Source organism: Phalacrocorax aristotelis, chromosome 24 (assembly GCF_949628215.1).
Source record: "Phalacrocorax aristotelis chromosome 24, bGulAri2.1, whole genome shotgun sequence".
Taxonomy (NCBI): Eukaryota; Metazoa; Chordata; class Aves; order Suliformes; family Phalacrocoracidae; genus Phalacrocorax; species Phalacrocorax aristotelis.
This window is the reverse complement of record NC_134299.1, coordinates 4241687-4509812: the sequence shown is the minus strand read 5'-3', so window position 1 is coordinate 4509812 and position 268126 is coordinate 4241687. Positions and strand designations below refer to the sequence as shown.

At 43.4% G+C, this 268126-nt stretch overlaps 6 protein-coding genes and 1 long non-coding RNA gene across 14 annotated transcripts; 4 read left to right on the top strand and 3 right to left on the bottom strand.

Moving 5' to 3' along the window:
• Positions 1-24742: 24742 nt before the first annotated feature.
• CDCA2 (cell division cycle associated 2) lies at positions 24743-43944 on the bottom strand. Of its 6 annotated transcripts, XM_075117511.1 has the most exons (16): positions 43681-43749; positions 42318-42898; positions 41650-41780; positions 40934-41072; positions 39923-40125; positions 38446-38521; positions 37336-37571; positions 36866-36953; positions 36135-36352; positions 35609-35687; positions 34929-34975; positions 33758-33898; positions 31598-31772; positions 30807-31021; positions 29586-30459; positions 24743-27836 (listed from the first exon to the last, which is right to left on the bottom strand). In XM_075117511.1, exons 2-15 carry the CDS (start codon positions 42841-42843, stop codon positions 29629-29631), a joined length of 3105 nt encoding a protein of 1034 aa, XP_074973612.1. In that variant the 5' UTR covers positions 42844-42898; positions 43681-43749; the 3' UTR covers positions 24743-27836; positions 29586-29628. The 6 variants fall into 6 exon arrangements, with proteins under 6 accessions (XP_074973612.1, XP_074973611.1, XP_074973610.1 ...); XM_075117510.1 differs by lacking the exons at positions 24743-27836; positions 43681-43749 and adding an exon at positions 43758-43944 and having other exon boundaries at positions 28077-30459; XM_075117509.1 differs by lacking the exons at positions 24743-27836; positions 43681-43749 and adding an exon at positions 43811-43944 and having other exon boundaries at positions 28077-30459.
• Positions 43945-44172: 228 nt separating this feature from the next.
• On the top strand, positions 44173-53428 carry KCTD9 (potassium channel tetramerization domain containing 9). 2 transcript variants are annotated; one of them, XM_075074499.1, is made up of 13 exons: positions 44195-44321; positions 45099-45202; positions 45342-45463; positions 46124-46167; positions 46347-46443; positions 46959-47017; positions 47623-47751; positions 48399-48466; positions 48569-48664; positions 49126-49275; positions 49652-49757; positions 50200-50333; positions 51155-53428. In XM_075074499.1, the coding sequence occupies exons 2-13, from the start codon at positions 45152-45154 to the stop codon at positions 51269-51271; spliced, it is 1173 nt and encodes a 390-aa protein (XP_074930600.1). In that variant the 5' UTR covers positions 44195-44321; positions 45099-45151; the 3' UTR covers positions 51272-53428. The 2 variants fall into 2 exon arrangements, with proteins under 2 accessions (XP_074930599.1, XP_074930600.1); XM_075074498.1 differs by lacking the exon at positions 45099-45202 and having other exon boundaries at positions 44173-44321.
• Positions 53429-56277: 2849 nt separating this feature from the next.
• Positions 56278-60180, top strand: GNRH1 (gonadotropin releasing hormone 1). Its single transcript, XM_075117507.1, has 4 exons — positions 56278-56378; positions 56842-56983; positions 57663-57758; positions 59759-60180. Exons 2-4 carry the CDS (start codon positions 56843-56845, stop codon positions 59798-59800), a joined length of 279 nt encoding a protein of 92 aa, XP_074973608.1. The 5' UTR covers positions 56278-56378; position 56842; the 3' UTR covers positions 59801-60180.
• Positions 60181-63272: 3092 nt separating this feature from the next.
• Positions 63273-147713, bottom strand: DOCK5 (dedicator of cytokinesis 5). 2 transcript variants are annotated; one of them, XM_075117504.1, is made up of 52 exons: positions 147483-147713; positions 129990-130073; positions 122751-122791; positions 121681-121736; positions 120720-120816; positions 116780-116928; positions 115809-115944; positions 115457-115614; positions 114670-114751; positions 113759-113888; positions 112982-113054; positions 111415-111557; positions 110638-110763; positions 109963-110087; positions 109470-109568; positions 109250-109322; positions 108299-108402; positions 107481-107673; positions 105973-106070; positions 104938-105027; positions 103717-103817; positions 101152-101286; positions 100309-100420; positions 99100-99170; positions 98023-98129; positions 97432-97568; positions 96647-96742; positions 95626-95724; positions 92826-92920; positions 91167-91245; positions 90520-90620; positions 89398-89456; positions 88743-88897; positions 87018-87103; positions 86317-86473; positions 85737-85777; positions 85534-85624; positions 84595-84714; positions 83713-83802; positions 82807-82911; positions 81343-81484; positions 78897-78978; positions 78621-78705; positions 77740-77826; positions 77093-77269; positions 74846-74929; positions 73942-74079; positions 73663-73829; positions 72689-72866; positions 70220-70358; positions 68641-68756; positions 63273-66659 (listed from the first exon to the last, which is right to left on the bottom strand). In XM_075117504.1, the coding sequence occupies exons 1-52, from the start codon at positions 147523-147525 to the stop codon at positions 66558-66560; spliced, it is 5634 nt and encodes a 1877-aa protein (XP_074973605.1). In that variant the 5' UTR covers positions 147526-147713; the 3' UTR covers positions 63273-66557. The 2 variants fall into 2 exon arrangements, with proteins under 2 accessions (XP_074973605.1, XP_074973606.1); XM_075117505.1 differs by having other exon boundaries at positions 72734-72866.
• Positions 147714-189024: 41311 nt separating this feature from the next.
• Positions 189025-193744, top strand: NEFL (neurofilament light chain). Its single transcript, XM_075074581.1, has 4 exons — positions 189025-190160; positions 190724-190848; positions 191785-192104; positions 193158-193744. Exons 1-4 carry the CDS (start codon positions 189102-189104, stop codon positions 193334-193336), a joined length of 1683 nt encoding a protein of 560 aa, XP_074930682.1. The 5' UTR covers positions 189025-189101; the 3' UTR covers positions 193337-193744.
• Positions 193745-199364: 5620 nt separating this feature from the next.
• NEFM (neurofilament medium chain) lies at positions 199365-204130 on the bottom strand. Its single transcript, XM_075074554.1, has 3 exons — positions 203013-204130; positions 202610-202734; positions 199365-201354 (listed from the first exon to the last, which is right to left on the bottom strand). The coding sequence occupies exons 1-3, from the start codon at positions 204072-204074 to the stop codon at positions 199947-199949; spliced, it is 2595 nt and encodes an 864-aa protein (XP_074930655.1). The 5' UTR covers positions 204075-204130; the 3' UTR covers positions 199365-199946.
• A 309-nt stretch (positions 204131-204439) lies between these two features.
• Positions 204440-211747, top strand: LOC142048064 (uncharacterized). Its single transcript, XR_012657385.1, has 3 exons — positions 204440-204895; positions 205477-205544; positions 208330-211747. It is a non-coding gene; the product is annotated as an uncharacterized LOC142048064 (long non-coding RNA).
• Positions 211748-268126: the final 56379 nt, after the last annotated feature.

Below are 268126 nucleotides of genomic sequence, written 5' to 3'. Positions count from 1 at the left end.
GAAAGGAAAATAGTCCCTGTTTTTCAAGACAAGAACCTGAGGAAAAACGTGATGTCCAACATAAGAAAGGACCATAGAATTCAACTGTATGTTTCTTGGTTTTTATTAGATTATTCTTTTTCTTTTCCTAGAAATAGGCATTACCACTAGGCAAGCTTGCTAATGCCTAGCAGTAAAACAAAGCCTAGTGGTGAATATAAATATAAAGAACAACTACTAGACAAGTAACGATGCTGTTTGGATAGGAGATGACAATCCATGTCCCAAAGAATGCGGTAATTCCATGGCCAGGATACAGCAAACGAAAGCTTTAAGCAAGTGACCTCTGCATTCACCATATTAAACAGAGGTAGTTTTTATGCACAACCTCTCCAAGGAAAGCAAATCATCTACGTGTTCCACCACTAATTATCCAGGAAAAGCAAAGATGCTGCTTTACTCATATTTTCAACAAAATATTTTCTCAGTGTGCAGCATGTCACATTATTATGTGTGAGACCATATGTGTGGCAGTGCAGGGGCCAAGCTAGGGTTCTCACGTTCACACCAAGTGCTACGGGAAGCTCACCACACTGAACGGGTTTGCTTTTGATACCTTTGCTCACTTGCTTTGTACTTTTTATTTATTTAAAAGGGATCTGAACATGCGCCCCCTCTGCCAAGCCGTCTTCAGTTTTGAGGCCTCTCTAAAATTTGCTTAAAACACCAACACCACCTGGAACCACGCGGAAGCAGCGTGCGTAGTTGGGCTTATTTATGCTGACTGACTCTCGAGCCAGCGCAGTTGCAACAGAGGCAACAGACCAGAATACAACCAAAAAGTAAAAATCAAAGCATGTTAGGCTCAAAAGCCAAAAACTGCAAAAATACCAAGAATTTCTTCTCATATTAATAGGACAGAAACATCAGGCCCTACTGTGGAAATGTTGCTCTTTTTTTCTTTTTCTTTTGGTCCATGGAATCGTATGCATTTGGAGTGAAAGGAACAAAATGTAACTAAAGCTTAACACAATTTTTGTGTATTTTTACGATATTCACGTTTTTCTTGCAGAAATTCTTGTGCCTGATGGTCAGCTTGTTAGATATTAGATACGGAATATTCTTTAAAGGAAAAAAAAGTAACAAACTTTTGCATATAACCCACTGGCTTAAATGGAATTTAATTAGTGCGTAGCTCTCAGGGTGGTTCTTTGCACTGGGGGTAGTTTCTTCACAACAGGGAAATAGAACACTTCAATTATGAAGTCAATATTGCACCATTGGTACTGCACTGGCACTATCGCTGTATTTATCAACCACAAAAGGAGTTCTTCCTCTCTTGGAGCATAATGCCTGTGGTACTTGTGGAGGGCACAGATTACAAACACGCGCCGAATGCAGCAAGAACCTGAGAACCAAAGTTTGTTCCTAAAAAAAAAAAAGAAACAGAACCGCCCAAAACAACAAAAAACCACCAAACAAATAGCAACTCTCAAACTTTGACAAGTAAACACATTGCAGAATTTAGAGACTACTAGAATGAAATAATTCATCCTGGCAAATTATTTGCCTAGCTCTGCTATTTGCCCAGGAGCACACTCAATGCTTACATAGTAAAGGAATCTAACGGGCTTCAAACAAGATAAAAATCTTATTTTATTAATGTCACAGAACACATTGGGGTGTTGTGGTTAATAGTGAACAGCGTCACAATGAAAATCTGTGCAATTACAGGGCAGCTAGGTTTTTTACTCAAAAATCATCACTAGTTCATATAATTGGAAGGTAAACTATCTTAGAAAACAGGATACTATTATACCCTTGATCTCATGCCTAATACATGTTACTAGAACCCCAGCAAAAGGACACGTATATTTATATTAAGATCATGCTCACTCATAAAGTTAATGTAACTATACCGTTTCAGAGCGTATACCCTGAACCTCCTCCACGCATTTCAGCAGATGTACAAACACGGCATGGACAGTGTAATTGTAATGGTGGAAACCATCTGTTAAGAGCCCTGGAGGCACCGTATTTTTCTTTAGGCATAGAGGAGGTAGCTTCCCTTACTCAGCCTGTGAACAGAACTCTATTTTTTATCGAAGGCATTGTATCTAAGGCAGAAAAGCCAAGGAAACCATGTCCATTCATTCCCAGACATCCAGCAAGAGCTCTTTAGAGATTAACACGGGAGCAGATGTGCCATCCACATGGGTCTGGGCTGAGCCCTACCAAAGCATCTCCTGCGCAAGCCCAGCAACCTCTGCATGCTATATTTGAGACTGAAAACCCAGCTAAAGGTTCTAGTTCCTCATGCACCAGTTATCTGACATAAACAGACCTGCCTGATTTTAAGGCCAGCTTCTTTCCTTGTTTGGGAGATTAGGCCTTTTTAAAGGGGTCTGATTCAGTACCTCTAATCAAGGGTTGCTGTTGAAAATCTTGGCCTACGGTGCCTGGCTCGAGTGTAACTATTGCTACTGAGAGACTTGCGAGTCCTTCACAAAATCTGACTGCTGCAGTCCCCCAAACTGGACAGATTTAATCGTGTAACTGACATTCTGATCTCAAGATGATTCATATGTAAGCAGATAAGTGGTTAAGAGCACAATGTGGGCCAAACCCTCTACAGCTGCTCACCTGCCAGTCAGTAGGACTTTTCTGAATAAGGTGAGCAGGTTTTGGCCTCATGGTGAAGAACAAGATCACCAGCTGTGTTCATTCAGTTTAAATATTCAGCCAATCTTTCAGTGAAGATTCATTTGTCATGTCCCTTGGCACTTTCTAGTCTAATTATTGAAAGCTATACATCCCCCCCTCCCCACCCAAGAGTCTATTGTTTTTAAAGTGATAGCATACAGCTCAATCTAAATAAAGAAAAATCACAAGATTATCTCAGTTGCAAATAATTGCGGAAATGGGCAGAATTTTCCATTTCTAGCCTGCACTTCTGCAGATCAGGGGATAAGAGATAATGGCCTCAGGCCTACACAGAAGATGTATCGCACAGACAGCTTTTGCTCTCTAGAGGACAGTGCTGAAGTCCACCTGAAGACAAAATTGGGAATACCCAGTTGGCTCTCGTGACAGAACAGCTCGGAAGACATACGCGCCTCAGCAGAGATATTCCTTCCAGGGTAGTTGCAGGAAAGGTATTTCTCACATTGTTCATGCTTTTGATTCTCAAAAAGGCACTGTGGTATTTTGCCACTTCACAGCATCTTCGGCAAGCTATGCTTTTAAACTCTCTTCACATACGACCTTTGAAAAACCCAAGCAAACAAACCAACCAAAACCCCAGCATACACCCACTCATCTTACTTGTGTAGCAACATTATGGTCCAGGTTTTCTACAGATTTTTCACAAACACAAGTTGTGAGCACCCCCGTTTCACAGGTGGGAAACTGAGGCTAGGCAAAGAAACAGGTGAGCAAAGAGACAGCTCCCACGGTCATCTCTCAAATTGTTGATGAGTTGGGCATGCATCCTCTCCCTCAACACATGAAATGACAGTCCTTTCCAAACAATTCATACATGTGCAAAGGGGATAAAATACCTATAAGAAAATTTGTTCTACTGGTGAGCTTCCCAGGGGGGTTTGAATGACAGAGGGTACAACACCTTGACAGTGTCTATTTAAACAAAGGAAGCACATTGTACATGTCTCAGACATTTCTCCATAGAGTTCAAGGCAGCAAAGGTCACTGTATAGTATACCTTTAAATAAAGTAACCACGATAAAGGGGAGAAAGCGAAGCCAGAGCCTGCCAGTTGCCGCAGGCGAGGGCTCTGTAGGTAGCTGTTGCCATCTAGTGGACAAAAAAATATATGCCAAAACCAGAACATTAAGGGTCCAGAGTCCCCTTCTCAAGAAAATTCAGTATCTTCGCTTTTGGATTATCCCTGAACTCCTATTCCACTATGTTATTTTTAGACAAAGAGAATTTTTTCTTGTTGACTGAAAAATCCAGTGAAAGAAGCGCTTGGATCAAATCTAGAGCTCCTTTAATTAGTTCAGGAGAAGGCTGAGAGGAAGGAGGGGGAAGGAGGAAAAAGCAGGGGAAAGCAGATGAAACTCGTGCCAAACGGCAAACAAAGGGTTTATTTTGCAATTTCATGGATCAGGCAGTGGTCAAGGGGTGAAAACCCTAACTGGAAAATTTTAAATGGCACTGAATTAACATACACTGGAAAGCCAGTTAAAAGTTTTCTTTTGTCATTAACAGTTGTGACTCTAGTTACCTCCTGGCTCTTCCTCTCCTGTCAGTTTACCCAGGGATGAAAGCATTTAGCGTAATTTATGCAATGCCAAGCCATGGGACTATGTTGACTAATTCTGTAAAATAGGAGCTTTTTATGCCTGGCAGCCCTTTTCACGTCACCAGTTCACATGAGCGAACAGCAAGAGAGGGAAGCGGGAACTCTGCTTGTAGGAGTTGTTATTCCTAATCCCATCCTTTGAGATTTATGCATATTGGCTTAGATTGCCAGATCAGGCCTGCTCAGCAGTCTGCCAATAAAAACAGCTAATTAAACATTTACATCACTTGCTATATAATGCAGAGAAAGTCTCCCTGCCTCAGTTTCCCCACAGAAGAAATTGCAACTGATACCTTGACCTTGATATATTAAACCCTTTGAATGTTGTAAGTGCAGAGTCCTACTAAAAGTTAACTATTATTAACATGCAATATTTTGTAAATGTCCTCTAAACTTTGGTGCCAACATGAGGTCAAGAAGTTGATAATATCAATTATATTATCCATATTAGAAAAATAAGGAATGAGGAAGATTCAAAGGAGATGCCACAAGTCAGGCACCAACAAAATTCAACTCATTCAACTCAGCTTAAGAAGGATGCGGAACTGCTGGAGCAAGGCCAGCGCAGAGCTGCCAAGGGGATCAGGGGCTGGAGCATCTCCCTTGTGAGGAAAGGCTGCGAGACCTGCGCTTGTTCAGCCTGGAGAAGAGAAGGCTGAGGCGGGATCTCATCAGTGCTTATCAATATCTGAAGGGTGGGTGTCAGGAGGATGGGGTTGGGCTCTTTTCAGCGGTGCCCAACGCCAGGCCAAGGGGCAACGGGCACAAGCTGGAACACGGGAAGCTCCACCTGAACACGAGGACAAACCCCTTCCCTGTGCGGGTGCCAGAGCAGGGGCACAGGCTGCCCAGAGAGGCTGTGGGGTCCCTTCCCTGGAGACATTCACACCCCGCCTGGACGCGGCCCTGTGCCCCTGCTCTGGGGGTGCCTGCTCCAGCAGGGGTGGGACGGGGTGAGCTCCAGAGGTCCCTTCTGACACCCACCACTCTGTGATTTTGTGATTCATATTTAGGCAGTCACAAAAGCCATAGACCATTTTTGACCACTTGGGTCAATGACATAGAAACCCAGCTGCAACGGGTATGCTTTGAAGTGCATGCAAGGGAGAATGAGGAGATTATCCAAGTTAATGTCAAATCAGGCTGGTATCCACACATGGCATGTCTCTAAGCAGAAATGTTAACTCTCTCTCAAAAACAGGGGGCTAACACGGTTCCATGCCCAAGTCTGGAACATTACCACAGAGATGTAATAAGATACTAAAGTTGGTGCGATCTTCACTGGCTGGGAATATCTGTCCCACATACCCACGCTCAGAATACAAATGCACATAACTCCTACATATTACCTGGCAGTACAAACTAGGGCTTGCTCATGTGGTTTATTTGGTACTTCTAAAGCACTTCTGGCATACAAGCAAGGGAAGTCCTTCCTAAGGGCATCGCTACGCTCAATTGACATGCTGGGAACACGAAATACTATATCATTTAAAGAAAAATCTTCATTTGAAATGACCAGATCAGCACCGCTACCTATTAACCAAATATCGAACACCCACATGTCTCAGAGAATAAGCACATTGATGTTTGACATAATCTATCCCTTAAACAGAATGTCAGTTAAGTAAATTATTGTCCAATGGACAGTGTTTAAAGAGCGGGGAAAATGTTTCCCCATTATACTATGTCCCCAGGCAACGGAGATGATCATTTTCTCCCCTACTAGGAGGGGCATCACACCGTTAAATTGTGACAAATTAGGTTTTGGGTTATGTGCTTTACTAGTCCCACAAGGTAACTAAAACTTCTACGTTATTTGACTGCAAAACAAATCAGAAATGGTTCTGAGTATACAGTGGGACAGACTCAGAGAACAGTGACTACTCCTTGCTCATTGCTGGACTGGAATCAAGCCTCAAAATGGCTTACACAAGGACATCCTTACTTACCTTAGTGCCTTACTCTGCAGATATGCCATCAGATTCAAAGGGAGTACTTGCCAAAGAACATGCTACTCAGCAGAATCTGGTTTTTATTCACCTTCCTTTGCTACCTGGCTTCTGAACTAGCTGAAAGCATCTGAAAAAGCCTGGCCCAACAGATAAAACACCAGAGCAGAAGTCTATGGAACTATGGTCTTTCCTTGGCTTTGCTGTATGATCTTAGGAAATAAAGAAATACAATATTCTTTGTGTTTCCTGTGTCCTTCCTAACATTTCTTGAGGTGTTAAGTTGTTTGGGGAAGAAATGCTTCTTACTATACCTAAAAACAACACTTTCCTTCTTCAAAAGCAGACTCATTAAGAGGCAGTGAACTACCCTGAAGAAGCCAACTGTGGAACTGGAAAGGGAAAAATGGCCTTGCTGGACTACAGTTGAATGCGTTCCATGGAGCGACGTGGGCTAAAGCTCAGATGAACTTGCTGCGGTAAGCAGGATAAAAACTAAAATCTTTACTCAAACTCATTTGTCTTTAAGCTGGTACCATTTGTGTGGCAACCTAGGCTCTAACTTCTGAAAAGGGCTCCTGCCCTCAGGTCCAGTTCCTGGTTTTACTGTAGAGATCTCCAAATAGTCACAAAGCAGCTGTTGAACCAATACAGTTTTCAGCTCACTGTATTAAGATAAACTGGCACAGATTTTGGATTACCCTAATAGCTAAGATTAGGCAGTTTGACCAGGGAATTTTCACAGCTTAATTAACTTAAATTCATCAGTCAGAATCCTTACTTTGCCAGAATGGACTGGGTTCCTGGTGCGCTTCTTTCCATGTGATTTAAGTGCCCAGGAACATTTTCAGTTGGTAAATCAGCAAGCTTTTCACTATTCCCCCAGAGCTCAGGGAGTTCCGTTACCCTCAGTCTAAGCTGACACAGGAGCCGGAGTCCAGCTGCACAGCATCTCAAGGGAATGGACCAGTAAAGTAAAATGTCCTAAGGGGAATGTTTTTTGGTGACCCTAGCGAGTTCTTCGTCAATGATGCATTCAATATCTGTACATACAGGGGTCAAACGCACAACTGGATCCATCAGCATCAAATGAAATAGCCTTCTCTAATCAGGTAGCTCCATTTATACTGCTGCAGGATGTAACCTTCAAACCTTTTACCCGGGATTTGCGCACACCAAACAGCGCTTCAGCAGTGGATGGTGGCAGTTAAGTTCCACCAGTTGACTTCCTACATGCTGGGAAGTACAAGAAATCTAATAAGTAAACTACTGCGGCAAGATCTCCAATGCAACTTCTGCAGGTGTCCTGATAACTATCCAAACATTTAGGCAGTTTTCCAAACTTCTGCTGAATTACAAACCTTCTCAAGACCTGCTCTGTTGTTATTCTTCAAAACTCCATCCAATTTGGACAGTTAGGCACTTAAAACTTTTTTTTTTTAAAAGTGCAAAGTGAGTGAAAGGAAAGGGGAACAAAAAGTTAGCAACCCGCCCTGCCATATTTATTCTGTTTTGTATCATTTAAAAAATGAGCACTAAAAGGCTCACCCGACGTTTTTTAATGTACTGTAATTTCTCAGGAAAACGCTTTGTGAAAAGTAAGCAATATATCCTAGCGTGTAAGTATGTAACCATAGTTTCCCCCACCATGCAAAACATCTGTGACCTTGCACAGAGGTCATCACTGCAGTAGTGTTTCTCTTTACTTTTAAAGAAATGTCAGGCCATTTTTTATACAAGACTTATGACAGGGTGCTGTTTATTGTATCACAAAGCCACTATAACTCCAGCACAAGGAAACTGCTATTATTTAGAGAGTATATATCTTTCTGACTAGCAGTAAAGATGAAAATAAGAAGGGTCCTTTTCAGAGAGTAAAAGTCAAGACTCTCCCTTAATGACACCAGCATCTTCTCCATGAGTGAAAACTGAACCATTACCGGACTGCCCAGTCTGATTAAGGATTGATTTTTATGCTGGGATTTTCTATCAGGAAACCCAAGGTTTGTGCTAATCTGCCACTGAAAACGGTGCTGGAGTCCAATTTTTTGAGGTCTCACATGACCATACAATCACTTTAGCCACTAGACTTAAAATTTCAGCTCCCTTCAGCAGAGCTGTGCTTCCCTCCCCATACCATTCTACATTGAATCAAATTTTTTTGTTTCATGTGGGAAGTGTTGGAGACAATGCCAAGGACAATTTGGGGCAGAATAAAAAAAATCATTCCCAGTCACCTCTATTTCCTTTTTACCTTTATCGTGAAAAATTGCTTGTGGCTTTTTTCTGGTAGCTCTGTTTGGTCCTGAACGAGTACACTGTGGGGGCACCAGGCTGTGAGGGCTGCATCTTTTAAATCAGAAGTCTAACTGAGATCCTAACTACTTGTGTTCATTGAAGGTCCCTCGGTACTTTTCGCAAGACTAACCTCTGTATCCTGGCCAAATTCCAGCTCAAGTAATTACAATCTACTTTCCCAAACACCCCTCTTCTTTCCCTGCAGCACTTTCAAATGCATATGAAATTATTCTATTATCTAATTATAATAGTGCCCACAGACTCCTGGCAAGCTTGGGGATTCTGCGAGGTGCTATGGAGAGAACAGACACACACACAGTCCCCCGGCTTCCCAGCAGCGTCCTGTGCAAGCGCTGAGACCAGTGACTACCTAGCCAGGACTCTGAAAGGCCAGGCTGAGGAACAGCGTTCAGTTTGAAATACAATAGAGTAAATTAGTGTAAGAAAGAGAAGCAAATGAAAGAAATACATAAGCTTAAGAAAGAAAGCAAAAGGCCAGGGCCCTGCTGGTGGTGTTTTAGGCTGACTGTGTGCTATTTCATCAGTACCGCCCCCCACAGTAGTTGAAAACAAAGCTGCTTAGCGTACATCTATACGGTTTAACACAGCACTGCGCAGCTATGTCCCAGCTAGTGCCACTCGCGCTGCCAGAGCCACCCGAAGTTTCATCATGTAACAGGTCCCTCCTCTAAGTGAAGCCTCCATGCTGGCTAGAAATCAGAGATACATTGCTTCTGACTCAGCCGTAATTGCATGGTGTAATCTGTCCTCCACACACATCACATAGCTGAGATTATGGCTTTTACAAGCAGATACGAGCTTGCTTTGCCCACACTTCCAACACGCCGAGCACCGCTAATGCAGTTTGGAGTTCAAGCTGGGAAGCGCTGCCAAGAGGCAGGATACGTCGGATTGGTTGTAACACCATGTGAATGTAACTACGCGCCGAGGTGCTTCACTGAATTATGAAGTGTTTGATTTCTGGAGGGAACGGGGAGGTGGACTGGAAGGAACGACCTTTCCTCATTACATAGTTGCACAAACAAACAGTTGTGAAGCCATTAAAGGGGAAAGACCAGATTGTTTAGGATTTCCATTCCCATGTAAGCAGCCAAACTTTGAAAACCAAGCAAACACAAATGGAAAAGTGCATAAGAAGTTGGAAATACCTTTTCCAGCATATGCAATGAAGTCAACTGCTCACAAATATTACACAGCCTAAATTCAGAGAGATGAAATTTAGGAGAATGGGATTAGAAGGGACAGCAAGTCTTTTTCCTGACCATTTTGGGAAATTATCTTTGAGATATTTAACACAGAACTGACCACAGCACATACGTTTGCTACAAATTGCATCCCAGCACCCAGTTATATGAATGGCAGAGTAAAATAAAGTGATCAGAAAAATGTCATCAGCTCTTTTGAAATGTTTGTTTGTGGTTCATTGTCATTAATAGGAAAAAAAATATTTGTGGCTCTTTGGGGAGAAGAATCATCCGACCACTTTTTTCTGCTATCCATCATAAGTCTTATATTTACGTAATAGCTACAAAGACATTTCAGTTCACATTGTTGTTGCCTTTGTACCTTTAAGCATAGGTTTTGAGGTGTGTTTCCTTATAATGCTATAACTTAACTTGGATGTTTTTAAATGAAAATGGCAGCAGGATGCAGCCAGCATATGCTGTGTAGTCCACAGAGGGCAATTATTAATTTCCCAGTGGATATCTTTTCTTATGGTGACTGGCAGTGGGGTTTTTTATTTGCTTTTTTATATTATTATTATTACTATTAGTCATGCCTTTTATTTAAAACATTGCTAGATGTTTGTATCTCAATACACCTGCTGTGCCAGTGATTACACTGTGTTTAATGGCATGTCTATCCTGGGAGAGCGTAGCTGAGTATAGGAGGGGACTGGAAAGGACAATAAAACAGCTGTTGAATTTGTACCTCCCTACACTCCATTTGAGGAGCTGTCACCAACCTGCTAGGGCCTGGCAAGGGCCTTGGAACATCTGAGCTTTAGCCCTGGTTGTGACACAAACTGTTAGCTGTACTGGTCTTGCTCAAGCCTGTAACTATCAAGCAGGCTTGCAGCTAAACACTGAAAAGTACAGGAGAGAAACAAATATTAAGTTTTCCAGAAGTGTCTTGTACTGGCCTAACTTTTCTTCTGATGAAGACAATAATGGACACGAGGACGATGAAACTCCAGTAATAACAGCACCATCAGTGCTAATGGAAACATTTCAATAATGAATTTTCAAAACACACCTTGAAGATCTTCCCTGAAAATCATCAGTACAGGCTAAACTCGACGGACAAATTTCACACCTGATCACAGACTGACAATCTGTCAGCTTGGACCAGGAAAAGACATGCACAATGGTAAAGCAAATACATAGCTGCAGGTCTACAAGAACAGAATCCAACTACGCTTTAGTCCAAGCTTGCCATTCTGATTTTGTTCCTTACCTCGGAAAAGTCAAGTGTGGAGATGGATTTTTTGCTTGTTCCAAACATAAACTGTCCAGTCCTCTGTAGCTAGATATTCAGCAGATCCCAGTGGACTAAAATCATCACGCAGTATCAACATCCATGCTTAACAAAAAAAAAAAAAAAAGAAAGAAATATCAACCAAACTCATTTTAAATCAAGTGCGAACAGGTCAATGACTCTACAATAGCAACTCGCTGTTACCCAAAGCGCTACCCCACTTTGTGCTCTGCCAATGGCTTCTCATCTGCAGGCAACAGAGAAATGCCAACAGAAATTCTGCTTTTTTCTAGGATGAAGCCTCAACTCTGCAGCGAGATCCGGATGGGTGGATCCTTGTATCTATTTAGAGCCCCATTAATTTTAACAAACAGTAACTGAGACAAAAGAAAACACTTCTGCAGATTCACCCAGAACTTTTTTCTTATATAAAGCTGCGTTTGAAAAGAGTAACTCCAAAAAGAGGTCCAAGTTCAAAAACAGCATGCCAACATGGTGACAAATAAAAAAATCAGGGAAGTTTCACAGCCTACTGAACATGTGTCATCAGGGCTGGAAAATAAATTACATGTTACAGATACCAGCCAAGGAATTGGTGGGAATAAAGATTTGATTCTCATAATACTTGGACAATGCTTTATTAAAGAAAAAAAAAAGTATTCTATTAACTGCATCATTTCTAAGAGGCCACTTGCCATACTTGAGGCTGAAGTAGTTACTGAAGAAAGATCAAGGGTTAAGCTGCACGCTGCACAATAGCACAAGACTTTAAAAGAAATAATAAAAAAAGCTTCATCCAATTTTTTTTCCAAATTAAATCAAGAACATTCATAATTAGTTTTTACACCGGAGACATCTAGTGGGAAATGAAAGAACTGAAAGAGCCATAAGCTGCCTTCGCCCTTTCATTAATATTTGCTCCCAAATGCAGGTCAAATAAATCTAACTCACAGTTTGAAATGAGTAGCTTTAAAACTGATGTATTACTTTCTGCTCGGATTTATGCCACCCATTTTGGATAATTACTCCCAATGCTTTTTCCCTATTGTATTCAAAGCTTCTTCATAAGAATGAAACGAAGTTGGGTTCCTTGAGATCTCTTCTGCTTTTAATAACTTTTCATTCCCCTCCACCCCTCCCCATCCTCAAAGATTACTTCCACCTTTGCAATTTAAGGCAACTGGATTTGTGCTGGCAGACACCTTGCACTCATTTATGTATGTGTTTTGTTCCCTGCTATGATAAATTGCACTGTCCAGGCACACAGTAAAAGACCATCCTACCCTGCATCCGAGGCCCTGATCCTGTGAAAACATACCCATGTGCTTGAGTTTATACACTGGATAAATTTACTGAAGCACATGTGTAAGCCCTGCTCTCACAAGATTTATGCACATCAACAGGGTTGCGCACAGTGCATAAAGTTAAGCACGTGTTTAAGTCATTATGAGACTAGGAACAAGACACGCAAAGGGCGAAAGGGAAAATAGATGGGCAGAAAGGTGAATTAACTTGTCACGGTAGTCACGTCCACAGGCACAACGCAACAACTGCCCAGAGATACCTGAACTAGCTCTAAAAACCTTGCTGCTCCAGGAAGCAGTGTAGTCCCACTAGCAAGCCATCCTGCTCAGGCTAATACACCTGCCGGGCAGAAGGGCGAATTAGTCCGAGCAAAGCATCATGCCAACACAGCTCTACAGCTTTTAGAAGCTCCGCTAATACACTTATCGCTGAACAGCACCACATCACACTTTTTAAGTGTTCCCAAAGAAAGCCGGTAAGGGCAGAACTACATCTTCAGCTTATGTTTTATTTTTTGGCTATTTTGCTACACCAGTACAACTGGGGGAAAGGCATTCTGCTGAAATCCACTGCAGTGTGTGTCTGTACCTCAGTGCAATGCAAGAAAACGAACCAAAGGGAAGTACCTACCAACTTTATTCAAAACGTTTTGATGCAGAGAGAAACAAAGGTAAGAGGTGGACAACTGTAAGCAACTGCCACGCAACTGCTCGCCTTACTCAGGGTGTGGTGCTGAAACAAGACAAGAAAATGTGTCCTCGTGAGTTCTCTAGGCCCATGCAGAAGAGCCAAAATACCCACAGAAGCCCCTCCCTACAGATCTGGGAGCAACACCAAGGCCTTGGAAGTTGATCCATTAGAGACTTCTACATTTCCATTTCATTACAAATCAACATGGGAAATAAAGCTTTCTCTGCGCTCTCTCCTTTGATATCTGTAGGCTTTTAGATGTTTCATCAATGCTGTACAGTGACATAGTTAAATCATCCTTTTTCCACAAGAGGCAGCTCCTGTTTATTAGCACGCCGCTCCTGCGTACGCAGAGGATTAAGGGCAGGTACATGCTACCAACTGTTTACAGGCTATGTTTGGAGTTAACGAATGCATAACATTGGATCAGCTTAGTGCTGAACCTTCTGTTTCATTATTTTCACTTCCCAGATACATGTCATTGCTTAGTTATGGCATTTTTTTTTTCTAAAATGTTGTTCTTCAGAAAACATGTATCTGCTTGCCTCCCTCCCCCTCAAAATACCAAGTACCCAGGTGTCTTAAATCTGAAGTAACAGACCCCTTTTGCGGCACAAAAGGTGGAGGAGGGGAATGGAAAGACAAGACAGCCCCTGAATTCAGGTTACCTCAAACCCAGCAGTGTGCAAAGTAACGTTACCTAATTTTCCTACACCTTAGCTAAAACCAAAAACAAAACCAGGCCTCTCCTTTTGCTCTTTTTCAGACACTAGGCACCACAGAAGCAAAAATATGCCCTGTAAGGCCTTCAAAGCTCAAATTCATGTATGAAATTCATTCAAAGCCTGATGTCAGGTTTGGCTTATATCTCTGCCAACCAACCACCCCCGTACCCTGCTGCCTTAATTGCAAGCAGACTGAAATGAGGCCGCAGACTGAAATCCAGGGGGAATCTGAAAGTGCATTTGGTGGCTTGCTCTGGAAGGAGCAGCTTCCAGCAGAAGAGACTGTGATCCCAAGGGGAGTTAAACCAGGACTGCGACTGGAGCAAAATCACCAGAGCCAAGTCAAGGTACTACTGTGAGACACCCCGTAGCTTACCACGGCTGTGGGTAGTATCTAAGAGCATTTTGCACTGGAGTTTTTCCATTGCATGGCCAGGACAACTTCATATTTCCTCTACAATCTTCCAAGAGGGCAATAAGCCTAGGCAGCCTGCTGAAACCAAATGCAACTCAAAGCAGGATAAGGGTAACCCTGCTATCAGAGCTGAGGTCCTCTTTTGTTTCAGGCATTAATTAATTGGGAAAATAACTTCAAGGAACAGATTTCATGAAAAAACAAAGAGGCACACTGTTCAGACAGCTGAGCAGAACTGTTGTGAGGAAGAAGACAAGCACTATCGCTGTTATCTAAAACTATGACTTTCTTTCCACAAAAAGCAACACGCCATTTGCCAAGTGCAAAGCAGGATTTGCTCTGAGCCAGCTCCGGGGTGACAACTGGTCCCCCATACAGCACTCCCAACAACAGGAAGCTTATACCTTCTCCCTCTCTGCTTTCAGGTATCAAAACTACGTTCATTAGGTCACAGAAATGGAGAAAAGGTAAACATGAAAAGTATTTTGAGGGGAAAATCCTCTCAGAGAACTTACCGTCTGCAAAGCCCAGTGTCACCAGCCCCAGTGCTGAGGAGGAGGCTGCAATTAGGGGTAATCGAAGGCACCTGAGCCCAGGCCGCTCCACAGGTGCCTCATCAGGCCACAGCTGCCGCGTCTTGGGGCTGCTTCTGGCCTAGCTGTTCCCCTCCTTCGTGAAAAGGGTGGGTTTTGGCCCTGAAAAGCATCTGCAAGGCCATGTAGTCACAAAAGGCAAGCAGAAAAAAAGGAGAAAATGACAATATAGTAGTTTGAGTTCTGACTTTTAGCATATCTGGAGTTACAGCCACCTCTGTTGTGAAAGGGGGAGTTAAAACTTCTGAATTTTTTGAATCGGTTTTGAATCGGGTTCATCACAGTCATTTAACTGTTACATTATTGATTTCTATGCATGTGTACACGTTTCTCTGCATGCGTTAGTCTTTGACTTTGTTAAATCTGTCTGAAAGGGACAAAGTTAAAGATGTCCCCGTGTTCTTTTTTTCTATGCACAGTAACTGCTACATCTTTAAGAAGCTTTTGTCTGCAGGTATGAACCGTTTTGAGGTGCGGCTTTTGTGCTGCACATCGCAGAGGAAGAGCATGCCCTTGGCAACCATGAGAGTTTGATTTCTGTACTTGTTTATTTCTTTGCCTCCCTTCAGCATATTCAGTAAGTAATTGTGAAGGGAAAACTTGTGTTCTCTCAGAATTAGAAGCTCTAGGATATTTGAAACACTATAAAGACAAAAAAGAAAAAAAATCGCATTTGCTTACATCTCTGGAGAGATTAACTGAAGTCCTGCCAGCTAAAAGAAAGAAACTTAAAGAGTAAGAAAAGGCTACATGGAGGTGAAGGGTAGGAACATACACTTTATTCATGCAGGCAGACTTGTTCCACCTGCTGAAAAAAGGAAATTAAATTAACTCCTCTCTGTTTTGTTTCTTCCTCCTCTGTAGTAGAGCAAATGTCTCGTATTCCCTGTCCCCACCTGCTGGCAGCAGAGAATTTCCTATTTTCATAGAAGAAAATGCTTAAAATGAAAAACCAAGTTGTATGGTGATGGGAAGAAGGGGGAAATTTGATAAAGACAGAGAGAGGTATTAAGCACTTTGCTGAAGTACAGCTTTGGCTGCAGCAGGTAAGATGCATGTGGCACTTGGGCTTAATCGTGAGTCAAACTGGCCATTTTCCACAGGCCAGCGTGACTTGCAGCTGCCCCGAATGAAAGCAGGAAATTGCATTTTTGCTATTTATAAACTGTGAGAGTGAAATAACGTGAATACTGTATGCCTCTCCTGACCCCCATCTGTGGGGTTTTAAGTGTCTTATAAGCCCCAATAGATTGTGCTTCTCCGATCTTATAAGGGCATTCTCATCATACCAACCCATAACATGGGCCAGTGTAATTGCACCACTGTCTTCCATTATATTAAGTTGGAGATATTACCTTTTGGGTCACAGCTCCTGTACAGCTCAAGCTAAAGTGGTTCTCTTCATTTCAAGTAGTAGGAGCTTTCGGAACAAGATGGCTGTTTTATCTGCATTGACTTTGTTGCCACACAGCTCATTGAATGACAGCCATAAAATCCTAACAGGGCTACAAGCTTGTTTACAGGGCTTATTCTCTCCTGGCCTTATTCACGCTTTGTACCTTCATGTATATGAAAACCACAACATAAGAACAAAGAATACAGTCTCAGGCAAAGTCAGCCTAACAAGGCAAGGATTCTCTCAGAATCAATCCAGTTTGCACGTAGCCTAGTGCAAAAGTGTCTCAGAAAAAATCTATGTGACACTGCAATAGAGATGTTGTGGCAGTAAAACCGAACGGGTCTGCTCCCGCTGTAGATGTGGGGTTACTCCACCAGCTAAAGATTAGTAACACCTACTGCATGTACATACTGCATGCTGCAAACAAACATTAAACTGAGGCTGGCGTGACAGTAAAATGTATACGCAGAGATCCTACCCCTTGTAAAGGGGGTAGCTCAAGCTGCAAGCGACACTGTTCTGCAGCATTTCTGTTCCTAGCGATTTCCCAGATGAGTCACCTATGAGAGTTTACAACGAAGCACTAACTTACCCAAGTGAGTTGTTCAAACAGATTACGGCTTGTAAAATTTCCCCAAGTAGAGCACTGTTAACTAGAGACTCTGGTGCTGCACTACTTACCAGCTGGGAAAAAAATTTAGTTTCTACTAGATATTGTGAAGTTCAGCTTTTCAGGGCAGGGAAATTCCCACAGGGACAGGAAAAGCTACAGCTGATGAGCACATCCATAAAAATAATAAAAAAGCACTCATGATTATACCAAGATAATGACAGGAAATAAAAAGATTTCATGCACTGAACACTCCAGTATATTTAATCAAAATGCTTCTCCAAAGTGGCCTCCTCACTAAAAACTCACTCTGGCATTTTGGAGCTTCCGAGATCCCTCCCGTCACTGTCATATTTGGTAATCAACCCTGTAACCGATGCCAGTCTCAATTACTTCCATGTCAGATACTTTTTCCCTGTCTACAGGAGGCTTATTAAGACTCATGTCTACAAAGCAATTAAAAAAGGGAGAATGCCGTTTCAGAGAAGTGCTGGCTGTCGCTTCTTTGCACAAGACTTTGTCCTTAGGTCCCACAGAACTTGCAAACGGGCTTTGCAAGGGAAGCGAAGAGACCACTACCACCTAAGCAGATTGTAGGCTAAACTCACGCTTTCCATAGATGGAGCAAAATGGGAGAAAGGGACGAAGGAAAGGAGTTACAAGAAGATAATGTTTCACGGCATAAAAAGCGCGGGCAAGACTCCCTATCAGCTGTGTAGCTGAAAATACAGTCCCAAGGGCGTCAGCTTTTGGACCACCATGGAGTCCTTTCCCAGAACTTGCTCTCGAGCAAGAACCCGTCACCCGACTTCTGTCCTTTTCATTCTGAAGAAATTCTCATGAGAGAAGCCTAAAAGGTGCCTGCAGTCTCCTTAGCTTAGAAAGGGTGTAAATTCCTCGGGCAGCGCCCAGTTTCAAACTGTATGGCCATTTGGAAGAAAAGCCCCAGGAAACCATCGTGCCAGGACTCCCAAACACTGCCTATCAGAACCATGCGGAGGGCCGTCAGGCTGTGGCTGAGCATGCCTGATGCACCCTTAAACGGGGTACATCAAATTAGATTCCAAAAAGAAACGATTACCTCCCTTCACTTAAACATCTTTTCTTTCTTAATAAAGTATCCCAGGCATTGAATTTCAGGCCCAGTGTTTTCAGGGATATACGGGTTATTTCCAAGCCGAGCTATTACCAGTGAATGCGGTGACATTAATATGAGTAAATGCAGGAAAAAGGATGAAATAAAACATATCCTATTGAAGGAAATGAGAGCTCCTTAAGAAAGAAAAACACACATAGGAAAGACGTGGGCATATCAGGATACAAATGGGACACTGGGGAGTGCCGGATTCCACAGGCATGATGTTATTGAAGTGTTTGATACCAGAGTAAGCACCTGCAGATATGAATTACATCCTTGTTCAGACCACTAACATCGGAGTACTGACATCTCAGGAAGTGCTTATGTTATATTTCAAATCCCACTGCCAACTGCATAAATATCAAATAAATCAATCATAGATATAAAAGACATTATCTTAAGGATTTTAAAAAGCTGAACAAGCCACCTCTCTTCTAAAAGTAGTACCACCCTTAAATCATTCGGGCTTTTTCTGTCGGTTGCACCTGAGCTGCAATAACGTTAATGCTGTTGATCATCGGACATCAAACGCTCCACCTCCGTACGCAGATAGAACTGGTATAGAAACAGTTAAAACCAGTACTAGCTCAGTGACTGTGACAAAGGTTTTGCACACTGTGAGTATAGCTCCCACGGCCTTCAGGAGGTGGGCACCTCCTTTTTCCTATGTAGAAACTGAGGCACCACACCATGGAAGGCCTTGTGCAATATCGAGAGCGATCCCGAACATCATGAGCAAAACGAGCTCAGGACTAGGAGTCCTTGCCGCGCTTATTAGACCATGCAGTCTTTGTTTTCAGTGTCTTTTGAGAAGGCATTCCTGACCAAGACAGATGATGCAATGTAAAAATTAAATGTTCTTGTGGTAGAAAGATAATTTGTCATCTGCATGTATCAGGTAAAAAGACTATTAAAAATAGACCGTGAACGTAGTTCATTTTCATAGATCATCTCATTTTAAAGAAATCTTGTAACTGGAAGTGTCTATTCTGTGCTGAAAAAATCAGGTCTTAAGCTTCTGTTACATTTTTAATAATTTTTAAAACTGAAAGTGTACAAATACAAAAATATTGTCAAAAATACAATGAAAATAATCTAGATTTTAGTAATTCTGTGAGTTTTAATAAACTAAGATTTCACTAGCACTACAGAATTTTGGATTTTAAAAGCACTTTCCAATTTAAGAGTTTCCCCATAAGCTTTTTTAGATTAATTTGTTATTTTTCCTTCCTTGCCATGGGAGTCTTAATTACTATTGCTCCAAATACAGCCACCATCCATCTTAATCAAGCCGGGACTATTTGGCCATACCGCTAAATCATCTGGTGTAATCAGTTTTAAAAAGTTTGTTCTGCAGTGAAAAAATGGCTGAGAAAGGAAGCAAAAGTAAATATATCTTTTTACATTTTGTTAGCAGCAGCAGGAAGATTAAGTGGCCATTCTACTAAATATTCATAAGAGTTCAGAATTTTTAAGTAGAAGCGTATTATGAGCCACATATTCTGGGAGACATGAAACAAAAAGGTCTGCTGCAAAAGACAATTCTTGAACTGGAATGAGTTTGTGAATTAAAAGTAAAGTGTTGGTAGAATCTAACCTTAACTGCTGGTGATAATTTCTCTCAAACTGCTAAGAACACAAATTCTCCAAACGCAGGTAACTTCCAGGTGGAAACCTCTGCAGGAGTAGTGTTTCCCATGGAGCATACAGGGACCTCCAGTGGAAGTTCTGGTCCAGCCCCAGCTGATTATGCCCTGCAGGTGACTGAGCTTTATTTTCAGAGAAGCACCAACAATAAAAGACACTAACATAACTCGTCACTTGCTCTGGAGATGCCGTAAGTACTGCGGACCGAAGAGCCCATCTGCCACATTAGAGGCTTCCGAGGCACTGGGAATTGCCCGTGTCAGAAGCCTGCACTGCTGCTGACTTTGCTGCATTGGTTCTATGGCAGAAAAGAAACATCTAAATAGCTGGTTGTATCAGGGTCCGGAACAACAGGTCCGACTGTGGATCTTACAACCGTGCCTTCTCCCCCCTACTAGAACAATACAGTGCCACCTACATGCTCTCATCTAGAACCCACCACAGCCAACACAAGTATTTCCACTGATTTCAATATGCCTCACAACAGTCTCTCTCTTACAATCTTGCATTATCTACGACACACTTCGTTATTGAATGATTTCATAACCCGAATGCAGCAGTAATGTGCACAGTGTAATTAGTGTGTATTTAATATGATTACATAATTCAAATATGTTTTGGCAGAAGTCTTTTACAATCCTCTGCCAATTTCCAGTCACCAATTTTAGTGCCAGTCCCTCGGCAGCTGGACCAGCTTAATGGTCCTTCTTGTTATGAACAGTTTAAGTGGGCCTGTGATTTTTTTTTTCTTAAAAAAACCAAAACCCCAAACTAAACCACCTTTTAGAAAGACTAGATATCAAATAGGAATAGAGAAAGCAGCTGTAGGGCTTGACCTTCTCTTCAGCCTCTTACAATTGTAGACTATCGTTCCCTTTGAGTGAGAAAAACACATTCAATTAAGCTTTTGCTTGTTTTTATTTTTCTAAGGAGTGATTGAAGGTGCCAAATAAAAGATAAGGGATACAAAAATCCTCTCTTTGCCCATCAAACACATCTGGGGCAGTAGAACATGGTTTGCCCAGAAGACCAAAGGGAACATGACTCCCAAGGATCACAGGAGGCTCCTTTCTAATTCAGCTCCATCGTCCAATTCAAGCCACTCATGAAATACTAAGTGTCCTGCCCCGGGGCATGTTTGTCCAGGAAGTTTTTCTTCTGTTTTATTATGTTGGTATGTATTTTCATTTTATATCCTGTAAGGTAATTGTGTGAACTAAGGATGAACAATTCAAAACTTTCCAAATCCAGCTTGCACCTGGAATATGTCTGCAGAGCAAAATGCGGACCTTTGTGAAATTGCAGCTTATCAGCTTTCAAAGACTAATTCTACAGAGTAGAACTGCCATATTAAAAAAAAAAAAATCTGTTGATCTGCACTACTAAATTTAAGGAGTATATTTCTCCTTGTTCTGAGATTTTCATTCGATATAGGAAACCGTATCAAGTGCTTCCATCGTTGATGGGGAACCAATCCATACACGAGAGGAAACATAATACCGTTGCAGCTCAGACATTGTTCATATGGCTGCTATCCCATTAATCCACCCAAATCCCTCCATCTTCTAGTCTTCTCAGAGGTTCCTCTCATTTTAATCCTCAGAAAACCATAAATTCAGAGTTTCCAAGGAAGCTTTCATAATTAAGGTTTCATTAACAGTTTGCGTACAACACAAAGGCAGCGTTACTGTCAAAAATGAGACATTCCGTTAGCAGAGTTCAGCTCACAAGATACAATAAGAGCGGGGAAAAATGTAATGACAAAAACAAAGAAGGTTCAAGTTTCCTTAAAAAAGTCTAACCACCCCCCCTTCCCTCTGTTCAGCTGCAGTAAGGTGAAAGGCTAAATGTGGACAGAATGGTAATATGTAAGCGGTTTCTAAGCTTTCTGGTGGGAATACTTAACAGCATAAGTATGTTTCCCCTGGAGACCTTCTCCACCATTTGGTCCAATTTCTTACTCCAAGAACTGAACCAATTCATGATGTAATGCTCCAGGGAAAACATTCCTCTAGAAAAAGAGTATCTTCCTAGGGAGAAGTTTGAAGAAAACATCTTAATATTGTTTAAACAGCTTTTGGCACAGTCATACTAGTTGCGCTGCATTCAATACTGAAAGCAGAAGAAAGGCAGGCTAAAAACATGGAAACGGAAAGTTTTAGGATTTAGTTTAAGACTTCTCCTCAACTACCACCCCAAGTCCCTAGCCCTTGCTGATCCTTAGTGGAATGAGTAAAAAGAAGTTTTCAGAAGCAGAGATTTTCTTTCCTAATAAAAGGGGAACAATTTAAGGCTTTGGCTATTCTGCGTGTCAGTATGAAACCACAGATTTCATTCTGCCTATAGCCTTATCGTTTTCTTTAACTCTTATACAAAGGTGCAATTCCAAGGCACTTAACACCACAGATCTGGCTGTGACTAAGGCTTTTTGTGGCTCTATTAAGAGGCACTATGCCAAGCATTAGAAAAAGTTCCTGGCAGCGATGCCTTAATTTGCTTAACTCACAATATCTTGCATATGCATACATTCTCTGTGCTACCAACTGCTTTGCTTCCCTTTTTGGATCATCGCTCTGTGAACCTACTTGTCATTTTTGTGACTGGCAAGAGCCAGACCTCGGTGTATTAAGCAGGAAGAGGAAGTCCTGGCAAGACAGAAGCAAGATAAGCGAGGCAGACCAGAAGGCAGCACGCTCCAAACGCCAGGCAGCGGAACACAGCAGCGCAGGAAAACTCGGCAAGGTACAACAGAGCTCTACCTACTGCGAGAAGGAAGGAGCGGGAGAGGTGCAAGAGACAAATGTCAAGGGAACATTTGAGGCTTATATTCCATAGCTGGTATTATGTAATGCTTAGCATTAAGATAAGCTACACATGCATTACCTGCTCCTCATATAAGCCTTACAAGGCTTTCCTTGCAAAACATACCATGGGTACTTACAATTTTTTCTTGATGGGAGAGTAAAATGACCTTTTTATTCATCATTAATATTTGTACCCACACAATTACTTTTTCCTCAATAGCACACACGAGGATACTCAACAGATCCAAGTCACGGTTCAAACGTGAATTCCCTTACAGCCTTAATAGATTTGCATTAGTGAATATTATTTACTACCAAAACTCAGCATTACTGACCTTCTAACCATGGAACTAAGTGCATTTGTTTGTGCAAACATTTGTAGGACACAGGCAGGTTATTTATGACAGAGTGAAGCGTGGCTTTGAAAGTTATCTTCAGTATAACTCAGTTGATTTAATGGATGGTGATATTCGATCCATATTTTTCACCCTGATGTTACAAGTTCTGGCAAATAAATGAAAAAGAGCAAGGAAACTGAGTAACAACTTAATTCAAGAACAGTACAAAACCAAACCCAGACCACAGAGGGAACAAAAAGCCCAGTTTTCCGATCCCTCGCTTGTTTAGTTTACTACAGCATTAGGGCTTTCGAGGAACGATCAACTTGCAACTTCTCTTCAGACTTTGAGATACCGTGTCTGTAATCTTTAATGATTTAATCATAATAATTAAAAAAATGAGGCTTATTTTTCTACTTAAAAACATTACGAGTTTTGCGTGTTATTTGTTCAAAGGGATTTTCGCTTGTAGGGTGGGATTGCGAGGAATAAAAGATTTGTTTGCAGGGCGGGGGTTGTCCGGGCATGATGTCCATTTCGATAATTCAGCTTTAGTCCTTCATTGTTACAATATTCGGAGGCCTCTGGGCATAGGTGACTGAATTAAAAGTTGTTATTATTATAAATACAGTTGTGCAGACTATAAAACATGTTGCACAACATGAATTATCTTGGTTACACAGTGCAAGATCTTCACTGTGCTGATTGGCAATGCTAAAAACCAGCAGTAAGCCTGCACCATAAAGAGGGTATTTAAGCTGAACTTTAGTGGAGTTGGAAGCCAGTCCATAGCAGGCTCCTGTCAAGAGGTTTTACTGCTAGTTTGCTGGGTCTTGTGTTTGTAGAATTTTCAGTTTCTTGGTAGACCCTAAACTTTCAGAGTCTTGAATCACAACTATTTATCACCCATCAGGGAGCTACATAAAATGTATTTTCCTTCAGAATGACTATTCTCATAAAAAAACCTCATCTTAAAAAAAAAAAGACAATTAAGAATATTCTTTTTAAATCTACGACACAGCCCAACTAACAGGGATTCTTAAAACTAAATGCTATGAACCACAAAAATTAATGCCACCTGCAAGCTGTAAATATGTGTATTATTTAATTTTTTTCCAAGTATTTTCTTTGGCTGTTACATTCAGCTGAACAAGGCCTAAAAATTGTCAAACTAAATTCTTGTTCAAGAGTAGAGCTCTAACTACTGCCAGTTTGAGTGAAACACACATCCAGGTTTAGGGAATATGTTTTGTTTATTTTGGCTGCAGCGCAGGGTAGAACATTTTCCATCCCATCCGAATGCAGTCAAAAAGGTTTTGAAATATTGCACAATAAAAGCCATTCATTATATCTGTCTCCTCTCCCTTCCAAAAACAAATATGGCTGACCAGTTCCAAATCTGTGCAGGGGGCAGGAAGATGGGAGTCAAGGGGTCACTGGAAATAACCCAAGACTAACACCAGGTTTTTCAGGTTTGAGTTAGGGAATATGTTCCATGCCCTCATTCCCAGTGCACACAGGTTTTTCTTCTTCCCCCTCCAAAGCTTGGTTAAAGTAGTTAATTGCTCTGTTATGCACAATTTACAGGACTTAATTACAAAACTAATACATTAGCCTTCTTGTCTATAAGTCACAGGCACAACTTCATCTTTTCCACTGGGACGCAGTGAAATTAGACCTTACCTTATTTCAAGTTAAAACATTTTGATTTGAACTGTTTACCTCCTAATTTTAAAAATGTGCAGTTTGAAGGAGTACCCAGCCACATCTCGCATTTTGTTTTTAGATTTATTTCCATTGCTTACCTACCTGTTAGCAGCTTGAAAATGAAATCTCTTTCACTGCCCACTCCTGTTCCTGTGTGCTTAAGCTACACTTGGCATACTTCAATGGCTTTTTCTTTCTCCTCTCTCCATTTCCTTTTACACAGATCTAACAATGCTTTTCTGTTTGCTTCCTTGCGCATAGATCAGCTCATCACTAAAGTCTTTCCAGGTCTAAGTGAACTGTAGGAGTGCTAGAGGATTCAGAGTGAGAAGAAGGAAGAGTACAAGGATTTTAGCGCATTTCTGAACAGCAACTAGATTAGATGAACACACAGTAGTGAAATTTATATGCAGCCCTTGGGTGTTTCGGTATCCCCTTCTATTGCCCAATTAGTCAGAAGCAAGTAGAGAAAAATAAGCTGAGGACTAGAGGAAGCTTTACTTACAACTGATTATTTTAAAGTTTTTTTTTTTAAAAAGCCATATACTATTCGTGCTATTTTCTTTCTCCTGCTTACCATGAGTGTCAGGTTGAGAAAACTATTTTACTTCTGTTAACTCACATGTGAGGAAACTCAGTCATATCGTCTCCGCTGTTGTAACTTACATGCATCTTAATTATGGCAAAATATTGGCATAAAGGCATGAAATAATTCCTGGCAAACACCAACACTTTCCCTTTAAAATTGTCTGGAGAATTCAAGTGTAGGTTTTGTTCTTTGTATCTGCAGCTCACTAACATAAAGCAAATTTAAGCGAAGACCATTTCAACTGTGAAATACTCCTTACTGCTAGTTGTCAGATATCCGGCTATCTGAAAACATATCAAGACTGCACTTCACAGGACAGCGCAAGCAAAACTGATATGTAATTACTCTTACTTATTAATGACATCATAATTACAGAGTGGCAAAACAGTCTTTCTAGGACCCACCGCTTATCCTCTGTCAGTCAGAGGGTGATAATTACATGGCAATCTGCTAAATACAATTATTCAGCAATACAGGCTTAGTGCTATTACCATACTTGAAGCCATTTAAAGTCTATACAATACAGCACTTAACGTTAGTGAAGTGCTTTTAAACACAAAGTAACCTTTATAACAACCCTCTAAAGAGAGGAAAAGCCTCCCTTTAGAGAAGTAGGGAGAGTAAAGGAGAGGTGGAAGAGACCGGCCAGCACCACAGATTTATGTAGATGCCACTGTAATACACAGACTGACAAGGGGCTCAGCGCCGCACAAAACATCAAAGCAGTGACAAGCTGGAGGCTCAGAGGCTAGCCTTCACAGTGGGAGGCGGCACCAGCCCACTCCCCGGTCTAACACACTGCGAAGCGACGCTTCCCTGGTCAAACAAAAACCGACTCGCTCAGTTTTACACTGCTGACTTTGTTGCAAATAAAACTGCAGGTTGTAATGGAGTGACTCAGCTAACCTAATGTGACCGAACACTGCTAAAATCTATTCCAGATAGCGCTACAATTAACAGCTGAAAACTAGAACGGCAAACTCAAAATACCTTGACTTTTGAGACCTGCCTGCACTCGCCCACAATAGACGCGATTTCAATTCCTACACCCCACATGGCAACGAAGACAAGAGACCACTTCAGAAAGTTATTCTGTTGATTGCAGAGGGATAGCAAAGTTGCTGGTCATTCAAAGGTTAATGTTATCTCCGTTTTACAAAAGCAAATCTGAAATGGAACAGCATTGCTCGCTCTGCTGTTCACGCCTCCTGCGTAACAGCGGCCACCAAGTTGCAGGTTCCACTGCTTCAGGAGCCTGTAGAGATACTCTTCTGAGCAAGAGCAGCGAGTCACTTGAGATCTGAGTGTTTAAAGTACTAAGACCATTTTGTTAGCCTTGCATGAAGAGCTCTCCTAAACTCCCCAGGTCCTCCCCATGCTAAACAGCCCCCCGTGCTAGCAATTCTCCAGCTCCCTATTTCATGACAGATTCTATCTCGGGTCTTAACTATTAGGCAAGTCCCAAACCACCTCTTGCAACCCTAACCTCTAGCAATCAGAAAATATAGCCAGAAGAGACCTCAGGAGGCCATCCAGGCCCTATCCTTACCCCTAGGAAGGATCATATGTCATTCCTGACAGATATTTGTTTAATCTGTTCTTAAAAGCCTCCAGTGATGGAGATTCCACAACTTCCCAAGGCAATGTATTCCCGTGCTCAACTATCTCTGCTGCTGGAACTTTTTCTTAATGTTTAACAGAGAGTTTTTTCTCTAATTTAAACGTTATTTCTTGTCGCATTCAGTACAGATATGGGGAACAGATATTACCCCCCACTTAGAACACCCTTCTGCGTTGAAGGCTTGTCTCCTCTCAGGTCCTCTCCAGATTAAGCCCCATTAACTGCAACCTCTTTATTTCCCTGCAGGTTCCAACCTCAACCTCACGAAAGCCACGCAAACTGCTGGCAAGCACCTACTACAGTTCCTAACAACCCTTTTCAGCCAAGCTGTGCCAGTAAGAAAATCCAAGCCTTGTTTTCTTCTCCCTACCCTTGCTCTTCTATTTCTGACTGTACTTACACCTCACTTCTGAAGCACACGAAGCCTCTCTACTCAAGAAACCTCAAGGGAGGATTCTCTTCTAGCACTGCTGTGACTGATGCAGAGGACAGCAACAGCACAAAAGGCACGTTCTAGGCAGCATTTTAGATTAAGCCCTCTAGTATCACACATACTTATTTACTGCCTCTTCCTCCAGGAGAACTCTTTACTTGACCAACTGTTGAAGTCTGGTATTCAGTATCTGACACCCACAGGTGTCGCTCGCTGCTGGATTTGAAATGTAAAACCTGTTTGGGTGAACCCTAACATCTCAGGGGCAGCTGCGTAAGAATGCAAGGTGATTTCCATAGACAGCCCTATCTGGATACAGTGCATACGCATGTACTTCTCCAGATTAATTTCAGTGTGTAGTTCAGTTCCTGGTTTGACTTTTTTTTGAATGTTAGAAGGAGCAGCTATTATTAGTTTTAGTCTCAAGGAGCTTTAGATTTTAACCTTCGCTGGTATCTCTTCACGGATTTTGTACATTACGATACTATTTTCGAATTCAGTTACAAGCATAAAAACTCATGTCAGACTGCCCTCTCCTGGTACGCCAACATACTGCTGTCACAACACGATCCAACCCAAGGAACTAGTACCGTTCGGTTTCCAAATGTAACTTTTTCATTGTGACACAAAAGCAAACCCCAGAATAAAACATCAGAGAGACTGTTTCAATAACCTCAGTAATGTTTCTAAAGCACCATAAGATGAACAGCATTTAAGTAGTGATGTTTCTTTCAAGATGCCTCAGGAGTTCTTGTCTTGGGGAAAACTGATGCCTTCAGAGAAAAGTAAAACATGCATAAAAATGAAACTGTTCTGTCTAACTTTAAGCTTTATAAAAGCAGCCGAGCACATAAAGTATTTTATTCCACATCAGTAATGTTAAAAACAAGGTCACAGAAGAGAGCGCTTCCAACCGAAAGCTATTTCCTTTAAGCTGGCACAGGTATTTCACCAGGGCTGAAACAGAACCGTATGAAAAATGAAAGCAACAGCAAATGTTTAAGCAGACCACCTACAGTCATCACTTTTTATTACATTGTTCAAACTAGAAAAAATGAACACAGTAAGATGACAGGTCAACTACTGAATAATATGCATGGTATTTATTACACTCACATACACATACCGAAGATTGGAAGTGTCCAGAAATGAAGTACAGCTTTAGTGTATGATGAATGTTTCACTTTCCTTAGCCAATTTTTTAAAATTAATGTTATATACAATAAATATTTAAAAGCTTTGTTTTTTTAAGTGACCGACCTTCTCACCAGAGAAGCAGAATTCTTTAACTCTTTCTAACACAAAATTCAGTCTCACTTACAGGAACTCTACCCCTGCTCCTGCCCAGAAGGCAAAGTCTTTTCAGAAGACAGTAACGCTTCCCCGCCTTCTACTCCTCCCCTTCAAGCCAGAAGTGATTTCTTTCTTATTTGCAGAGAATCTCCAGGGTATTTTAGGATATTTTTGAAATCCGGAAGAAAATTCATGCAGATTTCAAAAGCAATTTATAAGGAATGATCAAGCACATGGGAAACATCAACCCTTCAAGCAATTCTCGCTGCAAGGGCATACTTTACAATGTCATGGTTTAGCTACTAAAGACAAATTCACTTTTTAGCTACTTCAATTAAACTTCAAAAATATAACAAATGCTTGAATCCCATTCTTTCAAAAAAAGCAGAGGCCTATCAGCAAAATATGGATTAGTATGAACTCCCAGTCGTCAAGTAACTTGTCTGCACAGGCCATGTTTTTGAACTATGAAATTTGTTCCTCTTAAAGCAGCTGAGAGTCACACGCGTTTGCTGGCTTGTCTCCCTTTAGGAGCTTCAGATATTGATTGCTCTGTGCTCAAATACACAAACGTAGCAAGATGGTCTAACCAAACAGATCCAGCCTAACAATCACGGCTTAGTTTCAAGGACAAAAATCCCACGCTACTGTGCAGGTACCACAACTGTAAGATATTCATCTAAACACAAGAAAATCACAGACTGTGATAACATGCATGCAAATGCATGCAGGAGCTTTATTTAAATTTTGTATATTGCCTTACTGCTGTATCTTGCAACAAAATTCACCAGCCCCAGTGCAATCCTTCCAGTCTTTGCCCTGCTGAAGCGTCTGAACTTGGTGTTGCAGAGAAAGTTGCTCATTTGTTGAGTTTTTTTTATACTAGTGGTGTTTAATTACCACTAGTTGCTCTATAGACAGCTCTAAAGTATGAAAACACACAAGCAAGGACGTAGACTACTATAAAGAGGTGATGTCATATTCAGTTCATCATGGGAGAAAAGTTTGTTGTCTTGATTACCTGCCATGACTGTCCACCAGAACAATGTTCTGAGCCAACTGCTTCCATGCAGTTCTGATCTTCAAGCATTTTAGGCATCAAGACAAGGACAAGGAAAATCAGTTCTAAGTTATCCAGAAAATGAATAAGGAAATAGTAAGTAAGGAAAAACAAGTGGGAGAGAGAAGAAAAAAGCACTTAAGAGAGAACATAAGAATCTAATACTGACCTTCACTTCAGAAAATCAGAGGTAGCTGAAACCTCGCTAAGTGTTAGTTATTTTCAAGAGGTATTTTTACTACTTCAGAGTGGGATTGGTTACTTCTGTCCTGCCTGTGTACAGAATTTGTTATGCTCCTTTTCCGGGTCTGAGACCAAGTTCTTGTTTCTTGAGGCGTGGATGCGCACAGGCTTTTCCTCCTCCATCTTTTGCAAGGACCACCAGCAAGATGAACAGAGTCATCGTTCTCCTTTCCTGGTGCTGAAAACTGGATGGGATTTTCTCCTCTGTGGTGAATATTCTCAGATTCTGTGAGGACGGATGTGCTTATTGTTCTCCTGATTTTGCAAGAGGAAGCTAGCAGGGGAGGATTCTTTTGAATCTCATCGGGTACTTGAATCCACGCAAGTCCTTCAGTTTCTGCATCTTTATGTAACCTCATGCTGCGCCTCACTCTTCTTTCGCCACCATTACTGCTCTTTCTTCTAAAAGGCTCGAAGGAGTCATTTTTCGGCTGAGGAACAGACAAGACTTCTTCCACATCAAAAGAAGAAACTGGAGCATTGTTTCCAGTTATTTCCAATTTTTCAACAGGAGGAAAATAGATGGCACTACTTCTTTTTCTTCTTGGTGGACAACCTCTTACAGATTCTTTTTGTGGACTCTGAGGTCTTTGGGTACCCTCACGTACACAAGCATCCTGCTGTTCCAGAAATTCTCGCCCAGTTAGCTGCTCTGCCTCATTTAGGACATTTCCTTGTAACTTCTCATTTTCTATCAAGGAAAAACTTTCTTTTGCCTCTTTTACACATGCAGTCTCTTCACCTTGCTGGAAATCATCAGGCGTATCAAAAACGCACTTTGCATCTGGCACATTTGAAAACTGGAAAATAAAAAGAAATTTTTTTTTAAATATAGGCAAAAAGTAATCCACAAAAAACTGGTTTCAAACAGCTGACAACAAAATGCCAACCAACCAACACAGAATCCTCTAAGCTGGAACCTGCTCTAATGTGGGGCCAAACAAGGCTTGAGGCCTTGTGCAGTTGAGTTCTGAATGCCTCCTTCCAAGGATGGAGGTTCCACAGCCTCTCCAGGCAGCCTGCTCTGATGTTTAATCACTCAGAGTTAGGTTTTTTCCTTCCCCCGAAACATTACTTTTTTGATCCAATAACATCAAGCACAATTCCGACTTATTTCCTACCACTATCCTTAAAGGATATCAGTTACCTCATGATCAGTGCCAGAAACAGCCTTCAGGTCACCACCTGCCGCCTGCGACGCTGTGTTGCTGGAGCTGCTGGCTTCTACAGCGGCCAGATCCTTCGAGCTTGGGTACTCAGGGACCGCACAGATGTTCTTCACTCTCGTTCTTTCAACCACTGGCTTCTGTTGAACAGCCTTGCGAGCATTCATGGATTTGGCATTATCTAAAATTACATCCTCTGAATCAGAATTAGAGTAATTAAATTAATTAGAAATTAGAATTAGCCACGTGGTTACTTGACTGTACTTGTGAACGTACAAAATATTTTTAAATATTACAATAAAAGCCTTATAGTATTTTACTTAAAAGTAGAATTTTGCATAAAAGTAACCTTCTAAACCATTCCAGATAACTAGTGTAAAAAACAAAAACCCACCCAAAAAACAAACTGCAACCCAACAGAAAGCTACTGCACATCACTTAACTAATCATGCCCAACTTACCAGCTTTAAAGACTCAGAACATATCAGATCCAGTCAAATACAAAGCGGCTTTTTTTTGTTTTTGTCAGTGTTGTCCAACAAGAGTTAAATTTATCCAGTTGGAGATATTAGATCTGTCAGATCCTCTGGACTTTATTATCACATATGCAATTAAAAGTATGTTCTTTTAAGTATGTACTTCAAAGTATGTGCTCTTTACCTCTGCACAGAGCTCAAGAAAACTATCAGCAGGTTTTTTATGTAACTGTTGAAATAAAAAAATTAGAAACAACAGCAAGAGCAAGGCAAAATAGAACTGAAAACCACATTACCTGAAAAAAGTGCATTTGCCATTGGGGAGGTTGGAGATGAGGACGAAGAGAAAACCTCTGGAATTTCAGGGATAGGGCTGAGAAGAGGTTTTTTAGAAGCCATCTCTCTCGCCCCATATAAAGATTTTTTTACTTTTTTCTTCCTTCTTTTCCCATAGCCTGTATGTTTTGTTTTCTGGAAAGATTGAGTAGATTGAGTAGAGCACAATGTAATTATAATGGCCCTGTACAATATTTTCCAACAAGTGACACCATTACTGGATTTTGATGGATAACAGTTGTTCCCCCTAAAATGAAGGTTCCACTCATTCTGCCATCTGCAAAGCAATCTAAAAACCCAAAGCAAAAGAGAATCACTTCTCAAACTGATTTTTGGTTCATTTAACCAAACCTAGAAGTCAAAGAACTCAGCCTTTCAGCTCAAAACTACAAATCCTTCATTCATGTTTAGTTTGAGAAGGAGTAGGTGCTTTCCCTTCCAATATGTGAATGTAAAAATCTTTTAGAAGCCTCACATCTTCACAATACTTACCCAGCATATAACTGAGCAAGTTCACAGAACCACACACTGGCGGGGGTTGGAAGGGCCCTCTGGAGCTCACCCCGTCCCACCCCTGCTGGAGCAGGCACCCCCAGAGCAGGGGCACAGGACCGCGTCCAGGCGGGGGGTGAATGTCTCCAGGGAAGGGACCCCACAGCCTCTCTGGGCAGCCTGTGCCCCTGCTCTGGCACCCGCACAGGGAAGGGGTTTGTCCTCATGTTCAGGGGGAACCTCCCGTGTTCCAGCTTGTGCCCGTGGCCCCTTGGCCTGGCCTTGGGCACCACTGAAAAGAGTCCGGCCCATCCCCCTGACACCCGCCCTTCAGATATTTATAGGCACTGATGAGATCCCCCCTCAGCCTTCTCTTCTCCAGGCTGAACAAGCCCAGGTCTCTCAGCCTTTCCTCCCAAGGGAGATGCTCCAGCCCCTGATCCCCTTGGCAGCTCTGCGCTGGCCTTGCTCCAGCGGTTCCCTGCCCTTCCTGGACTGGGGGGCCCAGAACTGGACGCAGCACTCCAAATGTGGTCTCACTAGGGCAGAGTAGAGGGGGAGGAGAACCTCCCTACCCTGCTGGCCACACTCCTTTTAATGCATCCCTTGCTGCCCGCCAGCACTCCCAGATCCTTCTCAGCAGAGCCGCTCTCCAGCAGGTCCACCCCAGCCTGTGCTGGTGCGGGGGGTTCTTCCTCCCCAGGGGCAGGACCTTGCACTTGCTCTTGTAGAATTTCATGAGGTTCCCCTTGGCCCCGCTTTCCAGCCTGTCCAGGTCTCGCTGGATGCCAGCACAGCCATCTGGTGTATCAGCCCCTCTTCCCAGCTTGGGATTGTCAGCAAACTTGCTGAGGGTACACTATCCCATCATCCAGGTGACTGATGAAATATTGAACCCGACTGGACCCAGCCCAGACCCCTGGGGAACACCACTAGTGACAGGCCTCCAGCCAGACTCTGCCCCATTGATCACGACCCTCTGAGCTCTGTCGTTGAGCCAGTTCTCTGTCCACTCACCCACCCCACACTTCCTTCGCTTGCCTGTGAGGAGGCTGTGGGAGGCAGTGTGAAATGCCTTACTGAAGTCAAGACAGACAACACCCACTGGTCTCCCTTCATCAACCCAGCCAGTCACGCCATCACAGAAAGCTTTCAGGTTGGTCAAGCATGATCTCCCTTGGTGAATCCATGTTGACTGTTTCTCATAACCTTCTTGTCCTCTACATGCCTGGAGATGACATCCAGGATGAACTGCTCAGGATGAACTACGACCACGTACACTCGGTAAGAGAAGAACCATAAACTCATTTTCTATCCGTGAAGTATGAAAAGTGACACACACACCCCCACTTCACCTCCATAAGGTATCCTTCTGCCCTACAGGTACTACAGGTATTTAAACCATGCTCATCAGCCTTGACAAGCAGTAGGAAAGAGGGGTGTAGCAGTAAGTGTCGGAAAACAAGACAGGCACGAGGACGAGAACATTGGCAGCAAGAAACATGATCCCCTTTAGGAAATCTTCACTACAAAGATCAAAATAATCATGTAAAACACACAAGAAAGAGGAGACACTTGCAAAGCGAAATAAAGGCAGCATTCACAAGCTGCAGAGGGCTGTCACTTACTTGGGTCTTTTTGGCAGCAGATGTGGTTATATTCTTTTGTCTTTGAAACTTGTTCTTTCTTGGATTTTTAGTATCTTCAGCGTTCTTAGTATTTGTGGCTCTTGAGGTGTTAGAATCAGTCCCCTCTGAAATGGTGCTACACTGTTGAGGAACATGAATTGTAAGTTGTGGGGGTGCACGAGTATGTGCACATGCATACGCTTGCTTTTAAAAACACACCACAGCCCAACAGTCATAAGACTCATATCGTAATTAGCCTCCGTTATTTCATTATGAAGCTATAAGAGCTAGACACTCAGCTGGAAATTAAGATTTACAGAGCTAGTCTCTTCACACAGTACAATATAGTTCTATTTGTAAAAAAAGGAAATTCTAATGAGAATATAGTAAATTTTCATCTGTTTCTTTCAGAGGAGATGGGTTACTTTTTTCATATTACTTTTTTTGCCTTCCCCTCCAACAAAGCACGCTAGAACTGTACATGTACAACACTAAAGCCTGAAAGCACTTCTTACAGAAACTGTTGTACCATAAATTCTATGCACCTTAAAATTCCAGCAACCAGAAGCGACACGCGTACGATACGCTGTCTGCCTTACGGCAAGCAGGCAAAACTGTTAACGAGACTGAAGACCTTTAGCACCGGACTTGGGAACACACCCGCGTTTTCAGTGATGCCAAAAGTCATCACAAGTTGCAGAATAAACTTCACTTTATTAGCCTCTATCTCATGCTCCTATATCTCAAAGAAATTAAACGAAATACAAAAATTAGACACAAAACTTTGTTTCCATACTCCTCAACTTTCTGTGATTATAACTTTTTAGATTCCCGTGAGCGAAGCATGAAGCCCCTGACCCCATGAATGATCTATGAATAAACCTCTTCTAAATTTTGTTCCTGGAAAATCCAATAGAAATGTAAATTTAAGTATCAGGCTACAACCAAAAATGTTTCTAATAACTGGAAAAACCACCTTCACTAAAAAATGAAATTTCCTTAAGACAATTACCTGCACTAACATGAGATAATTCCATATACCTGGATATATACAACGCTCACACCTGAGGCTGTAAAAACTCTTATAAGCATCAGGAGGTATAAAGTATAACAATTCTGCCTAAAGAAATTAAAAAAAAATAAATCAAACATCATCACTACAGAAACTTACCTTCCTTTTAGTAGAACGAGTTGTTATCACAGATTTGTCCGTTTCTGCTATTATATATGAAGAAAATAAGAATATTTATTCAGTTTCAACACAAAAAGCAAAAAAGTAATCATCTTTTGAGGAAATTATCCCCATAATTTCTAACATTATGCACAGCACGCTTAGTCATCTTAGCCTTGAGTAATGTCTTCTGCATAAAGGACTATCAAACATGGCAACAGAATAACAAACTGAACAGCTTGCTTTACAATACAGAGGCAAACAAGACTTGTGAGGATTTGGTAACAAAATAATCAGCACTTGCACAGCTTTCACAGAGAGAGACACACACAACCCCCTTTCCATTTTTTTTTTGTTGTTGTCTTGCTTTTTTAAAAGCATCAACATTGTAATAACAGAACCAAGATCGTAAGCGCCGTTACCTAAAGCAGTAAGTCTGATTAGATCAGTCACTCTCTCAGAAAAATACCAGAAGGTCAAGTACCATCCAGTTCACCTGAACAACAGGTAAACTCTGCAGCTACTGCAAAGACCTTCAGAAGAAAGCAAGAGCATTTAAATTTAGCAGAACTGAAATGTATCCCCTGTATGAAAGCAAACAAAAAACCTCTGTGTTATCTCTCAATTTTCAGATACAGAAAGATGCATTATCTAACGACCAAACCACAAGTTGAAGTTACCTTCTGCATTTTCAGCATGTGAGAGGTCTTCTGCAGCAACAGAACCCTCCTCTAACTCTTGAAGAGGCTCAACACATTCCTTTAAGGGAAAAAAAGTTAAGACTTTAGCAATATACTATACCAGATATATACTGAAAAACCGTGCCCACTAGTGTTTGGAACAGTCAGGTGATTTTTTTTTTTTTCCCCCCTTAAAGAATGCGGCAGTTCATTTGCTGTGTGTGGCAAAATGCAATACGGTATCAAAAGTACATGAATAAGCCAAGACAGAACCATTTCATGTGCCACCAGTGCTCAACTTTAAACATAGCTCTACAGGCCAAAAGGCTATTTAGAATTCATGAAGCAACAGAAAATGTTCTCAATGTCATTCTAATGCTTCAGGCAGGCTGTATTTTAATATTTTGGCAATTTCATTTCAAAACCAAGCAGACTGGGGAAAAAATTAAATAAAAATTGAATATTCTCAGAGACTAAGAGGCTGGTTTTATGGCTTAAAAATACCCACAACTTACAAAGAACTTACATCATCACAATCAAAGTTCAGCCGGGATAATGGTTCCTCAGTGAGGCTTAACCTTGCAAAAGGGCTATTACTTTGTACTCCTGGACGACGGACTGGTGTTGCTCCTTTGCGCAACGGGGTATTTGCCGGCAAACTTTCATCAAATATTTCTGGGCTTAGAACTTCTCCAAAAGTAACTCTCTTCTTTGGCCTTTCAGAGCTGTGTCTTTCAGTTTCGTCTGTTGTAATAAAATACATAGACTGCTTAATGCACTTGGAACTTTCATAGAGCAGAGACTTTCCAAGCTGTCTTCGTGGGTCTAATATTCTCTTAAAAATCACCCCCCGTAACCAAACAGCAAACCACCACCGTTACATGTCCTGTGGATTCAACCATAATTTCCAGTGTAGGTTTATTCCAGTATCAAGAGCTAAGGAAGAAAAATCAAAGACTAGAAATTACTAGCTGTTCCACAGGTTCCAGTTGACAAATGTGAAATGTCTTGAAAAACAGGTGTTCCTATTCTGGTATTAGAGGCTTTCTGAAGTTTTGGGGTAGTATTTTGGGTTTTTTTTTCACTAGACACTATTTCCCTTGGCAACTTTATTTACCATGTCACGCAGTAGCATGCCACACATGAGCTACTTCTGAGGTGGTTAATGCGCATCATTCTTCAGATTTAGCAAAGAGGCAAAACCTTAGAACACCCCATAATGCTCTGCCTATTTAAAAAACAAAAGGGGAATCTGACCTGTTTGCAACGCTCCAAAGATTCTTGCACAATCGGAGTCTGCGAGAGGTTCACCTCCTCCTCTGTCAACAGCATCGTTCGAGTATTCCTATCAAATTTAAGTGATACAGTCATCTATTCAACACCATTCGATTCAGATGTTGTCCTTGTTCAAGTCAAAAGTGAAAGTAACTTTTTCTGTAAGCAACATTTAATAATCAGCCCTAATGTTTAAAAACCCCTCTACTTTTCTAAATGAATAAAACCCAACAACATACATGTGGATCTTCTCATAACGTGAAAGCTTCAAACAAAGCTTCCAAGGTGACTGAACAGCGAGTAGATAGCCATTGACAGCATTAAATTTATTTCTGATGCATGTCAATCATTCAAAAAGCATCTTTAACCATGATTCAACTCCTGGTGCTTCAACACTGACCGCAAAAGCTCATCCTTAGTACCAGTACCTCCATATAAGTCTGCTGACCAACCTTTGGGCTATCCATTAGTTGCTTCATTGGCGTTTTCTTCAATGCAGATCGCAGAAGGGAGCTGCTGTGCGTATGTTCATTTAAGGAGATATTTCCCCTTTGCACCGGTGTGATAGGTGGCTTGCTTTCATCAAATATTTCCAGGCTCGGTTCTTCCACAAAACTAGCTTGCTTTCTGCTTAGATCTGATGTAACATTACTTCTAATGTCTTTAGCGATGTGGTCAGAACCAAGGTCTTTAGAGGAAGTAAACAGATAATGACAATTAAAGACTAAAGTAAAATTGAGAAGACTTTAGTGTTAGCAACATGAACTATAAATGTACACATCTCGATACTGATGTCAATGCACAGAACCTAGCATCTAAAAAAAAAATCCATTTGTTTCTAAATTTCTGCGATTTTTGTGCCACATTTACATTTCATAGTTTGAGAAATTTACAAAACATACAAAAGTAAAAAGGGAGCGCTGTACAAAGGAAAAGACACTTTGCATAAGGTTTCTCTCTCATCCATGTAAATTGGGGGGGAAAAGAACAGAATGTATTCTCTAATGTACAGAGAAGGGCCCTGTACATGAATGTCCCTCCCTCCTTCACAGGCACAAAGTTCTCAGCTATACTTTTCCCTAAAAATGGCCCAACTAACAAAATGCAGGGAAACTCTAAATCATTATCCCCAGCCCGGGTCTCAGTTTGGGCTTACTTTTCCCATCAAAACCAAGCTGTGAACGTACCACCCAAGAGGCCCTACTCCACCTTCCAAATATTTCAGCTCCTCTCATAAAAGCTACCTCCTTCCTATGAATTGTGCTTAAGTAAAAACATGCTTAATGCTAGGCTGTACTGAATGAGCGCTGGATTCAGTTTTTAAACTGGGACATGAGCCTTCTCTGCAGCAGCACTTGAATAGATCGTTATTCGCAGTACTTGTATTTTTGTTTCCCCATCAGCCTTTACGTCAAAGTTATATCAGTTTTCCAGTGCGTTATAAGTTGTAGACAAGGTAACAGATGCAGGATGACTGCTTGTGGAACATTTCAAATATTCTGAGTATTTTTACTTTCTAATAGGAAAATAACAAAGTTTATAATAATGATGAATCCTCTTACCATGGCCTGTTTCTAAGATATCTCTAATTAGAGCAGCCTCTGACTCAGGAGGATTGTCTTGCTCATAAGCCCATGCCTAGTGAAAAAATTACAGGATTATAATTTTTAATTATTTATAATCTTGTGTGGATTATATATATATAATCTATTTATATATACACCTCTGCTGAGTTTTTAGTGAAGCACTTGACACAAATCTGTTTTGCCTCTGTCCCCGTTACTCATTTGTAACACCCAGGAAGGATACTTTTCAGAGTGTTGCTTCAAAAGATCATTTATTAGCATCACGAGTATCAGCTGCAATCAATACAAGAATAATGCTGGGGTTTCTCAGTCCTCAACTGAATAAACAGTTGTTGAATGGAGTAGAAGATATTTTTCACCTGGTTACTGAACCTTTTAATCCAAAAAGAACAGGTGACACACAGAATCTGAAGTTTTTCAAATCAATCTCAATATTCAAAGAAGGGGGGGGGGGCGGACATAACTACTTGCAAGTCCTGCCTTTTAAGATAACATGAACTATGGAGTTTTTTAATCCCATAGACAAGGATTTCAGCGTTCTCTCAGTCACCTACTCCTTTAGGTGAGTTTATTTTCCTAAAACACCAAGGCTAAATGCTTAAAAGGATTAAACATCAGAAATGGAAAAATATGGAATGAAAAACCTGTATATTTGTATCACTAATTTAGGAAGTTTCTTCCTAACCTCCACGCAACCGTTACGCTGTCACTGCTGTTGTACAGCTCCAAGGCTGCTCGGTCCAGCAGCATCAGACAACATACCTGGCAAATGGACCCCGTCTTCACCGGTTTTATATGTGATGCTAATAAAAGGACCACTAGCAATATTTATAGAGAAGATACATTAACTTCTCCATCTGTGTACAAGTACATTTTTTTTTTTTGCATGGGATATCACATGATACAGATACAAATACGATACAATGTGAAGATTTAAAACTGCATTCAAAGTTACCCTGATGACCAATATGATACAATGACCAAACAGATACAATGTGAAGATTTAAAACTGCATTCAAAGTTACCCTGATGACCAATATAGTCAGTTTTGACATCTGGAAAAAGCTGGATTTGCCATATCTGTGAGAATTTGACATCTCACACAGTTACAGCTGCAGATTCAAAAGAATTAAGCCCTATTTAAATGTTATTAATAGAATAAAATAAGCTCTTCCATGTGATTCTCAGAAAAGAGTATAATCTTTCTAGACTAGAACAGCTTATAGCATCCACGCTGAAAATTTGCATGTAAAAGAAAACTGAGGGCAGCCTCAGAAGAGCCAGCAGCGGGTAACTGCGGTCAGGCGATATTCACCGTCAGCCCAAACGGATCAGTGTCCATGCCAAACTTTGCTACCCTTGACTTGTCATAAGACAACCTAAAATTCTTAGGAGGGAGATTTGCTGCGCTATGTGTTTTCTCCATAGTCCCTGCCCGCGCTTGTATAAGTACCTTTGAAACAGCAGCAGCAGGTTCAAGGACAGTCACATCTTGGAGTGAAGACAAGGCGCTGCAGATCTTGGTATCAGACTTACGGCTGTTGGTCAAATCTTGTCTTAACTTTTCTTTCAAATCAGCTCCACTGTTGTCTGGCATGAACTTTTCACTCCACTGATCCAGGTTCCTCTCGTTTGTAAAAGGTACTTTGTTCTGAGCTGCATCCATTAAAAGCAAAAACAAAAACAAACAAACAACAAACCACAAAGTCAAACTTCAGATTTTTCAATGAGGGATAGTGAGATTCAAAAAGCTGGGTAATTTTCTAGTCTGGAAAAATAAATGCATATGCATTTTTTTTAGTTCTACTTGGAAAATAACATTACCAAGTCTTCAAAGCTAAGCAAGGTATTCTTTTCATATAAATTTACAACCACCAATAGCCAAGAAGTAAAGCACTGTAGTTGGTTTTACACTATCATCTTCTCTCAGTTAACACAGTACTGCCCTGCCTTGCTTCTGCAATACTTACTGTTTTGATTAATAAGCATGGTAACACCACAGTAATGTGGCGTGATTTCTAAAATTACTGCACTTAAAAGTTATTAAACGAAAGTTTGCACATCACGGTCAAGAGATGTAACAGTTACAACAGCTAAAACCAGTTGTCATAAAAACCATCTCAGTTTCACGGAAGAAGTATGAAAAAAACCTAATGCTTAGTGAAAAGTAAATTAAAGGGTATAAATCTAGAAAGCAAAACTAAGAAAAGAGTCACAAAAAATATTAGTCTTCATTTTCCATTGGGGGTTATTCTGAGAAACTACTACTCAGGATGCACTGAGAAATGAGACAGGTTTAAACAAACAAAAAACCTCAAACCAAATCCAAGAAAGCCTGTGCCAACCCTTATAAAGGAATTTTTTTGTTTGGTTTACATTAAATGTTTGTAGTTTTCTACTTTTTGGCCTAAAGGATGGCCTAATATTTAAGATAAATCATTGATCAGAAATATAATCCACTTACAAGCCCCTGCGTCATCCACTTGTGACACTCCAGAGAAGCCAGCCTCCCCTTCAGCTTCTCGTACTGATTTGAAAGATGTTTGAAAAGCATCTATTTTGTCCTTCAAGCACCTGACATATTCACGTTTAAAAGGAGTAACCTGTTAAAATAAAATTAACCTCATGAGACTTTCCCCCCCCCTCAAGATGACATGGGCTTTGCTACTTTGTACTTTGGCATAAAACAAACCCAGAGATCCAGCAAATCTCATATTTAATCTGGCTGCAATTTTAGTTGTATGGTAAAAACACGCAAAAAAGCAACCGTAACAAGAAATCTGTGAAGTTTTACTGCCTTTCATAATCTGTCCCTCTAGACCATATCCAGAATTTGTTTTCTGACAGCCTATGCCAGTTTGAGTAAAAAAACAAGTCACTTATTTACTTCACTTTGAACTATCGACACTTTAATGAGCCAAAAAAGTCAAGAATGGCAAATTCGGGGAAGTTAATGGTAAACAGAAGTTATAACGTATGAGCGAGCTAGACACGGGGAAAAGGCTCCAGACTCGACATGAACCTGTACCATCCCCTTATTCTAAAGTAAGGCGTCCAAGGGAAGTCAACAAAATTAAGGCCGTGGTTATTCCTTCTTCTGGCTTCTTCCGGAGACTCGCCTTTTCTTTCTGCCAGGACACATTGATTCCTGGGGGGAACTAAACTGAGAGAGATTCTTACCTGCGTAAAAACTTCTTTTTGCCTGTTGCTTCTCTGTTGGGCAAGGTATTGAATAAGGGTGTTATTTTCAGGTGACCCCCGTACTCCAATTGATGATCTTCGTCTAAGTTTTAATGCATTTGGAGACTTCCCTGAAATGGGGATTGGGTGGGTGGGTGTGGGAGAGGTGAGGGGGGAAGAAAATATTGTTGGTAAGAATACCTACAGCTTTAATACGGTAAACTTTTTTCTTTTTGCTTTAAGAGTGATTTATGCTATTTATGAAAACATCCAAAGCTAGCTGCTCAGCTCAAAAAACCTTCCTGAGCAAAGCAAAAGCAAATTAACTTCCAAAAAGCAAGCTAGTATTTAACTAACCTATATACCAAGCGAGGAGCTTGCTTTCTTTTACTTTTGCAATTGCTAATGAAAGAACTGTCTACCAATACTTGCAGAATTTGTCTCGCTACTCCCTTGTGAAACTCGGTGCCACCTCATCAACTGGACAGAAAAAACTTAAACAGGGAATTAAAGCAACATCCTATCACAGTCCTCTGCTTGGATGTATTAAAGCTGCGTCAGACAACCAGAACCTGACCTAAACTGAAGCTTTTGATAAGAGGTTGGACTAGATGACCTCCAGCTGTCCCTCTGAGAAGGGCAAGAGTCATTAGTCACTCCAGCCTTACCTATAGATGGTTTAGTAAAACTTTCTTGAGTAATCCCAAATTCAGCAATTGTTACAGTTGCAAAATCAACAGGTTTATTCCTCTGTTTCTCTGATATTCCACAATCAGATCTTTCTTCTGCTTTGTCCCTACTAGGTGTCCAGTAGCATTCACCCCTCAGAGAAAGAGGCAGACCTCTTGACAAATTTTCCTTACTGTTCAAAGGCAAGGTAGGTTCACCAACCACGTCCCCTTTTAGGGTATCAAAAAAGCGTTCAGTAAACTGACAGCTAACGCCCTCCTTGTCATGGCGCGATTCCTCAAGGCCTCTCTTGTATTTCGGGGTGCATTTTTGCAACAGCCCCTGGCTCCCATTGCTTAAAATCTTCTTCCTGGATGCCTTTGCGACTTTCGATTTAGTCACTTTGCAAATTTTCTGGTCTTTTGATGGATCAGGGAAAGAGGCCTCTTCCTTCTCTTCACTGTATCTACTCTCATTTTCTTTAACTTCCAGGGGAGCATTTATATTCTTAGATTTTCTGTGCATTGTGATTTATTTTAAGAAACATTCGGTCAGCCTTTACGCTCCTGTAATTAGTCACCTATCAAAAGAAAAAGAGGTTTTAATAGGTATTTGGTAAAAGCAAGAGTTCGCTACCATTCTCAAACTTCTACCAAATCTAGATTTTTCCTTGTCCAAGGTGTTTAACAGCATGGTGGAAAGGGCAAGCCTTGTCCCCAGGGGGTCTGATGGGAAGGACACAAAAGGCTGGCACTATAAAGAAAAAGGGACAGCAACAGGAGCGTTTCACCAGCAAGGAAATGGAAGGCTACGCTTTCACTCTTACCAAAGTCAAAATTTTGGTTGCTATAGAATACGTTAGGCACAATCACGCTGTGCTCATTTTGCCGTGTTGCAACCAACATTAGCAGTTTGACTGGAAAATTTAAGAGGCTAACATTTCTCTCATTCAGTTTCATGGATTTTTTAAGTTAAGCGATCCAGTAGCGTCAGTTCCACGAGCACAGGCGCGATTTTGTCGCATTTTGCCCAACACGAATTCAGCTGGTCAATACCCCGCGCGCAACTTCTTTTTTTTTTTTTTTTTTCTCCTCCTTTTTTTAAGTCCACGCCAAAAGCCGGTCCCTGCACCCTCCCGGCCACGCAAACGGGGGACGCGATCGTGCGAGGGCTCAGGGTCCGCCAGTGGCCGTTCGCGGGGCGCCCCCTCAAACGGCTCCCCACACGTACCCCTCCTCGGGCACCCCAATTCCCTCAGCGCCCCCCGCTGCCCTCGCGCCCCCTCAGACACCCTTCACCATCCCCCCTTCGCTTATATCCCCTCAGCAAAGCCCCCGCCCGCCCCAGCTCACCCCACCTTACCGCCCTCGCGCCCGCCCCAGCGCTTCCCCACAGCCACCAGTCCCGCGCCCGCTTCCCGCATTCAAACCGGGACGTACTACTCCATATTCCTCCGCGCCCTCGCCCCTCTACGCCCACCCCTTGGGCCCACCGGGCACGGCGGCCAAAGGGGCATGGGAGGAGAGGGGCCCTCCAGGGACGGTGCGGTGCCGCCCCTCCCTCTGCGGGCGCCGGCGGAGCTTCACGGGGCGGGGGGGACTCTTTGCCTCCCTGAGCGCGGAGGGATCGCGAGCCGTTGCTGAATATAGCATTTCAAAAAAAATCCGGTCCATTCAACGAACGTGACAAACCGCACCAATCAAAGGCGGCTTATGTTAATATGGGGATTTATCCGTCTCTTGATTGGCTACTGGCAGCGCTACTGCCGGCCCGCCCCCTTCCTAGCCCTCCCACCCCTCCGCGCCCCGCCGCTCCGCCGGAGCGCGTTTCTCATTGGACAGCCGGCGTGGCGCGGCGGCCATTGGCCGCGGTTGATGTCGGTCAGCGATCGCTGCCTTCCGGGTTTCGGCAGGAGGAGCGGGAGCAGCCGCCGCCGCCGCCGCCGCCGCCGCAGCATGAGGCGGGTCACGCTGTTCGTTAACGGCAGCCCCCGGAACGGGAAGGTGAGGGGAGGGGGGGGTGTCCCGCTTCCCGCGCACCTCCTCTCGCCCTCCCTTCGCCTCAGCCGCCGCGCAGGGGCGGAGCGGCCGTGCCCGTTTCGGGCTCCCGCCGCCGCGGGCCGGTGTGAGGGAGAAGCCCTCGGCCGCCCGCCGGGGCCGGGGCTGAGGCAGGGGAGCCTCGCTGCTCCCGCCGCCCCCTCCCCGCGCCCGGCGGCGCCGGCTGGGCCCGATCCCAGCGCTCCCGGAGCGCGGCAGGGCCTGCGGGGCCGCCGGCCGTGGCTGCCCGGGGAGGAGAGAGGGGTTCCCGGGGCGGCGATGCGGGGCGGGGGGGGGTCGTGACAAGCCAAGACGTGGCGGTCGGAGTCGCCTCCGCATCGCGGCGGCCGATGCCGGCCCTGGCGAGGCGCCGCGGAGCCCGTCGGTGCGGGGCTGCGGGCTGTCGGGGCTCCGCCGCGGGCAGCCAGTGCCGCGGGCGCGCTGCTGGGCAGCCGGGAGGGATCCTGCTTCGCCCCGCTGGCCTGTGTAAAACCCACGGAGTAACGTCCCGAGAGCGAAAATCGCGGTTTCTAGCCCCAACCAGCAAAGGAGAAGGCCCTGCCGTGCAGTTCTGAATGCTGTCTGCAATCCCTGGGTTTCCCCATCCACATCTCTGGAGTTTGATCTTTGCGTGTAGTTTGATCTTTGGGGTTTAGAGAGGGAAATAAATTCGGGAGAAGCTTGGAACAGGACAAATAGCAACATTTCAACAGAGAAATAAATACTCTCGTAATACTGTTACAGCACCGACACTCATTCTTTCCCTGCTGCTACCTACGTTGAGTCTTGGGCGAGAGATGTGCGAGTCACCCCATTTTAAGGCAGTTCTACTTCTGACATCAAAGTTGGTCTGTTTGTTTCTTTTTTTAGTAAAGATTCGTACATATCTTCTTCCGCCCCAGAAGATATTAATAGCCCTGGTAATAAGTCTGAAATGGCAGAAGCCCTGTGAGCGCAGTGCTGTAGCTGCCTCTCTCTCTCCCCTAGGTTGTGGCTGTTTATGGGACTTTATCAGATTTGCTGTCTGTGGCCAGTAATAAGCTTGGAATAAAAGCGACCAGTGTTTACAATGGAAAAGGTGGACTCATTGATGATATCGCTTTGATTAGGTAAGGCTTACCCAATAAAAGTCAAATCGTGGATGTGGATTAAGAGACTTACTAGCCTATTAATCCTCTGACCTTGATCAATAACCAGTGCTTTCCTTCAGAAGAGATGATCTTGTTTCCAGCCAATATGCCCAAAGGTGCTTTCATGCCTCAAGCCAAAATAATACTGGCTTTTGAACCTCAAAGTGTTTCTCTCTTGATGAATCAGAACTTGATACAAGCTGCATTTTATGCCTTTTAAGATCCTCCTGCCTTGAATCACAGTGCAGCGTATGCACCAGGAAAATCCTACTGTTCTAGCCAGCACATGGATGAGGTGTTTTTGAAAAGGAGACAAACTCTAGCGTTGCTTTGGCGTCACAAAATACTCCCAGAGTGGGGAGAAGAGCAACTAATTTGTAAAACTAAACTGGTTGAGTAACAGAAGCAGTCCCTACCTGGTTGGTACAGATGACATCTCAGGCGAAGTGGATCGTATTACAAACCACTGGAACCTGCAAAATTCAGACAAAAATCAGATCCTGAAGGTGTAGCTAAGGGCAACTGATTATCATTTACCTGAAACTAATCAGGAGGGGTTCCCACTGTCAATTAGAGTAACAAAAATTTATTTTTATTTTTTTTTCTCTCTTCCTCTTCTCCCGCCCCCTCCTCCCTCAGGGATGACGATGTTTTGTTTGTCTGTGAAGGGGAACCATTCATTGGTAAGTCTCTGTAGTTCTTATGTTTAACCTTTTGTTTAATGGAAAGAGGTTTTGCTTTGCTTAAACATAAATCCAGAATTGTATTTTCTGATGTTTTCAGAAGATAACCTCCTGCCCTATGGAGGATTCAGAAATATTAATGATTTTTCTAACCATTACTGTGTCTTTCATCTGTGTAGATCCTCAGACTGATGGGAGACATCATGAAGAATTGACAGGGTCACACACAGATTGGTTAACCCTCAATGTTGGAGGCCGATACTTCACCACTACACGGTAACTGGTTGGTTTTGTTCTTAAAGGACTTGATTTCAGTAAAGTAGTTATAGCAGCTGGTAGCGTACGTTCAGTTGGAGAGGCTCGAGATGCTCTTGCAAAAGAGCTAGGAAAATAGCTTACTATGGAGTAGGAGGTCTTTGACTTCTGCAGCTTTCTCTGTGTTTCGAATTTGCTCCCACAGTTTTGCAACACATTAATTCTTAAAACGTTTTCTGTATGAAGTGAAACTGGCGAAAAGCCTGAACAGGCCTGGATTTATCCTTGGAATATTTCAGTTAACCAAGTACTTTGTATTTAAAGTACCTTTACGATAGCTCAGGTCAGAAATGCATTTTGCCATCACGCTCTACGAAATTAAATCAGTGCAGCGTTGTAGCTGTTGGGACACGTCTCACATGCTGTTGTTACCTTCCAGCTGTCACGGGCAGGAAATACACCCCAACCAGCAAGTTTTGTCTCCTGAGCAAAACGTTCCGTTGTAAAAATAAAATGGTGCTGTCTTTGTTTTCTAGGAGCACTTTAGTTAACAAAGAGCCTGACAGCATGCTGGCCCACATGTTTAAAGATAAAGGTTAGTACATTGAAATAAACTTTATTTTGTAAGCAGCAAATTAGCAAAGTAGGCAAGAGGCACCACGCAGGGGAGGCTCTTGTTGATAAGTTACAGTATCAAAAGTACGTTAAAGTATCAAAGAAGCAGAAGAATCTTTTTTTTTAATATATAATTGTTAATTTCTCCGTTGCCCATGTAATGCGTAGCATCTCACAAACTGGAAACCTACCTGCCACGCGTAGTTAACGTTTTGGGGTCTTTGTTTGAGTTTAGCTTTTTAACTTACTGTTGCATCTTGCTCAGTTTTGTCAACAGACTCAAACTCTGTACGAGGCAGCCTTTAGGCAGCAGGGGCAGGCTGAAAGCTTAATGCCGCTGCTTTTACTCTAGCGGTGATTCTTACATATGTGATAAAATGTGTTAGTTATAGCTGGAGCGAGTTCGTTTAAGGTGATTTTTCTTTTTCCCCCCGCTCCTCTTTTCCTTTCTGTCCTCTGAGAAACGCCCTTTCAAGTGGAATGTTTCATAATCCGGTACCCTTTGGTAATAAAAATCTGAAACTGAAGCAAATGGTCTTCTATTAATATATGAAATTTAATTACATATATATGTTGTGGAAACAGATGCTTGGGGAAATAAGCAAGATCATAGAGGAGCATTCCTAATTGACCGCAGTCCTGAGTATTTTGAGCCAATTTTGAACTATTTGCGTCACGGACAGCTCATTGTAAATGATGGCATTAATTTGCTCGGTAGGTATAACCTGTATGACATCTCCTAAATTATTACTCTTTAGAAGTTAAACTTTGCCCTCAGGTAAACATGGTGAAGTCAGTGGGACTTTTGTACGCTCATCTAAATGTCTGGGATTTTTCTTTGGTGAATTTATTCTCACGCGTTGCAGTTCCACATGCTTGGTTTAATGAAGATATGCTGTTTCAACTTATTTATCTTGAGAGCATTAAAAATTCTCCATACTGGATTAACATCTGGCTGTAATTCTGGATTTGATATCTTTAACCTACTACTACTCTTGGAAACGTCCTTTCTGAGTTATTTTCTGCCTTTTAGATGCAAGCAAGCTCGCTTTTCCTCTATCCAGTTACAGCTGATATAATGTATGTGGTGGTCCGTTTTATTAGTGAATGCATTTCTTTGAGACTCCTTAAACTTCAACAAGCGATCTGCTCATCTTTGTTAGTGTAGCTAAAATGTATAAAAGGTATAACAAGTTGGGAAAGTCACTTGAACTGATGCTCCTCCAATAGTAAGGATGGATTAACCCAAACTTTTTGGCATCTTCTCGGTGCGGCTATACCCGGCCTTCTCCCGGACGGGAAGAGGAAGGCTCCCTCGTTAACAACTCCCTGTAAATAACAAATGCTCTTTGTTTTGTTAGGTGTTTTGGAAGAAGCCAGGTTTTTTGGTATCGATTCCCTAATTGAACACCTAGAAATAGCTATTAAGGTAACTTGTTTTCTTTAATACGTGAACGCCCGTGTCCTAGTCTTCCAGGCAATATGTAGCGTAGTCCTATCTGTATTAGCTTTTAAACTACTCTCTCAACAGAACTCGCAGCCAGCTGAGGATCATTCTCCTATATCTCGAAAGGAGTTTGTCCGATTCCTGCTGGCAACCCCAACCAAGTCTGAGCTGCGATGTCAGGTGCGGAAACGCAGGCTTTGTCTTCATCTGTGGTGTTGGTGTCTGGTGGCCAAACATCCTGCAGCATCATGTGACCACATGAAATTCAAACCACGTGTGCTTCCCCCGCTGGTTTTGATTGAGTTTTGATTCCAGGCTGTGGCAGGGCGACCTTAACATGAAATTCAAGCGTGCTGTTTGGGCTGCTTTCCTTCTTCAGGTTGAAGGTTTCCTCTAGGAGCCATTTGTTACCCTGTTCTAATTAAATGTAAAATGCACTAGCACGACCAAGGACAATGCCTGATAGCTTTGCCTTTACATTTCATTAGTCTTATGTAGTAGAATTGATGGTCTTGTGTGTGTGTGTACCTATATCTGTGTGGGTTTATACGCACGTACACATACGTGATTCTCTTAACTGTTTTGCATTCAGAGCTACACCTTACCCTCTAACTTTTGGGGGTTTATCCTTTTGTTTTTAGGGTCTCAATTTCAGTGGAGCAGACCTTTCGCGTCTAGATCTTCGGTACATAAACTTCAAGATGGCTAACCTAAGCCGTTGCAACCTAGCACATGCCAACCTGTGCTGTGCAAACCTCGAGAGAGCTGACCTCTCTGGATCAGTGCTTGACGTAAGAATTGCTGCGTCTTGCAAAGTCTGGGCTGTCCTTTAGTTAAGGGCAGAGGAATTGGAACAAGCAGATAAGTGTAAAACATGTAGTTCTTCAATATTTTCTGCAACTGTTGTAGTTAGATCACTGCAAAAGCTTTTTGAAGCTATCTTAACTTAAAAAAATGAAAAAAAGGGTAGTGGATGAGAATTATCTGCCTTCCTGATGATAGAGAAGTAATAGTATAGCAAGTTCTTAGACTTCCTCACAGTAACAAGGCTGTTGTGCTTTAATAGCATTCACTTCTGCAAGAGAAATGAAAACGATACCTGATCATTTTTGGTATTGTTCATCTTTGCATTTTTATGGATCTCGCTGACACGTCTCTCTCTGTCAGTGTGCAAACCTTCAAGGGGTAAAGATGCTGTGTTCCAACGCAGAAGGAGCATCTCTAAAAGGGTGCAATTTTGAAGATCCATCAGGCCTGAAAGCTAATTTGGAAGGTAAGAAGTTTTCGCCTGGTAGGTGCTCCGTCAAAACTGAACCGTGTGCTTGTAAATCTCTATGGCGTGTGAAAGGTTTAGCCGTGGTTTGTACAATCCTTGTTTTCGTGAGAAGGGGCCACAAATACCGGACCGAGTGTGTGACCGTATAATCATTAAGGTTGGAAAAGACTCTCGGATCATCAAGTCCAACCCCCAGCCCAACCCCCCCAGGCCTCATAAACCATGCCCTGAAGTGCCGTGCCTGCATGTTTTCTGAACCCCCCCAGGGATGGTGACTCCCCCACCTCTCTGGGCAGCCTGTAATCATTCACTGTTAATCGTCAAATTCCAAGTTCTACCTTGACCTCTATCAATTTACACGGCTTTGAGGAAGCATTGTGCTGGAGCTGCTGTGTTTCTGACTGTTTTTCCTTAAAAAACTATTCTTTGTGCGTTTTAGGGGCTAACCTGAAAGGTGTCGACATGGAAGGCAGTCAAATGACAGGAATTAATCTAAGAGTTGCAACGCTGAAAAATGCAAAACTAAAAAACTGTAATCTTAGAGGAGCAACTTTGGCAGGAACTGATTTGGAAGTGAGTTATGATTAATTTTATTTCCTAACTAGTCACCTGATAAAACTCTGGGGATGGCTGGCTTTTGGCTGAGTTCTCCAGCTTCAAACTAGACAGAGTGCCCTCGTTGTTTTCTCAGTCTTAGCGAGCTGTGGATGATCTAAGGAATCACATTTCATTCTAGCCTCGGTTTGGAAGATGAATCTGAAGTCTTGGATTTGTCAGCACCCCAAAGCCACAGGAATGGCTTGTTCATCTCAAAAGTGATGCATGGAAATACTGCTAGACTTAACTCCCAGTGTGAGATCATGCCATCGCTGAAGAGAAATGCAGTTGCCTGGGTTTGTGGGTTTGGGGTTTTTTGTTTGTTTGCTTTGATCCCGGGTCAGCATTTGTGGAGTAACGGTGGAATCTTACCTGACAGGTGGCACGTGGTACGCGACTGTCTCTTCTTACTTAGAAAGACAAACTAGCTCATTTCCAAGCTGTGCACGTGGCTGTTCTTCAAGTACTGGAGAAGTTTTCAGAGTGATGTCTGGTGAGATCACTCTGAGGCAGCTTCTTTCTAGCTTTGTTCAGCAAGCATTAGTAACTCCTGGAAGATAATTTGGTATAGAGAGTGTTAAGTCTGACAACTTAAAAATAAATCCAGCTGTTACTGTGCTAAGGAGCTACTCTCTCACAAGAACTAAACCAGCCTCTAAAGTGGGGTGATAAACTAGAAGTTTACGCTGACATTTATGGAAGTAGATGCGGTTTCTGTATAACTGGAGTTAAGGCAGAGTTTTGAACTAAGTTCTGGGTATATTCCATTAACATTTAATTTTTCTTTTACCCTTTAGAATTGTGATCTATCAGGGTGTGATCTACAAGAAGCTAATTTGAGGGGATCCAATGTAAAAGGAGCTATCTTTGAAGAGATGCTGACACCTTTGCACATGTCTCAGAGCGTCAGATAGGGAAGAGAATGTGCCGAAGAGGAAGGAATCAGAACGTTTATTGTGGCTTTCTTCACCTCCTCCCCATATTACGTTAGAAGTAATGGTTATTAGACAACTTACATTTGCAGTAGTGCCTAAGTAAACTCTTCTTTAATGACTTTTGGGGGAGGGAGCTTTTGTTCAAGAGGTAGAAATGGCATCTGTTTCTACCTTTGTGAACAGAGTGAGGAAGTGGGCTGGTTCTAGAACCAGAATGTGGGGCCGGTTTGGGGGGGGAGGGTTAAATAGATCCATTGTTTAGCATTGCCTCACTTTGGAATGCATTTTAATTTATAAAGCACAATATATGCAATTCTATTTATTAAATCTGTAGCTGCAATATGAATAGAAAATGTAATTCATGTATAGTAGCAACGAAGTTCAGGTTTACAGTTAGACTAGTGTAGTTACGGTTAGTTTCTTCATTCATGCACATGTATTAAATGACAGATGTGGTTTAGACAATGTCCACAGGATCTTTTCAGGTACTCTCTTCTTCTGGGGTGAAAACCAGTTAACTGTCATCATAGCTAATATCTTGCCTTGTAGTAGTTTGAATGCAGGTAGAGAACAGTGTTGTCATCTTCTAAAACAGGCAGTGGAAGCTGCTTCCACCGAAGGGATCTGCATACAGAGCAGATACAGTCATAACAGAAATGGGATGGCTTACTTAATCCTTCCCAAATCGGTGTGAAATTGCGCTATCAATCACAGCTGGTATGAAAAATGCTCCTGCTTTCAGATGTCCTGACCCCTCCAAACTGGAGTACCTGTAGGTTTTTCATTCTTTGTGAGGAATTAAGTGTACATAGGAAAATACAACACTGTCACCAAAGTCAAGATAAGCACTGGGGCCACAGTACATGCTCCGTCCTCCCGCCATTACTCCAGTACATGAATAGACGGCACCCGTTTCCCCTCAATGTACTATGCAAATACTCTTGTCCACCGAATCCTTGAAAGCGCGGACGTAATCCTTTTCCCAGCCAGATCTTAGTATTCCACTTTGGGCCTGCTTGAAGTGGCTGTAAAAGCGTCTTGCACAGGGCAGCGTGCCCTTCCACAACTGCTTTACCTGTGAGCAAATAGGGAACCGTGTGACTTCTGCAGAGCAGAAAGCCTCGCGCATCTCTTTAGGTGGCGGTGCGCGTCATCTAATAAGCTGTTTCCACTGTAGCATCAGTCTAGTTCTCATCTAAGAAAACATCGATGTTGTACACAATCAAATAGCACATGAAGGAACTATACCAAAAAAAAAATTAAAAGGTGCATCAAGAACTCTTACCTCAGATGATGCTTAAAACACCCCAAAGTTAAAACTAACCTTGAATCTAAGGAAATACAGCTGTTACTGGAAGTGAAGACCCAACGTATCCTCCAAGTTACAGAACGAGACGCTGTTAGCGGTGGCTTCAGTTCCACAGTTACTTCAGTGGCTGCCTTTTACCTGCAGTGCAGATTTCCAGCCCTCTGAACGGAGCCTGGTTGTCGCAGTAGTTGTTACACAAATGCTGCTTTGCCATCGATCTGGAGAGATTAGTTCAGGAACGGTATATGATTGTTTGGGGGGAATTGCAGGATTCTCCCTTATTTTCAAGGTGGGTTGACTCAGGCATACGACATGAGCTTCTGGGACTCCAAATCCCACAGCCATGTGGTTCAGAATTGGGATTTTATTTCCTCCTGATTCCCAGGCCTCTTGATCTGGCTCTAGGACAACATCGTGTCCTCGGTGAAATACACCTAAAGAGTCAAGGGAGTATTTCAGTGTGATTTTGGAGTCCTTTCTCCCACCTCATCGCTTTCATTGAGAGTGATGTATATGTTGCAGTAGAAGATGATTCCTAGGGCTAGAGAAATAAATGAATTATTTTTCTTTATCGTATTTTGTAGCTGGCAGAAGTAAAATATTGTATGGAAGAAAATCTATTTTCATAATCACTGTGTATAAGATATATTTGAACTTTCACTGAAGCACTATGTTTTGAATAATCACAGCATGTGGCATCATTCATTCACAGACGAATTTAAGGTACCTCTTTTGCTATGACAAAGCTATGAGTAGCCCAAAGTGGCCTGTTCAGAAATTGCGGGTTCCAGCCTAGTTTAAATTGCGTAAATAAAAGTGTGAAATCCAAAAGCGTCTTGGTTGTCTTAATTTAAAATAACCGCTCTCAGTCTTATCTGACTTCTGTGGAAGGGCAGCAAGTTAAGAGATAATGTGATTTTTAACTTTGATAGCTCCTTGTATACAAACTTAAAAATATTGAAGCTCTAGTTGGTTTTGCCCTTCACGAGACCGCGAAGGTCACCTTAGCCTGGGTGTGTAGGTAACCAGGGCTTTCTCAAATGGGCTACTTACGGTAAACTAGGACTTATCCACGCTTGAGTACTTACTTTATGAGAAGAGTGTTGGGTGTCTTTACTGCTGCGCTGGCACTTTGCATTATGGCAGAAAGCATGAGTTGTTTTGCTTTCAAGCACGAAGGTTACCTGCTAGAAGAACAAGAAAGCGTACCTTCCGTGGTGGGGATTGCTGCAGCGTTTCCCGTACGCTCGGTTTGAGAACTTCCACGGGGCTTTTTTTGACTTGTCATTCATCTGCAACACTTTTCAGTCATATTTGCATAATAAAATAGTTGGAGTGAGGTCATTAACCACAATTTACACAGGTAGATGCACTATTTAAAAACTCCACATTAGAGTACCATCACGCAGCACAAGCAGACAAACCGTGCCGCACTTACTAAGGAAGTGCTAAAGCACTGCCGGAAGAAAAAACCCTTGGTTTTTTAATAGACTTTGGTCTATAAAGTGCTCGTGATTTCAGTCTAATGAACTGTGGCACAACAGCGATAACACAAATAGAGCACATCCGCATCAGTGCTGTCGAGCACCCTGCAACCAAAATTGGAAAAAAATGTAGTTATTTCTTCAGTTTCTCCCCTCTGGGACACTTCCTTGGGGTAGGAATGCTGCCGGAAAAGCCTGAGACACTCAGTAGGTTACCATATGCCCTTCCAGCACTTCAGTCAAGAGAGGTCTTGATTCTTGGAGTGGGAATCCACAGACCCAGGTTTCCCTGACGAGTCCTTGAATTCCACACAGGTACTTAACAGCGTTGCAGGCATTAAAATTTCTCTCCCCAGAACAGACAAACCAGTGCTCTTGAAGGTCTGGGAGCTCTTCTGAAAAGCCTACATCAACCATGCTCCAGTGTTGGAAAACTAAGGAGGGGTCGTGTGATGAAAACCCAGCTTCGTACATTGATTTTTTTCTTTTGAGAGCACAAAGCTGGCACCTGCCTGACAAGCCCGGACTAAAGCGCTCCCACACCTTGGATCAGCCTGAAGCGCTCCCAGACCTCACATCAGAGCTCCATTCGGACTCTGCCTCTGCCAAAATCAGAGTACTTTATCGGTTTCCATTACACAGGGCTGTAAGAGTATTTGTGGGCAAACAAAAACCAGCTGTAATCTTTTAGCCTCCCGACTCCCCTGTGTAACTTACGGCTGTGGCCTCGGGTTGGAGAGAGGACATGGGACAGCTCGCTAACCAGCGCGGTTAGGCGCTCTTTCTGGCCTGCTTTGGTAGGCCAGCAGTGTAGCTATACCAGAAACCTGTGGAGAACCAGACTTGTTGCCAGATGTTGAGGGTATGCTGTCTTAGACCTAGCTTAAAATGATGGGTCAATAAAAGGTACAATTATTGGGCTACGCAGGCCCCCTTCCCTCTTTAAATGTCATCCCTCAGGATGAACAAACTCTTCTGTTTATCTTTAGATAACCTTAATTTTTGCCAGGCTCGTCAGGGAGGGAAGGAGTCTTACAACACTGGTACAGGAAAAGCTCACTTCCAAAGTGATGTGCCTACGCTGAAGTAACATTTCTCCCACTGAAACAAACTATTTTCACAGCTTGATCAGTTTATCAGCTGGAGTTAAGTGTTGGCACTTCTTGCCATGAGTAGGAGGAGCATTAGAGCAGGAAGAATTACTCTTTGCTAGAGTCACTAAATCCTCCTTAAATTATTTACTTATTAAATTACTTTTAATCCATTCATTTCAAAGGTGTCCCGGGAGTAGGAACAGAGGATGTTTGAAGAACACTAAACATGATACATTCAATTGCACATAAAACAGTGCACAGCACGTCAAAATAGCCGGAGGTGGATAAAAAAAAATCAGATTTCTGCAGTCAAAATTACTGAATTTAACTCTTGCATGCAAACAGCCGTCAACCCCGTTATAAAACTGCAGTGCATAAACTCTCAAGAGCGAAGAACTCTCAAAGTATTTCAATGCATATGTTTACACACACACACATATATATATATTTGTGTGTGTATATATATAAACCCACAAAACAATGCGTCTGGGAATCCTATTAACCAAAGAAACCCCATCGTGACAACAAAGAGGGTCCCTTCTCCAGCATATTTACAACCCAATATGCTTGTCCATCTGATCCGTTTAATGCTACTTTGCATTTTATAGGGCAACGACTATCAAGGCACTTTAATTTAAACGTTAAGGAGGACCTTCGAAGGAGCACGCAGACAGCTCTGTGCACTTGGGCCGTCACAGGCTCTTGTTTCTGCACCAAAGGACCGTTTCCTTCATGCCCGATATACAAAGACTAAAGTGAATCCCTCATTCGTTGCAGCTCCCGTAAGCCCCTCTTGACAAATTCAAGAACTTTCACCCAAGAACTTTCGCTTAAAAATTCGAAGCCGCTGAAAGAAAAGACTGTGTGTTTTCCATGGGGCAACAGCAGTCAGCTAGATTTGAACGCCAGATTTATAGCCTCTTAAAAGAAAGGCTGCTACTTTTATGGCTCTTAGAGAAAACAGCTGAATTTATTAGCTACACCAGGGGTGTTCCAATTATGTGCTTTACTTCTGCTGCATTACAGCAATCTTAAGAACAAAATTGCAGCCTGGGAGATAGACTCGGATAAAGTTACCTGCTGTGAAACGTTCGGTGTTGGGGTGGTTGTATATAAAAAGGGAGATGACAAGCATACTTGCAGGACGTTTTCAAACGGAGACAAGTTGGAGCTGTTCTGCAACCTCTCTCAGCAAGCAGGTAATGTGCTTGAACAACGTACCAGATTCCCTTTTTCCTTATTCAGTGCTTACAGACGCTTATATTAGAAGAAACTTGCATTAAAAGAGACTGCAAAGAGCACTTTTTAAGGAGCAGGGACATGAGAACTGAAACCGGCTAAACTGAACGCATCTGTCAAGTATCAACAGGGACTTTCATGGGACCTTTGAGGTCCAGATATTCTGAAAAACTCTGAAAGGGTGTTCAAAAATCCTAATTCAGATCTTCATCCAAATTTTTCAGATGTCAAATCTCTTTATAACGAGCTAATCCACACTTTGAGAGGCTCACAATCCAGCTCTGGCTCACACGTAGGCACCGTGCCACTGGGGCGCAGATCACAACTGGAGATCCAGAAATGTAACATTTTCATAATTCTCTAAGAGGCAAATGGAGCTGTAATGTCATTATGAACAGAAAGGTGGGTTTTTTTCTCTCACAGGATGGAGAAGTCTAGGAAGATCTTTGTCAGTGTGCTCCTGTTTGTCATGTCTGTGGAAATCTGCTTGGCTCAACACTGGTCTTACGGCCTGCAGCCAGGAGGCAAAAGGAGCGCCGAAAACCTGGTGGAATCCTTTCAAGAGGTAGGTTCTAGCCTGTAAAACCACCCTGTTGCTTTAGCTCCGATCCCTTATCCGTAAAAGATGCAAGCAAAAAAGAGGTGACATAGGCTTTGCTGTATATGCGTATCTGCTTCTTTCCCCCCAAACATACGTACACATATATATATACGCACACCCTCATTTTTTTAAATTAGTAATTGGCATTAGGGTAAGATGGCACCTGACAGCCTTGCATGAAGAACAGTGCTGCCTACCGCAGCCAGAGCTTGGGCAGCCTGCTCCGGAGGAGAGATGGAAGTTCGAGTTGCGCGTTGAACCCGGTTTCATCTTCCCCGCCACGTTTCCGGCGCTCTGCTCGCGGGCTGTTGTACGACAACGTTCCTCCGGTTCACGGAGAGCGTCGCGACAGGCAGCCGTCACGTGGTAACTGATGAGCTGGGAAGCACTTACATGGCAAAGCAAATGTGAAAGGTTCTGTCCACCCGCGGTTTTCCCATCCTTTCCCATCCTCCATGCGCAGCCCCTCGTAGCAGCAGTTCGAACATCCTGGTTCTAAGCTGGCTGTAGCCCAAGCACAGCGCCCGGGAAGGAGCCGCACTCAAATTGTGCGGTGGCAGTTTCAGCTTCCTCTCTAACTAGGGGAGAGTTGCTTCAGCAGAAAAATCTCCCTTCATAAAGGCTGTATCCCTTCCCAATTCAGATTGCAAACGAAATGGAAAAACTAGGGGAAGTGCAGAGGACCGAATGCCCAGGCTTGTATCAGCGTTCCAGGTTCAGCGATCTGAAGGAAGCCATGGTAAGTAACGGGGTTTTTTTTTTTTCTTTTATCATCTATGGGAAAATTAGGGGACTGGCCCAGGCTGGGAGGGTACGTGGAGTGGAAAAGGAAGAGGCAGCACGGAAGTTAGTTCACGTGTGGCAATGCCGGCTCTGCCCTCGTCGTCTGCGTCATTCTCAATGCCTCAGACTTACAGTCCTAGGACAGGACTACATTATTCTTATGCTCCCATTGCAGGAATGTCCTTACTCACGAAACTAAAAGCAAAATAAAGTCAAACACATTCTACCTTAATACAAATCTATGCAGCATTCACAGATGCTTAACTTCAAAGGCGCACTTTGCCAGCTGAAGGATCAAGCCATATGGAAGCTGCTGCTCCCAGGGTCCCTAGACTGGGAAATGTGTTTTCCATTAGATGCTCTAATGCAATGACAGCAGAGACTTCACATACAAACTAACTGCCATGGAAAGAATACTCTCAGGCTAAAATGTGCTCTTTAATTAATATAGCAACACCTTGATCAGGCCAGATGGTCGCCGCTTTCTGGGAAGTGTCTCTGAGCTGTCCCAAAGCTGAAACACTAAATCTCTACTTCCTCGTTGAAGCCAAGACTGAAAGTTTCAAGTACACACTCCAGCCTTTCACTGAGGAACCTGGCCTGAACAAAGGCTCATAAACTCAGTAACAGGAACGCAGACAGGCCAGAGTCTGACTTCCATTGGATTTTCATGCAGAAACTACCTAAAATCCAGTGGATTTTTTTTAGGTCATCTTTAATTCTATTTGTACTGAACATAAAATGGAATCTTTTTCCACGACTCTGGCTTCCAATAGCACTACTTACAGAATGAAGAGCCAGCAAGAGTTACTTAATGCGTTTAGCCTTCTTTTTTACTGCTAGAGACTATGTTAGGCAGGAAAAGATACTGGAATAATTATCAGGGTAGTTGAAATAAGTCCTTGATACTTCTTGCTCATGAGGGAAATTTGGCCTTTCTTTGCAGAGCTGAAGCCCCCCCCCCCCAGTCAGATTCTTAGGTTTGCTCAGAAACTGCCGCTAATCTTGCACATAAACGTGAAAACTGCTAAGCCTCCGCATCAAACACTTAGTTTGCATGTCTTACACCTCTATCATAGCCTGAATTATATCGCCTTCTTATTTCTAGCTGCTTAATGACATTGCAAACAAACGAAACTTTTTCCAGATGCAGCTCTTCCGATGTGACACATTCCTGGAGTTGCTACAGGAATGTTACACAATGAACCGGGAGGGGTCTGGAAATGGTCCACCCCACGGAAAAATGTCCAATTATCTTCATCATTTCCTGGAGAAGCTGGTAGTGAGCAAACAAAAATCCACCTAGCTAAGGTACAATAGGGAAAAAATAACGTATTCAGAGAGCACATCTTTCCAAAACACCTCAAACTTTCAACTCGGAGGTAACAATGTCAATAAATATCCAAGTAGGAGACCAGATCCAGCAGGATGCGACACAGGAACGCGGTTTCCATTCCAGCAGAACTAAGGTACGCAGAGACCCGTAACAGGGCAACCGTGCCGCTCCGTAACGGCCCTGTAACGCTTCTGCAAGCACAGCTTTCTTGTCTCTGCTATCTTGGCCAACTGCTTAAGCTCACAGAGCCGTTCTACATACTGACGCTTTGTGCAAGTTCACGCGTCTTGTCCTAAACCGCTGTCAGAGTGTCGCGTTCAACAGCTGCTGGGTTGTACTCCAAGAACTGCTGCAGCGGTGGAGCCCCTAACAGATGTAAAGCTGGTCACGCACTTTGGGATGAAAAGGGCCATTATACGTGTCAGTTACATTATACGGTATGACCAGATCCACGGGCAGGTGGCAGAGAGATCGTGTCCGGTCAGATTTATGTCGTTCTAATCCTCCTCCCCATGGAGAGCGCAACGTGAATATTTTAGCATCTGACCAGGCTTTAAAATGCCAGCATCAAAGTTATTTCTTCTCTTTAAAAAAAAACAGTATATGATGTGTGTTTACAGGAAAGTCTGATCGAAGGAGAAGCTGGACGAAAGAAGATTTAAACCCGCAAAGCCAAATGGAACAACGGACCCAGAATAGAATTTCAGCGCTATGTTAAAAACAAGTCCTCTTCAAATGGCCTCTGCTTAGATTGCATTGTGTGAATAAACAGTCTGAAGCTGCACTTAAATAGTAGAAGATAATTGTTGTGTAGATTACTAGCTTGTGTGTAAAAGCGAACACGTTCTAGTCCAGTGGCGGCCGCAGCAGCACAGGGTCTGCTTTGCATCCTGCAATGGAAACTTGGACGTGACGGCTTTTGTTTCACACATACAGACAATGCCTGGACAAAGGCACTGTCTGATCTCACTAATCTCTGGATAAAACGGTCATAAAACGATGTCAAAAATCAAGAATAAACTTACTGTTGGACTGTAATTCCACTCATTCTTCAGCAGTCTATGTATGAAAGACTTTTATACGCTCTTTTTTTACTGGTTCACTCATAAAAACTACATTTATTTTTAAAACATATTTACAAATTTACAACAGTTAATGCATTAAAAAAAAAAACCACACCATAAAATGTATACACCTTGCTTTACAGACTAAATCTTATGTCATTTACCCAGAGAGTTGCAGACCCCCTTTCCAAAGCTTAGCTCTTACTCTTTCTTCAGAGCCAGTTTAAAAGCTGTATTTTTCACTGATTCAGTTGCAGAGGACTAAAAGAAAGGAAAAAAGAAGGTATTTGCAGCCTGCAGAGGTGGGTTTCATAGCTAAACCATCAAATCCAGGATCTCAAAACACTCACAAAAACACGTTACACAACATCCATATTCTCCTGAATTCAAGACAAGCCTGTGCCAAGGTTTCCCATGTCATTGAACCCTTGTCACACCAACAACGAGAAGCTACATCAATTAACACCGGCACAGTGGGGCTGAACCTCAGAGCCGCTGGGGACCTGCACCTCTGTTTAAAACATACAGAAGCTGCAGACCGTGCACGTGAAAAGCAAGTTCAACGTGCGCAGTCACGCAGGTTTCAGTGACGGCCTTACATCGGAACAGGCAGACCAAGACAGCGTAAACGGATGCTTTTCACCTCTTCCCTCTTGTTAAGCTCCTCCGGACTGCTGGGGGTACACGCTGTCCTGGAGGTGCTTTAAGGTAAGAGGAGCAGAATTAGGTGAACCTTGTGCCTTTGAAAAGCCCCTCTCCTCCCATGCAATCAACAAAATCACATTGTTTATTTTTTCTTTCTGATGTAGCCCTAGGAAACGCTCACCCTGGTCCGCTAGATAATTTGGTCTGCGACAGCAAGTATAAGATAGGGGAGATTTTTAATTAAATGAATCGAGAGAAAGGAGCAGTAATGGGTCAGGAATGTTTTCACTATAAAAAAAAAAAGATTACAGTTAATTTACAGACATCTTAAACTTATTATTTCCATTTACAATTATAAAAATAAATAAGGAGAGAAAATCTGAGCCGTTATTACTACAAGCCTAACTCACTGTTAGTCTGTGGAACATACCCTGGGCTGCAGAGCGTGAAGGTTATTAGATAGATGCAGGTTCTCAAAACCCACCGCATATACACGACAGTATTTTCTGCCACTGCAGATCGCAGAGCTGTTCTCACTGGAATCGGTGTCCTTTCCTAATCCAATAATCCACTGAAATGGAAAGCTGTCTGTTTCTCTCTTCCCCTGATGTGGATTAGAGCCTGTAACATTTTTAAAGGAATTTTTCACAGCATGACAAATTTTAATTAAAAGCTCCAGAAAACAAGTGTTGAGCATATTTCTCCAAAGAAAAAAAAAATCCTCTAAGACTTGAAATTTAACACTAGCTTTGAACAGCATAGCTATGAAATGGGATTAGATTTTGTCTTCTCTGCAGACTGGTTATTTAACTTTGAGATTTGTTTTATTCAAAACGATGAATTGGGTAGAAAAGCTGCTGTTTGCTCTCATTTCTGGTCTGCAGAGATGACTGTTCTCCTACTCCCATTTTTCGCCCTCCAGTTTAAAAGACATTAGATGACATTTCCAAAAGCATCTAATTAACATGGAAAGATGATTCTCATTTTGAAAACTAAGTAGGGAGACCTTAAACTGTCTCTGAAAATTAAATCTCAGAACTTAAGCCAGGTAGGTACTGTAGCAAAAGACCAGAACACTTAAAATCAGGGGTCTGGTGGGATTTCTCATGAGTGTGGCCACTTAATTCCACTTAATTAAAATCAGTCAGGTCCCATGCTTCTTCACACACTTAAATGCCCAACTGCCTTTAAAAATCTGACACTTAGAAGACAATACTTTTTCTAAAACTGGCACAAAGCCCTGCATAATTTAGGCACAGCACAGAAATTCCATCTTGCACCTCCAAGCAAACGATGCTGACTTATATCAGCTAACATACCTCTTCACATACCGCAGTCAGTAATATATTTAAGAAGGCTGAACTCCAGTTTGTGAGTTAGTTTGCTGAAAGGCAAGAAGAGGAAGCGGGAAGAGTTTACAGCACTTCAGACCCAGAACCAAAATGCCCAAAATATCTTGGGAAGGGAAATCTCACTCCGTACCCTTCAGGCACCAGCTGATCCTCTGCTTCCAGTTAGGGTGATGTCTCAGCTACAACAGCCTCCACCTGGCCAGACAAGCAAGGCAGCAAGAAGAAAAGCCTGAGCTGTGCAGACAGCAATACCAAGATACGGGTTAAGGAACCTGCCAGGTGAGACAGCGCAACTGCAAGGCAGAGCATACAGGACGATACCATCTTCACGGCTTTTTAAGGAGCTGGCTCTACAGTAGAAGCCAAAGATCAGAATACGAATGAAAGGCCTGTTTCAGCCAGTGCTCACTTTACACAAAGCACTGAAGCTTCCCAGACTTCTGCCAGCACTGGGATGGGTTACAGCCACCACCCTGCTTGCTCTCCTGACTCTCTAGGTGACTTGGGCACCTTGCTAGCTCAGGTATTAGCACCAAGGATCAGCACTCAGAGACAGCAACTTCTTATCCCTAATGGCTGGCAGCTGCATAATCCAAGGAAGGAAAGGAGGGGAGAAGGTAACAAACCACTTACATGCTAAGTACTCTGTTCATAAACCTAGTCTATAAAACTGCAAAAAAAAGCAGCCAGAACCAAGTCTCCCCAAGCTAGACAGCATGATGTAAAGAGTCATTACAGATCAGCTGAAAAATTCTTCCCAAGGTCAGACTTTCTCCCGCGAGGTTTTTTTTGCAGGGACTAGCTCCCTCCTCCAGGAAAAAAACCAAACCTGCTGAATGTACATCTATGAGTTAAAGTTATTAAAGCAGATCAAACAGGTAGGGAAAAAAAGACTCAAAAAAAGTCACTGGGAACTAAAATACCCAAAGCTGATAGCTAGTTTACCCAGACAGACCAGCCATTAGCTGGGATTCCAATGATGTCTCCCTTGTTTCTGTTGACTTACCAATGGAGTTAAAAGCAAACCCGCTCTGAAAAGGAAATGCACCTAAGAATGAGGTAACAGGCAGATGTAGAACAGGGAAAGGCACTGAATTAACAATAGGTGGTGTTAATATGTACTTTTCTACAATTCAGACCACATCCTGCTGTTCCGCCTAAAGCAAAATTCTCACCGAAGACAGAAAGTTCTTGTTCAAGTGAAGAGTTTCAGAGGGTCCTTCAGTTCATGTGCGCAGCAGAAGACAGACGGTTGTTACAAGAGGAAGAAGAAATGGACAAAAAATGAAAGACAAGAAACCCCTGTGGTTTTCAAGTCAAGCACAGTCTACATCCAAGAACATAACGTGGAGCTGACAAATCCTACAATGCACCAGAGAGAGGGGGTGAACCATGGTCAAGATGTCCAGAAAGGTTTCAAAGATTTCCCTTAAGGAGGCAACAGCCCAGAAGACAGCTGTATGTGCACGATAGCAAACATGACTGCGGATGAATGTGATGTGACTGCAGTGCAACTTCCAGAAGGCCTCCAAACCTGTTTTGTGATCTGAATCCAATATGACCCTTGGATGGAAGCAATCTGTTTTACAGAGCCACGCAGGCAGCAAAGTAAACACAGCTTCTGCAGGTTTAACTGAAGTCACACTGAAGCCAAAGAAATGTATACGTACAGAAGAAAGGACTACTTCAGTCTGAACAAAAAAAACCCCCAGGATTTCGTTGGTTTTGTTTTTTCCCTGAAAAAGGCTTTGCTGAGAAACGCTTTCATTAGGTTTAGCAAACTTCAATTTTTCAGTAAGGCAATGGGCCCCATTTACGTCAGGTGAGCACAGTAACGGTGCAGTGGCCTGCAAAAACCCCAACCCCACCGTATTTGTAACTACCACTGCGAGCAACACCCTCAGCAGGGTCTTTAGTGCATCTCCCCAGCTTCTACCAGATAACCAGAGCCTAAATGACAGTTACAGTTACCAAGCAAAATCATTTCCTGGAGGAGAGAGCCCATGACAGAATCTTCATCAATTCCGATGATAAATAAACAGACCACAAGAGGTAACCAAAGCGCCAAGGTTGTGTATAGGTTCAGAAATAATCTTGGATCCAAATTCTCAGCTGGTCCCTCTTTATGATGAGTTTTTTGAAAGTTCAGGGTTTTTTAGTCTGAATCTGAACTTTGCAGGCAAACTCCCATGTTCCCTTTCACTATGGAATGCAGGAAACAACAGCGACGAGTGATTTTTTTTTTTTTTTTCCCTTCCCTGGAAAATATCAGTGAAAAATAACAGCCATGACAAAACCTGTTTATAAATAGACCAGGCAGACACAGCAGAATAGCACAGCAAAATATTCTGCCTGAATGTGACAAGAGAATAGTGCTTCCAAAGCAAGAAAACCCCAAACTTCACTGGCTTTTCAGCTGCTGGGAGATATATAAAGAAGAAAACAGTGAAGTTCTTCACAATACATTAGTTCTGAAACAGGCAGTTTAGGAAAGTCCTGCTCTGCACAGCAGAAAAAGAGCTGCTCTATCTATCTTTGGAGTCATCTAGATCTTCTAGGAGTAGAGCAGAGTAGAAATACACTTTGCAAAAGGATTTTAAACTGCATTTTCTTCTGGCTTAAGTGCCGCACAAACTCCCTGTAAGCCTGCTGCGGAAGGGCAAGTCCCCAGGCGCCGCGGCCCTTCTGACAGAGCTCAGAGACAAGCAGCCCTCACCTGTGCAAAACGGATCTGCCCACCTTAGGAGTATTAATCACGAATCACGTCCTGGTTTTTACCAGCAAGCTTCCAGTGGCAGGTCAGGCAGCCAGCAATGCTGTGTCTAAGGCCCATCTGCTCCATGAATAACTGTGATATTTGTGTTCAATTTTCAGTCGTCATGCCGCTGTGAGGACAGGCTATTCTAACAGCGTGCAACAGCCTTTTCCTGCATGGATCACCTGAATTTAAAAACATTTAAACCTAAGATCATGTCATTTTTTTCTCTAAAGAAATAGAAAGACTGGTGCTGAATCCAGACAGAGCACGGAATAAATAGCTAAAAGAAAAATTAAACGGATTATCCCATCCTCCAAGGAAAGAAGAGCTGCAGAGAGCTGGAGTAATCCAAGCAACAGGGAAGTCGGTGGTTAATTGTCAAGCCTTTCACATGTGTCCTAGATCTAAATGGCTCCTTAAAGTCTAGGGGCTGTTAAAAACCCAGATCAAGGGAGGCTATAAAACAAAGTGCAAGTACTGCCATGAATGGGTGCAGGAAAAAAAAAAAGAGGATGAGAATTATTTATATTTGAGTGAATTTGCCCAGCCAAAGTAAAGGTTACAGTAACTCTCAGACTTTGTTTCTGAGGTCAGGATATATAACTAGTTTTGTACCCTCCATCCTCTCAAAGTTGCTGGTACCAGTACGGTGCTGGTATCAGTGCAGCAGCTTCTATTCTCACATATTCACTGGGGAGAAGCAACTTTTTACACCCTATAAAAAAGCACAAAGAAGAAATATTGTACCAAGTCCCAGGTGCAAGCACAAACCAAGTAGGCGACATAATTCAGAGAGGAATATCAACTGCTCTGTAGTGTTAAAACCAGAATCAACAGTGAAATTACGACCAAGTACTGGTGAACCTAAACTCTCCATTGGGAGTGAGTGACTGCCACTGCTCGAGCAGAGATGGTGTAAGGCAGAATGTCTGCACTTCATCTGAAATACATATGATGACTAGCAGGAGAAAAATAGACTTCTTATTCTGCTAACAACGCTCAGGTCTCTGCCTGCAATCAAGAACCTTAGGAGACTGCACATCACACACCGGCACCTGACATCTCAGGAGCCGACACTTCTCAGCTGAGGAATGGCTGCGATCCGTTTCACTTCATGCCGATCAGCGCTTGGCTACACACACTACGGGGGCAGGAGGAGGGATCAGTGCGTAAGTACAGCTGTAAAGCTGTAACGAACCTATGTGAAAATACTGTAGGACACATCTCATACTGGTGCGGCTTACCTTGTTTCGAACACTGGTGCAAATCACTACTGTGACAGATTTACGCTAGGAATGAGCTGCTGAAATTGCATCAGTGAAAAAACTCGGGACAGACAAGACTAAGACAAGAATTCCAGTAGGGCGACTTCTCCTGTTATGTGATTAGTGTTTCAGTACTGGAAAGGTAAATGAGAGGTTGGGAATACAGTCACAGTCACAGGTCCTTTCCGTATTTCCCAAAGAAAACTTGAAGGCGAGTGAATGCGATGGCAGCTGAGATCACTAGTCTTTAGTGTCAGAGAGCCCCAGCATGTCAGTAAAAAGGAAGCAGTAATTTCACTCCAGGCGCCTGCTGTTACACCAGCAAGTGATGATCCTCACTGCAACCCTTGCTCTGAAGAGACAACGCTGGATTTTCTGGTTTTTGGGGGTGGAGGAGGAGGTTTGGTTTCCCGTCTGCTGGGTAGTGGTGGAGCAACCTGAGAAGACAGAACAAAAACACACAGTAAAAAACATTACTGGCGAGTTAAGTAACTTTGCTTTCCCAAACAAGAAATCCAAAAGGTCCTGTATCACTTGATGTTTCTTTCAGGACCAAATCTTTGAACTTGGCCTCTCAGGACTACACGCAGTCGATGACAGGGGCAAGCAAGGACACGTCCCCAGGAGATAACAGAAGCAGAAATGTTTTAGTTGCTAGAATATGCTTCAGTTGCGGATATACTTTGGTTGCTTCTGACCTGCAGCCTGACCTCAAGTCCGAGCCATTTGTCCCTCTGTCCCACCTTTTTGTTAATCAGTAAAATGGCAATAAAACCATTTCCCTCGAGCTTTCAAAATTCAACTCTCTTTATCACGCTGGCTTGATGATTTGCACCAAGTATTGGTCAAAAGGATGTAAAATGCTTTCAAATCAGAAAGGTGCAGCTAACTTCATAAAACGGTAGCAAGTAAAAGTTCTGCGAAAGCAAGCCACGGCCCTCCTGCCCAGCACAGGAGCTTGCAGGGCACTTGTCCTTGCAGGGAACGGCATTGGTGGGTTCTTTCAAGCTGGCTCTCTGCTTGTTTTAAGGGGCTTCCTGTAACAAAGCAGATGTGACAGGCCAGGTGAACCAGAAGCTTGCGTGGCTCACCACTTGCTTAGCCAAAACTGCCAAGATTTCAGGACTATTTTAACTGAAGGAGGACAGAGGCAACTTTACAACAACAACAAAGTAACAAAACCCTTCAGAAAATATTTTTACAACCTCTCTTTACAGCCCTTCAAATCCTTTTCATTTGGTTGCAAGCCAAGGTCAATGTTGCAAGCCAGAACATGTTAGTAATTAGTTTTCTTACAAGGCTCAGGGGAAGTAGGCTCTTTTATTAATCCTCTTGATCCAGTGAGTCCCATAGCACCCCTAGAGCTGGCAGATTTCTGCCATTCACGCCACCTACAGCGGCCATACTGCCCCTTTTCGGAAGCACAGTCAGTTCCGACCGAATGAAGGGCGAAGTATAAAACCTCCTGTTTATCCCACGCTACAAGGCTTTATGCCAGTGTCAGCTCTCTCTAACAGAACTAAGCGATGGGCTGTTTTGTTGTCTCCCTGTGTTGTCAGAGGTAACATATTCTGTTAAGTGTGATCATTCTTTAAATTCTTTTTGATCAAATTTCAGTTCATCTCGCTAAGGTACTCAGTAAGCCCTCTCTGCAAACTGGGCTGGGGAAGACAACCACCCCTCCCTCCCTTTCACAGTTACAAAAGGATGCTTTCCGCTGCCCGTCACTGGTAAGCAATTACACTCTCGTGCATTTCAGGGGCAGATGAAATGATTCTGACACAATGGCCAGAGTATTTGCATGCTAAGTATCTGCAAGCCGTTCGGGATCCCACAGGGCAAGAGAAACGTCAGCGATACAGCGTTAAAAAAGTGGCAATTTGATGTTCCTGGAAGGAAACCAGCTTCATGAAAATGAGCAAAGGCTGTGGCTAAAATGGGGATATAATACAGGCTGTTTTAAGTGACTAATGACGCATACCTTGAAAAATTAGATTCTTCTGAGCTGAGGACTCAAAAGGAGACATTCATAATTTCTGAAAACATGTCCGTTTTTTCCCCTTCTTTTTCAGGACCAGATTACTGTGCTGTTACGGTGATCATGTTTTTGAAAATTTTTAATCATTCTGCTTGTTTGTTTTCAATTTATCTTCCCACCCCCATACCCAGTTTGCCTAACCAAGGACAACACAACTCCTACTTGAAAGAAGAGGGACTGCACTTGATCGCCCTTCTCTCGAAGCAAAGAACTTTTTTATTCTTTTGCGGTTTCAGGGAGTGAACCAGTAAAATGATTAGAGGAGTTTCAAGTAGCACCACCCTAGAAGCAGCTTGGAAAATTCCACTGGTGTCTCTTTCTCAAAAGCTGTTTTGCAAAAAAAAAGAAAAAAAAAGAGATGTCAGCTCTCATTTCCTTACCTCCACAGAATTCCTCGGGTTGCTGTTCTCATAGGGTTTGCTCTTGGGCGGAGGTGGGGGTGGGGTGCTCTGTAAGCTAGCAGTTGCCAACCCATCAGCTTGCAACGAGGGAAAACCTAGAAGCAACAACAATAAGAAGAAACGACATTAAAGTAGGTGGAAAAGGAAGGGGAAATGGGATTGACCTTGTAGAATTTTAAGGGAGAATCATTTAATATCTCGTGCTTTCGATCTGCTAACAGTTCTCTGCTTTAGCAGCTAAATACGAATGGATATGTCAAAGTAGTCACAGTCGTGTCTCCCTTAAGTTCAGAATGCCCAGGAGAGTGCTACCCTCACCAAATGAATCTAAGTCTATGTGAAAAATGCATGCCTGAGAGAACAGAAGATTGAATCCATTATCACATTTGCAATGTTCAGTGGGGTTTCCTTTCAGCCTGGGCCTCAGCCTGAGAATTCACTTTGATTTTAACTCCAGTTGATGGAGTAGGTAAGTACCCAAACTTCAGAAGAATTCCTGCTTCAGAAGCTGTCCTGCTACTAATGCAATTAAAACCACTTGCTAGGCAGAAGAGTGAGGTTTCACGCTCTTTTCACGGACCTCTCCTCACACAGTACTCCTGCATTTGTTTGTGTTTCTGATTGTCTCCCCACCCCGTCCCCCACCCTAATGTGTATTTTTTTGTTTTAATCCTCTCACAACAATTTTATGCTAGTTTACTTCATTTATCTACAGTGGATTCTGAATTTATATCCATGTTACAGGAAGGACAGTCAGGTCCTACATATGAGCTTCTGTTCCTTTACGAAAAGAGCAGTAGAGTGAGAAATTCAATGGCAAGCAAGGAAGTTGTCAGTGGTGACGCTACAGTTGTTTTTATACCTTAGCCGTATTTATGTGTTGCTTCATAATTAACTACAGAGCAAGGAAGGTAACTGCAAATTATGCATTTTGCTAATTCTTCAAGATAAATTCCTTCTCTTTCAGGTATACCGTTTATCAGCTGAGTTTCCAAGCTGCAGAGCAACTTCTCCTAAAACTTTTTGCCACGCGTTTGGAGTTTTGTTCATTAATTAACAAAGCCTTCAGGGCTTGCCCAGAAAATTCAGCCATAGACGTGATCGGAAATACCATGCTGGATGGATGCGGCTCCATCCACTGAACTGACAGGAGGCATTCCTCTAGTACGCGCTAGTAACCACCAGACTTGATGCATTTACAAGCATCTCCATTGACTGCATGTGATGCTCACCTTGAGGTGAATATACTCTCCCACACGTCAATACGGGAGAAAAAAAGAGAGAAACTGATAAAGATAAGAATTGTTCTCTGGAATCCATCTAATATAATAATTTTAACAAGTGATATGTAAGTTAACAAGTAACAGAATCTGGCGGCATTATCTGACAAAGATGTCTATAAACCTTAACTGCCCAGAGTCACTTTCTGTGAGCTACTTCAGAGCAGTTCCTCCCTCCCTCTCCCCCTCCCCAGTGAAACTACCTCAGCAAATCACAGTTCCTACTACTGCAGATACTGCCCTGAAGCGTGCGGCAATTGCTCTGTAAAAGGACTTACTTTGGGTTCTTGGGGTTTTGGGGGTGATGGGTGGTGGGCTCTGAGGAGTTGATTGCTGGAGCGAAGAACCCTGCAGCAAAGTCAGTCTGTTGTCTCCTAATTGAAGACTCTTTGGCCTTTGTGCTTTTCCTGACATGCCCTGGTTGAGACAAAGCGTAAACAGAACCTTTAGAAGTCAGCAGGATTGCTGCACACATATCAGATAACCGGACCTGTCACAAAGGCATCAGCGTGCTCCAAGAAGAGCCACGCGTAAGAGAGAAAGGTGCATTCAGGTGAAACGTAAGAGCGAAACCACTGCCCTGGCTAAGCCGTGTCAAAAGGCATACACGGTGCTCCTATGACACGTCCAGTTTTCTGTGGGACCTTACTAACTGGGTAGCAGTAGTAAACTGTTTTTAACGACCTTGCTGCATTAACTAAGATGTCAAGCTGAAAAATTGCTGCATTTGACTAGCAGTTCTGTGAGCAAATTGTGGGGAAAAAAGTCTTACCGAGAAAAAAAACCCAAAACAAAGAAATTCTGAGTGCAAGTCAGGACTGCTAGTATCGTCCAGCTCCTTCGGGCTGCGAAACAAGTCTATTTCAGGCTTTGCAGAGCAAACCCCTTGCATTTGGGGCTCGGGAGATGTTGTTCCAGTTCCTTCCAGTGTCACGTGTGTCCTCTGTGCTCTTCACTCAAATCGTGAGGCCACCTGAATATGGTCCCAGCAGTCCAGTGCACGAATATTACGGTCCTTTTATATTATACATTAGTGTATTGCTTTACAGAGAAGGCTGCAGACATGTAATTAAACTCACTGGGCTCTTTTAGAGATCAATTCTCCATCATTGAACAGTTCAGGATTTCTCACTGCGCAGAAGGGACCACACATTGGTGTACAGTGAATATAAAACTTACAAAGACCAAAGCTGCTGGACATACAGCAAGCCTCTGGTTCCCTCTGGCTTTCTAGCTCCCCAGCAGCTTAATCAAGGGCTGCAAAGAATCAGTCTGGCCAATTCTTGTGCTGTACTATGCAGCTTTGGAACAGACCAGCTATAAAAAACAGTTTTCTCTGTACTTTGCAATGTTTTTAAGCATGAATATAACCCTTAACTGCACATTCACTTCATAAGCTGATCACACATGTAGTCTGTAACATGGGTATTCTGGTTTGCGTGCCTCAGCTCTCTGCAATGCAAAGTCTTGGACAGACATGCCGTACTGCCCGAGCGAACTGGTCGATACAAAGGGGCTTGTATCTTGTATCCCAGATCTCTTCCCTCCAGTTTTACTTGGTGAAGTGATCAGCAGCTGACACCAGAGTTTGTGGGTTAAACCCATTTAATTCTTCCAGGGGCAGGGGGCCAGGCCTCCTGAACCACTAATATTTACAACCCCAGATTTTCCTCTTGAGTGGAAAGCCTATCAATTCCGAGTGACATGATTCTAGAACCACAGTTCCCCTTTTTATAAATATTATGCAGACTCCAAGTGCTGGCAGCATCGCTCAGATTTGATGAGAATTCCTGAATATATAGCAGCATAACCTGTTCCTGCCAGATTCGGTCGAGATCTTGGGAGGGAAAGGGAAATAGAAGAACTCATGTTTTCTTATTATTTACGCAGCCTCTGTTAAGTCAAATTAGTATTGCTGACCACCAGCTTAAATACTCGGGTGCCTAATTCTCGCATACTCTCTGACAGCGTAACATAGTCTTAGCATAAATCAGGATAATACTCCAAGGTCATATAACTCTACTTTTGGGCCGAAACTTATCCGTTTGTATCAGGTGATCATTCTGAATCCCACTGTCAGCCCGAATGCCTAACAGTCTCCAATATATTCCCCATTACAACACTCCTGTGGGGGCAGAGATTCTCTTTCATTCCTCTTTCGCAAATAATTTACTCAAGGACTAAACTCCTGCCCTCACGCAGGAGGTCTGGGGCAGAACACAGGCTGAAAGAACGAGTTTTTCAAAGTCCCAAGCTGGTGACCTAACTACCAGACCATCTTTTTTCAACTCCCCAATCTATCAAACTAATCTTCACCTTGCAGTACATTTGATTTGTGCAGTGATGTTGACTGATAGCAGCTGAACATCTGGCTTGCCAGCTGGATTTTTGAGTGGGCTAGCAGTATCCGCTTGTTCCAACAAAAACAGAACAATTCTGCATCGTGCTGAGTGCATCACGCAGTCCTCTGCCCCTACAAGAAACGAGGGCACTGCGCACCCATATGAAACATCAGTGCCTCGTGCTTCCAGTTTGTACCTCAAGCCAAACCGCGGTTCGGTCTGTGACACAAGTTTTCCAAGTAAAAAAGTAAGAATTGCTCAGATGACCAAGGCTTTTGGTATTTGAACCCCTCCCGCTATTTAATGAAGTTCCCAATGACAAGCATGGCTGAAAGCAACGGAAACACTAAAAATCTCCTGCTGTGGATTTTATTATTGCTATTATTATTCTTTTTTTTTTTTTACCATTTTGGAAGTCAGTTCCATTTCTGGCTCCTTCTCTACGATCACCTGAGACTTGCTAATACTCCAGTCCTTCCGCTTGAGTTTGCTAATCCGGTTATCACCATCATCTTTCATGGGCAGTTCCTCAGCTCTGGAAGCTGTTGATACTCTTCTCTCCAAGAGAGGCTCCAGAATAGATCTGTGGCCCAAACCGAGAGAGTGAAAAAACATGAAACATTAGTCCATCGGACATTTAAAGCGCTGCCTGTTGGAAAGCTCTGACCAATTAGCTTCACATGAGATTAATATGAAAAACTGCGTTATGACCATGGAATTTTCAGTGAGCTTTGTGCTCCTAAGTTACCCCAGTAATTTTGAGTATAGTGCCTTATGTTCAAGATAAAGCGTGATCTACTTGCAGAAGGAGCCAGACCGGCATCTTATGCTGAACCCTCCCACTGAGTCTGCTGCATGACCCTGAGCAAGTCACTTAGACTCCCTGGCTATCACAGATGCAAACTAGACGTACAGAGAACCACCATCAGGAAATGTTTCCATGTGTGGCAACTCCTTTTAATGCCATGTATGCAGCTGCAAACAGGTAGGTGGAACAAGTATATCATATGACTATGCACCTCTTTGCAGACCTCATCAAACTAAATTACCTTGTAGTATCTTACACCTGTTTTCCAGCATTCCTGGGAAACAGAAATAGTGTGCATCTGAAATGCACTGCCTTCATCCTTCTTCAGGATCATGCAGATAGTTGGGACGCCAGGGAGAGCTAGTCGTGGGTTCCGTTCCCAGAACTGTCTTCACCTGTGCTTCAAACTCCCTATCCGTAAAATGGAATAACCACATTGGCCTCCATTTAAAGTTTTAAATGCGTAGGTATTACTATTGTGCCTGGAATAAATCTCCATTTTAAGAGTAACTAATTCCGACAAAGGCATATCCCCACTCTTGGAAATCACATGTAAAGGCTGATCACTAACCCGTCTGAACCTGGCCGGGAGGAAGTGCTGTCAGACGACGTGGAAGATGTAGAGACCACAGAAGACGCCACGGATGTGACAGAGAGCCGTCTCAGCGTGGAAGACATGATATAGGGCAACACGACGGAGCCTGACCTGCTCTGTTTCCTTTCGGTGAGGGAGGGAGGCTGCAGACGAATACGCTTGTGATAAATCATGTAACACTCACTCACTCACAAGTGGGAAAGGGGAAAACTTTGTTCCGTTAAGGCAAAATACTAAATAACCACGTATGCTTACCAAAGTTATTACACCATACTGTTTCTCCACCTTCTTCTTCAGCTCTTTGAAACAGGCTGTCAGTCTGTCATGTAGAGGCTTCAGCTGTTCTGTCAGCTTCTCACCATGGATTCTAATCCCTTCTGCCAACAACGGCATCTGAAAGGAGGAACAAAATTAAGCTACGAAAGGACAAATCTGCTCTCCTGTTCCAGGAAGGAACTTTCTACCATGTTACATATCTCAGATAGAATCAAAGGACTCAATTCAATGTGTTTTGAGTTTGCAGAGGCAGAGAAGGCCTCATAGAAAGACTCATAACTCGTGACACTGTAGCAACTTGACTGTTTGTTTGAGCTCCGTGGGTTCAAGAAACCATGGGTTCCCCATCTGCACCTACAGTTCCCTCTTCCCTACTTAGATTCCATTTTTCTGCTTTGGAAAACACAGCATGTTAAATGCTGGAGTATCGCTTCTTAGCCCCCAGAGCTGTATGACTGTGAGGTAGCTTTACCTGGGCTCTCTTGTATGGAAATAGGTAAAACTGGTCTGGGATGCAATCTGCATTACAAAAAAAACCTAGGCTGATTTTTTATTGCTACGCAGGTCAAAATAGACAACTTGTCATGGTCAGACTGACAAAACATCAGGTTTGATGATTTCATGAAAAAGTAACAGATATTTTGTTACACTCACGAGGGGATAATCTATGCCACTTTGGCAAATATTCCAGAATAACATTTCAGAGCAACACAAAGTACATGGAACAGTCTAGGCTGCAATTTCCTCAGAATAAGAACCAACTGTGCACACATCCAGATTGTTCTTATAATATTTATCTGCATTATCTCTCCAATACAATGATGCTGGAAAAACATCTGCACTCGTACACCACAGTGCTTCCACTTCTTTCCCCATACGATACCTGTAGAGCAATTAGCTGCTTAAGCAGCTCAATTTTATCTTGATCTTCAGGATGTTCTTGAAGATACTTCTCTGTGAAAAAGGCCTGAAAGCAAAGAGAGAAGATGATACAGACACTACGTTGCTTTCACGGCTAACTCTGAGTGAAAGATCCTTGTACTTTAAAAGCAATTAATTGGTGTTATACCTCATAGCAAAGTTTGTTTTCAATATCTCCCTGACACAAAGCTGAGGGACAAAGAACCATTTATTGGGAAACAGGAAGAAAAGAGAGGGTTTTTTGTTAGGAAAAAGCCAAAACAGTAACCAAACCACCCCCAAAAAAACCCCACAAATAAAACCCCCAACCCCCCAAACAAACCCCAATTTTACTATTTTTTCAGTGAAACACTGACATGTAGAAAAAGTTACTTCATCACAAGGGTTTTCTTCAACTTCAATTCCCTTCTCATAAAAAAGTATTGATTTGAATAATCAAGGCTACATTACTTGTCACTCAAATGCGAGTAGCAGCACCGGCCTCTTGAGTTCTCACTTCCAGAACTCTCAATTTTATCACCCAATGACACGCAAACAGCCTCAGCTGCAGAGGGTGAACTGGCCATCTCCCGCCTGCAATTTCCTTAAGCTTTATGATTTAAGCCCTTAAGTACAACATTTTCACATGGGGCTTGTTATGACGATTCCGTAAAAATAAAGACCGCGTTGAGAGTTTGACTCACAGTTTGATTCAACAAAGCACCTTTAGTCTACACTTCTTATGTGTTTACCTTTAATCAACAGAATCTGGTATCAGCTGAAAGTTGAAGAAACACAAGCACACTTCCCTGGACTGAAGCCTTAAAATTGTGCCAATTCACATTACGTGCTGCAGGGCATTGCATTGAAATGTATCACAATTCCTGGTCAGAAGAATTTAATTTTTCTTTTTCCTAGATAAAATCCATAATAATTTTTCATTTGGTTTTAAAACACGTCTCATCTATTTCAGCCCCTGCATATATTTCTTAGTTCTGGGTTCCATTAGCTGGACCGTATGTACAAGTGTTTATAGCCCGGTGGTATGACTCTGACAAAGGCTGATGTCAAGAGGAGGTTAGCCTGTGAAGGGACTGCCGGGTAGGTCCCAGTGGATTTTTCTTGAAAGTGTTTAATTATTGCAAGAAGAAAGCGCATGTTAAAAATGCAGACTTTGGCTTTTGGCTACAATGAAACAATTAAAACTCAAGATTTTAGCCGCCCACAAAAGCCAAATGTTCTGTACTGATCTTCAGTTGAAATAGGAAAATATGAACCAGAAATGAGTATTTCCAGATGTGGTTACAGATACTTTGTGTTTCCTAGTTTTAACTGCTTTCCCACTTCTGTAATTCTAAACTTTATGTCAACCTTAATTCATAAAATGGGAGGATTTAGGGCCAAATTCAGCCCTGGCAAAGTATGCAACTCCTCTGGAATCAGCAGGGTTAGACCCCAGATAAATCAGACCCTCTTCCATTTAACTTTTGCACTTCATTTCATGTGACTGGAACACATCTGAGAAGAATTAAATGTGTTCTAACACCATCTCTTCAGTTTGTGCAAATAAGCAATGTATTTTGTGCTGGGAATACTATCATTAGATACTGGGAATAAACAGCTTAAGTTAAACATCACAATAAAGGAAGAACATACGCAGTTCAACTGAAGTCAGCTGAATAAACCTGGATAGGAAACATTGGGTTTTTTTCCTGAAATATATGCTCTTTGCTGCAAGGCTCCACAGACAGATTATCTGCTGGAAAGAAATCCTCATTTGCCTCACCATTCTATATTAACAGAATGGAGAATTATAGATTACCATTCTGTATGAATAGAATGGAGAAACGTTGGCTCTTTCGCTTTTCTTTGTTACTTGCACCCATCGTGGGGCTGACCAAGCACCCCAGTGTCCCCATGAGGTAGGACCATGTTGTTATCACCACTGTAAACGAGGCCCAAATTGCTGGATCGCGCACGTCTGTGGCAACGGACAGCGCTAAAACTAAACACTAAACAACTAAAGATGTGAGGGATTTGCACCTTCCAATCTAGGGAAAATCTCTGATCTTTGTTCTCCTCCTCTTTGAGCTCTGAACAGAGAGAGTGCGCTACAGAATGTGCTGCGTCTGAGTAACAGCTGAAAACTGAACTTGAATCTCCCGTGTCTCAGTTCAGGTCTTGGACATTGCAGAAGTCAGACCGAGCTACAGATAAACGTGAAAAAGACCTTTTCATAGTTGGTGTATCCCCCCATGACTGCTGGGTCCACAATCCCATTCAGGAGCATGGAGAGAGGATGTACAGGAAGACTCCGGTCCCAGACATGCTGTTGGACAATGTTGCTGATTTTCTCATTGGTTAGCTCCATTGTTTCTATGGCGTTCTCCAAGGGGCTGATCTCTTCCTGATGGAAAGAAGAAACAGAATAAACCTTCGTTCACCTCCACCAAATAGGAAGTTAAATAACTTAACCGGATAGGAATGGCAGCCCAATAGTTTCCAGCAGAGGATTTTGGACCCCCTGTGCTAACTATCTTGCCATCAGAGATGAATGCAAGAACAATCTTATACCTAAACCTGAAGGAACAACAGTTCAGGAGTTGGCTGCTGACTGAGGAGTATGTTACAGAAGCAGCCGCTCTCCCAAGCATTACACAGTCAGTGCAGAGCTCTGCTGCCTCAGGTAGAGCTGTCTGCAGAATGGCATAAAAAGACAAGCACATCAAGGGAGGTAGACATGTGCTTTTATGTGAAGCAGAAGTTATTGGTGTGCCACATCTAACAGCAGAAGGACTAGCAGTCCTAACTGTTACAAGACTCTCTACTCCACGAAAGATCGGAGGGGCTGAGATCCAGCCCATATGCAGAACTCACCGTTGTAACCTGTTTGACTTCAAACCACTTGAGAATGCCTGGAAATGAATACGCTGTCGTATAGGTTGTCCTTTCTATCCACATATTCTAGTTAGAGAAGGAAAAAAATCTAAGACAAGGAAAATATTGGCCTTGCAACTCAGTTCTCTTCTGCAATAGAGCACGGAACCAGGCTTTCAGCGCTAGCTGGCAGGACTTACACAACGACTTTCACCTTCACTAACCGGGATGGAACCCAGTGTTTTTGGCAACAAATACTACCTCTACTGTGTAAATGGTATCAGCATTAGCAGCAGTAGGCCGTTATCCTCCATGAGGACCACTATTAGCAGGACTGGATTATGGCATATTTAGCCGGAGTTCTAGGCAACATGCGCAGGCACTACACACAAGGAACAGAATGCCTCACAGGCAGCAAGGAAACGTGGGATTACACGGTATCCACGCTCACTCTCCACCGCACATCTTAGAAGTTGGCCTGCGGCTGAACTGATCCTTCACGGTTAGAGGGTGGCCTCCTTAAGGACGGCTACATCATCCACAATCCACCAGACACACAGCTGTGCTCTGCAGGAGGCTGCACTTAGACAGCACCATATTTACAGATTCTAGATCAAGGATTTTGAGCATTACAAACTTCAGCTACAGAGCCCCTTGACATTATCACAGTGGCTTTACATAAAGATCGCGATGTGAATTGCAGCCCTTTGCTTCTCCTACATTTTAATAGCAAAACTCCATTGCCACAGGTGGAGGAAAAAAATAGTGACAGTGCTGCTCAAAATACCACCAAATAAATGAACAACTAAATGCATAGAAGTGTTTTTTCATAGCACAGACCACAGACCCAAGCCAGCTGGCATCAAAAGCAAAGGACTCACAGCAAACTCGTTGTCTGGATCTTTTTCTCCTTTCCTGACTGGTCGGGAGTGCGTGAACTGCTGTACCTCGTTTGCTCTGTAGTAGCTAGAAAGAAGCAGAGTAAATGGTGAGTCTTCCCACCTCCCATCCTCCTCCCAGGAACGTTCTTCTGGTTCCTCTCAAAACCAGCCACGTCTAAACTGGACTGTGCAATAAATTTACATGAGACACAAAGGCAGTCCACCTTGTGCCTAGGCTAGCTGAGCAAATGTTGAGGGAAAAGGAAAAGAAATTACTTTAAGATCTGTTCAGGAACAGGCTTGTCTTTATAATTAGGTGGCAGGTTCATCACAGGCTTCACAATAAAGCACTGCACATCTGAGCAGCTGTAGTTAAGGATGAAAAACTATTAATCCTTTTGGGAAAACAGGAGAGGGAGAGGAATACCCTTCCTGTTTACATCAAATGTCAGACTTCTCAACAATTCCCTGTGCTCTTGTCATGTTTGATGAAAAATACTTAGTAGTTCATCAGCAATCACAGGCATTATATTGCTGCTTGTAGTTTGTACGCTCCTCGTGAACTAAAAGCCCAAAAAGATAAGGGCTGTACGAATACTTCCAACTCTAGCAATTCCCTGGTGAACTGCTTGGGAAGCCTGGGTGCTACTGAGTTCTACTTTGGGGACAGGAAAACAAGATTCCGCACTAGGTTCTGTAACGGATGCATCTGCCTCCTCTCTCTCCCCCACTGCCCCGCAGTTATTTGTCAGATTCTTCCAGTACAGCGAAGCTGCCTCTCCCTCCCAATTTTTAAAGCAATAAAGCTAACTGAAGTAGGCTGTTTTTAATCAGCGAATATCTACTTCACCTTCAGCTTTTGCACCTGTGAACCATGACAGAAATTTAAAAATAATAATTAAAAAAATATTATCCCCAAGCACAACAGCTTACAATGTCGTTCCTCTGGAGTTCTAAGGACTGTATTGAAGGCTTTACAGAAGTAAAAACCTGTATGGAAAAGCAAAGCATAAACAATTTGACCCGCTTAACAGATGATTTCTGTGAATCACCTGCCAGTTGCACTGTGAAGTGGCAATGTTTTACTGGTGGGCAGGGCAGCCCCATACATCCTTTATTTCACTGAGGGTAGTTCTAAACAGCATTTTGGAAGCAAAGCCAAGGTCATTCTGCCCGCACTGAAGAGCCAGATGGATACTAGCCAAACCTGAACCCAAAACCGCATAGCCACATTAGATCAAGCACTGAGCCCAAGCTAATATATTCCTTCTCTCAGGAGAGCTTATTAGCTTGGGCTTCATGCCATGCTAAGCATGCTACACAGCTTCTAGTTCAAAACTGGTGGAAGACTAGCCTGTTTGATGGTGTAGGCATTCCCTGAGACAGTACAGCTCCCTTGGTATCTCCAGTACGCTGTTATGAAACAACCAAAGGAAGAACAAGACATTTTATCATAAGAGAGCGAGGAAACGGATTCTAAGCAAAAGTAAAAAAGAGCCTGAAACAACAGAGGTTGAAAAAGCATGAAATTAAAACCAACTACAGAACCATCAATGCCGGCCTAACACAACAGTGATTTGGGCACTCAAACTCCTCAACTTTTCAGAAGGTGTTTGTAAGAGTCCGAGAAGAAGCTGTACCAAATCCAAGCTATGCAGCTGCTCCCCTTTACAGTGGGGCTATGCCAAAGACCCGGAACCAAACACCCCCAAACTTTTGGAAGAGTTCAGATCTGGATCCAAATTTTGCAGTTCAGGTTCATCTTGAGCCAAAAACATTAGAACAAACACAAACAGATGCAAAGGAAGTAGCTGAAACAAAGCAGCAATAGAAGAGGCATTTTTTGATACCAAGTTTGGTCTTGAATGAATTTTAATTTCCTATGTGGATTCAGTGCTTGGCAGGCTGATTGCAAGGGAAGCATCTGGTATCACTGCTTGAGTTGTGCCTTTGTACACAGACTTTTAAGACCAAAATGGACCATCAGATTCTCTAGTCTGGCCTATATATCACGGGCTAGAAGCCCAGTAACTTGGTTTTTACTGATGTACATCTTCCAGGAGCACATCTGCTATTGACTGGAAGTCACAAACAAGAATCTGAAGCACCTTCACTAGGTTGCGATCGGTCATGCTCACAGTTAAGAGGATCTTTAAGCCTAGTGGTGTGCTACGTCACACCGTTTGGAGTTCCACTAGCATAAAGAAAAAAAAAAAATGAAAGAAGGAACTTTCATCATCATGATCACTTAACACATCTTACAAAGTGACTTCTAGGGAAAAAAACAGAAGCCAGCCACTTCATAAATGCTAGTTAACTGCAAGCAAGAAAAGAGCATACTTCCACTTTCTTTATGTCCCACTTTCACTGCCTGTATTTCACCTCTTTCACCTAGAAGTACCAAACTGGATCACATATATACTACAGCAGTCAGCACCACATGCTTGAGAAAGCAGCACAAGAAATCCTGACCTGCCATCTGTTCAGGTTTCATCCCAACAGCAACTCGTTTAACTCCGACAATATCACGCTGCCTCTTTTTCAATATGTTTAAGTTCACTATTGCAATCCCAGACAGTCTTAGTTTCATGCCCAGGTGCCTGCCTCCAAAGTCCCCCTAGAGCAGTAGGATCCCTGCTTATTATTGTTGTTTACAAATCCTCTTATTCTATGAAAGAGGAACATCTTGGATGTGCCAGAACGTATTAGAACCAAAAGATACGCTGTTTAGGAGAAGACTTGATCTCTTCTCCTGGAGGGGCAGTGCTGGTCATCTTCTCAGCGCTAGGAAACTGGGTCAACAGCTTCAGGTTGAAGTCCTCCCTTCGTTCATACTCTTTGCCACGGTAGATAAAAATCTTATTCTGTGGGCAGCAAAAGAAGAGGATTAACACTAAACAAAGCAATGAGAAAAAGCTTCCCAAGCATACAGAGTAGTCTCAGAGATCTAGTCTATATGAAGGGTTGTCTCCTAGTGTAACAGACAGTCAGAATACATCACTGCAGCTGGTGTTTCTTCTCTCACAACACAGCAACTCTCAGCAGCAAGGCCCTGCAACAGCATCCTCATATTTGTCTAGAACATTAGTGTTCCACACACAAGTGTTATCGAGCACGTTCATGCTTCCTAGCACTCTAAGGACTCACACATCCAACACATGAGATCTCAGTTCGGGGACTGATTTTAAGCATGAGAACATGTGACCCAGAAAGTTCTTTAATGCAGGGAACTGCCTGGCCCTTGCCAGACCGCTTATGGTACGAGTTAACTGAGGGATCTCTCTGTGCACCAGGACACGGGTTTTACCTCCGTTCCATTCCTGACTCTCTTCAGCTACCATTAACAAAAAGGCCAGCTCTGGCAGTTTCGCACTACAGGCTTAACAGTAGACCACGGCCAATTGTTTTTCCGAACTGGCCACCAAGCAGTGGTGGTTGCTGGAAGAGATGGATTCCAGAACACAACCTGGAGGGGGAAGCCTTCTATGCCATACAGTTGCACAGTCCTAAGCTAACATTTTTCTTTTTTATTAAGCTTGGCTTCCATTTAAGGCCAGCAACTTCAAACAACTCCAGTCTGAAAATGTAAATGTTCCTGAATTTTAAATAATAGTTGGGAATATTTTCTAGCACGCTGCACCCTGCCCATCTGACTCACTTTGGCCAGAATCTTGTATTACAGCTAGCATAGATCCAGCAATGCTTAACAGCAACCTCAAACAGGAAGCATCTTTGCATTTTAGTTCTTCTGCGTGGGACAGGCTCACTAATGTGCTTGAGCATTGAAATGATCCATGTCCTGACAACTAGGTTGCTTCAGGCTGAAAAGCAATAGGATAAACTCTTTACAAACTGAACATTATCTAAGGGCAATGAGTGTATTTCTGAGGAAGTGTGTAGGGCACAAATAGAAAACGTAGATTCTGTTTAAGTCCATATAAGAACATACCAATAATCTAACAAACCCTACTGCAACACACTAACTTTATTAAAGCTGTTAATGCAAAAAATCTGGTCTCTTGTCTTTTTTATACATTGACATGTTTCGAAATACTTAAGGGATTTAGATCTCAGTGTCATTCAAAGGAAAAGGAGTTTGGCACCTGAGTTTTCTTGGAAGCTCTGCACAAGTTGTGACTTTTAGGGTACCCACCACTCCAGAACTTGAGTGCTGAAGAATTCTTACCCGGAGGAAAGAGGGGAAACCCTGACCATAGTATCCAACAGCAAAGTACTCTGGTTGAGGTCTCATTGCCTTCATAATATTCTCATAAAAAGTAGCTCTTTTTTTCTGAAAAAGAAAAAAAAAAAGTCATCAGCATTTTCACTTTGGAGTATCCAAGGGCACGCCAGACTGTATCTCCATTCCCAGTGACAGTTCCTCAGCTCTTAGTTCTCCCCTACAGAAGACAGTTTACAATTGGTTTTTTGATACGGTATCTCCTATTTATCCATTTACTTGGTTAAATATTTGGTTTGTCTGGGCCAGAATAAACTGCACTTCCTGGTTTGCAGACATGAGAACACCACCATGGTTTTTAGGATTCCAGAAGGGTACCTGAAATCCTTAACGACTGCAACACAAATTAAAAATAAACATGTTCTGAAACTGAGCAGACACAAATGGTGACAAATGTCAGAGAACTGGCAGAAATAAAACTGGGCAGATGATTCTCATATGAAAGAACATAAAGACCATCTGGTTACATCTTTAAACACTAAAAAATATAATTCAGAATCAAGATGATTCTATAGTTCTGCACTCATACACAGTAGTTTTATCACAGAAATAACAAAGTGATGAGATTTATGAAGCCTGGAAATAGCCCAGGCAAATGTTACCTTATTTGATTAACACTAAGAATGCTAAACATCTGCATACGATATTGTCATGCTAATTACAAGGTCAAAACAACACACCTCAAAAAAATTAGGAAAACATGCTTCTAATATTAAGCTTTACAAAACCATGGGGGCTATGTTGGTTTGTTTGTCTTTAACATAAACGTGTTTGGGCTTAGCCTGCTCAACAATATTAATTTAAGCATCCAGCAGCCTGCTGAAAATGGGGGGGGAGGGGGGAGAATCTTACCAGGAGATTACCAAGTCCCTCATAATCAAAGACCTTGTTTTCGTACATGTCAGCCAACTCTTTGCTTAGTTGAATGGCTTTTTCCCACATCTCCATGGAGGGCAAAGGGTGGCAGGTGGGGAAGAAGAGCACAAGCAAAATAAAAGACTCAGTTAAAAGCACTCATTACCACAGATAGGTAAACAAAAAATTCAGGTGATTTTAATTCAGGCAGTACTTTTATGCACTGCCAACTCTCCCTTAGACTCCATGCTGTACATTTTTTGCAATAATTATTATAGTCACACAGTTCTTTTGATTTGTAGATCTGAAAGTGGTTTACAAAGCAAGGTTTCTACTGTTACTCCTGGTAGGGAAAACTGAGGCACAAAGAGGTGGAAGGACATGTCTAAACAGCAAATGAGAGAAGCCCAGGTGGTCTCCTCCTACACTAGTACTTCATCCCCTGCATCCGCCTTCCTCGGGTTTGGCTCATTTCACCCTAATAGAACCGTCTATCCAAAGTGCAACCAACACAAGCTGGGCATCAGCCAGATAAGCCATGCTTACTGCAATGCAAAAGCCTGACAAAAGCCATTACCCAGAAGGAGAAAGGAAAACACCCATAGTTTTCTCACCTACCCAGCATCTTGAACAAGGTTAGTTTTTCAGATGCTCTTCAACTAACAAGGAAGTAGAAGGATTCAAATACCCCCAGGACAAATAGATACCCTGCTCATGCCAGTACTGTGGTCTCTATTAAAAATACAGGCCTAAGCATCAAAGGCCTGTTATGGAATCATGTCTGCCTTTAACGGAAGTTGTTTTAACAACTTGTGGCAGCTACCTTCACCAAGCCAAGTATTTACCAGCGATGTGTAGGAACACTGCAGAGACACTCACTTTGCCCCTATCAAAGAAGGAGATAATTTCTTGGTAGAGTTTTTCCTTGAGTTCCTGTTGTGAGTAGACATAGTAGCTGTCCCTCTGCAGGAGATGGGGGACACATGGCTTCTCAGACCACTAGTACAAAGGAAAGAAAGGCAAAGTTGAAAGAACTGGAACATTTTCAGAATAACAGAGCCTTACAGTGGATAGACTTACCTTCTGCAGGGAAGCATTCAAGACAAATCCATCATCAATGCAAAGGGAGAGTGATATAAGCTGAGTTGGCTGACTAACGTAACAGTGTTTGTGCACACAGAAACACTGCATCTCAGCAGCAAGGTTAGAATAACAAGCAGCCAGCGCCCAGTAACTTCTTAAACCACTCCAGCCAGCTGCTCAGGAAAACACCTGATTATGCTCTCACTACACATGTAAGCAGCCAGAAAGCTTCAGTTACATGCAAGTTTTTCTCTGCATGAAAAGTTCATTTCAAATCGGTTTAAGAATTCATCTGAGCTTGTACAATTTTTTTAGTCATACTTAAAAATCACTTTAAAATGTTAATACAAGTGTAGTTATATCTGCAAAACTGGTGTGACTTTTGGCTTAAGGTCTTATGCTGAGGCACTAAGTGAACGTGCATGCTTTATTAATCTGTGGGAGAAATAAAAAGGTTGACTTAAATCCGAATTCATTTGGATTAGGCTAATGCATTTCACACTGTCCACACTTGAAGTGGAAAAAAAACCTGTACTATGACCTGGAAGACGGACATTTTCTCCCAGCTCACTACAACACTTTGTTTCACTGAGGGTATGTAACAAATGGATGCTCGTAACATTTTTGCTTTAATCCATTTAGCTGCTGTGTAATTTGCAAAATTGTGAAGCTCCTTAATGACCACTAGAACCTAGGTAATGCAAAGTCACATTGAAAGAAAGATTAAAAAAATACCTGGAGCAGCTCTGCATGGAGGAGGAGAGTGTATGCTGCCTCTGTGAAGTTCTCACAGTCTATGTGCAGGTCCCGGAGCTTGTACAGATACCTAAATACATGAGAAGCAATAGTTACTTAATGTGAAGGACCCCTGTGTCAGCGTATAGAACACCAAGAGAAATAAAGGTTTCTACACAGGCTTACGGAGGGAAACAGCCTACCTGATATAAATGTCTTCTCGTTTCTTCTCCTTATAAAAATTCTGCCAGGAACAGAGAAGAAGTCAAACTTTCACAACGTAAAGCGCCATGGATTTGCATAAATCACCTCTAGACAAGTAACTTAAGCATCAGTTTCAGATATTTCAAAGATCTTCACTGTCATTTTGCCTACCTAGGTGCATATAGCCCTGCAGTCATCCCTTTAACATAACCCCTATCACCTCTAGAAAAGGGGTAAGTCAAAGAGAGAAAATGACTTTCCAAAGTTATACAGGCTCTTTGCAGTGAAACAGGGACTTAAACCCACATTTCCCAAATGATCAGCTAGCCATCTTTCCTGCCTGTATTTCAGGGCTTCAGATCACCATGTAGACAAGGACCAACCATGTGGCTTGATTTTAGACTGTCTACCTTCGTATGTTTTATAGCTGCTGAAGGCTGGTAGCCTGGTTTAGGCCCGCCATTAACCAGAAATGACAAAAAGAATTACTTAAAATCCTACAAAAAAATAATCCTTCAGAATCCACAAAAGCCAGGTTAGTACAGAAGCACCCGTATCCAAATCTAGCCTTGCCCATACCAGCACATTGACAGTGCAGCTCATGCGGTTCTCCTTGCTTTCATCATGCATGATTGTCCTGTAGTCCAGAAGGTTCTCCAGCAGGCTGCTGACCAGCAAAGCAAACACTTCTCCAGAAGCAGACAGATATTTATGCTTCCGACAGTGCTCCAGGAGGCTGCAGATATACCAGAGAGACAGAAGGGAACACACTCAGTTATGGGTCTAAGTGGTGCTAAGAGGAACTTCAGTGTAAATTACCCAAACAGCCTCTCAGCTAACCGAGTCAGATGTGTTTGCTGAACAGAGACTCACAGTGCAGAACGGCACACCACACCCACAGGCCTGAGACACCCAAGCCAGGCAGGTCAAAGCCTGCCTTGTTGATGAAAAAACCTGGGTTCTACTCTTGGAGCTAGAACAAGGCTCTGATTTTGCTTTAACTCTGAGCCTGCTGTTCTCAAGCTTTTCCACTTACAACCCCCTTGCCAGTTTGGCCCCTGCCTCTAGGCCTTCACCTCCGAGTGTGGGGTAGTTGGGCAAGTTGCTGCTCCAGAATAAAAGCATCATTTTAAGGCAATCAGTCTCAGAATACCTGTATAGCATTAAGATCACAGTCAACTGCACTGTCTTCCTATTCACTGGAGTAATGCATCAGGGTTTCTTTGTATTAGAAAAATAGCCTTGTAGAAAAGAGCCTCCATGATCTTTATAGAACTTACAGTTTCTCCAGCAAGATCTTGTACTGTTCGTCCCCTCGGCCACCCTCCACTTCCTGGTCCAGCTTGGTTATCAACTCATTTTCAAACTGAAAAGGCAAAAAACCCACAATCAAACGGACATCAACTCTCAAGAGCATGGTCTGAACATTAGTAGTGCTTGTGGCTGGTGTTTCTGAATCGCCCCGCCATCAGACACTGGTTTTATAAGCCAAGCTACAGATGTTTTCACTGTTGTTGGAGCGGAATAAAAAACGTTAAGAAGCCAAGATGACAAGATTGGAGCAAGGGAATAGAAGCACTCCCTGTCTCATCCTACAGTCACTGGAAAGTCATGCTCTGGGGTAGTGCTTCCCCTTCTCCTCCATCCATTAGCAGTTCAGTTTTGCTAGGATGGAGAAGCATCTTAGCAGCCAGCTTACAGATGATAACGGTCATTCACTCACCCTGAAGAAACTGAACTACTACCATCAGTTAAGGACAAGCCACAACTGTCTTACCATCATAAACACTTGTGTCTAGTAATTAAAGCATCTTCTCATGCTGGAAGAACCAAGTCCTGTGTGATTATCTGTCTAGCCATGAAAATACGCTCTGTTATGTGCAAGCAGGTCAAGTACACAGTCTCAGTTATAACTGAGATAGCACATAAATACCACCAGAATGGAAAATCCGTGCCACACACATCCTGTTTCCTTCTACCGATTCCAAAACTCCCCGAGACCCTGGGGCCAACCACACCAAAGACTGATGACCCCAAGGGAAGAAAGATCCCGTATGCACACTGAAGCTGGGGTCTAAGCTGGTGTGAGGATGGTGCTTAGGGAGATGCACGTCACATTTGACAACAGTCTGAAATGCCAAGGTGGCTGCCTTTTGGATGGATGGCTGCTACCTATCTCCAGGGAGAAGACTGTCTACAGCATAACTACAGTGTCCCCTGCCTGCCAGTTGAAATGTTAATGTCTGATATCCCCAGAGGAAAGCTGGAAGAGCAAGTCCTCAGAAACTGCAGTGAAAACTTAACCTCAGGGCAAAAGCAAAGAACCTCTTTTTCCTTCCTTACTTTCTGGTGCTTCCTCAGTAGCAATTAAAAGGTAATTTCTGGAGAAATTAGCACAGGGTTGGAACTTGGGGATCTGGGTCCTGTTCCCTGCTCTGTCCGTTTACTTGTGTAGCCTCAAGCAAATCCCGTCTGTCCTTTGTATCACTGCTCTCCTTTCCATAATGGTGGCATCAGTATTCACAAATGTGTTGTCAAATTTGAAGTTAATGAGGGATGAGTCAGTATGCAAGTAACTACATAGTCCTACCACTTGACTGTGCAGCAATTTGCTTTATAGCAACTTACATTCGCACCTGATCATCTGTCTTAGGGGAATTTATATTGTTATCATAAATGTACACAGACATGACTTTTTAGAGTACTCTCCTAGGGTCTCCAAACTGCTTCACAACTTATATGTGGGTATTCACACATCTGCAAATGTAGAAAGGTATGAAAACAGAGGAATTCATTAATTATCAAAGCCATGCAGAGGTACAGGCAGGGTCAGAACTGAAGAGTCCTGACTCCTACAAGCCACTTAATAACTTCCCAAAGTATTTGGCACAGTGCTCGTTTTGTGTGGAGTTTTTTTGTTTGTTCTGGTTTTGTTTCAATATTCTCTTCTTCTTGCCCAGTGCATACTGTGGAACATCTGTAATGAAGATACCAGGCTCCCTTACCATATGGAAATTTCTGTTCCCACTGAAGTTAAACTCGCACTGCATCATATCGAAGAAGATGGGAATGGTAGCCTTCCGTAGCTCAGGCTCTGGGACCAAGGTTACCTCCAGGATTGGGCCTACCATTGCAGGAATGAATTTGATTTTGTGCCGACCTGCAAGAAAGTCAAAGTCAGATACATCCTAATGGCAGGACTTGGATATCCAAACGTTCAAGCACATTGTTCATATAAAATAAAGACCATAAAACACAGACAATCTGCTTAGAATGCCTATTTTCATGCATAATAGCTACTTAAGGTTGAAATCACATGTCAGAGATCCAAAATTCAGGAACAGTCCAAGAAAATAACTGAACTGAGTTGCATGCAATGTTGCAAATCACAAAGGCTCTCTGAAAAATTCTACTCTTGTCCTTCATATGGTAGAACATCCTTTAAAAGGAAGGTAAGGAATTATCTCAGCAGCTGACATGAGAAAAGATCAGTTTTTGCAAGCTATTCACAGAACAAGGAGAAGAGATTTTGTGCTCTGAAACAGCTGAACCTTAAGTGTATTTCCCCACATTAAACATGGGCAGCTTTTATAAAGAAATAAAGGATTTGAAATCCAGCTTGAGAGCTTGAATAGAGATAATTCTTTAGCTGGAACTCACCCAGGTTATACCACATATCCCTTATTTTGAAGCCAATTTCTTTCCTCATGTCCCCATACCTAGAAAAAAAAGTATTAGAAAGAAAAAGATTAAGAAGTCCTAGTACTGAAATTACCTTTGCAAAGTTGCTGAATAAATTTAATGGAAAACCACAGAAATCTATCACTCTCTCCTTAAAAAACCCTACCACACACAGACCTGAATATGCTGGGCATTCATACCAAGGGCTCTCACAGACTATCTTCCATCCTAAGAGTCTACCAAGAAGTTCCTCAATATTACATACCTTTTCTTAGATGTTCACCTCATCTTTCTTCTCCCTTACCCTGCCCGGCACTAACGCTCAACGCACAGAGGAAGAGAATGCCGTGACGGCAGAAGACTGCAGACTTCCTGAGAGCAGAATAAAGCTGCAGTCCTGCTGCTTCACACAATTCTACCCAGCATTTTGTTGTATTTCATGTTTTAATCTAAAGCTATAACTGCTGACACAGAGACAATGGAGGAGTATTTAATTGCCAGGCTTATTAAAACCCTCATTATTGCAGAAAAAAGATGTCAAGCAAAAACTATGTATGCCCTGACAAAATTCTATGTCAAGGTCTACAAATATATTTAGGCACTTGATTCCAGCTAAAGGCAGAAGTAAAAGCTGTTCAGTGTCTTTGTGAGTTTGGCCAAGTTACTAAAAATTACTGCTTTGGGGTTGATAAATGCCTCTGAACTGCTCTCACTTTCAAAACAGAAAAAGAAAAGAGAGAGGCCTAAAAAGTTGCAGGGCTTTGAGGATTCTTGCTTACCTACCTTACATAACGGCTGAGGAATTGCATAAGGTAGTGCTTTGGGAACTATGGCAAGCCTTCTGTTACAGACCTTATAGTGGAAAGAATCTTCTGGCAAGGTGCGTAAATTGAGCTCAGACAGCTCAGGATCTGACAGCCACAGTGTAAAGACCCAACATCTGCCCTAGTCACCCCTCCTCCCTTCCCCACCAGTCATTAATCAAGCGCTTCCATGGCATGCTTCATCTCACTCTAAGATTGTACAGGGTATGCCTGGAACAGTCCAGAGGAAGCTTCTTAACGGCAAAAAGGCCTGGCAACTTTTGAAATGTAAACTCACTTCTTGATAATTTTGTTGCGTTTGGCTTGTGAGAAGGTCTCCAGCTGGAGGGATTCATGAGTGAGAAAGGCCACTGCCAAATGGAAATAGTTATTCCAGAGCTGTGGAAGAGAAACAAGTCTAAAATAGTAGAAGACAAAGGAAAAGCAACAACCAGCAAACGGAGCTACGTAGCCCCAAATGCTGTAGTCTCGCAGGTAAGTGTGAACGAGAACGTGGAGCAACAGAGAGCTGGTAGATGAGTCTGGCCTCAGCCACAGCAGGCAAGCCAGAAGCATACAGCAACTTAAAACTTCTCACTCTTCTTAGCTTGTACTTTCCAACCAAAGGAAGTAACAGTGGGTACACCCATATGGTATTTTTTGTTCTTAACCAGCCAAGCACAAGCCAGCTAAGGTCAGCACGCTGCTCAGCTTGACCTTGTGAAGCCTGCAGCAGTTGTATCTGCTTGCAACTTCTTGCTGCACTAACCACAGTTCTGTAATCCAGAACTGCTTTGCGTTCTGCTGCTTTTCTGTAACATACTATGGACATTTTCCGCAGGCATATTCCTTACCAACAAATCTGTTAACAGTGAGATGTATTTGTTCTTCCTGCCTTTCAGGACTGAGGCCCATAAGAAAATACAGAAACAACGGAAATGTTACCTGGAGTTCGAAATTTGCTTCATCCAGAAACAAACGGTTGAGTACAGAGGTAAATTGGTCCACCGCCCGGAGGAAAACTCTGGAAGAGATAAAAACGTCAAATAAAAGGTGGCTCGTGAAAAAAATAACATTGCAGTTCTGGGTTTATGACTCCTACATGTAAGCTCAGCGAACAGATGCTCCCAGAGAGGTATTCCTCTATAATGCTATTTCACCGCTTTCCCAGTAGAGGGACATTCAGGGTTATTCCTGTTTCTGAGCAAAAGAAACCTTGATGGAGGCAGATGAAAACCAAAACACTTTTTGGGTCATCCAAACTCTTTGACAGTGCAGTGTCATTCCAGATGATACCTTCTCTTAAGTATAGCCTATCCTCACCACCGAAGCGTTCAAATACCCTGCCGCTTTCACGTCCTCCTCCATACTGCACCCCTACGACACAGTGGAGCTACGCTGCCTCCATTGTGAAGATGGCTTGCACGACTGTGCCACGAAAACAGGAGTTAGATGCTTGTTGTTTCTTCATTCTGTTGAGACCACCTGTGGGAATATCAAACTCACAGGCGTGTAGGCCCTGCTGTGGCATGGATAGCAGGTTTTGGCCATGCTTTGCTACCTAGCGCAGGAGACAGATAGCGAGCCTAAGCCATTCAAACCGTACAGACTTAGCAGGAGAGACTGACTCACACAAGGCCGAACAAAGTCCACAGCAGAGGACAGAAGTGAACCTGGGTAGTTCTTGTTTACAGGCCAGCATGCTAAACCCTAGGCCACACTTATGTCCAACTCTGGCTTTATGCTTGCCATGGGATTTCCCCAGAATTGAAACCAAAAAGGCTTCTCTGATTTCACAGAACCACAGACTGATGCGGGTGGGAAGGGACCCCTGGAGATCACCCTGTCCCACCTCCTGCTTGAGCAGGCACCCCCAGAGCAGGGGCACAGGGCCGCGTCCAGGCGGGGTGTGAATGTCTCCAGGGAAGGGACCCCACAGCCTCTCTGGGCAGCCTGTGCCCCTGCTCTGGCACCCGCACAGGGAAGGGGTTTGTCCTCATGTCCAGGTGGAACCTCCCGTGTTCCAGCTTGTGCCCGTTGCCCCTTGGCCTGGCGTTGGGCACCGCTGAAAAGAGTCCAGCCCCATCGTCCTGACACCCACCCTTCAGATATTTATAAGCACCGATGAGATCCCCCCTCAGCCTTCTCTTCTCCAGGCTGAACAAGCCCAGGTCTCTCAGCCTTTCCTCCCAAGGGAGATGCTCCAGCCCCTGATCACCTTGGCAGCTCTGCGCTGGCCTTGCTCCAGCGGTTCCCTGCCCTTCTTGGACTGGGGGGCCCAGAACTGGACACAGCACTCCAGATGTGGCCTCACTAGGGCAGATTCATGTTGTACTCTCCAGCAGGTAAGTGACTGGATGAAAGACTGCATGGTTTTGACTGCATGCCTTTGGGCAGGAGAGGAAAGATTTCCAGTTTCATCAAAAGAAATGTGCAGGCACTACAATTTACCAAAATCTAATTTAAGTCACCCTGAAACTGTAAAAGAAAACAAGCCTATGTAACTCCAGTGATTTGCAAGCCTGCTTGTGTGAGTCACCCTCCTTTCAGAACCAGAAAGGCTCCAAAGCAGTAGCAAGACTTAAAATAGCAGCAACTATATACCTGCTCTGCATCATAGTCATGACCATCCAGTCAGCTGCATAGACATTTTTTCCAATCAGATCCTTAAACATAATGAATGTTTCCATCAGGAAGTCCTGTTGGAAGAATAAAAACCACAGCCCATCAAGTTGAATGTGGTAGTCTTTTATCCACATAAAAATATAGGGAAATGCAAATGTTTGCAATTGCATTGATCAGCAATCAGAAAAACCTCCTAAGAAGGATTTCTTATTGTGTGGGTATATTCTAATAACTAAATTATTTCTGACATCTCATCCATCCAATTACAGAAGGAGAAATAATGCCACAGAACATGTTGATCTGTTCAATTAAACCTGTCTTTACTGTTTTGAATTAAGCTGTGTTGTGGGGAGTTCTGGTGCGCAAGCTGGATTAAAAAACAAAACTGATATTCAAGGACTTGTTTCCAAATGTCTGAGTGATGACAGTCTAACAGCCCTATGCAGTATCTTCTATGAAGATGGAAATTGTAATTTCCTTTCACTTCCCTAATTAGTTAAGTCTTTTCTGATCCACTTTAAGAAGGACAGTTAAACAGAGGTAGCGAACATGCCACCTGACACGTGGTTTAGAACATTACTGTAGAAGAGATGCCTTTTGCACAAACACTGAACTGCTCCAAACACAGCTACATCACACCTTAAGGCAAGGCAAGGGTGAATTGTAGAATAAGGAAAAAAGGAGAAGGAAAAGAAGACAGATGAGCAAAAGAAGGTAATATCAGGAATATTGTTGTCTATATTGTGGTCTCTACAGATATAAATGCTACCTACGAGCATTTAAATGGATTCTATTCTCTACAAAGACAGCATATTAGCATTCACAAACGAGGGACGCCAAGAAGGTCACATAAGAAATCACCACCTTGCAAAGATCACCAGCAAAAAGAAAAAATTCTCTTGAGCTGAACAGCTTGCTCTAAAGAACTGGCACACAACACCGATATATATAGAGAGAAATGGGCATTTGGTGCTGCCTCAGTAAAAATCCTTTAGGCGTTATTAAATCAGAGCTTGATGGAAAGGTTTGGATTTGACACGGGGCACCTTGAAGATCTGAACTAATTTATATCAGTGTTAAACCAACCAAGTAACGATTCAATGCCAAGGCTGAAAATACCAAAGCATATAAAACCCAAGAATAAACAACAAAAATAAAAATTATTATTGCAGTGAAACAAAACGCAATGTTCTATTGGTATTCAGAAGTACTGCACCACCACAGCTGTGGGCTTGCTTCTGTAGATTTAAGGATTTGTAAAAATGAGATTACAAATCATTATTTTTGAGCAGTATCTGTTTAGATGATATGCAGGGAGTTTTAATGATTACATAATTCACCCTCCTGATATGTCGTCATGTAGAAAATTTATGTATACACACAGAAATACAAAGGAAATATTCTCCTATTTGAGTCAGAAGAGGCAGAACTATGTGGCGAAACAAGACATCTTCAACTCGCAAGCTGAGCTTCAATCTGAGGCTCACATTTCAGGAAAGCTTTGAAGCACCTGTTTAACCTCACCTTGGACTTAAGTTACGCTGGGCTCCTACTAGCTCAACTGCTCTTCAGGAAAAAGAAAAAATTCTGAATTGAGGCCCACTCAACATAAAATTTGTTTCAATTCTGCCTTGAACCCCCGTTTCTGAAATCCATCAGATTCATCTTCCCAGCACCCTTCTTCCTCACAGTATTTCTACATAACCTTGCTGAAAACCTTCCGCCTGTTTACTTGATGAACACTAGCAGAATTCCTGAATCTACTTCATTTTGGTTTTTCTTCCTTCACAGAAAAAATATTTGGGTAACATAAAAAGCAATTCTAAAACTAGACGATGAGTGCTCTCTATAGACAATGCAGCCGAGCGGCCTCTTCTGATGCAGAAGTGACAGAAATGTGTGTGTCCTGTAGGTGGCTATGTTGCTCAACAGACTGCAAGCAATTCCAACTGCACGGGGCAAAGGAGATCACCTTGCCATCCAAAATGAATTACAAACACCTTCTTGTGGTTTTTGGTCTAGCTTTTACAGGAAGAACACAACTCCAGGCTCTTCCCCAGCCAGTATTTAAATAAGCAAGCACTTTTAAGTTGCAAAACAAGGAACAAGGGGACACAAAAGCCAGAACAGTTGCTGTGTCGTGCTTCAGAGACTTGCAGAAATACTGGTCTTGGTTCCGACCTGTTCTGGGTGTCTGGGGAAAAAAACTGGACAGAGCTGTTAATTCTAAGGGCTTCAAGAAAAAAAAAAAATTTTTTTACCTGGTTTCATTCTGAAAGCCTTTGGGGATATGAGTTATACACAGTTTTTTAACATGGAGGGAACTATTTGCATTGCTGCCCACTAAAGCAAGACTAAAGCATTTAATGAAACTCTAGAGGAGGAGAAAGAATTAGGAAGAGATAGATAAAGAGCACAGGATCACAAAGGGATACAGGGAGAGCAAGAGAGGGGAAAACGCTTTTCCTTTTCATCTTCATTCGCTCTTCTGGTTCCTGACTTTTTACTTGCACAGATATAAATAGTCATTAAATGTGTTTTTACTCAATGCTACAAATGCTATTCTCAGGCTTTACTGAGTCAGCAACATCCGCTGCATATACCTAGCGGGGGTGATGTGACTATATCCCCAGTGGCTGTGGCATTAGGTGCCCGTAAGTCATTGCTGATGAGTGCAGTATAATCACTCCAAACTGAATACAGTAACTTGAAATGACCTTTCAGGAGCAGAGAGTAACTCTTTATGGACTGAGCTAATCCCCCAGCCGGGCTGACTTACAATAATGTCCTGCTTGGTTTTGAAAGTACTGATGTAATGGCTGTAATGGTAATCGTCCATCTGCCTCAGGATAGCTGTCATGCAGGCCACAAAAATACCCTAGAATAGGAAAAACAGAACATTTGTTTATTTTGCTGTGTTAAGCACTGTAAGTTCAAAGTGCAGCATATGCTTTCAGAGTTCTGCCTAATCCAATACCACTGATCACAATCCTGCTCATCTATGCCCTGACACCAGTCTGCGTGACTGCCTAGACCTCTGCCCCAAACCAGCCAAGACTCCCTACATTTCAAGTATGAAGCCGGGATATAGCTTTCCTTCTCCCCAGGGATCACAGTTTGCAAGAAAAACACATCCTCAGAACAATGAAATATATATCTGTATATGAACCACTTCATTGATTCTTAAGGGTCTTTTCCAACCTAAATGATTCTACGGTTTTCAAATTTACTGAAGTCAACTGTAATTCTCACAGCTGGTGTATGGGTAATAGCATTAACTTGACCTAGGAGTTATCAAAAATAAAAGATATTGCCATATACACCCAGCTCTTGATTTTTCCATCTTTCTGTACATGAAGTACAGGGTAAATTAAAACATACCAACTTGCTTACACCTCCTAAGATGCCACACAGTAGCCGGAAATGCCCCTTAGAGATGCCTCATCCTTCAGCATTTAATCCTATTCAGCCAAGGTGACAAAAGAGCATTTTTTTCAGCAAAGACTCCTTGTGTATTAAAAACTGCACTGAAACCAAGTTCTCTGCGCACAAGGGCCAAAGGAACTTGAAATCACAGCCAACTCTGACTCAGTTCAAACTGCTGCTGGAACAGGACAATTTGTATCCTAATACCTGGTCTCAGAAAACCGCCAAAAGCCATGTTTTAGTGGCACAGAAGCCCTGCAGGAAACGCAAAGATGATTTCATAAACCACTGCTACACACTGAAATCTCCCAGGAGAATAAATTCCACTATAACAAATGGGAAAGTAATAACTGAAGCAAGTAAAAGGCTCTCACAATGTGTGGAGACTGTCTGCTCATTCCAATCACGGTGCGGTTTATTCTCCTGAGCAGGCGTTCCATAATCAGCTGGATGTGGACAGCAGTGGGTCCCTGGGGATGTTCAATAAGGAAAATTTGAGACAATTCTTAATGGATACTGTTCTACAGAGTGCTCCCTGTGTGGCAGAACTGCCCTGACAATGGTTAATTGTTATTAGAGGACGCAAAAAAGGAGGTTTAAAACACACGAGTAATCGATTAAAGCACTGTATGTATACACTCGGTGCAAAGCTAGCATAATCGATCTACACCAGTTTCACTAGTTCATCCTGGCATAGCTTAACTGAACAGCTCTTCAGTTCAAACTGTTCTTTTCACAGCAACTTAGAATCAATTTCCATGATTAATGTGGCAAGTAACTGTATTGTCTTGACTGAATAATGATCGTTGTCCCTATTTCATATCAAAGAAATCGAGAAACCAAATACTTTTATGAGTTGCTCCAAATAATTCAACAAGCCACCGAAGTAGCTGGGAATAACATTTTGGTCCCTAGAAAGGAAAGCAATTGCTTTCTGTACTGTAGTGATAACCACTAACTCAACCTGTCACGGCTCCTTTTTAGAGACAGCTACTTTATGGGCAAAGAGGCTCAAAGAACTCTAAGAGCAATGCAACATGGTTTCTGTAAATATCAGAACTTTGTCGTTCTTTAAAGCATCACTTGAGAACATTTCTTTGCCATAACTTCTCAAAAGAAGAATTAACCTTAATCTGCACCCTCGACAGTTCATGCTCACCACATCTTTCCGATCCAGGACTTCGAGAACACTGCTTAGTAGCTGTGAGGAGGCCTCATGGTCAGGCTTATTTGAATTGTCATCCAACTGGCCACTCAGCTGATCTATTAGCAGTGGCAGAAGAGCATCTCTGCATTCTATAAAATGAAACAGAGCACAGCATCTTATTGGTCTCAGGAAGTTCTTCAGCATTCAGTATACATGGGTACCACACAGCAGACACAGTAGCTTCCTGCTCATAACGTCATCTTGGACACCAAAACATGCTTAAATCCACTTGAGTTACCACTAACAGACTAGAGAGTCATAAATAACCTGTAATTATATGTATTGCATTAAATAGTACACTCATGTTCCACCTCTTTCTCAATCAACACACTGGATCAGGATCCATGAGCATGAGGCATCGTATAAAGACCGAACGGCAAAAGAGGTTTCAGTTGTTCCATGGCAAGGAATATTTCTAAAGATGGATTTAACGGTAAATACCACTGATGACTGAGCTAGAGGACATGTGAACTTGAAAGACATTTTGTTTTTATGGGTGTGTGGCTCCACGCAGAATCCAGAGAGTTCGAATTTGCTACTTACCGGACTGTTTAAAGAGATCACTCTCCACTATCTTGGTCATGCAGTTCAGCTTCTGTCGAACTAGCTGGTTGTCGGGAATACTTTGGATAAACTTGCTGAAGAGGACACTAGTGTGCAAACCACAAAGCAAGCTGATGGTCAGCATTTTCACCCAACGTGATTCCAGCCTACACTTACGCTGTCCTGCACCTGGGCAAGTCAAGCAGTTTTGTCACTGTGTGGACACGTTACCTGTAAGGGGTCTCTGTGCAAATTATTACGGAGCCCTAACCGACTCTGAGGAACAGTAAGTAAAACTGAACAGTATTCAGAAACTGCAGGCTTAAACCTCTTAAAATGAAGCTTGCATCCCAAGGCACACTAGATATATCACAAAAGCTTATAAATAGACAATACTATCTGCCCTCCAGTGCCAGAATAAGATAACTATATTTACTTTTCACACAAAATGAAAACAGACTTTTGCAAAGCTTCCGCAGACCACTGCTGAAACTCAAAACGCTGCTATACACAATGGCAAGAGCATATCCTTCCAGATGCCCCCTTCATCGAGAGTGATGACTCATTTCAATCTGAGATGCCATTAAATTAAATTCCATGTACATTTGCTGTCTGTCTACTGTTTATGAGCAAATTATTTGTGTCAGAACAAGGAGGCATGGCTGGGAGGTTCTGAACACCAAAGAACAGAAATCCTCCGCGTTGTGAATTTCCTCAATAAATACGACTTTTGTTTTCTTGGCCAAGGCTATGCCTTTGACACACACTTTGGTTTACCTCAGAAGCGATCATTAAGATTTGGTGGAAACTTGCACAACATTTCAACGCATCACACCCCAGTCCTTGAACTTTGGATTTCAGTAAAATCTCAAAGTGCCCAAGAAAGAGCAGTTGAGATGCATCGATTCCTCTGAACTAAACTAACTTCCTTTAAAGCCCTGCAAGCGCTTCCTCAAATCCATGCACAGTACGAGCATCACCATGTCATCATCAGAGTGGCTGTTTTTAGTAAAGTTTCTAAAAGTCTTCCCAACAGGCAAGCTGGGTTTAGAGGACAAACAAACTTAATATGGTTACCTGAGCTCAGCAGGGTCAAATACTAGTTTGACATCATTTATGATGCTTGGCAAATACTTCAAAGCTGCACCCTGCAAGAGAAAAAACCCAAGGACACCAAACACACACGGAAATTGAGTTAGGCTAGCTAGTTCATTCTAAAAGGGTGTAAAGTCTTAACAACAATGCCCAAAGCTCACATGGCAAATCTAGCTTTTGCCAAGAGCAAATATGCAGACACCTGTAGAGAACTGGCTTAAGGTCAAATTAATGCATCCAAAGAGCCTCCAGCAACCACACGTTTGCAGTGCAGAGCGGAAACGGTGAAGGAGGAAGGATTCGTAGCCAAGTTCTTTAGTTTTGGCAAACATCCTGCAGTTCCAGGGATTAAGCTCCTTATAGCCTCACGTGAAAAGCACTAGTCAGTTAAACTGACTCAGTGCTCTGCATACTTTAGCATGCCCACATACACACTAGCATTACCTAGGTGCTAGCATGGCTTTCATCAATGTAACATCCAGACAACTAGGTGCAACAGCGACTGAAGTCCCTCTAGGACGTTCCACGGCTGCTGCAGCAGGTACTGTGACTGAGTTGGCCTTTAAATCACCCAAGTGCTAATTAGAAGTTTAGAATCATCTTTCCTTCAAACAGAGAAAAGCATGTTGGCTAGAAGAACTGAAATTAAGAAAGCAATCTAAAGGTCTCATTGCCTTTAGCAATTTAGCAGCCTCATCGCATGGCTGCTCTGCTCTTCCTCAGAGCACAAACAGAAGGTTCATAATCCAGTTGACACCAGAAAAAAAAGCAAGTATAAAGTGTAAGATACATTTAGAAACCATCTGTTTTTTCATTACTTTCATTCCCAGCATCACATTGATTTTTGTGGTGGTTTAACATTTCTATCTCCATTACCCTCAGGCTTGGTGTTACTGGTTGAGGTGTCTTTTACACTGCAGTAGATGACATCTTCATTGGCTGTTAGCTTTCATCCTCGCAGGTGCTGAAGGGTTTTCAAAGCCACAGCTCTCATCTTTATTTGATAAACTTTGGGGTTTAAATATTCCTCTCCTACTGTGCACAGTTCATTAAAACAGACATTCAGAGGTCGTGTGACTCATCTGAATGGGTTTTACATGCTTCAAAGCTTGTCCCTTTTTCTGCTCCCCCCCCCAGCTGTATCAGTTGATCTAATAAAAGATATTACCTCTCCCTGCAAATTAGGCATACCTTAATCTTGACAGCCTCCTCTAAAGGCCGGTCCATGAGGACATTGAAGGAGAGGAACAGCTTGCGTATTGCGTCATTAAATTCATCCCCATCTTCACTTTTCCCATAAAACCTACGAAGAATAGAGAAAGCTAGTTATACACATAAATCTAGGCTAACAGTTACACGTAGCTGAAATATGATTTTATCCTGTGAAACAACATCTTAATATCCTCCTACAAAGCCATGAGTGTAAAAATGGGACTGGGGATTCTGCAGTAATTTCCTGCTGAAATCTCTTATATGGGGAAAGCTGCACTTTCTAAACTGCCACTGGAGCAAACTCTGCTTGGGTTCAACAAATCAAGTAGCTCATTCTGTATTAAACAAAAAAGCCAGAATAAACATGAGAAAAGGATTCCAAACATTCACTGTAAACCTAGGAAAACATGTTTTGAGGCTATGCAAACCACTGCCACGGACCACATCCTAACTAGAGAACGTGTCGCCCTCACCTCACCTAACAGGTAACTGTGTGTGCGTTTGTTTCTTAAAGTGGCTCCAAATGAGTAATTCATTCCATGCTTTCATTTTTTTAATAAATAACAGGTTCCTTTTCAGCACTTCCATACGCTGCTTATGGCGTGCTACGGGTGACTAAAAGGGTCTCCTCTTCAAATTTGGTATTTCAATTTTTACTCAACTTATTTTCTCCAGCTGTAGACAAAGGGCAAAAAGATACTCCTCTTAATAATGCAAGGATAGAGGACATGCTGAAGAATATCCCCTCCAGTGGTGTTGACTGAAAGTAAGTCCACTGACTTCCAAAAGGAGACGTGAGGATGGCAACGATCTCAGACTCACCTCAGGTACAGTATTCGTGACTGAACAATGAATCGGAACAGGTACTTCAAGGCTTTCAGAGCAGCAAATAGCAATTCCGTCTTGCTGGAGTCATCAGCATTTCCCACATAACAGTTCAGTACTTTGGTGAGTTTCCTTTGGAAATAAAACCAAAAAGAGAATAAATATAGACACAGTTAAGTTTCTGTATAAGTCCAGCTTCCTTATTCCAGAGAGGAACTACAGTCTAATAACTAGATAACGGACACAGGTTCCTCTTCACAGCCTATTTCCTTCTGAAATCTTTGGCTTCATGGGATGCCAGATTTTTCATAACCGGTTTATGAATTCTCAGAAACATCTACAAATTGTCTACAAATTCCTGCTTCTTCATCTGCTTTTCTTTTTCCCTAAAAAGAAGTGTTCAGGAAGCTGGAAAACCCATCACTACTGAGAGCAGGCTGACAGCTTCTCCACGTGTTTGCATTATTCCGTGTGGAGCACAAAGTTCTTCTCAAGCAATACTTGCCGAGTGCTCTGAGAACCGTGGACAGACGTTGCGTAAACACATTACGAGTGTTTGCTATCTAGTCTCTGCTGAATCAGAGGTTCAGGATCTGCTATGGCAGTTAATATTCAAGCAAAATCCTCTTCTCTTCATTAAACAACTCACAGCACCTGAGGTGGCGTGCGAGTGATAGCCAAGTACGCGACAGCTTTTGCACTTGCTTGCTCGACTTGCCACACTGCCGGCATCCAATTCCCTGCTTTGCCAAATCCTGGCATGTGGAGCACACGAAGGACACTACATAACATTATAGTCCACTTGGCATCATGCAGACACCACATTGTCACGCTATGCTGGAAAGAAAGGCAAGGGAACAACCAAGCTAAGATACAGCATGCTCATTAATCAGACAAGTGTATTTATAGTAAAGAGATATAAGAATGATGATTCTTCCACCGGTTACAGGAAGAAGGAAAGGAAATGATATGCAAGCAGTGATTGTGTGGCCAGGGCAGGGAAGAGGAAAGTAAGCCAGGAGATGAGGACTTCAGAGCTTTGTGGAACTGTGTTTTCTCAGAGTTATCTTTAGGTTGACAGCCATCAAGAGGCTGAATACTCAGGACTAGGAATTCACGCATATTAGTGAAAATAAGAAGACATTTTTCAGAGGGGAAAAGAAGAGTTTGGTTTCTGGTTTTGCCCTCCCTGTTGGCCTGAGTTTTAACATTTTAGTTGCCTGTTACCATGGGGGTAGTGACCTTGGGGTTGAAGGGCACTGGATAAGCCAAGAGATCTGGGTGTTCCTGGCTTCTCTGCCAAATTCCTGGTTATCCTTGGGCATGTAAGCCATGACTAGCTACAGCACTTAAACAAATGCCTCATTTTCAAGCACGTGAAGTCAACAAGTTGATCAAAAGGAGTAAGTTTTCACATGCACCTAAATAAATTCTGTGCATCAGCTTTTCCCTTCCCTGATAAAATAGGACTAATGATTGTAAGCTGAATTTTTTAAACTGCTTTGAGTTCCACAGATAAAAATGCCGCAGGGGAACAGAATTCCTCCCACTGTCCATCCCCACACATCCGAATGTGAAGAATTGCAAATTTCTTCTAAACAAATGACAGTCTTATGTGAGAGTTTCAATATGTATGTGTAATCTCACCGACTCTGCATGTTTAAACCACGCCATGACATTCAGCCCTTTCCTGAACACTGTGGGCTCCTCAACCTGCCTGGTTGTAGGCAGACAGTGGAGATGAACACGCTTCTTATCTCTGCTACCACCAACCACAATGTCACTTGTATTATTTCAGTCTCGTATGGTTCTGGTTCTGCTCCCCGTGCTCTCGTTCAAACACACCCCTGAAGTCGTAGCAGAGTACAAAGCACACAGACTATTTGTAACTTTCTTCTGCTCAAAGTACTTTTGGGGGCGGTGGACTTTTGGATGGATTGAAAAGGCTGAGGCAGATACTGGCAAGACAAAACAGTTCCATGAGCAGCAAAACCTATCAGACCAGATTTCATATGCATTTGTGTTCCTTCATCATCTTCCCACACCCCCACGCCCATACAGACTTACAATATTTTCCGTTGCCTTCTGCATATACCCACAACCACCACCCTTACCCGCCCTCCACCCCCACCCATCTTTTAGCAGCAATACTAGACCAAAGCACTCAAAAGTTATAAGGCAGAGATGTATACTGACTGCACGAACCTGTGGCCAAGAGAAAATCAGGCTGAAAAACATGAAGAGGCTTTTATAACAGAAACACACACACAGAGAACTACAGGTCAAAAGAGAGTCTGAACCACAGTCTGATACAGGATTTTCCATTACAGCAGTGCCTTTTCCTTACAGAGAAAATTCTTACAATAGAAACATTTTACAGGGTAAAAAGGGTTAAGGTAAAAGATGAAAAAAAAAGGTAGTAAAGGCTTGCTTTCTCTCCTGAAAGCAGAGAAGAATAGGGATGGTCTATGCTGCCTTTTTCATGTCAGCATAGTTTGGCAAAATTATCATTGAGAACCTCTCTGAATTACAGCCTGTGGGTTTGCGGTTACCGATACTTACACATATGCCAGGGTGGCACTGAAGTGCTTGTAAATATAAGTTTCAAGTACAGGGTTGAAATGCTGGAACTTGATGTCTCCGATCAAAGAAATAATAAATACCTGACAAAAATTCAAAAGAAAACAGATGTACAGAGCTGCACGACCTCTAATGCAAACACACTCGCTCTCTAATTACATGTCATTTATTTTGCTGGGTCATGGGTTTTGTTTGTTTTTCTTTCTAATAGCATTAATGCTACAGATAGCGTTGTTCATATTCTAACAGTGATTAAATACTGTGGTGTGTGCGACTACTCATTACTCAGATGGAAGGGAGGGCAGAGCAGCATTTAGATAGGAAATGTTAGAGATAAAAGGGAGCTACTCCACACAGCAACAGTGGTGATACAGGAGGCAGCGCTACTCACAGTCTTTATGTGACACTGTCATAGCACAGGTTAAATAGGCACAGAGCTGCTAAAGGCCGTTTTTCAAAGCTAAGAAACGACGCTTTTCAAGCTCAAACTTAAGATTCTGATCATTTATACCAATAGCGAACGCTGAGTCCTGTTACTACAATGACATGTATTAAACCCAGGACATTCTGACCCCTGTAATTACTCCCCCCAGTGTCAGCTGGATACATCTGACTTCACATTTCTCCCCGAACTGTCACGTACGTATTAGTCGATCAGCACAAAGCGCACAACTTCGTTACTGCACTGCACACCAGAGCCAGTGCCGTTCACACACATACTATGCAGCCTCTCCAAAGATGCAGAAAGCTTCTTCTGAAGCCTTTTGCTCAGTCATTACAATCCTCCTGTAAAGGTTCAGAGGAGCAGTCACCCCTACTGCCTAAGTACTGGGCTGGGATTTGGGGCGCAGAGGTTCTACTCCCACCACAGCCACAAATCCCCCACCATCGTGACCCTGAACAAATCATTTCCCTTTGTGCTTCAGGGAGATAAGACGGCTTTTCTCTTTTGTAAATTGCCTTAATGCAAGAAGCTATCTGAAGAAATTACTATAAATAATGTAAACAGTTATTACTGTTCTCACTGTGGTCACTGAAAAGCTCAATGCTCAGTCCTAACTCCTGAAAATGCCTTAAGAAATGTTTAAATATGATTTATTTCTCAGAGCAAAATACCAATCCCTCATCTAAAGGAAGCACCAGGAACAGACCGAACATACAGCTGAAAAACGAATACTCTAAATCCACAAAAGACTCACTCACCAGTGCATCAAACACAAGGAAGTCATAGGTTTCATTTTCTGACATTTCCATCATTATGTTGAAGAGTGCATCAAGGGTGTCTTGCAAAAACTAGAGGGGAAAAAAGATAGTGAAAGGGTGGGAAAAGACTACTACTTCTGGAATCCTGTACAAGAGCCTACCCCTTTGGATCATTTTTCCTGTTCCAGCCTAGTTCAGTCGAACTGTAAAAGCTGTACATGAAAGAACATTTAAAAGGGATCTTAGCCCTGTATTCGTTCACATGCTTGTCATGACCATCACGCTGCTCTCCCTCACTACAGCAAGGAGGATCTTTCCTTATCAGCTCTGAGTGACCCCACTTTCTGTTCTGTTCTGCTGCCTTTTCATCTAGCAAGGGTCCTACTGAATACACTTCATTCTGTTCATAGAGTTTAAGCTTGCCCTGGGCCAAATCAGCCACATACGCTGTACTAAGGATGTTTTACAGAAGGACTGGTTTGCAACGACAGCACTTTAGCTGTTCAGCAGTTAAGTAAAACCACAATCTTGCATAATCTCAAAAGATCCACACTTGGAACCACAGGAAGTCTTACATCCTAAACACTTCAGCAGACTATTTTCTGAGGCACTTCTGCACATTTCAGGTCTATTCCCCACTATACTCTGACTATAAGCTCTTTGGGCCTTCTCTGCACTCTGTTCCTAGACCCACAGCAAGTCCCTCTTCACAAAGGAGGCCCAGAGCCACTACTGAAAATTAACAGTTAGGCTTTGAATGTATCTTCTATTTCATAAGGATACGGGGGAAAATAAAATTGCCACCATTTCCCCAATCCTGGTAACATTTAACTTCTGCAATTCTGGTGAATTCCACTAATGAGAGCTCTTGGGGCAAAGTAACCCTCTTGTTCTCCTGTTGCTCAGCAGCTAGAACAGCTCCCCCAGCCTCTAGAGAGGGCTTTTGGGTACAACACAATTGCAACCCTTCAAGGTCAGCATCAAGCATGTACTTAAGTGTCTGCGTAACAAGGAGACTCAAATCTCGATGCATACCTTTACAATTTCTCCTCCTTCCACCTCCATTAGCTTCTTTAGGTTGTGAGCTATGTTCTGAGAGTTAGAACGCCAGTTCAACAAACCCAGCAGGTCAACTAGCAAGGACAGAACATCAGCAATTAGGAACAGATTACAACAGCACAGCTGACTTAAGGGCTGCAGAGCAATACAGAACAAGCACTAGAGGTTATTTTTAGAATCCGCTTACAAGGAAAAGTCACTCTGATGTACCGAATATTACCTTGAGGTGGTTCTTTTGTCTTGGCAAGAAAGTGAAGTTTTGCTATAAATGGAAACCTCGGTGTAATTTGATAATGCAAGGCATTTGGTAGACAATTTTGCAGGCTTCTCATTCACTCAAGAGAAGTTAGCCTAAGCTAGGAATTTTATTAGAGTGCATGACTTTCCTAACTAATGCCTGTGTTTACTTTAGAGCAGCCTCTTGGAGATGGTTCTTAAAGTTAAAATTGAAACCTCTTGTATAAATTACATTAAGCTGCAGAGCTGTTTATCATAGTTTTTGGACATCCCAGGACGCCAAGTTTAGTTACAAACTACTGCTGAGGCTTTCAGAGGAGTCTAGCAGGTTTCACACACATCTTCCTTGTTAATGAAATACATAGATCATCTCTGTTCTCAAACTAAATTCATTTACTACCTTCAGATGTAAGAATATATGTGACACTTAACAGATTTGGCAGAGAATGCCACGTTCACAAACAGAGGTTACACGCAGGAGGGCAGAAAGATGCAAACGTGCTTGGCCTGCATGTCAGAGGGGATAATGAAAGTCAGATCCAGTCCTTACACACGGGGATGTATCGGTATGGCATTTGACTTAAGCTAACTGGCCAAGCTCAAACTGCGCGCAGAGCAGCTCACGCCCACCTCCCAGCCGCTGCACAGATACCCCTTGATGGAGCCACAGCTGGTGTCATTTTCACATGCTTCTTTCCCAAAGTCAGAGAGTTTGTTATACCAAGAGCCTTCCAGAGCTGCTGGAAATCTCACCTCATTTACCAGAACATCCTGTATTCATTCACATAGATACTTCATCCCTCGTTTTGACCACTTTGGCAGCACGCAAAGTAGAGTTACTACACAACAGCGTGCTGAAGACATCAGTTCTAACTACTACATTCCTAACAGCCAGAGGAAAGAAGATAATTAACCTTAAACATAAAGGATTCTGCAAATGCATAGCCACCGTCACTGACGGGTGCCATTTCTATACATGCCGACAAACCTGTAAGATTTAACACTGGTAGTTCGGATAAAATATTCATGTGACATGGTCTCTAATGGCTTTGTAAACATCTTTGTAGCTTGTACTGGCAACATGACGCCAACGCTACTGGGACTGGGCTGCCATTGACACATGAAACAGCAAGATCAAAGCACTGTGTCCACACATGCTGCAATGCCAGAAGTTTTGCATAAAGCAAGTGCCCTCTTTACTTCAAATATACAGCATGCTGCTGCCAGGCTGCTAATGCAAGACCTACCGTTCTGGGTCAGTTTGGTGGAGCAGATCAAAGTGGCAATCTGGAAGCTGTCTTTTGTACTATCTTTAGTGGGTGTGAAGTTGGCTAGATGGTGCAGATTTTTCCCCGAGGGGACCTCCTTCTCCTCCATCTCCGTTTTGGTACAAGGAAGAGTTAAATAGCATTTAGCATCTTCCATTTTCTTGTTATCACCCTGTTGGTTGAACACAGCAAAGACGAGGGTTACCTCACACTGAACACACCTCATCTGACTTCCTGCAGTTCTCATCTGCAGACACGCTTCGACACAGTGACAGCCAGGGAGGGCTGTAAGCACCTCTTCATGTCTACAGCAGTTTACTCACATTGTCTGTTTTGGGCCTCTAGCTTTAGGGAACAGAGCTTGCCCGTATTGCTCAGAGTGATTCGTGCCACCGAGTTTAGGAGGGTTTTTTCCCTGCCTCTCACTTCGTAGCTTTCTACTGCAATGCATTAACTTTTTCCTCTTACTGTGATTAAAGGCATCAGGTCCCTCTTCCCATCACACACTGACCCTCCAAAGCAGATGTTCACCAGGCCTGTTTGTTTTATGCTGTCTAGGTGAATGATGTTAGAGCAAAAATGCTCTAATGCAGATACATACAGAGATGTACCAGATTTGTGTTCTTGCAGACAGAAAACCCATCAGTGAAAAAGAAAAAAAAAAGGATTACTGTCGCATTATCCTAGAAAAAATATCACAAATCTCTGCAGTGACAATGCTTGCTAGGAGAAAAGCCAGCCAATAGAGAGGTTTTGATTAGTTAAACAAAAGTGAAGACCGCAAGTGCCCAAGCTACCTTATAAACAATCAAATTGTGTTTGCCATCTTGCAGCGTTGTTCCATCTGCGTTCATCAACTTCACAAAGCCCATGCCAAAAGCTCTCTCAGACTTATCCCTAGCTGCAAACAGAAAGAAGAATCTTTATTAGGAACAGCCTTGTTTATGCCCATACTATCCATAATGCAGCTCTGTATGTGCAGCTTCTTTCTTTAATAGCATCACACGGTAATGCCATGGAGCTAGCAAACTCTGTAATCCACGGTAGAAAGAGCTTGCTTTTGTTCCCTCTCATCTCAAGGCACTTGGGAGGTACCTGCAACTACACTGAAAGACGTCCTCTCTGAAGCGTGTCTTGCCACACCTTTTTAGTCGTTAATTGTGCTGCTCGATGGACATGTATAATTGTAAAGATATTTTGGTTGGGATTTTGCAAATCTCCTTGTGAGTACGACGTGGAAGTATGCCACTGCATCTCCGAGGTACCTTAGGAGAAGTTTTTTTAGAGCCTTTCAAGGGCTTAGTCTCACATTATTGATCTTGTTTCAGGGCTCTGAAGTCATTTGACGAAACTTCTGGCTCTAACTTTCTCATTAGCCTTTCATTAACCTAATTAGAAATCCTCCTATATGAAGACCATTAGAAGCCCACCAGGCCTTGCACTGAATTTTGTGAGGGCCTAGAAATAAATTAAAAACAAGACCATACACTGAGAAGCCGAAGCATCAACAAGCATTGACAATCGTCGTTCAAGGGGGCTAACACATTGCTCCTTATCTAATTTCAGTTTTCGAACAAAACCAACCTTTTTTAAGGCTGTAAAAAGTTTGAATTCTTTTTTTGTTGCTTAGGAGAAAATTCACAACACTGGAAATAAGCAGAAATGCAAGCGCTACGTGGTGGGTACTCAGAAGATCTCGATGAGGGTAGGCTATGGTACTCCTGCAGATCTTCTTTTCTGATACTTACACTCCTGTGATGACCGATGACGGAAAGTGAATCTTAAATGGCAACGACTGACTTCTTCTATTGCAATGGACACCTGCACATGATAATACAGTGAAAAATGCAGCACCAGTACTCTCTGTCTCCAGTCAAGTTACAGTACATTCTGTAATGCACCTACTGATTTTAAATTAGTTCCATTTTCAGCACAAAGGAAGCAAGACTGTAAATTACACACGCTTACCTTTACAGTTTCATACCAGCAAGGTTGTTTGACTTGATAATAAACAACAGACTTATATTCAGAGACACCTTCATCACCAGCACCAGGATGGATAGCTTTCTTTGGACAAAAAGACAAGGGGAGGAGGGAAAAGGGAAAGGTAAGGTCTAGAATGAAAGCAAAAATTATCTCAGGTCAGAAGTTTTCGAAGCATATAACTGTCAGTTACTATGTCGGAAGTCTGTATTTCACAGTCAAGGGAACTCAGTGTGTGTTACCTCTTTGAAAGTGTTACAGAATCTTTAAAGATCTGCTCACATCTTATTAATGAAAAAAAACAAACCCAACCATAGGATAATCAGTGAGTATTCAAATTTGGCCACTGAGATCACCTATGGTATCTCTTGTTCATTATCACACAGTTCTTGCCTGGACTTGATAAAGAGATCCCATGGGCCGGAGCTATCATCTAGCAAACACACAGCCTTGGGACCTCCTGCAAAGGCCATCATACCTCTTGGAGGTTTCCATCTTCGTCATGTACAGACATGGTGACTTCTACATTCTTGGGAGTCTTCTTCTTCCCTTTGTCAAACTCCCCTTGCACCAGGGTGACATAGATATCATTTCGAACATCACCTGAAATTCACAGCGCTTAATGAGTGGTTTTATTCATACAGACAGTGGTACAGTTAACATTTGACATCCTTGGGTAGCAGGTTATTCTCTCCTTCCTCTTAGCCTTTCCTGATGCCAGTTAATTAACGACATCCAACATCACACCATTTCATCTTCATCTCAAATTATACCAAAGTCTTAAAAAATGTACCATTCTCCTTTTTTTAAACCTCTGCCTTTATGTAACTTTTTTAATGCAATAGGCTCTGCAGGGCTAAATCCACTTTGAGTGGATCAAGTAGAGCAGGGTCAAACCTATATGCAAGAAAAATGTCTCTTTCAATAAACAGAAGGTTTCTTTCAAAAAGAACACACATTACCATTTTTCAAAATAACAAAGGAAACTTACATTTTCGCTTCTTTGACAAAAAATAAAAGATTGGCCGGACATTTCAAGAAAAACGAAAACAAATTTTCAGATGGCTTTAAGAGAAACCTGCACATAGCAGAAACTCTAGAATTCCACCTGGCTCATTCCCTCCACGGAAGGGTGGAGGCATATGGGACCTACCAGGAAGGATTATCTCGGGGAATCCCATTTTGCGGGCCACAGCAGTGGATCTGTCTACAAGGTGGGAAAAATCCTTTTGAACCTGCACTAGATCACCAGGAAGCAGTTTCAGGGAGACCCAGAGACCTAAGAAAAGAAAGGTAACACTTGTTTACTGAGAAGAAAGTAGGAGGACATGAAATGTAAGCTTATGCTTAACAGAAGACTGTTTCTTCACGTGAACTCCATGCAACAACGCTTCAGATATCACAAGATGGTTCTCAGCTGGCCCAGTTCTCTGTCTCCCTAACACTGAGTAAGACCTTACTGGGCTAGTAGGCTCTCTGAAGTGAAATACAAACTTTGAGGTGAATCGCTAGCGTATTTGAGTAAAGTCAGACACAATCAAGAGCAGAACAACCCTTGAATAATGCCGTTTAAACCCAAAGCCATTTAGAATATGCAATCACCCACGTTCACTTAAAAATATTTTATGTCCATATAGACAAGTTTGTCTTAAAATCATTGCATTACTAGCAAATAAGTCACTGGCTAGAGAAGTTCTTTTCACACAAGTAAGAACAGCTCCTGGTTTTATCTTCCTTCTTTTTTTTTTTAGCTCCCCACGTACTGGGATGACAGCCATTACAAAGACCATACATTTGGCTCAGGGAAGGTAGCAAACTCCAGCGAGCTTTGATCTCTGGACTTTCACAAACCATTTATTTTCCTTCGTAAGCAAGGGGAACCCTTCCCTGCAACAGGTTTTTACATTAGCTTCTCGCCCGACTGCTGTACCTTGCCCTTTATGATTCACTTCCTTCGCTGCAATGACTTTATTGAAGACAGAAGTGAGGGGCTCATTTTCTCCGATCACATGGGAAGTTATCAGTGGGGACATGATTAGCTGTCTCTGTCTGATGTACGTTTCCATGGCAATCCTGAGACGAACAACAATAGAGACCGTGAGAGGCAGGGTAACATCAAACCAAATAGAGACAGACTAACATCAAACATGCGCTCTGCAAGAAGAGGGCTGGCCAACACCTGACTGTTTGCCAAAGATTTTTTTTGTTTTTATTTTAAAGGATACCATGGGAATATGTATTTCTCCCTCACCTGTACAAACCCAATGGAAATACATTTAAACTCTCAACTAGGAAATACATCACACAGTGCTAGCTCAGGCTTAGGCTAAGTAACACCGCCCTAACGACTCCACGACTGCATTTGTATCATACTGAAATAGCAGCCTTCAGGACAACCATAAACATAGCCAGCTCTACTTTGTTCTCGTTCTCCACCCACAGACTTGCAGACCTGTGAGAACAAGTCCAGCCACAGGCTACCACGGAGGAACAGCTCAGCACATAGAGCCTTGCAGTCTCATCAGAGGAGGGGAGCCCCGTCTTCAGGTGCGCCTCAGAGCTGCCCCTAAGAGACTATGTAGATTAACTGACTTAACAATGTCTCCACAGGCTCCCCGTCCTTGTGGAGGTGTCCAGATTTGGATCTAAACTCAGCCTCATTAGAAGAGAAGAAAAACAGCAGGGGCTGGGGCAGGGGAAGGCAGCAGACTCACATTATTCTGCAAAGGAAAAGATCCTTCTTTCCAGCCTTTCAGGCCCTGAAAGTGGGGCCAAACAAACCCCACACAATCTCCCTTGAAAATACCTTGTAATAACATATGGCTACTCCAAATGGACTGCTATATTTAGGACTGTAACAACATGACTGAGTCTACCCAAACAGTTTCATTTTAGTTACTGTAACGCACCAAAAAAGCGAGCAATAGGCGAGTAGGCGGAACACACAGTCTAACTAGCAACACAGAAACGCAAAACACATTGGGGCTTGCATTTTTTTCCCAGTAAGAGGGAGAAATCCCTCTCCTATTGTCCTCTGATTCACCGTTGCAAGGTAGCCTGGAAAGTTAGAGGCAGACAATACCCATCACAATAGTGATGAGGAGGAGTTGTGTTCTCGGTGCTCATGTGTTTCTGAAAATCTTGCCTCTCAACCCCCTAACAGTTTTGAAGGTCACATCCCCCCAGACCCCACAACATTATTTTGCACTCTGCTCTTCTTTCTTACCTCAGACGATACAGGTACCTAGCAATTTCAGCTGCATTGCCAAAACTCCCTAAGCAATTTAGCCTATCATACAGACATGTAAATCGAGGGGAACAAAGGCTTCAGAGGACTGACAAAAATCTTTTCCTTCAAAGAGCTGACTACTGCCATAAGCAAATCTATTTGTAGAGACCTTGGTACACTGCCAGGCTCCCATACAAATTTGTCCTTCTCCAAAGGACAACTGCTTTAAATAAGCCAGATGTGATGAACTCTGAAGTCCAGTACTTACTGCTGAAATGGAATAAAATGTTGCTTTTCCTCATCGTCCACCTTTCCGTGTATGATATCAGTTATGTCCATCACTGCAATGACACAAGTTCATCACATGGTTTTGCCAAGCTGCTAAAGAACACAGAGAGAGCTTTCCCCTATCAGAATGGAAACAACAGTTGCTTATTTTGGGCCAATGCCACTCATAGCACTGCTCCCAGCTTACTTTTTAAAAAGCCCCTTTTCATTGATAGCTCAGGCTATGGTAGTGAACGTGAGTATACTCTCTGATAAAAACCAGGTGGGACTCAGGTGCCCATTTCAAGGCAAAGAAATTACACTTAGATTTCAAATGCAGACTATTTTGAAATTGGTTTCCACCGCAAATGCCACACAAGTCTTTTCACAAGAGATCATAGGAATTGAACAGGAATTGGATGTCCCATTCACCAAGGCTCCTTTAAAAACTCCAGCTTTATCCCATTGGTCATGAAGATCAAATCCCTCTTCGATAAAGACCTGAGAAGCCTGCTGCACTGATGGCAGTGTGTTGTCTTTTTAGGAGTGACAAAATAAAAAGTCAACAGTAACAGTATTTCATCTTCATAAGCAACTTTCATTAAAAGGTCTCAGAGGGGTACTCTGTGCTCCTCAGCATCTCCCTTTTGAAGCCAGACGTGCTGACACTAAGAGGTTAACAGGCTGTGCAGACAGACAGCGTAGACGTCCCAGTTCCTAGGCCACCGTCCCAGTCGCTGGGCCACGTTATGCTCTCCAGTGATTGACTCTCTCATACCTGCCACACCAAAGGGCCTCCGGAGTCCACAGGTGTGTTTCTTCCCATCTTTCAGCTCCATATGCCCCACCCGCACGATCTGACACACCAAGCTGATTTTCGGTCTGATCAAGTCAGAACTGCTTAAATCCTAGAAATTAATTAAAATAAATTTGTATCAACCTGCTTTATGAATGGAAAAGAAGATGACAGAGCGAGTAAGGCTTTTTTGTTAGATTGTACACACACATAAAAGGAAAACTATTATTTTTTAAAAAAGTAAAACCTGCTCTCTTTGAGCCCTGGGGGTGCGGGAAACAAAACCAAACAAAACCCACCCTACAAAACACTAGCAATTTCCACACGGCAATTTCTAAACATCCCATTACTCTTTGATAACACACCCCAGCAACAGTAGGAGGACAGCGAATGATGTTAATTGCCAGAGTACTAGATCTTGATGACCAGGCAGTCAGTTTGTGCCACCTTTGCTACTTGTCAGAAGTTATTCCATTCATGTGCAATTCTTCCATTAATATCCTGCTGCAAATAACAAACTCCAGCACAGAAAAGGACAAGCAAAGCAATGAACTGAAAAACAACTATGCTCTCAAGCCTAGATTTTTGGTACATTTAGGTTCTATCAGAGAAGTGTTTAATAGGATTTCCAGAAACGCATTGGCGAGCAACACCCGCTGACGGTATTATTGCAAAATAACACACCTTTACTGCTGCTTTGGATTGACATACAAAAAACAATACTTTTCAGCATCACTCCTCTGATGCTGCCTGTAACATCTTAAGTGTCCATGAGAACACCCCAAAATGCCACACGCAACCCCTCCCTGCTGCATGGGGAGAGGGGAAGAACCCAAAACTCAGATGTCTGCAGCGTGGGGAAGAATTTCCAGGATATAAACACAACAACTCACAGTAAAGACTGCTTGAAGGTTATTTAGTTTCTCAATCTCTTTAGGCATCCCATTACTGCCCCAACGAACCAGGTAATTTTCACTGCAAATAGAGGACAAAAAAAGTAAATTAAATAAATCAACAGCTGGCATTCCCGTTACCTGGCAAAAGCTCAAAGGCATTTTGGTCTTTCAGGAATATCTGAAAAATTCTGCCAAAATCTTCCATCCCGAAGTGATTCTACAGTGACTCACTTCAGTGAAGGCAGAAGGCAGGCACGATGGGAACGGGTACTCGCAGGTACTTCCCTACATAACTCTGACTGCATGTCCACACCTGATAAACTCCAATGATGGAGACAGAAGGTCCCTGACACGTACATGCTTCCTCGATAAAGTTCTTCATTTCTCCTACCAGTACAAGATACCGAACTCTCAGGTGCAAACTTGCACTGCCTTGACAGCAAACATCGCGCACATACACGATTTAATGGGAAGCAATTAATCAAATGCATCAAGCCTAGAGACAACAGTAGGGAAATTTAAGAACGTAAAGAGACAATCTGGTGTTTTGACTAATGTATCCCAGAAATGCCCAGCTTTGAGAAGGAGAGTGCATGGGCTCAGAACCTTGACTTCCTATCTCCTCTGAAATTAAATAACCCCCTTCCAAATCACCACTGCGGCAGCAACCAACAGAACTGAAAACCTACCTGCTGGATCTTTCTTTCTAACTTCTATTTGCTTCTTTAGAACAACCACTGATGACTAAATTGCTTAGGAACCTATGAAAAAAAAACCACCCTACCTGATGAATTTGGAGAGATCGGGATCATACAGGCTCATTAACAGCTCTGCATCTTCTCCAATATTGCAGACAAAATTCTTGAAGTTTACATACAGGCTGTATGTATGTGTTGTGTTGAATATCGGCTGCCCGCGGAGGTCCAAATTCTGTTGCAGGGACTGCAGGGAAGAAGAGTGCTCCCATTAAAAACCAACACAGAAGAATTTAGTTCTGCTGCCACAGTAGCACAGTATCCCTAAGAGGCATGTACAAATACAGCGTACAGGATTGTACCTATGTACTTATATACATAGGAATGTACAGTACAAGTATGAATACTTCAAGAGGACGAAGCCAGCGACAAGAGATGTACCTTCTCTTCTTGGATTCTTTCATCAATCCTTTTGGATGCAGTTTCATGGGACTTAAAGAGAGAGATTGTGCTTGTTTCATCTGGGTCCAAGATGTTCCCATTGTCATCTCGTACAACCAGGTCCAAACCCAGGATCCTGAGCAGTATGCAAGTCACAAGGATGAGAAAATCAACACTATATTTAAGCAAAGGTGACTGAAAGAGCACAAACCACAGATGAAACTGTGGCTTGCGTTAGGCAGCCAATGCACACCAACTCCATTCCTTGTAATAATCACATTCCTGGTTTTTCTGTCCCAAAATACTTATCCCTCACCCCTCATTTTCCCATTAGAGGGAAAAATAATTGGTCGGGTAACTTAATCCTAAAATGGTATCTTCTTTGTTCTCTCTTGTTTTTTAAAAAAGGGATGTATATCTATCAAGCTTATGGATTATGGTTAATTACTATTCTTTGCCATAAGCTTTCTTCTTAATTGACTTATTTGACCTGAATCAAGACTGACAGGCAGATAAATGAGTTCTGGAGACAGTCCCTGCTCTGTACAAACCAGCGAGAGGTGGAGTTTCGGTGGCCTATAGAACTGTATTACTCAGCTGCTGATAAAGCAGTTTAGGCCATAGCCAGCATCCAAATCCTGGCTCCAGCTAGCCAGGCACAAATTGTGCTCCATGGGAAATGCCATCATGTGCCAGCATTTCTGCAGAATTAAGACAGGTAAGGTTTGCTGCCAAGTCAAAGAGACTGCTGGCATAGGAAGAGCCAACTGCTACAGGCCCACCTGCCAGGCTAGTCACGCTCTGATCGGGACTGAAAGCTGTAATTATTCCCTTTCCAAGGGAGAAGGTAAAGCCTCATTCTGTGTACCCCTGGCGTGGTCATTTACACCATTTTTGTATCAACAGCCATCTAGAGCCTTTACTGGGATTTGGGATTCTCCCCTGCCCTCAGAACATAGTTTGGAGTTTACCTGTTGCCGTAGTCAATCTTAGCAGTGACTTTCTTCTTGAGCTCAGCTAGCTCGTCTTTGGGAAGGGTCCCAGACAGTATCTGTGACCGCCACTCTATCAGGCTGTAAGTCATCTGTTGGACGTGCCGAAACTGTGTTGTCTTGTTATCCTACAAGAAAAAGGGACAATTTTAAGCTAGTGATAGCATGAAAACGATAAGCTCAGTAAGCTTTCTGAAACGTACTCAATTGAACCTACCATACAGGTTGTACTGAACTAAAAATATCTGAGAAATGGGCATCATAGGACACTACAAGATTAGACCCATGGAACAAATTCTCCAGTACTTTGCCCTGCCAAGGTTTAAGTGTCTCAAGATTTGGGGTCTTCACCATTTCCTCAGGACATTTTTTCAGAAAAACCTCACAGACAAAAAATAGACTTCTGGTGTTTTCCCGCACTTAAACTGCTATGATGGGTGCTTTTTATAACCAGGACAGAGAGATGGTCGCAACTGTGTTCCAGTGGATCAAGACAGGAATGCCAACTTAATATACAAAGGCTCTTTCTCCTTACCTCTGCCACTCTCAGAATGGGTGACACTGGGCAGGCCATTTTTTTATGCACGTTTCCCATTTGTTTTGCCTATTTAGAACCTAAGACGCTGAGGCAAACACTTTATTTGCTTTTAAGAGTCTAAAAGGCGATACCAAAACATAAATAATAACAGATGACCAACACTGAAGCCCACATAGCTGTTTTTCTCATGCCTGTTACTCCTGTAGCTTTCACCAGCCTGAAGAACTCTTCAGCCTCTTTGTTACGTACAAAAAAAGGCCTCTTGTCACCAGAATACAACACTAACAACAGGAACAACATGGTTAATTGGAATCTCTGCCCTAATCACTGTTTACAGCACTAGTGACTATGTTTTAAAGCCAGAACACTAAGCAAATTGAGTCTACGGACTCATTTTCATGGCTGCCTGCTCTCTTACCCTGTCCCATCACCCACCCAAAATCCATTACATTTAAAAAAAATGGAAGAGCAACAAAATGGAGCGATATCTGGGACACACAGCTTCCCCACCAGTATGCGTATTGCATTTCAAGGGTCATATTCTTCCCACTGGTAACCAACGCACAGATTGTCGTGTCCATGTGTGATCTACAGACAAGAGTTTCATGGAAATTGGAGCAGCTCTGTGGAAACACAATAATCTCTCTGGCTGGTGTCCATCAGCAAATAAGGCTGAAGATTATCTGCTCTTCAGAGCACTCATTTTGTTTACGTTTGTACAGAACTTAATGCAATGCCATCTTGACTCATCCCATGCTTTTAAGCGGTAGTTGCTCAGAACCTACCACGCCAGAGGTTGTCCAAAAATGCAATAAAAGCATCACGTCTGGGTTTCCAGACACCACCTCCCCAGTCTACCCAGGTACTTGCTCGTGCTTGCTGCAGTCACGGCATTTTCATCTTGCGCTATGAATGTAGCATCTGCAATTATAAAGCACTGACTGAACAGGACATCAGAACCTGCTTTGTGGAGACTGTCCTGCCATTTCTACTGTTATCATCTTTAATTAATGAAAATACTTCTCATGCTATTTACTGGTTCCGCCCTAATAAAATTAGTCACACACCTGTACACCTCTTTCCTAGAGTTTCAGACTCCAAGGCTGATGCTGTAACTGAAATTAGATAGCTATGTGGTAACCTACTACATCTGCAGCAATATGCGCTTAGATAAGTAATTAAGCCTTTAAGTGTCAGCAATACCATTTATACCACTCAAAAGGGAACCCAGCCCTTATCCTCTCTTTACCACCGCATAGTGAGCCGGCTACTAGGATGGTTCTCGCTTGCACTGAGTGTCAAGTGCAGCTCCTTTTCAGAAGGAAGCGCCACAAATCAAAGCACATTAAACCTCAACCTACTGGGACAATGTTTATGGTTATGCAGCTCCAAACATGACTGTCAAGAGGTTTTTGACTACATCTCACCCAGCAGCTAGTGGGAATCAGCCACTGGTATAGGGCTGGTACATTTGGGCAGCAGCTGACTAGCGTCAGTTCTCTGTATCAAAGCTGTTAATCTTTAACTATGAACCCCAACTGCTCCCACACAGCAGAAAGAGAGACTCATTCAAATTATTTCCCCATTCCTTTCCCTGCAAAGAACATGAATGAGATAAACTATGCATAAATTGGCCCTGAGAATACAAATCTAAAGGAAGTTATAAATAGCCATCTTCCTTTTGATTTGGGCAAACATGAAGGGGCTGACGGTGGCTAGATGAGTCTTTTAGTTCCTGTAGGGAAGATATTAGAGACATACTTAGTAAACAAGAAAAAAAAAAGCATGCTCTAAACTTGCGTAAGAATAATTGCAAAGGGAAGGCAACTTGTGTCAGCTTTCAGGGAAATACAGAGCAGATCTCAGTTTGACAGCTAAAGCCGAGTTATCTCTACAGCTGTTTACATTAGCTAACTCCTATTAACTAAATGAAGTTAAAAACTCTCACCCATTTTTATATTTATTTTGCAGTGGAGATATACCCACTGGTGCAATGCTTGCTGAAAAACCCAGAAATTGATGAAGTGAAATTAAATGCTGCCAATGAAAAAAAAAAAACACCCTATATTTCTTTTTTCTCCTCAAATACCTCCTTCATCCTTTAGCTTCCCCCCCTTCTCTATTTATACATACTGCAGAGGAAAATAAACTAAACTCAAATCCATTTCAAACCACAACATTTTCCAAGCCTATTATAAGACTTATGTTGGTCAAGCACAGGCACATGAAAGATTTCTGCTCTTAAGAAAAATAGATTCTGAGGCTAGGATCCTAAAGTTATTCAGAAAATAAAAGGCCAGCAACAAAATTCTCTCTTCACACAGTAATAACATCACATACAGCCTCTCATTAAATTAAGAGGGTGGAACAAGTTCTTGTGGTTTCACGGCACACAAACAAAATGTAGTTGTGGCCTCGTGAAATTTTCAATAGGAGAACTTGCTCTGGGTAAACTGAATGGCTACAGCTAATTGAAAACCATTCTCTCATCCTAATTAAGGCCTCAAAGCACATACTATGCAGGCTGAACTCACTACTAACCAAAGGAAAATGAAGTTTGACTCTCTTTAATGTGCCTTAATAATCACCTTCGAAAGAAGGCAATTAATTGTGAACTCCGGTTGTGTTTCTTTGAGGAAGAATGCACCTACCTCAGCAAAACTACCAAATCCATGCACTACCTCGGCTCCTGACTTTTCTGAGGCAGCTGTCACATGGCCAGGCCACTAAACAGACCTAGTAGATGAAAGGTCTCTCCCCAGGCCTATGGAGAACTAGATATGTGACTTCTGACAAGTCAAATCTTCCCCCACCACACACGGCTCTAACTCTCTTTCCCTCCTTTGTCTGCCTTGCCTATCTGAGCCGTAGGCACACAGGGGTGAAGAGCAACCATTCCATTAAGGACCTACAATGCTTCTAGAAAAGCAGAGTTCATACTCACTAGAAGTTCTGTTAAAACAACACCATGGTTTCTTGCACAACGTTCTCACACAACGGAGACATCTTGCCCTCACAGACACACAACAGAGAGGCAGAGCAGGAACCCTTGCTTTACCAGTGAACTGTGACTCACACAGCCCCGACCAGCTGAGGGTGACTTGTGCCAGTCAATGGTTCATCAGTGCTGTGTCATCGCACAATTATTCAAGTAGGGCAAACACTGTAGCGTTGACTAAACCGCAGTTCTGTCTGTGATCACACACCCTGTTCAGTGGGGAGCAGACCATTTTTAGCCTCTCAAGACCAATTTTACAGTAACTATACTTCTACAATTCTGCTTAATATTCTATTCAAAGTCTTAAAGTGCCCTGCAAAAAAGCCCAGTCTCATCTCATCTGAGGTCATTTAGTGAAATACCAACCACTGACGAAAACTTACCACATACAACTTGTGCCAGATAACTGCCCACTCCCTCAGGGTAGAAGTGAGTTCTTGTCCAAGGGGCAATTCACTTGGAATCACTGTTTCATGTTGTCTAGGGGAAAAAAAAGGAGAAAATAGAAAAGAGGTGTTACACTCAAGATTAAAACTTAGCAGTAAACCATCCTTTTCTGATAAATGTGTAAACTGAAATTTAGACATTTAGAAGGCTGCACGTTTACACAATTCACTCCCGATGCCAAGATTCTTAAATTGTTCAAACTGGTTCTCCAACACACACCTGCACATTCATTATCCATTTTTAATGCAAACATATTTCGAGTTTCTTTTACTCTTGCTACTTTCGAGTGATCTATTCCAGAAACATAATGCTAAACAGACAGAAATTAAGTTTGGAAGAATCACCACTTGCAACAGTAACCTGGCCACAAGTAGTAAAAGAAAAAAAAACACCAAACCCCCTTTCTAAAGCCTCTTCTTTTGCAACTGCTGTTTGCCTCTCACTATAATGATCACAGAATCAGCTCTAAGAATCAAACGAGGAGTCATTTCCTCAGATGTTTTCCAGGGCAGGAAGGAACCCACACTCCTGCTGGCTGCTTGGCTGTGAGCAGGAGTGTGTTATGACTCGCAGGAGTCCCCAGAGGAGCTAAACGTAACTTGATTGACCTGCCTCGCTACTAACTTGTCTAGCAGAGCTTTCTTATTTTTTCAAATAGTGTTCTCCTGCGCCTATGCCTGCAACTGTTTTGTCATCTACAATGCTCTGAAGAAAAGAAAGTTACGCAGCTCCAGAAGTCTAGCGCAGGCGGTGCGCCCTGCTGCACACACAGACCACTGGCATTCGTTACAACCACCACGACTTAAGTTTTTTCTTTCTTTTTTTTTTTTTTTTTTAATGAAACAGCATTCCATTGTTCTTGCTACCAAAAGTATATCTCAAGAAGCTCCAACCTACCCCCGGTCCTTCACAATTGCTTCTTTTAAATGGATATACGTTTCTGGGAAAATGCCCTAAAAATAAATACAGAAATACAATCAATAAATCACAGCATAGGGCATGACGTGACAAAAATGCATTCAACAGAAGGCAGGGGAAGAGGGGAAGAGCCTGACCAGCAGAACAGTAACTGTGACTGATGGTTACTGTTTGCCTGTAACAGAAATGTGTTGGGTGCACCAGTCCAGGTACCACAGGAGAAAAACACAGTAAGGAGCATGAGGTTGTATGCTTGAGCACTACAGTTGATATTGGCACCTCAGAGAAATTAATTGCTTGTTTCACTGTAATGACGCTAATCTTCCTGTATGTAACATTGTACGCTCTTGCAATCTACCAGTCATACTCATTTGCCCTTGCTACAAAATGGTCTGAGTCATTGGTCAGGTTGCTCTGGACCCGCAGCTCTCTAGAAAAGCTCAACACATGTAGGAATTCACCAGCCCCAGGTTTCCATTATTTAAGAGAAACCTTCTGGGAGTGCTGTAGTCCTTTTCTATTTTCTTTTCATTCCCCTTTACACCTGAAAAATGGAGGCTGTGAAGGATGTTACCACACCAGAGGTGCCAGGATTCCTACGGGAAACCAGATTTCCACGCAGTTTTCAGACTGGTTTCCCAAACCTCAAGAAGCTTGGCTGAGATCCACGCATGCATAATTTTCGGAATATTTTCCAAGTCAAATCGAAACTCTAATCTTACCAGTACCTATAACCAATGCTGGATGTGTACGGGTCCAAGACCATATTAATAAAGCAATAAGCTCGTGTATGCAGATATGCAACAGTTAATTTTGCTGGTTCAAACTACATTACGCATGCTTACAATGGAGCAGTAACCAGTTAAGGGCTCTGAAACATTTAGCTCAAGGGCATTTATTTCTATCACTAAGGAAAAGGACCTAGCGATCAGGAGACCTGCACAGTATTAAGACAGGAAATACAGCAGAAGCATAGCAGATTACAGCACCGGATGGGGTCTGGCAAGGTGTGAAATAAAAATTAGAGTTAACGAAAAGTGAGATCATACCTTCTTAGATTTATTTCGGAGCGTGTATCCTCGGTACCAGCCTGCCAAAGGGAAACAAAAATATCATTTTCTTCCTGTCTACAGCAATTAAATACACATTGTCATTCTCACCACAATTCTACAACATAAATCTATTGATCTTGCTCATTTGAGATCTCCTGTTGTGAAGACACCTCTGCTCTGTTTCCAGGAGGCTTGGTCCCTAAGAGTAGGGCAGGAGGGTGTCTGCTCCTGCCATGCCCCGACACCTCCTACTCTCCACACCCACGGGGGCTGTACCGATAGGGCTCAGTGGAAAAGCGGGCTGCTCCATGCCACATATTTTGAAAGCAGCAATCCTTGTTCCCTAAAGCTTCCAACTTATATCCACAGCACAGACCTACCGCTACGATCACCTGACAGATGAGGCAGAGACACACAGACATGCACGCAGAACTACCAGCCCAAGGTCACAGAGCACACATCCAGCAAAGAGAAATATATTCAAGTGTCCCAAGTCCAATCCCACTCCACCCCTTTAAAATTTTCTTCTCTCTGAAGTGCATCTTCATCCAAATCATCACATAGATTGTGCTTGAGCTCAGCATTGTGCAGATTCGTTATTTTCTTCTGTGACCCAGTCTAAAGCCTTCCTTCAAAGGAAGGCTGAATGTTTTATGAGATAAGGCAAAAAAATCCCCCAAACTGCTTGCCCTGGTAAAGGTATTGTTTCTCAATATTGTCTTGACAAGGTCTAGTAAAGTATAAGATACAAAGAAGTAACTGATCCCCAAGACTCAGAAGAATATGCCACTTTCAGACGTATGTTTCTTCTCCCTTCAGCACCCGGGGTTTGACCAGTATTTTGCTTTCAGTGACGCTGAAATGCAAGTGTATGAAAAAAAATCGCTGTATTTCTTACATCGGGGAGCAAGCCTTGCTGAATGAGCAGAGGGGAGAGAAGCACAGCGGCGGGCAAGTCACTCCCACTCTTCTTCTACCACCTCCAAACTCTGCGAGACGAAGGGGGTTTTTTCCCTCCCCCCCCCAGCCTTTGTCACCCGTCTCCCAACACAAGAGCTGTGCATGACCAAGCGCACTCCTTCCACTGCGGGCCTGTTCCCTGCCACAACACCTTCCATCACCTCCAGTCGTCCTGAAGTTACTGTACTGGAAATAACAAACGAAGCATTTTAGAAGAATCTGCTCCGGTTTAAATGCTGATGAGCAGACATAATGTCCCTCGTATTGTTCTGGGATAGGACGCAGACTTGCACTTTTGCATTGACCCTGAGCCACTAAAAACCTCATTCCAAGTGACAAGGCACTCTGCAGCCCCAAAACCCTGCTCCGTGAGCACTGTTTTTTTGACTCTTCTCCTAAGGTTCTACTTGCACTGAATCTGAAAACACTGACCCTACCTCTTAGCAAAGATAAGGGTATAGACTGTGGTCTGCAACACATGAATGATGTCCAGAGCTGTCAAGACAGACACCACCACTGATCCAAGACGATTACGTTCAGCTGACTGGCAGAAGGAGCAGCATCAAGAAGGCAAAGGGATTTAAGGAATAATCAGGCAAAGAAGAGGGGAGGGGAGGCTGGCTTTTGTGGTGGGGTTTTTTTAATTCTTTGGTTTGGGTTTTTGTTTTGGTTTATCCCTCATATATTTAGCAAAGAAGGTTCCATAAGTAACCAGGGGTCTGAGACCCCTTGACCATAAATAAGAGCTTAGGGTGGGTTTTTTTTGTTTTGTTGGGGTTTTTTTGGTATGTGGGGTCATGTTTGGTTTGGGGTTTTTTTTTTTGTTTGTTTGTTTGGTTTTTTTTTAAGCACAGTGTTGTCCCCTTTCTCTAGCAATGAGAAGGTGAATCAGCTTGACCACATAAACTCCAATATTCCAGTAGTAAGTTAGGAGGTAAGAAGAAATTCCATTCCTTCCACAGGATGAAGGTAAGATTATACATTGATCATGGACCAATGGATAAGGTACTGGATTAGGGATGAGGAGATTTAGGTTCTATTTTTATCTAAGTTGTGATTAATTGAATGGCCAAGTACAAGTTATTTAGGGTGTTATACAAAGCTCATGGAATCTAACAAGAATATTTTCCCAGTGATTTCAATTCCATTTGACACAGTCTCTCAGCCCTTCTGCACCACAGCTTCCTCATATTTAAAATGGCCTCTCAGCATTAACCATATTGCTTTAAAATATTTTGCAATCATTGCACAAAAGCATGTTGTATATTATTATGCAAAACTATTTCAGTAAGTGTCTCATGCAATTTTTTTCAGAATTCTGCTCCAATTTTCAATAACCTTATTGATAATTTTAAAAGGAACAAAAGCTTTTGGCAGTGATCAACTGATTTCTTCTTAAAAAAATCCCAAACAACCCAAAATCTGCCTAAAGCTTCAGAGGAATGATAGGCTATTTAAGTGTTTCTCGAGTACTTTCCCCAAGCAGACGTGCTAAACAGAGAAAGAGATTTCAGTTGAAGATGACATGGCAAATTTCAGTTACTATGACACTCTCTCAAACTGAAGCCTGATTAAGAACGCAAGGATAGCGGACCGAGTCTTGCAAAGAAAGGTAAAGTTCATTTTTTATTTGGGTTATTTTTTTAATGGAACACACGTACTCCATTTTACCTTTCATTAAATGGAGTTTATACAGTATGTAAAAGATCAGAAAATCTAAGTATTCAAATTACAGTAGTTTAGACAATGAGAAGTTATACACAGCGATGCAATCCCAGGTCACGTGCTTAACCACAAGGTCTTCGCTCCCCTTCCACTGTAGTGTCCCGTCTCTCAGTACTACAGCACACACCACTGCACTGCACTGAAATAAAACCAGCATTGCTTCATTCACCGACAGTGGTCAGGGGAAAGATAAAAGTCTGAAACTAGGAACAAATTCAATGCAAACTTATTTTCATCAGGAGAAGAAACCGATCGGAATCACAGTATGTGGGCACACATTCCTTCTATGCACAATTTGGCTATTTCCCACAGCTTGCCTGAAATCATAGTATATACTGCAGATTAGAAAACATTCCCCTAAACAGAAATGTATCCTCCCCAGCTCACTGCTCAAGGACAGATTCCCAGAGACTAAGTAAATCCTGCACTAAGCAGCCTTCAAAGTATTGGATGCAACAAGTTTCCTTCTTTTCTTCAGTTTTGCAGCACGTGCCCAGTCTTGACAGTATTTGGCAAACAACAGGATACGTATGCGCTGCTTGGCTTATTATCAGGTGGAAAAAGTAATTTTGTACAAAGATCTCATGCCCTTCTGCAACCAGGCAGCCAACCAGAGAAAGGAGGGGGAAAACCCCCTTGCTTTGCACTTTGCAAAAGTGTATCACGACCAAGACACCTAAACTAACAAAACCATTCTTTGCACACAGTATATGTGTATTTGTTTTAAAGGGAAGGTAAGTCTAGGAAAATCAGAATCCTCCAGATCTTCATGTATAATACACACCCCGTGGTGTTCCAAAGCATGTTGAAGCCCAGCTAAGACATTTCAAAAATTATTTAAAACCAGTCTCAAAAGTAAACCACTGAATATGCAACTTTAGACCCTACCTACAGCGCAAACCCCACTTACAACTGCACCTAACGGCAGACTGACAAAGATGCCGTATGCCACGATCTTCATTTCCTAGACTGAAGGAAATGCCGCACAGTCTAGACTGTGGATTTCTATACCTCAATAGCAAAGAGCTCTCAGAGGGTCCCTATACGGATTCGGGCTGCATTGGACATCAGCACTTTAGAGCCGGTACTAGAAATATTTGAAACCTGTAGTTCAAACTGCTCAGTCTGTGGTTTCAGCTCTGATGACCTTCACTTCAATGTCGTGTACTTTGTCCAAGTTGAAGCTACCATTTTTAGGGCCGATCACCCTTGGACAAATCTTTGACACAGGCAAGCTGCAGTCCAGCAGTACAAACAGACAATCTACCACGTTATCACTCCCTTATCTTCTTTTGTGCACTCACAATCCAAGCCTAACCGTGTAACTGGGACTTGTATTAGGCAAAGCATCAGTACCTAAGGGGGAGCTAAAAAGAAGATGGAGACTCCCTTTTTACACGGATTCCCATGGAGAGGACAAGGGGGATGGACACAAGTTGCTCTTGGGGAGATTCCGACTGGACACAAGAGGGACATTTTTCACAGTGAGGACAGTCACCTCTGGAATAATCTCCCCAGGGAAGGGGTTGGCTCGGCCACGTTGGGCACCTTTAAGAGGTGTCTGGACGGGGTGCTGGGCCATCTTGTCTAGACTGTGCCCTTCCTAGAAAGGTTGGACTAGATGATCTCCGAGGTCCCTTCCCACCTGGGATTCTGTGATCTGTTCAGACCGTGGGAAAAGAAAGCTTTATTAACAGAAGTGCAATGCCAGAGCCTAACCGCAAATTTGGCCATTTATGAGGACTTCCAGCCTTTGCGGCAGGCCTCTAACTCCTGATAGCATGTGCTAGCATAAATGAGAGGGGCTTTGCAATTTAAATGTGCTTTCTCTCACTGTGAGGCCATTAAGCAGTACAACAGCAGGACCTGACTGCAGGCACTCCACCTTAAGAGCTTGCGAGACACAATGGTAACGTTAGAAGTTTGCGTAGCGCAGAGGCCTGCACCAAACTGCATCCATACCTTCTGGCTTGCACTTTAATTCACTTTATTGCTCTTTGCTTCTCACACACCTACCCCAGCGGCTTAGCTGTATCAGTGTTATGTCTCAAAGCTATTCAGCCAGTTGAGAGTCAGATAACATTTATTGTTAACACCAAAACGCAGCGCAAGCTTCAACCTTGCTGCCTTGCTGTCAAGGAACAAACTGTGCGCTTCAATTCTTACAGACAGAGCGGAGCCAGCCAAAACCCCGGCTGCAGAATACAAAGAACTTCCAAGTGAAGGCTGCTTGATACACAGAGAGCCTTCACTGAACACAGCTGAGGAATGAATGCCTGCTGACTTCAACCAGGAGGAAAAAGGAGGCATGTTCTAGATGGCTGACAGAGTGGGACGCGACCTGCGGTGCACCAGCCCTGAGAACCTTCTGGTAACGCACAAAAGATGCTCCTGTGCAGCCTGAGGTAGGGAACAATAGCGAGGAGCAAGATTTTCCAAGTGGCTATTTACCATTAGACAAAAGCCTCCAGACAATCCTGAAAAACTCCCCTTGAATTCCCTGAAGAATGTTACCGATAGCCTAAGGAACGCCCCAGCCAGGAGCTGCAGCGATAACTCACACCAACTAAAAAAAAAAAAGTGAAGTCATCTCTGAGCCTTTCTTCTTGCAAAGCCAACACCCTGCTTAAATGCAACCTTTTTCTAAATTGAGACTTGTGTATCCAGATAAGAACAGCGATTACTGGAACAAAAAACTCCACTTTTATCGGACTGGAGTTGTATTTGTAAGTATACAACATTAGCATGAGAAAAAAAAACAACAAAGCAGAAAAAGGCTTCTTGTGAGAACACTAATTCTCAAAAACACAACCCACAGATGTCTGGAAACAAAGCTGAAAGCTGATGTCCCCAAAAGAAAGAAAAATAGATACAATAAGATGTGAGAATTTCCTCCCAAGCAGACACAATATCAGAATTTGGAGTTTTTTGAGATGAATTTACGGGAAGTAAGACCAGATCTGCAGCAGAGTTACTGTCTCAGAGACAACCGACATCTTTTCCTTTAGATTCACAAGGGTCTGGCCTGAATTTTCAGCTGGTCTTTCCAGGAAAAGTGTTTAGTTGTACTGCAGTAATTCTGGGGTGCCTCAGTCACAAACCAGGACACCACAGTCACGGCTCAGAGTATGAAAACAATCAAAACACTTTCCCAAACAATTTACAAAACAATCCTCTTAGAATGAAGTCCCAAACTGGGACATTTCAGGTAAAAAGGGATGCCATTTGGGTATTTGTTTCCTATTCTTGACTGTCTCTCTGTTAAACAGCTGATTACAGATCAAGTAGTGGGATTAAACAATGATGCTACCTCTTCACGAGGGCAATTTTCATCCCTGACACTCCCTCTACCTTGTGTCTTTTTGCTAAACCAGTTCAGACATTTGTACTCTTACATATGGATTTTTTCCCCGTCTCCTTCTCTCTCTGCCCCTGTCAAACACACTCAGCACTATCACACACACATGCATCAGTGTAACAACACACACAGGCAACGTCATCTGCTTGGACCTGCAGGAACTGGCTGGCTGTTGCCACTGTCAAGGTCAAAGAGAAGTGGAAAGATTAAAACTGGCTAAGAACAAATTGCTCAACAAGCAGCCTGCCGTTCCCAGAGAGATACAGAAGAGTTTTTGTACGGTAAGTCATCTTCAATCCAATGTTGCTTGTGAAAATGATTGCATTTTTATTTTGGAAAGAGTATTTAAATTTTGGAGAGCCTTCCAAATGGAGTAGCGACTAGTACCTTCGTTAAAATAATTAAATGGCTGTGTTCCATGCCTAATATTGAAATCTTCATTAAACAGTCTAGTTTAATAAGGAGATGTGAAACACACCAGTGTAATTTTCATCTTGTTTAAAATAGGAATGTTGTCTTCCTTTCTGCAACATGTTTTACTTCAAGGTATTATGAAAAATTTCCCAGTAAAGCATTGGGAGAAACAGCCTAAGAAGTGCATAGAAGCTCCATAAGTGCAGGCTTTTTAAAACGTATAATGCCAGCACACGGTATTATGGCTTAAACCAACATTACTCTTGAAACAATCAGACCTGCCCTCTCCTTTTCTTCCATTCATTGCCCCCGTTGCCTCGGATCAAAGAACTAATTCAGGTGAAAAGCTACTTTTTTTGGTTGTTTAATTATTATTATTTTCCAGCTGGATCAGTTCATCACATGACTACACAAGCACTTGGCCTGGCACGAGGAGCCAAGGTAAACAGGTGTGGTGTGGAGACAGGAATGAACAGCCACAAGTACTTCTTTCTCTTGCAGAGCTGCCTTGAGACACTTGTGAAATCTTACCTTGACAAACCTCTGCCAGGAACAGCGTCGGCACGATTGCCACTTCTGTATTTTATGTATTTTTAGTACCATTTTGAAAGTCAAGTGCACAAAGCAAACACCACAGAGCAAACTTCATGCTTTTGGGAGTATCAGACGTTGAAAATCTAGATCTGAAATTTGTATTATTTAAAAAAAAAAAATCTTGATTTTTTAACATTTACTTTCAAAAACAATTGTAAAGTACTCGGAAGTGATCTGCCACCTACCTTCGTACATCTCCAAAATGTGAACAGTGTCGCCAACTTGCAAGGAGAGCTCCACATCTTGGACAGCATCATAATTGTATATTGCTAAAAAGAGGAAGAGAGGGGAGAAAGAGATGAAAAACACTGATGAAAGCTCTGAGGTGACCAGATCTTGAAATCTGGTATCATGGCACCTGTCAAAGGCAGAATATGATTTTGAAAAAGCACTAAGAAGTTACTAAGCTATCCGGTGTATATAATACACCGGAATAGCATGTAGCATATCTACTTCCAGATTCTATCATCAGTTCCTGCAAAGATAAGAAACATTATTCTTAACAGCAAACAACGTTTGTCTTTTACCTTTAAGAATACAGATCTGTGGCACTATATTAAGAAGCTGCATCTTCCCACTCTACCGAACCTACCCAGCAAAGGTCACTATTAGCCCAGGTGGGGGTTATGGATCAATTAGGCAATTGTCATTTTTTATTAGTGTTTCACAGGACTCACTGCAATGTAGCACTCACAAACATTGATAAACCAACATAAACTGGATGTCATAAGGAAAAAAAGCCACTATTCTATATTAAATGCCTCAGACTATTTGCTACTAAAGGCTCTTTCTGGACATGAACCAATCTTAGCACAAAAACTTGAGATTCTCTGCAGATTTAATCCCTACCGAAGACAAAGCTAATCTGAATGCTTATTGGATTTCCACTGGGAATAGGATTAAGTCCAGAAGCCCACGCTTCTACATTGCCTTTTCTCTGGAACTTTCCTGAGGTGCCCAGTTTCAGTGGGCAAGGCAGAAGGGCCCTCATTAGAGCTGCTGGAGGCTTGCAGGATGAGAAAGTTTAATATAAATTTGCTTTCAAACCAATGCAAGTAAAAAGACAAAAAACAGTCAGGAAAATGCTTTGCCATGGTTCAATGAATTCATCATCTACTGATGAGTCAGAACAGACCATTCCTCTACCAAAAGGAGATTATCTTAGTTATTTATTTAAAATGCTGGTTTAAGTACAGATCACATCTTAAATGCAGCAATGCAATCCTCTCATACACATGTGTCATATTTACGTACCCAAATCTATTCCCCAGGGAAATGTATTAGCGAAGCAAGCACAATGTTTATTTTTAAGAAGGCAAATAAATCACGCAAACATTTTCAAGGGGCTTTGGGAAAATTCCTCAGACTTCAGAGGGCTTGTACTTGAAGAACCCCCTCTGAAAATTAATTAAATAAATAAAAACTTGAGCTCGTATGTCCGGAAATTCACATCAAATGCCTATCATTTCCATCAAGACAAGGTATATTGCCTCCTGGCAAGGATCCAGCATAAACAAACGACTGTGGCTTACCACACTGGAAATCATCTCACATATAGTAGCTTCCTTTAAAATATTGTAACTATAAATAACCCAACAGAAGTAGGCAGGTGATGTGAATTCCCTGCAGTATCTGAAATAGATGCTGATCACAAAGAGATACTTATTTTCTTATGCTGCAGAGGCAGTGTTTGTTCAAGGTGGCCCTAACTCATGCCTACCGTAACTTCAGTGCCTGCAGAGATACACACGGAGCACGCGCAGAACCTACTGCATTGTTTTCCAGAGGGGTACAGGAATGTTACTGGACTTTTGCTCTTAAGGCACTAGCTGCTTCGACATCCAGATTCCTCTCCCTCCCTGCAATGGTGTCGTAAGCCAAGATATTAAAAACTGACTAGTGATCTGGATATTCAGCTTAAATGCCCCAGAATCAGCCCAAAAGTAAAAAAAAACCATCAACATTTTTGCAGAAAAATTTGGATAATGTTTACGGCCAAAGCCAAACATGAACACACACAGGAGTAGAACAGAGTAACCCATTAAGAACTACCTTGTATCGACAGATGCCGAGATCATAAATTGACGTAAGAACTGGTGAATATTGTATTTGATTCAGTTGAAAAGAAACCGTTCTGCCAGATACAGAAAACAATTCTGCAAGGTTTTGCAGAGGTCAGCATAAAAGTGCAGCGCCCAACCCAACGGAAAGCAAACTCCCTGCGGCCGTGCCCTCTGTTGCACTAAACCTGCCAAGTCGCTAGCGTTCAGCGGGGATGTTGCAAGCCATTACTTGGACGGGACATCTCCAAATCTCCCTGCGGTGCGGCAGGAAGCAGCCTGGATGGATAAAACAATCCAGACTTCCTCTGGGGTCACCGCTGAGCTGTTGGCCCATAACGTGCTACGGGGACACGGCGCTGCACGGGCGGTGTTGTTCCTCAGGTGAAGTCCAGGCATCAGGCAGCCTACGGACATTAATAATCCTATAGCACTGTCAGAGGAGTTAGAAGATTTAAAGCACGGTGTCCCAGCCAACTTCTAACTTGGCTGAGTACATTCTGTCTACTGAGGCTTCCTCCTGTGGTTATGGCTGGATGGCCTTACTTTGTCCTGAAATGCAGTTTGGGATTCCTGTTTCATGGCTGTGCCGACCATGAGAAATGGCTGCTGTTTAGAAATGCACATGTGCTTACACATATAGGGATTCCTACATACGATTTCTAGATGCCTTGGGTTTCTTTGGGACAAACAGATATTAAATAAATACCGGTCTGTATTTTTCTATAAAAATGCTGCTTTAGCTTCAGACAAAAGCAGTCTGAGCAGCACCAAGTGTCTAACAGAAAGGTGGGTGGGCATCAGACAAGCCTTTCTTTTGAGAACACAGACAGTTAATTCAAAACCAAAGAGCACAACAGCCACAAGAAGGGGGAGAACTAAACACTGCCATTCCCTTCCCCTCACCAAAGATCACAACAGCCACAAGACAGAGAACTAAACAGTGCAGTTCCCTTCCTTCTCTTTCCCTGCTTTACCAAAAAGGTTTCAGATCCCAACGTGTAGCATTTACAAGCTGAAGGAACGTGCTGCTGCCGCTGCACATCAAAAAAAAAAAAAAGGCAAGATTTGTAGTCTCTTGCTTTGCTAGACTGAATTAAGCAAGAACAGAGGGTCACTGTACATAAAACCTCCTACCCCAATGGTTATGCACAAGGTTATAAAAGACAAATTGCTGGCATATTTTCCCTGGGAGCTTTACTGTTTGCAATTGATGCTTCCTGCTGCTTGAAGTCAGTCCTGTCCGAAATAGTCCATCTGCAGTTATTTGAACTGCTTAGCCTCTTCTTCACTGTGTGTATTTAATCTGACCTCTTTCCGACTTAAAAGAAAAGGGAAGCTGCACATAACAAACACGGTCATGGCATGAAAAAACTAAAATCCTTCATATAAAATTCTGACAGAGGAGCAAGAAAGGAAGAAGGGAAGAAAAATACAGAGACTTTCATCCCCAAATTTGCAGGAATATCTCAAGTTAAGTCTTTCTGCTTCAAGTTAAACTTCCGTTGAGATTTCATCCTTTGAAATTCACTTTAGAATGGTGATCCTCTTCCTTTTATCATCCTGAATGAAAAGCAGCACTGAAGTCTAGCAAGTTTAATCTAAATAAGCAGGCAGAGGTAGAAAACATGATCCATGAGGAAGAGATACTGGGTTTGTTTTAATGATCATATTCTTTGAGCGTAACTAGAGGCAATATATCATATTATTTAATTTACAGTCCCCCAGTTTGATTAGTGGAAAGTTTATGAAATGTTCTTCTCAACAGTACATTCAGCCTATGGAATTCATAGGAGGGATGGTCAGAGGGGTCAACATTGGGGCTGGTTTGAAAAGGGCAACAGACAACTTCATGACTGATGACAGCAGCCAGAGTAATAGGTGAAGATAAAGAGAAGCAATTTTCATGCTTCGGGGCAGAAGGTGATTCCTCAGAACAGATCAAGAAGGAACTCTAAAGGCATTGCACAACGGGGCGTGCACGCTGGATGTCGGAGGATTCACTGTTCTGCCCTGAAGCATCACGCAACAATCACCATCAGAAACAAGGGTTACACGAATGGCAAGGGAAACCGGAGATCGCCTGGGCCTTCCAGGGTAGCCAGGGCTCCCAGTAATAGCTAACGGTGAGCTGGAAGTCTCTTAAATAGGCACCGAGTTTGATGTGGGCTGGCACGCGGCCGTATGATGATGGGAAGAGCAGGTTTAGTTATGTCACTCCCTTCACCTGTATGAAGGTGCAAGATGAGTCACAGCACACATTCCTGATCTGTGAAACACCAGACAGTGGCACTTAAAACAGGAAGAAGCCTCAACGTCATGCACGGAGCAGAAAATAAGCAGCACAATTATATAAAAAAAAAACAAAACCCAAAACAAAAAAAACCCACCACTTTGAAAAACCACAGAGCTTCACTTTGTCTAAAAGTCCTGGGAGAATCACAGAGTTATTAAGGTTGGAAAAGACGTCTAGGGTCGTCAAGTCACACCACCATGTCTCCTAAACCATGCCCCGTAGTGCCATGTCTGTCCGCAACTCCTTGAGCCTGATGCAGCTTTCAGTGAAACCAGTGGCAGATTTGGCGTAGGTTTCCATTAAAGCAGTGCCAGGCTTATGTCTTCAGTGCCTACCAACAACATTCACTCGGAAGGAAGGTGGTGGTGCAGTCAGCTCCAATGCCACAGACACATCTGGCTGCACTTCAAAGAGCCAGTACACATCTGGACGAGTGATCTCCTGCACTAAGGCAGTGTCTTTCGCACAGTACCACCGACGCATGTTAGAAAGGTAGCAACTGTTCTCTTTCACGTGCAGAGAAACTGAGGGCAGAAAAACTGAATGTCATACTGTTCCCCTGCAGCATAATCAAAGATGAACCAAATATTAATTCCTAGAGAACCAAGTAATTCCTAGTCCCATTTTAACCACAAGACTGTAACTCATTCTCAAGACTGTTCTAAAAGCGAAGCAAAGCTAAAAGGTCTGAAACCAAAGTGATTGAGGCAGAAACTGTCACATACTATTTTGTGTGTAATTCAAAGCAGAATGAAATGGAATCTGCATTTTAATGTTTAATGCATTTGAAATGTGGATTATTGGCCTGAAAAGCACAGCCTCTGCAAGATCAGTTATCTCTTAACTTGGCTCAAAATAACCACCCCTCCACCCATTACAAAGACACGATAACTGCTTCCAAATACCATGTCCCACTTCTCTGAAGCCTGCCCTCACCACTATCTGATAGGAGAGGGCCGTGCCTTGCTTCCTCTGAACAAAGAAACACATTCAGTGCTGCTGCAATAACCAGACTTCATCTCATTACATGTTTCAACCGAAGAGTCAAAAACTATTGTACGGAAACAGAAGTATGTGCTTTTATGCTGCAACAACCATGTATTAAGAAATGGCATTTATGCCGGACAGCCCCATTTGGAGAAGCCTGGTATGCTATCTGCTGCCAAGATATAACCAAAAAAACAGTGGCTTTATTTAAAAAACAAGGAACTGCCCAAGGAATTAATTCTTAATAGGAACAAAGGCTTTTTGATGTTTGAGCAAAAACGTTCTTGTAACTTCCCAGGAATTTGTGTCTGAAAAATTGAGAACAGCATAATTAAGATTTATATGTCAGACTACTTCAAAAAAAAAAAAAAAAGAGTAAGTCATGGTTCAGTACTGTGAAGCATGCACATTAACTGATCGTTATGAAAAAACTGCAACTCCCAAATTGGTTGATACTGATATTCAGCCTCAATTCTACAAAGTTCCAAGTGACTGCTCAGCATTTTGAATGCAAAAAACCCAGAATAACAGGATTACATTAATGTTTTAATTAACAGCCATCATTAGACTTCAGAGTCAAACATCTGATGGCCTAGAGGTGGACCTTTAACATCTTGTGTACTTATTGTTTCAGGCCAACCTCACACACAGGAATACACTTGGAAGGACTTCTACTTAGCCTTAAAATTTCAGACAGGGTTATCTTAAAAATGGGCATTAAATCAACTGAGAAATTACATCGTGTGCCTTTGCAGGAGGATATGGCCTGGCCTTTCTAATCTGGATTCTATTAACTGTCAGTTTTGATAATCACCCTCTTCTTCTGAGGACCATGAGAAAAGCAGGAAAGTCCACTGTCTTCAACATGCTTCCAACCCTTGCAGCTCCAACCCAAGACTATTCCAATAACCAAACCCAAATAAGGGTGTTACCTGCTCACCTGCCGAGCGCTAGGAAGCGAGTCTGCCAGATGCACCATTCATCAAAAGTCTGCTAAGATTTTTCTGATTTCCTCTAAATAACAGGGTATTACCCTGGAAACGGGATAGGCAAATAATCTAAGGTTTTGCAGAGTCTGTCCTGCACAGTCTAAACGAAACTAATTTCCATATTTGGGACTGGAGAAGATTTTCTCTTTCAGTCATGCCATCATCAACTTTTCAATGTTCCTCTCTCTTTCCCCATCATAGATTGGATCAGATTCTAGGATCAATGGTTTAATCTCTTAAAGCCTGGATTGCCTTAGTCAAAAAAAACCAAACCAAACCAACACCACAGCCCCTGGGAATACGGATGGCTTCACAAGCGCTACCCAAGTGCTCCAACTAGATGATCTAATGGTCTCTTATGGCTTTAGACTCTACACGGACTAAAACCACAGGCAGTTCCACAACAATGCTCTGGAGCAAGTGGCAGACCCAGTGACAAATTAGCCCATGTATTTTAATTAGAGCTTCTTCGTAGATTCAGATCAGGCAAACTGAGACGACAGAACGGCTGAAGCAAGAGGCATACTGATAATAACTGAAAAAGAAATAATCTCCATCTTTTCTTGTCTGCAGAATTCCCATTAGTCATCTTCCCCTCAAATATTTATTGCAAAGTGTTTATACCACAGTAGCTGTATGAAAATAAAGGAGATACTGTTCTATACTGCCACACCACACAGAGATATACATCCTAAACATACACCAATTTGGATACTGGTAATAATGTCACCACAGCATAACCTGTTTTGTTTCTCTGTAAGTGTGCTTGGGGCAGAAGCGTGATCTGAACTGCACAGAAACCCTCTGTTATACTGATGAGACTCCAGAATAAGTCGTCTTGATGACCAGTGACTTTTCTGGACTCACTCTTATGTCAGTGGCTATCAGAGTGCATTGGTTATAGCATTACGGCATACTAACCCAGCCTTTGCTATATACGAGCAGATAGACACTTGGAAATATCTTGAGATCTCCTTTTCGGTCACTAAGTGCACATTTTAAGGTAGCTCCACATTTTGCCCAGGTGGAAGAACTTCCAAGTCTCGGCCCCTCTGCCTCCTCCTCACAACTAGGCCATGGAAACCAATGGCAAAGAAAACCTACAGCAGGAAAACCACCAGAAAACAAATCTCTCCAAATACACTTAGACATTCACAGAGACACCCTGGGCAAAATCCTGCTATGGTAGAACCCACTCTGACTTCACCCACTGTCTGAAGAATCAATTCAGACCTTCTGGGATTTGCGATAACCCACTCTGACCTCAGAAGTTACACGAATACCCCCCATCTCCAAAAGCCCCATTTTCCCTTCTGCCCATCTCAACGTGGAGTTTAAAGCTCTGCTGGTTTTACACATGCACTAATATTCTAAATCATTTTCCTGAAAACATGTACCAGAATAACGCACAGCAGCATCACACTGCATAATAGTAAGTAGGCATTGTATTTTACATATGGGTAACATACACAAATCGTTAGCTGTCCGATTTTCTTCACTAGGCTCTCTACTTCCTTTTATTATTTTCACTCTAAAGGACCCTTACGGATGTTACGCTCAGATAAAGAATTAATCTACATTAGCTGCTTCAGCTTACGTCTGGAGTAAGAGGGAGTGCTGTGAGCCAACAGAAGAATAAATCAGTACTAGCAGTGTAGGAGCAACCCACTCCTGAATATACTACTCCCAACCCAAAAAAACCCAAACCCAAACAAACAAAAATCCCCACAAACCAAAAAACTAGACCTGCAATTCCAGTCTCCTTGGAACAGCCTGGAATGTCCCCTTTTGCACGCACACAGATGGAAAAAGAGACTAGAATAGCTTCTCTTCTTGAAGATTCACACTTTTGTGAACTTTTGTCAGGTTGCCTTGATACATCTTTCTACAACAACTATTTAAGGCTCTCTGCAAGATTACCGAGGCTGTGGTTTAGAGGAATGCCCTCGGCTTTTGTTCCCACTGCATTACCAGCCTCCATCTACTTCCTGCAGTCAGTGAGAATCGCGCTCGCCTAACAGTGTTCAAACAAAAAAGGAAGATAAAATGATGAAGTGTTAGCCACAGCGTAAAACAGTTTTTAAGGCTACAGGCTGCTTCACGTCTGGCTGATCCAAACTAAACAACAGGCAATAGCATGTCAGCTTTCAAGTGGAATGAACAGATGCAGGAATACACAGCTTGGAACTCACGTGCCAAACGCAGCTTCCAAGTGCAAAGAGATGACAACACACTGCTCGTTGGGTCTGGAAGGTGGTCCTTCACTTAATGGTTCTCAACGCAGCTGCTGGAAGCTCTTACAGCTTCATCGAGGCGACCTTCCTTCAGCCGGCCCAGAAAAAGCGCAGCCAGAGACACGGAATTGCCATCCCTGTTTTAGTGGTACTCGGTTCTGAGCGGCTCAGGGAGGAGAGGTGCAGCAACAGCTGCCAATGTGGCTGTTACTACTGCGCTACAGAGAAACCTCAGATCCTGGTGCTATCAAAGCTGCATCTTTTACCAGCTCTAATTTCACAAAACACATCTACCTAGTGTGTTTAATTACTTCGTTCACTTACAAAGATATACACTCAACTTCTTTCACTGTGACACAGTGACCTTCCCAACGTGTAGGATACAAAACAAGACTGCTCCTTTTCGTCTACTGGCGAGGCTACAAGAACTAGATACCATAATGATAGGTGGCTCACAGATCTTATTAGGTTAAAGGGTGCTTGATGATACAGTAAGGTGCATATCTTCCAAACGCTGCAGCTTCATTCTGCCTCTTTGAAATCTGAGCAGCAGCATCTAGCCTGAATGATTAGTACTCTCCCAAGAATATACTAAATCATAGCCTTGTCCTTTAGAGCAATCGTTCTAACCCCCTAACACTGTTTCAACTATCGTATGACCACAGAAATCAACAGCTTTGCCACTGGCTTTAGCTGAATCAGAATCTGGTTTGTGTTCAGGTTAGCCTATTGGTATTACAGGAATTCAATAAAATATTCTGCATCTTCTCTGTGTTGTGCATTTCAGAGAAAGAGACTTGGAAGAAGATGGGCACATAACCACTCTTTGGGCTGCCCTCTACAAAAGAAGGGGTTCACACCTTATAGTCTTCCGAGTATTGCGGGACTTACATTCTGGTTTTTACAACTGCATATACCTGCCAGAGGTTTGAAATCCAGCTCTCACAAAGTAACCTCTGATTTTGAATGTTTCCATTTTTATGGCCTGTGAAGAAACAGATGCTCATTTACAACACCCATATGATTTTACCAAGTCCGCCTGTAATCACCCTTTTTTCCCCCTCCAAGCCTGCAAACCTGCTACTTGTGTTTGCATATGTTAAGTACAAGAGTAACTATTGCAATGAAATTTTCAAGCAGATTTGTAAAAGCAAAAAACCAAAACCATCACTTGATAAATTGGACTACTCAGCTAATTCCCAACTTGAAAGCGTGTGGCACTTTCAAAAGAATTAAGTGAAATTGCCACTGGCTTTAAATTAGCGTCCTAGTTTTTACTGGGAAAAACATCAAAGGAAGTAGAAGGAAAACTTGGAAATGCTACTGTACAGAACTGTGAGTGTTACTATCTAATGAGTTCTGCTGTATGCATTACTTCCAGAGGGAGCGAGGGTGGAGAGATGAGAGGAGGTCTAACAAGTAAAACACTTGAGCATGGAGTCCAACTGTGCCTACAGGCTAGTCTTCACCATAAAGTTCACTTGAGTTAAAACTTCAGCATTGCCTCTTGCTAGCATCCCACCTACACATACCAACGCTAAACCCAAGCTGGCAGACCCAGGGAGACTATAAAGCTCAGGGATCCCACTTCATCAGCTGCAAATGTAACCACCAGAATTACAGCCGTAAATGTTTGTGTGAGTGTTCTCAGGCCTCCAACACCTTCCCCTTTCCACCCATGTCCTCAAAAAGAGACACACAAACACTCCCATAATTTGCATGAGAAGAATTCACAGCGTGGATTGGCCCACTGCATTTTAAGAAACTTGGGATATGCTGCCAAGAAACTCCTTCCCTCCACTGGATAGCACCTCTATGAAAACTAGCACTTGAGCTAGCTCATGCTGGCAGGGCTAGCACAAGTAGAATTTCTAATACGCATAACCATAGGGATTTCAGTTGGCCTCTGCACCTTCAGTCCTTTTCATGCAACACGGGCTTCGTAACAGATTACTCTCCCTTAATGGATGCCTGTGGTTTCTTTGATTCATGTTTGCAAAATGACACAAGCCCCAGTCAGAGAACTGGCACTGCACAGTGAGATATACAGTTTCACGCTTCCAGAAACCTTTAATTCCAAAGCATTTTTATCTCGCCACCTATCTCAGGTAACAAGCAAATGGCCAACAGGGGAACAGTGTTGAAACGAGGAACAGGAACTGTTGGAACTTGGCTGGGAATGAGGGTCTTACTCTGGAAGGAAAAAAGCCAAACAAGAATACTGATCCCTTTGTTGTCAAGAAGAATGAAGGACAAGCTACTCCCAAAGTTGCAGTAAGCAGATCAGTTTTAATTAATCTGCACAAGATGCAAGAAGATAAAGAATTTGGAACCACGTACCACACACTGTAGCCTTCCCTTCGTCTTCTAGAGCTGCTTTATTCTTTTACATTAAGCTCCATCTCTCTGCAGCTCGAAGCCCCTACTACATTGTCAGAGTAATGAGAATGGAAGTATTGCAAGAATCAGGTCTCTAATAAATATTAGCTAGATATTCTTGCATTAAAAAAAAAGAAAAAGAAAAGTTATTTCAGAACTAATTGGCCACTATTTGCCCATGAAACTTCAGAGCTGAAGTTATGAACTGTTTTATTATTACGGAGGGTCAAAGTACCAAGCCTCCCAAGAGCAGAAAACTATTATCTCCATCGTATCTCAAAGAACTTTTTGCCCAGATTCAGCACTTTCCAAAATGAGGTCCACTTCTATTGCAGCAACACCTCCAAAAGTTCGCGAGTATAAGCAGTGGCCAAAGAATAATCTCCACAGACCAATCACTACTTTTTTTAGGTACATTCTGACAATGTGCCAGACACCTATCTGAAAGCTTCAAGAGGCTGCCAGAACGATTCATCCTTTATACAACACCCCCCCCCCATTCCTGGGAGATCTTCCCAGGAGGTACAGTCTGTACTGTACCAAAAAGACATTTTTTATCATTTAAGCAACTGGCCCAACTAGCACTCTATAACATCTTCAGTTTTTGAAGGCAACCATGAACCGGCCACCTAGAAAACTGTTTAGCAATTCATATTTATGTTCCAGTTTTATTAGCACATTTCCTGGCAAATGCACCAACATTCATTACCATGTTTTAGGCACTCAATCATAAGTTAAATGCATTGGACCTGAAAACATAGTCTCATTCTGGTATCAAGGGGATAAATGTGCTTATGAATTTGGACTAAGATAGTTTTTACGGTTATTTTTTCAATGCGCTTCCCTAAATAGGGTTTTGTCCCCCCTCACCCTCCAAAAAAGCACAAATTGAAAGAAATGTCCTATCAGTCAAGTGCAAGTTACACAGGAAAAAAAAAGTTGACTTTCAATTAAAGGAGCTTTGGCAAGCATGCATGTGGAAGAGGTGAACATTTTTCAACTTCTGAATGATAGGGAAAGATTTTATACATTTACTGCTTCTTAAACAATATACTATTGGTTTTTTCAGTTCATGAACTTTTATTATTTTGCATTTAATTTCCATAGTTTGTGCAAGCAAATACAGTCCTACACCAAAAGAACCACCACAAGAATATGCAAGAGACTAGTATGAAATTCAGAGCTGGGTCGACACACCAGCTCTAGCTGGTACTTACAGCCTCTTGACACCTCGGAACAATTAGGCCCACATCTAATCAGCAGGAGACAGCTCAGCCAAAACTCTAGGAGGCAGCAGTTCTGGGGGCCTCAAGAAAAGCTTCAGAGCCTCTGTAACAGGACCTGATCATTAGTAAGACGAACTGTATGATAGTTCCTAAACATCAGGGCTGTTGGTGATGTTTCAAGGTGGATACCTGAGAGCTGAAGCACCCAGCAATCACAAAGCACTTTGAAAAATATTACTTTTCAAAGTAAGAATAAAAAAAGGAACTGTTGCAAGTCTTGTTCATGTCAGCAATGCCTTTGAAGTCCACAGGACTAGTTTCACAGGGAACTACTTCAGAGGCAGAGTAGTAATCACCAAAAGTAAGAGAAGACAGACTCAGGCTAATATGGATTAATAAAAAAATTTGAAAGGACCATGGAAGCAAGAAGTAGCATAGCCAACTTTCACACCAAATCAGCTGTAGACACAGCAGTAAAGATTGGGGAACTAAATCAGAAATAGCATTGTATACTACTCTGAGGATTCAAAATTTTTTTCTGTCAGCAATGCCAAGGTTTTACTTTTCGCTGTTGAAAGCTTTGTTGGTATCGCCATCAGCACGAAAGCGTTTAGACACAAATCATAATAAAGCAAATGGAAGGAGAAATGGGTAGTTATAGAGTGTTTCTATCAATAGAAAGGAAGACAGCCGCTTCTGCAGTAGGAATGGGCTCTTCCATCCTTCTAGAGCCCTTGTCAGGAACCTGTTGCATAGTGGTGGACTACAAGTTAGAAGCTTTCTGCAGGAATGGCAGGCATAGGGCAAGCAGCAAGTTGAAACAAATACGAGTTTTGCTCTCATTTGACATGACGTACTACTATCGCACCGTGAAACTCCTTTGATCACAGACTGTATTTCGAGACAATTTTGCAGAAGACGTATGAGGTCTGAACATGAAGCCAAGACCTGATGGCCCAGCACATCAGAAGTTATCACAAATCAAACCATTAGTAAGAAAATCTTATTCTGCAGCACTCTCTCTTCCTCTCTGATCCTCTGCATTTCTGCTCCCATAAATCACAAACGTCGCTGGCAGGCACTGGTTTACATTTGAAAAATTACTGCCATTCCTAAGACATGACGCAGCTGATTGTAACAACCACCACATGGTATTTTCACAAAGTAAATACTTCTTGGCGACAAGAATAGTCCTATGCTCCGGTCCCTCAAGCAGGGAAAAATGGAATGGGTTTAAAAGGCTGCCAATAACTATTAGGGGTAATGAACTGTCAGTTTACAAAAAAAAAATTTATTCAAAAAGGAAAAAACTCAACAAAATAAAAGATGATAGGTTGAAACTCAAAGGTTGCATTTTACCGCGGTAACAAACGGTTCCTTTTGGTACTATGGCTAAGGTATTTTAGCCATAGCAAGTGGCCACGCTGCTTTTGGAACCAAATCGCATCAAGCCGTTCCCTTTCAAACAGCCACCCATGTATCCACACACTTGAAGAGCAACATGGGAATCCCTGGAATGGGATGTGAGGAGGCAGGGAAAGCTCGGGAATTAAAGCTACCCAGAAGTTTCTCAGCCTTCCCCTCCCAGCTCCCTGCTTTTAAAAATGCACCAGGATCAAAACACTTTCCACAGAGTGACTGAACCGCTGTGTTTAATTAGCTTCCCTTCAACCCACATTTTAAGACACTTTTGAACAGAACATGGCTCTGGTTTTACTCAGAGCCTATAAAGATTACTAAAATACAAACAGCGCATTAATATACCTCACTGACCAGTGCAGTTTTTGTGGGCTCATAATAATATTTTAAGTTATACATTTAACAATTTGGAAAGATCACAGGCGACAAATATTGCTTAAGCTTTCACTTGCTCCTTCTAAGCAGAACATCGCGATTTGTGGCTTTGGGTGTTGCGCTGCAAGCTCCAAGTTTGTTGCTGGCTTGAAGCATTTTGTGGTTTGTGGGGTGAATCGTCCATTACAGCCAGCAACTGCAGAGGATCGGCCACGACAACCTGCCTGGCCCTTCCCCAGTTCTACCACACAAGCTCTAGGAAACAGCCGCTACCCCAAAAACATGGGTAAATTTACACTTTAAGAGATGTTCATACCATGCACCCAGGTGCCAGCCACCATCTTCACCTACACGCAGGCTGTTCTGGACCTCGTGCTCAAAGCTCTTTCAATAAAGCTTCGGTTAATAATTTCTTATTCTGGAGGAGCAGATTTGTGGATTGGCTGAACAATAGGTACACACACTGATCAAACTGCATAATTATAAACAAACACTTCACATCCTGGTAGTTCACAGTCGAAGGTGACATATAAAGTTATATGTGTACCTGATGCATCATTACAGTCACCTGGAAACTGTTCTGGCTGAAAACTTGGCACTTTTTGTTTCTGAATTGGTTTCAAGCTGGGTCAGTCCCCTGACCTGGCTTACCACCCGGCAGGAAGCAATCAGAAAATGAGTCCTATTGCTTGATCTGGTAGCGGTCTGGATTTACACCAGAAGAATAGCTTATGATTCCACAGACTCCAGATTCTCTCATATTTGGTACTGAAACCAACTTTAAAACAAGCAGATACTAAAAGTTAAAAAACGTGGGGAGGCATTCGGGGATTCTTTCCTCCAGAGCACACTCTTTTGACTGAAAAGAGTCTGCATGAAAGGCATTCTGCAAATGACACCTTCTCTTTGAGAGAAGCACTTGACCGAGAATAGGTTACTGCATTTAGTCTCGCCCTAAAACTGACTAGCTTTCAAGGAAGATGCACCAGGTAGAATCTTTCCTTCCCAAATCAGAGGTGAAGCATGTTGCAAGGAAGCTTTGTGAGGCCCAGAAAATCCCATTGCTTAAAGAGGCAAGATGTTGCCCATCAGATGATCAGCAGCATTTTTGTCCCTTTACAAGGCTGAAGCTTCCACAGTCCCATCTGTTACTGGGTTGAAAATTCATTGCAAGTGAGAAACTGCAAGCCATTTGTCTCTCACGTATGCTTCCCTAAAAACGCTACAATTTCCAATCTTGCACTCCCTGCTGTCTGCCGTTTCAAACCCAGCCCATATGCCACCTGTATTATCCGTGCTAAAGCTAGTAGTCTCCATGTTTAACCAATGGAGGACAAAACCAGGAGCTAGCAAATCAGTTTGAACCCACAATCAACAAATCCGTAGAATATAATCCAAGACATAAACCATTCTGAACTGAAATGCAAAGATCAGACAGGTGACTCTGGATCACATTATTTACTTCCTGGAATTTCTTACTGCGTTGGTATGATTTATAGGGTTGTGTTTAAAATAAATGCTCTATATTAGTTTCCAAAGCACAGATAACTAACAGCCACAACGTGTGTGTTCTTTCTGAAAAGAATTAACTTGCATTTTTGTGCTTCACAACTATCAACTTACCTACGCTACCAGTGACTGAAGTTGTGACCATCTAACGGCCTAGATCATACACACCAGCAGCATTACCCTCATTACAACCGCCTTCATAATTGGTCCTAACAGGCACCTTGGTTAGCAGGCAGATTAATGGCCCAAGCAGCTCACGCTTTCCTCTCAATCCTCATCAGCTTCTTCAAATTAAGCACAAAACCAACGAGGACTGGTACCCGAATGCAAAGCTTGAGCACAGCACAGGATGCAACCGTAGCCAGGAACCCGACACGTCTGCAAACGTCGAATTGACAAAATAAGGGTTCCATTAATGCCATGTATCAAACACTGCTGATAAAGCTAGTCACTGCATAAATAACTCTGTTTACTGCCTGTGGATTAACCCTATCAGCTCTGGTTGCAAATTAAATGCAAGAGCTGAAGGATTAGATTCTACGTCAGTTTGGCCCACTTGTCTGCATGCAGGGGAAATATCTGTCTTTTCTACACAGCTTACCTGAAGTAAGGGCATCCTTCCCACCGGCACACTTTTTGAGTGGTAGCGTAAGGGCACGGGCAGTCTTGCCCTCCACCCTGCTTACTCAGAAGCCAGTGCCCTTTCTGGGAGAGGAGCTGTCATAATCAGCAGCTGGCTCAAGCCAGCACAAAAAAACCACCCCGGAAGCTAATAAAAAGGAAGCCAGAGGAGTGCCTCTGATTCATCCTACTGCCCAAGGCCATTCTTGAGGTGGAAGAGCCTTGCTCAAAGGTGTGCTTAGAACAACCCCACCACAATCTACTACAGCCAGTCATACTAGGATTATAAAGTTTGATTATAAAACCAAAATTTTTAAATTCCTGATGCTCAGAGTAATCTCACCAAGTCATACGTATGTACCCCCACATATAAAGATCCTGGGCTGTCACCTACACAGAAATAAACAAAGTTCAGGACATACAACACTCCACACCCTCCCGGTTACCAGAGAAGAAATTAGATAAGGTTGTGCTGCATATAACGTCTCTGAGGCTTAAGCCACCGTCCTGCAAGAAGCGGGCTGCCTTGCTGCAAAGGCACTTGAAATCAAGTCGGTAACTTATTTCAAATTGACTCTGTGAAAGATTGTGCAGGACAAGGTTCTTCACCTTTAAACTCACGGACTGAACTCGAATGAACCACCTCATGGGAGTCAGGGCAATTAACACTTCGCAAGCACGACATTAAAAATTCTTCTCACATCAAGAAGCCCACTGTGGAACAGGGGCTGCACAGAAGATCCCTCTTCATTAAAACAAACTATCAGAAGTTGTCTGTGTCATTTGTGGCTTCCTGCCTATTGTTCCCTACCCAATTCTCACAACCAACGTCAAAATCATGTGGTTTTCAATTTGTGAAACTCTCAAGAAAAGGTGAACTTATCAGTAGCACCAAGGCTATGTTCCTCCTAGAGAAAAGCGAGCCAGCATTCGACAATCTCCTTTTAAGCGTAAGGGAGAGAACAGGGCAGAAGGCACAAGGTATGAGCCAAACTCCCACCATTCCTCACCTATGTCAAGATTTCCGCCCCCCGCAAAGACGTCACCCACCGCCCTGAATTTGCTCATTACAGCCATCTTATCCTGTCATTGATTTTTCTACCCACATCTTCATTTTAGCTGCTATGTTAGAGCACTCTTCACTGTAAAACATGCTGGAAAGGCAAAATTGCAAAGGTCAGTCCCGAATTTGCAGGATTCTGGAAACCCCGAGCTCCCAGGGCGTGAGCTGGACAGGCACCACTGCCTCCATCCCCAAGGGTTCAAAGAGTGAACACCCGCTGCTCAAACCTGGAAGTGGCAGAGAGCAGGAGCTGAAGAAGAGAGCAGAGCACAGAAAGTGCGCGGGGAAGAAAAGACCCGAGGGTGGGCAAAAGGAACGACTCCAGATGGGGGAAGCAAATGAACGTGCGGTGCCGGGAAACGGGGGGCTCGGCGCCGCGCTGCGGGAGGCAGAGGAGGCTCCGGGAGGAAGAGGAGGCTCCCGGGGAGGGGGCGCGGGGCAGGAGGGGAGGGGAGGCGGAGGCTCCCGGGGACGGGGCGCAGGGGACGGGGGCGTCCGAGCGGCCCGGGCTGGCACTCACCGACCCCGTACTTCTCCCGCTTGGTGGGGATCCAGCGGGCCATGCCGGCGGGCGGGGGCTGCCCCGCGGCTGGGCTGGGCTCGGCTGGGCTCGCCTCGGCTGGGCTGGGCTCAGCGCGGCCGCTCGCCCGCCGCCGCCCCGCCGCGCTGCCTGCGGCCGGGCGCCCCGGGCCGCTCCGCCATGCTCCGAAACTTCCCGGCAGCCGCCCAACTTTGCTGCCTCCCCCGCCGAGCCGAGCGGAGGAGAGGGAGGGAGGGAGGGAGGGAGGGAAGGAGGCGTCTCTCCCCGCCCCGGCGGGGATCACCTGCTCCCGCCCCGCCCCGGAGAGCGCCCCCGGCTCCGCTGCGGGGTGCTGATGGGGCCCGGGGGGACAGACGGACAGAGAGACGAACCCTGGAGAAAACACTAACGGGGAGGGTGAGCGGCTAGGGTTAATGCTTCCCGTTACTGCTACTTAACATACTGATGTGTAAGCGTGAGCACATTTTCCCGCTGCTCACGTAAATTCAGATTTTAAAAAATTCATTTATTAACGACTAAGAAAACAAGAGTTCTTTCAAAAGCACTCCAGGCACCTAGAAAAATAGTCACAGGACTGCACTTTGCAAGAGACGCAATGTCCTTGTTCACAAGATTGACTTGGCACGCGATGACGTAAACCTCCACTTGACTCCAGTGGGTGAACTGGGGCTTGATAAAGTATTTCAAACTGGTGACAGAGAGACCTAAGCTCTGCACGTACCTGGATCCTGCAACGCAGGGCTGACGTTCCGACCTGAACCAGACCGGCTGGCTCCAGTAGTTATGTTGGCTGTGGTGTGGCAAATCGTCTGGGAGAGGGATATTCAGTAACACCTACTACTTACACCCTTAACTAAGCAGCACCACTGCAAATCCCAGCGTCAGATTCTTTACAGAGCGTTAGGTCCAAACTGAGGAGATCCAGGTTCTCATCATCTCTCTGGGGCTGTAAGTAACTAGATCTGCTTTCTGTTAGTGCCTGGCCTTTGCTCTATGCCCATCTCCTGTGGAAGACAATAAGAACTGTGACCATTCAGACTGTTTTAAAACCTACCCACCTGTTTAATTGCACTAAAGCATGAAAATCTGGGGCGATAATCTTTTTTATTATCTTGCATTACAAGTGAGAAGCGCTAGGGGTAGTAGCCCTGCTGCTCAGCTGTGCCCTGGGCAGATCCCTTCACCTCTCTCCGATTCCCAGCCTACATCCCTCTTGCATGTTCAGAACAGCTTTCCATACTACAGACTCTCCCTCCTGCGTTTATAGTAAGTTTAATTTACCTTGATCTCCACTGGTGCCTCTAAGTGGCAGAGTAATATAAATAAGAATTAATTACTGATAATTTGCTCTAACAAATAAACTTCTTTGCAAGCCAGAATTTTAAACACAAGGACACTTGGTACCACAGTATCATTGTACAATATACTGGGTTTTTAACAATACCTGGTGATCTGTCATCTGTCAAGAATGCGCGGCCCACGAATTTGTTGCACGCAGAGCGCGTTACTCATCTAGCTGTGATGTGCAGTAATGTTACACCCAGTTTCCACTAGACAGACGAACCCTTCTCTAAAATGATGTTTTGATCTTCTCCCGAGGGCTGCTCATGACATGACCGAGATGCTCCTAACTCTATTCAGATGCGTACATCCGAACATGAGAACGCTGCAGCTTAGAGATGAAATATGGACGTGGGCTCTTCCAATACTTAAATGGCACCTGAAGCTTCAAGACAGAGTATGTTGATATGTAGGACAAGTTACAAGAAAAAAAAGATTTTGCAAGTTGGAACTGGTTTAACTGACCTGTTATTTATGAAACACTAATTCGACCCAGCCAACTCCGATCGGCTGTTGTACTGGCACATATCTGAAGTCATTGTTCTTAGGCACAAAACCCTCCAGCTAAAGATTTAGCAGTGCCACTAAACATAGTCCTTGTGGTGTTTCTGTGGAGAGGTGGGGGCTCACAGAGGGCTGGGGGCACTGCCGAGGGCCGCTCCCCTCACCGCAGGATGGGGGCATCCAAGCTTGTGTGAAGAGCAAATACTTCGATATTTTGCAAATTCTTTTACTCTGGAAGATTCACCTAGGCCTTTTTTTTTAATGGAAGCTTAATATTGCAGTGTGTTTTGAGACCTTAACTCAAACAGCAATGTAACTAGGCTATGAAGACAAAGAGGGTGATGGCTGTTCTAGGCCTCCCCGCTCTCATCTTGGGTCGCCTGGACTCCAAAATACTCCCTGCTATGCACGGGATGTGGCTGCTCTGGGGCCCTTTTGCAGTGTATGGCAGAACGAGCGATGCAGAGGAGGCTGCTTTTTGTGCACCACCCTGCATTCCCTTCTGCCCAGGGAACACCCCATCTGCCCCTGGAGGGCTGCTTTAGCAATGCCTGAAGTGTTAGTCCTGTAAAAGTTCCAGTGCTTGGAGCTAAACATTCCTCGCTGCAATTCAAGGTGCTGTGTGTGTGCTAACACCCAAAGTTAGTTACAGTGACCCTCCTTAGACAGAGAAAAACATCTGTTTCTTTTCTGGTAAAGATCGTTTTCTTTCTTTCCTTTTTACTTCTGCTGGGCCGTGGCTTTCTGCAGCTTCATCCCAGATAAGGAAGAGAAACAGCTCGATGAGTAGCATCGTGTAGGTGATCCAAGAGAGGAACTGCAGAACATGCTTAGATCTGAGGCCAGATTGTTAAAAAGTACTCACGAAGACACTGGAATGAGTTTCTGAAAGACCACCTGTATCCTGGCTGCCAAGGCCTTTGCCTAGAGGTCCTCTCATCAAGAGTCTAACAGCCTAGACCCTTGATTTTACTTTAAGATTCTTGATTTTGTAGTTAAGCAGGCTGAGCTGTGCCAGTTTTTTCCAACCCAGGTGAAGCAAATTCTTGGCAGCAAATGAAAAACAGAGCATGAAAGATAGACAAGTAGTAACTAGAGTAGCTGATTTTATTACTGAAGTAGGGAAAGTTGGTGAACGTTTCATTAAATGTGATTTGCAAATGTCAGGGGCACATGAAGGAAGCAATCTCAGCTATCCCTGAAAGTAGTTTCGATTTCAGACAGCCTTTTATTTAATTTTATAATATCACCAAATGTATGTTTGCCTTCTCTGTTTCTTTCTTTCAATGCTCAAGTGTTGTTTAACAGGACCATTAATGGTGAACAGTCTGGTCCCTGCTCTTCCCTGCCTCAAACAGGAGCAGGACAGATTGTTAAATTCTAACTGAGGCTATATCAGAGATTAACTCGGTTTACATAAATACCACATCAAAACCCTAATACTGAGGTCACGTTACAGATCAGAGCTGGAGAGAATTTGGGTGACTAAGGTTCACTGACATTTTTAGTGCACTAAGAAAGCCTTGTTACTCCTGGGTCTTTTACTTCGTAGATGAAAGAACAGCATATTTGCAAATTATCACGCTGCTGAAGTAAACCCTTTATCTAAACCTAGCATTTCAAAATGTGAAGTTAACAGAGTCATTAGAAAGAAGCCCGTGCCTTAGAAACATTTCTGCAGGACTATGTAACTGCATCTCTTTTTTTGTGGCGTAACCGAGGTTTAAGAAATGTAATTCTAGTGCCCTCTTGTGTTCCAAGTAAGAAATAGCATAGCTAAAGAATACACCGACCTTCACTGACTGAATGGAAAAGGGCAGAACACCAGTTTTTTCCTGTGGTAACACCTAAGAACTCTTCTAGTCACCGGACTGGTTCCCACCTAGCTAGGTTCTGTCCATATACAAACAAAAATGATGGCACTTGAATCAAGCGGTTTACATTCAAAGCAAAAGAAAGGACGTGGAAACAGTGTGGAGGAAAACATAAAATAATAAAGCCGTGCCGTTCAGCAAAATAGTAAGTGGTTTTAGCACACCAGCTAAAAAACTACTACTACAGCTAAAGCCACCTGTCCATTAAGTTCATAAATCAATCCCTCTAGCTGATGAAGGATCAGGTCTGGTTAACAGTTGGACTTTTATTTTCAGGTCACCAGCGGAAACTGTAACTAAAAAGCAGCAGAGTAAGCTAGATGAGCAATTAAATATGCAAATACATACATACACCACATATAGGAGAAAACAGTGGGTTTATCCATCTGCCTGTACATGTTTTATCATGGAACAATATTTAACATGTTATCTGAAAATCTCATAGCCCAGATACATTATAGCTGAGTATTTCACTGCACGTTTTCTTATCCAGCTAAGACAAATGCTTGTATGATAATGCTAGTTTTGTTTCATAGTTTGCATTACCCTGTTGTCAGTTCACTTTGTTGTTCTGTTAATGCAACAGGGATATTTCTAAACAATTTTTCAACAAAACCACTATTTCCCTGCGACCAATTTCACTGGCACTTTTTTTTTTTCTGGATTATTTTGCACCAGCACAGCTGTGAGAAAGGGCAAACATACAGTACTAAACTGAGGCTTACAGCTACTTCAACCCACCTTTGGCTTATCACATGGAGCTAAGGTATGACAAACTCCTACCAGAGTACTTTCTCCAATTTACAGCTAAAGAGTAAGCAAAGGACTGCGTAACCAACACTAGCTCATGCTTTATTGCAAGATCTCTCTCTTCTGCAAATACATTCCAGTACGTTCCATCTTCCTGCAGCGAGGGAAGGAAACAATTTCTTCACTGGAAGAAATATATAGCAGCTCTGCGCAGACCTCACTGACCCAAGGTCTAACATGAATGGGTGTTCGCTGTTTCCTTGTTTTATTTACATACAGTATAAATTGCTTCTTAAGCAGGGCATATAGTATTTCTCTGACTAGAAGAAGAGCAGCAAATTCCCCGGGCGGCTAACTGCATATGGCAACACACTGTTACCCTGCATGGTATTCTAGGCTGACAAACAAGCCGAAATGTGGGTAAACAGTGTTTCTGAGCAGACCAGTAATGGAGAAGATGCTATGTAAAGTTGTTGCTTTTGTGTAAAAATACCAAAAGCGATTACATGATTTGGACAAGAGATTTCCTGTCCAAAACTGATAAATGTCTTGGAGACAGATTTATAAAGGTATTTAGATGCTTAATTATGCTGAAAGGTGCCCAGTAGGAATTTAAAAGTACCTCAAAAGCTAATTCCTATTGAAATAAATGTAAGAATGATAAGTTTCTCAGAAAGCCATTCAGGCTTAGATTTGCTAGTGTACATCTAAGTTAATAAAGACCCGACACTGCATGTCCCCAGCACTGTGCCACACAAGCTTAGCAGCTCAAACTCAGAAGCTGTGTAGAATCTTTCTTCGCATGGCTCACTCGCTTGGGTTCAGCGATGTTCAAGACCTCCCAGTTTTAACGGCTTCAGGCTCTGCACTCAAATAAGAGCCAGGCACGTATTTCTTGGAGAAGTCAAGAGGACTTTACTCCCCCTTATCAGCAGCAACTGGCATGACTGGTATCCCTAGCATGGGACCTGCTGCAGAGTCAGTGCTATGTAGTTCCCCTGGATTCCCTCCAAGTCAGCCCTGCATTTCTTCAGTCCTAATGGGGTAGAGCTGTCGGTTCCAGTACGATTTTGCCACTGTTGAGTTGGGGTAATACGGTGCTGAGTAGGTAATAGTTTGTTAGACAGATTGATCACTTTTTCTCAAGAGACATTCTAGATGAAATGTAATCATCTCTGTTTCATGATTTTGTGGAAACATTTCCAAAGCCATCTGACTACTGAAACCCGAATCCTTTTCAATTAAACAGGAATGGGGACTATAAAAGCCCTTAGGCAGCTTTGAAAATTTCTGCCTTGATGTATCCTTAAGTCAGATGAACAGGTTCTGAGTAATCAGTTAGTTGGCGTTTCCATTTTAATAGCTTTGTATTTTTATGTCTGAGTTTATTAAAATTTCAAAGCTTAGCTTCTCTACCCCTCCTCCATCTGTTTCTTTTTAAGGAAAGACAGAAGAATCTTCCCATCTAGTCTGCATTTTATCCAGATGGTGATCTCTCCCTTTGTTCAGGCATGAATTCTATCCATGCAAATCAAAGCGTCAATCATGCAATCAACTTTTGCATTAGTTGCAAAGCTCAGTAGGATATTTGCTTCATTAGAAAATGCAAGGTGTAACACCCCAGCTGCAACACCTAAGAGTGTGTTCAACACTGCAAATGCCAGCGTGAGACATGCATTCATTATCTGCACCAGCTCAATGGGAGGAGGCCAATACCATACTCCTTTAGGTACTGTTAAGTCCCAAATCTAATATTCCTGAAATGAAACACAATGGGAAACGATACCTCTAGTGGTAGAGCATTCAGAGATCTCACTTGAAAAATTGCTTTTAACTATCTTTATCATCTATATTCATTTGAGTCCATTTACTGCTGCCACATGCACTGAGAAAGAGCCTCATGGGCCAGCAGCAGACTCAAGTCTTTAGCTCATGAATGAATAACTGCTGGAAGCCAGACTTTATTATTCATATTGGTAGCTCATTCAGCAGTCACCATCCTCAGCTGATGTAAATCAGCACAGCCTCATTGAAAGAAATTGTTTTGCTTGCTTTTCACATTTCATGCACCAAATGTTGGTCTCAGTAATGTCAAAAAATGTTGTGACATTCGTTTCAGGTGGAGATCGTCTGGCTGATGTACTTCAAGACGTGACGCCAAGACCTTTCCCAACAGCTGGATATTAAATTGTTTTATCTTGCTTTTGAGCTTCTTTTAAAAAGGTCAGCAGAAGGCATAGGCAGAGGTTATCTTGCAATTTCCTTTGTCTGAAAGACTGCTGCATGTCTGATGAAAGGTTTTGCAAGTCAATGGCCTTGGGTAAAATCTCATTATCAAAATTGCTGGACTGGAATTTGTGTCTATTTCTAGGGATTAAAAGAATGGAAAAGTTTGACAAAAATAGACCTTTAGTACTTCAAGCTTTTATTACAAAATCTGTGAAGTAAGATGAAGATCTGTTACCTTGTCGTGTCAACAACTGATCTGATGAGGTATGAACTACCCAAACGAAGCCTGCCGTAAATGACGTAAGCAAAGTCAGCAGATTGAAGGAAAGAGCATGATACACATTGTCAGCTGCTGTAAATTAGCAGTTCTCCATCAATGTCAGTGCTTCTACGACGATTTACGTTGACTGAGGTTCTGATCCGTTGCCAGAGGGGCAAACACATGATCTCTTTAGTAGGTGACTGAAATAGAGCAGAACCCTCCGCAAGAAATGACCATTACCAGCTCATCACTAGACCACGAGGGAAGGAAATCTCTATGTGTCTGAGTCTTGTATCTAGTTAAGCTCTGGGTTATTTAAAACTCCCTCAGCTACTGACTTGAGCTTTACAAATTAAGAATGATGAAAAGCAAGCAGTAAGCAACCCTTCCTTCAAAAATACTGAAGTCGTTTCTTCTCCATTCTTCACAGGAAATCAGCCTAAAGATCAGGCCCAGAAAAATACAGAAAATGGGCTTAAAGGAACTGATTTCACTGGTTTTTAAAAGGACACTCGAACTCGTAAAGGAAGAACCGTTGAGGTGGCATTGCTGTTTAGAACTGTATTCCACGGCTAATTGCTGTGAAGGGAAAAGCAAAAAATCCCATTTTTTTCAATCTTTATGTTAAAGAAAGTTTCAGAGCCTGAGGCATAACCTAGGGATTCTAAATTCCCCCACCCAGTTTTAATCATTGCATTTTATTCTTTTGCTATTTTATTAAAGGAGCATTTGATGCTGGAGGAAGAACTCTATAAATTCAAGAAAGATCACTTTCACAACTGGTGGGCTGATTTAAACTCCTCTCTCTCAAAGTGGTATTTGTCTGTGAAAAGGCCATAATACTGATGGCTTTTCTTTCATCTAGTTGTTGATTTCTACAGAACTGAACAGTCACAGGGTTATGTTTTTGGCCCCTTGTTCCTAACTATATTAAAAACCATATTAACACACTTTCTGATATTGTTTTCTATGTAAGTAGTTGCATATAGCAGCTCCATGAATGGTTTGGAACTGTGAAAAGGAAGCATAGAATTCTGCTAGATTTGGAACAGCAAAGAAGTGTCCCCAGGGCAGTATCTGTTTTATGGCACCATTCACACCGTGAATATGCCTGGCCCCCCTTGTGCTATCTGATTGAATTATTATTGTGGAGATTAATGTTTTGTAGAAATGTATTGCTGATAAAATACTTAATTTCAATGCCAACGTACTGTGGGGCTTATTATGTTATATTGTTCCCATTTACTATGGAAAATTAAACCGGTTTTATAATCAGTGAGATGAAAGACAGCTCGGTTCATTTTGTGATAAAAGAATAAACTTTGTTATTGCTGCTATTGTGGTATTCTTCACCTACCCGTAAGAGACGTTTCATTGCAAAAGACCAAAGGATAAAGGAAAAGATTACTGAATACATAATTACTCTATATTTACAACACATGGAAAGGCAAGGAAAGCTGCGATGAAAGTTTGTTTCAGCACTAAAAACAGATAGAAAGGTGTTTGGCCAACATTTAGGAGCTGAGAGACGATGTCAGTAGTAATGCTCAGACTGATAAGATGAAGATTTCAGCAAAATCCTTTGTGTAACAGCATGAACTGCAAGTAGCGTTGATCAATGAAGGATACACTTAGCTCTAGCCAGTAGTTTAATTTCTTAGAAACTCTGCTTATTTACACCAGTATGAATGCAGGTTGAGTTTTCTGATCTGTTTCTTATTCCTGCTTCTCTGCTATCACACAGGCCAGAACCGTCAACTGGAGCCGCCACAGCACAACTGCAATAAAACAACAGGTACCAGGAGATTTGCAAACTCCCAATTTATATTTTACTTTTGTGCCAGTAAGCCTGCTCCTCCCTCCTTTTCGAGATCATGTGAAAGATTAAAAGGAGGAAGTGCTGGCAGGCATTTTCATTAAGAATCACTGGCTAATTCCAAAGTGCCTATTATGAGAAGCCCTCTTGCAATGCCTGTGGTATCTATCCATCACAGCTGAATCAGGGATATTGACTATTTTATATTTAAAGTACCTCTTACATCTTTAATGTCTGAAGAGCTTGTTCCCGAAAGTGTCCTCAGCAGGGGGTAGTGTGGGCAGATCTCATCAAAATTTCCAAGGCTGGAAATGAGCTTCCAATCATTCTTAGTAGTTGTCTTCGGCAGACTGCAATCAATAATTCCTTTTTTAAAAGCAGTACTCTTTTTCTTCCTCTGCTCCTGGGAAGTCTCTATGAAAAGTATTACTACAAAATCAAGGCTCTGATTTTGGCAGTTAGGATACCAGAAAGCTAAAAACACCTATTTAAGTTGGAAGCCTGTTACACACAGGAGTAGAGTGTTTTTAACTAAGGAGTTCAGATGCATTTTATAAAAATCAGTAACTGGTTTTGCCTTACTTCAGGGGTTGCTTCCTTACAAAGGTCACAAACATACGGCTGGTGATGGGAGATGTAGATTCAGATGGACGGAGAGCAGCAACAGTGGAAGGATCTGACTCTGGTCTTGCAGGGGTTTGATGCCTGCCTGTCTCTACTGTCATATGTAATTATTTCGCACATAATAAATCAGTGCTGATAAAAAGAAAAATCAAACCAAGGTTTTAGAACTGATGAGCTCAAGCTAAAACTAAATGCTGCAGTTTCCAGACCTAATCACAAACAATAAAGGCACCCAAGAAGTCACCCAACTTAATACCCAGATACATATTTTGTGGCTCCGACTGATCTCCACTTAGTATGGACCTAAGTTATAAAGACATGGATGTGCTTCATTTTTCTGCAAACAATTAATGGTTACATGCAACTCCTCAGAGGCACTAATCTGCTCCTTGAGGGTTCTGGATGCAGCACATTCCTTGCATCCTCACTAAAGACAAAGCTCCTATATTTACTTACAGGGCTTGATTTATTTGCATAAGCAGCTTAGAGATCTTTATAGGAAATGCTGTGAACAAGCATTAAGTTTTTTTACAGGATGCACACTTTAGAATAATAAAAAAAAGACCGTATTCTTCTTATGACTCAGTTCCATTTTCATAGGAATAAAGCACAAAAACGATACATTCACAGCCCTAAGAATTTCTCCATTTATCTAATACTGACTCTTTTTATAAGTTTTATCTTTCTAATTTTTTTCAACCTTCTTATTTCCCTTTTCTCCCATTGAAAAAGAGGAAAGAGACATATTCACAAGATGGAGAACCAAAATTGAGAAACAGTAGCAATACAATAATCACTTTTTCTAGGGTACTGCCTGAGGCATGCAGTACTGCTGATAAGAGACTGTCTTCAGAGCTTTCAGGGTCCTCTGGATAAGTCAATTCTCTCTTGCTTCAAAAAGGCTTTAATTTTTAAAGGAAATTTACTGTAATGGCTCATTCAGTTTTGATCCTCCAGAGGTAGAATACTTCTCCTGGGAAACCCCCTCCATTCTAGAAATAAAAGTTTAGACGACATTCGGAGTTTTGCACATCTCTTCCCTGTGTAGACCTTCAAGAGAGTACGCTGGCTCTGTGCAGTGCAACAGTCACGTGATATACTGAATGTGGGGCTTTTTTCTTTTATAAAGGGGACCAAATAAGAGAAAAAAGGAAGCAAAGTATGCTTGGTTCTCCCCGCTTGCAGGAATGGTGTGGAAAAATACTAAACACCTATGAGCAGTATAGTCCAGGGGTTTGAAGACCTCTGGCGTTGACCCTTAAGATATCTTTTAACTGACAGCCTGCTTCTCCCGGCTGTTACATGTACCACCTTCTTCCTCTCCCTTTCCCACACAGACTCACAAAAGGGATACAGGCTTGAACACAGACTTTCTGCACGTAACATTCAGAGACACCCTCCTCGTTGTCTTGGTGCTCCTATACCACAAGCTTTGTTCTAGCAAAGAATCCTTTAGATTGTTTCATCTCTCCAGAAATGCAAAACTTTTACGACTGTACTGGGAGGGAAAAATCTCTGCTATGGGGAAATAGAGATTAGCACTGCAGGCTGTGGAGATCCTAAATCCCTAAGAGTGAGAATTAACGACAAACGTATCAAAGTTTAAGAAAAGACTCACTAAATACCAAAACCAAAAGAGAGCACTGGGATGTAGGGAGAAGGAGGGTATTAGAAATGTCTTCTTTTTAAAGGTCTAAGCCTACAGCCCTCGCGGGAGTGGATATTCTGCATAAAGAGAGATCCACAAATGCTTTATCTCAGTGTAAGTCCTCAAGGTTACTGCGGCCCCAAACGTCTGCGAGAAGTCTGCTATTACATGTGTTAAACAGTAGATGCCACTAAGAGATCAGCATGGAAAAGAGCAGCGCTAGCCCAGACTCAGCAAGGAGGAGCCCAGCCTCTGGTAGGAGAGAGCGCTCTTCACTGCGGAATGTAACAGCCCTGGGCCATTTTATGGCAAGGCTACAGCAGAGTTTGTGAAATTTGGGACCAATGGGCTGGTTCCTTGGCAGCAGCAAAAGAAAAGCAGCTCCACATAAATCCATGAAGAAGGGGCAATTTGCACAGCTGAGGAGTTCACATGCAGTGTTTCAGTTTCCGCACAGTTATTTCTACTGAAGTCCTTGCCTGACCCAAACATTTCTGCAGCAAAATCAACAGCAAACAAGAACAGATTTATTCTTCTTCTACATGAAAAGCTATCTCCTCCAGCACAGAGACATAAAATGAGATCAAACTGTCAATCAGTTATGCTCTCAGTATTTGCTGTGTGAGAACAAAAAGTGCATTTGTGGAGTCATGCTCTGTAAGGATTCCCTATAGATGCACGCATGAACTACAACTCAAAACATCTTCACTTTTCAAAGCCGTAAGCGGCAGTCCAAAATTTTAAAAGTGATTAAGTGGCCATTGGATTTTTAAAATCCACATGAAGACAAAGTTCATAGCAATGTAACAAATACCCTCTGCAGGCTTCCCTCTGTATACTATGCCAACCCCATTTGATTTTGAAGATGTCATAGAGGGCTTTTTTTAGTAAAACTTCATATTCTGAGTAACTGCAGGAGCCCAGAAGAACCAGGAGTCACTGAGACGAGATACTGCCAACCGGCTGAGTGGTAACTCACTACAGTAGGTTGTTCCACAGGTCCTACAGGAACTGGGAACCACTGCCTCTCATGGAATAGCATTTTGCCCTATGGAAGACAGTGGCTCTGCCACTTTGCCTGTGCACAGGAGTTGTCATCAGGTGACAGTCACTTGTTCCTGTAGGGAAACAGCTATTGCCTTGCTCAGATCCATGCCCTCAGCACGTAGCAGGTACCACAACCACTGTTTATAACCCCCGTCTCTAGCCAGGCTATGCATCATGTTTTCACTCCTCTATGCAGCCAGGAGGTCTAAGACACCATCTATCCCTGCAACAGCATAATGTAGCTCGCTCACAAGTAAAACACGTCGACAAGGCACTCTATTTCTGTTGCTCAGGAGCATGCCCAGACTGACATCAGATCACTGTTGCCAGGCATTTAGAAATATATGCACTGCCTGTAGCAAAGCAGAACCAACCAACCAAGCAGAAGAAAATAAAATTACTTGCTGGCAACTGGTAACTTTCTGTAGCAGGTAAGAAAAAGCTTCCCTCTGTCCTCCTATTCCTCTGGACTTGAATTAGTGAGTTTAGTACAGACATCCAAAGGGAACAGATTGTCAACACCCTGCCCAAGTGATTCAGCTCAAGTAATACTTATCCCTAACACAGCAGTCTAAAAACATTAACTAATTTCTTCATCAAAACTGCACTGCAAGAAAGGCAGGAAGACTTGGTTATATTATTGCTTTACTGACATCAAAGACTAACCAGAGTAAGCCAAAGTGCTTGATCCAACACCAGCTTTCAGGGTGGAGGATTAAGCACGGCAGGATTCCAGAATCAGGCGCCCATTCTTCTATAAGCCTATGCAGTAGCAGAAAGAGAGGGATGACAGCCTTTAGCCTGGAACGTTAGTTCAGTCTTGAGATAAAAGTTAGAGACACACTTAAACTACTTAAGAAATGGGAAAAGACCCACAAAACTGCACAAAAAGGATGGAGCCTTGTGTCCTAAGAGAAAATACGTGCATTTCTTATGCGTGCTCGTGTGTAACCTGTAATTACTAGTCCAAGGTCTGCATTAGAAAGCAAATGAGAATGCTGGATCCCAGCTGCTGTAAATCAGCACCACTCTGTTGCCTTCAATGACATGCTGACACCGCTCAGGCCTTTCAGTGTTTCTCACATCTTAAGATACAAATCCATCAATTAAGGGACCAGCTCTGACTCTTTTCAATTTGGTGATTCAGCTCTCTGGTTGCAGGGAGTACCAGATGGGATGACTGATTCATAGGTGGCACTGCAATGTATTGTTTCCTGGGAGGGAAAGCAGAAGCAGACTTGATCTGCAATTTGATGAAGCCATCCCCAGCCCTGCAAACATGGAAACGTTTGCTGGGGCGCTGCAGGGAACAGGCCGATCTCCCGGTGAGGTGCACCATCGTCTTGCCTGGGCGCAGGGACTCTGCATTCTTTCTTCTAAGATAGAAAAGGAAAATTCATAGAGCTTATCTATCACTTGGTTACTTCCATTTTTTGCCTACTGCGGAAACGTCAGTTAGTTTCATATGCAAGCAGTGATGAGAAAATACCCTGTAGGGAACAACTCTTCACTGGGCTGGAGTCCCCGTTCTGAGAGGGATCTCCTGCAAAAGACTCAAGGCTATGTACTCATATTGCAGTCAATAGGTTTAATTTCTTATACAAGTATTCCAGTCTTATTAACAGTACTGCTGTAGTAGTACAGCATAATTAGCCAATATAAAATCTTCCAGATTTTGCTCAAAAGAAATCAAGGACTAAAAATAGACCCAACTCTTGATAAACACAGCCAATTCATTAAAGCTCTACTAGAGAAGAGAATAGCAAGAGTTTATATCACCTGAGCTCTAAAAACCAGGCACTATTCCCTTCTCATAACACAGCAGAAGGAATGCAGGACAAACCTGGATCACCTTGAGTGGTACAGAAAAAAAAATACCAGCACAGAGAGTCCTGGCAGATACAGTCCACTTGAGAATCAAGAAGAGTATATACCTAAAAATGTCCCAGCTCTCTGTCAGCTGACACTCTGACATCCATGTCGGTTCTGGCGAGCTTGCTTCTCTAGGGTTACGTAAGATTAATGCACTCATATGATGTATTGTCCCATCTACCATTGCTTTAAGGCTGCCACAATTTAATACCAGCAACCTCCCTCCTTTCCTGTCCTTTTTCTGCTACCTGCAGAACTAGCATTTCAGAGGCCAACAGAATAAGGTCCTTTCCAGCTCTTTCCCTGCATGCAAAATCCAGCCCAGCAACCTCATGTTGCCTTTCAGGCCACCTTCACAATTCTGCTGAATCTCTGGCGTGTGAGGAAAAGGACATGATCACGAACAAAGCATCTGATAATTTTTTGGTCTAAACTGTCCTGTAGGATCTATGTATGGTATATTAATTACTGAATCATTGTTTCTATCATTTCAGTCAACAAATTTAAGCTGAGAATGTGGCTAAATGTTATTAGTAGCTAAGTTGCAATAAGTTTTAAGGCTCTGGAAGAATCCATGCTGTAAATCCCAACTTCAAGCCTTCATATTTCTGTGTTTCAGAGATTATTTTAGCTCTGATCCCACCTGCATTCCCTGGAAAAGATCACTGGAAGTTGGTGTCAGTCAGGCAGGGCTGCTTTTCTTACTGCGGACTGGCACTTGGTGGCACTAGAGTTCACCTAAGTAAAGGTACAGATGAATCAGCAGCATTTCACTGTTCATACAGTTGATGCAAAGTGTCGTCTAAAATGGTTTGCTCTGTAACATCCTTCAACAAGCTTTGAAGTCTGGCTCCGCACTTTCTTTAAAAATATACATGGTGTATAATTCTAAGTGAAATGCTACCCACTTACGGTTTTCTGCAATCTTCTCTGAAGTCTCCACAGGATTTAGAATTGTGGATTCTCACGACATCAGAGGAAACTGAACAACTAATCTCATTCCCAGTGCCAAAAGTACAGTGAACGAGTCACAGACAAGAAGAAATTATGTCTGCCATGTTATAATTACCAAGGCTGATCTTGCAATCAGCCCTTAATATTAGCAGGAAGCCTGGTCAGTTTTATCTGGATGCCACATATTCTGCAGGAGTCCATGCATACAAACAAACTAGCAGCGTGAATCTGTAAGAATGTGCAAGTTGCTATTAGACTGATACCCTAAATTATAGTTTTGTTTTGGTTAAATATTACCTTTGGATTTAGGTTAACAAAACATCTGCCACTGCTTCAATTTCTTAGAAGAAAGATCAAGCCTTGGATGCATGTTATGATCAAAACCTCAATTAAAAAGAGATGAGATTTGAGCATGAAACAGCAAGTACCTTTGGTGACACTGGAACCCTTCTTACAGCAGCACTGTGTGTCAGAGTAGTAATAAATTACAAGGCAGGCTAGGAAAGTCGTCTTTTTACATAAAATACCTGCAAGCACTACCTACCAGTTCGTAATACACAAATTCACAAGATTTAAATATGATATTTCTGTTAGGGATAGATGTTTTTATGTAAAGAGAACAAGCACTCAGGAGGCTGTGGAAAGCTTTGTCTAACTAAAGCAGTACGCCACCGATGACCGCCCAGCACAGTATAGCTAGCGCTGCAGTTGTGAAGGCAGAGTAGCAATTTCAAAATCACTTCTGTCTTTTAATCCTCTGAAAACTGCTTCTCAGTACTTCTAAAAGCCAGCATCTTTTACGGCTACGTGTAAAATGAGTTTAAGGGACTGTTAAAAATCTCAAGAAAATTCAACAGCCTAATAATCTCCTTGTAAGTGCCAAATTGGTTCAGCAACATTCAGCAACTGCTGCAGAAAATGTTTGATGACTATGTGGAGTTACTAACAGGGTAACATGCTAGAGAGCGCTGAAATCTCTGGCTAGCTCCTTTTCATATACAACAGAACCTTTTAACTCATTAAAGAACCAGCAGCAGTGAAAAAGTTTTTCTGGACCAAGTCGAGCCGGGGTGCCCAAGCTGGGGATATGTGCTGTACAAAGTTTCCCATCCTTCATGGGCTAATTGTCGGTTTCAGATCAACAGCCATACTAGTGATCGTATTCAGCCACAGTGCCATCTCCAGTTATCATTAAATAAGGAGGGTTAACAAGACAGACAGTCAGAGCCCAATTTAAACCTCACTGCAGCAGAGACTGCAGCAAGTGGATTGGACACACCCTGTTAAAGATGCAGTACATCATTTCTGCCCTTCAAGCTTACTTGATCCCCTTTGCTGCAATGCTGTCGACAAACACAAAGCTTAACTCTTTTTAGAGCAAACTGCCTCAAAAAAGCAGGCATCAAATTGTGCAGTGTTTAAGCTAGAAACATAGGATGCAAGTGATCTGTACTCACTATACATATCCTCCTTCCTCAAAACAAAGTTTCAATATATATGTGCATGTATATGCGCAAAGAATATTTTGGTTTGCTGTTTTCCACATAGGAAGTGTTTGCCGCAGAGACCAGGGTTTGCAAATGCCTGCCTGAGAATCGTAATTCCTGGATATTCATTGCAAAGATCCAATACAAGGTAAGCATGACAGTGCAGTTTTCCCAAACCCATCAGGGTATATGGTAAACCGAGGTTCCACACAAATTCTCTTACAGGCTCTGATTAAACTTCTGTTGAAAAATCAACTATCTGTAAATCCAGGTCAACTTCAGTAAACGCTTGCAGTCGGAAGAATGAAGCAAAAGTGGAACTCTCCTGAAGCTAAAGCAGAGAAACATTTTTTTAAAGGAACGACTTTGACTTAATTTCACAACTGATCTGAATTTCTTTCCAAGATTAAAATTTTGTCTGCGTCAGATTACTAAACAAATCAGTCTGTTACGCACAGATATTTGATTGCTGTTCTTCCTCACCATTGAATAAAGCTACTGTGCAAGAGTCTGAGGAAACCCGGACAAAATATTTTGTAGTTCACCTATTCTAGATTGTCTGTCACTGGCTCGCAAGAAAGCTGCTGCAGACAATAAATTAGAGCAGTCCCAGAGGTTAGACCTACTTGAGTTTGGGAAGAGCCGAACCAGCATTATCCTTACTCCCCTGTGAAGGGCAGCCCAGATTCCGAGCCTGAGAGCACGTGGTGAGAAACCTATGGGACTGTATTAATGACGATGCAGTATGGACAAGGGGGATGCACTGCAGAATCGTATGGCTTGCTGTTCTGTTTCAGAGCCTAGATTTCTGCCTTCCTCCCATCCCTCATCACAAGTAACTATGTTAACAGTCTAATTGCCCAAGGCTATGGGAAAGAAAAGAAACTCAGGAAAAGAATGGTACAGTGTGGAGGAAAGCAGTGAAACATTCCTTTCAGAAAGTGTCCAGTTACAGAGGAAAGGAGAAAAACAGATGTCCTGTGAAAATGCAAACAAGAGTGACATTGAGCCCTTATCCATAAGCCAGGCAGACGTACCTAGGGGAGAAAACTATATTCTTTTGTATTCACATCAATGCCTAAACCTCCCATTAACAGAAATAAAAATCTTTCAGTAGCTTTTCAGTGCTCTTGCTTCTCTGTAGCAGCTCCAAGGGCGATGTCTACTGTCTCACTGCTGACAGCTGAAGCACTGAATCCTTCTTGCTTCAGTCAGAATGAAAATGAAGTACAGTGGCTTCTGCTAAGCAGAAGGTAAGGTCTGATTCTCCTTTTACACTCAGGTGATTTAGCAATGATTCAGTCAAGCCAGTGGAATCACTGGTGGGTATAAAGATATTTTATATTTATGAGAGAGAGATTCAGAGCAGTCCATGTCATAAAAGACTGCTGTACAGTTTTTATACCTATATTTACAGATCCCTTTCTCAATAACTGTGCTGATGAAAGCAAACCCCTTGTCTAGTAACAGAGACCACTGGGTATAGGATGATGTTGTAGGCTGGAATAGTAAGGAAACAAAGAGGGCTCCTTGAGCACTTGCAATCCAGGCCACACATACACAATTACTTTTGCATGTACAGATCCTTTACAATCTACAGACAGAAAAATCATGGTCCAGACTAACTGAGGGTTCAACAGTGTTTGCAGGGAGTTTCTTGATATGGACCAGTATAAACTTAGGGTCAGAACCAGTGTTTTGTCCCAGATCTTCAAGGTGGTAAAAACAAGACTTCTGTAGAGCTCTCCCAATTCACTGCAGCTGATGATACATGGCATTACATTTAGTGATTTAAGAGAAGAAAGCAAAGATAAGGTTATGTTTCTTTTATCTTGTTTTATTCCTTCCTCAAAGGCTCTCTGTTACTGGTGCTTCCCCTCTAGGCCAGACTCAATAAGCTAACTGGACTAGAAATCGGTTTCTTCCTACTATTGACACTATAAAAATAGCATCCCTAATCTCTGCTTGAGACTCTTATTTTGTTCCATTTCAGTTGTTGACTGGATACTTGGAAAGATGACTTCCATTAGTAGGTATTTCACCTCTGGGCATCCAGTATGAGAATGCTGTGGGACTGACCACTGGAAATTCTAGTCACTTCAGTAGCACACTGAACGGGAAAGGGGTCTATCTGAGCACAGATCTAATGTTAGGAGGAAAGAGACCTAGAGATCAATATTCCCGGTTTCTTTAATAAGCTTTGGGAGCACAAACAAGTGATTAGGGCAGGAACTATTGATCATCTCAGTTAAAAGCAACTTCTGCACACTTTGACCTTGTGATTTCCAGATTTCTGCCCAAATACCTAGGATGTATTTTGCAAGCTACAGCATCTACTTGGCTCCCAACCCAGTTTTTCACCTCCAATCCTGATCTGAAGTTTAAATGCCAGAATTTATGACTACACATCTGTTAATTCTCCTCAATGTGATTAGCTGCTCTGTCAAAGTAAGATGATGCATAGGTGTTCTTTCAAGACCAGTGAAGCTCAGGTACTAATTCATTTCAGGTGCTGTAAATCATGTTAGCAAGAAGCACAAAGGTACTGGAATTAAAGAAGGACTCCAGACACCCCTGATCCTACTCACTAGGTACGTTGTCTGCCTAGTACTTTCGGAATAATGTTTTGTAGATGCCTTTCAATGCTGAACTCCTGAAGTCTCAGATATGCAGGCTCTTAGGCATTTTAGCCTCTTCCTTACTTATCCTTGTTCTAAAAACAAAACAAAAAAAATCCCAGAGAAATTGCATGACATCCTGTATTTCAGTTGAAAATGGGAGCTGTTCAGGAAGAGGTCACCTAGTGTGCTGAGGTGACTGGTACAGAAAGGAGTACATAGTATATAGGACAAGTATTGCAAACAGAAAATGTGGTTGAGAAAGAGCAGATCTGCATTGCACAAAGAAAAATCACCTTCTTTTCTGTAAGTCTTTTGTAGAGGAATAAAGGACATCTAAAGGCAAAGGATTCTGCTCTAAGGTACCCCAACATTCGGTGATGTACTAAACCACCACTGGACTATTGGTCTCAGAACCTGGCATGACATACAGCAGCCCTTGGCTTCTTGTCCTCCAAATAAGCACTCAAAACTGGAAGATTTTAGCTTGGTACATGGAGACTATCTATATCAAAACTGAAATGTCTACATTACACACCATTGGTTCTACCTGCTAAAAAAAAAGGGGGGGGGGGGGCAGGGAGAGGGGAGGAAGCAGGAGAGAGAGAAAGAGAGAGCAGTTATTTTCAAAAGAATAGAGTTGCTTGGTTTATTGACACGCGTGATACGTAAGGTCAATTTGTATGCTGTTGTCTGCCAACACACAACAGTGTCGTGTTCTGCTGTCGCTGTTGATCGCTAGACAGCTCACAGACACTGGCACTTCTGCCATAACAGCTAGGCTAGACAGAAGTGATCTTGTGAAACATAAAAGGCGAAATCTCTCTTGAACCTACCCTTACAAAACACCCTTTGGCTAAAATAGAAGTAAAATAAGCAGGATTTGGCCCATGGTGACTTGGTACTAAAGATTTGAGTCCTATAGGATGATTCTTGATTTTTCATGTAACATTTTATAACCTTACTTACAGTGGTCCTGTGGTCTATGGTCAGCTACCCCATCATTTAAAAATCACTGATCTGTAAAAAGCTCAGGCTGAAATGTAATGCATACTGGAACATGAGGGTTCAAAGCAGTTGTGACTGAGAAGGAGTATAGCAGTAGCAGCCTGGTGAGAAAGAGACAACCCTCTCTTCCTCAAAAGCTTCTCCTTTCATGTTTGTTAACCCACCTGTTATTAAAATTAAGATTCATCACAGCTACTGACTCTACTCAGAATTCTCTCCACACAACAGTTTCTGCCAATGTTTTGCATTTCAAAAGAACATATTTGTTATAAATTTGAAAGAGTAAACTAGGAATTATTTGGCTGTGGAAAAGAGAGTAAGGACACTCAGGTATGCAGAAATAAGCATCACCGAGCACTGAAACACAGTATTTAATAAACTGATATTTAGAACACAGGGTTAGTTTAATGTCTGTAGACCTCAGCCACTGCTGTTACTGACTTAAAAGCACTGGCATGACAGCATTTATGACGCCTCCATAGGAGGATGGGCGTGCACAGAGATGTCCCCTGTTCCACAGCAAGTCTCCTGCTGACTTAAGAACTCAAGGATGTAAATATTCTTCTGAATTGGGCAGAATTGTTGACAAAGCTCCCAGTATCTCTAACAGATTCAGGCAGGTTTGTATGAGGACCTAATTAAAAGTCCATAAAAATCAATAAAAAGAGTCCCACTTCCTTTAGCTGCTTTAGGATATGGTAACATATTAGGACAGACTGCTCATAAAGAGGGATTTAAACACTTCTGGGTGAGATCACAGCCAGTATTGGAGTCTGCTTCTTACATGGACACTACACTATTAGATGGGATTATAAGGAAGGACAGCAGCATCAGTTAATGGATAACCGAAAATAACAGCCAGGTTCAGATTGGTCTTCCTTATGGCATATTTTGGGCAAAACTTCTTTCATTATTTACTCACCTTATCAATTTAAAACATTGTGGGGATCTGTGCTTGTACCGTTCCTCCTGTAAAACTTTCACAAATCTGTTTATTTCATTCTCAGCTTTTTAGTATCATCTTAACAGTGGAAGGACCCTTAAGAATAGCCCTTAAAATGTCAAAATGCCACATTAAGAATGCCAAAGAGTGACAAAAGAGAGACATATTGACAAAATAAAACGTACACTTTTGCACATCAAATGAAAGGAAAGAAATCACGATTATGGCATGTTAAAAGGTCCACTGAATTGCTCATCTCCATTACAACTGCAATGAGTCAACACTGCTTCTGCCTGGTCCCTTCAGGGTGGGAATCGGGCAAAATAATGAGAGTTAATTGCTTTGCTGCTGTATATTAGGGCACTGTGTCCAATGATATTGATCAGTGAAGATGGGCTAAAGTAGGCTTTTCTGATGTGAAATTCTTTTTGCTTTGTGCAAAAAACAGAATAGTAAGAAAAGCTGAAACAAATGTCCAGTTGCACCTGCCTCATCACATAAAAAGGTGTTTAAAGAAACGCATTCTAGCAAAAGAATGAGTGAACAGGGCATTTTTTGAAACCAGAGAGCTGAGGTGCAGGGAGCCACTGTTTTATTTGTAAATCACATTTGCATGTAAAATCCCAGCTTGCAGCCACATCTGCTGACCCCGCAATAGCAGTTGCCCTCGTAATGTGATCTGCAGACTTTTAAAGACCAGCCCATTGATTAGCTGCAGGACTGCAGGACGTGGTTCTATTCATTTATTTATTTATTTGTGCCTGGAGCAGCATGCTTAATCAATGATCGCCAGCAAAAACTGATAGGGGAAAAAGCAGCAATAATCTAATGTCAAAGATGACTTCTGTGCACAAAGACTACCAATGAGATTGGCTTTCATGACTACCTAGATTGAAATTTAACCTTAAAGATGACTCCAAGTTACTAGAAAGACTGCGAGTAATTATGTCCTAGACAGCTTCCTTCTTGACATCATATATTATTTCTACTATGGAGGTACACTAGAGTCTAGCCCTAAGCCAGGAAACCATAATGTGAGATACTGAATATCTCTTAAAATAAATGCAAGATAAGGAGGTCTGAAAAGAATTAGTCTAAACTGGACTGAAAAAATCCAATAAAAACCTTTCGAAAGAAACAGTATAATCGAATAGCTACAACAGTGATCTGCTGGTAAAAAATTCTGGATTTTATTCCCAGCTTTTGGAAGGTACGGACTAGTTACAGCGGCCTCAGAATCCTTTGGTTGTTTCACTCCCTGGGCAGGAAGGTAGACTGGTAATGAGGCCACTACGTGGGAGAAGCAAACTGAAAGTCATGACATCTGATGCGTATTTCTCAAGGTGTAACTGTAGGCAGTCATTTTAGAGAAGAGGATAAAATGTAACCCTCACTTACCTTGCTGTGAAGTAGTGGCAAGAGCGTGTGCAAATGTTGTTACTGGTGGCTTTGTATCTCTTAAAAAGAATAGCAGCAAAACGGTGCACTAACGACATTACCCGATGTCTGATATTGGGCCTTATTCTGCTGTCTTTCCGATCAATGGCAAAATTCCTGCTGGATGCAAAGGTGGCAGATTGGGCTCATTAAATTTTGAGTAAATTCACAGCAGCAAGCTCAGCATGATTCTCTCTCCTCGGCTATTGTTCATGTTGTAATCAGGCATATCCATCACACAGCTTTGCATCTGTCTGTGTCCTCTTTCCCTCGCCCAAACCTCATCCCTTAGTCTGCACGAACAATGGATGTGATGACCCTATAAGTCCCTTTCGTATGAGGTAACTACAGATGGGAATATGCCTTTGTTCATAATGTATATTACAGTGCGGACAAGGCTGAGGTTAGCATATGGCATTTGCTAATGGTCCCTCCTATCCCACATTTCTCATAGGCAGATAATTTAATAGAGCTGATGTCTATATCCCTTAACAAATTGAATTAAAAATGTTGCAGCAGCTGCACGTGTAATACAATCTACATGCTCTTCAGCAACTTACTTCATTATGGGCTATTGTTCTGGGCAGTAATAGAAGGTGCATAAGCAAAGACAGGAAGAATTTGGGGTGATGGACAAGATGACATCTGCCTTTCAGTACAGTAACACATGTAAAAACAGTTAAATGCACTTAGCTTGCCCGTGTGATGAACGTACATATGCACCCATTTGTCTCCTCTCATTTTTTATTAGAACCACTAGTTATGTACCACAGGAACAGAGTATTTCTGGGGTAACAACGGAACTAAATTCAGGTTCCTGCTCTCCCATGGACATCCTCAGAAAATCACTTACAGCCATTACTACAAAGACCTTTAGGAGTACCAAATTGCTAAAAGATGCACTGTGGGACTCACAGGAATGCACAGAGACATGTTACGTGACTAGCTCTCGCTGAAAGTCCACAAAGATGTGTGCTGTTCCCAACTGCTAAGCAGGGAACAGTGTGCTGTTAGAGCCATGTAAGGAGGATATGTGCACTAAAGTTCTGTCAAGTTCAGATACCACCGAAATGGGAGCCACCTGACCTGTGCTCAGATGAAAAGTGTTCGTTAACAGTTTGACATTATTTTCTAAAGCCAGGCTCGTGCTTACGTATCTCTTTAAGCTGGGATGTAGGTGACATTTTTTCCAAGCTATACTGCCAATGTAACACCAGATTCAGAGAGATAAAAGAGAAAAATGTACTTGTTATACCCAAGTAATAACAGACCCACTACGACAGGATCTAGCAAACTTCCTCTTCCTACAGTTTCAGCTAATACATGGCACCCATGTAGGTGATCAGCCTATCCTTACAACAGCTTGTAACCAACCCTACTACCTGCTGATGCCTCTGTTTCATAAACCGTTTTACTGTGGTCTATAAGCGAAGCTGCATACTCAGGCATTTTTCTACCTTTACCAAAGCCTCCAGGACAACAAAGAGCTGGCATAAATAATTCACAGGATGTTACCAAGAAAAGCAGCAAAGCTGCAGCACTTACCAACCTTCTCAGATGCAATATTAGGGCAGTGATGTGACTTCTCACATAAGTGCTAGATCTTGAAAAACACCGAGGTTGGAACGATCTCATCATGGAAGGCAACATTTCAAGCACCAGGAGACATCGTGTCTAAAACAAAAACAATCACGCTGAGTCTCTGTCTTTGTATTTATTGATTGCTATGATGATAGCAAATTGAAAGATTTAGCCAGAGCCCCAAATGAACACCCAAATTCTGTGAGAACTAATGTACAAGTGTCTGCCAGAATCCTGCCATATCTGGGTCATGAGGTCTAGCAGCAATGCTTACGTTCCTGTGAGGGGGGTGCTGCTGTCTGCAAAGCTGCCTGATATAATACAACTGTTATTCCTAAAACAACTATTCACGCTTGGATTTTCTGAGTGGGACAGGTGAAGATTTGGTCTCGCTACTCAAACTTGTAAAACTGTCTGTTCAGTGAGCGCCTGAACAACAGAAATAAATCTTCCGTAAGACCAACATTGGGACAAAATTCATTATCTCAAACTACTTACATTGACATCTTTGGCTTTGAGGCTCACAGATTCAAATTTTAGCCCTGAGGAAGGCAGCAGGTAATAAAAATGTCATATCCATAATGTACAGATACCCTTAGATACAAATAAATGAATGTTGTTTAACATGCTGATAGACAGACCCCTAACTTTGTATTGTTAGTTCATGCTTCCTTCCTTTCCAATGAAGCAATTCCATTAAATCACCATGTGCCTCCTGACGCCCATTTATAAACTCCCCGACCGATAACCTGTACTATGCTTTCCCACACAAAACATCTGCGATCCGGTCTGAATCCCAGCACCTCTCTGATTCTCCTGCATTATCTCATACAGATGGAGCACTGTAATTAAACGTGTCAGATCTAAACACATGCAGTGAATCATTTTTAAACAGAGTTCCTAGAGAGTGGGTCTCTGGTGTGTGGGTTGCAGTGGTAGAATACAGGGAGATGAATGTTTCACAGGGTAAAGTGGCCCAGAAGAAATCCAGACATGGGTTAAATGTTACTTAGGTCCATGTGCTAAACATGTTATGATATTAAACAAGGCAATATTATCCTGATAAAGAGCTAGGGTGGGAGTGACCCATACCTCAGCTAAATTTTGTATTCTTTCCTTCCTGACCATAGTAATGGATTTTTGATTCATGGAAAACAGAACTACTTTTTATTATCGAAATTAAAGTTTTGTGTAATGAAAACTTGTAATGTCTACATTCTTGTCCCATTTCCAGACCTCTGATCCCATGAAGTATGAAGGTCAGGATGTTAAATGGTATGTATATCAACACCCCCACCCCCCGCCCCCCCAAGCTGATCACATATATACCATTCCACAACGAAGGATGTTACACAGAATCCTCAGACCCCAGCAGAACATAAAGCTTTTTCTAAGTTGGGCTGGTAGACGCTAGAATAAACATGGCCTGTTCCACCTCCTGCTCAGCCCCTGTTCACATCTGCCTGCTTTGCCATACAAGTGCACGGGGCAGGCCTGGGGATTCTGATGAGGCCCATCTGTAATTCCCCAGCCCACACGGCAGTTTAGTCTGTACATGCGAGCACTCTTTAACACACGGTGTGGCCAAACCTTGCAAATCTCAGTCTGTGTTAGTGGCTGCAGCAAGGGCTCAGATGGCAGATATTTATTCCAATTATTCATGGGATGGCAAGCCAATTTTGTGCCTTGTTAAGTAAATTACTCCTTTAATAGGATGGGTTTACATATCTGGTGTACTAGCCTGGGGAAATAAGAGTTTTCATTTTGCACATAATCATTTCAAATGTTGACAGACTGCAGGAAAGACACAGCTAGTATTTTCCATTCGGAAAGACACTGATCAGATCCTTAACCAGAATCAATAATCACATGTATTAACATAAGACACTAACAAAAATGTCCTCATTCTGGTTTCATTTTGCCATGGTGTAATTTTGGAGCAACTCATGAGAAGCCATTAGGTGACCGTGGTCTTTACAATGAACAAATGCAATAGGAGCATCTTTAGAAAACATTGCCAGTACCATTTAAAGATTCTTTAACTAATATTTAGCTAGGACAATCCAAGCCTCCTTTGAAGCTAACTGATTAGTATTTGTGATGCATCTTGAGATCCGTAGATTAAAAGCTCCAGAATAAGACAATGTTTTACTCTATTATTAGTCAATCAAACATATAGAAACACAGATTGAAATTAAATCGCTGGGAAAACCTTGATGCTTCCTTTCCCCTTTATTTTCCTCCAACCTTTAATTCTATTTCTTTGATCAACTATTACATTTCAAGAGCCTGGTCTTTAACATTCCTTTTGTAGCTACAAAAAGCACATTAGGAATGATCTGCCCATTAGCTACCAGAGAAGATTCACAGGCATCAGTTCCAAATGTTCTAAAGCAGTTTACTAGCCTGAGAGACTTTGATGGTAAGTGTGGGAGGAAGCCAGAGACACACAGAGAAGGGAAGACCGGCAGCCTTCCTACACACACTCCTTATTAAGTTGAGTAATCCCCTTAAAGCTATTCAAATGAAATCTTGAAGCCTGATGTAACTGATGTTGCAGGCAGACAGATAGGTACTTCTGTCTATATAAATAACTTTATGAAAATTGTAGGACTTGACAAAAAAGATTTCCTAACTCCATGCCTCCACTCTAACCCCCTTGTCTTTCTACAAGAAAAATAACTTATTCATTATGTAACATCTGCATACCCCTAAGGATGTGCAGCTAGGAAGGGCTGAGCTAAAAAGAGATTTGAAAAAGGAAGCAGTAAGTGTGTGAGCAGATTCTGGAACACAGGCTGAGAAAAAGGAAAAGGTTTTTCCTGCATCTGACCAGCAGCTCACTAGAAGCTAGAATTTCAGAGCTCAGAAGCAAGTTTTCAAGTTCTTATCCTGGCAGATTCTCCCTGAAGGTCATGTTCCCAATCTAGTCAAGATTAGGACTCAATGAGATTTAGAGCAGGTCTGTGCCAAGGACGGCTGGCTAGCAGTGGCCACTGCACTAAAATAAATGCTAGAGTTAGCAGCAGCGAGGACTAACGATCAAGACTTTTTCGTGTCTAGCTAATGTACCCTGCTGGTCTCATGGCTATTTTTAAGCCTGTAGTTACATTTCAGGCCAGAAAGAGCCAGTAAGCCAGATTTATTGTGGGACTGGCCACAACTGGCCTTGCTTCGTCCTAAAACTTGAAGGAGGAGGAACTGGTTTTCAATGGTTTGTTAAATGGTAAAATGTTTCTTCTTGCATATATTTCACCATGTTATGCATTTTAGAATTAATTACAGTGTGATCACCATGGGAAGAAAACCCATGAAAACCCAAAGAAACACAAGGTATTCCATGCAGAATTTGGATCACAGGCTGTAAACAGTACATGGGGTTAAACACTACAGGAAAAGGATAAAAAGTATATTAATATATAATCTTTAGTTTACCGTATAAATCTACAAGTGTTCTGGAAAAAAAACTGTGCATGACCACTTAATTAAGAGTCTTCATCATAACACATCATAATGAAAGAAGACATGACTGTGCAATAATGCTCACCGTTATTAAATTTCAAGACTGCTTTAAAATATGGGGAAGGCAAAAGAGCTTCTAAAGCAAAAGTTAGGCTTTGTTTTTTCTTTTTAATATTAAATAAAGAAGTTCTGAACAAAGGCAGGATTGTAAAATAGGACGTACGAGATAATCTTAAAAAAAAATGCTGTCCTAACAACTCTTTGTAATAATACAAAGGAAGCCAGATTCATTGGTGAAATGTTGATGGAAGTTTTTTTCTACACCAGCCATCGGCATTTCAGTCAGCACCCATTTCTCCCCAAGCCCCTGCCTCTGTGAAACAAGCACATTCCTGCACTGAGATTCATCTGTCACCTTCCTATTTCCCTACAGAGCATCCTCCCGAAAGCTGCATGCTGGGCTATTTTTGAGTTTTACCGAGGTGTTCTGCAGCAATCCCCAAGGAAAAAGGAGGTTAAAGGAATAGCTTGTACAGCAGCAGTGAACAGTAGCAGTACAGAGTGTTTTATTGCTGCCTATTCCAGCAAAACGCACAAAAAAATTCATGTTTCCCTAGCCCTAGCCCTGATTCCAAGAAATGTCTGCCCGATGGATAATCACTGCTGATTCAATGCCCAGGAGGGCTCCTTTAAAGAAGAAAATTGCTGCAGCATTCACTGTATTCATCAAATATTATTGCTGCTCTCTAGAGCAGGAAGATCCATTACCAAAGGAGAAATAGATTCAGCATCACCTTATGTAGCTACAGCGATAAATTTTAATTTTAAAGCAATGCCTTCTTTTGGTTGGGAGCCAGAAAGGGGAAAAAATGAGAGCGCGAGAGAGGGAAAAGTCAGGCTAGAGGAAAAGAGGCGTCTGAGCTGTCTCCATCAGTTTCACTGTGGGAGACAAGGAAAGACTGGGAAGTTCAAAAGCAGGAGCAGGCGCTGCAGGAGTGACTCAGCATCCTTCTGCGGCAAAAGGGGAGCACGTCAGCAGCCACCGCCCTTCCCTGGCTGCCAGCACAAAGCCTGCCCTTCCCCACAAGCGACAGATGCAGGAGAGACACTGCAGCCATGCCAGACCCCCTCCCACACAGCGCTGGTCTCCTTCTGCCCAAAAATCTCCCGGCGAATAACTGCAAGAGCTGCAGCTCCTTCCACAGCCATTGCCTTCCCAGAGCACCCGTGGAGCCCGTTCCCTAGGGCCTGGCTCCAGGGAGAGCATCAGCAAAGCTGCCCTACTCCCATTGCCTTGCTGCAATCCAGAGAGACCACCGCACTCCCTCGGAGCTGCAGAAATGCTTTTAACTCTTAATCTGCTATATTTACCTCCTACTCACGGTGATCAGCAGAGCAGCTGACTCCTCTTCCTCTCCTGCACCCCATCACATAGCTATATACCACTGACTTTAATAACTGTCATAGGACAGAAAAGGAACAAAAGGGCCAAATAGTACTGCATGCCCAGACCCACACAGCTGAAGCTGCTCTCCTGTAGGACGTACGTACAAAGGTGCGCGTGGGAAAGGAATCTCGTGCTTTGCTTTGATGGTCACCCAAGAGTCGCTCCATGTGCAAGGGCAGGCAGAGAACTTCATCCCCTCGTACAGACCAGAGTCAGAAACGGGGCTCTTCCCACTCCCACTGCAGAAGTGGGCCCAGTTCCTACCATCTGGACTTGGTGGGGAGAAGCACTTGGTGTCCACGAACGCTGCCTTGTAAGTTAGTGCTTGGCAAAGGCTGTAAGGAAGCAAGGGAGAAGAGACCTACAGCTGGTACAAAGCCCACTCTTCTTTGCTCCTCAGCTATTTGCTCATGTTCTGCTTGGTTTGGCTGCCTGGGGGAGGGTTTCACATAGTACGTACCACAAACACTAGCTCTTAGTGAGCTAGCTAGGGGTGAGGTCTGGAGGCGGTAAGACCACTGAAAACTCATTAACTATATGAAAGCTTTGTATATTAACTATACAAAGCAGGCATTGCTGCTGAATGGGAAAGGGAAAGCTTGCACTTTCTGATTCTTTTCTTGCTTGCAGCAGTTAGGCTTCTGGCCAGAGGGAGCCTGGGACATGGTAGCTCCTCCTCTATGCGGGACTCTCCTCCTCTCTCCCTCCCTTCTGCTCTCTCTTTGAAAGTTGGTGCAGTGTTGAACTTTTGCCAGAAGCTGGACCTGCTGCAGAAGCAGCAGCTTCCCAGCGGGAGGAGGGAAGAGGCAGATTGAGTAATGCTTTCTCTAAGCTCCACTTGACAGCAGCTAGTCAAACAACCCCTTCTCCCTCTTCCTTGCCTCCTCTGCTTTTAGCAAGCCTCTATCAATCCATAAATTCCCACTACAGGGAAGGCAGTGCAGGGTCCTACCATCACATCCCTGCAGTGACAGGCAGAGGACACTACCAAGGACTGATGCAAGAGAGTTTGCTCCCTTCTCTTCCATTTGCAAAAGGTCAAATGCCCCCTTACCACGTCCCATCCCTCCCTAAGGATGCACAGAGAAACTTCGCTCAAGTTTTTACCTTGGGCTGCACCTGCCCCTGTTGCTAGCCCTGACACACCAATCTAGGCCCTTAATTAGACCTCATGCAGGCAGATTCCATCTCCATCCCTGAAAAGTCCATGAAGAAAAAAGTTTCTGCTCCCTTTCTGCCCTCCCTTGTGCCCCTAAATTGGAGCTCCATGAGGCAAATTCCCAGCAGGAGGCGCTGGAGGAGTACTCGGAGCACCAAACTACTGCAACCTTCCCCCAGGGAACTGCAAATCCAGAATTAACCCTTCCTGCAGCCTCTTCCTTTCCCACTGTGCCCAGCATTCCTCAGTCCATTGCAGGCTGCTCTGAAGCATGGCAAGCTTCCTGAAGGAGTGATTTAGGTCAGATTATATGGATAGTAACTCTGCACCTCAAGGCAAGCCCTAGATGCAGTTGTACAATCTTGGCCAGCCTAAATGAAAGCTGCAATGCGTTGGGGTTTATTTTTTGTCTCTGAACACAGCAGTGTCAAACCTCAGGGGTCACTGAACTCAATAAATTATCTCCTGTCTTACTCATCAGGCTGCATTACTATAAGAAATAACTCCTCCCTTTCTCTTTCCTCCCCCTCAGCTATCACACACACATGCACCTTGAGGAGACAGCCCAAAAACGCACCTTCGTCTCTCTCTGACACTGCTGTGCCTACAAATAAAGGCATTTTCTTCCTACTGGCTGCGCAGCGCTGCAGAAGCAGCTGCTTCCAGGGCTGCAAGCTGACAGAATGGCTTCTCCTTCTTCAGCAAAATCTGCAGACTCATGGCATCTAATCAGTTTACTGGAGATCTGATCTCCAGACTTACTGGTCTTAACCCAAACTTCAGGTGTTACCAGATTTAAAGATCATATTAATCACTGGAACAGCCCAGGTTGTGCCACTTCTCCTTTACTCAGATTAGTGTAAAAAAGAGCACTGCCATGCTCACAAATCACTAGAATAAATACAACAGCAGGAGCAGCCCAGCCTTACAGAAAGTTACACGTGTCCCTAGATGTTGTGGATAACGTGACCATTTCCTCTCTGCTATCTTCATGTACCCACTCAAAACAAAGGTGAGAAACAAGTTGCGTGTAGCCATTCTTGTAGTAAAACACCAAAATGAATTAATGAAACTGATTTCCATGTTGAGCATGCAATGGGTATAACAAATTAGGGTATCTTTCCCTGAAATGATAAAAAGTTATCTTGAAATCTTTTTCCCAGTGCTTCAAAAGCACAAGTACACGTAAAAGCTTGTACAAATGTCTTCACTGAAACCTTTTAAAGCATATTCCTCCTTATGATGACAAAGCATTGTCTTAACTGATCAAGAAGTGCTACTTCTATGCTTTATTTTTCCTGATATTGCCACACGTAGAGCCACATCAATCTGCTAGATACTGTATGCATGTAAATTCAGAGAGAGAGCCTGCTCTTAAGCACTTGCAATGTAATTAGGTGAGCAAAAGCTGGAAAGGAAAAATGTTAGCTAGAAATCCAAGGCACTGAAGACTCAGCCTCTACGCTGTTGCTTTCCAGAGTAAAGGAGCTGCAAATGCATTTCAGAATCACAGAATCATTAAGGTTGGAAAAGACCTCTAGGATCACCCAAGTCCAACCCCCAACCCAACGCCCCCAGGCCTCCTAAAGCATGCCCTGAAGTGCCACGTTTACGTGTTTTTGAACGCCCCCAGGCATGGTGACTCCCCCACCTCTCTGGGCAGCCTGTGCCAGTGCCTGACCACTCTTGCAGTAACAACATTTTTCCTAATATCCAATCTAAACCTCCCCTGACGCAGCCTGAGGCTATTTCCTTTCATCCTAAAGGCAGAAATAGTACCTGACTTGCCCAAGATTTCACAAAGCACGACGACTTCCTTAAATCTGGTTACAGCCTTTTTTTGGTCTGTGTCTATGGACTGTGCTTAGATCTGTTTTTCTCATATGAGAAATATGAGGGGACTTTTTAGCCCATGAACATAAAGGAGACATTTCCCAACAAGACAACAAAAACTCATGCACACAGGATTATTCCTCTAAAAAACAGTGACATGGCATATAAACTCCTTGTACCATTTCTGAGGTGTCACTGAAAGGTACAATATGCTCTCCTTAATGCTGCAGCATGCGCTGCAGTAATGCAAAGAGGTTAACAGTGGTTTATCCTGTGGCTTTATCCTTTACCAACTGAAAACTGCCAGGAATTCCAGTTCAAAGCACAGAACTGGAAGACTTAATCTTGGTTGGATTTATAATGCATGAACTGATGCAAGTGTAGCAACTCAAACCGGCACAAAACACTCCTGGCTTGGTGGTTTAGTGAATTACATACTTGAGAACCCTTTGCTACCATCTCTTGTCTTCTGGTCATTTCTTGTTCCCATCCATTTTAGCATTTTGATACTCATATACCAAAAAGAGCATTGTTCAAGGACATATAACCATGATATCGATGTGCTGTAGGTCAGAGAGCTCCCTCAGCTTTCCCAAAGGTCGTCCCATCTGCAGTCAGGCACGAACCAGGAGGCAGTGAGAATCCGCCCATAAAACTCTTCACTGCAAACAAAGAGCTTTTACGCTGCTGCCCAGCTGTATTATTCTGTAGTGCACACCACTGTACTGAAAGGTGAAACATGACCCTTAATGTTTGGCTTCAGTATTTGAAATATGCTTATTATAGCTTCACAAACATCCTCTTATGGATTCCATCAACAGAAGCAGGAAAATGAGAAATAAAAGGATGTATCTGGCTACCTCATCTTTCCTAATCCCCTGTCTACTCAGAGCTATTCTTTACAGCACCATCTCAAGTGCTTCATCCTATCTCATAATAAATGGCCGGGTTATTCTCCTTGAAAAGCAGAGTTAATACCATTTCTAGTCAGTTCTGATGGTCGTGTTTGTGAATCAGCAGACCCTTGAAGATTTATCTCTTTTTTTACTGTGGGGGCCTAGAAACTGCATTCCTTTCAGCTGCTGCAGGAATTTCATCCCAGTTGCAACGGACCAGCTAGGTAAACCAAATAATCTCCCACACCCCTGCTGGTTAATTCCCGGGGCCAGCGTAAGTGCACGTTTCCCCGTTCCTGCTGTCAGACAGGCAGCAGACAATCACTCAGAAGGTAACTTAACAACCACCTGCTCAACAGCCGCAACACCCCTTTGAGACTTTGCAGTAACTAAAACAAATGACTGAGTAGCTTTTGGCCATGCCAAATAACCAGGCTGAGGCTGGTTAGTTATGGATGCTAAGTGCTTCGGAGGTTGTTATTTCAAGAATACATTTCTCTTATACTAAAGCCAAATTCATGCTGCAAGTTTCTACTAAACCGAGGGTTTTTAAAGGGTCTAAGATAGTGACAATGCACGTCCTGAAAATACTAAAACTGAGAGTCCTTGAGGTCCAGATCTCCAGAAAAACATAGACTGCAAACTCCTATTGGCATCATTTAAGCACAGGGGAAACACACCCTGGGAATAGGATTAGACCGAGGGTAAGATTGTGAAAAGAGTTAATGAATGTACATTTAACAAACAAGAAAAATATGATTATGATGATTAAGCCAACTGAAAAGAATCAGTAAAGACTTATTCATGTAAACATTTTGCAAATGCTTAGAAGATACAAACAAAATGTCTGGAACAGCTGAATTTAGCTCACCATTTAAGTTTTCACCACTAGTCACAGAAAGGGGGAAGAGCTTATCATCAGCATAGTAGAAATTTTAAAAGAGTGAGTATGATAGATCCTGATCAAACCGAGCCTTGCCTTCTGTGGCGGGGACCATGGCATGCCTGAAGGCAGAAGGCATTGCTTAGCACCTGCACAGGGGTCCCTGAAACACGTATCATGTTCTCGCTACTAACAGCAAAACAGAGGCTATTCCCAGGCTGAGCTGATTCTCCCACACTATGAGACTAACTACATTTTAGGCTTCATAATCATAGACGGTGATGGCCGTCACATAACATTATAGCTGTTCAGATGTAGTAACATAAGACAAAAACCTGAGCATTTGTCAAAACTCCAACCCTAAAAAATTAAATCCTTTTATTACTTGTCAAAACTCCAAACCCTGAAAAATTAAATCTTTATTACTTAGCAATGAAAGACTACAAGATCTCCTCGTGACTCAAAGTTTCAGGGTTCCAGTTTTGAGCAATTCCCTTTTCACTCCCCCACACTCAAAAAGAAGGGGAAAAAAACCCCCACACACACAAAAAAAACCCTGACAGCAATTTTAATAGAAGTGAAATATTTCTATTTCCCTCAAAAAATGCACAAATAAAAAGAAAAAACAGCAACTTCTCATCTGCCCTTATTAGTAGTATCAACACTTGAATCCTCACGGCTAACATATGCCATGAGAGCCTCTCAATCAGGCTGTATAATTTATAATTGGATCTACGCGCGAGAGTGGTGCAAAGCCATTTTCTCTCTAGGAGGAGTAGTGCCAGAGATTAAACCCCTGCAGACCTCTGCAAATGTTTCCATTAAATTATATTAGCGTAAAACCAGAGCGATAGGCTGCATTTGGTATTCTATCCCACATACGCATAAATCCTTGACTATCATCTTTAACACCCAAATATAATACCAAGAATCTGATGCATGCAGGAAGATCTGATGTAGGAATTTAGGTGCACTGGCTGCAGAAGTTTAGTAATTTTTATTCATATACTGCAGAGCTGAGCAACTTCGGCTCGCCGCTGTGAAACTTAGCCAGTCACCACACTGCAGTACAACAGTCAGACAGCTTTATTGCTCACTCTTCTTCTGTGTTTTATGGTCAGCAGTACATGCCACACTATTAAATAATGGGATGCTTCTATCTTGCTAAGAAATGCTTGCACATGTGCATGAGGGAAGATTATGCACGTACTAAAAGGTAGCAGTGGCTTTGTGTAACACAGCACATAAATTTTATTGCTGCATACGCAGCAAGGAGAAAAATCTCTCAAAGGTTTAAAGAATAATTGAGTTATAGGGGAAGTATTCCTCAATTATTCATCCAGATTCTGCGAAAGGAAGAACATATGCTGGTAATCGGGAGTTCAGGCTAAGCTTAAGTTCCCTGAAGACCACAGATACAAGATCTCTCTGCCTTTTAATTGTGCGTGCAATCCACAAATAAATCTTTTTGACCCACATTTTATCTTCATTGTCATTCATAGTGGAAAGGTTTTGGAAGGAAACAGAGTCTCTGACTGCATTATGAGCCTTTCATATGCTCTCAACTGCATTGTAAATGCCTTCTCCTTTCACTGTATCACCAACAAAACTAACTTCAGCAGGCACAGCCAATATGTGGTCAGCAGAAATAGGAAAACAGGGAAATATTCACACTGCTTGCCTCCTTCAAAAATACGAGGGATATTAAATTTCTCCTATTATTATCATCTACAGTTGCTCAAGCACGTGTTCTTACAGCAGACACCCCTCAAACAAAACTACATATACATAGTTATTTTCACTGAGCATTTAAAACTTTGCAGCAGTCATAGAGCTGGTTTCCCAGAGCAACTCTTTGGGGCACACCAACACTGAGGGTTCACTTTGTCTTTGTTCCTTAACGTTCCGGTAGTTCACTGAACTGATGAGAATGTCTCAGGTCTCCAGCCAAGTCCGTTGCTTAACATGCATGAGTACAGACCCTAAGCAGAAAACACCCCAAAATGGCACAGGGCTATGAAGATCTGTAGGCGTACATACCCAGCTGCCCCTACAGATGAAGACGCACGCATGAGCCAAGGCGTGCAACTCATCTTTTTCGGCAAAAACAATTGTAACAAGCTGTAATTTTTCAAGGGAGTTTGAAGGAGTTTTGTGTCCAAATTCATGTGGGATTCAAAGAGAACTGGGAATTTAGAGACACGTGAAAATTCCACTTGAATCATTATGCTTGGTATGTATTAGATATGTAGGCAGAGCACTCTGCTTTAAGTCAGCTGAAACAACTGCATTCACTTCAATTTAATATTATTTTGAGAAAGAATCAGGTAACTCAGAAACACTGAAGATTGAAAACTATTACAACCACATTGTGAAGAACTTTTTAATGTGGTGAAGGTTTCCAAGACAAAAATAAAAAATATATAAGGAGGGACTTAGATAAGCCACTGGAAGGGGAAAAAAAAACATGTTCGAGGTTACAAATGCCAACAAGGTAAAAAGACAGACATTGATTCTACTGCTTTCTTCCAACCCCAGCATGTTACTGGCATGGGATGCCACACAATATGCCTATCAATTGCTCTGTGATGTACCTTAAGATCCAATTGACTGATTCCAATCTTTCACAATCCAGTGTAAACTGGATGTTACAAACATCAAGATTGATGAGTTAACACTAATGAATAAAGAACAGGAATTGTGTCCTATAACTCACCAAATCATGCGGAGGCGGGAGGAAGGAATCTCTCTTGCAAGTCATCAGAAGCTGATTCAGCTGAGAACTGTCACAATTATCCTTTTGTGTTTTATGGCATCATAAAATACCACTTTTCAGATGACAGCTTTAAGACAGGTAAGATCACTCACGACAAGACAAAAGAAAAAGATGAAGCTCAGATCGTCAGGTAGCCTTAAGCTGCAGGACTTCAGGGAAGCCTCCAGCCCAGTGCCAACTTACAACAAGCTTCTGATGTGGCCCTCAGTCCCTTGAGTCCAGCCCCTTACTTCTCACGTTGGCAGAAGACCCAGTCAAAGCAATGAGACTTTGCAAATGAGTAAATGATCGCTTGCAAAAGGGGCTGAGTGGGCTTTCGCAAACCACGTACACCACTCTGCAGCTGGCGAGGTAGGGGAATTCTGTCTTATTTGTCCAAGAACCTTTTTGTTTATGTTTAATTGCTGGAATCAAACAAAAGCAGCACATGTATTTAATTTATTCTGGGAGTTATGAACTACTAACCCTTGAAACTGCAAGGAGGAACCTGCCATCAGATTTTGCGGCCCGGCTTGGAGTCCTGATCCAAAGAGTAAACAAAGCTAATGAATCTTCTAATTAAGCATTCATTGATAGAGCTCAGATGAAAGAAATGGCTGGCTGTTTCCTCTTGCTCTTGTAATCAAGAGACAGAACAACTCACAGTGAGCAAATTAATGTTACTGTGCGCAGCAAAACAGAATTGGTGTAAGCAATAATACAATAATGAAAGCTGCTCAGGCACTTACTATATATGGCTCAAACAAAGTAAAGAGCTGTTCAAAAGAAATAAATTAAATACTTATTAGCATTTCTTCTGTGTCTTCCCGATACTGTATCTCAGTCATTGCAGACAACCTTCCACATAGGCTTTGACAATTCAGGGTATTGTTGTCTCATATTAAAAGGGCCATTTGGGCTACAGGAAGCAGACTCCCTAAAACATAGGATCCATTCCAATTCATAAAAGAAAAATGCAGCAGGATTATGACAATCTAAGTAGAACAGGCTATTTTCATTTCCACATTTCAATTCAAATCATTCAGGGATTTTGATTTAATTTTAGACATATACATAAGGTCTGGGTTCCTAACTTCAGGACAAGGGAAAGAAAATGGGACCCATTACTCCTGCTTGTGACTTCCAAAATATTTCCAATAGGCAGAGTACTAGTGACATACAACAGCAATATTCAAGTGCATTCAACATAGGGTCAAAACTTAAAGGCAGCCCAGACAGATGCAGAAATTCTAGCACAGATAAAAATAAGCCCCAAAGAGAGTTCTTCAGGGTTTCCCCGCCTCCTAGAAGTTTTAAAGAAAGAAGTAGCTATAAACACAGAAAGCATCGTAGGGCAACTTCAAAGTCGTGAACCAGACTTTTCTCTGACACAGTTCCCAAAAGCTTCAGTGAGAACTCTTTTTTTCGGTTTTCGTAACACACCTCTCTGTGGTAAGATCAATACACACACCTATAGGGACAGCCCGGCCGTAGGCATGCTATATTGCATTCCCATAGCACTAAATATTGGCACAAAGCAGACTGCTACAATGGACCTGTTCCAGCTCTCCCCTTCCTCCTTCAGAACTGCTCTGATCAATCTTATTAATAAATAAAAATCAATCAATCCATAAAACATGGTGCCACTGAATGCAAATATGTTGATTTTTGAATTTGCACTAAATCTATTAATAATTACAGAACACCGGGAAAGGAAGTTGCTTAGTCATACTTTACTATGTATTGTATCTCTCAGCTGCCTGTTTTGTGAGTATAGGTGCCATGCATAGATCAGCTCTTGCCATCTCATTTTATATATCGCATAAAAAATATGACATTGCACAACACATCAGAGCAATGCAACTTTTCCAATAGCAGGAGTGCCCGATTCCCCACCCTCTCAGAGCTGTGCCTGTATAGAGTCGAAACAATAAAAAAAAAAAACCAAGCACAAACAATGCTTTCGCTTTTCTGACTTAGGACTGCTCAATCTCTGTGCAAATGCAAACTCAGCAGGTACAGCTCTTTTTACGCTTCTGAAATAAGACCAGGAGCAGACAACGAAGACTTCATTCTGCCTTCCACCTCAACACCAAACACACCTGCTATACTTTCTGCTAGAGAAACCATTCTGAGATGGGGGAAAAGGAAACCCCACTGGGCTTCAATGCCCAAGTGCTTTGCAGCGTAGGGGAATTTTTACTGATTCTGGTTGCGTTCGGGTAACAACTTGGTGCCCAGTGAGGCCCTAGCACAGGGCTTAGACCTAAACTCTTCCTTGAGGAAATGCCATTCCTAGACAGAGTACATGTTCATTACATTGCATGCGGCAGAGGAAAACGTACGAACAGGAACGTATTGCCATGGAGTTGCTTGCTTTTGCTTAGGCAGCAGTAGTATGTGACTGCATAGCTGCCATTTTATCATGTCATTACTGTTATTTCTGTATCATTCATTATGGTAATTTGCATTATTTAGGTCAGCCAACCTAGGGGAGGCTTTCAAGGGGTGAACCTGGCCTTGGGATTCTTCCTTAGATGAAATCATGAGACTCACACCTAATTAAAACAGCAGAAGAACAGCTTTAGCTTCGGCAGACGGAAAGGGACATAATGCTAAGCTGCTGGGTGACTCAGCTATCTCTAGTGACTGCCTGCCTGCTTTTTTCAACATGGTCTTAAACAAAGATGAGACAAATGGCACAGACCATTTCATCTTAGTTGGAAGCCAGTCTTTATCCTGTTCTTCTGTTTGCTATTACTTCAATGATTTTTTTCTAACAGTAGCGTATCAAAGGGCTAGATGATACTCTGCATTATGGCAAAAAGCAACAAAAGGGAAGAAAAGAGAATGCGAAAATCAGGGTCAGCACTACCCTATACCTGGAAATACAAGTTTCTGAAGTAGGATGCCTTCAGCAGTAGCTTTCTTTCCCTCACAGTAACAAAGCTTCATCCTTACCTCTGAGTCACACTGAAACTCAACACTGCAGGGCTGTCCGCAGAGACACTTCCCCATCTTCCTGGCACACACTGCTGGCAGAGGGGGAAGCGGTTTTCCACTCATTTTCCCTCTCTAAAAAAATATGAGAAAGAATATTAAAAGCCTACAGTTACAAACCTTATTTTCCTGGGATACAAAGTGATTTTTAGAAGCTGAGCTATATTCCTTTATTAATACATGGCATAATAACTGACACCATTAATCTTATGCTCAAATCAAATCTTATGCTCAAATCAAAGGCAGGGGAGATTAGCATAAATCCCTTGGCATGAAACAAGGTATGCTGGTTTGCATTAGTTGAGTATCCCAGACAATTGTGTTTAGAAGCTCACTTTATCTCTGACCAAGCCCGCTGCGAATCTTTCCATCTGCTATAATGTCTATATTGCTCATTTCTTCCACGGGTGGTCTGCAAGCTACACAAGCTACCTCTCCTGGGCAAAAGCCAAAACCAATCTCTGTTAAAGCTAAAATGTATTAGCACATAAAACCATGCCTGTGCTGCTGTACTTTGCATATTCAATGTCTGAATAATGGATAGCTGTTCTAACATGCATGAATGCAACCGCTACTGAAATTTAAATCACAAATTTTGAATCAAATCTTGAGTAGAAGCTGCACTTGCAGTGCTTGTAAATGGAAAGCAATTCCATTGATCTTCATGGGGATGCTTTAAATTTGCAAAATAAAATCTCTCATCAGCTCTAGTGTGATACAGTGACGTATAAGCATTTACTAGCTCTTAGTACAGTTCATTCCATATAGCATGAGCTCAGATGGGAAGAGGCTGCAGCTTTGTACCTTTGATAGGCCGCTGCCCTTCACAGCTTAGTATTCCTCATACTCAGGTACCCTGAAACGTACAGAAATGACACCACACAACAGGTGTTCTGTTTGAGATCACTAGAAGGTAGTAGGAAACATGATTACATCAACCCAGCTCTACCTTCAGTAGACGACTGGTATTAAGCAAACGTATCTTTGCACCAGAAATACTTCAATACCATTGCAATTAGTGACAGGCATACAGATTAACTTATGCATATTATTCTTTCCCCTTTCTTTAGGAAGCTACTCAGCATTTTTGTGGTATCTCTCTCTCTCAGAAAACGTCCCCCAACCCACGTCTATGTTTATTCCTTCCTCAGGACAACTTTGAAGAGTTCGTTTTGTAATATATTTGCCCTTCTGACTCAGAGCGACAAGTTATCATTGCCTTTTTAAGTGTCCAGTGAAGTCTGCGCTCAATATATTCCTAGCTTCCTTCTGATAAATCTCTACTACAGAAATACTGTTTTGTTTTAATCAACCAGTGGCTGAGAATGTGGGTCAGAGGTAGCTGCAATGCAGCTGCCCAGCTGTAGTCTCTGTATTAGCCAGATTACACAGGAATAAATATTCAGTCCCTATGGGCCAAGTCTCAGACAGTTAGCTCTAGAGAATCTCAGGGAATCAAGATGGAGCAAAGCTAGATAGCCAGATATTAATGTGTTCTCCTAGGACTGCAAACCACACCCCGTACTTGTTTCTTCATTCATGTAATTACCTTGGTACTAGGAACCACTCGTAACAAAGGACATGGCGAGAACAGCAGGAGCTCGAAGAGCGCACACACCTTATGAAAACTGCAAATTGAAGGGAAAAAAACAGTATGATGCATGTGGTCTGCGGGGTTTCAGGTGCAGCCCAGCCTCACTGAGGCACCGGGCCTCCCCAGGACCCCAACCACAACGTGGGGTTTGCAACAACCTCCCCAGGGTTTCTGTCCGGGTGGCTTGTGGGGAAGCGGAGGATGAGGAAAGAAGGGGTGTTAGGCACGACCCTGGCAGGTTGGGGGGCACCCGCTAGGCCTGAGGCGGGGCGGGCCCCACCTAGGCCTGAGGCGGGGCCCAGGTCGGCCTGAGGGGAGACCATCGCCTCAGGCGATGTGAGGCGGACCAGAGCCGGGCCCACGCCGGACCGACACACCAGAGAGCTCGGAGCCCGGCGCCCGGCCCCCGGCGGAGGCGCGGAGCTCGGCGAGGCGCGGAACGGGCCGTCCCTCAGCGCGTCGCTCCGCCCCGGCCCCGCCCGGCAGCGGTGTCCGCCCGCCCTCCCCGCCGATAAATAGGGGCGGTGGGGCGACGTTGTTCCGCAGAGCCGCCGCCGGTCCCCCGCCCGCCGCCATGAGCTCGTACGGCTACGACCCGTTCTTCCCCTCCTACAAGCGGCGCTACACCGAGAGCCCGCGGCTCCATGTCTCGGCGATGCGCAGCAGCGGTGGCGGCGGCTACAGCTCCGGGCGCTCGGCGTACTCCAGCCTGTCGGCGCCCGTCTCCTCGGTGTCGGTGCGCCGCAGTTATGCCACCTCCAGCGCCTCGGGCTCCCTCCTGCACTCGGTGGACAGCCTCGACCTGAGCCAGGTAGCCGCCATCAGTAACGACCTCAAGTCCATCCGCAGCCAGGAGCGGGCGCAGCTGCAGGACCTCAACGATCGCTTCGCCTGTTTCATCGAGCGGGTGCATGAGCTGGAGCAGCAGAACAAGGTGCTGGAGGCCGAGCTGCTGGTGCTGCGGCAGAAGCACGCCGAGCCCTCCCGCTTCCGCGCCCTTTACGAGCAGGAGATCCGCGAGCTGCGCCTGGCCGCCGAGGAGGCGACGAGCGAGAAGCAGGCGCTGCAGGGCGAGCGGGAGAGCCTGGAGGAGACGCTCCGCGGGCTGCAGGCGCGGTACGAGGAGGAGGTGCTGAGCCGGGAGGACGCGGAGGCGCGGCTGCTGGAGGTGCGCAAGGGCGCGGACGAGGCGGCGCTGGCGCGGGCGGAGCTGGAGAAGCGGGTGGATAGCCTGCTGGACGAGCTGGCCTTCCTCAAGAAAGTGCACGAAGAGGAGCTGGCGGAGCTGCAGGCGCAGATCCAGTACGCGCACCTCTCCGTGGAGATGGACGTGTCGGCTAAACCCGACCTCTCCGCCGCCCTGCGCGACATCCGCGCCCAGTACGAGAAGCTGGCGGCGCGCAACATGCAGAACGCCGAGGAGTGGTTCCGCAGCCGCTTCACCGTCCTCAGCGAGAGCGCCGCCAAGAACACCGACGCCGTCCGCGCCGCCAAGGACGAGGTCTCCGAGAGCCGCCGCCTGCTCAAGGCCAAGACGCTGGAGATCGAGGCCACCCGCGGGATGAACGAGGCGCTGGAGAAGCAGCTGCAGGAGCTGGAAGAGAAGCAGAGCGCCGACATCTCCGCCCTGCAGGTATGGCGGGGGCCGGGGGCTGCAGGTGGGGGGGGCCCGGGGGCACCGCTTGCGGCTCGCGCTAGAGCTGTATCGCACGTCTAAGCGATGGGGTGCCAACAAGCCGTGCTGCCAAACGCGCCGGAGCCGAACGATGCATCGCGCATCATATCTACATGTCGATAAAGCCTCGCCTGTATCGCTACAACAAAGCTATCCTTAAGCTGAAGCTAGAAAAAGCAGAGGCTTTAGCGTATCTGCCTGAATGCATGCACTAATTCCTGTCTGCCAAAATGGGTACACAAATTTCATGCGTGCTCTAGTCCTTGGAGAGCAGAAAATTGCTCCCCTAACATTAAATAGGGATGGCATAGTAGGGTGTAGGTGCAGGGGTGGGAGAGCCCTGCCAGGGAAGGGGGGTTTGGTAAGTGGTGCCCTTCTGGCTGCGGGTGGAGTTGGGGCTGCGTGCTTGTCCGCTAGGGCGAGATTGAGTTAATAGGATTGGGGAAATTCCTTGCAAGGTGTTCTTGCTAGACGTGGGAAAAGTAATAATTTTACGCTGTCAATGTTGTTACTTCCACCAGGATACCATCAACAAACTAGAGAACGAGCTGAGAACCACGAAGAGTGAAATGGCTCGGTACTTGAAGGAATATCAAGATCTGCTCAATGTGAAAATGGCCCTGGACATCGAAATCGCAGCGTATAGGTATGGTGGGGGAAATGTTTGAGTAAGTCAGGACTCAGATCAGATTCCCATTCTCTCTTCAAGAGAATTCAATTTACTTATCATTCGTGCAGCAGAAATTTTCACAGATAGATGTCAGAGTTTAATCAGGTCTTCTCCATTGCCTTGCTATTGGAAGAAGCAGTGCTTTTGAAGTGAAATACTTGCTTGAAGCAAAGTCTTCGGTGAGTACAACAGTATGTATATGCATACGGGACTCCTAGCTCAGCAATATATGATCTCGGTTCTCCATCTGTACAGATAAAAATACCTGTTCTGTACTTAGAGTGAAGAGATCTTGTATCAGTGGAACTTCTTAATACAGATGGTGGTGTTCTCAAAACTGGAAGTCCCTTACGTGCTTTTAAGAACAGGCTTTGCTTCACTCACAGAAGCAATCTCCTGCAAAGCAAATACTTTGCAGCAGAACTGCTGCTAAATAGCTTTTTAATGTTTTTGTCCCAGGTACCGTTAGAAATGGCAAATGCCGAAACAGTTTCCGTGAATGCCACAAGGGGGAATACTGAGAAAATGGCTATAAACCTGGCTTAATAGCTAAACATAATGTGAAATTGTCACATCTGCATTGTTCTCTGCAACCTTACAGGGCACCAAAATATGTCTTAACTTCACCTGCTACAGGGACCTAATCCTAGAGGGGTTTTCCCCATTATGCCTTTGAACAAGGAAAAGTATTAATTCACTGGTAATGCACACCTCAAACTTTTAAGTTATTCCAAGAAGATAGGGTAGCATTGCCACGTAGTGACTCATTACAGGCTAGTTTTTGCACCCCTAAGTAGGCCATCTCTAGGTCTTGTGCTTCTCAAAGCACAATAGCATCTAGGTCCATAGCTGAATCTGCTGAATACTGCTGCACTGTAACTAAGTCATTTCTGTTTGCTTCTTCCCTGCTAGGAAGCTGCTGGAAGGTGAAGAGACCCGGCTCAGTTTCACTAGTGTTGGCAGCATCACCAGTGGCTACACCCAGACGGCTCCGACTTTCGGCAGATCTGCCTACAGTGGTCTCCAGTCCAGCTCCTACTTGATGACAACCCGTTCCTTCCCCATGTACTACTCCAGTCATGTGCAGGAAGAGCAGATTGAAATAGAGGAAACAATTGAGGCTGCTAAAGCGGGAGAAGCCAAGGCAGCCCCTGCAGAAGAAGGTGAGGAGGAAGAGAAGGAGGAAGGTGAGGAAGAAGCAGGAGGTGAAGAGGCTGAAGAAGAGGAGGAAGGTATTTACAGTTACTTTCAAATCCCTCTCTTTCTTCACCTTGCTCATATGGGGTAAAACCCAGAAATCCTGATGACTAAGTCTAATGATGAGACCTCTCATCGCCCACTCGCATGAGCAAAGGATCGTGGGATTAAGTACACAGCATTTAAGCAGGAAAGCCTGAATATTGAATAGAAGTTGAAGTAAATATTCAATGTCAGGCAGATTATAGGACTGACTATATTCCTTTGGAAATCACTTGAGTGTTTTTCCATTCAAGTTTCCAAAAACAAGAATTATAATATTTTAACAGCATCTAATGTTATACTGATTTGGCAGCAAACAGTACTTCAGGCACCCTCAAAAGCAAGAAACAAGGGCATCCTGAGCTAAATACTAATTCCCAGAGAGCAGCCTGTGATAATGGGAATATCAGCTGATGTCTGTGGATGTAACTGTTGGGTTGAGTGCCTAGCAATAGCTATTGCCTGGGGTCTAGGGAGCTTTGTTGTTCAAGGCATATGCTGCTTCCTTGCTGCCCCGTAATTTATTTGCCAAACTCCATCTTAAAGAAAATGTAAAAGGAATGTTATGCAGGGTTGCTTTTCCCCAACCTCAGCTGCATAGCTCTAAAAGGATCTGAAATGCATTGGTTACCATTGAACTATTGTAGGAGTTTATTAGTGCAAAAATTAATTATAATGAAATGATAGCTAAAGAGACGATTGGAGAGCAGTGGCAAGATTCCTGTTTGAACTCAAGCCTTTGAATAAGGCTTAAAGCAATGAGGCCACTGTCGCTATTTTTCAAGGCCATGATTTTGAAAAGACCTATGAAGTGTTTCACTCCCTCTGAAATCTAGGATGAGCTGGTTGTTTAGTTTTTGTTGTTCTCCCTTGCGAGTCCTAGATAAATGTCCCTGCTTTCGTGCCAAATCAGTTGCTGGGCCCATCAGGTTTAGCTGGCTGCCAGCCAAATGCGGGGGGCTGAAGGGTGCAGGCATGCTGGCTCCCACCAAACTGGGTTTAGCAACAGTACAGAGATGTGAAATATTTCTTTTTGTCTCTTGAAGGTGCTAAGGAAGAATCTGAAGAAGCCAAAGAGGGTGAGGAAGAGGAGGGAGAAGGGGAAGAAACAGCAGCTGAAGAAGGGGAGGAGTCTCAGGAAACTGCTGAGGAAACTGGTGAGGAGGAGAAGAAGGAGAAAGAAGCAGCAGGAAAGGAAGAGAGTGAAGTGAAGAAGAAGGCTTGATATTTTTTTTTAGGCAGTCTAGCTTTCTCGTCGGGTCAACAGTTTAAATGATGATTGACTGAGCTAAAATTGCAGTCTCACATATTTAATTCAGTGACCACTGAGGTTTAAAGTTAATGATCTATGATGTTTCTCTCTGTGCAGAGTATCAGTATGCTTGCAGAGCACCCACTGGCTTGCTCCCTGGATGCCGCATGGTCTACACGTATGAATTCAGGGGTTATGTCTTTCTTGGGTGATTCAGAACCTTAAAATTTAAAAGGGGTGGGGGGGAATAAGTCATGGGAATGAAAGTTATCTTTAACTTGCATTTAAAATATTCATGGAAACCTTGGGTTGGTAAAATAATGGAGGCTTCAATAAGTATGTGCAATAAAGCTAGTCAATAAAGTTACAGAAATGCTTACACAGATGCCTTGTGTTGTGTGTCACTAACGCACTTAAAAGGTTGATGAAGTGGTGTATCCCACTCGTCTTTCAAGCCAGTGTAACAGGATGCGGGATACTGGTTTCTGTCTCTAGCTGATATGCTTGGGGGACTAATAGGTGGGCGAAGAATTGCTTGATGGGGCTGTAAAATTTCACACTGAAATCTTACAATGGTAAAAATACGCCCGTGTCCAAATGTGCTGTTCGCTTTGCGAGGGGCCTTGCTGGGCTGGCGTGCGCGCACAAGCTCCTTTTTGGAAAAAGGAGAGAGATTAACAAACCAATACAGAAGCAAAATGCAAACGTGGCTGTCAGATACTGATAGGAGGTTGTTCAGTGTCTGACAGACCTGTGATGAAAGGGAGGAGTGACTGCAGGCGGAGCTGAGATTTGGAGCAATGTTTGTATATACCTTAAAAAAAAGTGAGGTGAGGTGCTAGAGGGAAGGACAATGTTGGGAGTTCTCTCTGCTGCTTGAATGAGCTGCCTTTCCAGGGTGCTGTCTTTAAGCTGATCCACTATGGACTGAAGAGGCTCATTTTCTTCTGAGACACTGTCACGGCCTTTTTTAGGTTTTGAGTGTGAGCTAAGGAAAGGTTTAATTGGTGATCAGGTGCAAGATAGGGACAGCTCAATCAGCAGCAAAGCCTGGCAATGTCAGTGTCCTGTGGTCTGAGCCTATTTATGTTCAATTAGCTAAAGTCGATGCATAAAATTAAACCTTGTGTGAAGGGCAAGTACTAGGCTAATGCTGCAAATTAGACCATTTTAAATAAACAAAACCCATGTTAAAACAGGAATTACATGGCTGCACTGAAACTTTTCAGTCATATTTAGCTAGTTGGATCTTTGCATAGGATTTTGGGGTAATGTTTAATTTTGTATGCTGACTTCATGGTAGCAGTTGATTTGCATTATTCCTCCTCGATGGCTATGTTCAGAGAGAAAGGAAGTGTCTTTTTATACAAATTTCAGTGGTGCTCCAAAAGCACCTCCCTTTTCAGTGTTGAAAGAGTTATAAAGATGATGATGGATGAGGTAAGGACTTACTCTTTCCTTCCACATTCCCAGGAAAAACAGCAAGAGAAAGAAAAGGTTTTGGTAAAACTATTTGGGAAACAGCTTGTATTCTTATGGAATAATTCCAGTAACCCTTGTTCAGAGAGTTCTAGTATTATTTCCAAATGCTTATTCTGACCCTGCCCCACTACTTTCCTGGGGGTTGTGATGCTTCTGAGAACCAGAAGACAAGTAAATTAATTTTCCCTTTCTTTAGCCACTCCCTTTTAAGTCTTTCTTTTCACATTTCCCTTCTGCTTTTAATACAGATTTTTCTATGCGTGTTTATGCAGACTTATTCTTACAAAGCAGATTTTATTTCCTATCTCCAGGAAAGCAGTGGTGGGGGGTGCTTGCAGTGCCATGGACCGGAGACGCGACCGTGCTGTTTGCTCAGCGCGTTTAAAAGCTATTGATGGGATTGCAGGAGACCTGCTCCTTGTGGTTTGCGATACCCTAGTTTAAACACAGCAGAATATTGAGTGGAAGAGATGGACTTGGAAATACACCTAAGTACCCTGTCAGAAAATGCTTAGCGTGGCACCGCAGCTGGGAGGGAGTTTCTGCTCCTGCACAGCAAAAAACATGTTATGCACCAGCTTAGAAACCATCACAGCCCTTAAAGCCAAACCACTGTTAAAGGATTGGCACGTAGTAAAACCACTGCCCCCATTCCACCTTTCTCCAAGCACTCTGAGATCCTTTTAACTTTTCAATACCTGATTTTGCTCCATCTTTCATGTCCTTTTTGCAGATAAACTCCTTTGTTCAGTCCACTTTATCCCTTTCACTTCAGGCAAGCCATGCGGTTTGCAGCTCTCCAAAGCGTCGCAACCAGGCTGCTAGGGATGCTCTCAAACCAGCACTTTCAGAGACACACATTTCTCCTTGCCGTGTACCTCAGTCCGATCCCCACTCCTTACGTTATTTTTAATGTATTGCAGCTAGAGGAGAGGTTTCACGACTCTGCAGGATATGTGTGAGTCACAGCCATGGCGATGAGCTGCAGAGTGACCGTCCAGGCTGGTTTGTCACCCCCAGGCCTGCCTTGCTGCTAAGGTAAACGGGTGGGAGGGAGGATGGAAGCGTGCATTTACGTGCTGAGATGCTCTTAGGGTTGTGGGGATCCTGCTGGCAGCCCTTGTGGTACCTTTGAAAATCCAGGAGCTCGCTTTGACGCAATGCAGTAAAAGCAGGCAGAGGGAGACACGATAGAAACTTTAACCCAAGTTGCAGCTGCAAGTAAAGCCACGAGCGTGTCCCTGAGTTTTCTCTTGCTGTTTGGGCAGACGGGGTCTGCATCAGGCCGAGATCTCATCACAGGGAAGACAAATGCAAGGAGGTCCTGAACGCTTTTCTTGAGATGCACATATGCACTCGCCTTCCATTCGGCAAGAGGCAAAGTTGTGCAGATATGATATCCAGATTCTAGGAATTGGCCTTCTAGTAACTAAAAAATTGACAATTCATCATTTGCTGCCTTCCTAGCTAAGTTAGGCGTAGTTTAATCCTGAACAGAGAAGGAAGAAAGCCCACATGTGTATGGGAAAAGCACAGACCCGTGCCTGGAGAAAATTCTAGTGCCTGACTCGGCTCCCTGGCAAATGCAACCTATTTGTGTTGTGTAACACTTCCCAGTTTGCCTCCACCTGGAAGTTAGTTCTGGGATGCTGAAAATCTCTTAATCGTAGCATCCCCACAAGCCAGGATGGTAAAAAGATCCCGTTCTAGGGCCCTCCAGCTCCTGAAGTCATGGTGGTCTCGATAGCCCACCTTAAATAAGATGCATAAATCTTCGCAGTAACTTCCTTTAATTATTGTTTTTCCCTTCGTAGAGTCTTTGGTATTGATTCATGAACTCTGTGTCTGAAAGTAATTAATCCCTTCACTGGTTATGCAGAGTCTGAAGAAATAATTGGTGCAGAACAGGCAAATAACATACTATTTATGCATCTCTGCCCTGGAATTATGCTATCTTTTGAAACTGTTTGATTGCAGATGTCAGTAGACAAAACCTCTTGGCAACATTAAATATTAATCAGTTCTTATAGTTTTATAAATATTTAGAAAAATGTTAACCAGTTGCTTATTTCTCTTAGGATTTGATGGAAACATTTGCAGTGGGAAATAGACTAAACTCACAAATTTATGTTGTGTGTTAGAGCAGAGGGGAAAAAATGCAGTTGTGGGTAACAACGAAAGGGTGCAGTACGCTTTGGGTGGGAAAGGGGAGGAAAATGAGGATATTTTGCAAATATACCGTGCCAGGGGGTAGCCCAGGAGTTCACCTCCCACGCAGGCTGTGCCGCCGCTTCCCAAAACCATTCAGGACAGCCGACGCACCCTGGGCAGGAGTGTTGCTCCAGCCCCCTCGTGCAAGCAGCTGCAATCCTGGTTGGGCGGCCGCTGCGCAAGCAGAACCAAACCAACACAGATGATAATCTCTGGGTCCTTGTACCTGTGTCCTACCAGAACTGAAAAGAAAGCGTAATGTGCAAAAGCGCAAGCCAGTGTGGGATCCCACCTGCACCGGTGTGAGCCCACGTTAACTGTGTGTCCTTGAGTCTCCCACTGACGTCGACATTTAATTCACTGTACAAGGTGACCCTTCTTCATCTTGATGCTGACGATGCCTGACTTTCTCTGCTGAGGGGTGGTAGCCCACTGGTTTTGCAGCTGTGACATTTTAGGAGATTCTAAAATCTAGTTGGAAGTGCATAAACAGAACGTTTTAGGTTAAATATTGGTCTCTGGTTTAGTTTTTTGTTTTAGTGGTGGTGTTCTCTTGAAAATTTTGACTAGACCCAAGAGAAAAAGAGCTTCAATGCTCACAGACCAATGGCCATTTCTGTATTTTAACATAACTTGGTGCAAACGCTTGGTGACAATAGGCGAGTGTGACTGGGCTACTTCTTATTCATAAAGGTATAGCTGTTTTTATGTCGCATACACGTGTAACTTTCACAAATAAGCTCGCCACGCAGAAGCTGCCATTTAATTTCCTAACTCTGCTTTAATTAAATGTCACTCACCCAGCAAGCTGTTGAGCACAGATTTCCATTATTGATATCAGCAGGAGAAACATCCATTACTTTGCTGCACAAAGACATTCAGATGTATTTGAAAGGCTTATCTGCCGTGGACTTTTTACAATTTCTCGAGTGAAAAACGTGCAGAACCCTTTCAATTAAAAACTACTTGATCTTCAATTATTGATAGGGTAAAGAATTGGAAGGCATATGCAAATCATAGATTTTGATCAGACCCTCAATTAGCCAACAGATTTCAGGACAGTGCACGTACTGAACCCAGGCTTAAGAGTGATTTGCCTGTCTTTGCTCGTTACGGGAGGTAAGGCAGTAGCAGCATTCTTCATTTTCCTTTTGAAACGTGATAGAAGCAGACACAATATTAATCCCATAATAAGACATGTTAGTTCCCTGGATCAGAGTTGGGGCCCTCTTCTTTTTCCCTTTGTGCCATTTGTCTCCATTTATTTTCCATGTAGTGGGATTTTAGAGGGCCCTTTAATTGGCTTTCTCCTTAATAAAGCCAACCTGGAAGTGGCAGTAGACATGGGCCACAGGAGACCTTTCAACTGGAAATCAAGAAAATGCTTTAATTTGGCTTTATCTGTCAGTCTGACCAGGTATAATCTGAGCCCTACGTAGCCTCAGTGCAGACTCCGGCAGGGTCTCATTTCTACAGCTGTTTTCAAGTGGACAAATATCTAAAAAATGAGGTTAGGAATATTTTTGATACACAATACCGGTACCATTTCTGGGACAGTCGTCTTTTTCCAGGAATTTATTTGCCCTCAATTTTGGAGCTTTGTGTACAGAGGCAGATTGCACCCATTGATCATTTGAGACAGAATTTATAAGGATGTTCCCATATAACTAAAGCATGAGGGGGAAAAAAAAAAATGAGAAGCTACCCCATTTTGATGAACATATGCAATTTCTTAATAGGTCTTTGCACTCTTCAGTGACAAAGTAAGTGTCATAGGAGAGACCATGACCAGTTGCAGCTCACGGAGAGGCTATCTTCACAGGAAAATGAAGGAAGGATCTGGAAATCGCCATATCTTTGAGGCTCTCTTTACATGTTGAGACTGGTGCGCAGGGAGGAATATTATACTGGCAGCAGAGTTTAACGCTCTTATACTTGGCGCAGGCAGGACTGCTCAGGTAAGTGATGTTAGCAGCACATGGCTTAGAGACCTTCCCGTTGCCAGCAAAAGCAGTTGCAACCCCTCTAAACACCTAAAGGCCAGGCAGCAGAATTCAGCAGATCCCTCTTTTCTCTAGAAAGCCTGGGATATGCTTTTTAAATATTTGCTTAAACCAGCTGAAGTATTTGTGTTGTGTTACAGGAAATTCATTCATCATACCCAATTCAAACCCCTTTTCTAAATGAGAACACCAAGGAAAAACTCAAGCAACTTTTCAACCCATGCAACTGTGCTCCCGTTCAGGACAGAGTATCCAACTTCAGGGAAGGATCTGAGTGGGGAAAGAAAGTCACCAGACAAGTCATGTTTTCAGTATTGACCTTTATTGAGCAAGAACTGCTGTGACTGTTTTACATCAAACAACAAAAGGTTGCGTACTGTGCATGTCAACTAGGTTCTCCCATGAGCAAAAGTCCACCCTAATTGCACCAGTGAGGTAAACATAATTATTTATAAGTAGCTTTTTTTTTTTTTAAGGCTAGGAGAGTTCTGGTTCTCATGAATATTCTATTACTGTTTTCTGTTTGTTTTTGGCTCAGTTGGTTCTTTGCATAATACATCTTAAGTCATTCCTCAGATATGTCCCTCCAACAGCTCAGGAAATTCAAAAGCTTCCTTTGCACATTTCGTCTCATGCACTATTATTAGTATTATTTTTGTAGAGCCCCAAGCTCTGTGGAGGGAGTACATCTTGAGCCTGCATGCATTCCCCCCCCCTCCCCTATATTGCACAAAAAAGTAAAATACTGTGTGTCTGGAGCCTCCATGAGAGAACCCGTTCTGCTTTGAAGCCGTCACTCACATGCATTTTGCAGCTGTCATATGGCTTAACCTTTTGCACCGACCCAAGCTCTTTAATTTTTTTTTTTAATTTAGCTATGATTTATTTTATTCGGTCTCTTTAATCTCTTTTACTACAGCATGTGAAGTAACTTTCTCCACTTTCTTGGTGGACACTAATTTCTCCTCAAAGCTTTCTTCATGTTCCTCTACCTTCTGAGTGACTGTCACTGACTTTGTGATATACGTGGTTGTACTGTCCCCACCTTCACCAGTGATTTTCTCTGCTTTTTTGGTTACTACAATTTTCTCACCCTTATCATCAATTGGGCTCACATCTAGGCCATTGGTGACAACTCCCTTGTCTTCCTCCTCAGCCTCCTTCTCTTTGGATTCCTCCTCTTCCTTTTTCTCCTCCACCTCACCATTCACTGCAATGTCTTCTTTCCTGGCATCCTTCTCTACCTCTGCACTAATTTTTGTTACCTTTTTGACAGTGATGGTCTCCTCCACCACAGCCTTTTCATCTTTGACCGGGGAGGCCGGCTTCTCTGGAGAACGGGGCTTCTCTGGAGTCGCTGGCTTTTCTGGAGAGCGGGGCTTCTCCGGAGAGCGGGGCTTCTCTGGGGTCGCTGGCTTTTCCGGAGAGCGGGGCTTCTCCGGGGTCGCTGGCTTTTCCGGAGAGCGGGGCTTCTCTGGGGTCGCTGGCTTTTCCGGAGAGCGGGGCTTCTCCGGGGTCGCTGCTTTCTCCGGGGTGGCAGGCTTCTCCGGGGCTGCTGCCTTGTCTGGAGAGGTTACCTTTGGTGTCGCTGGCTTCTCTGGGGATGCCGCTTTCTCCTCCTCCTTGGCTGCTTTCTCAGCACCTTTCTCCACCTTCTGTTCTTTTCCTGGTTCTGCAGCTGCTTCTTTCTGGACAGCCTTGGCCGGCTCCGTTACAGGGGATTTAGGGGGAGATTTAGGGGGTGACTTTGAGGGAGGTGTTTTGACCTTCTCTACCTTTGCTGCTACTTCTTCAGGTTTGCCCTTAGCCTCAGCTTCTTCCCCCTCTTCCTCAGCCTCCTCCCCTTCTTTTTCCTCTATTTCTTCTTTTTCAGAACCTCCTTCTTCTGCAGCATCAGATTTTGCAGCTTCCTCCTCCTCAGCTTCCTCTTCCTCCTTCTCTTCTTCCTCAGGTGCAGCTGCTTCTTCTGCAGCAGCCTTTTCAGAGACAGTTTCTTCCTCTGCAGCAGCTTCTTCTGCTTTTTCTTCCTCCTGTTCTTGCTGGGCCTTGGCTTCCATTTCTTCTGCCACAGCTGCGAGGGCATCTTCCATTTCAGACTTTTCATCTTCTACCTTTGTCTCTTCAATGATTTCTTCTACAAACTTGTGCTGGACCTTCAGCTTTGGTGGTTCGATTTTTGTTTTCTGAATTTTAGTGGATGCTATTGTGACAGATGGTTGTCTGTGTGTGAAGATGGGTCCAGTAATGCTTCCAGAGAAGGCACTGAATCTTGTCTCTTCGCCCTCCAGTAGCTTCCTAAGGGAATCAGGAGGAGGAAAAAAAATAATGAGCATAGAAACCCAATGTAAAGGACAGCTATTAGAATATTTCCCTGTCAGCAGGATGAAACCAGTTTGTATGTGGAATATGCTAGAGCTGATCAGCACAATCCATTGCTCACAGCCCCAGTTCAGCTTTCCTTGAATCAGCTCTTTTGCAAAATTCATATTCAGCAAACGGCTTTTAGCTTGGTTTGCATGTGGCAAGTGTAACACCTTCAGCTGATCAGTTGAATTTTATCCTTAAAGTCAAAAACTTCATTAGGGCACAAGTCAGCACAGAGTATGGCAAAGCCATTAGCTTCATGGGATGCGCTACGGCTTGGGCAAACTGAGAATTTGACACAGCCAACAGACCCAGATCAAATATTGTGGCTGAGACATTCAAAGCCAATTAGAGCATGGTTCCTAGTTCAACAGTTCAGGCATCCACCATGAAAACAGATGGGACCTTTGTTCAGCTAACTTTGGCAGCAAGCAGCTATAGACCCTGGGGTGTCTGTGTGTTTGTCTGAACAACCTCAGGAATTTAAGCAGATCTGCAGATGGGGTTTTTTGGTTTTACTTTCCTTATATTCAAATGCATGTTTTTCATCTAAGCCTGTGACCCAGAAAAAGCAGTTCTCTGCTGAGAGTTCTAAGTGATCAGAAGGAGACTAAAAAAACCTGCCAGGTGATGGCAATAGCAAGCAACGTTCCTGCTCCAGATTAGAGTGGATGCCTTTAAAGGAAAGTTGAGCAAGAAAAGCAAAAGTGTTTGTGACAAGCAGGTTAGCACTCCCTGCTTCAAACCATGATCAAGCAAGTGCACTGTCTCTTTCAAGTGATAAAAGGGAACTCAAGTGACAAGCACCGCTTGCTAGGCATATGCAAAGCAGAGTAAACACGAATTAAAAATAAACTTGTCTTTTGCTGCATCTTCTGCTGTTGTAAACAAGGGCAGAATGCGGCACCGGGGTGCCTCTGCACTGAGTCACGCTACCCTGTGCCCACTGAGCTCGCTGGGAGCTTTGCCACCGATTGCCAGAGAGCCCGTCCCTAATGAGCCCTGGGTTCTCACTGCAAACGCTCTGTGGTCCGTGTAGATTTTGAAACACTTAATTTAGCCAAGCTCTAATTTTACTCGTGTTCACCGCATGCGGGTATTTCTTATCTGTGGGAAAGCTTCCCAAGCCAGCAGCATCTGCAGTGCTATTAATATTCCAGACATGTCTGCAATGATCCTACTGTACCTGTATGCAGCAATCTCAATATCCAGGGCCATCTTGACATTGAGGAGGTCCTGGTATTCCCTCAGGTGACGTGCCATTTCCCACTTTGTTCCTCTAAGCTCGTTCTCCAGCTGATGAATCGTGTCCTGCAACGGAGAAGCAGAAAACCTCTGTGACACAGACACACACGCTTCGCGCAGGGAAACTTCTCAAGGGGGACTTTCAGAAACTCTCTCCGCTGCCCTGGGAGGCAGCTCGAGGCTCAGGGCAGGACCCAGCGGCTCCCACCGCCCTCCCCGACACCTCCCGCGCCTCCCGCTCCCCCTGCGCGCCCCGCAGCATCCCTCCCGCGGAGCCGGTACCCCGGCACCGCACCCCCCCGCACCCAGCGGGCTCGGCGGGGCCCGGGACACCTCCCCGCTACCTGGTAGGTGCTGAGGTCGTTGTTGTGGCGCTCCTCGATGTCGCTGAGCTGCCGTTCCAGCGACTCCTTGGTGCCACGCACCGACTCCAGCTCGATGCTCTTGGACTGCAGCTGGCGGCGGTACTCGGCGATCTCCTCCTTGGCGGAGCGGATGGCCTCCTTGTTCTGCTCGGCAGCCTCCGTCAGCTTGGCGTAGCGGCACTTGAACCACTCCTCGGCCTGGTGCATGTTGTGGTCGGACTGGCACTCCAGCTGGGCGCGGATCTCCTTCAGCGCCGTGGTCAGGTCGGTCTTCAGGTAGTCCTTCCTCTCCACGGTGGCGTGGGACGCCTGCAGCTGCGCCAGCAGCTCGGCCACCTCCTCCTCGTGGTTGCCCCGCAGAAAAGCCACCTCGTCCTGCAGCGACTGCACCTTCTTGTCCAGCTCCGCCCGCATCAGCGAGGCCTCCTCCATCTCCTTGCGCAGGGCGCGGATGGTGGCCTCCGTCTCATCGCGCAGCCGCGCCTCGTCCTCGAAGCGTTCCCGCAGGCGCTGGATGTCCTCCTCGATGTGCTCCGAATCCAGCTGGATCTGCGCCTTTTCGTGGCTCACCTGCTCCAGGGCCCCGCGCAGCTCCCGCAGCTCCTGCTCGTAGGCATCGCTCAGCTGCGCCCGCCCGGCGTGTTTCTGCCGCAGCGCCGCCAGCTCCGCCTCGATCTCCTTGTTCTGCTGCTCCAGGTAATGCACCTTCTCGATGTAACCGGCGAAACGATCGTTCAGCCCCTGCAGCTGCTCCTTCTCGTTGGAGCGGCTCAGCTTCAGCTCCGCCGCGCCGTTCAGCAGCGAGGACTGGCTCACGTCCAGGCTCTCGGCGGAGCTCAGCACCGTGGAGCCGTAGGCGGCCCGGGGCACCCCCAGGTTGGGGCGCTTGTAGGAGGAGGAGACGGTGCTGCCGGAGCCCCGGGACCAGGACTGCGAGCGGAAGCCGCTGGACGGGGAGGCGCTGGCCCGGCTGTAGGTGGCCCGGGTCTCGGTCACCCGCCGGTACGAGGGGTTGCCCAGGGGCTCCATGGTGTAGCTCATGGTGGAGCACTCGGGGGTGGCGGGCGGCGACGCGGCGCTGCTCCGGCCGCCGCCGCCCCTTATATAGCCCCGCCGGGCGGCAGCGGGGCGGCCCCGCACACGTGTGCGGGGGGCGGCCTCCCCCCCGGCCCTGCCCCGCACCCGCCTCCCCAGCCCCGCCTCCCGCTCCTGCCCCGGGCCCCGGCCCCGCCTGCCCGACCCCCCCTCCCCGGCCCCCCGGCCCCTCATGCCCCCCTCCCCCCGGACGCCCCTTCATTCCCCCTTCCCCTGGCTTCGCCCCCCTTCCCCCTTGTCCCTTGTCCCTTGCCCCCGCTCCTCCTTCCCCCTTTCCCACCCCCTTCCCCCTTGCCCCGCTCCCCCTTTCCCCTGCTCCTTCCCTCTCGACCCTTGCTCCTTTCTCCCCCCTTCCCTAGGCCGTCTCCCTCCTTCTTTTCTCTTTCTTTCTTTCTTTCTTTCTTTCTTTCTTTCTTTCTTTCTTTCTTTCTTTCTTTCTTTCTTTCTTTCTTTCTTTCTTTCTTTCTTTCTTTCTTTCTTTCTTTCTTTCTTTCTTTTTCTTTCTTTCTTTCGCCTTTTTCTTTATCTTTTCTTTCTTATCCTTTAATTTATTTTTGCTTTTTTCCCGTTTCTAATTTTTCCTCTTTCCTTTATTTTCTTTATTTTATTCTTTCTTTTCTTTATTTTTTCTTTATTTCCTTGTCTCTCTTTTCTCTCTCCCCCGCCCCCGCCCGCCCCCTCCCGCAGCGGCCATGGCGGAGCGCAGCGCGGTGCCAGCACCGGGCCGCTGCCGGGGGCGGCGGAGCAGCGGCCGGCGGAGCCCGAGGGTAGGGCCGGGGCCGGGGCCGGGGCCGGGGCCGGGGCGGGGGTCGGCGCCGGGGCGGGGCCGGGGCGGGGGCGGCACCGGCGGCTGCAGCACCACGGGCAGCTCCCGCCGGGCGCGGGGCGCCCCGCGCAGTCCCGGGGCGAGCGGGGGGCAGAGGGGTCCCAGCATGCAGCCCCCCGCCCCCCCCCCAGCGCCCGCATCCCCCTTCCCCAGGCGGGGCCTGACATTTGAAGGTCAAAGGCGGGCAGAGGAGCGCGGCTGGGAGGGTTCCCCGGGCCGCTCTGCGGCAGGGAGAGCTCCCTGCAAAGGCTTCGCCTCGCCCGGGGCGGAGGACGGGGGATCTGCGGGGGGAGGCTGGATGCGGCCGCCGCAGCGCCGGAGCAGCCGGGCAGGAAACGAGAGTTTGGAAGACCCCCCCCCCGGCATCCAAAATCATCAGTCCTGGTTGTTCTTCCCCTCCCTTTCTTCCTCTCTTTTCCTCCCATCCACACATTTTAATCTCGGTGCATTGCTTAGAAATAAATTCTCCTTCTTTGAAACCTTGTTAAAAACCGTGTTTACATGGTACAATGTACTTTGTAGGGGCTGCACTGCAGTGACTAGCTGCCAGCCAGACTTCGAACTCCTCCCGGATGGATTACAGCTACACAGTAAGCTGCAAAGAAACAAAAAATCGCTGGTGCTAGAAAAAGCCCTGCTACGGCTCCCATCGCAAAGCGGAGGAATGCTGGGGGGGGGAGATTTTAACTCCTTGTTCAGAAGGGTGCTGAAAATGTGTGCCTGCCTGTGCTCAGCAGCCTGTGAATTTTTAAGTAGCTGATCTTGTTACCGGGCAAAATCCTTCTCAAAAATTGCCTTCTTGCCTTTAACCCGGGACGGGCGCAGTTCCTGGGTTTGCTGCTGCCGTGTCTTCACTGTGGGGAGTTAGGGAAGTCTGAGGGACAGGGTTAAACTTTGCAAACCACATGGAACATCGTACCTCTGCTGGCTCATTAATATGATGCTGTCATAGGACTGCAGCACTGCAGTCAGCGGAGAAGTCGGAATTATCCAAGGTATCTGCTGTACTTGCAAACACAGGCAGTTAGATCCCCTGGTTCACCTCGCTGGAGCTTCACATGATAAACATGGAGAAAAGGTTTTATCGTAATTGAAGCAATCACGGATTCTAAATCTGTTCCATTAATTTTGCTAAAAGTTTTCTCCGTAGGCAAAAAGCATCCCTTTGGATTCAATTGGAAGTCAAAACAAAATTACTGTCTATCACAGCATTGCATTGTGTTTCCTTTTAGGGAAAAAGATACGTTACCATCCGGTTTACTGGTTTGCTACTGCTTTTCTCCTGGTTAAGTAACGACTTGGGGGCGGTGGGGGGGGGTGGAACAGGTCATGGTTTTATACGTATGGAAAGCTTACTGTAAAAGAAAACCTGTGGTTACCAGAGGTACTCGGGAGCTTTTATCATCCTTTTAATCTTCTGAAAGCAAGCGAATGGTGTTGAACAGCAAGTAAGGAGGGGCATGCTGAACTTTGTAATAGAGCTCCCTTTCGTTAAATACCCTGATGCATGGCTTTTTTAAACCCATGTACCCAGTATGCAAAAGAAAGCGTTGCTTTACAGGCAGGCAGTGACAGCGTTTGACTTATTTATTTAATACTGAAATTCAAGCAATGCAAACTTTTATAGAATAAAATCATTTTCATGATAGATATTGGTTGCCTTAAAAACCAGGATATTTAGATGAGAAGTTCGCATTCCGAGAGGCATTTACAAGCAGGTACAGGAACGGTTCTGAAATAAAATACGTTGTTTTAATTTAAAACACATTCTTATAATGTTCGTTCCTGATGTGGAGTCAGATGCAGGTGGTCAGAACTCCTGCTACGTTATCCTCAAGGTGATCTGAAGGTTAGAATGAGTCAGGGAAATCAGTCTGAAAGGTTGCCTTATTTCTGATGAGCAACTAATCCCTGTTTCCCTTCTACCACTACCCACTTTGGAGATTTGAAATGCAGGCTAGTATTTCTGCTTATAGAGAACTTTTTTTGCCTCAAAGTTTAACAAACAAGCATTGCTACTGCGGAGCAAACTGCAACCTGATGTCTCAGGCTTTGAAGCAGAAGGGAAGGAACAGGCATTCCCACGGAATCGAAAAGCAGTGGCGTTGAGTTTAATCTGGATTACAGACAATTACAGGCAAACCTGCGTTGAAGAAATGCTATGGGAGGGTGAGACTGAGTTCTGCAGCTCCCTTAAGGGAAAAAAAAGGGAAAGAAAATACAGAAGGTGGACTTGCACAGCAGCCTGGCTGCTCCCAGATAGAGGAGTGTAAAATATACCCAATTATAATGAATTAACTTGAGCATCTTTTAAAAAATTATAGAATCGGATGAGTAGAAGAAAAAAGTTTTTTGGGGTCAGGCTTTTTATGTTATAGAGAGGCAGTGGAATGAAGGCAACTGCACAGATGATACAACGCAATTGGTTGGAACTATTGAAACCTGATTTAAGCTTAAGCTTAAGCAATTTAAGCCTGGATAGGTCTTAGTGAAATCCATGCAAGGAGGGCAAACAGTAACATCAGAAGGAATTTTGTCAGAGAGAAATAAAGTAAGGAAGTCAGAATCTGGTCCACTTGTTATGTTCCACACCCGAGTAATGTAAACTGGCGTGACTCTCCAAGCCAAGGAAGTGATACCGATTTATGTCAGCTGAAGACCTTGACGTTCTAGACCCTTATTTGGTCACCATAAACTTATAATAAATAATGGCCCAGATAATCAGCTGGTGTAACCTGGTCTCATTCCAGCAGAGTCAGGAGAGCAAAGGCAGACATTTCAGTCCGGCTGAGGACACGTCCCAGTAATATTTATAAAGTGGCACATATGGAAGAAAACACTTTGCACTAAGAGCTGGGCCTGCACGGTGTTGGATGCTTCTTGAAAGAGGCTTTAGGACCTTAGTGCCTAAGGAAGCCTCTTGGCGCGGCCAGCACGCCCACGAGTGGGCAGGATTGGGCCGTCACCCGAGTGCGCAGGGCTGGCGACCACCTTCACGGGAAGCGGAACTTTTAAAGGATTTACTTTTTCTGTTTCTCTTTTTAAATTTATTCAGGATCTTGAGATTTGAAATATCAGATTCTATGGGGGGTTTAATGGTGGGTTATGATCGTTCACACATGCTCTTCAGCATCGTTTGGGGACACAGCTGGTACAATGAAGGGAAGGGGAGGGAGCGGAGGGGAGGGGACTGAGCTGTGGGCATTTCACCTCCCTCTGTCTCAGGCCAGCGGGGAGCACTGGCGAGGCCGGGCAGCCTGGCTAACACAGCTACGCGGGCTTTCTGATGGCATGCCACAGTGTAAAATACAGCAGTCCTCCTGGGCAACGTTTGTGCTTTGAAAAATTTCCATGTTCATTTTCTTTCTGTTCTAGACTGGACTTTCTGAAGGGAGAACAGCAACACAATAACATTTGCCTAACACATCCTGCCTTTCATCGTTCCCATTCAGCCCGTGGTCATAGTTCAGGACCTTAAATCAAACATTTCCAGACACTTATATTATTTTCTTCATGCGTTTGAAGATAATAAATTTCTGAAAGCACAGCCCTAAAGCAGCATTTGCATTCAGTTTACCAGCGAACAAAAATGTCTTGCAAATTCCTACAGATCGTGCCTGAGCTCATTGCTGCTGTTCACTTTCCCTGATTTATTTGCTGCAAGAGAAACGGACAGACCTACGTTTCCTCCAAGACTGATTTCACAGCTCCAAGCGTACTTCAGTCATTTACCAACTTTAAAAAGCTAAACATTTACTGTACCACCTACATTTTTCAGCTGTGTTTTCCCTGCATTTTTAAAACACTGCATTGCACGCTGATTTTATAACGTCTGTAATGCAATGTTCTCTTTCATGGCCACCTCCTGCCCTGTTTCCAAGGGCCAATTCTTTGCTTGTGTGAATCCACAGAGGACCAGCAGTGCTGAATTACTCCAGTGAAGGGCTTAGCCTAGAGTCTTATGATTAATAATAGAAAGATATTCAAGAAAAGTTTCAGATCCCACTATAAATCACTGCTGCTTTCTCTGGCATTATATGGGATAACGACATTCTCTTGGGTAAGAGGGAAAGGGAGATCTTGTGCCTCCATCTCCATGACAGCTATTCACGTCCTCAGTTTACCACAAATACATTCAAGCACTATATCGGGTCCTTGGCCAGCAAAAGCCCTGTCCATGCCACTTAGGCTGGATGTTGAACTCAGTTCCACTGCTTCTTTAAGCCGCTCTTTGACCAATTAACTGTAGATGTGCGATGAACTTGCTATGTGAAAAGCAGATGCAGCACACAAATGAACTGTGACCCTTCTTAACGACAACATTTCTGAAGCGATGGCCATGTACCTTAGATAGATACTGGAAAACTTGGTCCCTACCAGAAAATTGCTGTGTAGATTCCCGTATCAGAGAAGCCAAAACCTGACAAAGCAGAAATAAGACTGCCTAGAACAGCTTTTTTTTTGGCAGAAAGGGTTTGGAGGTGAAGGTTAATGCAAGAGAGTCAGAAGCAAACTCGCACCTACTCAAGAAAAGGAGTGAGCTTCGGTGAAGAGCCTGAGCCTCAGTTTCCTTTCTGGTGCTATTCTTCTATATCATCAGTTGAGCAGAGATGCATCGGCGATGCTACAGCCCTGCTATAATGCCAGAGTGATGTGAATGGGTTTGGGTGCAGTGTTGGGGTTGGATCCTCGCCCACGTTTCAGAAAATACAGAAAAAAATGTAGCAGGTGTAAGACCGCTCTAAGGACTTCAATCGTAGCGACGCGTAGTGCCTTTCTGTTACTGTTACTGTCCTTCAACCCTAGTGGTACCATTTCATCACAGCCAGCTTTAGCCAGGCTGTGATAACTCACGAGCTGACTGGGAGGACTGTGGTGCTATGGTCCTATACTGGGTCCAGGTGCAGCGACACGAGTGTGGAGAGTGCCCCGATGCTTCAGATGGATATTCAGCCGCGGTGAATGCCCAACACTGCCTTTGATGAGACAGAAAGTACTAATTTATCCCTGGATTGAAAAAAGGGCTCATAACAGAGATACGTTGGCAGAGTTTATGTGTTTTAGAACTAGTTTCAGTGGGTTGTTGCAAATCAATTTGTCAGAGAGAACTGGAGTTGGTGGGGGGTGAGTCAGGGTATTGCTGTAGAGTTAGAGGGATGTGCCTGGGGTTGGAATAGCATTGGGTCTGGAAGTCACAGCTGAGGTCCATTAGCTTAAATTGCATTGCCTGTTTGGTTAGAATTCAAACCAGGGTTTCTTGATCCTATGCTGAACTACGTACCGAATGTCACGTGTGACATCTTCTAAAAGCCATAGCTCTAACGGGAGCTGTACGCTGCTGAGGAACCGCAGCCTGCGGTAACCTGTGGTCCTACCTTTGAATTGCAGGATTAGCAGGGTGGCAGAGGAGTGCGATGGGATGCTATGCTGATGTTCTCTAATCAATGGACGGGAGACGGATGATTTCAGGTTTCTGGTCTCTTGTGCAAAATGTGTCTGTATCCAAGGTATTAAATCACCCAATTCTGCCTTTTGTAGAACTGGCCGATTCAGGCACACAATAAGACCAGGCGCTGCAAAGGATCAGCTCTGAGCCACAGCCCAGGCAAAGAAAAACTCAGATTTCATTGGTTTAGATGAAAAGCAAAGGAAGTAACATGGCTTTGTTCCTTTGATGCTTCTATGCTCTGCTTGGCTTTATGGCTCACTGGTCATTTTTCCTACGTGTATTGTCTGATGTTTCAAACTGAACTACCCTAAAAGTTGCCATCCAGAAAATAGCACAGGCCAGGATAGCAATCCTTTAGTGATAAAGTGATCAAAAATAGCTCTTCCTACCTCGTTTTGAGCGGGTTTTTTTCCTAGCCCTCTCTTTCTAAAAATGTAACTTTGAAAAGCGGCCACAATGCTTCCTTTTATGACCACTTTTCCTGGAGTTGCACGTAGTGTATGACAGCACTGCCATAGGGCAAAACTATTTCTAGAGTGCTCCTTCCCACTAAAGATGGAGAAAAATTACTGCAGGCTGGAAATCAGAGAAAGTTAGCCGCAGCAACAGCCAGCTTTGAGGTTGGTTGTTGCAACGCATACGTCACACCAGCGGTTAGAGGCGTTATTGGGGTAGAAGTCCCATTTTTCAATCCAGCGGCCACACAGATCTTGCCAAGAAACCCTGCCTGCTGTTTTCACCACAGGGCTGACGAGCAAACCGCACCTACGTTTGGGATCGGTTTTTCAAAACGCCTCCTCTCTGGACTAGCTTGCTGAGAGTATCCTGGGCCTGACGCAACCTGAAACCAGTAGATTTTAACACAGCAAAACTGCTGATCGTGTAAGTGGGCTGAGCGCTCTTGCGGCGTCTAGGCTCGAGGTGGGGAGCTCCTGGGCAAACTGAAAGCAAATACAAATCAGTGTTGCTCCACTGATTTCAGAGAGATGCCTACATTTGCTCTAGCCGGGAATAAACCCTATAATCTACGAGGATTTATGCTTATAAATGCATGGACCTAACTCTGCAGGCAGTTACTAGATGATACATGGCAGCTGCTACTGATTTGTTTGTGGGCTTGGCTCCTCCATATGCATTTGTGTTTATCTCCTGTGCTTACTGTCACCCTGCCTCTCCTCTCAGCTTTACTTCAGTCCTTACCGCTCACGAAGCAACACCTGCGCCCTGCTTCTTCCCTGCGACATTTGGCTGTTCTGTCTTTTATTGACTTGTTTTAAACTGAGGCAAAAAAGTGCACTTAAATATGGTTTATTCTGATTTCTAAAATAAAAGGCCTGATGCAAGGAAACACGTCCTCCCTGCTAGTCTAATTGGTATCTAGGTTAATTGCTCTCATGCTGGATGTTTAATTGATTTGCGTGGAGAGAGCCAATGAAAGGCTGTAGCTCAGTGACGGCTCTACATAGCCGCAATGACTCCTGCTTTTTCTTTTTAATTAGTGCTAAAGGAAGAGTCTACCTTGCAGAAGGCTACCGAGACCTCTGAGGGATCTGTTATTATTTAGATGCTGTACATAAAGATAGTTTATTTTTCTGATGTGGGTCTCTACTGTAAACGTTGAACAGAGCTGAAGAAGTTTTTCAGGTAAGAAAGTTTTACAGCAAATTTAAGAGAAGGGGGAATATTGAAGTAGTCCTGCTTGGAGGACTTACCTCATGCGAAGGCTTTATGGGTGAAAAACCTAAGGATTTCCTGATGTGAATTACATCACTTTAGCCAAGGAGCTCAAAGAAGCCTGGGCAACCCAGTCATTCTGCTGTTCTTTGATTTGCGATAGCGTGGAGGCGTTTCATCTCTCAGGACTCCTTGCCATGACCTGCTTCAGCTTTTTTCCTAAACAAATGCAAGATTCAAATGTTCTTCCAACAGCTTATCAAATATTGCCGGATGAGAACCACACGTTAGGCTGCAAACGTACAATGGCACGAGGGCCTTGGTTAAATACAGCTCACTCTTTGTAGCAACCGGACCAACTTGCTTATACGCAGCCGCAAAATGCAACAACAGAGCCCGTGTTTTACTGCCTCATCCCCTGAAAGCGCCCGTGGTCTGCGACGATTGCCCTAATGCTTTTGTGATAGAAACGTGGACTCTGCGTCCCGAGCTCATGACCTCTGCTTGAATTGGATAAGGAATTACGGGGATGGGCTTGCTTTGCAAGGCATTCCTTATGTTTTTAAAGCTACATACAGAAACCTGAGCTGCTTTTTGGCTGGAACGTCAGTTCAATTTCTCCAATCTTGTAACATCTAAAGAGCATTCTTAATAGAAATAACTATAAGCTGATTAGGAGGGAAGCAATAAATACAAATCAAATCGAATCATGTAAACACTCACAGTAGAAAAATCAATGCCTTTAGTAATATACTTTGCAAATGCATTTTACTGTAAAAAATATATACAGCTCCTTTGAAGTCTTAATTAAGCAGGAGCTGTAAGTCTTCCTTTTGTCTCAAGGTCCTCAGCTGGAGTAAAATTCCAAAGTCTTTAAACAAGTTTAAAAGTAGTGGTGTCAGGTTATACCAAATAAAAGCTGGAGTGTACAGAACACGCACACAGGATAGGCTAGGGAGGCCATCCATCCCACAGGGAGAAAGTAGAAGAGAGATGTTTATAGGGAGCTGCCTGTGGCAGTTCTGAAAAGATTCCATAATGTGATTTAAAAATGGAAAGAACAAAGGTAATTTTTAATGCGCTGCTTTTTTTTTAAATCAATGAGTGTTCTGGACAGCTGTACATTTGATTATACCAGTGACTCTCTAAGTTTGTGGCAAGACAGGAGCTTGTTTTCCATTTGGAATGGAAGGAAAGGTCATCAAAAATGTGTTTTTCTAAATTTGCCAGTATAAAATGTAATTCTATATTCCTTGGAACAATTATATTCATTGCAGTCCTGTAGGCATCTCGTTGCTTTGAGACTCCACCGTTTCTGCTTTGTAAGTATTTGTCTAGCTGATCCTCTATCAGCATGTTCGCCACGCAGCTTTCTTACCCCCATCAAAGGTGAGCGTGAGAAGGAGCTACAGGGACAGAACAGATATCAATGTACAGGAACTCAAGTGACCTTCAGTAATGCTGTGGTCACAGTGATGCTGCAAGGCCACGCCATGCAAACTTGGTGGAATTTGCTTTTTTTTTCCTTTTTCAAATTTCCAAGCTTCAGATTCACATCTTGTCCCATCAACTGACTCTGTGTCAATTAAATGCACTCAGAAATCACTTTGAGAAAAGAATTTAAAAGTTATCAGCTGCAATTTTCAAGGTCAGAATATTCTGCATCATCATCTGAAATGCTCCTTGCCTTGGCAGTGCAGGTTGTTTCTGAAATTTTGGCAATTGTAAAGTCTGTAGGTTTCAGAATTAAAAGATAAAGCAAACAAAACTCCCCCGATTGATCTCTTAACCCAATTTTCTAAAAGAGCCAATGGGAATTATTCAATGTTTGTGGAGAACGAGAGGAAGCTTTATCTAATAATCTCATTTCTTCTGATATGCCATAGTCTGCTCCCTCTACATCAATGCATCCATTTCCCTGATGCCTCTGCCTTGCGGTGACCTCTCCATCATCGTGCCAGCAGCCAAGATTGCAACAAACCTGTTCCAGTGACTCACACGGTTTTTGATATTGATTTTTTTCCTATTTCAATGCAATGTCCTCTCCTATCAATGGCACAAACAACATCCGTTCTGTAGATGCTGTCGTTCTCTCCTAGTGCCCCATAAATAATAATCATGTCCCATTTTAGCTGTGTCCAGCAGTTATAATTTCATAACATGAAGCAGAGATCACGCTGCAATCCCAGTTTATGGAAAACTCCATCGAGCCTGACCATGACAACATTCCTTGCCTTTTCTCATCCACAGCTCTCCCTGGATCACCGGCTCCCCTGGTTTGGCCTCAGCGGGGTATTGATTGCCCGAGCAGCCGGACAGCGGGCACGGGCCGGGCGGCCTTACACAGCTTGTCCTTCGAACGGAATTCAATGGGAGTTTCCGTAAGGTCAGGCTCGGGTGGCTAGCGAGATTTCCCTGGGATTTTAATGATCCTTTCCATCAACAAAACCCACCTCTGATATGGCAGATCTGTCACTGCCATAAATCAGCGTCCTTAACTAGCTTTCCCTCCTGTTCAAAAGGTTTTTCTAAATGAAATTTTCTATTCTGCTATCACTGTCATTTGGGGCACACGGTCTTTACACACTATCTTGTTAGAGGCATTAATATAAAATCCCAGAGCGAGCGATAACGTACCCTTCAGGAAGGGACGCGATACATCGCGCTGTGCAAAAGAGCAGTCACCGATGGACCTGCCTTTGGCACTGAGGATCAGAATAGACTCTTTCTGCTCATCCCAAGGAAAGTCAGGAGTAAATTTATGCCCTTGCCAGGAGTGACACGCTGCAGAACTGCAGCGGAAAGAGAACAAACTCCCAGGGGCTGGCTGCTAACGTCAGCGGCACCGGTGCAAATGAGAGCAGCCTCCTGCCCAGGCGGCTTCTTCCAGGAGCGTGGGAGCCTGGCGAGTCCATGATGCAGGGGCAAAAGCCATGCCCTGGTTAGCCCCTAATGAGAAGGAAAGGAAAATAACGTTCCTTTTTAAGCCAGGTTTGGATGAGGACCTTACCCTGGACATACCACATACTCTACCTCCCCCAGCTTGCTTCCCCATATTTTCTGTCACAGCCCTTTTCTCCCCATCAGATCACGCTCCCTAACGCCGCCACTCGCTCCACGCTCCCACTCACTACTCATCTGGCACCGAGGAGACCGAGTGCCCGCTCGCCGCACGCGCGTGGGGGCCTGACCCACCCGCTCCGAGCACAGTCGTGCCGTGGGGTGGGCGTGGGGTGCGGGGAGCCTACCTGAGCCCCACAGATAAATGGTGGTGGCAGCACTGGAGGCGCCAGCCCAGGGCAAGCTCTGCCCTGTCACGTATAGCAAACTATGGCCGGTTTTATGGCCTGCAGCACTGCGCCGGCACCCAGAGCCACCCTTCCCCATCGGCTGAAGCTGGAAGGAAACGACTTCTGGTTGTGCACGCACAGATTAGTCTCATCTTCCATCTATTTTGTCTGCTAGGGGGAAGTGGTACCTGCACACCATCGCTGCTTAATTGCAGCACCCGCCGTCGGCTGTAGTTTGGCCTCATTGTGCACTTCCTTCCACTGCGGTACGATGGTTATTTGTATAACATAAACGCAATCCGTGGCATATTTTTATGTGCACGGTGCAGAGAGACTGAGCCTGCTTTTTCTCCTGTGGAACTTTGAACTTTTCCAACGAGCAGCTCTTATTTCAACAACTGTAGTTCTTGTTAGTAAAACCCTTAATCCAGTAACGAGGCAGCATGGTTTGCGCGGTCTCTGGATGTGGCCCCTCTTTCCACCTCTGCCACGTGTTCACTGGGGAGCCGTGGCTGCAGCATTTCATCTCACTGTGCTTCTGTTCCTGCCTAATGAATACGGAGATAATGAAAGTAATGAAACCATCTTCGTTGCAATGCACGTGAGATTCACCGGTGGAATTACCAGATAGAAGGGAGAGGTTTTTCATCATCTCTCAGTAATGAGAACAACTCATGTATGAAATTCTCTGGTTTAAGTTGTAGCTTGGTCTCGTCTTGATCCCCCACCACAAAGTCAGTTTTGCCCTCTCTGGGTGGGGTTTGCAGACCTGGCTGCCGTGCTGGTGTCCATTCCAGTGATTAAATGCCTTTCAATAAGCCAAGGATAACTTAGCGTGGTGTTATTAGGATCGAATTCTATGGGCCGTAACCTGCCATCATTTCGTATGCAGAATTCCTGCCGAGTTCATCGAGACATCCGTGCCCAGGGTGATGGCGCAGGGGGAACGGCCTTCTGGTTCCCCTCTGCTCGCTCATCCCTCCTTTCTCTGGGAACTGAGTTGTCTCGGATCAAAGCAGCCACGTGGTCTGACCGCTACGTGTGCTAGAAAGGCGTAGGTAGCTACGCCGTCCAGCTAAGGCTGCTGTAGGCAATATTAAAAAAAAAAAAGTAAATATTTAAAATATTATTGGATTTATTAGGCACATTCACAACCCTAGCACTTTTCCTTTCTCTATCACCTCTCCAATATTGCGCCCTCACACTGACTGGAGCATCGGAGGTGCTGCCTTTTGCATAACTTGCTTGTAGAACCGCATCTATAGTTCAAGTACAGTTTGGGTATAGCTTCAAGCCGTCCCCAAGAAATTGCTGCTCTGTTACTCCGCATTCCCAGCAGTGCATCGCTGCCCCTGAGGCTGCTGAGTTAATAACTCCACCGCGCAGCATCCAACAAAGTAATTTGTTTACTCTTGTGTGGTGCATTTATTAGATCTTAATGTTCTCCACCTCTTTGCTAAACCTAATTATAGCAATATTAAAAGAAAGTTCTCACCGTGAGTTTAGTGGTTTTGGAAACTTTTGTAAGAAGGGGAGGAACAAATTTGTTGGCTTGAGTTTTCAGTGCGTTTCCATCATAAGCCAAAAGCACTCCTCCTAGTCCCTGATTTTAATTCTTTCAGGTAATTGTTTGAATAGGTCATTAAATTGAAAGATGCAATATGAAATTTTCTGTCAAGATGAAAAGCTATAATGAAGAGCTGATGATTCTCATCAGTCGTCTGGCTTCTCTGCTGCTTCGTCCTGATACAGGCTGGTCACAAGGAGAAATAACTCTGGGATTAACGCCAAAGCATTTTGCCCTTTCCAAAAGAAGCATTTTGCGCTGGTCAGGTTGGTTGGTTTCACACCCAAAGTGCGTGTCTGCTGCCTCCAGGTCCCAGTTTGCTCCAACATGCTTCTACAACTTCTTTTTTGCACTGAACCCTGTTTATAGAAATAGATAATATTATTTATTTATTGCCTGGAGGAATCCCCATCCTCTTCCCTGACAGTTCTTGGCGCTTTCCTTAATCCCATATTTTTTACCGTTAATAAAAGAGAAAAAGGTGATGGCTGGCAGCATTTTAAACGTTGCCTCTGTCCTTGATGCAGCTGTGGTCCTCTCCAGCTGCAGCCTCAGCAGTCCCTGGGCTGTGGGTGCTGCCCCGGGCGCAGGGCTGCGGTGTCGGGACCGCCTGCCCCGCAGCGATATCCACCGCTGCCTTCGAGGGGAGTCGTGCTGAGAGATCCCGTTTATCGACACAGACGTTGGAGACTAAGGCTGAGAACAGCCACTCTTAGCGTCAAAATATGAATGCCAAGAACCGCTTTTTTTTTCTTTCCTTCTGCAGAAAGGGTTGGATTCTTTTCAAATTGTTATTTTTCACCCACAGGAACTGCATTACCTCCTTCAAACATAGAAAGGAAACGTTCGACGTGCCAGATCTTGTCTTCATTGGCAGTTTTTAACATCCTTGCGTACTAGTGAAAAATGTCTTTTAATTAGGATGAAGATGTTTGGAAAGCAATATGGAAAGGAATGGAGGCGGGTTCATTTGGAGCAGCTCTGTGTGATAACTCTGTGTGTAGGGGCTCCCTATAACCTCCAAATGCTGTTCTGCACTAGCAGAGGGATATTCCATAAGCATAAATGGAGCCTAATTTCTCTTACAGAGCAGCAGTCAATAGGTTCTGGCAGTCAAGGCAAAAACATATGTGCTCTTAAAATCTTCCTTTCTAAATAAATAATGCGTGTGAGGTCAGCATTGACAAAAGAGGCGGGGGCGGTAACAGCCCCCTGTGCTGGGTGCGCTCTCGTTCCGTGGGAGCCAGCGCCAGCTTCACCACCGCCTCCCGCATCTGGAGCCGCTCTGCCTTCCGTGGCAAGCCACCGCGCTCCTGCGGTGCGCGAGAGGCTGCCGGTCCCTTCGGCAAAACAGCGGCGGCTTGACAGTACACCAAGGTCTTGGGAAGTTTTTAGAAGAATTGCCTTCCTTTCTCCTTCCTTTCCTTACGCAGCAGAGCAGCACATTTCTCTCCCTGAATACTGTGATAATTTTTATCTGTCCTTTAGGATATTTAAGTGGCAGAGTTGCTAGAAGAGCTCCCTTACAAGCCGGTGTGATTAGAGATGCATTTCACAGATGAGCCACTTCCCTTAGCCGCACATCCAAAAACTCGTGCACTTGATGGAAATCTCAGAGGTTAAGTGACTTGACCGAGTCCAACCAGCAGCCCTGGACACTGCATAGGGATCCCGCCGTTCACCCTCGGGCTTTGCTTATTCCCTCCTGTTCTTCAGCAGGTGGGGACTCATTTCTGGTTTTTCCACCTTTATTAGACTCTCCCAACATAGTTCCCTTTTCAGAGCAATTTTTTCTCGCAGAGTCATTTCCAGTCGCTACAGGTAATTGTGCTACCTCAGCGGAGCGCTCTGGAAGGGTTTATTGCCTTTTGTTCAGGCTGGGTGATTTTGGAGCAAATTGGGTGCTTAGCACGGCCGGTTGAAAAGCAGGATTAAAACATGCTGGTAAAAGGATCGTTCTGCATAAAACCAAGAACCAGAGAAGTTAATGAAATAGAAATGCTTTCTGGCGGGAGGAGGGCATCCTGCCGTGGTTGCCAGGACAGATGGGCTTCAGGTTTCAGGCTTGACCTGAGGCTTTGCCCAACAGGTCCAGCTGGGAGGTATGACTTTTATACCCCCACATGTGATGTGTCAGGGGAGCTTGCTTTCTGGGAGGGTTTGAGTGCCCTACTCCCCCTACCTGAAGACACCTCTTTTTATCAGGCCATTTTAAAGCAATTTATGACTAACATAAAAAACAAGTTTTATTTGTAGAGGGGGAATAGGAAATAGGACCTGAACCAAGGTTCAGGTCAAGGGACGCCCCCAACAGCAAGAAACCCACCTGACTCCTTTCTATAGCTTTGTGTGTTGCTGTCACTGTGGATGGATTTGGGGTCACTCCTCTCCCGTTCGTGTCTCTGCAGATATAATCCTGAAATGCTCTTAAGCCGGACTCGCGTGAGTCAGCAAGAGAGTCTGCGCTGGAGCTTCTGCTTCCAAAAATTTCAGCTACTGCTTGATGAATTAAACATGTCCAAGTATTCGTTTCATCAGCGTGCTCTCCACTAGACTGCTTTCGAGGCTTTTTTTATGTTCCACCTTCAGAAAACTAGAGAGAAACTGGGAAATCCTTGATGTGCAGTTTGTGAACACGGAGCTTACAGGGAGATGTTGATTTCAGAAGAAAGGCAGCTGCGTGCAGAGGTGGGCTGGGGGGGCATATTCTTAAATTCCTGATTACAGGAGGGGATTTGATACATTTTATCCTCAGGAAACTGTGAAAAACTCCTGAACTGAACAGCTGAGTGGTGCCCCTGCACATCTTAAAGCCATCTGTGAATCAGAAGACGGTGAAAAGAGAGGTGTGGAGGATGTTCTGGATGATAATGGATGTCTAAGTGATAATGGGCTTGAAGCATAATTAATGTTAATGGATAGCATTTATATGTAGTGCAAAGAACATGATCTAAAAGACAGATACAAAAATAGATTTTCTTTTTAAGACGTGAAGTTTTAAGCTCTGAGGACTAGACATAGGAACTACGATGGAGTTATTTTATGCGTTTTATCTATGGAGAAACCTTGTTCTTTAGAAGCTTGTGGAGCCTGGGAAATGTTGTGGCCTGATTTTTTTAACATCCTGACAAATGAGGGATGCTCTATCTGCCTGGCAGTGTCATTAGGCTGATACGGCGAAAATTTTTAAACTTCTTGTGCGTTGAAATCCAGCAGCAAAGATGATCAGAGCCAGAATAACGAAAATAAAAATGAAGAGGAGTCCTGTAGAGGGTACGAAATGTCAGGGAAGAGGTAGTAACCAACAGCTGTGAGGAAGGAACTAGGAAAATGAGCTTGCATTGACTGCAAGTACTCATCGGTTCGTGCCCTTCTGGCAGTGCTGGTTGTGCCGCTTTCCCTAAGCGCGGTCCCCCAAGGACTCGGTCTATGGAAGGATCAAGGGAGAGGAGCCTTCCCTCTGGCTCAGATGGCAGATGGGGATGCTCTTGGGGCTGGCAATCTCTGATGCGGCACTAGCCGTGGTTCGTTACAGCAGTCCTTAGGCTGGAAACATAATTTTCCCATGCGTGGCGGTGTTAGAGCTCCTCAGAGTGACTGCATTGTAGTACCTCTGCAGGACTGCCGCCCTTGCTGGCCGGGTGTCGGCAGTTATTTAGGGATACGGAATAATTCTCCTCTGGTAACAAGACACACAGGGAAAGATCTGTGTGTCTGCGTCACGAAATACTTCCAGCTAGACTGCACAAATACTTATTACTTCGCTTGATTTGTATTCCTTGGGTATAAATTTATGAATACTCCACCAAATATTTCATGGCTAGCAGCTTTCCATGAATATTTACCATCTGCATTCCAGACTATTTCCCTTCTATGGCAAACATTTCTTACATTACAGTTTGCTGCCTAATGTGTAGGGCTAGTGGTTTTTTCAAAAGCAAAATGGGCAGAGAACTTTATGAGAAAATTATGAAGAATGGGCATTTTTTGTTGTATTGAATTCTTCAACCCTTTCATTTCATATAATTTTAGAAAAAAACAAACTCAGGTGCTAATCATTTGTACCCTTGCTCAAGGGACTGTATGCTGGCAAGCAAGGGTTCCTATTTATTTATGGAAGGCTGAAGAGGTTTGGGATTTTTTTTAAATTGAAGAACAGGTACGGAGAGCTGGTCCTTCACACACATGATGTGCCCGAAAGAGCTTTTATTACTCTGCTACTGCATTGCAGACCCCAAGATGGCATTTCTTCCTCCCTTCCTCAGACAAGCCACTGGGGAAAAGGCACTTCCTTACTTCGAGGTGCGGAGTCTTCCAAACACAGAGGAAGATCAGGCCGGATTGGTGAGCTGCTACCAATATGTATGGAAATTAACGTGTGAGACAAATAATTAAAAGCTGAAGAAGTCCAGGAAAAGCAGGCAATGTGAATAACAATGAAGGTCTTTTTTTTTTCTGGTGGCTGAATCAGACTCCTCAGACCTTTTGCCTTTACGTTGACGGTTCCCGTTAGGTTTCCAACCATTAGCATTTTACAGTCCCCTTCTCCAATGACCCCAAAGACCAAAGCTTGAGACGGGATTAATATAGTTCAGATTTAGCACAAGCTGCATTACATGACTTCAGTTTTGCAGAGCAAATGCTGATTAAGTCCTTGGACCTGGCAGCACTAATGGCATACCTTCCTTGATGTAAGCAGGAATAGAATTACCTTAGAGCATTAGAGTGGGTGATTGATCCCTAAAGGTTGGAGCATGGAAAGTTGTTGGGTAGCTATCAAGAAAAATGCCAAAAGCCACAAGGTTTGCAGCAGTCCTACATCTTGGAGTCCCCTGAGGAGCAAAAACCTCTTTCACTGTCTCCAGGAGTAGCTTATTTCAACAGCGCTCCTGAAACAGGGCAGCGATTGAAAAGTATGAACTACCCCTCACTTCCAGAGGGTGTTTTTAGCCCAAATGTGTTCCCTCTTTCTCTTTTTTCTCTTCTCCCGGATACAGCCTGTCCTTTCTCCTGGCACGTCTCTTCAGCCTGTGTTAGGGGGACCCTGGCAACAAAGAACCCCAAAATCCGCGGGCAGAGCTTTAAGCCAGTGACGCTTTGTGGGCCGCGCTCCAGCGTGCCCTGCGCGAGCGATGTGGCCGCGTCCCAGCGGCAGGCGATGACCCGGCCGTGGGAGCGGAGAGCCCCGCGCTGCCCAAGCAGGAGAGAGCTCACAGCAGTGCCGTGAGGGGGAGGGATGCGACGGGGACCGCATGGCACCGGGAGCCGGGTGGCCCCCGCCTGTTAGCGAGGCTCTGCTCTACCCTTTCTCCTCCACATACGAGGTGTTACTGAGGAGAAGCTTGTGTCCTAGTTTCTGCCTCTCGGTTTCTTTTCAGCGCATGTTTTCTTGCAGGGAAGGGGCAGGCCTTTCTGGTTTACCTCTCTGAAAACTCAGTGATGCTCCTGGCGTGGGATGTTACTTGCTCATGCAGGGATCTTTTCTTCTGCTTCTATACTATATTGCTGTGGCACATTAGCACTGAAATGTCTTGCCTTCTTTCCTGCCTCCCTGTAAGAAACTCTTCTCTCTGTTTATCACCACTATTTTTGCTAACCCTGTATGCTGTCTTTCTCTCCTACCTCTATAGCGGTGCTCAAAGCTCAGGGGATTTTTCTGCTACTGCTACGTGTGAAAAACATCACGCTTAGAGGAGCGGGGAGAAAGCACACGCATTTACGTGTTACTGACTATGACAATTAAGAAAGCACCAAGGGCAGGGACTGCTAGCCCCAGACTCCCAGGAACAGTCACAGTAACCCACCTCATCACCTCGTTGGCATGTGGGTCGTAAAACATCTGGAAGAGAACAGACTCCCTCATGCATCGCATCGTGGCATTGAGACCTGCAGGAGGTCCCTGGCGGGTGCTGCCCCTTTGCAGTGGAGCACATTTAACTAAAATACCAAGTTGCTCTTAATTTCTGGATCTGTTTCTGAGCATTGCTGGTACCCACTGACACTCCCTACTCGTGGAACTTACCTCCTTCTATAGCGCTTTTCATTACTCAGTCTCAAAGAGATTTTAAAGTGGGGGGTCACTGTCTTTAAGCCCTTTCACAGACACAGAGATGGAGGTAAAAGAAGAATGAGAATTAGGAAAGAAATGAGCCTTACGAGTCTTGTGCCCTGCCCAGTAGGAAACACTTCCATCTGTTTTACAGGGAATCAGGCATAGATATTCAACCAGATAAGCTGTTCTGATTTCTTTTGTCAGTGCTGGCATGTTTACAGTACTTTGCTGGCACATTGCTTGGGAATTACAGGCAGATTCTCTCCAACATAGTGGGGACAGGCACATCACATGCTACATACTCCTGTCTAGAGGCTGTTGGCAAACCACAACTTGTAGTCAATCAAGGCAGGATTTTATAACCACTTCTACCCCCACCCCCTTCTCACATCCCTTATTTTCATCCTTGCTCTTCAAAGCAGGATGATTCACATGTTATAGTAACCTACATTTGGCTTGGCACCACTTATGGGCTATATATAGATGACAGAGTCACCCTGTTCTTCCTTGTTGATTCATTTTGCTATTTTTTCGGACCTGGAGCAGTGTTGGGTGCCCCCTGGGCTCAGAGCGGAGCTCGGAGGTTAAAAGAGATGTCCAGCATCATGTTTTTTTACCTGGGTCTGGGCAAAGGTGGCTGCTAAGATCGGGTGGGTGCCTTTTGTGGCTATCGAAGAGGTCTGCATTTTAGAAAACCCCAAGTGCTCCCCTTCCAGCAGTCGTCTTGTCTCTCTCTGAGTTGTTGCAAACTGAGAGCCTAAAAATAAAGACAGATGAAATCACAGTCATTCTGCAGTAGATAGTGGGCAGTCTGTTCCCATCGGCGGATGTTGGTGGCTTGTGCGTTTCTGTGTGGGCGTAATGGCTCTGCTGTTATCTTTTGCACCTCTAGAACAAGACTATCCACAAAAGCGTGTCTTTTTTCTTTTCTTTTTTTTTTTTTTTTAAAGCAAACTGGTTCAGTTCCTTCTTCCATCTGAAACTGCAGAAGCCTCCTTTGTTTCAGTGACTGCCCATTGGGAAACACTGCCCCGTGTGCCCTCAGCCTCATGCCCTGATAGAAAATGACCCACTGACAGCACCGCAGAGGAAAAGAGCCCAGCTGATCTCCCCCTTTCCCCCCCTGCAGGAACAGCCTCGCTGCTCGGTGGTCACCGTCCGGGGAGATGGCAGCTGTGCTGCTAAAACAGCTTTATAGACACCCGGTGCGATTAGCCAAGGGCCCGCCTGGCTCCCGGACATCACTTACCAACAGCCTCTCCCATACATCCTAATAAAGGCTCCGTGGCTGCGGGAACCGAGACGAGGAGCGCAGGTGTTCCCCGGCCCCTCCGCCTGCTCGGCGATCGATACAGCATCGCAGGGAGGGTCTTGATGAGAAATCTATTGGTAAAAGCGATGTTTCACTAATGGCAAGCACGGTGCCCGCCAAGATCTTCAAGGGGAATTCAACCTCTGGCTTTTAGCTGGGTAATATTCATTTCAGATATGGGGAAAAGACAGGATGAGATATGTATGTACGAACAGTGTCTATTGGATTTTTCTTATTTCTGGCAAGATCTTCAAAGTCATCAGACACAATGGCAGGTGTAAAATGATGTTACTGTAGATGAGGATCAGACCCAGTGGACTTCGAGCCACTAAATGCTGTGTTTTGCCTGAAGGCAGCTCTGCTTTAGCTCTGTTACATCAGTCACGAAATGGGGAATCGGGAACGTTGCTCCCCATCCTGCAGAGCCTCGGTCTCGGTGCCGGTCCCTGCTCGCCCTGTGGGCTTTGGTGGCTCTGCTCACCAGGGAATGCAGCCGGTGTACCAGACCTTGTGTCTGGGAAGGCATCTTCCCTCCAGCCCTGCGATCTGCTGCTCGTGGTTTGGATGTGAAGGGTCAAAGGAGATGTGGAAGAGGGTGTAAAGCTTGCTCACGGCTTGCTCACCTTCTGCTTTCTCTGCAGGCACCTGCCGAAAGGTGGATGGCTCAGTCTTTAGGACACCAAGCTCCGGTTAAGGAGACTGAGGTTTCCTTCTCTGTTTTGTTCAACATGTTCTTTGGGATAAACCTAAAATCTCTGCCTGTAAAATGAGGGTAACAGTAATTCTCTCCTTAGAGTTACCAGGAGGAGAGATGCATTAGAGAGTGTTGGAGCCCAGATGACCTGGAAGGCACTGAATCCTACTTGCTTTTATGAGTTCCCTACACAGCCCATCACAGGTTTACAGTATATCACATTCCTGTAGATTATCACCACTTGAAATATTACAGCATGTGTCAGGCCAAAACTTGCTTTCCTGGCTCAGTGTTTTATTGCTTTCTTGGGCAGACTCTACCCCCTCCCATTAATCAGAAATATCTTAGTCATCCGCGGCGCGCTGACCGCAACAAAAACGCGACTGTGGGAAGGCTCCAGGGCTGGCAGCGGCTCAGACAAACTCTGGGGCACAAATCAATGACCGGTGAGTGAGGGCAGAGGATGAAACAGGCGCAAGATTGAATTCAAGGCAACAGAGGGTTTCTGTCTCACTTCAACAGCCCGGCTTGTACCATCTGCATCTCCTTTCCCAGCAGGTGCTGAGCACCACGTGGAATTTTCTGTTCTTCAAACTTCGCTGCTTTTTTGGTCAGAGAAGGTTCGCCCTGGCTGTACCCCTGGGCGCCATCTTTTACTAAAAAACTGATCTCGAGAGGTCTGAGAAAGCCGTTCCTCCCACCTCCAACTCCTGGGTCCCCCCGCCCAGCGCTGCCAAGGCAGTGCCTTGATGCGATACAGCTCCCTGGCCCTCTGGGAGGTGAGTAAGGCTACTCACACTGTAACAACAGCTGTGCAGAAGTGAGAGGTCAGTGCTTTTAGCCATCGCTAACACCCTCTGGGCGCTTCAGCAGCCAAGGGGTGGGGAAAAACCAATCCTGCAAACTTTTTGATTGACTGCACGGTTTTGTCTGCAAATCTCAATGCTATTCACTGACAATATTGATCTTGATGTCTGGAGCAGATGGGCTCAGCAGGTGAGGTTTAAGATGAATGCAGGAGGCGGACCGGTGCCCTGATACCAGGGAACGACTGCCACCTCAGAAACCCCCAATGTATTTAGGGTCAGATTCCCTGAAAGCATAAATTTGACCAGTTCCTCTGAAGGCAGATCTGCTGGAGGTAGCAGATGCTTAGCTGGTGCAAATCAACTTTGGTTTGCAAATCTATTACAGTTCCAAGGACTTCCCAGTTTTATGTCAGGGGAAGAACAAGCCCACATGGACCAAATTCTGTGAGCTGCCAGTCTCGGTGAGTCTTAATTTTTGGATCAGGCTCTGCACACATAAACTCCTTAAGGAGAGCAGCAGCCAAGCTGCTACTTAGGAGCTGCAGCTCAGACGTCACTGCCCAGCCGGTGGCAGGCCCCCAAAAGAGCCGCTGGCTGCAGCCAGCATTGTTCATCATCCATCAGATCTCACCCAGGAGCAAACTTCCCTCGGCTCCCTGCCGCCTTCCTGGCGTGGGCTGTCACGAAAGCAAAAAACCTCCTGCACAGGAAAAAAATCTCTGTTATTAAAGGTCTCGCCTGCTCTTTAGGTGTGCTGCCCTTTCTGAATCTTGCTGCTGAGTTGATGTATTATTCTCACTCCCCCTCCTGCCCCGACATGTCGTTGGCAGGGAGTTTTCTTTATTGTGCACCACTCAGTGAGGAAGTGGGGCTGGATATGCATCAGCTCTCATTAATCAAAATAGTTCGGTCTCTTCTGTGCTGCAGCCTGCTAGCTGATTGCCATTTGCTTTTTTTTTTTTTTGTATGCTGTCCAGGGACAGGGCCTGACGGGAGCGCTGGGCTCCGCAGGGACCCCCCGGGCTCGGGGCAGAGCCTGGTGAGGCAATGTCTGCTCAGGGCTGCGTCAGCGTGCCCTGCGATGGGAGACGTGGCTCTAACGCCACCAAGGACACTGCAGAAAGAGCAGAGGCATCTGCCAGGGAACACAGGAGCTTGGGAGAAAGGAGGTGTTTCCATTTTCATGTGCTGTTACTTGCTCGTGGAGCAGATTTTTCCTTTTAAAGGGACAAAACCAAGCAAATAAATAAATAAATGCACCTTTCCTTTTCTGTAAGATTAAATGCTTTCATGTAATTGTGCATTAACCTTTGGTCCTGCATTAGGCTGCTGTTGCTTTGCACCCTCGATGCTTTTAAGCCAGGATTGCAATTAGCCAAAGTGGCTCTTGACAGCCTTCCAGGCAACCCCATACTGGGGGCCACATTCCCGAGGGGAGATGGATCGCCGCTCTCACGCTCACCGGCGGCGCCTGGCCTGGAGGAGCCTGGAAAAGGAGGCACCTTCTCTGCAGGCTGGGGCTAAATGGAGCCTTTCGAGTGTAGGGGGGGTTCAAGGTGGCTTTCAGGCTGAAAAGCTTCCTGCTCAGATGCATTTCTTTGCTCGACTCCCACTCCCACAAATTAGATTATGAGAGTGCAGGGACCCTCCCCTGGGTCTTCATGTGCAGCAGGGATATTTATAGGAAAAGCTTTTTAATAGCCTGAGTTGGAAAATCTGGTTTAAACCAAGCCCATCCCCAGATAATTAAATAACCCAGCTATGACTAAGAATATTGATCAGGCACTCGAGCCTCCTCCCACGCTCACGTCTGCGGGAGGCAGAAACCACACACCTGAGTCGGCCGAATTTGGGAATTGCCACCGGCTCCCAGGGCAGGGCGAACGGCGGGGGCTGCCCTGGGGAGCTGGTAGCGGGTCCCCCCTTTGCCCGGTGCCCGGGTCGGCTGGCCGGTGCCGCGCAGCGATACGCACCGTGGCTGCTGGGGGACGGCGTGGCCTGCGACCACAGCCACCTGCGCCTGGCTTTCACAGCCCTAAGGAAATTCTCAGGGGGGGCATTTTCCTGCCACTCCAAAGCACTGCAGTAGAGGCAACACTGCGCCCAGAGGCATTTACCGTGGCTGGTTTCATCCGCTGGCTTTTAAAATAGCCTAGTTTGACTTAAACCTCACATTTCCCGCTTAGAACATGTTTTTTTAAAAAATCACACAGGGGTTTTTATGGGATGCTTTCTTCCCAGACATCATCTCCGTGTTCGCTAGTTTTTCTGGAGAGCTGCTTGCTCCCAGAAACCTCAGCTTCCCTGAAAGCCCATGTAGATAAAAATAAATGAATAAAACACACAGGGTGAAACGTTCCAAATTTTCTGTTCAAAATGTGTTTTCTTTTTTATTATTACAAAACCCATTTAAAATAAAGCATTAAAGTTCCTCCTAAATGACTTTTCTGTTTTAAAATTTTGCTTCATAGATTCATGCCTTGTAAGAACGTAAAAGAAATAAGTCAAGGTAAAAGATTTCAAATGCCAGTCCCGGTTCTCATACAGCTTTCTGCCAAGTTAAATTAACTGCCAACTTTACATATTAAATCCATATCCTTTGGTAATCTAAATTTTTACTTGGTTCTAAATGTTAATCACCAGAAATGATGTTCATATTTTAATATTCCTTTTCATTAGACAGGCTCAGGTATGTGCAGTTGCACAGAGGAAGCCTGTATTTCTATTCGTGTATGATGTGGCGTAAACACTATAATACACTTCCTATTATTGAGGTCACATAAATGCAAACCTCTTCTGTCAAGAAACCCAGTGCTTGGTCCAGGTATTTCTGACATCAGTAAGAGATTTTTCATAAATATTAATGCAAGCTGGATTCAGCCTTCAGCATGGGGAGCACACACAGCATGACAAAATAAATGCGTTTGCAAAACGTACAGCCTAATTTTGGCTCTGGTTGTTGAAAATACAGGGATTGCTGTCAGGAACAGAAAGTGAGTATAAAAGTGCAGTGAGTTCATACCTATCATGAAAAAATGTGATCTGTACTTTGGAGCCTGCATCTATTTTTTCCATATCACACATAAAAAAAAAGGAGAAAAATGTATGAAACCTGTTCATCTGCAGCTTTGCATTTTAGGCTTCCAACAGAAAGGGGCCTCTCACCGGTCTGTTTTCTACAGGCAATGGGTTCCAACCGGTATAGGAATAAACAGATTAGAAAGTGTTTGAGTCAGGCTTTGTGTTCCTTATTTTCTTTTGTGTGCAAAAATACCTCTGATTTTGTAAGAAAGAAGGCGGGTCAGAGGCACCTTGAACTCTATAGACAAGAATTGCTTAGTCCGTGCGTGCCTCGCTTGGAAAACCTAATGGGAAAGACTGACGTTCAATCAAAGTAACTGTTCACCTCGGTCCCAACCACAGTGGAATCTTGAAGGTCAAGCTGCAGCTTGCTGCGCTGCTTTTTGGTTTTTGTAAAGCCAGAAAATAAGCAGATGAGGGTGGAGCCGCGCTTCCCTGCAGCTGGGGGAGCAGGTGACACTGAGCGGGACGTCTCTGAAGGCGACACAGGTTTCCCACTTGTCCCTCTTGCTGCATCAGTCGACAGCGGGGTTTTCTGTGCTGTTTTCTGAGCATTTCTGATGACAAAGCTTCCCAAACCGCCCGCATTTAGCGCCACTGGGATACGAGCTCTTTTGAAGCAAAGTGACAAAAAACGCTGTGCTGAAAATCTGGAGCGTAAGAAATGTCAGCATGTGGCAGAACAGGGAAAGTTCCTACATGGAGCAAACGGCATCTTGGGGGGGGGTGGGGGTGGGGGTGTTCCAAATGTCTCAAATCCCAAACTGGTGTTGTACAAATTTGGGAGCATCCGTGGGTCCCCACGAGACTCATGGCTGGTAGAGAACTGCTCAGTCACAGAATAACCAAAACGAAGGGCAAAGAGTAAATGCCACCAGGGCGATCTGGCCTCAAAGACGGCACTTCCAACAAAACTAAACAAAAATTCCTTGCAATTCTGCTCGGTCTTGAACACGGCAAAAGCGTGTGCTGAAGCCGTCTCCCTGCACCTTCCCAGGAGCCCCGCGTGGTTGTACTCGTTCTGCTCATCACGCGAGAGCAAAAGGAAATCACTTATTCCAAACAGGTGCCTGGAGTAATTCAGCGCCCGTCCTGAAGTAAGGAAAAGCCCTAACCGTACTTGGCATCTGCTGCAGGTGCCTGGGCATCCTCTGCTCCTTCTCTGACCTTGGGGAAGGCAGATCCCCTTCCTGCGCATCAGCCGTTCTGTCCGCAAGCACTCCATCCCACCTGGAAAACATTCTGGGACCAGGAGCTGAGGAAACTCCCGTCAGCAGCGCTAACTTGCTGGAAGCCGTAGCCAGGCTGCGGGAGGCTGTGATTTCCAGACCAGGCTCCTCGCCCAGCCAGTCTCCTACTGAATTCCTATTTCTTAATTCGTTAGTTCAAATTCTTTGCTGTTCAAAACCAGCTTTGTGAACACCACCACTTTCAGGTGGAATTAGAGTTGTAGTTGGCAGCCAGCCACTTAGCGGTTTCTACTATTTGGTAAAAACCTCCCAATTAGCCATTTGTCCCCTGATGTTTCAGTGATTATAACAGGGAGAGAACCGTTAGCTTTCCCGAGGACTAACCATCACACTAGTGATTAATGGAGCATCAGCTTCGCTTTTCAACAGAGGATTGATGGGAAGAGGAAAGTATTTATGTCTCCATGAAATGAAGTTGAACGTAAAAATGCTACAGCTTTCAAGCTGCAAGGATGTTTCAGCAATTTATTTCCCAGCTCTTGACTTGTCTGATGTGTTGAATTCAGGAGACGAATAAAAAGCAGTTGGATGTATTTTGGTACACGCAAGACATCTTGAAAATTGAGTTGTAAGTAGAAGCATCAAGGGTTAGACACCAGAGTCTCGCTCCTGTTCAGGAGACAAAAATCCAAGCTGTTATTTCTTGCTGAAGTGTCTGCAGAACAATCCCTGTGCAGTGCTAGTGATGCGTGTGCTGACCCACGCTGCCACTTAATTTCCATGTGGCCCTTTCTCTGAGCCTGCCGGCATCTCAGGCCGTGCTCAGGGGCTGCAGCTGCCTGTGGTGGGCCTTTTCCTGGTGGTAATTTGGGGGGTTATACCATAAAAGAGAGGTAAATTGCTTCTCTTTTCGCACAAGGCACCGAAGCGTAAGAAAACCCACACAGACTAGCGCTGGCCGGCAGTAAGGTGTCACCATCAGGAGCTTGTTCGTGGGTCTGTGTTTGCAGGTGATGAGCGGCCAGAGGTTGGTCTGTGCTTGCAGAGCACCAACCACAGCGTGAGCCCAGAAACAACAGGGGCTGTCGAATGGGGGTGATCAGGACCCCGGCCGCAATTTAAGGGCCGCGTGTTACAGAACCTCACTCAAGCTCTCTGCTGAGAGATACTGGTATGGAGGTATTAATTTCATCCTCTGTGAACAAACCCATGGAGGAAAGAGGGTTCATTTTTACAGTCGCGTTCCCAGCTGTAACTGCGCTGTGACTGCTATGAAAATTTAGCTCCGAGGGTTAGATTTATGGCACTTTTTGAAGCTTGTAAAATCATTTGCTTCTATTAATACCGTTCATCGCCCAACAGCCATTCTTATGATGGACAAATCTGCGAGTCACAGAAAGACCAGAAGCTAGAATAATCTGAAGAACCTGGTTTCAACCCACACAAATTCAACTGGAAAGCTGGAATGAGAGCCCAGGGACTTTCTAAGAAATGGATTTATCTGGCAAGGGGGATGAGGCTCAAAACCTTTTTCTGGAGATGAAACGGAGAAATGAGCAGGGCGAAAAGCAGAAGGGATGCAGAGAGTTGGGGGCTGCATGTGAAGATGCACTTTTCTGGCTGTTGGAGACAAAACTCTAGTCCTTGGTGGGCTTTTAATGCACTATGGGGTCAGTGTAGGGCCGGGTCAGCCACCCCCTGAACAGGAATGTGAAATTGCCAGAAAGCCTCAAGTGCTCCTTGCACTTAATTCATTATTCCAGGTGTCTTTCAGTTGAATTTCAGTCTCTTTACAGACTCAGACTCATCCTAACTCTGTGGAGAAGCCTTGGCTATCTATTCCATGATGAATTCATGATAATCATCATCTGGAAAAGGCAACTTTGAAAACATTTCATTTCAGGACTGTGGAAATGCAAATCAAGCTAAAGACGCTCCTATTCTGTCTGCACTGCCCTTCATCCAGCAAGCCAAAATCCTTCATTTTAATATTAAACTGATCTTTCCTGTCTGCCAAGATTCAGGTTTCAGTTCTGAGTATATTTGTTTATTGTATCCAAGTTTTAAGTCCACGAGGATGCTGTATAACAAAGGAAAATGTGACACACTTTGCTATACACCATTGGAATGAAAAGAGATTTACAAAGCCTGTATTGCTTTGTACATACTGCGTTTATTTTGTTTTCTAAACTAATCAAAAGGAAATAAAACAGAAAGTCAGCTGCAGTCTCCTCTGTTTATTTATTTGTATGAATGCCACTTCCTGAATGTAGCTTTTTCTATCTCCTCTCTTGTTTGGTATGGCTTAAAATACAATATGTTTTGACTGAGCCATGAAAGCTTTAAAAAAAGTGGTTAGAGATGGCAAAGGGAACAAAGCTCGCTTCTGAGGAGGTTCAGATCATAGATGAACTTCTGGCCTTGATAAAAAACCTGCTCCAGGATCAAAATTTCAATTTTGACTCTAATACATATAAAGGACACTTATATTTTAAAGCAATTTAAAAGTGTTCCTATAAAGTACTTGATATTCTTTATGGTTTACTTTCATAAACCTTTCAGTATAAAAACTGCAACCCCATCTTCAAATGAACCGTACAATTTTTAGCACCTGGATGTTTGGCCCCATCCCGGCGCCAGGACAGATACACCTGACCCATCCTACATCACCACCTGCATTTATTCTTGCCCGGCCCTACGTCGCCAGCGCCCCCCCTCCCCGGCAACCTCGCTCAGCCACACCTTGCTCTCGGGGTATTTAATCCCCGGCAGAGGTGGGGGCTTGTTTGGTTTTGTGGCCTCAGGAGCTCTGGGGTTTTTTGAGGATGCTGCACAATCTGTAAGAGTGGTCAAGCTGTTTCTAAGGTCATTCTCTGTGTTTGTTGCCTGAGAATAGCTACCGTGCCTTAAAGCAGCCTATATTTTTAGGCAGCACTGTGCAATGTCGGAGGCACTAACTGTGAAGTGTCCCTGAGGGTTTTGCTGTCAAGGAAGGAGCTGCCTTTGTGCCTTGGGCTGTTTGGGTGAGTTAGTGACTCTGGGTAATCTGTGGCTAATTTTTGTAGTGTAAATTTTGAAGTCTAGCTTCCAACGTTTAGCCTGATCTCTAGTTTGGTGACACTCATAACCTTGGGGGTTATCATCAAGGGCAAGGCTTAGAAACAAGCAGGAGCCATCACTTCAGCAGTGCCCAGGTAGCAGCTAATGGTCATCTCTGATTTTTTTGTAGCAGGAGGAGAGGGGATAATGGAGCTATGGGCTTAAGAGCTTGTGTAATAACTCATCCTGCCAAATGCTGGGGGCATGGGCTTCTTAAGGGCCCAAAAATTGATCGCCACCAATTCTGATTTCATGCCAAAACCCAGAGACTTCTGTTTTTATTTTGCTTTCCTGGCCCAAGACTTCCTCTGCTTCTAACTGCATTAGCCCTAGTAAATGTGCTGACAGTGCTGGCTTGGTTATAAGGGGGATTGGGATGCTGTTACTAACAGACACATTAATACTAATTTCAGCTGTAACAATCAACTCACAAGCCTGTGTTTAAGGCAGCTGTGAGCAGCAGCCTACCCATGAGTGCTGAGAGATTTTGAGATATGTGAGGGATTTCAAAGTGTTAATTAAGCTTTCTTTCATAGGTCACGGGGGAAATGCTTGCTGTCTGTTTTAACTTGGTTTTTCTCTCTTTACTAAGACAGAAATCAAACATTAAGAAATTAAAAGATGGTGGAAGAAAGATACTATAATCAATCAAATACTTTCCCAGGCAGGAGCAACTAACTCTAAGGGAAACTGAGAAAACAGAAGCAACTTCCTTCCTAGATTAAAGCTGAAGTCAGAAGACCTTGTTAGCATATTTTAATGAGCTTCTGCCCTTTTCCTGAGAGGTGGTGACTTCCATGTGCGCACAGTGCAGCTTGTTGAGAAGGAGGTTGGCTTTAACTCACTTGCATTGCTGTGGGCTATCAGCCTGCAAACGGAGGCTTGCTGTGCCGGGGTGGTGGGAGCCGTAAGCCTCTGAAATGTGCTAATGTAATCACAGTCTGATCAGGCTTCAGTAAATGAGGGGTGACAAAGCAAGATCTGCGTAAGTATAAAGTCACTGGGTTTGAGGCTGAACCCAAGCTTTCCTCGAGCTTTGGCTTGCTGTTGCCCTGACAGAGCGGCTGTGAAGTTTAAGACTGCTGATACCTTTGTGATGATGCCTTATATTCTCAGCCCCTGGTGCTCACCTCAGGTGAGATGTCCTGAAGGTTGAATGAAGTTGCTCTAATTTATCTGATAATGCTTTCTTTCTACCTGCTCTGTATCTCTGTGCACTGACTTATTGCAGGAGCGATTGACATGGCTTCCTGCTCAATATCCTGGAAAGATATTAAAAAGTAGCCGTGGGAGATTAGAGGTGGTTATTCGCAGTGTGATCTAAAATGGGTCCTGCCTGGGACTAGCAGTCATCTAAAAATAAATGATCCCTAAACAGATGCTTGGCACACACAAGCAACCTGTCTATCCAGAGATTTATCCCATTTCTTCAGTTTAAGAGAATCTTCAGGAGACTGCTTCATAAATCTTTCAAGTATTTTCGGGCGGGGGATGCAAGGTGGGATTTTTTTGGAAGCCAAGAGCTCAGGGATTGCCTTGCTGCAATGATAATTTGTTTCTGCGCTTCAGCTTGGCAGGGTGGTCCGAGATGGTATCAGCTGAGGGTCTGGTGGTAAATAATATTTTGTTTACAGGATCCAAATTACTCTTGCCCCTGCTCTGTCCATGCATGCTATTGTTCTAGGGGAGCTTGCTGAAAAGTAACTTTATTTCATGCTAGCAGGATAACTCACATTGATTTCCATCTTTAATTATGCTTAGCACTAGTTCAAAGTTAAAAAGCCACAACTGATGGATGTGGCCCTTTAGCAAGGCAAGCTAAGGGAATTTCACAAGCCAGCCCTTCCTTTATCACCATCTCAGCAAGGATATTGTACAGGAGTGTTTGGAAGCATTGGTTCTCCAGAACAGACAGCTTTACTGCTGGCACTGCAAATTAGGGCTTTCTGTTGTCTAAGCAGTTGATCAAAAGCTTCTTGTCAGGAAAGATTAGTAGCTATGAAAAAAAGCTAAAAATATCAAGCTTGAGGCAAGCTGATAAAAGATGGGGTTTTTTATTTCTGGATCATCCATCAGCTGGTCTTCCTGATTATACTGATGGATGGATGGATTCAAAGGATGGATGAGGTGTTTCTCTGTTTGCTTGAACTCACCGTATGCGAAATGTTCATGTATAGTTGCTGGTCTTGGTTCTCAGATGAACCTCCAGCCTAAGAAAAAGGTGGTAAATTAACACTAGCGATCTAGCCATGCTTGGGCACCTACCTTCATGGATCTGCAAAGGCTGCAGTCAGGTGAAAATGCTTTGTACGTCTGAACACTGATCTGCCCTAGCTTGGGCATCGGTGCTTGGCCTAAGGCACATACTGTTCAAAATTCAAGCATCAATAGGATTTGTCTCACTTGACACTTGATGGACCAGACCTTTCTCATTAGCAAATCAAATATACATCAAATTAGGCTGCTGCATTATTGTCCAAAACAATGAATGGGACTGCAGCCTTGGTTTATTCTTTCCTCATGACAGTGTATGTCACATCTGGCACCTGCAGTGACAGTTGAACTCTCAAACATACCAATTCATAAGGCAGTCTATTTTTAGTTTGTGGCTTGCTTCAACTGACTTACAGTTGATGTCTTCATTTGACATGGCCTTCAGGAAGGATTTCTTTAATTCATTTATAAATCCTGAAGTGTAAAATTGATCTTTTCTGGCTGTTTCTGCTACTTCTCAGCAAACAAATGCTTCTTCCCCCAGGAAAGAGCTTTATATACTTATGTTAATGGCATGTGGAATAACAGAAACTCTTCAGTCAGCAGTCTAAGGGATAAGCCTTGAGACAGGACTGTTTCCTAGTTTGTTAGGTAAGGAATGAATTAATTTTGAGGCAAACAGAAGCATTCTGTTGTGATGTTTATCTCAAGTAGTGCTGTGTATCTGGATGCTATTAGTGATTTCGTTACCTTCTGTCCTCTACCTACAAACTGAGGTCAAATGCAGAATATGGGAGCCAATCCAGGCTAATTCATTATTGCACCATTTTTCAAAGGTTATTTGTGCAACTGCAGCTTTTCCCCTTGTCAAAATAGGAAATACTATGCAGTTTTGAGCATTCTGGAGTCTCAGAACATGTAACTTCAGAAATAACTTGAGGGGATACATAGTACTTGATCTCTGCAAGAGACTCAGCAATGCCTACTCTTCTGGAAAAACCTGTTAACGCCAAAGACGGGACAGGTAATGTAATACAGTCCATTATAGTAATTGTATTTTTGTGCTGCAGTGTATTTCTAATTAGTAGTAGCTAAAGTGTAGCTAAAACATGTAGCTTTTAGTTTATGCCAAGGTAAAAATGAAGCCTTCAAAGTCCCAGACACTCTAGTCCAAATGGTGACTGCTTCATGCTTCCCTACACATTATGGGCACTCAAATTTCTAGTGAAAATCTTAATCTTGTCAATCAGAAACTTCAAATATGGCCAAGATGTCCTGGACAACTCAGACTGAAGCAGGGTCTCATGTGGGCTTGAGTGTTGACATAGAAATAAGTATTTGATGGAATAAATCCATACTGCCAGAAGGCAATATGGAGTTGCCTTGTTTCTAGATGGATTTGATCTTCCCTTCTGCAAGAACTGTGAGTGGCATGTATAAGCAGCAGGAAAATACTAGGCAGCAGGAAAATTCTTCTAGGAAAGAGCAAGAAGGGCAAGTCAACGCATGTATGTTAAATGCATTTCTGAACAATGCTTCACCGTGGCAAGCAGATAACATGTCAATAATAAAAGAACAGAAGTAAACTCTGCATGACAAATAGCCCTGCCCCTTGCCACTTAGCAAATCTGCTAACAATGTCAGGCGTGAGCTGTTCAAGGGAGTTCACATTGCTGTCATCCAGAGGTGTCAGCGAGGCAATGTAGAATTTAACATGTACTGGGCAGGTAAAGAAGAATTGAAACAGGTCACTCATCTGGACACTATTACAACTTCTGGAGGTGGAGATAAGAACTAGAGGATTCTAAGCTGCAACACTGGGGTGGGGTTAGACCCTATTTTGATTTCTTCCTTCAATTCCTCCTACCTGTCACTCTAATCAGGGGCCATGTGAACTCAGTGATTTAAACCAAACAGGGGAGTGGCTTTCTAAACTTCTGTACAGGGATGTGGGGACTGGCATGGTCCATATATCTTGTTTGTCTCTGGCCACTGTAATAGCCTCAGAACAGGACAGTAATAGCACCAAAAGCCATCAAAGCCTGCTTACAACCACGCAACTCCAAACACTCCCATAAAACCACACGCAGAAACAATGAGCCTCTGAAAGCTCTCAGCTGGAAAATAAACTGGAACAGCCTTGGATATTGTACTTTTAATACTTGAGCAGATTGAAGAAATCTTAGTATATGGAATTCAGCATGTACTGAAGCCTTCAGAGAAGCTCTCACTACTGGAAAAACCCTTCTTGAAGTCTGGTGACTGTTTTCAGCCTCTGCTATGTGAAACCAAGTTCTAAAAACATATCAGGCACCTGGCAGGCAGAATTCTTCTGTAAAATATATGAATTGCAGGAACTGTAGTTAGTTCACACAGATCCTGATGTCTTAAGTTTTATTCAAAAGCTCTGGTGTCCTTAATAACAATGTTCTATTTCAGATTCTCTCTGAAAACACTCGGTGCCACCACTCCGCTAATGCAAGAACCCAAGGGGAGAAGGTGTCTTGGGGAAGCTTCCAGCGACGGTGCTTCTGTACCCTGTACCTCATCTTCCATGGGGTTGCAGAGGAAAGGGAAAAGCACATAGATGACTGCGCATCTGCTGAGAGCACAGCGAGGGTGACCTTTCTGCTTCCTCATCTTAAAGAACTGGCTCAACCAGAGCAAAATCCTCGTGTCCTGCCTCATTACCTGTTTACTTGCATGCTATAATCGAATGGAACAACCTGATGTCTGAGGTACCTCACGTGTATAGCACATACAGGTTCTCGGAGCTGGAACCACTTTTGCAGGGACTGGCAAGACTGCCTTTGCTGTGTACGGCAAGCGACGCCCGTCACTGGAGTAGTCATTGAACAATGCCGAAGCAGCCGTGGAACTGTGCATTGTTTAAGATAACCTTGGCTTCCAAGTTAAACTCCTGGAGTGCTTCAGTCTGGAAATCTGATTAAAAGTGACTGGGCTGGTAGTGCTCGAGAAAATTACAGCAAAGTAAATGAGATAGCAAAGCAAGGCAGGAAGTACTATTGATTTTTCTTGTTAAATAGCTTAGTTTTCCTTCAGAGATGTTACCCCTACACTTGCTGTAATTGGTGTAACAATTTAAAACTCTTTCTCAGTGGTTAGGTATTTACATTTAAAAATATTTGGGGGCTGAAGTGTTATTTAAGGGGCCTAGGAGTTTTCTGACGTGTCTAGATGAGACCTGCTTAGGAATCAGCAAAAATAAGAGTGTGTTCATTCTTGGTTACATATAACTCACGGGGCTTTTAGGAGCAGTGCACAGCATTTACTAGAAATCTAGCTTTGAGGGAATGCTAGAATTGGTCATCCATACCCTCTTATTCCTGAGAATCTGGGGTACTGACAGGTGAGGCAAAGCTTCTAGCACCTAAGGACCGTGGTAGTATAATCCATACCCCTGGGAAAGAGCTGGTAGGTTATTTAAATCACAAGCTGTGTGGGACCTGCTGTTTGGAGTCTGGGCTCTGCACTGTTCCAGCAAAAACAGAGACCTGACTGCAAAACTCACTTATAGCTCCAGTAAACTGGGAGTGTTCAGGAGGCAAAAGGAATGGATGTAGCAGAACTGCATTCTCTTGCAGTGAGATAGGAAAGAGATTATTTAAAATGGTTTTTCTTTGTCTTGCATAACTACAATAGAAATGTTCAGGCTGCAGGACCATAAAAAGAAATTAATTTCATGAACTATGCAAGGAATTATGATGAAATTTCCAGCTAATGGCCTTTGACAGATGGAAGGGGTAATAGAAATGCAACTGTATTTTCAATCAAAGAAGCAATGAAATGAGGTTTTTTAAAATTATAAACGTTGTCACAAAAGCTATCTATTTGTTTTGCAAAGGAAGCAGTTTCTGACTGAGCAGGAGGGGGAGCTGGGGAGGTCAGTGGAGCAAACTTCAGAGAGGAAGGCAATTAGGGGCGAACAACCTCAATTTAGCACAGTAAAATTATTGCTCTTCCCCAAAAGTGATCGATATCTATGTAAAGATGCAGTATGTAGTGCTGTCCCAGCTTAGCTGAACTTCTGGGTAGTGCTGCATGCACGAAAATCACGTGCTTACCACTTTAGTGACAGTGGAACAAACCCAAGTGCTACCTTGCTGCTACTCAAGTAGGGTACGAACTGAAACGGCCTGTCCGCAGTAGGAGAAAACCAGAGTGGAGTTATTGTCTGGAGTGGAAGGTTGAGTGCTGGTGGGCAAGAAACAGAGGAGAAAGAACAGGGTGTTTTTTACAAGTCACTTCAAGGCTTTCAATATCAGACTTTCCTATAACCAGACATTAGCTGCCACTAGATTGATCTGTGTCTGATGCAGGGGAAATAAAAGTCCTTGAAAGGAACGGTGAGGAGCAGAAAATTATTTACCGTGATAGAGGCAAATGGTGCCTCTGGGAGCTGGCACTCAGAAGAAATGCCAAAAATGAGAGTTCTAAATACATGAGTGTTTCCTGTCTTGGCAACACGAGATTAACACCAAAGGCTATTAGATTAACAGGAGAAAAACAAAAAAAAAAAGGTGCTGAGCAAGTAACACTAGTGAAGGATTCGTATTTGTACTCCTGTGAAGTCACAAGTATTTTGCAATTGTTTTCCAGCGGATGCCGACACAGACACTAATATTCTGCTGCTTGAAGAGTTATCACCAAAGCTATGTATGGGCTGGACTGCTATTACCCTGAGTGTCTTTGCAGAGAACGCAGCAATGTGATAAGTGTGTTATGGGTGACTCAGGCCTGATAAATCTTCAGAGCCAGGATACAACTCATAGGAAGGAAAAATAAACCTTTTGAACCATGAGATGAAGAAAAACCCTGTGTCTGTTGCTAAGTATAGCTCTGGTTGAGAAAGCAGAATGTGATTTGTAGGAGTTTACGGAGGGAGGAAACTGCAAGACTGAATATAGAGTAATGTAACAAGGTAAAAGTCAGCAGTGTGCATACAGAATGGCAGAAAAGGAGGATGAAGACAGAAAACAGACTGCTGCAAATTTTAAACAAGCAGGACTAGACCATGCTTTTAGCTAAAGCTTAAAGCCTGAGCCGGTGTGTTTGCTCCAGCAAGATGGCAGCCGCCAGAGGAGGCGTTTGAGTTTCACAGATTTTTTCCTCTGTATAAAATGTCTATTCCTTCTTCCTTGCCCTGGGTATAACAGTGTTTGCTGCCTCGTGTCTGAAGTAACACCATATGTTGCACTGGAGCTGTGCTTAATTCATGCTTGTTGATGTGGTTATGCTTATAAGCCTGACCCAAGGGCCAGATCTAGAGCTCCCAGGTTTTGGTGTGGTGTCAGTAGTCATGATGCTTTATCAGCTGAACACGCTTAATGTTTCCTGTATATCACCCTCTGCAAAACCACTGCAGCATTTGCTAATGCTGGTCCTAAACACCCTATTGACTACCAATTTCGAGGCTGTTACAGTATACTGATAATGGTGAATAGTTTCTGTAAGTGCCATGGAGTGCTGTAGAGAAAACCGGTGGCACAGGTAGGAATAAATCTTGCTTTGCTTTTTTTTAGCAACCTGTAACTTTAAATGTGCACAAAAGACCAAATATTTGTCAGAAAAAGGAAAATACCAACATAAGCTGAAAAAAGCTATCACAAAAACAAGTCCTAAAGACACTAATGTTATCTGACATGAGTAATTGTGTTGAGCCTGAAATTTTAAAGGAATAAAACTTAACTCTTGCTTTATGACTGAATTTTTTCTTTTTTCTCTTTCTCAATAGTGGAGTCTATCCTGAAGATTGAGTTCTACAAATCTGGAAGATTTAGTGCTAGAAATCCCACTTTTTAAACTGATATTTTGTGTATGGACATTAAAACTATAATTGTGCTAATATGCCAGATAATTTTGAGTGGATCTGGAAACCTAATTGCTGCTGAAATATAAATGATTGAAAACAGCTAGAAGTTTTCAAAGTCCTGCTGAGGCAGAAATGCCTGTTCTGGCTGTTTATTCTTACAGTGCCGGCATATCTATTGAAGCCAGATAAAACAACCAGCATTACTCAACACTTGAAAAACTGAGTGATATTTGTGCTGCAGTTGAATTGTTCTTAAGAAACTACTAGAATTTCAAATCCTCAGCTGTTTTCCTGCAAACTTACACTGTCCCAACTTGTGCAGCCTTAATAAAAACCGGTGTACTTTTAATCAGAGAATAAAGTAAGAAGAATCAGGTGTCCTCATTTTGTAAAGAAGTAAAGCTGATATTCCAGAGACTTTACAGGAACTATATTTTTTCACAGGTATAGTTCCCCAGATAAAGGAGTATACCAGTATGTCCTGTTCAAATAGTCTTAAAGAAAAGGCATAAGTAAAGGTTATTTATGACCTAGATTTTCTGATACCTTTCCACTTAGCTGCTAGCGGACAGGCAGAAAGCCATCAACCCTGTTAGCATTATTAATGCCTGCAAGAGAGAGGTAAGTGACTGATAACTGGTGCTTCTCCTTGCCCTGGCAGCCAGTTTCCCCAGTGCGCACTCAGACATGCTCACGCTGGTAGCTCCTGTACCCTAACATCTGTGTGGTGTGCTCTGGGGAGAGAAGTGGGGCATTGAGGGGCTGCCGCTCAGCAGCCACAGACTGGGGGAGCTCTGCTGAGGGATGCTGGTTTGTGCATGTGCAGCTGGTGCAAATCCAGCAGCACTGCAACCAGCAGCACAGCGACTGATACCAGTTCAGGACCTGCTGGTTTTTCCCTTCTGTTCAGAACCGGGCTCTCTGAAGTTGGTGGTGTTATGCAGACTGGGATAAATGACTTCTTTAAGAAAACCCTATACACAAGCCAAAATCACTGTAGTAGGACCAGCTTTGGCTTTTCCCCTTAGTAGCCAGTAGTTCTATCATTGTCTTTTCTGGTCACGTGGAGTTGGACGCTCACACAGTGCAGTATCTGCACAGCTGACTCTGTCCTAGTGGGATCCTGGTCTCGTTGGGGGTCTCACGGCTATATGAGGAATTTTGAGGATAAAAGGTATGGAAATACAGAAAAAGAGATCTAGAAAAATATGATGTTAGGCTTTCTTGGAAAGCCTAGAGATTCTTTTTTATACCTAACCTGAAAGTATAACTAAAATGTAAATAAATTATATAAAAATCCCACAAACAGGCCATTTTAAAGCACATCTATTGGAAGCCTCTTTTTTTCCTGTGTAGAATTTGGTGCAAAGATTTTTACAATGTTTATGTTCTTTATAAAAAGCTAATGCAAGTCTCCAGTGCTTAGCAGTGCTAGAAAACTAGTTTTTCTTATTAGAGCCATAAAACTTCACCCACCTAAACTCAATTGCTTATTGAAGCAGTTGAAATACATCAACCTTAAGGCAAATTATTTCCCAATGTTATGGTTTTATTACAACATTTTGTTATAAAAGACTGGGCGGTATCTCTCACCAGCAAAGCCCTAATGCATTTACCTTATTTGTTCCTCCCTGGGTAGAATTCAAGGATTTTAAGGGCACTGTTAAATGAACCTTTTTTTTAACCTCTTCCTTTGCTTTTCTCTCCCAGGTTATCTGTGTAAGAGTGTCTAAAAATATCAGAGCAAGTCAGGCATGAAGTAGAGGGAGACTAAATATAAAGCCTATGCAAAACATACAGGCAAAAAAACACCATCAAGAGGACAAAGCCTTGACTTGATGTGACAGATATTCCGCACATCCACAGCAGGGGACTGCTACCTTCTCCACCATGGCCAGGTCTTGGTGTCACTGAGGTGTTGAATGCTTCAATAAGAATTAGATTATGCATGAAGAGCCAAATTTGTTTTCAAACTTTCTTCACCAGGGCTAGTTTTTCAAAAGATTTGAGCCTTATCAGGCACCAAAACGGGATGTAACTTTTCAAAGAACTCTTTGCCAGCAGTAACATTCAAATTAAATATTTTAAGAAGTTGTGGGTGGAGATTAAAAACCTTCTGTTAGGACTCCAGGATCAGCTTCAGCAGGAACAGATGCTTTAAAGGTGTATGTCACTGGTGCATAGTTGTGCATTTCAAAAGCAATACATCTGTCCTCAGAAATTTTACTCAGAAGTAGAGGAGTATATGAAGAATCGATGGGATCTGGAAAGGGGACTGGAATATTTTTTGTCACATAGATTCAAAGCAGGGATAGGCTGGACCAGAGGAAATGAAATTATGTATCTAGATTACTATAGTGAGGTTTGAGAAATGCTTTGGAAATAATAGTAAATCTCATATTTCAGGGTTTAGTTCCATCTTAAATTGAAGATCATGAGAGCAACTTGTAGTCCCTGAGATCTGGGTATAGGGGGTGAGTTGGGATGAGCCACCCCAACCATAGGATCTAAAGATCCAGCAAAGCTGATGACATAAATGCTTTTGTAATTAAGAGTATTAGAAAAAAAATCTCTTACTAGAAATAAATATCTTAAAGCTTCCTTCATTTGTATGCCCAGTGTTGCTTCTAAAGATATGGGGAAATAGAGATAATTTATCTAATTCCTGTGATCGTGAAATGCCTAGGAGTTTGGGGTTTTTTTTAATAACAAAAGTAAAACAGATTGATGTGCGTTTTACCACCTATGAAATTTGATGGTTTTTTTTTCCTATCTGGGATAAATTAGCAAAGGCCTCATATAAACAAGGTATTGGAGCTGGCAGCTTGCAAAAAAATCCATCATACAAGAGGATTAATGTGCTTTTAAGTTTGTTTTGAAATGGATGTGGACGTTAAACTGATCAAGTCAGCTGCAATGTTCTCAGCCAAAGGGTTTTGCAATCCAATAATCACATGAAAGATTTTCCTAGAGACCTTACCTAGTGCCAGATAGCAAACGGTGAACACAGAGGAAGGCAAGGTGTGAGATGAAGGGTCGCTGCAGTCTTATGCTTGCCGGTGAGGACTGCATGCCAGCGACAGGAGGAGGGGAGAAAATAAGATGAAAAAACTTGCAGATTGAGATCAAGACAGGAAGATCACTGACAGATCACCGCCACAGGTACAACACTCCACTTTATTTATTAATGTACTTTATTGCTAGTTAAAATAGATTTGGACTGTGAGAAGCAAAGACACACACTAAAATACCTTCCCCTCCACCTTTCAGGCTTGACTTTGTTTCCTCCCTAACAGGGAGGGCGGCTGCAGCCAGCTCGTACAGCCCCTCTCTGCCTCTCCCTCCTCCTCCTCAGCTTTCCCTGCTCCTCTCCAGGGACTGCAACATCGCCAAGGGCATGCTGGCGCCCGGAGCACCCCCTTCTCTCACCCCGCTATTCCCAGGGCTGCTCCTCACGCTTTTCCCCTCACACTTCTTCCCTCGCACTTCCCGGCAGCCCTTCGCGCTCTCGCAGAGCCGCCGCCGCCATCGCTCCCGGGCTCGGCTGCGGCCTGCGGCAGGGCCGGCCCCGAACCGGCCGCACCCGGCCCCGGCCTCTCCTCACGGGGGCCCGGCAGACCCCGCTGCCGGCGCGGGTGTTGGTCTGCGGGGCGGCGGTGTGTTTGAAAGCCTTACGGTAGGTGTTTTGAGGCGTTGAGCAGGTCAGGGTCTGCTAGAGCCGGGCCTGGCAGAGCTGCTGGGGAGGTGGCAGTGAGCGGGAGAGCTGTGCGCTGCCTCGTCCCTCGCTCTGTCCCCCTACTCTGTCTCTGGGACTCCAGCACTTTTGTTGTCCTTAATAAAACAGCGTTACCTTGGGTATGATTCCAGGCAAGATGATAGTTAAGAAAAACTCTTCATCAGGCCCCTGGCTCGGTGTTGCCCACCCCGATGAGGCTGCTCTATTTATAACTGGTAAGGCATGCCTCCATCTGGAAAGCATTCGTTACTAGAGCTGTCAAAATCACTTTTGACTAGCTTAAAAAATATACCATGCCTTTAATTAAATGGACTGAAAGGCAGACATTGCATTTAAGATCCAGGTTGGTAATTTATTCAAAGATGGCTGCAGCCAGATACACTACATAGAAGGTGTTACTGGTTTGATAGAAAATGTTCTGCTGATTGATCTTCCTGGATTCATTTCATTTTGCGGGGGAAACAGGTTTGTCATTTTGAAGACAAGTTACAATACAGCCAGCTTATCTGTTTTGAGTGTTTTAGGAACTACAGTAACCAAGGGCCAGAGCCTCAGCTGCCATAAATTAATTTATCTGCATTGGGGCCCAGTGATTTCAACAGCCCCACCCATCCCCCTGGGATTAATAAAGAGCTATTTAAGGCTCTAATTGCCCCTTAATTTCTAAACAAGGAAATAAGATAGGGGAGGAGGACTGTCCTAATTTGTTTGACCTGACTTCCTTTTGGTCATACCTTGGGTCAGCTTTGAAGAACTAGCCTTTTCCCTGAATGTTCTTCTTTGTGTGAACAGAAAAGGCTTGAAAATGGATAGCAGCGTCTATCCTCCCTGCTTTGATGTAATTACTTTGATTGCATTACTGGTTGCCTAGAGGCAGAAGAGTGTAAGCTATAGTCTCGTCAAGGGCCCAGCATAAGTCCAACCTCACTGGGTTTCCATTTGTTCCCCAGTACGAAAGCTCTCTGAAAAGAGCTGGCTTTACCCCTGCGGATGTTACTGGAGTGCTGACTTGTGAGCAGACTGGATACAGAGAGGTGAAATGGGGGAAAACACTCTTCCAGCCTTCCCACTGCCTGTCTGCAGCTGGAACGTAAGTGTGTGCTCTTTTCCTGGCTGTTGTGAACTGCAACTCGATGATGTTCTCGGGGACCCAGTGGCATAAGGCACTATCTCACTCTCTGTCTATCGAGTTTATTTACTCTCACTGCTACAGCTAACCCCTGGAGGGTTTTTCGAGACATTCAGTTGTTAGGAGTATTCTGGTCCTGGAGGGATATGTATCAGTTGTCTAAAAAAGTAATGAAATAATTCTGCAGGTGGCGTCTTGTGCAGAACAGCACTAAGCAGGTGTCTGGCCTGAGGGGTAATGGGAGAAGGGCAGGGATGCAGGCACAGTGGGTTTTCCTTTGATGCTCTAATTAGATACAGGAAGGAAGATGAGTGAAAGCCCATTGTTATTCTCCTCAGAGCTCAGTTTTGCTAAGGCAGCACAGCCTACGCTTCTGACTCACTGGTCTCTGCTGAGCAGAGGACTTCCTTCCAAACAGAGCTGCTTGACTCCAAGTCTGATCAGAGCAACCAGGAGCATTTATGGGGCTACTCAACAGGCAGGTGCCATCTCTTCTTCCTCACCTCTCGCTTTGCCTCTGTCATTCAATTTTATGAAGCAGGCAGTGAGGAAGGGAGGTCTTCAGCTAGTGTTGACTTATTTCTGTTAATCTATTGAGTTTTCAAAGGCATCTGAAGTCGGAACATCAAAATTAGACAGTCCTAAATCACATAATGTGTGTAAGTTGGCCAAACTGGCAATGCTTTTGCACCATGCCCTGTTTGGCTCAGAAAGAGGTATTTTTGGGGTATTGCAAAGGTATCCATGCAACTGCTGTCCTGAGCTGGCTGCCTGTCTTGTCAGGAGAGCAGGAGCAGGTTAATCTGTGCATAGGAGGGTGAAGCTGTGAAAGGGAACAGCTGTGCCCCTGTAAGCATACAATATCTGTGACTTCAAATCCTTTTTGTGGGGAGGATGGTTTCAATGTGGGCATGTCTAGCAGGTTAGCCTATCATCCCCTTTGTTAGATTTACTACTTGACGCTACCTAAAGCATCATTTGGGGGCCTCCTGCCCTGGAGAGTACTTGTGTTGATGCCAGGAGGTAATCCACAACTAGTGCGACTGGTCCACTCACTGGCAGAGAGAGCAACACCAGTTTGTGTCAGATGAATATCTACCTGATAGCTCCTGTGGTTTTTCTCAAATGTTAGCCAAAGTTCTAGTTAACAAGAAGTGGAGATACCTCTAAGCTGTCATCACAGGCTGAAAAGACTGAAGTAATAATACGATGGGGATGGTGTGATGTATTTTTCCTCCTGGTTCTTGGGGCAGGAATTCTTATCTGTACATTGTGAACTGTAAAACAGAGGCTTGCTCAGACTTTAATGTGAAATTCACTTATTTAGTCTTATAATTAGCTGTATCTGTGGGGTTGATTCTTCTCACTCCTACTGTAGAAACTGGGAATCACACATGAGCTGCGACAATTTAAATGCGATCTGGATCCATCATGTTTCAGCACAGTGGAAATGCACCATTTCCCAGTAGGGCTGGACAAGGCTTTTTAAGGTTGATTATTAGCATGATCTGAAATTCCATCTTTGCTCCAGGGAATTGCAAAACTGATTATGATACAGCAATAACCGCTTCACCAGAGGTCTGAGTGAGCTCTATGAATATTCATTATGCCTCCTGTGTGATACGTGACAATAATTGTGTTTCAAAAAGGGAAAACCAGTGGACAGGGTGGTTATATGACAGACAAAGGGTGGGTTTCCCACAATGAACCTCGGTCCTTTGGTGTAATCCTTTGTTCTGAAGGATTTCAGCTCAGCGCAATGCAGGGTAATGGTAGTTTCATCTCCTTGGGGCACACTTCAGACTGCATCGATAGATATTTTGTAGGCTGTGTTGCAGGATCAGCTTCACTGCATTTACCACTGGTTTTATAGGGATGTACTTTGTGAAAAGGCGTTGGTCTAAAACAGAATTAAGGGAACTTGGGTGTGTTTATTTCTTGTGGCTATTATCCTGAAAGCACAATTGAATGCTATATATTTTAAGTAGTGTAGTCATATTGCTATGCTGTAATTTGGTCTGTTTTCCTTTTATTATTGTATTTTGGGTGGCTGAGCAACTCCTTGTAGAATTATTTTTCTCACTAGCACACAGAATATTTTCCCTGCCAAGAAAGTTTACCTTGGACATTTCTTTGGGCAAAAAGTTTTAGCAATATGCAAGTGCAATATTGAACAGGGACCTCACGACCTGTCTGCCTAACCATGCAGGTGTTTTGAGGCTTACCGTACAGAGTTTATCAAAGCCCTTTAAAAATGAAAAATAACCCCATGTCCTCGTGTGATCAGGGAACAGAGAACTAAGGGCTTAAATACGTACTGGGAGAATAGGTTGCCTCAACACATCGGGTAGAGAATGTGGAGCTGAGCTAAGTGGGCTTGAGTAGCTTCACTGACTACTAGCAGTGGTCAATACGTTGTTACGATTGTACGTGTTATGTTGTGTGTAATTCTGTTCAGGCTATGAATGCCAGATCTTGTGCTTGGCCTCTGGCTCTGTAATGAGATGCCTTGCAAAGGGCTAGAGTGGTTAAGAATGGCTATCAGCAATTCTGACGTGGCCCTGCAGAACAGTTTTGCTTTTTTTTTGAGTGTGGGAAGGCTTCTTTTGATACAAAAGGCACAGAAAAATGAGGAAGAGGAGAGCCTTTGATCTACAAAATGGTAGTAGAAAAATCCTGCAATAAGTTTTTTACAGATCCCATTTTCCCTGAAGGAGTTGGAAGGACATGAGGTAGCAGAATACCCTCTTCTTAAATTGATTTGGTCTCCTAATACATTTGAGAGGATCTCGGCCAGAATGTGTTAATGCTGGTAAAAAGCTGATGAAATAACTTGAGATGTGTAGTTCAAAATTCTCATTCTCAAATGCACATGTGTTCTTCTAAAGTGATCTAAACAACCAGAAATCATTTGTAAGAAAGTATAAAACAAGATGACAGAAATTGTATAATTTGGGCAAATTACCAAAGCACTGGTTTTTCTGGTGGGGTGAGGGAGAATCTGAGGAGGAAAACTGTTCTTTCTGTCAGAGCTGAAAGTAGTATATTGACTAACACAAAAGCCTGGGGTTTATTCTGTATTGTGTATTCAGTCACTGGTAAAGAAGAGTTTGGATCAAACCAAAACCAATGTTATTGACTAGGCATGTGTCCTGGTTTTAGCTGGGATAGAGTTTATTTTCTTTCTAGTAGCTGAGATAGTGCCATGTTTTGGATTTAGTATGAGAATAATGTTGATAACACAGGGATGTTTTAGTTGTTGCCAAGTAGCGCTTACACTAGTCAAGGACTTTTCAGCTTCCCATGCCCTGCCAGGGGCACAATAAGTTGGGCGGGGGCACAGCCAGGGGAGCTGACCCCAGCTGGCCAAAGGGATATTCCATACTGTATGGCATTGTGCTCAGTATATAAAGTGGGGGGAGTTGGCTGGGGGGGCAGCAATCACTGCTCGGGGCAGGTTGGGCATCGGTTGGCAGGTGGTGAGCAGTTGCATCACTTGTTTTTCCTGGGTTTTGTTTCTCTCTCTTTGTTTTCATTTTAATTAATAATAATAATCCGTTTTTAACCCACAAGTTTTCTTACTTTTGCTCTTCAGATTCTCTCCCAGCCCACCAGGCGGGGGGAAGGGGGATTGAGGGGGGTTGTGTGGTGCTTGGTTGCTGGCTGGGGCTAAACCATGACAGCATATTTTAAAGACACATTTCCAGCAGCGTTAACAGGCACAGGTACATACCAGCTGCTCCCAACCGATATGTCTCTTTGGGGAGAATCCTCAGCTGGTACAAAGTCAGAACCATCTCCTCCAAGGAACCAGTACTGGATTTCAATAGCTTATAGCCAATGAATCTGTTCCTGGGCCATCCTTAAAAACGGGGTGTATCTGTCTACTATAATCAATGTTCTCTCTAGCTTTCTCCCCGCTCCTGCAGGGGAGTGGAAATTTAATACTGATTAATACCAGCAACACACTGCAGCTGTCTTGTGTACATTTTGTTTCTACACTGGCCAGCAAATATTGGATGAAATACAAAGCTGTCTACCCCTTGCCCCTTTCTCACCTACTCCTTGTCACAATTGAGCCCTCAGTGCAGAAGTTCAGTTAGGAGCTGCGCTGCTTTTCACTGCTGATTCATCTCCAGGGGCAGAAGGTTAATTTGGGTAGCCAGGAGAATAAATACAGACTCATGGATGTGTTTGAAGAACTACTCTGGCACTGGACATATACTAGCTGCAGCCAGCGCTGTTTCTTGCCATATTTTTCACTGTGTTCCCAGTTTGCAGGGCACAACTTTCAGCAGGTATGAAAGACACTTACTTCAGTGTGGGAAGTGTTCACGGAGCAGGCAGGAAGCTGAGCACCCACAACACTTGTGACACACAGCTGAAATGGCTCGTTGGCCGTACGCTTGTACTTGGCTGAAAGGCAGTCACAGAGACGAGATGACGAGCCTACAGAGATATGGAGAGGAGGATAGGGACACGTCAGAACTAATAAAGCCTTCTGAAAAATTGGTTTAACTCCTGCTTTACTGCCTTTGTTCCTCTAAGTCCTTATTAAGTATCCATTTTCTAGCAGTATTCGTGTCGCTGTTTCCCAGGGATAAATGGCAAATTTCCCTAATGTGCCCTGTACATCAGATGACTTGAGTCTTTGCACAGAACTGAAGTCCAATAATGAAGGCTAGACTTTTATTCCTTTTTTCCAGACATCATCAGGAATTGGGATTTTAGGATACAAAAGCAAATGTACATCATCAAATGTACATCAAATATACATCAAATCCCTAAAACAGGCAGCACTGGAATTAAGCATCAGGTATCAGCTCTGCTAGAAACTTCCTTTGTGATCCTGAGCAACTTAAATCTAGATGTATAAAACTGTCCCAGAGAGATTTGTCTTCCGTGGCTTTCAGTGAGATTGCGGTGCCTAGAGAGTTTTATATTTTGGGGCATGAACTCTTTGGTTATCAAACTCAGGAGATCAGTGGCAGTTCAGAGCCAATGTAGTTTAATTGCTGTGGGCTTTAGTCTACTTTTTTTATCTGTAAAATGGACCTCATAATCTTCCACTCCTCCCACCCACCACACCTGTAATTCTCTGACCTGTTTAGCCTGGCCTTTCTTGGGGAGAGCAATTGTTTCTGTTGACGCAAGAGTCCTTTCTCAGCAGTTTAGCAGTGAAAAAGGCCTTATTGTGATGAGAATTGAGTCTTCAGCGCTACACAGTGCCCAGTGCCCCGCAGTGCGGATACTAGCCTGTCCTCTGGTGTAGCAGGAGCACCTGAAGACTTGGCAGCTGAAATACCCTCGTGTAGAAAAGCTTGTCCGAGCAGCGCAATTAGGAGATAAGTTTTTCATGCCATGGATAGAACCAACCTTTGGGTAAAAGGGAGTTTTTAAAGAGAAGTTGTGTTAGACTAGCAATATTATGTAATTTAACGTATTGCAGCAGCATGACTCTACAGTTCTGTTACATCTCTCTGCTGGTTACATTTTATTACCCTGTGATGCCAGGATTGGGAGGTAGGGTTTTATTGATTGCCATTACAGCAAGATGATGTTCAGCCAGTTTAAAGTGATTTAAAAGAAAGCCCATTTTGCTGATGTCTTGGGGTTTCTTTTGCCTTCGATCTGATCTCAGTCTTGTGTGCTCATGCTAGGCTTGAACACTGCAAGAAACCTTCGTATCAAGTTGGCTGGTGTCAAGGAATCCACATAAATAACGCTCGAAGTTCTCCTTATGACAGTAGGTAAGGGAATCTGGCACAAGTTATTGCATAGACTACTGGAAAAGGCAGACAGAAGGGTTGACGTTGCAATTTTTACATTTTCAGAGTGAACTTGAGTTAGAACATCACACAAATAGAATCAAATCCATGGAGCAGGGCATTTGTGGTAGCATGGGGAGGAGCAGGAGCTGAATCCTGAAGGTTTTAATGAGTCAAGGCTACCGCTGAGCTCGGGGTATTATAGCAGGATGAGTCAATTGCTATAAATCCTCTGCATGCAAAATAGAGCTCAGAATTTGAACAAATCAAAAAGTGCTAGTGAACATTTCTTCTGCTGTCATTATTAACTTGTGCTGCAGAATGTGAGATCTAAACACTAGGCAAAAAACCTCCCCACCATCACACGTTGCCAAATTCAGAATTTGCCAGTTACTCACAGTAGTCTTTGAAATCTGAGTGCCTCTAGTTGTGAGTTTGCGGATCATGTGAAACAATAGCTCTGACAAATGTCACAAAATGGAAGAGATTTTTTTTTTTTAAATGGTAAATCTGGTTTTCTCAAATTCTCAGTCTTTCTCATTTGCTTTCATAAGGCAAGAAAGCAAGTATAAAGTGAGGAGACTAGGTAGGGTTTCTTTCTCTGAGAAAACATTTCTGGCTACAAATTAAAAGGATGTCTATTTTCAGATCATCAGTTTTGTTTCAGTGCGTTGTGGTGCTACATACGAAATGCAGAGTTGACCTCTAGGTGTGGGTCTGGATTCAGAATTTGACTGAATTAATTCGCGAACAGTAGGGAACATTGATGTTTTCTAGGGAAAAATTAATTATCTTAAACTTGAAATCTTGCAAGACTACTGAGGTTTCATGTGTTTTTTTGTCTGAACAAGTAGTAAAAAACACATAAGAAGCATGAGTGGTAAGTAAAGAAGAAAAAGCTAACGGTAATATAGTAATATGAAACATTTCAGCAGCTCTAGAACCTCTCCACTATGCTCAGGTCTGAGTCTAGAGTCTTGATGGACAGCACTGTCCTTTGAAAGTAACAGTATTTTGAATATTTGGATCCATTGGGGTAGAAAGAACGCAGAGAAGCCCTTGAAATTAAATTTTCAAGCTCTACTCAGGTCTGCATATTAGGGAAGCAAAGTGCATTCAGAAAGAAATTACCCTGAGCCGAAGCAGTATGAATAAGCCTGCTTCAGCCTGATTTATAAAAGCGTAAGTCAAACATGACTTCACGCTAAGCTGCTTGCTCGTGCCAGGTGCTGTGGAGTTGCAGCAATATTCCCTAGGGCCAGCAGGGCTTGAAAAGATGCTAGAAGTTGTCTTCATCTCAAGTCAAGCAATGCTGGAGAAGCTAAATTTGTATTCACTTTCTTACCGAGTGGCTTTGCTCTAGTTAGGGAGGCAATGTGATCCAGAGGAAAAACTGGTGTGAGCTGTGTTACCTGTTCTCTTAGCTGTTTCCTGTGACCTTCTTTCTATTAATATCAATAGATTTTGCCTCTGAAGTCAATGACAGTGTGTTCAGGCTATGTTTGACCTGGCACCCTGGAGGGGACTGTAGTGTCACTTGTATTCCGTATTCCTTTGTCTTGGTTGTCCTGTGCTGCAATAGGGCTAAAGATATGCCGTCTCCTGAAGTACACAACTAGCTGCTATATAGGTGGTATAATGGACAATTAATATAATTATATAGGAGTGTTGTCTAATTAAGTGATTATATATCTTCTAAAGATGGAATATTTACATTAATATGATAGGAAAGCTGGATTGAATATCCAAAAAGTCTGAGCCCTGTAAAAAGGCTATAGGGTACTTGCATCCAGGTACTTTCTAAAGCCAATCTTTGGTATTTTAAAAAATGTTGGCCATGTGGGACAAGGAAGGGAGGAGAAGCAGGAACATATGTGTTTCCACACCAGAGACAGAACTCCTGCTCTCCACTCCAACAGGCTTGCTGCCAAAACAGCTCGGCTGATCTACATTTTATCTGCAATGCATCAATAGTTTGTGCAGCCCTTTTTTGGCACTATTCTGATTGCCTGTGCATAGATGCAACCTCACCAGCCCGCCCCAACTGAGTGCTGCATTCTTCTGTAACTCTTGGATTGCTGGGCATTAGCCAACTGATACTTTCTTGTGCTGAATTGCTGTGTTCTAGAAAAACCAAAGGGCACACATCTTTACCTGAAGGAAAACTTTTCGTGTTGAGGTTGTCTGAAAAGTACAATAGCTATAAGGAGACACTGTTTATCTGTAGAAGTATTTTTAAGATACAGCACATAAGGGGAAAAGGAAGGGATGCCCAGTGCATCGAGGTTTTACGTGGTTTGCAGGGATAAATGCAAATCTTTGCTGCCTCTGTGCACCCAAATCTGCTGCAGCTTGAATGCTTTGTTCTCATCTGTTTTGCGGAAGCTATTTCTGTGTTGTTGTTGAGATGCAGGACCCAAATAAGCTTGATTTTTAGGGTAGGTTGGCTCTGGGGATTGATGAAGCTGTAGCATCAGGGATTAGGGTAAAAGTTAGAGGTAGACAATCATAAGCCAGGTTTGTCTGATATCCTGTATCTTGTATTATAATTTATGCTGCTGCACAGACAGACCCGGCTGTGTTTTATATGCCATTGCACTAATATTAAAACTGCATGGTAAATAAAGAGGCAATAAAGAAAAAGCTTCTGTGTATAGGTCTTCATAGCTTGTGGTGGGAACCGGGTAGAGCTCAGTGCAAATGCCGCGGGCTTCAGCAAGACTGTGTTCAAATGTCTGAGAGATGAGGCCTAGACTTCGTTTCAACTACATAGTGATATGGAAAAACTGTTCAGAGAAGTTGATATTGGAGCTGAAGTAAAATTGGGAAGACTTTTGCCCACTGGCTCATCAGGGTTAGATTTTGCTAATAGATGTTAATGCCTAATTACAATGTGCTGCATAAACCAGAAAAGTGTGTGTCCAGCTGTTCCCCACTGAGGAGGAATCAGGTACAAAATGAGGAGGAGCTGATCCTTGGTAGGCTTTCAGGCACTGTAACACTGAACAGTGCAGCGCTCTGCTTGGTCTGAGTGGCTTTAGCCGTTCAGCGTCGTGGAGAGCCTGGAAGCTGTTGAATTGTGTTTAGGTAGCCGACCTGCTTCTTCCCACCCCCCCAAGGTGTTTAATGAGGATATAGAAAACTGAGAGTTTCAGTGCAGCTCCTGGGGTGTGATGTGAGAAAATCAGATTGCTGTAGTGCTACACAGAGCTGTTCCAAAGGCAGTGTCATGGCATCCCAGGGATTTGACTGAGATGCATAGGGAGGTATTAAGGTATTAGACTGTTTATAAATAGCAGAGGGGAGGTGCTTGGAGAGGATGTTGACTTTGGCTTTGCTGTTAAAAGGTGATGCAATCCCAAATGCGGAGCAGAAGAACGGGTTGCATCTTGGTCTGTCATTGACCTGCTGTGGGAGTTTAGGTGAAATAGAGGAATATTCAACTAGTGTGGAAATCTGGGATTAAAACAGCATTGCTTGTAAAATGACAGAGCTCAAGGATCTTGTGTTGTTAACCAAGACAAGACTAAGGGTTTAGTGACAGGGAAACTAGGAGCTGGTTGAACAAAGAATTGAACTGGAACAAGATAGTCCAGGCTGGGACTTTATCAGTTTATGAATTGAGCTTTGCGTTTCAGGCCTAGCTTGTTTGAGATTGCATTGTAACCTATAGTCAGGAAAATAGGCAAGTATAGGCACAATCACCAGGGCCTTGGAATTTGTGCAGGTTACAGCCCACTGCAAAATTCCCTGTGTTTTGTAAGATGCTTCTTTTATAGGTGGTCATAGTATAGAATTTACCTGGTCATTTTATGAATCTGGTTATTTTATAGCGGAGATTAAAAAGGGAGATGAAAACAAAGGGGCATGGTAATCAAGTCTCCTGGGTGTATAAAATGAGAAATCCTATGCCTATGCTAATATTTGAGGTTCATGGACGTGACTGGCATTTTTCCTGACCTCCCAGGTAGTGTTTATCATAAGGGATATGTCTATGATCAGAAACCCCTGTCAAACTGGAGGAGGAATGGGCAGGCTTTTGACAGGTGTCTTGCATGTGAATCTTGTGCTGCTCTTTGGATCCATTTATCTGAATAAATGGACTATTTCATGGCCGTTTGAGGTCACCTGTAAAGCGCTTCAGCAACTCTAGATGAGGAAATCAACAGAGACAGTCCTGTTTTTTTAAAGGTGCCAAATGGTAATGGTACTTAGACTTGCCAGTAAAGGTTGCAGGAATTAGTTTCCTATGTGGTTTTGTAAATTCAGTGAAGTAACTGATGATATACCTAGATGCATATGTGAGCTCTTGATCCAAGGTTTATTGAAGGCTTTTGCTATTCAACAGAAACCTTGAACTGGAGTAGAAAAGCCTTCAGCTGACAGTCCCAATCCATCTAATACACTTTTTCTGCCTCTTGCAAAACTCAGTGTCCTTTCAGAAAATTCGCTGCATTTAGTCTAAAGACAGATTTACTTAAAAAGAAATGACCAAAATCATACTGGAGGCTGTAGAGGTAGGAAAGACTGATATCGAAGAAAGGCCCGAAACGATATTGTTTCCCTTTGCCGAAGGCTGAGTAATCTGCAGTTAGATGAACCTGTAATGAATTAGGCTCACTTACTAGAACCTGCAGAAAGCGCAGAACCTAAGTGCCATATTCAATGTCTAGGGTGACTTAGAAACAACTACATATGATCTGTACCTAAAATACTAGGGGGCATGTCCTAAGGTGGTGTAAATCAGTCCTGATGTCGATACTTCTCTACTTATACTGTGAAGCCTTTGAAACTTCCTTTTTGGATTTTAAGTCTGAATACTTTTCTTGTGTGTTGCTGGTCAATCATGACAGTGGTATTTCCAAAATGCTACTTTAGGAATAAGTGATCCTTCCCATGAAAACATCCCATGGCTTCCTTACACGTGCAGCTTCTTGATCTTCAGAACTCCTGAGCATTTCAAAGCCAATCTGAAATTAATGGCAAAGGACCCTGAAGAGCAAAACCGTTTAAGACTATTAAGATTTATAACATTATGATATTAAAAAAAAATCTGCTTTTTGCACAGTTAACATTTTTCCTGACTGGAAGACTTAATGACTGACTTGAAGGTTGTTCGTTAGGTATCTCTCTCTCTCTCTATATATATATATATAAAAGAAACAATAAGAGTGATTTAACAAGATAAAAAAAAAAAAAAGGCAGCAATAAATTTGAACTTTGTCTAGATTTCAACTATCGTATATTGTGGAGATAATGGCATACTAATGCACAAATCAATACACAGAATTAAAGCCAAATTCCCAGTTAGACTTCTCAAAGCTCTGGGAACCGTAACGCTGCTTTTTCTCTCCTCTTACAGAAAGAGTGAGGTCTGGTAGAAGGAGGATGTTGAAAGTCCCGCTGGCATGGATTCTCTCATACTTAGCAAATAATTCTGTTTTCCTCAGAATAATGTCAGGAAATAAGCGTTTTGTCAGTGCATAGATATGGCAATTAAAATTGTGACCTCTCATATTCAGAGCCTTAGCTGTGTATCTTGCCACGTAAATAATTTTCAGATTGAGGCTGGCAGCAGAGTATAATTTACCTCCCATTTGATTAAATGGAGCACATTTGAGTGAGATGTGAAGCAGCTTTAATAGGAATCGGAGGAGAACAGTGTCTTCATGCATGGCTTCTAATCCCTTCTTATGCTGAAAGCAGTTCATGTTGGGCCAAGGTGTCCATTTTTGGCGATATGGCTCATCATTGCTCTAAGTGCTTAACTGTTTATGACTAAACTGCTCTTCTGTCTTGTCCCTAAGTGGGAGCAAAGGAGGTAACGCAAGGGACCAGACAGTGGATGGGAATTATACAAGCTTTGTCTAGTCTCAGAGCACCAAAACGGCATAAGCAGCTGTTGTACAAGTGGTCTGTCTTGGGCTGTCTGCACAATACCTGACTATGTGCTCTGCTGTTGTTTCTGACATGGCATGCTTCTGGAAGATAAGGGCACTGTTTAACCCATTGGAAACTTACCCATGTATGTATGAAAACTATATCAAATGTGCATCACCTGTTTAGGCTTTTGGAGGTGTATCGGTGCCTTGATGTATATTAGGGAATGGATCTTTCTAGTTTGAGCTTGTCTCGTACCTCTGTCCCTCTTTCCATCTCAGTGAGAGGTGCACTCAAGTGATGGACAGAGCTGCACAGGTAATGAAGGACTGGGGATCTGGGCAGCTCTGAGACCCGTTCCTAGTTTGACTTCTGCTTTCTGAGTTTGACAAGTGTGTCTTTGACTCCGAGCCACCTGTACCACTCCCACCCAGTACAAGCTTTAGCCCTTTACCTGGGCAAGGGCGGTACCTCTCAGACGGGGCAACCTCAGTGGTGAGGCCTGGGAAACTTCATGCTGAAAGAAACCCTAAATAGGCTGGGTTTGGGAAACAGATTCTTTGCCCAGAGCTTCCCTTTTCCTACCACAAACCAGCACCCCACTTACTCATTTCTGTTTTTTAGTCCCTGCCACAAAAGATAGTCTTGCTCGGCTGTTACCTCATGTGCACTCGAGGTGGTGAGAGAATGCCATCACCTGTGTGCTGAGCTGCCTGCGGCATGCGTTTCTGGAGCTCGCCCAGCCCAGCTGATTCTTGGTTTGGGGCGCTTCCTGATTTTAGTTTTATTTCTCAGTTTGCTTTAACTGCAGGAAGAGTTCAAATTGTAACAGTAGATGGCACTCTATCAATCCTTCTCACAGCACATTGTGCTGGGTGTAGAAAGAGCTGGAAGTAGAAATGCGGTTTTTAGATGCTGAGAAAGGGGTGCTAGGAAAGAGGTGCAGGTAGGCTGTGAGGAACTACCCAGGGCTCTGCTGTCTCGTCATCCCCTAGATGACAAACTAGGTCTGCTTTGGTAGAGTACCAGTAACAGGGATCAATATCCTCATGGTCAAAATGGTCCTCTGCTTACTATGTAGTGGATCTTTGTGCTCTGCTTGCTCATCTGGGCAGGGCAGTGAGTCGAAAAGCCCTCAACAGTGTGTTCTGCTCATGTTATCCACGTGTTGGGGTGCTGCGGCACTCTACAGCGCTTCCATGCAAGCTTCTTCCTCCAGGACAGCTACCTTGTGCGAGGCAGAATTGGTGCGGTGTGTCGTCCCCAGGATTTATACTGTGCTATTTCAAGAAGATTCTTGCTCTGACTCTTTGTTTTGTGGTGGTTTGGGGTTTGTTTTTTTTCTTCTTCTCTTCCCTTAGAATAAACAGAGCCTTTCAGACTGAACCCATATGTTTTTTCCTTTGTGCCCATAAAATATAATCCATCTTCATCCTATGTGAAATAGACACTGCCCTTTCAGCCCATTGTTAATGATTTCCCATTTGTTTTTGTAGCAATCCCAAAACCAGGCTTGTACTTCAGTGTACAAGCCTCTGTACAACACCCTCAGCATGCATTTTACATCCAAGCCTCTTTCTCTGCTGATTCTGCATTTGTTTTCAGCCCTGTGTCATAGGTGTATAACTGAAAAACTCTATAGTGGAATTAAGAGGTGTGACGAATTAATCTGCCCTCTTGTTTTCTTAAAGTTAGCAACATTATTCTCTGGAAAAAAGCACCAAGTCAGCATCCCTGCACTGACCTTAACTATTGGTGAAGCAAAAGCAGATTATAAATGGGATGGTTGGTTAAACTTTAACTGTTGTTTAGCATCTTTTAAAACTCTCTTGGAGATATTCAGTCATGTCTCTACACTGAGTTTTCATTTACTGTATAGAAAAGGAGCTCTTCAGGGAATCTTTAAATAACTATGGCAACAGTTTTTTCCCAGTCTGTCACTACTTCCTTGTGAAAATGCTACAAATGGGATAAATCTCTGACCCTAGCTAAATTTTGGAGATTTCAGATAATCCGGTAAAATTGTAGATATTGGTATTCTATTTTCTTGTCAGGAAGATGCTTTTATTAAGCGATGTGGTGAAACACCCAGGATCAGAGATTTCCTGAGGGTTGAAATAGTAATTTGCAAAGGTTTCTCAGCTGAGGCAAGCTGCCATCAGCGAAACATTTCTCATTGGAAGGTGAGAGAATATTATGGGGTTTCTGCCACATGTTTTGGAGCTTATTTGCACAGCCTCGAGGGGTAGCCAGCGAAAATTCCTCTGGGAGATAAAAAAGCTGAAGGAAGTAGAAATCGGGCCAAAGTTTGCTCTGCAAGGTGATAATCTGTAGTCATCTGGCCTGAGGAATAGAATTTAGTTAATGGGAACAGAAGCTATGCTCATGAGTGATAGCCAGTGACCTTCAAGGGCACAATGAAGGTAATGTTATGCCTAAAGCATTTTATTAGCACTGTTCCAAGCTGCTTTCCCCCCCAACACCTCCAGGAGGTCCTTATAACACTCTGGGACTATTTTATGTTGAGTTTGATTTAAGCTTCAATTATCATGTCTGGAACGTAGTGGCCATTCAGAGGGAACTGGGAAACAGGGTTCTGCAGTTCGTAGATATCTCTGTGTATCTAGTTGGTCTCTAGCTACAGGGCAAAAATGAAAAGGCTGTATTTGTACAGGTCATAATTTGGAAGGAGATCTAAGGGCATTTGGAGTGATAAGGTGCATTCCTTCTTAGATGCCAGAAAAGATGTATATTCCACTAAAATCTATTCTAAGTCAGTCAGTATAAAATCTCATACGATTTTCTGGAGGTTCCTGTTTGTACCTACTGAACTCTGCTTGTGGCTGAAAAGATAGTAGTCTTAAACTTCATTTGTTTTTTTTTCCTTCTCCTCCCTGTTATGTGACTTATTTTCCCGGTTGTCATTTCCTCTGATATGTCAAAGCATGATCTTAGGTTCCCTCCCATCCAGTTAGCTTCAGCAATTGAAATCTAAAGATGATGTGGAAAGTGTTGTAAAATGATAATGGTGAGCCTGAGGGAGATGAGGAAAGGGTGGCATGATTCAAAGAAGATACTGTCATAAATTCCCTTGTTAATGAGAATGAGTGGCTGTAGCTAATCATCTTCTGGAACATTAAGGTCTAAGCACATTATAATATACCATAGACTTTCTCTGTCTCCCACATGACTTCTGTAACGTACGTAGACTTATCCCAATGCAAAAAAGAATGTAGCTCTTAATGCAGTAATAAGATTACATGGATAGCTCCTGGAGATAGCCAGGCTGAATCAATACAGGCTTCCCAAGCCCTTATTCCCACATCATGTCCCATTATCTCCCATCCCTTAAGAGAAGTGTTTTCCAATAAGGTGTCCAAATATGCTTTTTGTGTTGTATAGTATGCTGACTCTGGTGCTGCAGCTTCAGTGTAGCATGCAATATGCAGGCACATACATATTTATATATTTATGTATGGAATATGGTTACTTAGTACTGTTCTTCAGGACTAATCGTATGGTATCCCTTCATATATATATTCTTAATGTTCCATAAACATGGATGAACATCTTCAGTACAAAATGGCTGAATTCAATACCATTTTTAATAAAGATACAGGTACTATGCTTCCTGCTCTGCTCCCATGTATAAACCTGGCACAACTCTCAATAATTAGGAATCAAAGTGGCAAGAGAAATATTAATTCCTTTTCAGCATCATCCCTCATTAGTCTAAAGAGATGACAAAATTATGAGAAAGTGTCTGGCCTATCTCAGTAAAGGAGGCTGCTTTGACAGTCCATTTGAACGCCTCTATAGGCATATGAAATATTTCTATTGGCTTTAATCAGCTGTAAATCAGCCCCTTACAATCTGAGCCAAATCCTGCAACTCCTTAATCGTACGAGTGTCTCTAACTTCTCTACTTCCACTGAAATTTTCAATTAGTTATTCCAGCGGAAATGTTGTATGCTCATTGTCCAAATACATATACCTTTTTCTGTTGGGAGTAGAAATGGACATACTTAGAGCAATTGGTACTATGCGTATGTATTTTTTTCTCTATACTACATATCTAGGTCATTGTGCAAGGAGGTATAAAATTTAAGGCAGATTTTTAAAAAAAATCTATTTCATTTTAGTCGTGTTTTACGTTTAGATAATTTCTTGACAGACAGCAGATGGCTGTTTGTTCTTGAAAGCATTTGTTTCACTGGCACTCCTGACAAAATTACTGAATTGATGAACCATGATATCTGTCACTTCCAAGATATCAAAAAATGCTGTGTGGACCCATTAGCACTCACCTTGGGTAAAGTGAGTAGCCAGATAGGAATTACCATATTGATCAAAGCGGTGATTCAGTTAGTCCAATACCCTTCTCTGACTGTGGTCACTATCTGCTGCTTCAGCAAAAAGTGGAAAAAGTCCTTTGAGAAATATCTGTGCAACGACTTGCTCTCAGGAAAAGCTGCTTCCTGACACTTCTCTATTCTATTCCTGAGGTGGGTAGGGGTCATGTCCACTCTAAAACCTGTGTGACTGATGTAAATCTGAACAGCTTTGCTATCCATTTTTACAGCTACATCTTCAGGATCCTGCTGAGTTATCATAGTTTTTCTTTTTATCAGTTTCACCTTTGCTGTTGTCTTGTTTTAGGACAGCAGTTCAAGTCTCTAGGGCAAGCATCCTGGATCTGTGGTGACTGTACATCAAGCCGTGGCTACAGGGAATCATAATAGGCACACAGGCAACGAGGGGCTGCGTAGCGCTGGGCTGAGGAGTTTGGTCATTGTCCAACACTAAGCAGAGAAAAGCAACGGTCAAGCCAAGGGCATTGCAATCAGATAATTGCTTGTAAGGGTGAGGAATGCAGAAATCTGCTGCATTGGCAGAATTGGCTCAGCGTAGAAATTTCTTCATTCACGTAAGATTTTTTTTCCAAGTAATATAGTTAATTGAAATATTTTAGCCTTCTTCCCTGACACACACAGTTGTTATTAATTACTTAGCAGTGGCTTTGGAGGAAACATGACTTTGCTGTAGAAAGTAAGTAGCACACCCCTTTCTTAATGAAGGTTACACTGCTTCCTGATGAGAAATGTGGAAGTTCTGAAGGTTTATGAAAGCATTGTTAGGGGAGAATCTGAGTTAAGAAAGGGCAGGGACTACTTCATGTGCATAGCTCTTATGGAAAACTGCTTTATATACATGCCATCCAGTGCTGTCAATCTTGTACATCCCCCCAGATCTTGAATCTTCATATTGGGGGAGAATTTTACCTGTGTTGTAGGAAAAGAATATAATTTACTATATTTGAATGTAAAGCATGTGCATTTTTGCTAAAGAAATGTTCCAAGAGCTTGTTATAAAGGGGTTATCCTGGAGCAAGTTGGGATGTGAATCTAACGGAAGAGTTATTTCAGAATAGATCTAAACAAATAATCTATTTGAATTTAAACCAGAATAATTCAGCCAAAAACAATTTTGAAGGAGACTTTGCTAATATGTGGGGTTTTTTAGAATGAATTTCCAAAAGGGACCTAACCTACAAGAGTTGTTGAGCTCTGGTGCTTTTCCTTCTGCGAAGATCAGCTTCGTTCCTGAGCCGTCTGAACTGAAATGGATGTTTTGATCTCTCTAGAGGCTGAAAAGATGTGATCTTAGTAACTAGATGCTCGTAATAATCCCTCTTAGTGGTGATATTTATGAATAGAAGCTCTTGCTCTCATAACAGCATAGTTGTTGAACCCTGATAAGGACATGTGGGAGACGATGTTGATTGCAAACTACTCTGCAAGTTGTTCCACCATTTCTTAAAATGGATTTGGAAAAGATCTTGAGTGAAACTCCAGTCTCTCCACTTTGTCTTTTCTGCTTGTCCTAATTACCCTTAATCTCGGCCTTGCTTTGTCCAGCTTCAGCACCTCTTCTCACTAAACTATACTTGAGAACAATTTTTTAATATATTTTGGCCTATTACAATGAAGTGGTTGTAAAAGGTGATGTGTGAGTGGCAGAGGTGTCGTAAATCTGCAGATTTACTTAATTACTTTTTGGCCATTCTTTGCCAGTTTCTGCTTTATTCACACCTTTTGCATTATTGATGGTAAAAGCTCAGCACTGTGTATTAAAAACAGAAGAAGGAAGGCTTAACTATGGAAAGGTCGGAGTCAGCTGAAAATAAATGTTACTTTACAGCTCCAAATGGCAATTCCACCATTCTGCTACTCCAATCTGTCACACCAGTTTTACACATTGTGAACAGAGTTCAGTTTTCTGTCATGAATCTGGAGGAAGAACAGAGACAGACTTGAGAAATTGATTAAAAAAAAAAAAAACCACCCCAAAAACCCCCCACAAATATAACAATTAAAAAAAAAAAAAAAGGCAAAGTTCAGGAGCATCAGTAAGTTCTTCATCGCTGTGCTAAATAGATGACTTTGTGTGGAAGCGTCAGTACTTGGCATTTTGCCCAGCTAAATCTCGCATGCATTTGAGAGCTGACAAAACAATACCTATTAACTATCGCAAACGGGCTTATTTTCTGGAAAACAAATTGGATTCTTTGAAAATCATGTAAAAAAACCTGTTATGTGTAGGTTGGGGTTGATCAGTACAGGATAACTCCCATGTTCTTCCATGCTCAGAAATAAAATGAAAACCTCTTCTTGCTGATTTCATACTACGCTGCTGAACAAACCCTGATGCAACGAAATATCTGAAAGTTATAAAATAGCTGCTCTGACTTGAGCACCATTTTTGTGACCCTGTGTGTTGTTCCAGTGTCTCTGGCTGTGCACGGGCTCTTCGGTGGCTACGCCCATGGCTGGGCTAAGCGCTCATACACTAAAAGCAGGGCTATGGGTAAGGCTGCCTCTTGCTTTCTTTGTAGGTAGTCTCTTCTCTTCAATAAGACCAGGCCTTTGCATCAGACAAGGGATAAAGTTTTCATGAGTTATTTCACTATAAATCTACCCCTGTCATGTAGGGACAAAAGGGGTTTTTCGAAGGCACGTTTGCCTCAGGTCCCATTGTGCTGCTCTGTTCTCCCTTGGTACGTAGTGGTACTTGTAAGAACTTTTCTTTTTTAATCTCTCACTGACTTAATTGGCTTTTGGTGGAAAATGTTTAAACTCTCCCTGCATCTTTGGAAATCTACTCTTTAAAGTTTTGATGCCATCCAGTGAGGCTTCAGCTCTAAAGTATGTTTATCTAAGGCATGTTAAGCCAGGTTGTTTCACACAACCTTACCTGCTCTACAGTAACATAAAGCATACTTCTGCCTCAGAAGCTGACTGTCTGTGTGTGTTTGCCTTGGTAAATGCAAAATTTCTTCCCTAACTTTTATAAAGGCCCAACCTGCTACAAAATAGCTTTGAGTATTGTTCTTGCAGTACCAAGTGACCAAAGAGCTTTTAAAAATTTTACTCGCTGATTCTTCAACAGGTTTACATCGGTCTCATGACTGCCACTTACTGCATATGTGCGTTGTTAGCAGGAGAGACACAGAAATTTGTTCCTTGTATTAAATAATTTTTGTCACTAGACAATTTCTGCTTCTAACTCGGCTATCAAAGCAGACAGTTCATTGCTTGGAAGTAGGCTTTCATCCTAATGCAAAGAATGCAATTATATTCCACAGAAGATTTTTTTCCCTGATGTGGTTTGTCACAGTAATTTCTCTGCTAGGTTTTCACAAAAAACTTATTTTTTGTCCTGTCAAAGAGTGTTACATCTCCATGTGATATTGAATAAGTTCTGAGGTACAATCCCACGCTGGATATACTGAGTGTTACATTTTGCCTCCTGGTTTGCAAAAGTGGCCAGATGAAATTTTGTCTTTAGCAGGCACCCGAAGGGTATGCTGGACCTTAAATGTGAGCACCTGAGCTCGTTGTTGAGCTCTAGATATAGATTCCCCACCCAACCAGCAGGCGTTCAGATCTGGCTTTGGGGAGATTGCTCTGACATTTGCTTCTCACCTTATGGCCTCCCAGGCAGGGAGCACTGCGTCTGGTTTCTCATTCAGCAGCTGGCACTGCCTGAAGGCTAAGCTCCGTGGGCTTGTATGATATCTTGCCAAAGTAAGTGCTGCTCTTAGTATCTGTAGCCTTCCTTCTGAAACAGAAACGCATTTGCTTTCTGATGAGAGGGTTATACCTTTTCAGTTGACAATGGAGTATATTACACATGGAGCAAAGCATCCATGAATATTCAGCTGAAATAGTAGTGTTTTGATAGGGTGAAATGATGCAAAGTAGCATCACAAGCTAGATAACGGGATTGATTTTTTTGCTATCAGCCTACAGGGGCCTATCACAGAGCCACTCTATATATTGAATCAGGCCACTATCTAGGAACAGATATCTTTGCTGGAGGCAAAAAAAGGGCTCATCTTTAACTGGCTACTTATTATCCATAAATGGAATCATTCTTGTTTTACCAGAATTCTGCTGGGATCAATGCATCAACCAAAAAAAAAGTATGGGGCACTGCTGCAGCTAATTGAGGCTATTGTCACTGCAAAAACTCAGCACAGCAGGGAGCGTGTGCGTGTGCATGAGATGAGGAGGGTTTATTAGAAGACTGGAGGAAATATTGATAATTTCCTGCAGTAACTGCCCACAGTGTCCTTGTACAGCTACTATAAATAATAGCAACAAGAGATAGCCCTACATGCAAACTGCACGGTAACCTCAAATAGCAGAGACAACTCAAGTTCTGCTGAATGCTTGTGCTGCAGCATTGTTTTGGTGTCAGTCAGCTTTAAACCAATGGCAGTTTGTAATGTAGTATATAGAAAATGCCTGAGAGCTACATCTTTCCCCTGTGTTTGGGGTGCCTGAAGAGCAGACATGGCTGGACAAGGGAAAACGGGGGAAGGTGGATGAAGGGTTTTGGGCTGGCAATACCTCCGTTCTCCGGCTGGGTGCAGGCAGGGAGCGAGGTCCCCTGTGCTGTTCTCCCAGGCTGTTCCCCAGCAGCTCTTTCCCTGGATGACCTTTAGGAGGGGAAAAAGGAGGTGACTTAGCTTGGTCTATGTGCTCTCCACCAACACAAAGGTGCCAATTATTGTAGTGGCTTTTGTGGATTAAAGCATTTACCATTCCAAGACTGGAGTGAGGCCAAGAAACTAATTCCATACATCAGACGCCTTTCAGCAGGAACTGATGTTCAAGCTGCAGCCTGGTGCTAGACCTGGAGAGAGCAGACAAGGTTCTGGGCAGCTTCTCCAAGCTTACAAAGCTCAAAATGTGCAATACGGAGATGGCAGTGCAGGAAGAGGTGCTATAACTGATCTGTTATCACATCACCAACAGACTGTTAGTCGGTAACTGATGACGAACAGTACCTGTTTCTTACCACCAATGGCTTGTGTAACGTAGAGCCTCGCTGCTAGTCCAGTGGCTGCCTAACCAGGGAGCCAAGCTGTGGCAGTGAGACTGCTCCTATGGCTTATTTTTTTCTTGGATAAAAATGCTTATTCACTCAAAATACAAAGCTGAAGTGAACTCTTTAAATAGTTAATAAGTGCCAATGTCACAGTCTTAGGAATCCTCAAGAGAATGGCTGAGAAAGGCCATAAATATTTTTATAAATGGGCTCAGAAAAATGCTACTTTCAGGAAAAACAGTGATAATGTAGAAGAAACCCACCAGGATTAGTTATTTCTGTGAAACACAGAACTACCTTTTTGTTTTTACTGACTGTGTTTTGTTATATGTAACAGGTATCAAACACAGGCTTTCAAGCGTGTGTAAAAATTGGGAGCTAGAACCCAAGTTCAGCTCCTGGCCTCACCCTGACATGCTGTATAGTCTCTTATTTTCTCTTCTTGTGTTCTAGTTTCTTCAGCCTATAAACATTTGAGGTCTTGTGTTGTCTGTAGTCCTGGGTGTGAATGGAGACTGGGAGACACTCCAGGTATGGCGAAGGTGAAATGCTGCCTTGCGCAGACAAGCTAGCTCTGTGCACATCTCTCACAGCACCACTGTGAAAACTGTGGTCCTGCACAAAACCCTACTGAAATGTAGAATTCTCCCACGGCCTTAAAACGGCGCTCTGACCGGCATGCAAGACCGGCATCAAAGATTATATCTATTTTTCATGAGGACCGTTTGGGATTAATGGTGACAGTTCTTATCAGCACAATGATGCAGAAGCTCATTGTTTTGTTTGGGATTTTAACCACATTACATACAATAATGAGTGAGAGTAATGAAAACTAGACCATTGTATTAGGAGTCATTGATTTAAGTGAAACCATTTCATTGGGACTACTCATTTGCTTAAAGATAAGCATGTGCTTAATGCCTTTATTCAGGGCATATAGCGTGCACTCATGCTTTTTTCAGCTGTGGTTTGTGAAGGACAAGAGCCTGGCAAAGAGCG

Excerpts from the sequence above, each read along its gene's own strand:
- DOCK5 (XM_075117504.1), bottom strand. The coding sequence starts at position 147,525 with ATGGCCCGCTGGATCCCCACCAAGCGGGAGAAGTACGGGGTCG. Across the intron at positions 121,737-122,750 it reads TCCGAAATAAATCTAAGAAG|GGCATTTTCCCAGAAACGTA; the intron begins GTATGATCTCAC and ends ATTTATTTTTAG. Across the intron at positions 113,889-114,669 it reads ACCTTCAAGCAGTCTTTACT|GATTTAAGCAGTTCTGACTT; the intron begins GTGAGTTGTTGT and ends ATTAATTTCTAG.
- NEFL (XM_075074581.1), top strand. The coding sequence starts at position 189,102 with ATGAGCTCGTACGGCTACGACCCGTTCTTCCCCTCCTACAAGCGGCGC. Across the intron at positions 190,161-190,723 it reads CCGACATCTCCGCCCTGCAG|GATACCATCAACAAACTAGA; the intron begins GTATGGCGGGGG and ends TACTTCCACCAG. Across the intron at positions 192,105-193,157 it reads GGCTGAAGAAGAGGAGGAAG|GTGCTAAGGAAGAATCTGAA; the intron begins GTATTTACAGTT and ends TGTCTCTTGAAG.
- NEFM (XM_075074554.1), bottom strand. The coding sequence starts at position 204,074 with ATGAGCTACACCATGGAGCCCCTGGGCAACCCCTCGTACCGGCGGGTG. Across the intron at positions 202,735-203,012 it reads ACGACCTCAGCACCTACCAG|GACACGATTCATCAGCTGGA; the intron begins GTAGCGGGGAGG and ends TCTCCGTTGCAG. Across the intron at positions 201,355-202,609 it reads ATTGAGATTGCTGCATACAG|GAAGCTACTGGAGGGCGAAG; the intron begins GTACAGTAGGAT and ends TGATTCCCTTAG.
- GNRH1 (XM_075117507.1), top strand. The coding sequence starts at position 56,843 with ATGGAGAAGTCTAGGAAGATCTTTGTCAGTGTGCTCCTGTTTGTCATG. Across the intron at positions 56,984-57,662 it reads TGGTGGAATCCTTTCAAGAG|ATTGCAAACGAAATGGAAAA; the intron begins GTAGGTTCTAGC and ends TTCCCAATTCAG. Across the intron at positions 57,759-59,758 it reads GCGATCTGAAGGAAGCCATG|GAAAGTCTGATCGAAGGAGA; the intron begins GTAAGTAACGGG and ends GTGTGTTTACAG.
- CDCA2 (XM_075117510.1), bottom strand. The coding sequence starts at position 42,843 with ATGCACAGAAAATCTAAGAATATAAATGCTCCCCTGGAAGTTAAAGAA. Across the intron at positions 41,781-42,317 it reads TTTTACTAAACCATCTATAG|GGAAGTCTCCAAATGCATTA; the intron begins GTAAGGCTGGAG and ends TCCCCATTTCAG. Across the intron at positions 36,353-36,865 it reads CTTTGGAGCGTTGCAAACAG|ACGAAACTGAAAGACACAGC; the intron begins GTCAGATTCCCC and ends TTATTACAACAG.
- KCTD9 (XM_075074498.1), top strand. The coding sequence starts at position 44,193 with ATGTCGGTCAGCGATCGCTGCCTTCCGGGTTTCGGCAGGAGGAGCGGG. Across the intron at positions 45,464-46,123 it reads GATGATATCGCTTTGATTAG|GGATGACGATGTTTTGTTTG; the intron begins GTAAGGCTTACC and ends CTCCTCCCTCAG. Across the intron at positions 46,444-46,958 it reads CGATACTTCACCACTACACG|GAGCACTTTAGTTAACAAAG; the intron begins GTAACTGGTTGG and ends TTTGTTTTCTAG.